The 288,358-nt window shown below is 47.3% G+C and overlaps 4 protein-coding genes and 1 long non-coding RNA gene across 10 annotated transcripts in view; 4 read left to right on the top strand and 1 right to left on the bottom strand.

Moving 5' to 3' along the window:
- Window positions 1-17,383: 17,383 nt before the first annotated feature.
- Window positions 17,384-229,505, top strand: ASIC1 (acid sensing ion channel subunit 1). Of its 4 annotated transcripts, none has more exons than XM_081898732.1 (12): window positions 17,384-18,034; window positions 18,557-18,929; window positions 25,102-25,297; window positions 208,075-208,225; window positions 209,666-209,793; window positions 215,548-215,698; window positions 218,566-218,622; window positions 219,655-219,808; window positions 220,888-220,979; window positions 223,078-223,157; window positions 224,330-224,434; window positions 225,780-229,505. In XM_081898732.1, exons 2-12 carry the CDS (start codon window positions 18,565-18,567, stop codon window positions 225,882-225,884), a joined length of 1,584 nt encoding a protein of 527 aa, XP_081754858.1. In that variant the 5' UTR covers window positions 17,384-18,034; window positions 18,557-18,564; the 3' UTR covers window positions 225,885-229,505. The 4 variants fall into 4 exon arrangements, with proteins under 4 accessions (XP_081754858.1, XP_081754856.1, XP_081754857.1 ...); XM_081898730.1 differs by having other exon boundaries at window positions 17,385-18,034; window positions 18,532-18,929; XM_081898731.1 differs by lacking the exon at window positions 17,384-18,034 and having other exon boundaries at window positions 18,399-18,929.
- Window positions 229,506-239,615: 10,110 nt separating this feature from the next.
- On the top strand, window positions 239,616-254,348 carry SMARCD1 (SWI/SNF related BAF chromatin remodeling complex subunit D1). 3 transcript variants are annotated; one of them, XM_081898744.1, is made up of 13 exons: window positions 239,616-239,798; window positions 240,967-241,154; window positions 242,115-242,157; window positions 242,246-242,368; window positions 243,227-243,349; window positions 244,199-244,315; window positions 245,563-245,664; window positions 247,364-247,525; window positions 247,618-247,715; window positions 248,784-248,919; window positions 251,428-251,550; window positions 251,752-251,853; window positions 252,609-254,348. In XM_081898744.1, exons 1-13 carry the CDS (start codon window positions 239,631-239,633, stop codon window positions 252,660-252,662), a joined length of 1,539 nt encoding a protein of 512 aa, XP_081754870.1. In that variant the 5' UTR covers window positions 239,616-239,630; the 3' UTR covers window positions 252,663-254,348. The 3 variants fall into 3 exon arrangements, with proteins under 3 accessions (XP_081754870.1, XP_081754872.1, XP_081754871.1); XM_081898746.1 differs by lacking the exon at window positions 239,616-239,798 and adding an exon at window positions 239,917-240,071; XM_081898745.1 differs by lacking the exon at window positions 239,616-239,798 and adding an exon at window positions 240,199-240,231.
- Window positions 254,349-259,861: 5,513 nt separating this feature from the next.
- Window positions 259,862-278,545, top strand: GPD1 (glycerol-3-phosphate dehydrogenase 1). The gene is made up of 8 exons (XM_081898885.1): window positions 259,862-260,013; window positions 265,101-265,278; window positions 269,530-269,670; window positions 271,100-271,238; window positions 273,522-273,634; window positions 274,214-274,447; window positions 276,638-276,744; window positions 277,412-278,545. Exons 1-8 carry the CDS (start codon window positions 259,973-259,975, stop codon window positions 277,506-277,508), a joined length of 1,050 nt encoding a protein of 349 aa, XP_081755011.1. The 5' UTR covers window positions 259,862-259,972; the 3' UTR covers window positions 277,509-278,545.
- Window positions 272,483-288,358, bottom strand: part of LOC309363078 — a 142,956-nt gene continuing 127,080 nt past the window's right edge. The window contains exon 2 of the long non-coding RNA XR_014165226.1: window positions 272,483-272,627. This is a non-coding gene — a long non-coding RNA (uncharacterized lncRNA). The remainder of the gene's footprint in view (window positions 272,628-288,358) is intronic.
- Window positions 285,830-288,358, top strand: part of COX14 (cytochrome c oxidase assembly factor COX14) — a 3,692-nt gene continuing 1,163 nt past the window's right edge. Inside the window, exon 1 of the mRNA XM_081899066.1 lies at window positions 285,830-285,956. The gene's annotated coding sequence lies outside the window, so the exon portion shown is untranslated. The remainder of the gene's footprint in view (window positions 285,957-288,358) is intronic.

Genomic DNA, 288,358 nt, shown 5'->3' on the forward strand with positions numbered 1-288,358 from the left:
TAAATTCCAAAGCGAAAGCATAACATTGGAGACCCTCAAGGCTCCTGCTTCCGAGGTAACTTGCAAAACTCAGGCTACATTGGCAGAGATGGGGGTACAAACCTGCTTCTGGGTGGCCCCACTTTGGATGACTGGTGGGAGAATCGAAAGCTTCCCAATAAAAAGAAAATCCCCACACATACAAAGTCAGCATATCAGGGAGAAAGAGGTTTTAGTATATGTTGTGGGGTGTGAGCAGTCAAATACAACATTCCTTGTTTGCCGAGGAATACCTAGGTGTACCTGTGGTTTTTCAGTTTATACCAAGAGAGAAGAATAGAAAAAAACTCCAAGGAGTCTCTGAATGTCAAGAAATGTCTGAATATGGCTCTGCAGAATGCTGGACTGCTGTGTCCGAGCACTGAATTTTAGGGTACAGAAAAATAACAATGGTAGATCTCTGCCCCATCTTCCTTAGTGACCAGCCTCCCCCTTGCATGTGACTCAGACATCAACAAAGAAGCAGTGACGGGTCAGTTCCAGAGGACTGCAGAGTCAGATATTTGCATCCCATCAGTGGCGTAGCGTGGGTTGTCAGCACCCGGGGCAAGGCAAGTAATTTGTGCCCCCTAACACATGGATTTGCACCCCCTAACCCGTGGATTTGCGCCCCCTAACCCTAACCCTCAGATGTTGCGCCCGGTGCGGCCGGCCCCCCCTGCACCCCCCACGCTACGCCACTGCATCCCATCCCAACACGCTGAAACTGGCAAAGAGCAGCCCCTCCAAGTGTCCCTATTTCCCAGGGACAGTCCCAGATTCACAAAAGCCATCCTGGTTTCTGATTTGATCCTGGAATGTCCCACTTTCCCTTAAGAAGTCCCCGTTTTCATCGGAGAAATGTTGGAGGGTATGGCGTTATGCAGCCCCCAAGCCAAGGAGATAAGTTAACTATACAACCTTTAGAAGACCTCTGAAGGCAGCCCTGTACAGGGAGGTTTTTTTAAGCATTTAATTTTTTAAAATGTTTTTATAAACGTATGTTGGAAGCTGCCCAGAGCAGCTGGGGCAACCCAGTCAGATGGGTGGGGTATAAATAGTAAAACGATTCTGATGATGGAATAGGATGTCCCTATTGTCATCGGAGGAATGTTGGAGGGTAGGGAAGAGTAATCCTGCAATTCTCCATTGTATAGGCAGTGTTTCCCAAGCTTGGGTCTCCAGCTGCTGTTGGACTACAATTCCCATCATCCCTGACCATTGGTCTTGCTAGCAAGGGATGATGGGAGTTGTAGTCCAAAAACAGCTGGAGACCCAAGGTTGGGAAACACTGGTATAGAGTTCAAACAGGGGTCAGCAACCTTTTTCAGCCGTGGGCCGGTCCACCGTCCCTCAGACCATGTGGTGGGCCGGACTATATTTTTTTGGGGGGGGAATAATGAATGAATTCCTATGCCCCACAAATAACCCAGAGATGCTTTTTAAATAAAAGAGCACATTCTACTCATGTAAAAACACGCTGATTCCCGGACCGTTCAGGATTGAGAAGGTGATTGGGCCACATCTGGCTCCCGGGCCTTAGGTTGCCTACCCCTGGTTCAAAGGGTGGCACAATTCTCATTTTGCACGCCTCACTTCCTTCAGACTAAGGTGACCCACAAAGGATGTTTCACCCAGGGCTTCCTGAAACTGGCACTGACAACATGGATGTGCATCTTACACCCAGAGTATTGGAACCCCGTCTCCTGAGATGAACAGACCCTGGTGTAAGAGAACCTCAAACAAACACACAATGGCGCTTACAGAATAAATAAATATGCTTAGAATCGGGGTGCCAGAAGTCACCTTGTCCTCCCCACTGCTAGGCTAGGATACTGGTTCCAGCCTAACCCATCTTTGTTCTTTTCCCATTGTCTATAAGAGCAGAACAGGAGAGCTTGGACCTCACTTCGTCAAAGGGCCTTCGCTTCGCCTCGTCTCTTTTGCAGAGCTGTTCTTGGCTCGTTCCCACCTTGTCTTGTTCCCAGAATGAAAGAGGCTGAACAGGATGGGAAGAGCGGAGGCTGCAAGACGCCACTTCCAGGGAGTCCATTTGCCAGTTCCTTAATGCCTCGCCTTTGGTCTATAAATCTACAGCCTGAATGCCAGGCGGTGCTGACCATAAAAGAAAACCCACCCTTTTCTTCTTCAAATGTCTCTAATCAACAAGCTGGCAGTGACAGGTCTTGGCAAATGAGGTTCATTAAGTGCATCATTTGTGGGAAGTGTTTATACTTTTGTTCCTGAAAGCAAAATTAAAACAAAACAAAACACCAAAAACACCAGAGCCAGCACTTTAGCAGTGATAGGAGTTGGATGACGGACACTGGGGAGGCGGAGATGATTGGCAGATTCCAATTGCATACACATACCCTCCAACGCTTCTCTGATGAAAAATAGGGTCTCCCCATTCCATAATGATAATTTTACTATTTATACCCCACACATCTCACTGGGTTGCTCCAGCCACACTGGGCAGCTTCCAACATATATAAAAACATAATAAAACATTTTAAACAAAACTTCACTATACAAGATTGCCTTCAGATGGCTCAGGGGTCGGATAACTCCATACCCTCCAACATTTCTCCAGTGAAAATAGGGACATGCTAAGGAAAAGCGGGACATTCTGGGATCACATAATAAACTGGAACAGCTTCTCAAAATCAGTGATGTTCGCTAGAAATTAGGGACGCTTGGAGGGTCTGCATACACCAAATATTTAAATCGCTTTCAAATCACCACACTGAAAAGGGGATCTTGTAAGTTGTAGTTTGCTAAGGGTGCTATGAGGGCTGAACTACAATTCTCAGGACTCCTTTGTGGGGTGACGTGCTTTAAACGTACAGGGTGGTATTCAACTACGTTCTACTCAGGATGGACCCATTGAAATGTATGGGCCTAACTTAGCCATGTTCATTCATTTTAACCCTCGTGGCGCAGTGGATCAGTGCGTCTGGCTGCAAACCAGAAGGTTGGTGGTTCAAGCCCACCGAGGGACAGCTTTGGGCAACATTCCGGCATTGCAGAGAGTTGGACTAAATCAACTTGATCCCCTCGCCCTCTTTCCTCTTTCCTTTCTCTTTTTGAGATGGAACTCCTATTTGGGGACTTCCCTGGCTTTTTTCTGACCCACGTAGGACCAGTATGGATAGTTGGCCTTGGTGAAGACTTGACATTTTCATCCCTAAAAATGTTATGATTTGAGTTCCTACTGAAATGAGGCTATGTTTTAATGTTGTATTTTAATCTTGTTTTTAAGTTGTATTTCAATCACTTGTTTTTATACCTGGTGTCACCCGCCCTGAGCCCGGTCTTGGCTGGGGAGGGCGGGGCATAAATAAAATTTATTATTTATTATTATTATTATAAATGACCCTCGGGTTCCCTTTCAACGTTACAGTTCTATGATCCATGAATATGTCTACTCAGAGTCAAACAAAACCTGTCAGGGGCTGGCAGGGCTCTGACAAGTGTGTGACAGAAGTAGGCAGCCGAAGGCTGTCCTGGGAGATGGGGCCAGAGATTTATGGGGTTTGGTGACACCTCTGAGGCAGAAGGCAGGGCAGGAGGAAGGGTCCAAGCAGTCACAGACAGGGGAGGGGGCACAGGATGTGTCAGAAGAAGCTGACCCTTCCAGAGAAGAAGACAGTTCAGAATTACAATGGGGGTTTGAGGGAGGTCACAGCTCAGAGTCAGATGAGGGGAACAGCTGGGAAATAATGGGAGAGGAGGAAGAAGCAGCACAATTCTCTTCTGCCCAGGCCCTGACACCCCTGCCCCATTGTCTCCTAGAACCAGGATGTGATGGCCTGGGATTCGGACTCGGAGGCTGAACCTGAGGAATCCCAGCCTGCACAGGATTCCTCGCCTCCAGCTGAGCCTGAAGGGCCCTCACCTGTGCTGGATCCTCAGGTGCAGGCACCAGCTGAGTCTGCTCTGGCTCCTGAGGTGATGGAGGACCCATTGCTCTACTCTCAGCCCCATCAGAGGAAGCTGAGGTTGCCTCTGGGTCCGGTAACCCTCCAGCCTCTCCTGAGCTGCAGAGGCTCAGGGAAGAGAGGCGGAGGGAACTAAGTTCCTGCAGGAGGAGTGCTCACCTCCAGGCCAGGAGAGGCGAGTCACCTGTGGACCGGGGCCGCCCTATGCCTTGGGGCAGATAAAAGCCAGCCAGCCCCAGTCCCAAGTTGCGGGAGCAACGTTGTTGGTAGCCTGTTCCTGCCTGCCACCTGTCCTGCTTCTCTGCTGGAGCTCCTGACCTCACCCGACTCCCTGCCTTGGACCCAGCTTCAGCTTTGACGGACAACCTCCCTACTGCACCCTCGACCTCGGACTGAACTCGGACCTCACCTCACGGTTAACCCTCGGGACCAGCACACAGGAGGAGCTTGAGGAGGGAAGCCCAGAGATGACTTCAGTGCAGGACAAATCTTAGGTTGCATGCATGCACCTCGTCAGACAAGGGTACATAAGTCTGTGGTTGGGTGGGCATGGCCCCACTGTTGCTTCAACTGTCCTGTTGGACATGAACCTGGAAAACTAATGCCAGCTATTTATATGCTAGAAAAGCCAGTGCATGTGTGTCCATTGCAGCTTAGAAACTGCTGTAACGTGCTTTTGTCAATAAAGATGCTCTTGTCAATAAAGAATTGACTATCGGCCATTGTCTTCCTTGGCTGGCTGTGACAGGACACTTCTCATGGTGTGTATACAGCTTGCATAATGACAGCACACATATTGTACAGTGGGTTGACTTAGATCTCAGAGATCTGGGTTGGAATCTGTGCTGGATTTACCGTAATTTTCACTCCATAAGACGCACTATTTTCCTCCCAAAAAGTAAGGGGAAATGTGTGTGCATCTTACGGAGCGAATGCAGGCTGTGCAGCTATCGCTGAAGCCAGCACAGCGAGAGGGAGAGCTGTGCAACACCTCTTGCTGCGCTGGCTTCAGAGATAGCTGGGCAGCTTGCTCTGGCTTTTCAGGGAGGTGGGAGAAGAGACGGAGGGCAGCCCATCGATCCCTTCTCCCACCTCCCAAAAAATCCAGCAAGAGCTGCTCTATTTTTAAAGAGCCACGCCAAACAAGCATGTCTGCAGCTCTTGCTGGCTTTTCTTGTTTTCCTCCTCTAAAAACTAGGTGCGTCTTCTGGTTGGGTGCGTCTTATAGAGCGAAAAATACGGTGTGTATAAGCTAAACAAGCTATAGCTTAGAGCCCCGCTCTCATGGGGGGCCTCAAAAAAATTTAAAGGAAAAAAACAACTGGATGTACATTTCCCAAATATAAGATAAAAAACAAATAAAAGAAAACCTACATATAGCAACAGTGTTTTGTGTTCTGTAGGCTCCTATGATGTAAATAATGGGCCCCGCCTGCTAGCCTGCTCCCTAAAATACCGCTGGTTAGAGACCTATTAGGTCCATAAATTACCATATAGCATATATTCAAAACAAAAAACAGCAACTATTTGTTGTGGACAAAGGATAGCTGCACATATAAAGGGCGCCATTACTTTCAGTAGCTTAGGGCCTCATCAAATCTAAATCCAGCCCTGGTTGGAATCCTTGTTCCAGCATGAACTCGCTAAGCATCCCTGCGGAAATGGTGACATCCTCACCCCAGGCAATGGAATTCCCTCCCCACAGAAGCCCACCGGGAACCTTCACTGTACGGCTTTCCTCATATGCTAAAGGTGCCCCTCTTTTGATCCACACCTGATGTAGACCTACCCGATCCTTCAGAAAGTAAATTGCTTTGGCGAATTGTAACATAGCATACTATTGTAAACCGCCTTGGGGCTTTAAGGGGAACAGCAGGTAAAAAGTCTGATAAATAACTATCAGCGGCAAGGAAACGTGCAGAGCTGGTGGATCAGGCATGTTGCTTGCTAAAGGAGCTTCAAATTCTGAGCCAATTCCATGCCAAGAAAAGCCACCAAGTCAAAGATGATGGACTATATGGAACTTGCCGAACTGACCGGGAGACTCCGAGACCAGAGAGAAGAGATGGTGGAAGAAGACTGGAAGAAGTTTAAGGAATATTTGAAAGAAATATGTTAATATTTAAACCTTAGAATAGCTTTGGAAGTGGATATAGGCTGTAGGGTGAGAAGTAGAAGATAGGGTATTTTAAAATAGTATCATTTGTAAGTATAAAAAGTGAAGTTATTTTAAGTGTGATTAAAAAAAAAGATGGTTAGAAATTATGATATATGTAAACTGCTAAAAATGAAGTAAAATGAAAATCAGATAGGTGGGACTTGGGGAAGCCCACTTAACAATGTTGAGAAAAATAAGGATATGACAAGAAATTGTTTGTATTGTTTGTCTTTTCTATTGGTGATTTTTATTTGTGTTATAAAATTAATTTTAAAAAATTGAAAAAAGAAAGGAAAAAAGAAAAGCCACCAAGTCAGCAGGTTCTGCGAATTAAGCACATCCAAACCAAGTTGCTTGTTTCGTATCACTCATTGGCTTCTGCTGGAAGGTGCAGAGAAAGATTATAGATGCTAAACAGATTGTGCCTTGACTTCTCTGGCTATCCTAGGACCTGCTCAGCCCTCTGTCACCAGCTGTGAAGAGTCTGCCAGGGCATTTCCTACAGGAATTCAAGCTTAAGAGCTACTTGATGGCATCTGTCTCAAGAGACAAATGGAGGGCACCACCAGAGGAGCAAGCCTAGCCAGTGGGTATGGAGGTCCTGGGCTGCCCAGATGATGAGACCCCTCCTCTTGGCCTCACTGATGTGGTCCAAAGGAAAGCAGAGCAATACGTCTGGCACCAGCTTGGCTGCTGGAGTTGCCGGAAGGAGGCGGACAAGGTGCCATCCAACCATCTTAGGGACTCCACTAAGAATCCCTAAGAGCTAGTAACATTAACAATGAATGCTTAAATGCACAGGATACTGGCTCCTGGGCATGATGTCAGATTTGGAGCTATTTCCACAGTGCTGTCAAGGAATCACAAGACATACACAGTGCTATGTAAGCATGACCAAGTTTGGTGCATAGTCAGTTTAGAATGTAGGGTCCCAGTAGCGAGAGATTTGGGGCAAGCAAATCAGGGCGTAGTCAGCTTGTGGAATTCACTGCCACTGTCACGATGCTGTCAGCAGTTCCCGGTTGGTTTCCCAGGAAAGTAGAAAGGCAAGGAAAAGTTGCTTACAGTCCTTTTTCATTTCAGTCTTTACAGAGAAGAAGAAGAGGAGGAGGAGGAGGAGGAGGAGGAGGAGGAGGAGGAGGAGGAGGAGGAGGAGGAGAGGGAGAGGAGTTCACCAGATTACGAGTCCACCAGAATCCGGTTCACCAGATTACGAGTCCACCACTCTTAACCACTAAAGCCAGCCTCTTGGAGAATGGCGTTGTCCCAAGTGAATCTCCACGCCCCATCTCTCCCACTTCCTCATTCGTCACTTCTACGGGTGCTGCTATGTGCCCTTTGTCTCTGAGCTCTTTGCTCTCCTACTTTCAAGGCTCGCCGGGTACTGGGAGATGGAGGGTCTGGAATGGTTTCTAATGATGTGTCAGCCGGGTGTTGTTCTGGCTCTCCCATGAGTTCCCAACTTTCCCCCTCATCTGCCTCTGAGCTGCAACCTCCCTCAAACCCCTGTTGTCAATCTGTACTGTCTTCCTCTTCCTCCTCCCTGGAAGGGTCAGGATGGGGAGGCGGTCTCTGCCATTCCTCCTCTGTCCAGTCCCTGACAGCCACAAGATGTGGTGATGGACACGAGTTTAGGGGTCTTTAAAACCGGATTAGACAAATTCAGGAAGGATAGATCAATCGACGGCTGCTACTCCTGATGGCTGAATGCTACCTTCACTCTGAATACTATTGGCAGAAGGCCATTGGTCCCATAGCCTCCTTTTGGTCTCTCCAGATGTAACTGGATAGTCAGTGGGTGGGGCATGATGCTAGGCTAGAAAAGCCTTTGGTATGATCCAGCACGACTCTTATGCTTTTATAGCTTCCCAGTATAGCAATCTTTTTGTAGCTTGATGACTACTGCAGTCTTAGGGTCCTTTTTAGGACTGGGCAATATATCAAGATATTGTCCCAAACTGGTTTGAAGTATATATTTGACCTGGCAATATATCACAAATCATGGTGTATGTTAGGGCTGGGCGATAGATATATCGTCCAAAACTGGTTTCAAGTCCATCTCATGATATTGGTTTCATAATTTTTGACCTGGCAATATATTGCGAATCATGGTGTATGGGTGTGGGTGTGTGGGTGTGCACGCACTATGCAAAAATCACAATGTGGGGAAAACTGTGAAGCCAACCAATGCCTCTACATAGCTCCATCCTTATTTCGGACATTGTGATATATCAGTATATCACAATGTTTAGCCAGTGATGTATCACAATGTTGAAAACCAGATATCGCCCAGCCCTAGTGCTTTTACACGAAGCTGGCCAGCATGTTTGACACAGGATTTGTTGGGGTCTGAAGTACCCATTTCAGCTAGGATCACTTTACACTTCCTCTGTTATACAGCCATGTTTCAGCCAATCAAAACCTTTGGGAGGTGTGACAACCTGACAGTTCATCAGGCTTTTGACGCGCCCAGGGCTTTCTTCCATTCAGCCGATCATCTGTAGTCTGAAGATGACAGAGGTGACTGCTCCGAGCACCTCTTTAGCACTGAGTGCTCTGGTTTCCCAATGCCTTCTCTGATCAGCTGTTTGGCGCTGACAGTTTCAATCAGCCGTTCAGGACCAAACAGCTCCTATCACTTGCCTTCCATTTAACAGTCCTGTTTTACAGTACCGTAACTGCTGATCAGCCCTGAAACAGTTAGCCCCACGAAATCAGGGTCCACATGCTTTGGGGGGGGGCGGTCAACAGAGGTTCATGATTCTGCCAGTGATGATCTGTTCTGGCCCTCTGCCATCCATTTCTGTGTTGTCACTGTCTGCCACACTCACATAATTTTAGCCAAGTTTACGATGCTGCAGGAGGACCCAGCAACTGCAGTTTCTTGCAGCTTGTCTGCTTCCATCATTTCCAACACTGCACTAAGGCTCCTAGGCACCCCTGCTTAGGCAAACTGGCTCTGGATGATAAACTGGGATATTCCCCCACCCTCAAAAAAATAAAGTATGGGAAGCAAGAAGAGCAAGTGAATTTTAGTGGACAAGTATTTTGGAGATGGAGGGAGGGAGGGAAGGAGGGAGGGAGAGAATCTTTGAAAATTGCACAGAGAAGGAACATCTTCTTGACTTATTCTTTCCATCCCTTGAAAGATTTGTTTTTAAAAAGGAAGTTCAAGTTCCAAAAGTCCAAAGTTCTAGTTCTTATTTGTCTCTTTGCAGAACGAGCCAGTTCAGCTCATGTTCAGTTCACAGTTCAAGTTCATTCAAACGATCCTCATAGTTCTCCCCCCCCCCCCACCGTTCAGAATGTTACAAACTGCTGTGCTGCAGTATAAAACATACCGTACGTTTTGCTCTATAAGACTCACTTTTTCCCTCCTAAAAAGTAAGGGGCAGTGGCACAGCGTGGGGGGTGCAGGGGGGCCGGCCACACCGGGCGCAACATCTGGGGGTTAGGGTTAGGGGGCGCAAATCCACAGGTTAGGGGGCGCAAATCCACGGGTTAGGGGGTGCAAATTACTTGCCTTGCCCCGGGTGCTGACAACCCACGCTACGCTACTGGTAAGGGGAAATGTGTGTGTCTCTTATGGAGCGAATGCAGGCTGTGCAGCTATCCCAGAAGCCAGAACAGCAAGAAGGATTGCTGCTTTCACTGCGCAGCGATCCCTCTTGCTGTTCTGGCTTCTGAGATTCAGAATTTTTTTTCTTCTTGTTTTCCTCCTCCAAAAACTAGGTGCGTCTTGTGGTCTGGTGCGTCTTATAGAGCGAAAAATAAGAAGACTAAGGAAACATAAGAGAGCAAAACACATTGTGGAATGAGAATTGGTTTGTTTGTTTTTCCTAACGATTATAAACTTTAAGCTGAAAGCCCCAAAGAGTCTAATGAAGAAAAAAAAGAAAAACATGTAGGAGAATGAACTTGCCAGATGAACTAGAATTTGTCCCAGCAATGATGGGAACTACTTTCTGGTGTAGTTCAGAGATTTTTGAATAAATTCAGCGCATTTCATTAAACTGAACTAGCTCATTCCAACCACTGATTGTGTTGGGTTTCAAAGTGCCTAAGAACAGCACTGAGAACATTATAATGGAGTTAATAGTGAGAGTTGATAGGCTTTCATTGCCTACACAACCCTCTCTTCTAACATTTCCCACGTCCTCCCTTATTATCCAAGTACCCAGGAATCTGTAATGTCATCGTATTTTGTTTAAAAATCACCAAAGGGTGCAGATTAAGCATGCCCAGTCTGCACAATGTTCTCCAGATGCAATAATCAATTCTTCAGGTTATGAGTTTTCTAAATCTTTCATAAATCTGTTCTAAACACAACCAATACTTTACATTTAATCCTTGTCTACATAAATAATCATTTAGAGATTTCCACTGATTAGAATATTTGTGTGAGATTGTGTGGGGAAAATAGGGAATAACAGATACAATCTTGCTTAAAATGTATATAGGAAGTGCAGTGCAAGTGATGGAAGTCAATCAATGAAATTTTATTATTATTTTCATATTGAGATATTTGTAGAATAAACTTGGAAGAAATTCTTCCAACTTTTCTTCTTCTTTTCTCTTTATTTTTTCTTCTTCTTTTTTCTTTTCTTCTCTTTTGTTCCTTTTTTCATATATATATGCTTATTTGAAATATGTATGTATGTATGCATGTATGTATTTGCAATATTTTGCAACGATTATGTTAAATAAATTAAAAAATTCTTCAGGTTATGAAATATGCCATTTTTACACATAGAACGTATGTTGCTTCCTGGTTCCTGGGTGATTGTCCACCTGGCATGAAGGACCACCACCAGAAGTTAATGGAGATGTCAGTTGTGCAACCATGATATTTTTCTTTAAGGTGCTGTGACCGTGAAAATTATGCAAGCCTCGTGTCCGTCCTCCCTTAGATGTTTGTGAAGGGAGTGATAATTAACCCACAGGAACATAGTTTATACTGCTAGATCAATTAAGCTAATGTAGAGGAGAGCGCAAAATATGGTTTGAAGCTCAACATCAAAAAAACGAAGATCATAGCCACTGGGCCCATCACCTCCTGGCAAATAGAAGGGGAAGAAATGGAGGCAGTGAGAGATTTTACTTTCTTGGGCTCCATGATCACTGAAGATGGTGACAGCAGCCACGAAATTAAAAGACGCCTGCTTCTTGGGAGAAAAGCAATGACAAACCTAGACAGCATCTTCAAAAGCAGAGACATCACCTTGCCGACTAAGGTCCATATAGCTAAAGCTATGGTTTTCCCAGTAGTGATGTACGGAAGTGAGAGCTGGACCATAAAGAAGGCTGATCGCCGAAGAATTGATGCTTTTGAATTGATGGGCCTTAACTTGGATGGTCCTGGATATCTGTAGGACTTGTGCTTTGGTTTGGACTTTGGACGTGTGGATTGACCCTGGACTGGAGACCTGACATACCGACTTGGTAGCAGGTAGGCCAAGAGTTCAGGACACTGTGTGCTTTAAATGAATGATTTGTATACGCAGACTTGCACAGCACCAAGAGGGGTGTGTAAAGGAAGGAGCTGGAATTTTCTATGTGATCTGAAGAAGCGCCGGTGAGAGTCAGGGATTTAAGAGATCTGAGGAAGGGAGGAGAGAGGCTCTGTTATGTACTGAGTTGAATAGAATCCAAAAGGCAGCAGTCTGATTGGTCCTAGAACAATAGGCTTCAGAATGCAGCAGTCTGATTGGTCCTAGAACAATAGGATCCAGAATGCGGCAATCTGATCGGTCCACAGGAGCCACCCAATCCTGCTCCAGGTGGAAGTGAATCCGCAACCTACAGGAGAATTCTGGAATTAGCCAATCACGTGGGGCCCATTGTGTAAATAATATATATAAAGCAGACATTCTGGGGGAACTCCCATTCCTCCTCACCACTATGAGCTGAATAAAGAGCATGAAATCCAGTCTAGACTCCAAGTATATTTCAGGCTCCATGGGGCCAATGGGCATTTTCATAAAGCAGTGATACCCACAGCCTGATCAGACTACAATCCCCACAGCGGCCCACCCTGGGATTCTCAAACACGTTCACAAGGGAGCCATTAGAGCAAATGACTCTCCCTGGCTCCCAGTTCATTTCCTTGGCTCCATTGATTTCTGCAAGGAACAGAACAAAATTCATAAAAGGGAAAGTGTGCACAGTTGCCTCCTGAAATGGATTCATTTTAGCCCGTGCTCCCCAAGCTCACGCAGCAGCCATTTCCTCCAACATGCTCCCACCTCCCGGCAACTGCCTATTCAGTGGTTGCCAGGATATTGATGTGTGTACTGCCGATGTCAGGAAAAAAATAAACTCTGTCCGACATAAAGGAAGAAGACAGAGTCGTGTAGTGGTTAGCGTGTTGGACTAGGACCTGGGAAATGGGAATTCAAATCCCTGCTCAGCCATGAAGCTCGCTGGGTAGCCTTGGACTGGTCACTGCCTCTCACCCTGTCCTACCTCACTGGGTTGTTGTGAGGATTAAATAGAGGTCAATGTGGGATATCAGTGAAATAAATAAATTAATAGCCGAGAGGGCTGGGGAGAATGGAGACTACAGTGGTACCTCGGGTTAAGTACTTAATTAGTTCCAGAGGTCCGTTCTAAACCTGAAACTGTTCTTAACCTGAAGCACCACTTTAGCTAATGGGGCCTCCTGCTGCCGCCGCGAGATTTCTGTTCTCATCCTGAAGCAAAGTTCTTAACCCGAGGTACTATTTCTGGGTTAGCGGAGTCTGTAACCTGAAGCGTATGTAACCCGAGGTACCACTGTACAACGCTTCCTCTCTCTGGGTGGGTTCAGCTCCACCATTCAAATTGGAATGAGCAGGGCTTAATGGTTAAGATGGGATGCGGGTGGCACTGTGGGTTAAACCACAGAGCCTAGGACTTGCCGATCAAAAGGTTGCGGTTCAAATCCCCGCAACAGGGTGAGCTCCCGTTGCTTGGTCCCTGCTCCTACCAACCTAGCAGTTCGAAAGCACATCAAAGTGCAAGTAGATAAATAGGTACCGCTCTGGCAGGAAGGTAAACGGTGTTTCTGTGCGCTGCTCTGGTTTGCCAGAAGTGGCTTAGTCATGCTGGCCATATGACCCAGAAGCTGTACGCTGGCTCCCTCGGCCAATAAAGCGAGATGAGCGTCGCAACCCCAGAGTCGGTCATGACTGGACGTAAGGTTCAGGGGTCCCTTTACCCTTTACCTTTAATGGTAATGTGGGGGAGGAAGGGAAAGGAGAATGTTAGCCGCTTTGAGACTCCTTAAAGGGAGTGAAAGGCGGGATATCAAATCCAAACTCTTCTTCTTAAGATGGTAGGGGATAGCTAGGACTCCTGGGTCCTAGTCCCAGTTTTGAATCCCAGGAATATTTGCAAAATCCCTTCCCTATATCTGAGAATTGCAACCCCTCGTCTTCCTGAAACTGAGATGCAGTCTCCAGCAGCAGCAGCTGGAGCAGGAGGAGGACTAACCTTGGGACGACTCTGGCTGGTTCTGTCAAAACACAAGGAGCCAGTCAGGATGCCTCTGACTGGGTCAGAGTAAGAAGATAGGCACAAATGGTGTGCGGCTTTTAAAGTTACAGCACAGAGACTGTGTGGCACAGCAAGCACAGATGTTCCCTTCACCATCCAGCCTGTACATATTTGTTGTATGTTTAACTGGGGCAGCTGCATTCACTGAGGGGAAGTGGTGTGTGGGGAGAGCAGGGATTCCCGGCGCCTGATTTTCACCGGAGTGCATGCAAAAAGAAAAGCTGTGCTTTTTACATTCTCCACGATAATATGCATCTTGGATCTGCACAGGAGTTAGAAACTGTGGACGCAGCAGTGTGCTGATAAAGTCATGCTTTGTGCTTTTACAGGTATAACCTGCGAAGCATAATATCCCACGTACGGGCTGGAAAATCAGATTCTCCACCCACTCCCTGCAAAAAGAAAAAAAGAAAGATTGACTGGAAATATCTGTATATCCCATCCTGAGTTTCTTTCCTAGACCCGGATCCTGCACTCTTCATTCTGATTCCCTCCTTCCTCCCAATCTGTTGATTCTATTGGACCGGGAAAAGACTTGCTGTGTTGGTTTGTTGCAATGAATGGCAGCTCTGGTTGAGTTCCAGGAAAGAATGTGAAGTTAATCAAGTGCTCTCAAGGGTCTAAGGCAGTGTTTGTCTTCCACTGAACTGCTGACCATGGCTGATTGGGTCCGTAGCACATGACACAGCCACCTGCTGACGCGGGGGAAGCTCTCCTTCCTCCAGCAGCAAATAGAGCCCAAACCAGACAGCAGCAAGATCACAGCAAAGAGTGCTTTTTGCTGCTAGATGAGAACTCACCAGGGACTGGCTGTTTGGTTTCGGCTTTTACTCCTGAGGGAGGTGAGCTTGTCAGTCTCACAGGAAAGTGCTTGTTGAGCAAAGCTGAACCATCCTGCCAGCCTTTGAATTCCACAGCTGGATGAAACAGTGATGGCAAACCTGTGGCCCTTCAGAGCTTCATAGAATCATAGAACTGTAGAGTTGGAACGGACCTCAATGGCCATCTTGTCCAATGCAGGAATCTCAACTAAAGCATCCATGGCAGATGGCCATCAAACCTCTGCATACAAACCTTCAGGAAAGGAGAGTCCACAACCTCTTGTGGCAGCCTGTTCCACTGCTAAACAGCTCTTACTGTCAGAAAGCTCTTCCTGAAGTTTACCCACTATTTCTTTTCTTGTAACTTGAAGCCATTGGTCTAGGTACTACTCTCCAGAGCAGGAGAAAACAAGATTGCTCCATCTTCCAGGTGACAGCCCAAGATAGATTTGGCTATCATAGCTCCTCTCATTCTCCTCTTTTCCAAGCTAAACATACTCAACTCCCTCAACTATTCCTCATACGGCTTGGTTTCCAGGCCCTTTATCATCTTGGTCACCCTCCTCTGCACATGTTCTAGCTTGTCAATATTCTTCAAAAACTGAACTGGCCACAATACTTTGGGTGTCGTCTGACCTAGGCAGAAAAGAGCAGGGACACTATATTTCTGTTGATGCAGTCTAGAATAGCATTAGCTTTTTTTTATGCTTATGGCCTACTAAGACCCCCAGATCCTTTTCACATATATTATTGGCAAGCCAGGTGTTCCCCATTTTATATCTGTGCTGCTGGTTCTTCCTGCTTAAGTGTAGAACCTTACATTTGTTCCTACTGAAATTTATTTTGGTACTTTGGGCCCAATTCTCCAATCTGTTAAAGTAATATGGAATCCTGATTCTATCTTCTGCAGCATTGGCTACCCCTCCTAATCTAGCGTCATCTGCAGTTCCCAGGATTGGGGTGTGTGCGCGCTTTAAGACAAGAAGCTGCCATGTAATGATTCAGACAATTGTCCAGTCTAGTTGAGTAGTGCCGACAAAGGTCCGTATAGTTCAAGCTCTGGTTTTCCCAGTAGTGATGTACGGAAGTGAGAGCTGGACCATAAAGAAGGCTGATCGCCGAAGAATTGATGCTTTTGAATTCTGGTGCTGGAGGAGACTCTTGAGAGTCCCATGGACTGCAAGAAGATCAAACCTATCCATTCTGAAGGAAATCAGCCCTGAGTGCTCACTGGAAGGACAGATCCTGAAGCTGAGGCTCCAATACTTTGGCCACCTCATGAGAAGAGAAGACTCCCTGGAAAAGACCCTGATGTTGGGAAAGATGGAGGGCACAAGGAGACGACAGAGGACGAGATGGTTGGATAGTGTTCTCGAAGCTACCAGCATGAGTTGACCAAATTGCAGGAGGCAGTGGAAGACAGGAGTGCCTGGCGTGCTCTGGTCCATGGGGTCACGAAGAGTCGGACACAACCAAACGACTAAACAACAAAAGTTGAGTAGTGTCTACTCTGGCTGGCAGGAGCTCTCCATGATTCTAGACAAGGGTCACTCCCAGTCTGCTAGGAAATGTTGGGGATCCAACAAGGGACTCTACCCTGACCCAAGCCCTTCCCTTCATTTTAATGGGCATTGAGCACTACAGCAAATACCATCCCGTCTTACTGAGGGTGGGAGGGAGAAGATGAAAAGAGCCACTTGTGCAAGCCCAGGGACCTCTTGGCCTATTACATATTTAGGTATAGACCATAGGAGCCCCTCCTAGGGGCCGAGGCACCTCCCCCCCCCCCAGTTGATGGGCATTGCCATTCAAATGGAGCCTTTGCACCAATTTGTGTGTGATCAATTATGAGGCGTGAGGCTTACCTGGGCCCCACCCCAAAATTTTATTCAACAAAAAACCCTGGGGTTTTTGTTTTTGGGATAAACCTGAAACCTTGGAGTGAGACCGTCAGAATGCAACACCCAGCCTGCTCTGTGCGTGTACATGGAGTAATGTATAGGCACACTATTCAAGATAAAGCAGCATGGTATAATATACTTAGTAGCAAGCCCTGCATCATGGGTGTAAATCAGAACTTTCCTGGGGATGCAGTGAACTGACATTTGGACCTGGCTAACTCAGCTGGATGGGACACGGGTGGTGCTGTGGGTTAAACCACAGAGCCTAGGACTTGCCGATCAGAAGGTCGGCGGTTCGAACCCCCACGATGGGGTGAGCTCCCGTTGCTTGGTCCCTGCTCCTGCCCACCTAGCAGTTCGAAAGCAAGTAGATAAATAGGTACCGCTCCTGCAGGAAGGTAAATAGTGTTTCCGTGCACTGCTCTGGTTCACCAGAAGTGGCTTAGTCCTGCTGGCCACATGACCTGGAAGCTGTACGCCGACTCCCTCGGCCAATAAAGTGAGATGAGCGCCGCAACCCCAGAGTCGGCCACGACTGGACCTAATGGTCAGGGGTCCCTTTACCTTTACCTTAACTCAGCTGGATAGAGCATGGTGCTGATAACGCCAAGGTCGCAGGTTCGATCCCCGTATGGGACAGCTGCATATTCCTGCATTGCAGGGGGTTGGACTAGATGATCCTCGGGGTCACGCATCTACAATTCTATGTGTGTGCCCCAGGGTTGTGGGGCGGGGAAACACCATTTAACAATATGCCCGGCGTTGGGCGAACCGTCAGCTCGTGTGATTCCCGAAGCGCAATGAATGATGGCGTGAATAGGTCTATGAATGCTCTGCGTGCGGGAGGGAGGCCGACGACGCGGGACTTTGGCATCAGTTCAGAGAAAAAAGCAAAACGTGAATGGGAGGCCGCTGCGGGAGCGGGGAAGACTCTGATTTTCTCTCGCTCTCTCTAGCGCACACATGTCCCCGGCCTCAGCTTGCAACAGCTCCTGCTGCCGGCGCGCACACCCTACGCCGCCCCCTGCAATCCCAGATTGGGCATCTCCAAGCGCGGCGAGCCGCTCTCCTCCTCCTCCTCCTCGCGCACAGGCGCGCGCACTCACACACTCGCACGACGCCCAAGCCTCGCCGCTGCTGCCGCCACCCGGCGATCTCTCGCAGGGGCTCCCGGCTCGGCCAGCCAGCCCTGCCAGCCCACTTGGGCCCTGACTCCCGTGGGGGACGCGGCGAATTCCTGCGGATCCTCCTCCTCCTGCCTCGGAGCCCGACGCGATTCCCTCCCTCGGCCGCCCCGCCCCGAGGAGCAGCCGCCGCGCTCGCCACCAGGGGAGAGGATGCCTGGCTTTGGCACCGAGACACGCGCCGCCGCCGCCGCTGCTTAGTCGCGCTCAGCTGCCTGCTTTCCGGCCCCGATCGCCTTTCTTTGATTCCAGCCAGGAAGGGAGAAGGAGGAGGATCCTCTCCGCCGCCACCATCACCTCCTCCTCCTCCCCGCCGCCGCCAGGTGCCGCCTGGGCTCGGGTACCCTTGGTGCTCTCGCCGTGCGCCTTTGCGCTTCGCAGCCTCTCCAAAAGCCCCGCACGGCCAGCCCAGCCGGCGAGCATTCCATCCCTCGGAGCGCGAGCTCCCGGCTGCCGACGCTGGCCCTGCTTCCAGGTTTGCATGCTCGGCGCGTAAAACGGGACCGCGCGGGGTGGGGAGGGGAATTGGTGGGGTAGGAATGGGGGGGGGGATTCCCACACACCAGAGCAGTGGCTACGCTGGGGAGATGGGGGCGGAGTGGGGGGCTAGCCCTAGGTTTGTTTGCCCCTGGTGAAGCCTCCAGAGGGGCGCCACAAATACGCAGGGAGGGAGGTGGTGGCCAAAGTGGATTATGGAGCCGGGGTGAAATAAAGCACACGCGCGCACACATACACCCCGGGTTAAAGGGGCAGCCGGGAGAAGGGGTGCTCTCCGGGAACCGGGAAGAGCCAGAGAGGAAGGGGAGGGCGCCTCGGCGTCGATCTCGTCCTCTCCCCCAGACGACGGCTTGGCTTGGGAGGCGGGGAAGGGGAGGTGGCGGGGTTCGCTCTCTTCCCGAGCAGGTGTGGAGGGATCCGAAGAGGGCAGGCGCTCACCCGGCGTCGCCGCTTTCCTCTCGTCTCTCCCCACAGATCTGCTTCTCCTTCCCTGTCCCAGGCCTGAGCATGATGGACCTGAAGGTGGACGAAGAGGAGGTGGAGAACGGGCAGCCGGTGAGCATCGAGGCGTTCGCCAGCAATTCCACGCTGCACGGCCTGTCGCACATCTTCTCGTACGAGCGCTTCTTCGCCAAGCGCGTCTTCTGGACCCTTTGCTTCCTGGGCTCCTTGGCCATGCTGGTCTTCGAGTGCAACGAGAGGATCCAGTACTACTTCCTCTACCCGCACGTCACCAAGCTGGACGAAGTGGCCACTTCCCACATGACCTTCCCGGCCGTCACCTTCTGCAACCTCAACGAGTTCCGCTTCAGCCGGGTGACCAAGAATGACCTGTACCACGCTGGTGAGCTGCTGGCCCTCCTCAATAGTCGGTAGGTCCCAGTGCGGCGGTTGGGCGATGGTGCAGGGCTCTGTGCCCGCTGAACGGGGTACCCAAGTGCACATCGCTGCGGGTTGGCGTTCAACAGTTAGGGCACCTGCGGCCCTGTGCACCCGATGTGTAGGGGTGTGTGGGTGTGTTGGGGGACTTTGTGCACCAAAGTGTGTTCTATGGACACAGTTCCCAGACTGGTGCATAAATGGGGAGTTGCCTGTAATTGGAATTTGCTAGCTTAACACCTTTCAAGATGTGCATTTTTGTATGCCCGGCCACTTGCATAGGCTACACCGCAGGCCCAGAAATGCCCTGCATCAGGCTAGATCCATTGGCATGCACTGGGCATGCCGCACATGTGGCTCCTTGCAAGTGCTGCACATGCGGGTGAAACACCCCTGGCAACGTGGCACCAGGCACCCCTTTTTTCAGTCATGTTCCTTTAAGACTCTTCAAAACTGATTTATTCCCCTACTGTGGATACAGCTGTGAGCACTGCTTGCACTTCTGATTGCTTCCTTCCTTCAATGCAGCTTTTCACGCTTTTGTGTCTGAAGCCTCATCACACACACACACACACACACACACACACACACTTACCGGTACTTAGCAGAGCTGGTCCCTATGGGAACAGGGTAACGTTTTACGACCAATTGGACAGGCCCTGAAGAAGGCCCCACCCTGGCATTCTTACAGGCACGATCCCTTACAATTCTCTGCAGGTGTATTCAAGGAGATCCAGGGATAAGGCCATTAAAACTCACACCTGTGTGTGGCTCTTGCGAGAGGGCAAGAGACCCTTTGGGTTTTCTGGAAGGTTGGCTTGCACAGGAGTTATGCAGCCGGAGTTTCTTTGCCTTGTCTCTGTAGCAGAGCTGTGCTGCAGCCGCTCTCTGCTTGTTTTAGTGACTGATCTTAAGTGCTCCGGAGCACGAACCCTAAGGAAGAACCCCCATGTGCATTTCACCGCATCTCATCCAGGCACCTCTCTGCCCTCTGCTGGAGAGAATCGCAACTCCTTGGCAGTGCATCGTGGTCCAATTATATTCCCAACTGCCGAGGGAGGGAGGAAAGTCTTGTTGCTAAGTTTGCATGGGTTTCTAAGTCAGGATGGCCCAGAATTCAGCTCACTCAAACGCTCTCACATCCCTCTGACTCAACGGGGATGTTGTAAATCCATTCTGTTTGGCAGAATCTTGTCCTACCTGGTGCCTGATTTTTTGATTTGTTCTTGACCAGAATCTTGGGCTGTATAAAAAGGCAGTGTTGTGCAGAATGGTCCATTTTGAATGGGGCTTCCTTTTTTTTTAAAGCCTGCTCCTTATTTCAAAGGCCACTGTGCCATAACATCTGGGCAGATGGCCTCTTGTTTCAGAGCATAAGAAGCATATGAAGATCCCAGCTGGATTGGACAAGAAGTCCTAGTCCAGAGTTCCTTTTCCATCCATGGCCAACCAGAAACTTCTGGGAAACTTACAAGGCAGCAGCCCATCCCTGGTATCAATGTCCCATATTTTTGGTATTAATGAAGTGACATAACTGCAGCTGAACATGGAGGGTCTGTTTAGCCGCTAGAGCTAATAGCTATGATAGACATCTCCTCTGTGCATTTGTCTAATAACTCTTCTCTTTCCTCACCCCGAGCTGTCTAAGCTATTTGCTGTTTCTACATCTTGTGCCAGCACAACCCATAAGTTAAAATGGGGCATTTTGTAGGCAACAGCTACCCAGGGTCAGGCCGATGGTCTGATCCATTCTACTTCCAGCAGTGGCCAAATCAAAATGGACCAGCAAGCTAAAAGAATGCTGTTCCTCCTTGCTTGTCTCTCTAGATGTTCATGGTCTCTGGAACAGAAGTCCACAGTTTTTGACTGGGCTTGGCAGCTGTTGTCTCAAGTAGTGGGGCTCAGCTTTCTGGCTTCCTGGTCTACGAAAGTAACATAAGCAATGCCCTTCTTTTTGCGATCATTTCTTGGCAAGGGGGTTTTAGCAAGGAAGAAGCAGCAGGCTGTGTGTGCACATGTTTGAAGCGATGGTTCCCTAATGCAGTTCTCTATGTGCAAAATGTGCCATCTGGTGATGAATCTGGATTTCTGAGATTTGTAGTAAGTAATATTGTGGGTGGGGGTGGAGCCACATCTCTCCACCCAGCCTTAATGATCGTGAGGTCTTGTGCAAAGCCGGCAGTGTGAAGTCCCAAGGCCTGTGATAATTGCTGGTCTCGCTCTGCCTACTCCCGTGGGTTCCAGTTATATTCCTTCAGCCATGCAACTTGCCTGCTGCATCTTTCTCCCAATGCACAGCTCCATGCAAAAATATTTCAAATTACGATCCAGTGTGTGATGCAGAACACTGCACACAATTAATCACATTTACGCAAAGTAAGCAAAATGTACACATGCCTTATCAAATTTGCTTGATTTGAGATTTTGTGTTGGAGAACTGGGTTTATTTTATTTTGCGTAACATCTGTGTAGTTTTGTGGCTGGCCCTAGCCATCTCTGAAAGTGGTCTCTTTTATTTCTATCAGGCGCTGCAGGACAGATTCTGATCCCCTGGTCCTTGAACCACTAGGGCCACTGGTAGGAGGAGGAGCTTATTGCAGGGAGCTTGAGACTCTGGCATCATAACCTAGAAACCTCCTGGTCCTTGGAATTGGGTCAGCCAGTCAGCCAGCCCTGTACTGCTGGCTGATAAAAACTTCCCAGATCAGCTGCACTCTATGAATAAATGGACAACTCGTTCTAGGTAATGGTGGGATGGATTTGAAGGTGCAAAAGGCTAGGACCCCACTGAGCAGAAGGAGCAGGAGGGTTCCCCAGTGCAGCAGGACTGACTTGCCAGAGTTTGCAATAAGTTTAGTACCATCCAAAACAGGGGTTGCCAACCTTTTGGAGCCCTCAGGCACCTATGCAAACTGGAGAACTGTTGTGGGCAACACACACAACAACAACAACAATCAAGCACAGCCTGCACTCTGCAATATTGCCTACAATTTTTTTCAAGTCTAATTTCCGTTTCCCCCTTTATTTATTTATTTTAATTTTTATTGATATAGCAAGAAAAAATGAAAAAACACAAATACCAAATTACACAGGAATAACGATAGACACATAATTTTCTCAACAAACAATAAAACATTTATTGGTCTTGACACTAAAGACCCAACCTCCCGTCTATTCCATATTTTGATTTCATATTACTTATTGCCAATACACACTTTGATCACAATTAAACTTTTTCTTAATGTAGCTAATTTCTTATATCTACCGTGCAACTATTACTGAAGTTCCTCGAATACTGCAACAGCATTCTTTCAAGTCTAATTTCAATGGGAGGAGGGTAGGAGGCCTTGTGGGCACCAGGGAAGGCCTCTGTGGACACATGTACAATCACAGGGCGCATGTTGGCAACCTGTGGCCTAAAGAGAGGCCATCCCATAAGATACTTTTTTTGTGCAGGATCTAAAGTTTCCCAGTTGCCCCACTGCCTCCAGGCTATTCCTCTGTGCCTGTCTGCTCCAGGAACTTCCCAGTCTTCTGGTATATCATTTATTTTTATTGACTACTATTTTATTATTTGTTAAATTGATGTACCGCCCTTCTTCAAGAGATCTCGGGGCAGTTCACAGAATCAGACACAAGATGAAACACAGTAAATAATTAAAGCCAAACAACAAAACAATAACCCCCTCCCCTTTCCACAGCTGCATTTCAAAGGCTGTAGAAGATTGATCAGCCAAAGGCTTGGTGGAAGAAGAACGTTTTATTTTTAAAAAGAGGCGTTTAAGTTTTGAAACACAACAACACACAAGGGAAGTGGAGAGCAACAACTGTGTGGAGCACATTATTGCCGTTGGAATAAAATAAACAGAAGGCTACCTGTACTTTTGCAGACATGTTAATAAAACAGATTCTGCAAAGGGACATTTTGGATGTAAGAGCCAGATATCAATAAAGTAGCCTTGACATATCATTTATTTTTTTAAAAAAAACAACCCAAAACATTCACCGCTTTCCACAAAGAAAGAAAGAAATGACTTTTACACACGGGTTAGCAACAAGAAAAATAGCAACCACCACATTCCAGGGACAAGCCATGCTTAGTGGGCTTCAACATCTGAGATGTTGGCACAGTCCTGAGTCTGGGTCTTCCAGGGATTGTGTGAGGATAACAATAGAATCCAAATTATGTGTCGTCATTCCCATAGGCTCCGTAAAGGTAAAGGGACCCCTGACCATTAGGTCCAGTCGTGGCCAACTCTGGGGTTGCGGCGCTCATCTCGCTTTAATGGCCAAGGGAGCCGGCGTACAGCTTCCGGGTCATGTGGCCAGCATGACTAAGCCGCTTCTGGCGAACCAGAGCAGCGCACCGAAACACCGTTTACCTTCCCGCTGGAGCGGTACCTATTTATCTACTTGCACTTGGACGTGCTTTCGAACTGCTAGGTTGAAAGGAGCAGGGAACGAGCAACGGGAGCTCACCCAATCATGGGGATTCGAACCGCCGACCTTCTGATCGGCAAGTCCTAGGCTCTGTGGTTTAACCCACAGCACCACCATATAGGCTCCTTAGGCCAATCCATATGCTACATTTGCAGATGTCACTGGCCCCAACCGCTACTGAATTCCTTCGTTGCATGCCCTACTGACATCATAGTTGTCCATAAGGAAGTGGCTCATCCCATACCACAAAGGGGATGCTTGAATTCTCCCACAGATTTCATGTGCCAGAAATGAACCTGAGCTCTGGGCAGATGTGCCCATGTTAGGGAAAGCGAAAGGTGTGAATCTTAGAGTCCTCAGGCAGAGGTAGAGATGGGTGAATCTGTCAATTTTAGATTCTTATTTTTCCAATCTTAAGTTTGGTTCTCCACATCTCTGCCTTAGTTTGCGCAAAAGTCTTCGCAAAAGTCAGTTAGCAGTCTTGTGCACTTTTCTCCAAATCGGCATCTTTTTGCAAGCCAATTTCCTAAAGATAAGTATTGTTTGCATGTTATCATGAATATATGCATTTTTATGCACACAGTCACCTGATGTATGCATCTTTGTAATAATATATTATATATATATACCCCACTGGGTTTCCCCAGCCACTCTGGGCAGTTTACAGCCTATATAAAACATAGTAAAATATCAAACCTTAAAAACACATTTTGTTGTTGCTGCTCCTGGAGAACGACACTGCAAAAGTTGAAGAAGCATGAAGGTCAGAGGATGGCTGCATTTTGGTTCACAAACTGTTTCAAGAAGTGCAAATTGCCAAGCCAAATTTCTTTCTGATCCATATGCCGGGATTTAGTTGGTTTGCAATTAATAATAATTTTAAAAAACCTAAGCCAAAATAACCCAAATTTTCCATCAGGCACAGAAAATTCCACAGCTGGCATAGATTTAAGCAAACATGCATATATTGTACAGTGGTACCTCGGGTTACATACGCTTCAGGTTACAGACTCCGCTAACCCAGAAATAGTGCTTCAGGTTAAGAACTTTGCTTCAGGATAAGAACAGAAATCGTGCTCCGGTGGTGCGGCGGCAGCAGGAGGCCCCATTAGCTTAAGTAGTGCTTCAGGTTAAGAACAGTTTCAGGTTAAGAACGGACCTCCGGAATGAATTAAGTACTTAACCCGAGGTACCATTGTATTATAAAAAAAGCTCTAACTAAATAAGAAAGAAAGAAAATAAATGTTTGGGGAAAGGAGAAAGAAAACCCCACCACATTTTTTGCCTTCATTCCTGTTACTCATGTAAAAAAACCAGCCCACCCAGATGTTATACCTTTGCAAGTTGTAGTTGCAGTTTTTAAAGAGAAAAGTAACAGCATAGTCTTGAGAATGCCAGACTGCTCTTGGAAGGAATTGAGACCCGTTGCATATTATCTCAGAGGTAACACGGTGCTTTAATTACACCGTGCTTTAATTGCACATATGTCTGTGTGCTGCAAGCTTCTCACAGTCGATTGCCTGTAATGACAATGTCCCAGAATACTTCAGACCCTACCCTTCCACGTTGCAGTGCTCCTAGACTGCCCTCCATCAGCTCCTCTCTTGCACAGGGACACCAGAGGGCATGGTGGCTCCCTGTGGACATAGAAAACAACCCAGCAGACAGGGAGACTCGAATGGACCCATTTCTCCCCTTGGGACTGAGCTGTGCGTTTTCCTTCAGGTACGAAATCCCAGACACCCAAATGGCTGACGAGAAGCAGCTGGAGATCCTCCAGGAGAAGGCCAATTTCCGCAACTTCAAGCCGAAACCCTTCAACATGCGGGAATTCTCCGACCGAGCCGGCCACGACATCCAGGAAATGCTGCTTGCCTGCACGTTCCGTGGGACGCCGTGTGATCCCAGCGACTTCAAAGTGGTGAGTCGCCGTTTCTCGGATCCGGTCTCTGGAAAGCGAAAAGGCTTTGACTGCTGTGAAACGGCTGGTAGACATGGCTTGGTGCTCGTGTTGGGTGGGGAGGGAAAGTCTGTCCATGGCAGGTGAGATGAAACAGAGGCCAAAATCTGTCAAGAGTAAGAGAGTGTGTATATACAACAAGCGTATTATCTCTGATGGGCAGAGGGACACAAACCATGTACAAAGGACCGAAGTCAGTCAGGGCCTATAACAGATTTCCTCATTCTTTTCGGCAGAGCTGAGACCTTGCTGGAGTCTTGGGCTGTGTGCATTAAACCTGAGTTGATTGTGTCTGTGGCAACTGTGTGGACATATTGAGGCCTTGTGGTGGACATTTAAGATTTCTGAAGAGTGTGTTTGTGTGCTGATGCAGGGATTTCTGTCTTTGTGGATACCACAACAAGATTTAGAGATGCCTTGATTCTCCCGTCCCCAGTCCCAATAAGATGTTGGAGAAAAAGTCCTGTGAGGGAAACTGAGCATTACTTGCCTTCTCTTCACTCGGCCTCATAAGGCCTGGGGGCAGAGGCTCGTTGCTACGAGGGCCTCTCCCAGCTGTAGATCTGTATATCTCTTGATATGGAATGGGGTTTGCACCATGCCTGTCTGTTCACCATCTGAATTATTTTGATGCTCGGTGCTATTGGTTTGTTGTGGTGACTCATGTGAGCTTTTAAGCGGATGGGCTTGCGTTGCGTGCGATGCTTTATCAGATCTGGAAGACGGCTACCGGGCGGAGGATCTCGCGATGTGCCTCGGATGCGATTGGGGGGAAACGGAAGGGCAGCCAGCCCGATTTGTGGCTTCTTTTGTGTCAGACTGACAGGGCTTGTTTGCCTCAGCCTAGAGGAAAGCAGCACAAAAACTATAGGGAGGCTTCTGTTGTTGTGAGTGTAGCCACCAAGTCACTTAAAACCTCCACCTCAAGATGGACACTTGCAATAATGGCTCAAGCTCCCTAGCAAGGGAGTTTTGTTTTTAATGAGAGCAGGGGAAGAGGCAGAATTATGTGACTGCTAAAATATATTGCTACCCCCCATAGGAGGACAACAGAGAGAAAAAATAAAGTCTGAAAGTGACAGGGATGTGGGCACCAGCATCCTCAAGCAGCATCCTCAGCCCATTGATCATCCATTTGATCCAATCAGATGCACAAACTGGGTTAAGAGGAAGGGTTAGGATGCAAACCTTATACAGTGGTGCCTCGCTTTTAAGCGGATTAATTCGTTCTGCAATTTTTTCCGTCTAGCGAATTTATCGTCTTGCGAAGCACGAAATCCCATAGGAATGCATTGAAAATCAATTAATGCGTTCCTATGGTCAAAAAAAGTCCAAACAATGCCAAATTTGGTACAACAAGAGTTTATTAAGTGCTCTTTAAAGTCACACATACTGTAAAGAGCATTTCAAAATTCAAACCCAGAATTTTTTTTTAAAAAAAACAGCAGAGTGGCCCAATGGTCACAGAAAATCATAAAAATGCAGAAAAAAAGCACAAGCTTCCAGATTCTTGCAAACCCCTCCCCAACTGTTCCCCCAGCCACCCAGCACACAGAAATTCAAATCCAGATTTTTTTTAAAAAAACAGCAGAGTGGCCCAATGGTCACAGAAAATCATAAAAATGCAGGGGGAAAAACCACAAGCTTCCAGATTCTTGCAAACCCCTCCCCAACTGTTCCCCCAGCCACCCAGCACACAGAAATTCAAATCCAGAATTTTTTTAAAAAAACAGCAGAGTGTCCCAATGGTCACAGAAAATCATAAAAATGCAGGGGGGAAAGCCACAAGCTTCCAGATTCTTGCAAACCCCTCCCCAACACCAAGTCCTTGAATTCCAAACACCCCAACCCAAAATCCAACCCCCCCCCCAAAAAAGTTTTAAAAGCTTAACTTACCAAATGGCTGCAAAAGAAGTTTTGGAAAAGCTTCAAAAATCACCAAAGTCTTTAAAAAACCTCAAAAAAGGCTACTATGTACACTGCGTTCTATGAGTTGTTCCTTGAAGTCAAGTCGCAACTGTATTAACGGTGTTAAGAATAAGGAAACAAACTTGCAAGACGTTTTCGTCTTGCGAAGCAAGCCCATAGGGAAATTCGTCTTGCGAAGCAGCTCATAAAACGGAAAACCCTTTCGTCTAGCGAGTTTTCCGTCTTGCGAGGCATTCGTCTTGCGGGGCACCACTGTAGCTTGTTGTTGTTTAGTCGTGTCTGACTCTTCATGACCCCATGGACCAGATCACGCCAGGTATGGCCTCCCAATTTGGTCAAACTCATGTTCGCAGCTTCGAGAACACTGTCCAACCATCTTGTCCTCTGTCGTCCCCTTCTCCTTGTGCCCTCCATCTTTCCCAACATCAGGGTCTTTTCCAGGGAGTCTTCTCTTCTCATGAGGTGGCCAAAGTATTGGAGCCTCAGCTTCAGGATCTGTCCTTCCAGTGAGCACTCAGGGCTGATTTCCTTCAGAATGGAGAGGTTTGATCTTCTTGCAGTCCATGGGACTCTCAAGAGGCTCCTCCAGCACCATAATTCAAAAGCATCAATTCTTCAGCGATCAGCCTTCTTTATGGTCCATATGGTCCACATGGTCTATATGGTATAGCTAGGGGTGTCTAAACTCTGCACTAAAAGTAACCAATGGTTTATACTGGGTCGTAGCTCCATGGTGTGACATTTTTGTGCGGAAGGTCCCAGGTTCAGTCGCTGGCACCTTCAAGAAGGACGAGGAGAGACTCCAGTCTTGAAACCCTGGAGAGCTACAGTACTTTCAGCAACCGTTGACAATACTGAGCTGGATGGGCTAACTCAGTAAGAGATGGCTGCACAGAATCTTAGAGCTGTAGAGTTGAAAGGGACCATGAGGGACATCTAGTCTACCCCCCAATGTGGGGCTCGAACACACAAACCTGAGATTAAGTGTCTCATGATATTCCATTCATAATTTCTGGCTGGTTGCAGGTGGGTTTTCCAGATAGCTTTTTGCCACCAAGGGCTTGCCTGGGATTCCACTTGCCATAATGGACCTGGAAGTATCAAGTATGTAAATTGAACAAAGTTGTCTGCGTTTCTTTGTTTGTTTGGCAATAATTGTTTTGCAATGAGAGAGAGGGAGACTGGGCTTCAGGGCCAGCTCACCTGTGAGGCAAGCTGACACGACTGCCTCAGGCAGCAAGATCAACAGATCCCGATGTGGACCTTTATTGCTCCCTTGTAGATGTAGATCCTCAGTCACCCCTTCTTCCCTGGCAGGGAGGACGCCATTTTGTGGTTCACCTCAGGTGGCAAAATGTCTTGGGCCGCGCCTGCTGGGCTGTCAGTGTGTGTAGTACCTTTCAGGATTATATAGGCAACACCGTGGCATTGCTTTTTTTTAAGCAGGAACTCGCCGGAACTCAGGTGGGTGCTATTGCCATTCTAAGAGAATGAGAGAGGTGTTCATGGTGAGTTCTAGCACCTCTTTTTCTAGAAAATAGTACTGGGCAACAGAGATGGGTATCTGTTTATAGAGCTTATGGACTAAAACTTACAGATACAGTGGTACCTTGGTTCTAAAACTTAATACGTTCCATAAGTCCGTTCCAAAACCAAAGCATTCCAAAACCAAGGCGGACTTTCCCATAGAAAGTAATGAAAAACGAATTAATCCGTTCCAGACTTTTAAAAACAACCCCTAAAACAGCAATTTAACATGAATTTTACTATCTAACGAGCCCATTGATCCATAAAATGAAAGCAATGATCAATGTACTATACTATAAAATAAACAAGACGGTATCGTAGATGATAAAAATTAAAAATAATTGTTTTTCTTACCTGCACTGATGATAGTCATTGTTTGGATGGGGGACTTTTATCCATTTCTGCAGTCACACAATCAATCAATCAGTAGCTGAACTGACTGGGTTCCACACAGGCACAAAAATTAATTGAAAAAGCCTCAAAAACAAAAACACAAAATAAATAGCAAAAACAAAAGTGCCAAACCTAATCAGTTCCGGAAGTCCATTTGACTTCTGAAATGTTCAGTAACCAAGGCACAGCTTCTGATTGGTGCAGGTGCCCCGGAAACAATAGCTGACAGCCGCATTGAATGTTCAGCTTCCAAAAAACGTTCGAGAGCTGGAACTTACTTCCAGGTTTTCGGAGTTTGAGAACCAAGGCGTTTGAGAACCGAGGTAGTTGGGAACAATACAGGGAGGGAAAGAGAAACGTGAGCTGTTGTTACCTGAACCTTGTTTATAACTGGGAATGGAGATGAAGAGGATAAGTCAAAGGCCCGTGTGGGGAAAGTGGGGCTTGAGGAGGATGGATCTGAAGGAAGGGAGAGCGGTGGTGCCATATACACATCACAGAGAGGCAGCTGCGCATGTAAGGAGCCTGCAAGGGGGAACAGGCAGAGATCATTTGAGAAAGCGGGAAGAGACCTTCAGTAGGCGGAGAAGGTGAGCGAGCTGGAGGAGAGACGTAAAGAGAATATAAAGGAGCAGGAATATAAAGAGGGAAAACAAAAGAGGCAGAAGGGAGCAAGGTGGGGCAAGGCCACGGATCTCTTTAAATGTAAGGACAAGGACCCCAAAGGGGATGGGAAGCCAACAAAAGGCACCAAAAGGAACATCACATGCTCTGAGTGACAAGAGAGGTAAATATTTTTGACAGCAGAGGTTTGGAATAGAAGCGAGATGACGGAGGGAACGAGGAAGTCTGAAGTTGAGGTTGCTGCAACAGTGAAGGTGGGAGATGACTACTTGGGCATGGACCAAAATTTGACCCGGGGCAGAGAAAAATGGGGGGGGGGTTATGTTGTGCAGGCACTGTCCTACCACTGGGGTGATGCTGGCTTGCTGGCTTTCAAGATTTCCCCAGCAATCAAGCCTGCTTTTATTTCCCTAAGGGCTTCTTAAAATATATATATATATTGAAAAGGAAAAGACATGTGTGATCTGTTGTCTCTTTCTGGTTACTGAGTGCTGAGTGCAGTCTTGATCTCTGCACTAATGTGGTGCAATAGCAGAAATGTGCCTTCTTCCTTGTGGCTTGAGGAATTAGATGCCCATATTTAGGGAGAATATACCCTGAAGGAGCAAAAGTCTTCTGTGCTGGGGAGGAGGCACAAGGCAGAATACCACACCGGTTGTAGGCTTGCATGCGGAAAAGTGGACAAGAGATCCCATACTTTCAGCGTCCTGAGTGGTTAGATCACACTTGCTGTACAGCTGCTACCACCGGCTTCTCCTGGCTGTGATTAAATTCAGCAGTAGCATGGTGCTGGCTGTCTACAAAGCAGTGGGGCTGAGACTTTTTCACAATGAACCTCCATGTGCAGCCATGGAAGGACTGTTGGTGGCTAGCTTGGAGCCCCCGGTAAACACATAATAATAATAATAATAATAATAATAATAATAATAATAATAATAATAATAATAAATTTATTATTTATACCCCGCCCCATCTGGCTGGGCTTCCCCAGCCACTCTGGGCGGCTTCCCAAAAAATATTAAAATACTGTAATACATCAAACATTAAAAGCTTCCCTAAACAAGGCTGCCTTCAGATGTCTTCTAAAAGTCTGGTAGTTGTTGTTCTCTTTGACATCTGGTGGGAGGGTGTTCTACAGGGAGGGCGCCACCACCGAGAAGGCCCTCTGCCTGGTTCCCTGTAACTTGGCTTCTCGCAGTGAGCGAACCATCAGAAGGCCCTCGGTGCTGGACCTCAGCGTCCGGGTAGAACGATGGGGGTGGAGACGCTCCTTCAGATATAATGGGCCTTTGAGGGTGTTTAGGGCTTTAAAGGTCAGCACCAACACTTTGAATTGTGCTGGGAGCCAATGTAGGTCTTTCAAGACTGGTGTTATATGGTCTCGGCAGCCGCTCCCAGTCACCAGTCTGACTGCCGCATTCTGGATTAGTTGTAGTTCCCAGGTCACCTTCAAAGGTAGCCTCACGTAGAGCGCATTGCAGTAGTCCAAGCGGGAGATAACCAGAGCATGCACCACTCTGGCAAGGCAGTAGGACCAGAGTCCCCCTGGCATGAGACCAGGAAGTTTGGAGGGCAGATTCTTCTAGGGTTGGGTGATAAATCGATTTGAAGTCTATACAGTGGTTCCCTGGTTCTTGAACTTAATCTGTTCCGGGAGTCCATTTGACTCCCGAAACCATTCAAAAACCAAGGCACGGCTTCCAATTGGCTGCAGGAGCTTCCTGCACTCAAGCGGAAGCCGTATCGGACGTTTGGCTTCCAAAAAAAGTTCGCAAACCAGAACACTTACTTCTGGGTTTGCATCGTTCGGGAGCTAAGCCGTTCAAGTACCAAGGTACCAGTGTTTTGTGATACTGGTTTCATAATTAGGCAATATGCAGTGGTACCTTGGTTTTCAAACGTCTCTGTTGACTAACATTTCGGTTTACGAACGCCATAAACCTGGAAGTAAGTGTTTCGGTTTTCGAACACGCCTTGGAAGTCGAACATGCCACCCGGCTTCTGCTGAGTGCAAGATCCTGTTGGTTCTTGAGTTTTTGGTTTTTGAACATTTCAGAACTTGAACGGTCTTCTGGAACGGATTACGTTCAAAAATCAAGGTACATTGTACAGTCATATCTCGGGTTAAATATCCTTCAGGTTGAGCATTTTCAGGTTGTGTTCCGCAGCGACCCAGAAGTAATGGAACAAGTTACTTCCGGGTTTCGCTGCTCGTGCATGCGCAGACACTCAAAATGACGTCATGTTCATGCGCAGAAGCGGTGAATTGCGTCATGCACCGACGCGGGTTGCGTTCTGCTCAGAATGCGAACGGGGCTCTGGAACGGATCCCATTCTCATCCCGAGGTACCACTGTTTTGCGAATCATGATGTGTTTGTTTCTGTGTGTGTGCTATGCGGAAATCACAATGTGGGAAAAACCGTGAAGCCAGCCAATGCGTCTCTCGATTCCTGCAGCCCCTGTTAACTCTGCCTGCTCAGCAATCCCTTCCCTCCTGCAGGAGGCAGCGAGTCCCAAGAGCAGGCGCCAGCAAAAATCACGATGCGGGAAAAACCATGAAGCCAGCCAGTGCCTCTGCATAGCTCCATCCTTATTTCAGGCATTGTGATATATTGGCATATCATGATGTTCAGGCTGGTGATAGATCGCAGTGTTGAAAACCAGATATTGCCCTGCCCTAGCCTCTTCCCATTCAAATCATGCTCCCTCTCTGCACTGAACATCGGAGACCCTGCAGTGTGTTCCATTCCTCTTCAGAGGCACAAGGCAGGGCCTTTTCAGTTGTGGCACCCAGGTTGTGGAACTCCCCCCTCTAGAAGGGCTCAGTTGGCCCCCACCCTGCTAAGACTCGGAGGAGGACTGTAGCTCAGTGGCAAAGCATTTGCTTTCCATGCAGAAGATCCCCGGTAGGGCTGGGAAGGACTCCTGCCCCAAGGTTTCTGCCATTCATTTCAGGAGCAGTACAGAGCTAGATAAACCGATGTTCTGACTCTGTATCAGGCAGCTCCCTGCATTTTTTAAAAATTGCTTTTTGTTTCGGTTTGAAGTTTAATCTCCCTGTGTTGATTATGCTTTGTTTTGTTCTGCTCCTGGCTTTTATTCTGTTTAATTGATGTCATTGTGTGCCGTTTGCTTTGTCGCAAGCCGCTTTGAGGCCCCGTTTTAAGGAGAAACGGCAGCATCTCGACTTATTTTACAAAAGAACAGAGCGATGGGAATGTCTTAGCCGAGAGGAAGAGCAGAACCAGAAGCTGTTGGTTGCTATGGGGTCAGATCAGTAGGAGCAAGTGCCCCAAACTCCTTCCCCTAAATGCGAGCCAGGAGCTTTTGCAATTCTCTCTTAACCATTTCAGAGCAAGGAGAGAGCCCCGCTGAATAGGGATCGACGTTTTGGCTGCCTCCCCAAATTAAACCATTAGCTAATGCGACTGTAGGACAGAATGGAGAGAAGGAGATAGGATCAAGCAGACGTTTGTCCCTTTGCTGAGCAGCTGCATCTCCTAGCCATAGGAAGGTCCACATCAATAGGAGTATAGCATCTAGATCAAGGGAAGTAATAGTGCCACTGTATTCTGCTCTAGTCAGGCCTCACCTGGAGTACTGTGTCCAGTTCTGGGCACCACAGTTCAAGAAGGACACTGACAAACTGGAACGTGTCCAGAGGAGGGCAACCAAAATGGTCAAAGGCCTGGAAACGATGCCTTATGAGGAACGGCTAAGGGAGCTGGGCATGTTTAGCCTGGAGAAGAGGAGGTTAAGGGGTGATATGATAGCCATGTTCAAATATATAAAAGGATGTCACATAGAGGAGGGAGAAAGGTTGTTTTCTGCTGCTCCAGAGAAGCGGACACGGAGCAATGGATCCAAACTACAAGAAAGAAGATTCCACCTAAACATTAGGAAGAACCTCCTGACAGTAAGAGCTGTTCGACAGTGGAATTTGCTGCCAAGGAGTGTGGTGGAGTCTCCTTCTTTGGAGGTCTTTAAGCAGAGGCTTGACAACCATATGTCAGGAGTGCTCTGATGGTGTTTCCTGCTTGGCAGGGGGTTGGACTCCATGGCCCTTGTGGTCTCTTCCAACTCTATGATTCTATGATCTAGGCACACCCAGTTTATAAACCAGGGTCCCCATTGTGCACATGTAAAACCCTCTCAGGAAAGCAGCAATCATATTGATCATCCATGGGGCTAAATGCCGTCCTTCCAGCCCTCTGAACAGCTGCCAGGCCCCGTGGCTGCTTGTCTAGGGGGAGGAACGCCAAGTGTGCAGCCCTGACAGCAGGATCGGGGGAGAAACTGAATGCACAACCCCATTTGCACATACAGTCACGGGAATCCACAGGACAGGGGAGGACTATGCCTGGTCCATAATCCCAGTTACCAGCTTTCCTGGGAGAAGGAGATGTGTTCCTGTTGAGAGGTTCCTCAACCTGGAAGTCTTTCCAGTTGGCCACCCGAAAACATTCTGCACATTCTCTGAAGCACCCGGCCTTAAGCATATTATGATTTGACATATTCTATGCCAGCGCTTAGACTTTCAGAACAAGTTCCAGGGCTCTCTTTTGAAACTCAGCCCTGATCGAATCAAGCTGTATTAGCTCTTGGCTTGTTCCTCCAGATTCTGATGTTTTGAAAAATCCTGAGCCACACCTGAATGTATCACTCAGTGCATCATGATATTTGTGTTTTATGTTTTTACGTTCTGAATTTTATCCTGTGAACTGCCCTAAGACTTGCAGGGATAGGGCGGTATACAAATTTTAATAATAATATAGAGAAGGAGGAATGGCCACACTTTGCCAGCAGATCCCAGGACTGGATACAACAATTTAAAATTCAGAGCTAGAAACAGTTAAAACAGATTACAGATGGCAGCTGATGGATTGAGGTTGAATTCTGACAAGAAGTTCTGTTTTGGGAGGGACTCCCTGGTCTTGAATGGGGTAACTGTGCCCCTGAAGGACCAGGTGCGCAGCCTGGGAGTCATTTTGGACTCATAGCTTTCCATAGAGGTGCAGAACAATTCTGTGTCCAGGGCAGCTGTCTACCAGCTCCATCTGGTAAGGAGGCTGAGACCCTACCTGCCCATAGACTGTCTTGCCAGAGTGGTGCATGCTTGCCAGCAGCTGCATGTGGAGGAGCGGAGACGCGAACCCAGTTCCCCAGATTATGAGTCTACCGCTCTCAACCACTACACCACACTGGCTCTCTTGAGGCCAGCCCCCGCCAGCTACACTCCCAGGCCCAGAGCATCGCCAAGCATTTTGGAGCCTAACTAGTTAACCAAGGTGCTTGGCACCTGCTGAAGGGGGAGTCGGGCTCATCCTTCTGCAGTGGAGCATAGCAGCACAAACATCTCAAGGCAACGCGGAAAGAGCTTTATCTCCCGTTGCAGAGGCTGGGCACTAAGGCATATCAATTGCTTGGCTGCTACTTCTGGCCAGAGGGCGGGGAGAAAACTTACTGGCGAGTTCCTTCTCTTCCATGCATCAAATCTCTTCCTATCTCTGTCCTTTTATCTGCCCTGTCCAGCACTCCAATCTTGGCTCGCAGTCTCCACCCCCACCATGCTTCTCTCAGTGTCTGGTGTTTGTGACCTTTTCTATATACCATTCCTCCCCACCTCTTTTGCATACCCTCCACCATTTCACCGATGAAAACAGGAGCATCCTATTCCACCATCAGCAGCATCATTTTACTATTTGTATATCACCCATCTGACTGGGTTGCCCCAGCCACTCTGGGCAGCTTCCAACATACAGTGGTACCTCGGGTTAAGTACTTAATTCGTTCCGGAGGTCTGTTCTTAACCTGAAACTGTTCTTAACCTGAAGCACCACTTTAGCTAATGGGGCCTCCTGCTGCTGCCATGCCGCCGGAGCACAATTTCTTTTCTTATCCTGAAGCAAAGTTCTTAACCTGAAGCAATATTTCTGGGTTAGCGGAGTATGTAACCTGAAGTGTATGCAACCCGAGGTACCACTGTATATAAAAACATAATGAAACATCAAACCTTAAAAAAAAACACCTTCCCTATTCAGGGCTGCCTTCAGATGTCTTCTGAAGGTTGTATAGTTACTTATCTCCTTGGCTCAGGGGTTGCGTAACTCCATACCCTCTCTGATGAAAATAGGGACATCCTAAGGAAAAGCAGAAAAGGGACGTGGGTGGGTTAAACCACAGGGCCTAGGACTTGCCAATCAGAAGGTAGGTGGTTTGAATCCATGCGACGGGGTGAGCTCCCGTTGCTCGGTCCCTGCTCCTGCCAACCTAGCAGTTCGAAAGCACGTCAAAGTGCAAGTAGATAAATAGGTATCGCTCTGGCGGAAAGGTAAACGGCGTTTCCGTGCGCTGCTCTGGTTCACCAGAAGTGGCTTAGTCATGCTGGCCACATGACCCGGAAGCTGTACGCTGGCTCCCTCGGCCAATAAAGCGAGATGAGTGCCGCAACCCCAGAGTTGGCCACGACTGGACCTAATGGTCAGGGGTGCCTTTATTCCACCATCAGCAGCATCGTTTTACTATTTGTACCCCATCCATCTGACTGGGTTACCCCAGCCACTCTGGGCAGTTTCCAAAATATATAAAAACATAATTAAACATTTTTTAAAAAACCTCCCTATACAGGGCTGCCTTCAGATGTCTTCTGAAGGTTGTGTAGTTACTTATCTCCATGGCTTAGGGGTTGCATAACTCCATACCCTCTCAGATGAAAATAGGGACGTCCTATGGAAAAGCGGGACATTCTGGGATCAGATCAGAAACCGGGACGTCTTCTGTAAATCCGGAACTGCCCCTGGAAAATAGGGACACTCGGAGGGTCTGCTTTCCCTGGAAATGTGCTCTAATAAAAGGCAGGTCTCCTTGCAAAAGGCCTGCGAAGGCAGCAGAGATATGGGGGGGGGGGAGAAGCACATCACAAGGGGGCTCCCCTCTTTTTCATCTCCGCCGCCTCCTTCTCCCAGAGTGGTGCTATAATGAGATGTCATCGCCCGAAAATCCAGCCAGAGTGAGCGAGACAAACGACAAGACAGAGAAACATAAATAGACATGCAGGCGCTTGGCGTATCAGTGGAAGACAATTTCCAGTCTCTCGCTGGCGCTTTGTCACCCCCCGCCTCTGTTCCCCTCACCCGGTGCCCCCTCGCCCCTCCCCGGGCCAGCATTTGTTTCGTGCCGCCACCGACACACGAGTGCCGGCACACGATAGGCTCGGTGTTGCTCTCTGTCTCCCTAGGTTCAGCTGGAAAATTATATGGTAACGGTGCTGCGCTGCAGGAAAGTTGGCTGATAAACGCCACGGAGGGAGATGGTGTCGCTTACAAGAGATCAGTCCTCTCTGCTGCTCCAGGTAGGAGGCACAACGTCGCCTCTTCTCTTCTACTTTGTGGTCCTCATTGTTTCCCGCAAACACACACACAAGCGAAGGCATGCAGCAGAGTACAACCAGCCACCTCTCTCTGTGATCAGTGCTCAAACAGCAAACAAATCTGGCAGAGACACAACTGCAAAGCATTCGCAGCCAATGTGAGATGCAACACTTCTGGATCAAAGCACCAGCTTCCTGTGTCTTTGGTGGTTGGGCTCAGGTGTACAGTGAGCCAGGCACAGTTTGTTTGTATGTGGGGTTTTTTAAGGAGATAGGAAGATGAATAAAGCCTATCTGGGATCTTCGTATAAATCCTAGTTGGTATTAAAGGGAAAGGGTAAAGGGACCCCTGGCCATTAGGTCCAGTTGTGACCGACTCTGGGGTTGCGACGCTCATCTCGCTTTATTGGCCAAGGGAACAGGCGTACAGCTTCCAGGTCATGTGGCCAGCATGACTCTGGCGAACCAGAGAAGCACATGGAAACGCCGTTTACCTTCCTGCCAGAGCGGTACCTATTTATCTACTTGCACTTTGACGTGCTTTCGAACTGCTAGGTTGGCAGGAGCAGGGACCGAGCAACGGGAGCTCACCCCGTCGCGGGGATTTGAACCACCGACCTTTTGATCGGCAAGTCCTAGGCTCTGTGGTTTAACCCACAGTGCCACCCTCCCAATTGTCTATTGGGTTCAAGTGCAGAGAGTCTTGCTCCCAAGTAAGCGTGCCTAGGATTGCAGCTCCAGTCTGCATACATTTGCATACGAGGGGGACGGGAAACACTTGTTCCAGTTCAGAGGTAAAGCAACACACTTTGTGTACAAAAGGTTCCGGGTTCAACTCCTGCCATCTCCAGGTAGGGCTGGGAAAGGCTCGCTGCCTGAAACCCTGGAGAGGGGCTGCCAGCTGCTGTGGATGCTGCTGAGCTACCAACTGGATCATAGAATGGTAGAGTCAAAAGGGACACAAGGGTCATCTAGTCCAGCCCGCTGCAATGCATATATCAATTGGTCTGACTCAGTAGAAGGCCGTTTCCTATGTTCTGAAGTGGGGAGGGGAGGAACTTATTTTTCCAGATCAAGGGATGGCAACCTTTTTGACCCTATAAGCCATATGTGGTGGTGGTTGCGTAGTCAGGGGTTGCAGCTTGGTAGGTGTGGTTGGAGCTGTCAGTAGATGGGATGTGGTGTCAGGAGCCAGAGTCAGTAGTAGGTCAGAAATAAACCACCCAGTGGCAGTGAAGTTAACTCTTTATTCAAAGAAACCAAAGCAGTGTAAGCCTAGTGATCACTGCAACTCTTCCCTGTGGGTCTTGCCCCAATGAGGACTGAAGGTCCCTGCCTTCCCACCACTTTCTAAGGTTCCTCCCCAGTTCCTAAGGCTCCATCATCTTGTCTCTTCTTGCTCTGCCGTCTTCGTACCTCTGGGTCATCTTCTGGGCAACCAGCAGGGAGGGGAGCTGGACGCAGCGGGAGCGAGAGAACCCCTGGATTTTTCAGCAGCCTGCCTCATCTCTGCCTCTTGACCTCTCCTGTCCTCCAGCCTCCACTTCTGCCCCTGATTTTGGACCACTCTCTGCCACAGCCTCTTCCTGCCTTCACACCTCCTCCTCTCAGACCACTCCTTCTTCCTCTAACCACTCGTTGGTCCACCACCAATCCCCAGGCTCTGAGCCTTTCCCTCCTGGGGGTTCCCCTGAGGTTTCCCCAGCCACCCCCACCTACGTCTCGGCGAGTATTGCCTTCCATGAGATACTCTCCCTTCTTTCTCTCTTTAACAGGAGGGGGCGCCTCTTCTGATATGGTGTTTGCCATCTTTTGTTTTTTTCTCTTTTTTAATATAAAGACTTGTGCAGTGGAACCTTGGCTCTCAAACAGCTTAGTTGACGAACAAATCGGCTCCCGAAAGCCGAAAACCCAGAAGTAAGTGTTCTGGTTTGTGATCGTTTTTTGCAAGTTGAACGTCCAACGCAGCTTTTGCTTGAGTGCAGGAAGCTCCTGCAGCCAATCGAAAGCAACGCCTTGGTTTTTGAACGGTTTCGGGAGTCAAACAGACATCTGGAATGGATTGAGTTTGAGAACCAAGGTATCACTGTACAGTGGTACCTCGGGTTAAGTACTTAATTCATTCCAGAGGTCCGTACATAAAACTGAAACTGTTCTTAACCTGAAGACCACTTTAGCTAATGGGGCCTCCTGCTGCTGCCGCGCTGTGGGAGCACGATTTCTGTTCTCATCCTGAAGCAATGTTCTTAACCTGAAGCACTATTTCTGGGTTAGCGGAGTCTGTAACCTGAAGCGTAGTAACCCTAGGTACTTGAAATCTCTCTGTGTGTGTGTGTAAAATCACCTGCCTTGGTTAATCAGGAGACACTTTTAGCCATCTCTCAAAACATTCACAGTTGATGGATTTTATCATTTCGGTAAGCAGCCGCATCAGATTCTAACTTGTTATCGTCTCATGCTCGGGGATTAAGTCCTAAAAAGAAAAGAAACCCAGAGAGCTGCTGAGGAGGCAGCCCCCTGGAGCCCGTGACTGCCAACTGGACCTGTGACTAAACCCTGAGGAGCACTGGCTCAAATTAAGCCTGGGGGATAAAGCAGTGGTTCCAGCATCAGCAAATGCTGGCTGCTACTGCGAGACCATTTCAATTGCAGACGGAGGCTCCAGTCTTTATCAGCTACAGCGAGGTAGGCAAAGGCTCAAAGGGCTGGCAGCAGCCCCTCCAGCCAAAGGAAAACAATAGCTACAATTCGATCCAGAAATGGCTGCCTTGATGGAGCCTGTTCCTGTTGCTTCACAATTTACGTAACAGCTGGATTCTATGAGCAAGGCTGGACCTGCTATTAGGCAGAGTGAACTGACTGCCTCCGATCGCAGATGCTGGGGGATATGGGGCAGGGAGAGGAGAAATAGGGCCACGTCTTAAAGGGCAGTGCTGCGTGGCCTGCCCTTTGCCTCTGATGCTAGCTACTCTCGGTTGGGGAAAAGGATGCTCTCGCTATCCTATTTCACCGGGGTTGAAAGAAGATGCAGTTGGCAGTCCAGTCCGGTAGGCTTTAAATAATCTTGTCCTTTGCCTCGGGCAGGAGAAAAGTCTAGGGCCAGGCCTGTCTATGAGCATCCCACTCAAAGTTTGCAGCGATAAACCCGTGAAGTTTGAAAGGAAAATGCATCTTGCCAAATATACAGGAACAACTGTGTCATAAATCCCCTTTAGCAGTGTTTGGTGGGGTCACAGGGGCGCAAAATTATTAGGAGCGCAACATTTCAAAATAGCATACCCTTCCCCTCTGCCTGTGCCTCTCTGGAGAGAAAGGGGGGACCTCAAATCCCACCCTCCCTGGTCCCACAATTGCACTCCCGCGATCTCTTTCCCCTCCTAAATCCTTTGCTTCTTCCATCAGGTGAAAGGTACGTATTTTGTTGTGCTGTTTATAGATATATATTAATGTCGTTGTTCTCGTTATTTTGGCCGGTGGCTGCGATCTGAACTGAAGGTGGAAAGGGAGAAATGGGTGGTAGGGACCAATCAAGAAGGTGGGGGGGGGCTGCAGTTGCCATGCCAGTGCTGTCACAGGTTAGAGGGCACAATACTTGTCTTGCCCCAGGCACTGGCAACCCACGCTAGGCCACTGCCCTTGAGCCCAGCATTCTGTTTACTTTCAGTCACCTGTGAGAAGCTTCTGCGAAGTTCCAAAGCAGGATATCAAAGCATTAGTTGCCCCAACCTGCACCTAGAGGTTTTATTTAACAGTTCGTTTTTAAAGGCATTGTCACGGAACTGCCATCAGCTCAGAGGCGAGAGGTGGAAGCAGTGGCGTAGCACGGGGGGTGCAGGGGGGGCCGGCCGCACCGGGCGCAACATCTGGGGGTTAGGGTTAGGGTGCGCAAATTACTTGCCTTGCCCCGGGTGCTGACAACCCACGCTACGCCACTGGGTGGAAGGGCAGTTGGGTTACAGGGAGCCTCCGAAGATCGTGCGAAGCAGCTCTTCCTCCGGCGAGGAGGGAAGCCCCGCCTCCAGTGGGGAAGGGATGCAGGGCTCGGAAGATGCTAGAGAGAGTCGTAACACCGGGCCTGAGCAAAGCGGGGGGAGGCAGGTCCCCCTTTGCCCACGCCCTCTCTGCGCAGAGAGGGGAGGCGTAGGATGGGGGTCAAAAGACTGCTATGCTGGGGAAAGTTTAAGGACCACCCACTCCCCGATTCTGCTAGCGACTGAGCAAGACATGGAATTGAGACGTTCTGCACTGTAAATGTTTTGTACAGATAATAAAGCCCTGAAAAGACCAGTGGGAGTCTTGCCTGTTCGCTCTCAAGCAACCACGCCAGCACACACACATGTTTTATTTTTTAAAAATCTAAAGAAAACATAAATAATTGCAAACAACAAGGAAAAGAAATTTTTGAACTGCTTTTTGTGAAACATTCGCCTCTTTAGAGGCCCACAGATTTATTTCTACCTTTAAAGTTGTTTGCTACAGCAGACTTGCCAGTGGAACCTAGAAATATGGAACCACTGGAAGCATGAAGTGGCACAAGTTGAGAATTCTTATCTCTCTTTATATCAACAGTGGAAAGGTTTTGGGAACATTTAAAGGGGCTTCTCAGTAGAGATGGGAAGTGGTGAGGTGAAGGTTTGCTGTTGGGGTTAGCAGCCCAGACTGGAGTCTGACCGTGATGACGAGGCAGTCTAGGTTTTTCTGTACCTGTTCCTAGATTCCCCACTAACCCTAAAGTGAGGCTTTAATTAACTCTCCCCTGTTTACCATTGAGAAGCCATTCAAGATGCATATAGATTTAATTACACTTGTCAATAGCAACATACTGACCCTGTGTTTAGTAAAAGAAACAACCTCATTGCCTGAGAAACTGAAGCACAACCAGGACATAATATGTTCTGGGTGGTTCATAACAGACCCTCCAAGTGTCCCTATTTTCCAGGGACAGTCCTGAATTTACAGAAGCCGTTCCGGTTTCTGATTTGATCCTAGAATGTCCCGCTTTTCCTTAGGACGTCCCTCTTGTCATCAGAGAGGGTATGGAGTTATGCAACCCCTGAGCCAAGGAGATAAGTAACTATGCAACCTTTAGAAGACATCTGAAGGGAAGCTTTTTTAATGTTTTATTATGTTTGTATGTACAGTGGTACCTCGGGTTAAGTACTTAATTCGTTCCGGAGGTCCGTTCTTAACCTGAAACTGTACTTAGCCTGAAGCACCACTTTAGCTAATGGGGCCTCCCACTGCCGCCGTGCTGCCAGAGCATGATTTTTGTTCTCATCCTGAAGCAAAGTTTTTAACCCGAGGTAATATTACTGGGTTAGCAGAGTCTGTAACCTGAAATGTATGACACCTGAAGCGTATTTAACCTGAGGTACCGCTATACAGTGGTACCTCCGGTTGCGAACGGGATCCGTTCAGGAGACCCGTTATCAACATGAAAAAAGCGCAACCCGCAGCGGCGCATCTGCGCACGCGCGGGTTGCAATTCACTTGTTCTGCACATGCACGAGTGGCAAAACCCGAAAGTAACCCTTTCCGGTACTCCCAGGTCGCCGTGGGATGTAACCTGAAAGAAAGTACAGTGGTACCTCGGGTTACATACGCTTCAGGTTACGTACGCTTCAGGTTACACACTCTGCTAACCCAGAAATAGTGCTTCAGGTTAAGAACTTTGCTTCAGGGTGAGAACAGAAATCTTGTTCCCACGGCGCGGCGGCAGCAGGAGGCCCCATTAGCTAAAGTGGTGCTTCGGGTTAAGAACAGTTTCAGGTTATGTCCGGACCTCCGGAACAAATTAAGTACTTAACCCGAGGGACCAGTGTAACATGAAGTGGACGTAACATGAGGTATGACTGTATGTTGGAAGGTGCCCAGATTGGCTTGGGCAGGGTATCATCATCATCATCATCATTAAACAAGACGTCCCTATTTTCATCGGAGGATTGTTGGAGGGTATGTTATAAGAGCATTTTCCTAAATGCCTAACCAGGAAGCTCAGTCATCAACTCATCTCTGTTCACTGGGTCTAGCAGCCGTTCCTTAGCAGGATAGATTTGGGGAAGGGGAGCAAGGAGGTACATGCATGTTTGCTGCTGGAAGCCCCATCAGTCCTCGGCTCTACACCAAGGCCACAGAAGTAGCTGGTCCTTAACCAAGGGCCCCTGTCGCTCTGAGCCGCAGCAGGTGGCAAGAGCCTGCAGGGGGACAGAGGCAGCAGTGTCTCAGTCTCAAAGCTGGCCTATGCAAAAGAGCGGGATAAACACAGGGTGGCTCAGGGTGTTTAAATACATGGTGAACTTTCAGGCTGTCCTACGGCCCGGGGCTCACAGAGCCATAAAAAGGCCAGATTCTTCAGCCGGAAAAAATCCAATTTATGCAAAATGCAACGGGTGGCTCTGGGTGTTGGAAGGGAGGGGGGAATTCATCAAGGGGTCGCGTGGATTCTGTATAGATAGGGAACTGCCTCTCCAGCATTGGTGCTCCAGAGCCAGTTTCTGTGAGATATTTCATTTATCAAGAGATAAATATCTTCCCAGGGACGCGGGTGGTGCTGTGGGTTAAACCACAGAGCCTAGGACTTGTGGATCAGAAGGTCGGCAGTTCGAATCCCCGCGACAGGGTGAGCTCCCGTTGCTCGGTCCCTGCTCCTGCCAACCTAGCAGTTCGAAAGCATGTCAAAGTGCAAGGAGATAAATAGGTACCAGCGGGAAGGTAAACGGCATTTCTGTGCGCTGCTCTGGTTTGCCAGAAGTGGCTTAGTCATGCTGGCCACATGACCTGGAAGCTGTACACCAGCTCCCTTGGCCAATAAAGCGAGATGAGCGCCACAATCCCAGAGTCAGCCACGACTGGACCTAATGGTCAGGGGTCCCTTTACCTAAATACCTTTTACCTAAATACGGCTCAGACCCGTGCTTCCTAGTTATAGGACAAGCAGAGGTGTGGCTGAGCCTGAGAGAATATCTCAGAACACATGGGGAACCAACCGCTTGCAAAACTGTGTTTCCTTTTGGTAGTTTTGGCCTCTACAGTGGTACCTTGGGTTAAGTACTTAATTCGTTCCGGAGGTCTGTACTTAACCTGAAACTGTTCTTAACCTGAAGCACCACTTTAGCTAATGGGGCCTCCTGCTGCTGCCGTGCTGCCGGAGCACGATTTCTGTTCTCATCCTGAAGCAAAGCTCTTAACCTGAAGCACTATTTCTGGGTTAGCGGAGTCTGTAACCTGAAGCGTATGTAACCCAAGGTACCACTGTATATCTGGTTGTGTGTGTTAACCTCTCAATTACGTGACTGCTTTCTAATCACCTGGTATCAGTGGTGTAGCGTGGGTTGCTAGCGCTCAGGGCAGGGCAAGTATTGCACCCCTTAACCTGTGGTTCCTGTTAGGGCCGGGCGGCAGTTGCAAAGCTGGTAGGGAAGGGTCTTCCCATCAGGGAGAGGAAAGCTGGGGAGGAGACAGTGCCAGCAGTCCTTTCTTATATTATTACAATTCATTTCATATTTTTTTATGCTATTTAATATATTTTAAAAACCACCACCACCCTCCAAATGGGTTGTTGGTGGGTTTTTTTTGAAATTTTGCACTCCCCATTTTTATTTTGCACCCCTCTGCTCGCCACCCATGCTACACCACTGTGTGGGAACCTGGAAGATAAGAGGCAGCATCAATCTGTACTGCATCATACCTGCTCAGACACTGTGCATGAGGACTTACAAAGGATGCTGGGAGAATACAGGGATGGAGGGGTTAGCAATTTCTGGGGGCGGCTAAACACATCGTCATGTAATACTATGTCCTGGAGGACTTTTGATGCTCTCTGTCCATTCACAAAAGCTCTTCCAGGCTACAGTCCTGTGCACTGGGAGCAAACCCTGTAGAACACAGAGGTACTTACTCCCAAGTAACCATGCATGGGGCTATGCTGCAAGGGAATCTTGTGCCTGGCTCCCTCCCTTCTCCCCTACTGCCCCATCTGCCACCCCAAAATTAAAAAATTCAGCCTTGTAGCCAGTTGCAAAACATTTGAATTTCTAGCCCTAATAAACATGCTTGGGATTACAGATTACTTACTCAAAGGTCAATCCCAGTGAGTTCAGTAGGCCTTTCTTACAAATAAGCATGCACGGGGATTGTAATCTTAGAGTGAATAATTTACTTTGGTTGGCATTTTAGATTTTAACAAGCTTTGGAATATTCTCAAGACGTGAATGAGGAAGGGAAGCAATAGACGGAAGAAGCATATGAACAAGGAGCCCTGGGGGAAACAGGCAGAGTTACGTGGTCCACGTGAAGCTCTGATTAACAACTCCTTAGCTTTCAAGCTTGGCTCCAAAACTTCATGTATTAATTTAAAAAACCCCTGTACATCCATGAGGTCTAGAAACCTGGGAGGGTTTGCTCTAAAGTTAGAGATTTCTGTGTCACTTCTTTTTCTGACGTGTAACTACTGACCTGATTGGTTTGTTCCAGTTGCATCTTATACTGAAATCACATTTGCATTTTAAGTGCATTAATCATCATTTAGAGAGTGCAGAAGGAAGGAGAGAAGGAAATACTGTAGCAGCCAGGTAGTTTTTAGAGTCATCAACAGAACACTTCTTTTGTGTTCTGCTGACGTCAGAAGTATGTTTAGCTGGGTCCATGGGTAGGGCCTTCTTGGTAGCAGCCCCTCCTTTAATTGCATTTTACTGCGTGGTAAAAAGCCTTCCTTTTTAAGAGGACTTTTGGGCCACTAGCTGTCTTAATCTTGCTCATATTTTCTCTCTGCTGTGGGCTTTAAAATGCAGCATTTGTCCTGCGTTAGAATGAGGCCATTTTGATGTCATTTCAGTTTGTTCGGCTGCTTTCGTTCCTGTATTGACATTTTTAAATACAGTTGCTTTACTCTTTTATGACTGTTAGCGCCCCTTGAAGATTTTAGGAAAGGCAGGATAGAGATCTTTTAAAGAAGCAAGAGAGAGGGAGATCCGCACTGGTGGAAATGACAACCTTCCTCACGCAGACGCCGCAAAAAAACACTTTCCTACGGGGAGATGAGGTTAACGTGAGGAATAAGCCCGTTCCCAAACGTGCGCAGCTGTATGGAAGGGAACTAGAAGCGCATTTCAAACAGAACATGCCAGACACACGCATAAAATAAACTGCAGGGAGGTTGTAAATTCACCTTCCAGCACAGCCATCAATTGATTAATGCCCCCCACCTGATAGGAGCACATCTAAAATGGTGCTTGTCTTTCGCACACCAGCGACAAGGGAGAGAGGCTCCCCAGTGTTTGAAATCTGTACTGAGTCTTAAAATGCCTAATAGAATATCCAATTAACAGAAGCAAGGGTTTTTGGGGGGTGGGGGTGGGGAGAGAGCGCTGCTCTGGATGGACTGAAACTTGTGTGTTGCAGGAGTCACGACGGGCGAGGAAGCCTCATCATTGACCATGCGCACAAATTACCCGCTTAATTAAAACGCAGCCTGGTCCTTCTTTTTCTCAGTTCAGATTGACGCTGGTTCTTAAATGCATCCCGTGCCAAAATGACAGAATAGATCTGTGTTGTGGCTACCATCATGTGAACATGATTGGGCAGGGGCGGCGGCTATTGGGTTGTTGTTTTTATTTCTGTTATGTATTTTGTGGTTTTATATCTTGATTTTATTCTGTGGACCGCCCTGAGACGCCCGGGTGTAGGGCGGTATATAAATTCTAATAATAATAATAATAACAACAACAACAGCAACAACAACAACAACAACAACAACAACAACATTGCTTCCCAAGCCGGCGTCAGGATGCAGAGTCCACACAGGAGTGTATTTGTGTGTGTGTGTGTGTGAACGCACATCCCTTGCCTCCTTCCTATGGCTCTTTGTTCTTGCTGCTTGGCTTCACCCTCACCAGCAGGTTGGGGATGATTTAATGGATTTGATTAGAAAAAGCTGGCTCTCTCTGAGCTATATTTATGCGTCTCTCTGGGTTTCCCCTTTGCAGCCTCACGCAGGCGCCTGGCTTGTGCGGGCACTCGCAAACACACACACCCCCACGCCCCCACTCACAAACACACAATGTGCTTCAGAAAAGCCTTCGCCCCTGGTTGCATATGAACGCATTTTCTGCCCCCACCCCTTGCTGGATTTGCCCACAGGGCTGGGGTGTGTTCATGTGCCACTGCTGTCCGTTTGAGGCACTCCACATGCCTGCCTCCCCATAGCTGAACCCCTTACATTTCCCTCTCATTCATTCTCACAGATAACTCCCCCTTACTCATGCCCGAACCAATTCCTGGGAAGGGAGATGGCAGAGGGGGGGGGAGTGTTTGCCCACAGCACTGCTGGGGAACACAAGCCAGGCAGCGGGGTAACCCTACGCACCCCTTTCTCCCTTTGGGGGCAGGAGTGCTCCCCCTGCCCCCTGTTCCTTAGAGCCGATCGGCCACATTGTTATTCATACTGCCTATTATTTCAGAATGAGCCCCTGGGCTAACATTTCCAGGAGAATCACATCAAGCTTTGGCCTTGAATATTAAGCCTTCGAAACCTTGCAAGGCAAGGAAGGAAAACCCGCTTTCGACTGCGCGGCCTCAAGATGCGCACACACACATACAAACAATGCGCTCCCTTCCACAACGCGAGAGGCAGGGGAAGACGTGTTTGTGTGTGTTTTTGTTTTAATCTTAAGTGGAAGATGGCAAAACCAGCCAGAGGCTTTTAGACAGTTTTTTGGAGTTTTTTTTAAAAGGGGAAAAAAACCCTTAAAGGTTAATTTTGACTGTCTTCTCGCCGCTTGGATGACTTCCATTAGTGCTGTGCCGCACCAGGTTCGGTGTGCCACAAGCATCATGCTGTTGAGCTTGCTGCAGCCGCTACCACATTGGGAGGGAAAGGGAGGGGAGCATCCGTAGGAACTATTTGATCCCACCCACCCAGTGAGATTTGGCAGCCACCCATTTTGGGGGGCCTGATGCTTGACCTATTATGGGGGCCCCTTTGCGACCAGCAATGAGGTCTGCGTTACCATAGGGTTGTTCCATGACAGATCACCGCAATTAATATTATTTTCTCAGATTTTGAATAAAATTGTTGGGCTGAATTATTTCACACGTCAAATTCACTAGTGTGAACAAAAATTTCCTGTGCCTTATAGTTTTCGAGTTACAGGGGCATGATGCGTCATAGAATGATCTGAGTTGTGTCCCTCAAATGGGGTTCTACTAGACCCCAAAATTTTAAGTTGCTTTTGGAGCTTCTCTGGGATTAGGGCGCCCTGAAGCTTAAACTCAATACAGTGGTAAGGTAAAGGTAAAGGGACCCCTGACCATTAGGTCCAGTCATGGCCGACTCTGGGGTTGCGGCGCTCATCTCACTTTATTGGCCGAGGGAGCCAGCGTACAGCTTCCGGGTCATGTGGCCAGCATGACTAAGCCGCTTCTGGTGAACCAGAGCAGCGCACGGAAACGACGTTTACCTTCCCGCCGGAGCAGTACCTATTTATCTACTTGCACTTTGTGCTTTCGAACTGCTAGGTTGGCAGGAGCTGGGACCGAGCAACGGGAGCTTACCCCGTTGCGGGGATTCGAACCGCCGACCTTCTGATCAGCAAGTCCTAGGCTCTGTGGTTTAACCCACAGCGCCACCCGTGTCCCTGTACAGATATTGTGACACTTGGCTATTTGCGTTTTGTGGCATGGATAAGCTTGCCAGCTTCCCCCCGGCAACCTTCCTCCTGTGTGTCTAATAACAAAATGGCCTGTGAAGATTAAACAGGTGAAGTAGCTCTGTAGAAAAACGGCAGGAAAAATATGCCCACCTGCTGAATTTCCAGCTGTTGCTTTTAAAGACACAGCAGCCTGGCTAGTTAAAAAAGAAAAGTTGGCAACAATACTTTTTCCGAGAGGCGAGCACAGATCCCTGGGGGTGTTTGCGTGCCTTGTCCACCAGCCTTCTGACGGAGATACAGAGACTCTTGATTATCTGTCAAAACAGAAACAATATTTAAAAATTGTGCTGGATGCTGACACTGAATCTGTTACAGAAACCCGATGCAACCACTCTTTATTTTCTGGCTTTGCTCCATGGAAAAAAAATGTCCTTAATTGACTGAATCAAAAGGTGTCCGGCCTAGAAATAGAACAAAGAAAGCAGTCGGTAAGAAGGCACAAAGGTGAATGTAGTGTTAAGTCATTATGCCCAAGATGTTTCTACTTCATGCAGTTCACCTGAAAAGGAAAATCTCAGAAATGGATAATAAAGAATGATACTTCATCACAACTGGGCTACCGAAAGAAAAAGAGTTAACAATAAGGTTGCTGTCGTCTAAATGCTTATCTGGGAGTCTGCCCCTTTGAACTCAGTGGCGTTAACTTCTGAGAAAACACATAGAAGATCATGCTGTAATATATATACCAGATACAAAAATGAATAATAGAAATGACAAATGCAGGGATGGAGAATCTCTGACACTTCAGATTGTTGGACTCCAACTCCCATCAGACCCAGCTAGCATAGCCAATGGTCAGGGATGATGGGAGATGGAGTCCTTCTATATCCAGAAGGTACCCGGTTCCTTAATGCTTAGATAATGCTTTGGTGTCGAAACCTTAGCAGGGCAATCAAACCAATCTCTTAAAATTAACCTATTTTTTGTTATTGGTTTATATGTTCCTAAGGATAAATACCTAGTTTTTTGTTTTTGCTTCTGTTACACAATGGGACCATCATTATCATCAAAATCAATTCTTAAACTCAACAGTTTGAGTGCCTCTCAGTAGCCGAATCTCTGCTATGCTACATTTGGCAAATCAAGTGTTTATTATCAGGACATAAGCATTATAGCCTTTCCAAAGGACTGCTAAGAAAATGTATTCTAACCTTGGTTCTGTTCCACAAGTTGCCTTGTTCTAACTCACTGGTATTCACTCCCTTTTAAGAGCTTATGTTCAAAGGAAGGCTCACCACACCTGCAGTCTTATGTTCGGTGCTTAGGTACTGAGGGAATAATCCAGACCCTCCAAATGTCCCGGTTTTCCAAGGACAGTCCCGGATTTACAGAAGCCGTCCCAGTTTCTGATTTGATCCCGGAATGTCCAGCTTTTCCATAAGCTATCCCTATTTTTATTAGAGAAATGTTGGAGGGGATGTCTCTGTTTTCACTGGAGAAGTGTTGGGCGGTGTGATCATTATGGCTGTAAATGTGAGCAGTGTATGTTTGCCTCAATACTAACCACAGTCAGACATAGCATATCCAGGATTTAAGGGGGGGCTTGAAGAGCAAAAGGGGGCACACAAGGGAGGGGCGCTGAGTCTTCCCTCGTCACCCATGACTTCCCTCAATCTCCTGACCCATAAGAGCCACCTCTTAGGGGCTGAGGTTCCTTTGGCCCCCAGTAACATATTTGAGGGGGCTGCTGCCCCTCAAAATTGATGAGCATTGCCATTCAAATGGTGTGTGCATGCCGTGTCATGTGATCGATAATGTGCGGTGGGGCTTACCTTCTCCCCCCAATATTTTATTCAAGTTTGCACCCCTTTCTTGACTGTTAGAATTCCTGCTCCATGGTTGCAGTCATGGGATTTTTGTCTTTCACATGACAGTATATGTTTTGACTCCACAAAGTGGGAAGTGACTGAGACAGGATGTTTGTGTTACTGTGTTCCGTGAAGTGGGACTATTGTCCTTTGTTCTTTTTCTCTTTGCTGTCTGATGCTAGAGAGAGAGGGAGCCATGTTGCAGTGCTCTGTGTGTGTTTATATGTAAATGAAGTAGATTAGCCAAAATGCTGAGTTGCTGAGGTCTGTTACGCATCATGCACAAACTGTGCGAATCCCTAAGTGTGCCGATGTCTGTTGCTATCGGTCGCTGTGATGTTCGGGCTGAAGAAAGCTTTTGAAGCTCCCAAACAATCGACCAGGAGGGAGAGAACATGCCAGTTGGGCATGTCTCTCTGCCAGGGTCCTACTCGAGTGTAGGCTGAACTCCTGACACTGACTTCCCCCAGCCCAATAGTGCAGATAAGCAGTAGACACAGGGAGAGTTTAGTGCCCCTTACCCTAAAAATTTCAGCCCATCTGCTTTGATCCTACCAACCCACACTGCAGCTGGGGGCAGGAAACTAGGCTGGAAGGGTCTGGAGGGTGTCGTCTGGTTCAACCCCCTGCAATTCAGGAATCATTTTGCCCGATGTGGGTCTTGAACCCATAACCTTGAGATTAAGAGTCTCGCGCTCTACCGACTGAGCTATCCTGCCGTCTGGGGCGGGGCGCTGGGGATTTAATGAGTCAGACCTACCAATCATCGGATCTAGTCTGGCTCTTTCAAGGGTCTTTTCCAGGCGATGGGTTTATAGCACAAACAGATGAGCCGTTGTTTGAGATCCAGATGCTTCCCCTCAAGGAAGCTCTTACTTTCTGAGGTGCGCTGCTCGTGTTTCGGGCATTCAGACTGTGCAGTGCATTGTTGCTGCGAGGAAACACGGCTCTCGCCCTAGCTTGCCTCGCTAGCGGAGCTGCTGCAATTTGTCATGCCATCTGGTCTGTGGCTGCAGACAGCGGCCACAGACATCTTGTGGGTGCTGCCAGTGACACTGCCTATGACACAGCCTCCTCTGTCCCAAAAACGAACGCCTGAGCCCCACTGTGCCTGTCTCGCTAGCGCTCAGCTTGTGCCGGCAAGGCAAAGGAAACCGGAAACTGCCTTTTTGCGAGGTTTATTTGCCCATCCTCTGAGTGGAAGGAGCTGTCCTCTTCAGGATCTCACGCAGAGGTTCCGTACTGTTTGAAAAACAGCCTCCAAAACTGGGGTTCTGTATGCTCAAAAATGAAAGGAAGAAGTTACAAGCAAAGAAGAATGGATAAGCAAGATAATGAACTGTGCAGAAGCGCCCAAATTAACGGCAAAATTAAGAGACTCTAATGATGAGTGCTTTATGGAAGGATGGGTGCCTTTTTCAGTCTATTTAAAGAAATATTATAGTGTGATGGACTCGAGAGCAGGATTTGAGCAATGAGCAACAGAAGGAATTAGATTCTAATATTGTGATTATGATTTTTTTAGGGTTGCCTTATGTCGTCTTTTTCCAAGACAAGTCCTCTTTTTCATGGGTATGTAAAGCGAGAGTCGTCATAGCGATCCGTAGTTAAAAGTAGAAGATGGCAAATGTTTCCTCCTTTTTGCTCTTCAAAATATGGCAACCCTATTAGGGTGCAACAGAAGGGGAGAAACAACAACATGCAGAAAGAAGTGGGAAGTCGACAAAAATAAGAGAAAAGGCGAAAATGTGTTTTGATTGTATTTGTTAAAAGTGTTGAAACTTAATAAAATATAATGGGGGGGAGGCAAGCCACAAACCTGCAGATGGCCAGGGTCGAATACAATACCTTGAGGGGTAATTGGCAAGAGATTCTCTAGATTAGAGATAATATTACTACTACTACTACTACTAATAATAATAATAATAATAATTTATTATTTATACCCCGCCCATTTGGCTGGGTTTCCCCAGCCATTCTTGGCAGCTCCCAGCCAAATATTAAAAACACAGTACAGCATTAAACATTAAAAACGTCCCTAAACAGGGTTGCCTTCAGATGGAGACCAATGTTATCCAGCCCATGAGCCACATTGCCCTGTTTGCAACTCCTCTGCGGGTGTGGCCAACCAAGTCCAGAGCACACATACCATATTTTTCGCTCCATAAGACGCACTTAGATTTTAGAGGGGGGATGCAAGAAAAAAAATTGATATTTTTAAAGGGAGCGCTGAGCAGAGCCTGTATGCATCCCAGGCTCTGCTCAGCGCTCCCTTTCACGAGCCGCGAGGAGTGCGTGTGTAGCACTTGCAGGCTTTTCCCCGAGAAGGGAGATGGGCTGCCCTTCTTCCTCCTCGGGGAAAAGCCCCCAAGAGCTGCACACGCTCCACGCGGCTCCTTAAAGGGAGTGCAGTTCTTGCGGGTTTTTCCAGGAAGTGGGGGAAGGGACAGAGGGGCTAAGCCAGAACAGCAAGAGGGAGCGCTGTGCAGTGATCCCTCTCGTTGTTCAGGCTTCTGGGATAGCCGCGCAGCCTGCATTTGCTCCATAAGACGCACACACATTTCCCCTTACTTTTTAGGAGGGAAAAAGTGCTTCTTATAGAGCGAAAAATACGGTACATCACAACACATGCACATCATCACACACCCTATTTCCTCAGCTGATCTGTGCATGTAACAGATATTTTCCTGCCCGACACTGTGACAGAAGAGGAAAACCATGCTCTCTCTGCTTTTTAGATAATCAGTGTGAGAAGCAGAGATAGTGCAAATTCCCACCCCATCATAGGGCTGGGTAGAGAGCTTCTCCTGCCTTGGCTCAAGGGAAACACTCCAAAATTTGCTTTGGGGCCAGAGTTAGCCTGTGTGCTTGCCACCCTTCCTCTATTTTTATTTTATTTTTGAAATAATTTTTATTTGGCTTTACAAATATAAAATTATAGTAATACCACAACACATATCCACAATTTAAAAATTCCTCTGAATCTCTGGACTTCCCACCTTCCCCTCCATGGATTCTGTTGTTAAACCTTTTCTACTGCATCTTTTTCAGTAATCCATCTTTTTTATAACTCCATTGTCTCCATAGTTCTCGTTATATTACAAGCGTTATTGCAATCCTGCTAATGTTTTCAACTGCTTACAGTGGTCTCCAAGATAAATTATTTTTAAAAAAATCCATGCCTTCTTGAAGTTTTGGTCTTCTTGGTCCCTGAGCTTTCCAGTCAGTTTTGCCATTTCAGCATAGTCTAACAGTTTAATTTGCCATTCCTCTCTGGTAGGGACTCTAGCTTCTTCCCATCTCTGGGCTAACAGCATCTGTGCAACAGTCGTTGCATTCATAAAAAGTCTTTTCTGTTCCCTTGGAATATCAGCACCTACAATTCCTAATAGAAAAGCCTCAGGGGTTTTTAAAAATAAAAGTTATTTTAAACATATTTGTTTCAATTCATTATACAGTGGTACCTCGGGTTACTGACGCTTCAGGTTACAGACGCTTCAGGTTACAGACTCTGCTAACCCAGAAATAGTACCTCAGGTTAAGAACTTTGCTTCAGGATGAGAACAGAAATTCATTCTGGAGGTCCGTTCTTAACCTGAAACTGTTCTTAACCTGTTCTTAACCTGAGGTACCACTTTAGCTAATGGGGCCTCCCACTGCCGCACGATTTCTGTTCTTGTCCTGAAGCAAAGTTCTTAACCCGAGGTACTATTCTGGGTAGCGGAGTCTGTACCTGAAGTGTCTGTAACCCGAGGTAGCACTGTATATTATTCGCCAGAATGCTTTTGTTACCTTGCAAGACCACCACATATGATAAAAGGTGCCTTCTTTTGCTTTACATTTCCTTTTTCTTTACATTTCCAGCAGATATTTTCCACCCTTAAAGGTACCCCTGCCCGTATGGGCCAGTCGTGTCCAACTCTAGGGTTGTGCGCTCATCTCACTTAAGAGGCCGGGGGCCAGTGCTGTCCAGAGATACTTCCGGGTCATGTGGCCAGCGTGACGAAGCTGCTCTGGCGAGTCAGCACCAGCGCAGCACACAGAAACACCGTTTACCTTCCCGCTATAAAGCGGTACCTATTTATCTACTTGCACTTGGGGTGCTTTCGAACTGCTAGTGGGCAGGAGCGGGGACCGAAAGACGGGAGCTCACCCCGCCATGGGGATTCGAACCTCCGACCATGTGATCGGCAAGTCCTAGGCACTGAGGTTTTACCCACAGCGCCACCCACGTCCCTATTTTCCACCCTAGATCAGGTACTTCCAAGAGACTGGGATCTACTCCCACGATAAAAAAAAATCTGGCAGTGATCTACCCATTTGATTGACCAGAGTTGTTGAATTTTTTTGGGGGGGGGGCAGATGAGCCAAAGTTGTTGGGGGGGAGAGCGATCAGGATCCCAGGATCGACCAGGGACACACCACGATCAGCTGGTAGATCTCGATCAACCGGTTGGACATGCCTGCTCTACATCGTGCCCAAAATGGATCCATTGCCATTTCGGGGCAAGTCCCTTGTTTAGAATCTAAACAGCACCCACCCACCCAAATGCAGCAACTCATTGCATGCATTCTGGGTACCAGGTCTCATAGAGCGATGTTGCATTTTGTTACGGAAATTACGGGGGGGGCCACATCTTTAAAGTTAAATATTACAAATATTATGCCTGAATATATCCTTCCAACCTGACAGCTCAGGGAAGTCACCTAGTTTTAAAAAATAATATAAAATCATCTCCTTTCCCAGTTCCCCCCATTCCAAAGCTATTTTCCCCTTGCAAAAGGACTCCAGGAAGTTCTCTGAGGTGACAATTGCTGGGCTCATTGTTAACCAGAGGAAGCCAAATCTCATCACCTGGCTCGCCTCAGGCTCCAGACATGCCAAGGAACTTCTATTGTACTTTTGGGTGGTGGGTACTCAAGACATATTTGTCTATGCTAATCTTATACCTGAGTCTTGCCCTGCCATGTCTGCTTATGCTAATCTTTTACCAAGGACTTGTCTGGACCTGTTTGCCAAGGTTAACCCCTCCCCTTCGAACTGTATTCTGGGATGTGGTGGGAAAGTTTTAAAAGTCTTTGTCACCCCATCCTCGGGGTTCAAATTTGCTCTTTGAACCTATTGCGCAATAACTTTGGTCTACAGCTATTTGCTCCGGTTGGCTGGACTCCTTCCTTTATTCCGCAGGGACCTGCGGGCTCTGCCCGACGAGCTGCCCAACGAGCAGCCTCGCACCTAGATTTTTTCCATAACAATTTGTTAAAATGCAACAGGGGCGATGCTAGGAAGCTGGAGTTTTCATAACAGACGAGGGAATTTAGCTCCCAAACTTGCTTGTCCTCACCCCGTGCTCCTCATTTCCCCCCTCTAATGTTGGAGAGAAGGTCTCAGGAGTCCAAACCTTGCTAAATGTGTTTTCTGACACTGTGCTGTATTCCTTTGCGCAACGGGCGCGCACACACATTCTCTTCATTTACTTTTTCTCCTGCCCAGATGCTTTGATGAGTCTCTCCCCTGAGCTCACTCTGCTGACTCAGCCCATCAGAATTAACAGGCAAGCAACCTCAGCAACTGCAGTGGCCCCAAGGTTGGGAGGGAGGGGGGAGGGACGGAGGGAGGGTTGAAAGGAGCTTGCAAGGGAGTCTCCTTTGCTGGAAGCTTGGCAACAGCAAAGTGTAGGGGTGCTGCAGCTTGGGGTGGTTTCAAATACATTTGCTACCCCCCCCTCCAAAAAAAAATAATTCATTGAAATAATTGAGAACCATTTTGCAATATCCTTAAAGCCGTATTTGGACAACAAAGCAGATGAGAACAGCTCAGGATTGTGTTACAGGAAAAATCCGAGGGCTCCCTTGGACAAAACAAAGACACCAACCAGGATAACTTGGAGCAAAACAGCAGCCTGTAGGCTTGGCCTTTATTGAACTGTTGCAACAGGGTATTCCCCTCACTTGCAGGAGAGAGGAAAGACCCAGAAGAATAGTGTGCAAGGTCTTATAAAAACTTTTGAAATTCCCCTCCTCTAGGTCAAGCCCACCCCCAGAAACATCATGCATACATTACAGAAAGGAGGGGTTGAGGGAGGAGTTGGTGGTAACCTGAGTGTCTTGTCACCTGGCTGGTTCCTCCCTTCCCCCCTCCCCATGAGTACTTTCCGGAGACAGAGGGGAGTTTGCAGTTACCTGCCCGCAGAGGGAAGATCTGATCATTGTCCTTTGTTTCAGTCCAGGCTGAATCCACTCCCATATGCAAGTTCTTTGTGATCTTGATTGTCTTCTGTCTGGGATCATCAGGGTTGGCATGGGCAGGGCTCCTGTGTATGTGCTGAGACAGTGAAGGGATTATGGCTGACCAGGACTAAGTCACCCCCCTTTGTTAGTTCTTGTCATATGGAGTAAAATAAAAATGGAACAGTGCAAATCTGATGTATGGTTGATTTTCTATGAATTTATAACAGAAGTGTGGCGTATGTAGTGTGTGAGTGTGTGTGTGTGTGTGAAGTTTATACAAACAGAATGATTGGGGTGGGGGGGGGGTTCCTGCTACAATTGCAACCAAGTTTTGTAGATGGAAGCTCTTGGAAATCCTGCGTCGTGATAGATTCAGAACAAGAGCTGGGAAGAAGCCCCCTTCCACTCTGAGGTGCGGAGACAGGGAAGACCCAAATAATAATAATAATAATAATAATAATAGTAATAATTTATTTATACCCCGCCCTCCCCGGCCAGAGCTGGGCTCAGGGCGGCTAACACCAGTAAAATTACAATAAAAAATAAAATAAATAAATAATTTAAAATACAGGTTAAAATGCAATTTAAAATGCAGCCTCGTTTTAATAGTAGCCCATAGATCAAAACCATAAGGGGAGGGGAAACATAAGGGTCAGACTGAGTCCAAACCAAAGGCCAGGCGGAACAGCTCTGTCAAGTCCCGCAGGGCCCTAGTCTCTTGTGACAGAGCGTTCCACCAAATCGGGGCCAGGACTGAAAAGGCCCTGCCCTAGTTGAGACCAATCTAACAGCCACTTTGGCTGGTAGATGTTCTTGGGGCTCCCTGAGCTCCTGAGAGACTGAGAGTCTCCGCCTTCAGAGCAAAAGGAGAGCCACATTCAAAGAATCAGGATAAAAACCGGAGTGAGGTATTTTTCCACGCAATGAGACTTCAAGATGCCTCATGGCACTTAGATGCCATACCCTCCAACATTTCTCCAATGAAAATAGGGATGCCCTATTCCTCCTCCTCCTTATTCTTCTTATTACTACTACCATATTTTTCTGTGTATAAAGCAAGATTTCCCCCCAAATTTTTAAAGTTTAAAATTGGGGGTCATCTTATACCTGGAATGCTGCAATTAAATATGTAAGTAAATACATGCCGCCATTCATATTCTTTTTTTAAATATATTTTTATTAATTTTTACATGAAATTTCAAAAAACAACAACAACAAACGACATATTTTCTCATCTTATTCAGTGTTTTGGACTTCCATCAACCACATCGGAAGATTTTTCAATCTTTATCACTTAATCTGCGTTTCATTAATTTCACTACTACTTTTAATAGTCCTTCACTAATAGTTCTGTTAATACTTTTCTCTGCAATATTTCACATAGTCCTCCTTACAAAACTTCTTGCAAGCCGCGATCCATATTCTCCCCCCCCCCCGCCCTCCCCTCACTATTGACCTCACGACAAACCCTGGTCTGGTACTCCCCCCCCCCCAGCCTCCACTCTGGACATTGTCCCTTCCACCCGGTTCCCATGTTGGCCTGAATGTAAGCCTCACTTTTTTTCCAAATTCGACCGTGAAAAGTGCAGCTTAAATTTGCAACCTTATAAAAACTGGTTGTTACTATATTGTTGCTGAAAAAGACAATACGGCAAAACAGAACGGGTGTGAGTGCCAGCGGAATTTTAAGGGAGCGGCTTATATTCGGGTATTGTATTTTTTATTTTTTCCTCTTGAATTTTAAAGGTGTGGCTTATATTTGGGTGTGGCTTATATTCAGGCCAATACGGTATTATTATTATTATTATTATTATTATTATTATTATTATTATACCCCGCCTAGCTGACTGGCTTATCCCAGCCACTCTGGGTGGCTTCCAGCACATATAAAAACATTAAACATTAAAAAAAATCTTCCCCCTAATGTCTTCTAAATGCTGTACAGTGGTACCTCGGGTTAAGAACTTAATTCGTTCTGGAGGTCCGTTCTTAACCTGAAACTGTTCTTAACCTGAGGTACCAATTTAGCTAATGGGGCCTCCTGTTGCCGCCACACCACTGCCGCCACGCAATTTCTGTTCTCATCCTGAAGCAAAGTTCTTAACCCGAGGTAATATTTCTGGGTAAGCAGAGTCTGTAACCTGAAGCATCTGTAACCTGAGGTACCACTGCATAGTTATTTCCTTGGCTCAGGGGTCGCATAACTCCACACCCTCCAACATTTCTCTGATGAAAATAGGGACATCCAAAGGAAAAGCGGGACATTCCGAGATCAAATAAAAAACCAGGACGGCTTCTGTAAATCTGGGAATGTCCCTGGAAAATAGGGATACAGTGGTACCTTGGGTTAAGAACTTAATTCGTTCTGGAGGTCTGTTCTTAACCTGAAACTGTTCTTAACCAGTGGTACCACTTTAGCTCCTGCTACTGCCGCTGCTCAATTTCTGTTCTCATCCTGAAGCAAAGTTCTTCACCCGAGGTACTATTTCTGGGTTGGCGGAGTCTGTAACCTGAAGCGTCTGTAACCTGAAGCGTCTGTAACCCGAGGTACCACTGTACTTGCAGGGTCTGCTCTTGCCCTTAAGAGGAAACAGGCGGTTTGTTCCTTTCTCTGCAAAGGCAGACGGCTGTTGCCCCTTCCAGCTGCTGGCTGCATTGAGCTAACAGGGTTCCTGTTGCTCAGTATTGCGGACTGCTGTAAATCTGCCTGCAGTTTTGTTTATATCCCTTCCCTCGGCTTTTTTTGGTTATTTCAGAGACTTCCAAAGAAATGAAGGAGGGAGGTGTGTGCTGGGGTTTGTCCTCACATCCTAACCAGCACAGTATAAATGCTACATTTGACCCATTCAGCTTGCGCATAGCCTCCCAACCCCACAAGTGGGGTGTGTGTAATTGTTCTGGTGATTAAAATAGCACCGGGAGAGAGAAGAGGCTGCAGCGGAGGAGTTGCGATTTCTAATGATGCTCGCATTGCACAGCACTAATAGCACTATCAGAATCCGAACCACAACCCACCACGTTATGTAAGTTCCCTTCTGGCATTTCGCCAGCTTTTTTGCAGGTACACACACACACACACACACACACACACACTATTTATTATTATAAATAATAATAGTCCGGGAAATCTGATATGTTCACCTGCATAGTGCAACAGGGTGAAAGCCTGTGTAGTGTTAGGACCAGTGAACATTTCCAGGACACATTTCAAAGTGTTTCTTGCTGACCTTTAAAGCCCTAAACAGCCTTGGCCCTATAAACCTGAAGGAATATCTCCACTCACATTGTTCAGCCTTCAGCTTAGACTCACTCTGACCCCTTATGTGGGATTTGGTATATAATTTTTCCCTTGGCTTTTTTGCTGGCCCATGTAGGACCAGCATGGATAGCTGGCTCGGGTGAATATCTGATGTTTCCTCCCTTTATGGTCTTGATTTATGGGCTACTACTAAAATGAAGCTGCATTTTAAGCTGTATTTTAAGCCGTATTTTAATTAACTGTTGTTATTTTTTTCTCTTACGTTTTATTGTCATGACTGGACCTAATGGTCAGGGGTCCCTTTACCTTTACCTTTATTCTGAACACGGAAAGAAGCCGTTGGGCTATTGGCAGCCCCATTTTGGCAAGTAGGGTCTCAGGCAAGCCTTGGTGACCAAAGGCAGCTGGAAAGTCACTCTGCATCTAGCCAGGAATCTGGAACATGGGGGTTCTACTGAGTCAGATCACCGGTCCAATTTGGTTTAGTACTGTCTATAAAAGGTAAAGGGACCCCTGACCCTTAGGTCCAGTCGTGGCTGACTCTGGGGTTGCAGCGCTCATCTTGCTTTATTGGTCGAGGGAGCCGGCATACAGCTTCCAGGTCATGTGGCCAGCATGACTAAGCCGCTTCTGGTGAACCAGAGCAGCGCACAGAAACGCCGTTTACCTTCCCACCAGAGCGGTACCTATTTATCTACTTGCACTTAGACGTGCTTTCGAACTGCTAGGTTGGCAGGAGCAGGGACCGAGCAACGGGAGCTCACCCCGTTGTGGGGATTCGAACAGCCGACCTTCTTATGGGCAAGTCCTAGGCTCAGTGGTTTAACCCACAGCACCACCCGCGTCCCTAGTACTGTCTATATAGGCTGGCCAAAGGGACGCGGTTCGAATCCCCACATCGGGGTGAGCTCCTGTTGCTCGGTCCCTGCTCCTGCCAACCTAGCAGTTCGAAAGCACGTCTAACTGCAAGTAGATAAATAGGTACCACTCTGGAAGGGAAGGTAAACAGCGTTTCCTTGCACTGGCTTAGTCATGTACGCCAGCTCCCTGGGCCAATAAAGCGAGATGAGCGCCGCAACCCCAGAGTCGGTCACGACTGGAACTAATAGTCAGGGGTCTCTTTACCTTTATATAGGCTGGCAGCGGCTCTGCGGGATTTGTGACAGAGAAGCGTTTTTCTCAACCCTGCTTGGAAATGCTGGGGATTGAACCAGCGACCTTCTGCATGCAAAGCAGATGCTCTGCCACGGAGCTACGGCCCTTCCCCTGTTCTGAGAGTGGTTGCTGTGGCAACAGGACTCTGGCTTAAAACAACAACATCTAACAGTCCCCTCTTTTCTGCCGTGCTCCCAGAGGAAAGGCCCTAGCAGGTGCACAAGGGTCTCAAGTGGGAGATGGAGCTGATGCCATATGCTAATGGCTTCCTGGCTAAGGGCTCTGAAGTTCAGCTCTTGCATGTGTGCATCGGCATGCCATCATCTTGCCTTGCCTGTCACTTTCAGCGGAAGAGAGATGGGAAAGGCATCGTCATGGCAGCCAGGGGAGCTGATATGGCAGGTCTGTACGACTTGCAACCTGCCCTACTGAGTGGTGACCCCTAGGGGGTCAATAGCCCCCCCTCCCGGTTGGTTGGTTGGTTCCTGCCTGTCTAAGGACTGCAAAATTGTACGGACCTAGTGAATGGCTTTAGGGACACGGGTGGTGCTGTGGGTTAAACCACAGAGCCTAGGACTTGCCGATCAAAAGGTCAGCAGTTCGAATCCCCGTGACGGGGTGAGCTCCTATTGCTTGGTCCCTGCTCCTGCCAACCTAGCAGTTCGAAAATACATCAAAGTGCAAGTAAATAAAAATGTACCGCTCCGGTGGGAAGGTAAACGGCGTTTCCGTGCGCTGCTCTGGTTCGCCAGAAGCGGCTTAGTCATGCTGGCCACATGACCCGGAAGCTGTACCCCGGCTCCCTCGGCCAATAAAGCGAGATGAGCGCCGCAACCCCAGAGTCGGTCACGACTGGACCTAATGGTCAGGGGTCCCTTTACATTTACTAGTGAATGTCTTTGCGAGTGGCAAACAAGTACTTCAAACCAAGAGAAGAAAGAGACTCTGGACCCTTAAGACTGCATCTGGGAAGTTGCTTGGTTGCATGCCCTGAATGGGTTTGCAGTCTCCCTGAAGGAGAACTAACCTGGTCCCGAGCTCCATAGGGCCTTATATGTTAGCATCAAAGGCGTGAATTTGGCCTTGTAGCAGATTGGAAGCATGCAAACGAGGTAGTTTGCCCCCACCCCCATAAGCAACCAAGCTGTTGTGTTCTGCACTAGCTGCAGCCTCTCGATCAGCGGTTCTCAACCTGTGGGTCCCCAGATGTTGTTGGACTACAACTCCCATCATCCCTGAACTCTGGCCTTGCTAGCTAGGGGTGATGGGAGTTGTAGTTCAACAACATCTGGGGACCCTCAGGTTGAGAAAGGCTGCTCTAGATCAATCTCTCATACCCTCCAACATTTCTCCGATGAAAATAGGGACATCAAAGTATTCAGTCAAACCTCAGTTGTCAGACGTAATCCGCTCCAGAAGCCCATTTGGCTTCCAAAATGTTTAACGACTGAGGCGCGGCTTCCGATTGGTTGCAGGAGCTTCCTGCACTCAAATGGAAGCCACGTTGGAGGTTTGGCTTCCCAAAAACAGTCAAAAACTGGAACACTTACTTCTGGGTTTTCGGCTTTTGGGAGCCGAAACATTCTAAAGCGGAGGCATTTGGGAGCCAAGGTTTGACTGTACAGTGGTACCTCGGGTTAACAACTTAATTCGTTCCAGAGGTCCGTTCTTAACCTGAAACTGTACCACTTTAGCTAATGGGGCCTCCCGCTGCTGCCGCGCCACCAGAGCACGATTTCTGTTCTCATCCTGAAGCAAAGTTCTTAACCCGAGGTACTATTTCTGGGTTAGCGGAGTCTGTAACCTGAAGCGTCTGTAACCCGAGGTACCACTGTAGTTACTTATCTCCTTGGCTCGGGGGGGGGGGGGGTTGCATAACTCCATGCAACATTTTTCTGATGAATATAGGGACATCCTAAGGAAAAGTAGGACATTCTGGGATCAAATCAGAAACCAGAATGGCTTCTGTAAATCCGAGACCGTCCCTGGAAAATAGGGACACTTGGAGGGTCTGTTTTTATGGTATCTGCGGCCACACAATAAAGCGATGACCACTGGCACAGATGGTTGTCCTTTTCTTTCCTAAAGGATTGGGCGAGTTCCTTTTGAATAGGCCAATTGGGGACTCTTAGCTGTAATAGCTAATTGGACCCCCCATGTCCAAAGGAAGCCTACCTCTGAAAATGCAGTACTCTGTATAGGCAACTGAAAGGAGTTGCCTTCATGTTGTTCTTAAGAACTTCCCATGCACACCTAGAGGGCCACTGAAGAGACAGACCTTTAATCCAGTCTAGCAGACCCTATTATTTTCTTACCATATGCACAACATCATCTCTGGCCACCTGGGGAGCAAGAAACTTCACCATAACTTTGTGCAGCCAGCAGTGTGGTTTGCAAGTGATAAAACGACGCAGAGACAGTCGCAGTGCTCCACAACGAGAGCATGCCATTCATGCTTTTATTAGTTGCATCCATGCGCCGCTGCCATTGCCCTAGCCCTGCAGAGACAGCACCATCTGTACTGTGAACCGCAGGCCTTAATACAGCAGCATTCAGTCTGATGTCCTCACCACACTGTCTCATAGTACCAAGTGCCAGGCAGCTGCTCTGTCTGGGGTATTCAGTCCAGTACAGCTATAATAGCTGGCACAAATACTGCAATATCTCGGCTGTGCACCACTTGTGGTTTTTCTGGGGCCCTAAGCCAGAGTCAGATATCGCAGACCCTGAGGTGCGACGTTATCTCCTCCAGATCTTCAGATATGAAGCCTGCTGCTTTCTTATCAGTTTTGAAGAGATACAGGTGAAACTTGGAAAATTAGAATATTGTGGAAAAGTTCATTTATTTCAGTCATTCAACTTAAAAGGTGAAACTAATATCTGAGATAGACTCATGACATGCAAAGCGAGATATGTCAAGCCTTTATTTGTTATAATTGTGATGATCAGCTGATGAAAACCCCAAATTAACAATCTCAGAAAATTAGAATATTAAATGAAATCAGCAAAACAAGAAATGCAAATAGACCAGTATTGGACCTCTGAGAAGTAGAAGCATACATATGTACTCAGTGCTTGGTTTGGGCCCCTTTTGCATCAGTTACTATCTCAGTGCGGCGTGGCATGGATGCTATCAGCCTGTGGCACTGCTGAGGTGTTATGGAAGACCAGGATGCTTCAATAGCAGCCTTTAGCTCTTCTGCATTGCTCGGTCTCATGTCTCTCATCTGTCTCTTGGCAATGGCCCATAGATTCTCTATGGGGTTCAGGTCAGGGGAGTTTGCTGGCCAGTCAAGCACAGTAACCCCATGGGCATTTAACCAGGTTTTGGTATACTTTTGGCAGTTTGGGCAGGTGCCAAAGCCCTGCTGGAAAATGAAGTCAGCATCCCCATAAAGCTCATCTGCGGAAGGAAGCATGAAGTGCTCCAAAATCTCCTGGTAGACGGCCGCGTTGACCCTGGACTTAATGAAGCACAGTGGACCAACACCAGCTGATGACATGGCTCCCCAAATCAACACAGACTGTGGAAACTTCACACTGGACTTCAAGCATCGGGCATTGTGTGCCTCCCCATTCTTCCTCCAGACTCTGGGTCCTTGGTTTCCAAATGAGATGCAAAAGCTGCTCTCATGAGAAAAGAGATTTTGGGAGCCATGTCATCAGCTGGTCTGGTCTTACTGGACTTACTGAAATAAATGAACTTTTCCACGATATTCTGATTTTCTGAGTTTCACCTGTATGTACCATTCTTCGTGGTTTGACTTGCACAAGACTGATCAGACCTGCTGATCCCGCCAAGGATAAGGATACAGCTGGCCTAATAGGTGTCACTTAGGAAGTGTGGCCTTCTGGAAGACCATCTCCTTTCCTACAGACCCTCCTGAGTGTTAAGATCAGCAGAGGGAGCCTTCTTGGTAGTTCTGTCGAGGCTGCTCAAAATGGAAGGAGAGGTTCAGAAGGACTTCAAGGAGAAACGTCTGTAGCACCATGCATAACTCTTCGGCCACCCACAAGCACGATCAGAAGCAGAATATGTTATGCAAAAGTAGCCAGTTTGGTTTTTTTTTATTTTATTTGACCAATATGTATAATTCATACAGGCTGCAGAATTCAGCCTTTTCTTGGCACAATTTTCCGTGGTGCATAATTAATACAAACAGCTCTGGGCAACCCTTTCCTCTATCTGCTCCATCTTTGCTTCTCCATTACCAAGTCCTTATCTCTACGGTCACCTCTGTCCTGTCTCCTGGGCAGGGACCACTTGACTTCTGTGTTCAGTTCAGCACCTAGCACAGCCTTGGTTAGGTACTTCATAAATATTGCATCGGCGTTGTTACAATGAGACTTTCTGGAACAAAGGCCTCTGTTAGATCTCTAGTCCAGACACTGTCTCTTTTCTCCTGGCTGAGACTGCCATTCACATCAGCCATCTCTGGATGCTGTGCTAAGCCCTCTTCTCACAGCCCTGAGGCAGCTGAAGAGGAGCCATTGCTGTGCTGAGCTGGATTCAGGAGAAGCAAAAGGGTGCTCTGCTGTATTATTATTATTATTATTATTATTATTATGCGGGTGGAGCTGTGGTCTAAACCACTGAGCCTCTTGGGGTTGCCGATCAAAAGGTCGGCGGTTCGAATCCCCGCAACACAGTGAGCTCCCGTTGCTCTGTTCCAGCTCCTGCCAACCTAGCAGTTCAAAAGCACACTAGTGCAAGTAGATAAATAGGCACCACCATGGCAGGGAGGTAAACGGCGTTTCCATGCACTCTGGCACTCATCACAGTGTTCTGTTGCACCAGAAGTGGTTTAAGTCATGCTGACCACATGACCCGGAAAGCTGTCTGTGGACGAACGCCGGCTCCCTTTGGCCTGAAAGCGAGATGAGCACCGCACCCCATAGTCGCCTTTGAGTGGACTTAACAATCCAGGGGTCCTTTACCTTTACGTTAAACTGTAGCTCTCAGAATTCTTTGAGGGGAAGCTATTTGTTTAAATGCATCGTGCAGTTATGCTGCTTTGTTTTGGATAGCTCAGTCTATCAGTTCCAGCAGGTAAGAGGGAAGAAGAGTCTGTGGCTTGGCATTGGTTGGACTAATTTAGTGTTGCAACATGGAAACTTCCAAGAAAGATACTATGATCAATGGTATTGAAAGCTGATGAGAGATCGAGTGGAACTAATAGGGATGCACACTTCTCTTAGCACCATCGCCTCATCCAACTCCTAGCACAGATCTTCCGCTAAGATGACAAAAGCTGTTTTCTCTCACAAAAGCAGGCCTGAATACTGAAGAGATTGGGGAGATGGTGTGTTTGTGTGTGTGTGTGTGTGTGTGTGTGTGTACGTGTGTGTTATCCAGATAACCCCCATCACCCAGAAAGACTTGGACTTGCTCCTCGTTCCAAACTGGGAAATTAGATCCTCACAATAAATTATCCAACTTGGTAGGATCTAGTGAGCAGTGGCGTAGCAGGAAGAGGAGCCACGGGGCGGTTGCCCCAGACGCAAAATTGTTAGGGGCGCAAAATGTCAACACATCCACACCATGCAGTCAACCCACCTGGCTTCCCTCTAAAGTGTTTCCCAAAGTGGTGACAACACCCCCTGGGGGGCGCTGGAACAATCCGGGGGGGGCACTAGTAGCCTTGGGTGCAATTGGGGGGCGTTGAATAAAAATAAGGCAGCAGTGGCAGCATAAAAAAGAAGAGAAGAAAAAATTGAAAAACCATTCATATATGTTTCTTTCATTGTGTAATGATGCTTATTGCTAGGTTGGGCACCATTGCAAGATGGCAACAGCACCCTCCAACGGCAGGTGGGCTGCTCCACTGTCCCGACACCTTCACCCTAAAGAAGGTAGATTTCCAGGTGGGCACTGAATTGTTGTTTTTTCTTTTCCTGAAAGCGAGGCCACCTAAGTTCGGAAACCTCTGCTCTAAAGAATCCTAAAGGATGCTGGGAATTATAGCTCAGTGAAGGGCAAACTGTAGCTCCCAGGGGACGCGGGTGGCTCTTTGGTCTAAACCACCAACCTCTTGGGCTCACCGATCAGAAGGTCAGCGGTTCGAATCCACATGACGGGGTGAGCTACTGTCACTCTGTCCCAGCTTCTGCCAATCTGGCAGTTCAAAAGCATACTGGTGCAAGTAGATAAATAGGTACCACTGCGGCGGGGAGGTAGACAGCATTTCTGTGTGCTCTGGTTTCTTTGTGTGTCAGTAGCGATTAAGCAATGCTGGCCATATGACCTGGAAAGCTGTCTGTTGACAAACGCCGGCTCCCTCGGCCTGAAAAGGGAGATGAGCGCCGCAACCCCATAGTTGCCTTTGACTGGACTTGACCGTCCAGAGGTCCTTTTCCTTTTCCTTAAACTGTAACTCTCAGGGTTCTTTGAAGGGAAGCTATTTGCTTTAAATGCATGGTGTGGTTGTGAACTAGTGATTCCCACCGGCCAGCAGCGTAGCTTGCTGCTCGGGTGCATGGTGCGGGGGCGTGTCCTGCACCCATGAGCGGGGCGATCCACCTGAGGGGTGGGGCAATCCGCTCATGGGGGCGGGGTGAGCCTCCCTGACACTTGGAACCTCTCCGTCGTCTTCCCCTCAGCTGTAGGGCAATTGAGGGAGGGGCAGTAGGCAGGCGCAAGTCCCACGCTGCCATTTCAGGTAGCACAGAACCTGCAGGCGCCTGAGCCACCACGTCACTCCTAAAAGTTTCGTGAGCCCAATTTTTTACAGTGGTATGACTGGTTGCGAACGGGATCCATTCTGGAGGCCCGTTCGCAACATGAAGCGCCCGCAACCTGAAGCGCCGTATCTGCATAGGTGCGCGGTGCAATTTGGTGCTGGTGCACATGCGCAAAGCGCGATTTAGCCCTTCTGCACATGCATGAGAGGCGAAACCCAGAAGTAACCCTTTCTGGTACTTCTGGGTTGCCGCCGGACACAACCTGAAAAAACGTATCATGAAGCAAACATAACATGAGGTATGACTGTACAGCCATACCTCGGGATAAATACGCTTTGGGTTGAGCACTTTTGGGTTGCCAGAAGTAACGGAGCGCGTTACTTCTGGGTTTCACTGCTCACGCATGCGCAGACGGTCAAAATGACGTCACGCCCATGTGCGGAAGTGTCGACATGCGCAGACGCATCTTATGTTCTGTTCGGGATGCGAACGGGGCTCCGGAACAGATCCCGTTCGCATCCCAAGGTACCACTGTACTTTCTTTTTAAACTCATTTTGTCAAACCTCCCCTCCCCCATTGATGACACCCGGGGCAGACCACATCCCCCGTAACCCCTTCCTCTGCTACTGCCACTGGCCGGCGGCAGCACACTTCGATTCTGGCCCCATTTTCCAGGCCAGGGTAGGAGGTGAAATCAATGACAGGAAGAAGTGGCAAGGAAGGAGTGCCGTCATTCTCGCACGAGCAGGGAAGCATGTGCTGAGCTTCACTCGCACTGACTGATGTCCAGGGGTCTGCTCTGCCTCCCCCTCCTGCCTTTTCCCTCCCCAACCCCTGGCTGGACAGTAGTTACTCTTCAGAGATCTTTGTGTCTTGGCTGCGAGAGATGAAGTTCTTTCCTGATGCTATCTGACGTCTCAGCCGTTTTCAGTTGCAGATTAATGACTCTCCAAACGCAAGCGGAGGGGGGAAGTGCCCCTGGAGAGCAGGCCGGGAGTAAACGTCAGCCTGGTGCTCTCACAACATTCACCAGTTTGGCCCCCGCCTGTTACTGAACGGGCATGGGCCACTGGTCAAAAGAGGCGTAAGGCACCCTGGGCTGGAAAATGGGACAATGAGGGTATGGCAGCCGGCAGAAGAGCTAGGAAGTTGTGGGAATGTTGCCAACTTTTCCCCCTAGCAGTGCTCCTCTGCCCCTAACCGAATGGCTGAAATTCAACAGCTGGTTTTTTCCTTTATTTTTAGGTATTTTATTTAAGGCATAGTAAGTCTAACTGGGGTTTAAGGCATAGTAAGTCTAACTGGGGGGGGGGATGACTGTGTTGCGTTATAATGGAAATGTATAAATGCAAGGATTAGGCATAAATGCAGTTGCTAGGTTTGGCAGTTTTGTACTGTACTGGTTTTGCTCTGTACATAAATTTTGCAGATGTCCTGGGAGAAATAAGTAAATTTCAGGTGTCTTGGGAAGCACATAAAGTGATAGGAAGATTTTCATCTGCATCATTTCTGCACATGTCAATATGTGGAGCAGAATGGTTTAATCCACAGTTAAACCTGAAGATTCAACCATTTCCATTTTCAGGGCAACAATAGAGCTTTTGGGGAGGGTCTTGAAGTATTTCCAGCATGGCACATCACTTTTCACCTTTTATCCAAGCCTGTTTGCTGCCACAGTTCCCCATCTCAGTTTCTGCTTTGCCGCCATTTTGTTATAGTTCAGGCTTCTTTCCGGTTCTTAAAGTGGTCCCAGCCAATCAGTGAACAGGAGATGAATGTGTTGGCATTAGGAACCAATCAGACTGGAGAATGTCACTGAGGGCAAACAAAGCCAACTGAGAGTGAGGACGATGCTTCCCTCACTAGTTGCATAGACAACTCACAGTCTTTAGTATAACCAGTTGCCCTCACTATGTATGGGTGAACTTTATCAAAATCCTGGGAGGGAGGGGATACCAAAAAGTGGTTTCCCCCCTTTTCATCCAGTCATGTCCACAACATGTCCATAACATGAGGCTACCTTGGAAAACTCTGGGGTAACAACAGGTGATGGAGCTTTATAGTTGCTGTGCATATAGGTAAAGGTAAAGGGACCCCTGACCATTAGGTCCAGTCGTGACCGGCTCTGGGGTTGCAGCGCTCATCTCGCTTTATTGGCCGAGGGAGCCGGCATACAGCTTCTGGGTCATGTGGCCAGCATGACTAAGCTGCTTCTGGCGAACCAGAGCAGCGCACGGAAACACCGTTTACCTTCCCGCCGGAGCGGTACCTATTTATCTACTTGCACTTGACGTGCTTTCAAACTGCTAGGTTGGCAGAACTGCTAGGCTGTGCATATAGACCATGCCAAAACATCTGGCAAGATCTGTTGGTGGACACGATGCTCAGATGCATGAGCCACTGGTGTGGGTGGGTGGGTGTACGTGTACAAAATGGATAATGAATCTATGGATGGGACCAGCTACCATGCAGGGACGAGTGTTAGTTGTGTGAAGATCTTTCCTGCAGGATCCAGACAGCCTGCTAAATCATAGCCCCCAACATTTCTCCAGTGAAAGTAGGGACATCCTATTCCATTACAGTGGTACCTCGGGTTAAGAACTTAATTTGTTCTGGAGGTCCATTCTTAACCTGAAACTGTTCTTAACCTGAAGCACCACTTTAGTTAATGGGGCCTCCTGCTGCTGCCACGCCGCTGCTGCACGATTTCTGTTCTCATCCTGAAGCATCTGTAACCCATGGTACTACTGTTGTATTATTATTATTATTATTATTATTATTATTATTATTATTATTATCACTATTATTACTATTATTATTATACTATTTACAGTGGTACCTTGGGTTAAGTACTTAATTCGATCTGGAGGTCCGTTCCTAACCTGAAACTTTAGCTAATGGGGCTTCCCACTGCTGCTATGCCACCGGAGCACGAGTTCTGTTCTCATCCTGAAGCAAAGTTCTTAACCCAAGTTACTATTTCTGGGTTAGCGGAGTCTGTAACCTGAAGCATCTGTAGCCCAAGGTACCATTGTAGTAGTATTATTATTATTATTATTATTATTATTATTATTATTATTATTATTATACTATTTACAGTGGTACCTTGGGTTAAGTACGTAATTCGTTCTGGAGGTCCATTCTTAACCTGAAACTGTTCTTAACCTGAGGTACCACTTTAGCTAAGTGGTACCACTTTAGCTCCTGCTGCTGCCGCGCCGCCGCTGCACAAGTTCTGTTCTCATCCTGAAGCAAAGTTCTTAACCTGAGGTACTATTTCTGGGTTAGTGGAGTCTGTAACCTGAAGCATATGTAACCTGAAGCGTATGTAACCCAAGGTACCACTGTATATCCCGCCCATCTGACTGGGTTGCCCCAGCCACTCTGGGCAGCTTCCAACGCATATAAGAACATAATTAAACATTTTAAAAAATCTTCCCTATGCAGGGCTGCCTTCGGATGTCTTCCTAATGTTGTGTAGTTATCTCCTTGGCTCGGTAGAGTCGCATGACTCCCTCCAACTTTTCTCTGATGAAAATCAGGACATCCCTAGGCAAAAGCGGGACAGGAGGCCTCTGTAAATCCAGGGCTGTCCCTGGAAAATGGGGACACTTGGAGGGTTTGGGTATGTGAAGCCATCCTACAGATGTCTTGAGGGTGGGGGCTGCAAGCTGCCTCCGCTGCCTCTGGCAATCCTTGGCTCGCAGCTCAGGCCCTGCTGCCCCGTTGCTCCCTTTTCTTTCTCCTTCTCTCCTCTAACCGTCCCCCCTTCCCATTCTCCACCCCCGCCATGCCCGTCTCCCCTTCTCCCTCATGCTGACAGTTCCCTTACCAGGTCCGATCAATGGCTCTCGCTTTCAAGCTCCTTCATTATGCATGAGCCGGACTCCTGACTGTTTTGCTGAAGGTAACCCAAGACGGAGCTCTGCGGTGCTGCAGCCACCCTGGGGATGAGTGGATAAAGCGCTGAGGTGGAGAGCTTAAAAAAGAAAAAGTAAATAATAAAAATAAAGAAAAGGATTTGAGCATAGAGCTGTTAGATAGGGTCGGACGGGAGGAGGGGAAAGTCGCCTGCCAGCTGCCCACCAGGGAAGTGGAAGTCAGAAAGAGAAACTGGTTTCCAACCTCCTGCCCGAACTCTTTTCATTCCACTTCCAAAAGGCATCGATGGCTAGCTCCCCGGGCAAGCGCCTAAATCGCCTCTCTTGCTTTCAGAAACAACAGAAGACTCCTCCTTGCACCCCTCTTTGCTTCTGCAACTCATTTGATATCCTTTTCTCCCTCTCCCCCCCCCCCAACTTCTGGTTCTGAGGTTGCCAGGGAGAAGCAAAAATGCCTCGTTGGGTTGCATGTGAAGATCTGGTTTGTATTACCTCAGTCGGTTAGAGTGCAGTACTGACAACGCCAAGGTTGCAGGTTCGATCCCCGTGTGGGACAGCTGCATATTCCTTTTTCCCCACCAAGTAGATTTATATTATTTTCTTTAAATATTCTTTCTCCAACAATCCTTATTATAACCATATTTTCCCTTTGACTCTGCCGAGTCTTGACTCTTCCCCCCCCCTGCAATTGGTATATTTATCAAATTCTTATCGCGTACATTATTCTTATATCACTACTGTTTTACATTGAAGGTATTATTCCAGTCCTGCTAGTGTCTTTACGTTTTTACAGTTCTTACAGTATTCAATTCTTTTACAGTTTTTACAGTATTCAATAAATTTACTCCAATTATTCTTGTATCTCTGGTCTTCTTGGTCCTGGATCCTTCCTGTCCCATTTGGCAAGTTCTGCAAAGTCTGTCATCTTCACCTGTCACTTCTGGATGGTTGGCATATCTTGTGTTTTCCATTTTTGGGCCAGTAGGGTTCTTGCGGCAGTCGTGGCATACATAAACAAGTTCTGATCTTTTGCTTTAATCTCCCTTCCCATTATGGGAAGGGACAGCTGCTTATTCCTGCATTCCAGGGGTTGGACTAGATCAGGCATGGCTAAACTTGGCCCTCCAGCTGTTTTGGGACTACAACTCCCACGATCCCTAGCTAGGAGGACCAGTTGTCAGGGATGATGGTATTATGTACTAAAGTTCTCACCCTGGGCCAGCAGGGGGATACTGTAGATAGTTATGCAAATGAAGGATCGAAAGTGACGTTCAGTGATTGGATAGTTTGTATGCAAATGAAGGATCGAAAGTGACCTTCAGTGATTGGATAGTTTTAGAAAGTTGCTACAGTAACGTTGTACTGGAGCTCTATATAATCAGGCTGACTGAGCTCCTCAGTTCAGTTCTGTTCTGGCCTCTGAATAAACAAGAGCTGTTTGAAGAATCGCTGTGTCGTCTGATATGTTCACCCACAACTTAACAGATGGGAATCGTAGTCCCAAAACAGCTGGAGGGCCAAGTTTGGCCATGCCTGGACTAGATGATCCAACTCTACGATTCTACGTGTCTATGCATTCCGATAGGCAGCACAATTGCCATGGGTAAGTGGCATGAATGTGCTGTGTGGAGATGATTGTCACACCAAGACTTTCTCATATTACTAGGCTGATTTATTTCCATGAGGCTGCTGCTGATCTAAGGCTTCTTATTGTGAAGCAACCATACTTTGATGGGTATCTGATTCTGGCTTGTGATGAATAGCATCAATTGATTCTGTGTTTTAATTTCTTATATGGCTTGTTTGGTAATGAATTTATAATGCTAGCATTATTGAAACGTTTATTGGGATTGATGTAATGCGTTTTGAAACAAATTGGTACTAGGCTGCTCATAGCAACGATGCAGTGATATGGAGTCTTGCATTACTGTTTGTGTGCTGTGAACAGCTGTGGGTCCATTTTTTTGTGGGAAAGCAGCATACAAATTTAATAATAATAATAATAAAACTTGAGTGGGGATTGAGGGCATATGGAAGCCCAGAGTTCTGACAGAAGGAAGGCTTCAGAATCTGCCCCTTGTAGCAGGAGCGCAGCCTTCAGATGTTTATTTCTCCCAAGGAGCTCAGTGTAGCATATATTACTTGCCCTCTTCTAAGTTCATGCTCACAACAACCCAGTGAGGTAGGTTAAGCTGAGAGAGAGTGGCTGGCCCAAGATCACCCAGTGCACTTCATAACTGAGTGGGGATTCGAACCCTGGTCTCCCGGGACCTAGTCCCATAATGCTCTTACCGCCACAGCCTCTCCCACTGTCTAAAAGCAACCACATGCAAGACGAGTGGCTCTCATTGTGTTCTTTGGCCCTGAGATTCTGCAGAGATATGCCGCGGCAGAGAAGCAGTCGAGGAGCTACGTTTGAAAATCGTAGAAGTGTTTTTCCAAATCTGCCGTGTGCACGCCGACGAAATGCAAAAGCTAATTTTGCTCTTTTTCTGCCAAGGGCAAAGGATATTTAAATATCTGTAAGGAAAACCCTGGGACGCAGGTGGCGCTGTGGGTTACACCACAGAGCCTTGGGCTTGCCGATCAGAAGGTCGGCGGTTTGAATCCCCACAACGGGGTGAGCTCCCGTTCCTCGGTCCCAGCTCCTGCCAACCTAGCAGTTCAAAGCACCTCAAAGTGCAAGTAGATAAATAGGTACCGCTCTGGCGGGAAGGTAAACGGCGTTTCCATGCACTGCTCTGGTTTGCCAGAAGCAGCTTAGTCATGCTGGCCACATGACCCAGAAGCTGTATGCCGGCTCCCTTGGCCAATAAAGTGAGATGAGTGCCACAACCCCAGAGCCGTCCACGACTGGACGTAATGGTCAGGGGTCCCTTTACCTTTAAGGAGAACCCTGTAGGATCAGGCCAAAGCTCCATCATCTGTTTTCGCTCAGTAATCAACCAGTTGCCAACAGGATGCCTAGAAGCAGGATATGAATTCAGCAGCCTGCTCTCCTGCTATTTCCCACCTAAGACTCCTAGTCAGAGACACGCTGCTTCAACAAATGCCTTGGAACTGGTAAGTCATAGTTGTCTCCTATCCTTCATTCTTCAGCATCCAAGCCAGTGCAATGCTTAGCGTTTCACCTTAGAAAGCTATGCAGTCCAAGCTTTTGGGGGTTGGGGTGGTATCAGGATAACATAGGTCACAATCCGCCACTCAGTTCTGCATGGCAATACCAATTAGTGCCATTGCCTTCCATTAAGTGTTTGGGTGTAATCCTTGATGCCTCCCTCTCCATGGAGGTGCAGGTTACAGCAACAGCCAAGACGACATTTTTCCACCTTCACCGCATCAAGCAGTTGGTCCCTTACCTTGTCTGCCCCGACCTGGCCACAGTGATCCATGTGATGATCACCTCCAGGCTTGACTACTGCAATTCGCTCTACATGGGGCTGCCCTTGAAGCTGTCCCAGAAACTCCAGTGGGTGCAGAATGCTGCAGCGAGGCTCCTCACGGGGTCCCTGCCATGGGAGCATATTCACCCAGTGCTTTTCCAGCTGCACTGGCTCCCAGTGGAGTACAGGGTCAGATTTAAGGTGCTTGTTTTGACCTTTAAGGCCCTTCACGGCCTAGGACCCTCGTACCTACGGGACCGCCTCTCCTAGTATGCCCCACGGAGGACCTTAAGGTCCATAAATAGCAACACCCTAGAGCTCCTGGGCCCTAAGGAAGTTAGATTAGCCTCAACCAGAGCCAGGGCCTTGTCAACACTGGCTCCAGCCTGGTGGAACGCTCTGTCTCATGAGACTAGGGCTCTGCGGGATCTGATTTCTTTCCGCAGGGCCTGTAAGACAGAGTTGTTTCACCTGGCCTTTGGCTTAGAATCAGTTTGATTCCCTCCCCTCTTTCTTTTTCCTTTCTCCTCCTGTGAAGAGGCTGCATCCTAATGTTTTAATGTTGTATCTTAATCTTTTAAATTGTATTTTAATCAACTTGTTTTTATTATTGGTTGTTAGCCGCCCTGAGCCCGGTCTTGGCTGGGGAGGGCGAGGTATAAATAAAATATTATTATTATTATTATTATTATTATTATTATTATTATTATTAGCGTCCAGGGAAATGATTGCCACAACTTTCCTCTTGACTGGCTCACGTTCAAGTTGAATGAGGCAGGATGGGTCGAATCGTCTGGAAGCACAGGTGCACATCTCATCCTTTTCACGGTGGTGGGAACTTTAGAAAGGAGTTTGACTGCAAGCGGAGGGCATCGGGAGAAGGGAGCAACAGCCTCGACAGTTTATGAGTTGTGCCTGGCATTAGTAGGAGCACTAATGAGCCTAGCCCTATTGTGCTAATTGGGCCAATTTGTCTGAGATTGCTAGGGTTAGTGATCCATGCAAGGGATGATGAAAGGATGGGTTAATGAAATCGATCCAGGGCAATTGAATCTGAGAATAAACGGTTCTGTTTGCCTGGTGTCCTTTCCCCAGAGGATTCCCTTGGCCTGACTGGGCCCAGCAGCTTCGTGCAGCTATCTAAACGGGAACCTCTAGGCTGAAGTGTTGGAACTGACTCGAAACCAAATAGCTGTATTAGTGATGGTGATGGGGCAGGGGAAGGGGAAGGTGTTCCCATTACACAACAGCTACAGGGGAAGACTGCTCGAACCATCAAGGGACAGGTTTTGGCACCTGCTGTGCCCCACTCTTCTTCCTGGAACCCTTATAAGGAGGGATTGCTGTCTGTAAGTATTTACAGAACTGTAGAGTTGGAAGGAGGGACGTGGGTGGCGCTGTGGTCTAAACCACAGAGCCTAGGACTTGCCTAGGGTTAGGCAAGGGTTAGCGGTTCAAATTCCCACAACGGGGTGAGCTCCCGTTGCTCAGTCCCAGCTCCTGCCAACCTAGCAGTTTGAAAGCACCTCAAAGTGCAAGTAGATACGATAAATAGGTACCGCTCCGGTAGGAAGGTAAATGGCATTTCCGTGCGCTGCTCTGGTTCTCCAGAAGTGGCTTAGTCATGCTGGCCACATGACCCAGAAGCTGTACACCGGCTCCCTTAACCAGTAAAGTGAGATGGGTGGGGTAAAAATAAATTATTATTATTATTATTATTAACAGTTGGAGGCCACAGGTTTCCCATCCCAGATGAATTAATTATTAATTATTGTCATCATCGTCATCATCATCATCATCAAGCCAATTGGCCACCTAGTCCTCTGATCTCGCAGTGGCCAACCAGATAAATATGGGAAGCCCATAAGCAGGTAAGCGCAATCTCCCTTCCTGCAGTTTCCAGGAACTGGTATTCAGAAGTACTGCAGCCCCCGACGATGGATGGAGAGCATGGCCATTGTAGCTAGCAGCCATTGACAGTAGAAAGCAGCTCCCAACACCAGTTTCCAACTTTTCAACCAGCCACTATAATTATGTGCATTATTGGGTTGCTTTTGTTTGCATTTTGATTATGTATTTTTGTATTATGATTTTTTTTTCTTGTGAACCACCCTGAAACCTGCAGATATAGGGTGGTATACTAATAATAATAATAATAATAATAATAATAATAATAATAATAATAATAATAAATTCCTGTAACAGCAGCAGGATATGTGCCAGGATACTCAGATGATGGTGTTTGCCTTCATACTGTGAAAAGTTTCAGCAGCTATGTCTCATAAATCAAGTTGATGTTAAAAGCCCAGGCTGTTTTCTGTCCAGTCAGTTCTCATACCTACTCAACATTGTGGGTTACTCTGATTTAGCCCTAACATTTATTACAAAGCAAGAGTCCTGGCATCCATTGCAAAGCCTACGCATTCCATTTTTTATTTAGTACGGCAGACTTTCTCAGTTTCCCTCCTTGGGAATTTCATATCCAACTTGCGTGGTTCAAAGTAATGTAAGAGCTCACTTTGCTGGCTTGTGCTTTAGAGAACCCCAGGGCGAAAAAGGTAATTTTAAACAAAGAAAAAGGTTCATTCAGGAAAAGCAGATCTCTCTCTCTCTGTGTGTGTGTGTGTGTGTGTGTGTGTGTGTGTGTGTGTGTGAGAGAGAGAGAGAGAGAGAGAGAGAGAGAGAGAGAGAGAGAGAGAGTGTCTCCAAAATAGCATGCTAACTTAACTGGAATATGGTAATTGCTTTTGTCAGGGCAAGATACCCCAGACAGAGCGTTTTTAAGTGTCAGAATGCTGAATCTAGAATTGCCAAATTTTTATGGCAGGGTTATTATGCCTTTAATGGCTGTGTGATGATGGGAAATACAGCAAGCAGAGATATACCTAGCAGGCTGCGATGGGGAAAGTTTTACCTGCGATTATGCAACTGTTAGAGGAAGAGGAGCACTGCCACGAAAAGCGATTAGCCATCTTAGTTGACTCCGCCTACCTGACACCCCATAACGAACTGGGAACGCTTCCTGATAGTGCTTGCTGCTAATACAAGGCTGTATATAGACACTGTAATTTTTCAAAGATTCAGTGTTATAGTAGAGCTATTGGTATTATAGCAGAGTTGCTTGCGGCACACACGTTCATTCTGACGTCCCTGCGTTGAACTAGGTAAGTCAGCCAGTCCTGGTAAAACTAACTTTTCAAGGGGGTGAGGGTTGGAGTACCAAAAAGCTGAAAATAGACCCAGTGATTCAGCCAGCACTGCTGCCCTGCTGTCAGTGGAACCTATTGGATAGTGCTGATAGTGCCAATAAGAACAAAAGGAGCACTTTGCTGGCTCAGACCAAAGGCATATACCATATGAACCTAGCCAGACTCTGAGATCATCTTCTTCGTGTGACTCCTCCACTAGAGGTCCAGAGGGAGACAGCACAAGAACGGCCTTGTCTGCAGTGGCTCCCCATGTGTGGAATGTTCTCCCCAGGGAGGTTCGTCTGTCACCTTCATTATACACCTTTAGACTAGGGTTGTCTTATCCTGAAGAGTTATTTTGGACTCAAAACTGTCCATTGAGGCGCAGGTCAATTCTGTGTCCAGGGCAGCTGTCTACCAGCTCCACCTGGTACGCTGGCTGAGACCCTACCAGCCCGCAGACTGTCTTGCCAGACTGGTGCATGCTCTAGTTATCTTCCGCTTGGACTACTGCAATGTACTCTATGTGGGGCTACCTTTGAAGGTGACCCGGAAACTACAACTAATCCAGAATGCGGCAGCTACACTGGTGACTGGGAGTGGCTGCTGAGACCACATAACACCAGTCCTGAAAGACCTACATTGGCTCCCAGTATGTTTCCGAGCGCAATTCAAAGTGTTGGTGCTGACCTTTAAAGCCTTAAACGGCCTCGGCCCAGTATATCTGAAGGAGCGTCTCCACCCCCTTCGTTCCGCCCAGACACGGAGGTCCAGCGCTGAGGGCCTTCTGGCCGTGCCCTCCCTGCGAGAAGTGAGGTTACAGGGAACCAGACAGAGGGCCTTCTCGGTAGTGGCACCCGCCCTGTGGAACACCCTCCCATCAGATGTTAAGGAAATAAACAACTATCTGACTTTTAGAAGACACCTGAAGGCAGCCCTGTTTAGGGAAGTTTTTAATGTCTGATGTTTTATCGCGTTTTCAATATTCTGTTGGGAGCTGACCAGAGTGGCTGGGCAAACTGTGTTGAGGTGGGTTGTTCTTGTCTCTTTTGTTCGTTTTCACATTGTGTTTTTATGTAGCAGACTGCCCTGGGACCTGCAGGTATAGGGCGGCATGCATGCAAATTTTAACAACAACAACATCTAGTCAGCTATCCTGTTTTCGCACAGTGACCATCCAAGATTCCTTTAGGAAGCCCACACGAAGAGCACATGCAATGGCGTGCTCTCCCACGGTTGCCTCCCAGCTGCTGGTTTTCAGAAGCATGTTGCTTCTGATCTTGGAGGGAGCATGTGGGCTTTGATAGTCTCCATGGTAGCTTTGTCTCCCAGGTAGCCTTTGATAGCCATTAGTTGCTGTTGATTGGCTTATACTCCACAAATTCATCTAATTCCCTTTCAAAGCCACCTAAGCCAGTGAGAAATACAGACCCTCCAAGTGTCCCTATTTTCCAGGGACATCTCTGACTTAGAGAAGCCATCCCAGTTTCTGATCTGATCCCAGAATGTCCCACTTTTTCTTAGGATGTCCCTGTTTTCCTTGGAGAAATGAGGGAGGGGGTATACAGTATTCAACACTACATCTTGGGGCAACAAATCCTGTAAATTAATGTTGTTGTTATTTTATTTCATTTATGAATCGCTTCCCACGAGGCGCCGCAAAGTGATTTTAAAAATATAACATATACAAAACAAATGGGTATAGAAACACTGTCGAAGCAGCTGCATATATAAAATCTTTTTCAAAGGAAAGAAAACACAATTTGAAATACAAAGCCAGCTTTAAACAGCACCTGCATAAAAATCAATTCAAATCCAAGACAGATACCAGCTAGGGTAATGATTTCAGAAGGCATGTTGAAAGGACTCTAGATGTGTGCGTATTGACACAAGGTTGTGCTTTTCCTTCCCCGCAAATAGTTGTGTGCATCTGCGTTTGAGTGAAATTCTTATGCCTCTGCCCGTGTCCTGATGTTCCTTTAGCTTCTCAGCCATTTAATTACTGCCCCTCTCATCTGAAGCCAGCAAATTCATTACAGTTTATGGCCACAGAGGGACCTGCATTTTTGCAGCAATCAAATGATTGCAATTAAAGGCCTAGAGTTAAAGTGGAAAGCAGCGGGGTGGGGAGAGAGAGAGAACCATCGAACCTGTTATAGCTCTCTTTGCACTACACGCGCAGGACTGAAATGTGTTCTGGACAACGTATACTCTCCATCTGCCCGTTCGCTGTGGAACAACCCGCCAGAACTCCCTTCAAGGCAGCATCAAACGTTCTGCTTTGGCGACATTGCAGAACTATCTTTACCAATCTATCCTCTCTTTGCAAGTCTCAGGCCCGTTCCTAAGCGCCTGGTTTTTTGTTTTTCTGTGCTTTTTCTCTTTGCTATCGGCTTTGCTTCGAGGGCTGACTCAATTTAACTCTGGCAAATATAGATTTGGCACTGGGAGGATGCTATTAGAGCTGCCACGGCTTTTCTTGCTGTCCGTACACCTGTACTTTTCACAGCAGCCTTACACACAAACATTTAGCAGGCATGACATGAAGACAAGTGATGGAAAAATCTTCACCCACAAGATGTCTGTGTGGCAGGCTGGAGTTTGTGGCACAGGGCCAGTGGAGGGGGGGGGAGTGGATGGCATTGCAAGCCTAAATGATACATGTTCGATGTGGCATCTGTGGTGCATCTTGCAGCAGCAAGCTGCCATTCTTGTAACATGTTACGTCTGTTGTTTTTTAACAGGTGATTTTACATCTCTTGGGTCTAGTAACAGGTGAGCACGAATATTTAGAAAGCCACTCCCAAGCTAATGAGGGGGTGGGGTTGTGGGTCACGCCCACAACCACAGTCTCGCGGGGCTGGCGTCAGCCCCGCCTGATCCGGGATTCCCCTAGATTATTAATATGCATCACCCCCAGCGCCGGCCAATCGGAGGGCGCTGGGGGCAGGTCTATCAGGTGCACTTAAGGTCAGGGCAGCCCTGACTCAGCCCCTCTTCTCTCTCTCAGCCGCTGCGGTTTCCCACCCACCCACCCTCTAGGCGCATTCTGACTTTGCTATGGGCTTCGGCTGGTCACCGCAAGGGGCCTGGTAGGAGTTTTTCCATTTGGCTAAATGGCTGGATTTTGAAGCCACTTGGTTTTTTCGCCTACCTCGTAGCAAAACGTCACAACTCCTGGTTTTGGCGGTCAGGCATTGGCAAGGGTATTGTTATGCAAATGAAGTTGGGGGGAGGAGCGCCATCACCTCCCCCAAAGCTGGTTGGGTAGTTGGTTAAAGGACTCCGGGGGGCGTCGCCTCATCCGAAACCTATGGAGGCTAGGACCTAAAGCGCGCCCCCGAGCGGTAACCCCTCGGGGAGCGCCTCAGGGATGTGCATCTCGGGGGCTCCCCCTGTTGGTGCTTGACCCTTCCCGGTTAGATCGGATAGTCTGTTAGGGCCAATGCCTGAAAGCCAATACCGCTCTTACCTGTAATCAATAAAGTTGTGGCCATTTTCGCCCATTAACCTAAATTCTGTGTCTGGTGTCGTCATTTACTTACCTCATCTGTGGGTGGGGGCGGGTATAGCCACGCAATGAGAGCATAACAGTGCAACCCTATATTGCTCTACTCAGAAGTAATACACCACAAACAAAATAACTCCGAATGTGGTTTACAAAAATTCATTAACAGTAATGCACAAAAATTCAACACCTTCTAATACTGAAGAGTCTCAAATGATATTTACAATGCCAAAATAATAATGACATATATAACTCGATATCTCAAAGCCAAACGGTCCAAATATTCCAAGAAAATAACTCTCTAGGTGTATACTTGTTTCTGGTGCGATTCCAACGGAACTCCAACAATGAGGTAATGGATTTCAAACTCTGTTTCGGGAATCTTCTTCTCGTCGGCCCAAAAAAGAACTATGCAATGGCAATTCAATGCTCAAACAGAGAGGTCATTTCCAGCCATAGAAAGGCACTTTGTTCTTTTTGAAAAGGCTCAGAAGTAAGCCCTATTGGATTCAATGGGACCAAGGTAAGTAAGAATGGGATTGTAGTCTTAGGAGCGTATATATTTTTTAAATGGCCCATTCTAGCATCTCTGTGGAGCAGTTGCGAGTATGGAGAGAAGAGAGGGAGTCCCATTGTACAGGTAGAAAGTCTTGCACTAATGGCTTGATTTCATTTGATGGAACCCTAACGGTATTATAGGTAAAGGTAAAGGGGCCCCTGACCATTAGGTCCAGTCGTGGCCGACTCTGGGGTTGCGGCGCTCATCTCACTTTATTGGCCCAGGGAGCCGGCGTACAGCTTCCGGGTCATGTGGCCAGCATGACTAAGCCGCTTCTGGCGAACCAGAGCAGCACACGGAAACGCCGTTTACCTTCCCGCCAAAGCGGTACCTATTTATCTACTTGACTTTGACGTGCTTTTGAACTGCTAGGTTGGCAGGAGTAGGGACCGAGCAACAGGAGCTCACCCTGGCACGGGGATTCCGACCTTCTGATCGGAAACTCCTAGGCTCTGTAGTTTAACCCACAGCACCACCCGCGTCCCTAATGGTATTCTAGAAGGGAACAAAAGAGGCAATCAGGTCCAACACCCTCCCACTTCAAAGTAGATTAGTTGGACATTAACCATACCCATAAACCAACCCACATAATCTGGATTGTGTTATGGCACAAGGAGAGAGCAGGTGCATAACAGTAAGGTCCCTGCAGAGAAATGGAGTCGAGGTGACTCAAGAAAGCGAACCAAGCCGCATGTCACCAAGAAAAGACAAAAGGACACAAGCACACCTCAAAGCTTACTAGCAAAAGTGAGCTTTTCAGTTTGAAATATGGCAATGACTAAGATGCCGAGCTTTAGTATTTCGCATTGTCTAAGCGAGCCATTGATGCAGAGTGAGGCTTGACGGCAAAAGAAAGGCATACATGTTTGCTTGATTTTAAATCACGTGTTCTGTAATGAAAATGTCACAAATGAAGTAAGGAAAACAACACCGTTTCCAAATGTTGGCCTTGCTCCCCTGCTTCCACACACGCAACAAGGTAGTGTGCGGCCCATGGGTTCTGTGTTGACGTACTCTTACGGCCTACTTGGTGTGAAAAGTTGGACTGTCCTGATATGCTCCCTGCCTCTGTGATTTCGTTTTCAAATAATATGATAAAGTGATCAGAAGGAAAGCATCATCGCGGAGATGTTTCCCTGTAGATGTTTCCCCGCTAGAAGTTTGTTTTAAAAGCCGAGAGTCTCAGAAGGTTGAATTTCATGCAAGATAGAAAGAAAAAAGAACTTACGCTTAATGGGGAAGGGAATTTACATGTGGAATACACACAGCCCTGACTATTTCTTGTTGTGCTTTCAAGAAGGAAGAGATCTCATTTCCTTGCACATGTTCACTCCTTTTTTCTAGAGCAGCAAGATTCCCATTGCACTCAAAAGTTGAGGGTCACCTCATTGACAGAATCTATCACCCCTTCTTAATATTGTGGTGAGGCATTTGTAGAAGCAATTCTGATAAATAAGCAGTGGTATTTCCACTAGAAGCATTTGCAACTTGAAATTGACCTCCCGTGCTAGATATATATCACTGGAGTGGATTTGAATTTGATTATGAAGTGGGTGTGACTTTAAGGCATCAGGGAGTTTATTCTGATATTAAGTTAGGGGATTCACTTTATGATTCATTTCTGAACAATTCCAGTTCTATCTTTTTTCCACTGTATAAACTCAGATCTCCTGTAAAGTCTGTTTTTCCTTATTTGTTCAAAACAAGACAAGTCTATAGTTTTTGTTTTTAAGAATAGTGGTTCTGGCATATTGCAGCATGGAGAAAACTGACCCCGGATAACACTGAATCTAAATCTATTCCAGGCACATGCACACCTAACAGAATAGTCTGTGGCGGATGCTTCGTACATTTGGGGTCCATTCAAGGACACAGGTTTTGGGGGCCATTGGATGCCAAACTGTGTTTGGTCACACCATGACAGGCAGAGGCAGCCTCATAAACTTCTCCATAAATTCAGTGGGATTTGGAATGAGCTTGAGAAGTGTGGTTTTGTGTTCAGGTTTTTTTTAGAAAACTTCGAAACAAGATTGTACTTAGAACATCACAATTGTGGAAAATCAGCATCATATAACCAGCATGCATAAGTCTTATCAATGCAGGAAGGGGTTAAGACCATAGAGTAAGCTGTCCTGCCAGGCTTAGCTTGCTTTGGGAGGGGCTAGGTAACCAAGCCTTGGTTGCCCTTCAGTCTACCTTAGAAGCTCCACTTGGGAGGACGTCTGAGCTGGTTGCTGCAGCTCAGACCACATGGCTCTTAAAAGTCACTCTTGAGTTCCTATACCAATAATTTAGGAACAACCACCACTTTGTAATGAAGCCATGTATTACTACTGCCTGCACAACTTTCTGAAGCACATGAATCTGACCATTGACGAGTTTGTAATTTTTAATTTACCAGACAAGACGGAAGTTTTGGAACTCACAAGGGCATAGTCTATATTTCCATGCTTTACTTTGATGCATATTTTGTGATTTTTAAAATCTCTGCTGGGGTTTTGTCACCAAAGAGTACTTGCTTCAATCTCAGATCTTTGCATTCAGGAATTTTCCCTTTATACCTTTTCCCCTCTTGAACCAACAACCACCTCTCTTGATGATAATATTAGGGTTTGAATATTACTACAGTGCCAAAGATGCCATAGATTAATTTGAAAATCCAGTGGTGATTTTTACCTAGCAGTTTGGAGATCCTGAGCTATAAATCTGAAAATTTTACAGTGTTCCTTTCGAGGAGAAAGGAGTGGAGAGGTATCTGCGGTTTCCTGGCCATTCCTGTCATCCCAGCAGGTGCCAGCCATACTGTATTTGTAGTAATAACTACTTTTGGACTTCCTGGCTAGTAGTGCCATTACCAGAGCTAATTATTTTTCTTTTTAAAGTGATAAATACCTCAGCTGGTGACTTTACTACCTCACTTTCACCTGAGGAGCCATTTGTCTGAAAATCACCCTCATGTGAAGATCAGTAAAGGGCTCACACTGTGGGAAATAAACGGCCCCTCGTAAGAAACTGAGACAGTTTGACTGAAGTCGCCGCATGAGGACTTAAATGCCTCACAAATGACTGTGTATGAATCTGCACTTATGGAGTCCTGTATTATGAAGTGAGTTTGGCCACGGCAGCGAGTGGATCTAGAACGCTGAGGCAAGAGTTGGCTTTCGGGTGGAACTTAGCTCCAAACGGCAGCCAAGACAGTGATGGAATAGCAGGATGGGGTCATAAGATTCTTTACTGGACTGCCCATCCAATTTGTAATTTAATCCACTTTTACCACTTTCTTCTTTGGCGATCACTCATAGCCAAGTTAGATTGTCTTTCAGGAACACAGTTTTAACAGTGAGTCCGTAAGTGACTGTAAAAGCCAGTTCTGGATCCACATGTCCTTCCACAATGGAGACATAGGTTTCCAGATGGGAGTTGATCGTGGTGAGGGTTTGCCAAGCGTGCCTTCCTCTTAGCACGTTTCTTCCTTTTGTCCTGAGTTCGAGTGTCTTCAAAGCACGTGACACCTTTGGTAAAGGCTGTTCTCCAATTGGAGCCCTCTCAGGCCAGTGTTTCCCAGGTGTCGGTGTTTATACTACATTTTCAAGCCTTGAGAGTCTTTAAACCTCTTTTGCTGACCACCAGCATTACACTTTCCATTTTTAAGTTCGGAATAGAGTAGTTGCTTTGGAAGACAATTATCAGGCATCCGCTCAACATAACCAGTCCAACGAAGTTGTTGTTGAAGAATTATTGCTTCGACACTGGTGATCTTTGCTTCTTCCAGCACACCGGCATTAGTTCACCTGTCTTCCCAAGTGATGTGTAAAAATGTTCAGAGACACCATTGGTGGGATCTTTCAAGGAGTTGGAGATGGCGTTGATAAGTGGTCCACGTTTCACAAGCATACAGTAAGGTTGGTAGTACGATAGCTTTGTAAACAAGCCTTTTGGTTTCCCTGCGAAACCGGGCTCCCACACGTCTGTGAAAGTGTGTTGCAAACACTATACAGTACAGTACAGAGGTCGGCCCCTGGAGAAGCAATCACAAAGCTGTGTTTTCATTCAAGAAAGGCTGGGGTGGATTCCCACTATGCTGTGGCTCTCTGGGGCAGGAATGGAGCCCATGCCAGGGGGAGATGATGATGAAAAGTGAGAGAGGGGAGCTAGTAGACTAAACAGTACTCATATTACAGGGGCAGAGGGAGCCCAGCTCCCTTACCTTTTCTGATGGCACCCTTGCTCTTTCAGAAGGTTCCAGGGGAGTCCTGATTTGCCTACAGCTTGTGGGTCCCCTTACTTTTCCAGCCAGGATTTGAGCCCCAGCAGTGACAACCCAACCATTGGACAGAGTGAGGTGGCTGCTTCAGGCAGTGAATGCTGGGGGCCTAGGAGCCAATTCCTAGAGGCCGAGGTTCCTTTCTTCCTACTCAATAAAATATTTGAGCCCCCCGCTCCAGGTTGATGGACATTGTCATTAAAATGGTGTGTGTGTGTGTGTGTGTTGGCCGAGTCTTGTGATCAATTCTGTGGGGTGGGACTTACCTGCCCCTCCCCCATATTTTATTGAAGTTGGCACCCCTGGCTGGGGGTTTGGGGGTAGGAAGGCAGCCCACCCACCCTCTGCTCCTATTATAGAGGATGGAGCAATATGGGCCACACAGCCTGTGCTGGGCCACCTCAATTAATCTGTTGCCCTGAAGTGTAGCTGTATATTGGAAGCTGTTTTATACCAAGTTAGACCATTGGTTCATCTAGTTCAGTATTGTCTACACTGACTGGCAGCTGCTCTCCAGGTTTCCACTCAGGTAGTCTACTTGGAGATGGAACCTGGGACTTTTTGCATGCAATCCCATTTCCCAATCATCTCAGTTGCCAGAACAGTTGACCTCTGTATTTTATCCTTTGCCCAGTCAACAAAATGTATTTACTTGAGTCACCTGAGCCATGGGGCCAAGTCAAAGGATAAGCTATGGAGGGAGCAGCAGCTCAGACGTGGAGGTGGCAAGTAGCAGTGTCTTAACAGAAGTGGGCCCTGCAAGAGGGAAGCATAAGGCCTTTGGCAGCTCAGAATCAAACATTCCCCCGGCCAGAAAAAAAGCAATTACAGTTGGCACAGCAGTAAAGGCCAACTTGAGAGTGAAACTTGGAGAGCTAACAACAACAACAACAGGAAGGAGAGGGAGAGGCCAAACAGCACGGATCTCATGAGCTTTGTTCAAAGTAAGCCTGGAGGCAAGAAGGCCAGATTGCAAGTGTCTGGAGACCCCACCCTTCCCTCCTTCTGAGGTCTTGGACAACCATTTAGGATAGGCTGGAAGGAAAGAACCCCACAGCCTGACCCGCAGACATGTGTTTCTGCCCAGGTCCATTCCAACCAAGGCTTTTTTTCCAGCTGGAACTCGCCGGAACTCAGTTCCAACACCTTTCAGGTAGGCACCATTGTCATTTTTGTTGTTGTTGTTTAGTCATTTAGTCGTGTCCGACTCTACGTAACCCCATGGACCAGAGCAGCCAGGCACTCCTGTCTTCCACTGCCTCCCGCAGTTTGGTCAAACTCATGCTGGTAGCTTCGAGAACACTGTCCAACCATCTTGTCCTCTGTCGTCCCCTTCTCCTTGTGCCCTCCATCTTTCCCAACATCAGGCTCTTTTCCAGGGAGTCTTCTCTTCTCATGAGGTGGCCAAAGTACTGGAGCCTCAGCTTCAGGATCTGTCCTTCCAGTGAGCTCTCGGGGCTGATTTCCTTAAGAAATCAGCCATTGTCATTATAAGAAAATAAAGGAGGCGTTCACGGTGAGTTCCTGCACCTCTTTTTCTAGAAAAATAGCACTGATTCCAACCTGTTCATGTGACTAGGAGTTGAAATGGCTCTCAGTATACTGGGTGAGATGAAATGAGCGAAGCAGTCAAGTCCTGCAAGTAAACACAGCGTTAAAGAGAGAGAAAGATTATTCCGCACTGTCACTGTGCAACTTTTTAAAACTTCTGTTGCTGAACTTGCCGCCAGTTCAGCGCCTGCTGTCATGCGCTGGCTGGATCCTTCTACCACTTGCGGTGCACATGGGTCAGAGCACACAGTGAGCACGCTCTACACAGCTGCAGCAACTTAGATCTAATGTCTTATCCGGCATCAGAATCACGTCCGGACACCAGGGGCCTCTCCTGCCTTTAAGCTTCCGACAAGGATGTTGAGACGAGGGCTCATAGATCAGCAACTCAACAAGGCTGTCTTGGGGGGAAAGACTACATAGCAAGACGATTTGGCTTCTCGCTGAGTATTTTGCAAAATCACGTCTATTTCTTCTCACCAAATTAAGCGGATGCTTAATTTGTTTATTCCTTTAGTGGCCGTGTAGGGAGACATTAATACATTCTTCTAGCCTGTAGTCTGGACACCAAATCACTGTTTCTGTTTCACAATGGAAGGGAGGTAATTAGGACTAGATTCTGCCCAATGGCTTCGTTCTCCTTGTGGACAAGTTGAGGGGGAGGGGAGGGACCTGTAAATAATTATTTGGTAGTGTGCCAGGTTAAGGAAGTATGCTTCTCATATCCCCTGGAATGGGTTTATCATTCCTGGCAGCTGTGGCAAGGAGCCCAAGACAGGAGCAATGGCTGTGACTACGGCTGCAGGGAAGTTTTAGAATATCCGTAATTTAGGATGAAGCATTGCTCATTTTAGCAAGGCCAGCCCTAAAAGCAAATGGTGCCCCAGGCCAGGAGTGTTTTCAATGCCTACCTCCACTGGTTTCTCTTTTGAATAACTTTTTTAAAATGTGCTTCTGAGGCCCATGGTTTTGATGTGTTTGTGGTTTAGCCCCGTCCTTTGAGACGCTCGAGTGAATGGGTGCTGCCGCTATACTTTATTTCTGCAAATAAAGTGGGGAGTGCTGGGCCCCACTGGTGGTGTGAGAAAGCAAGTATATCTAGGTACAGTGGTACCTTGGGTTAAGAACTTACAGTGGTACCTCTGGTTACATACTTAATTCCTTCCGGAGGTCTGTTCTTAACCTGAAACTGTTCTTAACCTGAAGCACCACTTTAGCTAATGGGGCCTCCCGCTGCTGCCATGCCGCTGCCACGCAATTTCTGTTCTCATCCTGAAGTAAAGTTCTTAACCCGAGGTACTATTTCTGGGATAGCGGAGTCTGTAACCTGAAGCGTATGTAACCTGAGGTACCACTGTAATTCGTTCTGGAGGTCCGTTCTTAACCTGAAACTGTTCTTAACCTGAAGCACCACTTTAGCTAATGGGGCCTCCCGCAGCCGCCGCGCTGCCGCCATGCAATTTCTGTTCTCATCCTGAAGCAAAGTTCTTAACCCAAGGTACTATTTCTGGGTTAGCAGAGTCTGTAACCTGAAGTGTATGTAACCTGAAGCATCTGTGACCCGAGGTACCACTGTATATACATATGATAGGTCTGTTTGTTAGAGTGTGGTACTGTGAATGCCAAGGTTGCAAGTTCAATCCCCGTATGACCAGTTTTCAACCTTTTTGTGTTCATGGCTCCCTTGACCAACTACCTTCTTTCTGAGGCACCCCTGTGGGGCTCAGGAGCCCAGTTATGTCACCCCTTGCTTGTAGAGCTGGCAGCCTCTCGCCGTTTTTCAAACACCCTCCCTTGTGGAGTATTCCCTCAGCCTCCTCTCCTCTCCCCTCTCCATGGGAGTTCTCCAAGCAGCATCCCTGGTCTCTCAGCTGCCCCCTCCCACCCCAAAGAGTTGCTTCCTCACCCTGCCCCACAGGAACCTGGGAAGAGGATGCCCCGTGCCTTAGTGGCCCCACAGAGACTGGTCAAAAGTAAGCATGAGGCCAGCAGCTTACCTTGGGAGGCAGAGACATGAGAGGGCATTAGAGGAGGGAAGGAAGGAAAGAGGGACAGAGGTCAGTGTTGCCTGCGGCACCCCTGACCATCCTTCAAGGTACCCCAGGGTGCCAAGGCACACTGGTTGAAAACCACTGCCATATGAGACTGCTGCATATTCTCGCATTGCAGGGAGTTGGACTAGATCATGGGTAGGCAAACTAAGGCCCAGGGGCCGGATCCGGCCCAATCACCTTCTAAATCCGGCCCACAGACAGTCTGGGAATCGGCATGGTTTTTACATGAATGGAATGTGTCCTTTGATTTAAAATGCATCTCTGGGTTATTTGTGGGGCATAGGAATTCGTTCATTTCCCCCCAAAAAATATAGTCCGGCCCCCAACAAGGTCTGAGGGACAGTGGACCGGCCCCCTGCTGAAATATTTTGCTGACCCCTGGACTAGATGATGTTCAGGGTCCCTTCCAAGTCTACAATTTTATGATTCAATGTGCAAATTGGCGTGTATGGACTGCAGAATGAGGAACCTGTGGCTTTCCAGATATTAGCCTCCAACTCTCATCAGCTCCAGCCGATATGGCCAGTTATGAGGGACGATGGTAGATGTAACCCAGCAGCATCATGGTTCTCTGTCCAGGCTATGCATACTCTGCAAGACCGACTTCTACTTATATCTGCATTGTGCTGTTTAGCAGCTTGTCCATGAATGTCTGAGCTACATCCAGTTTAAAGGATTTGTTTGTTGTCGGGTGGTACGAAAGCTCTGTCTGTGGTGTTTTAAGTAGGGGTGGCTATTTTTTATATGCACAAGTCATCACTGTTGCAATTAGAAAGTGAGTCAGGTAGGTGTGTGCATTTTGTGGCAGGCAAAACATCTACAGCGGTACCTCGGTTTTCGAATGTCTCGGAAGTCGAATGTTTCAGTTATTGAATGCTGAAAACCCAGAAGTAAATGCTTCGGTTTTCAAACACACCTCAAAGATGCCGTGTGGCTTCTGCTGAACGCAAGATCTGGAAGTGTAACTGTTGTCTATTGAGTTTTCAGTTTTTGAATGTTTCGGAACTCGAATAGTCTTCCAGAACGGATTATGTTAAAAAACTGAGGTACCACTGTACAGGAAGGCAGGGCCTGGAATGCTCATTAGTCCCTTTTGTCTCTATGATTCTGCAAACATAGAGGGACCCAGTTCTTCATTGCACCACGAGTGGTGAATCTACAGGGAAGGATTGAGGAATGGTTTGAGGGACGTGGGTGGCGCTGTGGGTTAAACCACAGAGCCTAGGACTTGCCGATCAGAAGGTCGGCGGTTCAAATCCCTGCGACGGGGTGAGCTCCCGTTGCTCGGTCCCGTCTCTGGCAACCTAGCAGTTCGAAAACATGTCAAAGTGCAAGTAGTTAAATAGGTACCACTCTGGCAGGAAGGTAAACGGTGTTTCCGTGCGCTGCTCTGGTTTGCCAGAAGCAGCTTAGTCATGCTGGCCACATGACCCGGAAGCTATAGGCCGGCTCCCTCGGCCAATAAAGCGAGATGAGCGCTGCAACCCCAGAGTGGGTCACAACTGGACCTAATGGTCAGGGGTCCCTTTACCTTTACCTTTAAGGAATGGTTTGGATAGCATAGATGGACACATGGCGCCCTACTTTTTTACATTCATAATGTGTTATTGCCTTGTCTTTTTTATCACTTCATTTTTAAGCATTTTATGCTGCTATGTCAGTGAAACACTGCTCATATGTCCCTGTGTAGCTTTTGCTCTTTTTTTTACTGCATTCAAACTGACCCCCCTCGAATAGTATTCAAGGGGCAGATAACAAAGGACAGGGTGGGAGGGAAGGAGGGAGGGAGGAAATAAGGAAAAATTAAAATGACACCAGAGGGTGGAGCACACCAACAACAGGGAAAGAAACAGTGTTTTGGAAAATGGGTGTGGCTGGGTTTAACTTTCATTCGTCGAGGGGGGAAAACCAAGGTAAAAAACGTTTTAATTTACAAGTATGCCCTGTGATGTTTTAGAACAACATACCTAACACCATTCTAATAGGGGGAAATAACGTGAAACAGGTCAGTGTAGACCCAGCCCCAGTCTACCCCATGACACATCTGGGAAACATATTTTTGCATACACACACAGGACTGAATCACACATTGCAATGATCTGCACTGAGCACACACAGCCCTATACAAATCTCATGCGCATAAGCGCTGGGTTTCTTCCTTATTTCCCTGCCTGAAAACCCAGAGAGCAACACACCGTTTCCAGCACCTGTCCAGGCAACCTTTATCGCTCACATAGGCTCCCTTCCATTCTCTCGTCTTCCCTCTTATCTCTCCTTTCAGGCAGTCCCCCTCCTCCCCACTCCGATGCTCCCTCCCAAACTTGTGAAATCCTTTTAGCTGAAACGCTCTCTCCATGTGAAAGGGGAGACCCCATATCTTCAGGAAAGTGACACCGCACAGACCCAGAATGTCTACCCTGTTTAGAAGGTAAAGCGCCTCTGGATGTTGCCAGCTCCTGCCAAGCTGCCAGGAGTGGATCCTTGGCAGACAGACGCCCTGGGAACCCAAGCCCCTGTGGTGAAGGCTTGGTGGATAATGACAGAGCAGGAGCGAGGAAATAGCGCTTGGGTGGAGGGGAGAGGGCAGCCTTGGAATTGACTGCACTTGGAAAATTTACTGTATAGTATAGATCAATAATCCATCTCTAGAATAGGTTCATCAGCCTAGGGACAGAACCACTATGTGGTGTTTGCCCTCCTAGGTGACATCATGCTGGGTCATAAGGAAAGGGTTAAATGAGTGTGAGGTGATTGGCCAGCCGGAACCCAAGGGGAGGAGTTAGAGTTGTTGAGAGTCAGTCGGTGTTAGAGAAGGGAGAGTGAGGATAGTCTGTGGGTTGGGATAGTTTGATGTGAGAGAATCTGTTACGAGGAGTCAGATAGACAGTTGGGATAATTAGCTAGAAGTTATTAGGAAGGTATAGGCCGATAAGAACCTAAGATTAAGAAACTGACAAGAAAAATTATCTGAAACCATAAACTTGTTAAGGCTTATGAAATAAACTTGTTTATTTGGTTTAATGTTAACAACTGTCTGGACTTCATGTGTACCCGAGAGGAACGGGTTGGTGGCAGCGGGGAAGCAATCACAGTGGTGGCACAGGGATCAATAGACCGTCCGGGGACCCTGTGAGATCGCCACAAAACTGATATGGGATGTGAGCACTCAGGCAAGCAAAGTTGGGCTGAGCTGGCTGGGGGGAGGGGTGCCAGGATGCAATTTTGCACATAGTGTGACACGTTAGACACGACCCTAGAGTTTGAGCCGAGAGCATTGTGCGCCTATCTTAAGGGCATGGTCATGTATATGCTGCATGGGGCTTCAGATCTATCTATTGAGCAGCAACACTGGGTTGCCAACCTTTGAAAGAACATGGACCTCAGGCAGTGGCAGAGCAATGGATCAAGCCAAAGCCAGCAGCAAAAACTCTGCCTCTTGCCTAACAGGACCCGGGAGAGCTCTCAAATAGAGCCATGACTTGAATGGGGGCCTGAGCTCAGCTGAGCACTAAAATAGCAAATCAGCCCTATGGACTGCCCTGAATAAAGAGGACTCGAGTTCCTTTTTGGTCTTTGATTATGGACTCTCAAGCACAGAGCCTCAACACATTCCATTGATGCCGCAGCTGCCACTCACACCCTCTCATTCACTCACTGCAAGCCCCAGCCTCGGATTGCAGATAGCATGTCTGAAAGCCACTCAGAGAGACTTTACCCCTTTAATATTCTTTCAGCGCACAATGGAGGGGAAAAACTTCAGTAGTCATCAGGCCCGCTTTGATACTTAAGGCTCGATTAAGTGCTTACTTTCCTGAGAGTCATTACAGTGCTTCCGAATTTGCCTCTGGTCTACCTAGATCCTGCAAAACAAGTCATCTCCCATCTTGTTGCTTAGGGGGGGGCTGCCCCAGCAAATCCACTGGCCTCAGCCAAAGGTGGAATTTATCTCCGATGTCCTGTAAATGGTGTGGAGTCTGTGGATGCAGGATGCGAATGGCGCAGTGGTGTAAACCCTTGAGCCTTGGGCTTGCCGATCAGAAGATCAGCAGTTCGAAACCCTTCGATGGGGTGAGGTCCTGTTGCTCGGTCCCAGCTCCTGCCAGTTCGAAAGCACATCAAAGTGCAAGTAGATATTAAGGTACCGCTCCAGCAGGAAGGTAAACGGCGTTTCTGTGTGCTGCTCTGGCTTTGCCAGAAGCGGTTTAGTCATGCCGGTCACATGACCTGGAAAAACTGTCTGTGGACAAACGCCGGCTCCCTCGGCCAGTAAAGCGAGATGAGCGTCGTAACCCCAGAGTCATTTGCAACTGGACTTAACTATCAGGGGTCCTTTACCTTTACCTTTTTACCTGTGGATGCACTGTGCCAACTTATAGTAAAGGTAAAGGGTCCCCTGACTATTAGGTCCAGTCGTGACCGACTCTGGGGTTGCGGCGCTCATCTCGCTTTATTGGCCGAGGGAGCCGGCGTTTGTCTGCAGACAGCTTCCGGGTCATGTGGCCAGCATGACTAAGCTGCTTCTGATGAACCAGAGCAGCGCACGGAAATGCCGTTTACCTTCCCGCTGGAGCGGTACCTATTTATCTACTTGCACTTTGTGCTTTAGAACTCCTAGGTTGGCAGGATCTGGGACCGAACAACGGGAGATCACCCCGTCGCGGGGATTCGATCCGCCGACCTTCTTTGCATGCTCCTAAATTCTGTGCCGGGATGAGCTGAATTCTGCAACCTGTGTAAATCAAGAAACATAAGCAAATCTGAAACATTTGTGTAATTTTACACAGTTTTATTATGCTCCTGCAAGTTAATGGGGAGGGGAGAGAACTCTGCAGAGTCTTCAAATCTTAACCAGCTGAATACAGTGGTGCCCCGCAAGACGAACGCCTCGCAAGACGGAAAACCCGCTAGACGAAAGGGTTTTCCATTTTGGAGGCGCTTCGCAAAACGAATTTCCCTATGGGCTTGCTTCACAAGACGAAAATGACTTGCGAGTTCCTGCGGGGTTTTTTCCCTTTCCCCCCCTTTTTCTAAGCAGCTAAGCTGCTTATCAGCTGATCCGCTAAGCTGATAAGCCGCTAAACCGCTAATAGCGCTAATCCGCTAAGCTGTCAATGGGCTTGCTTCGCAAGACGGAAAAAACGCTATACGAAGAGCCTCACGGAACGGATTAATTTCGTCTTGCGAGGCACCACTGTACCTGCTCAGTTTCCTCTCTGGCATCCGGTTCTCTCCGCCCAAGCCTCTTTCCTTCATTTTTAGCTGTTGCTGAAATATGTTCTCTCCCTCCCCCAAAGATTCAGAATTCTGCTCTCAAAACCAGGGTGGTGTCTCTGCAGCACTTTACTTAGTACAGTGACACCTTGGTTCTCGAACGGCTTTGCTTCTGAACAAATCGGCTCCCAAGCGCCGCAAACTCAGAAGTGAATGTTCCGGTTTGCAAACGTTTTTCGGAAGCCGAACGGCTTCTGTGGCTTCCGATTGAGTTCAGGAAGCTCCTGCAGCCAATTGGAAGCCAAACCTTGGTTTTCGAACGGTTCTGGGAGTCTAACGGACTCCCGGAACGGATTAAGTTTCACAACCAATGTACCATTGTAATGGCAAAATTGCAGACCTTGCACAGTCCTGGCTATAGGTAGCCCACTTTCTGGTTCCATGTTAAATTTAGTTGCTTACAGACAGCCTTGCCCTTAACCCCAACTTCCTCAACTCACTGCCAGAATGCCACCATCGCTATTAGCAGAAGTAGGGTGAAGATGCTCTTTGGACATTGAGCCAGTTCTCACAAATACTGTAGCCTTAGAGGTACTCTGTGGTGGTTTTCATGTTTCGTCATCCCAGGGAAAAACGCATTGAAGAAGAAGACGAGGAGTTTGGATTTGATATCCCGCTTTATCACTACCCTAAGGAGTCTCAAAGCGGCTAACATTCTCCTTTCGCTTCCTCCCCCACAACAAACACTCTGTGAGGTGAGTGGGGCTGAGAGACTTCAGAGAAGTGTGACTGGCCCAAGGTCACCTAGCAGCTGCATGTGGAGGAGCGGGGAATCGAACCTGGTTCACCAGATTACGAGACTACCGCTCTTAACCACTACACCACACTGGCTCTCTGAAGCAAAAGGCCCACCAGTTCAGAAGGGGATGTACCACTCTACCAGAAACCCCTGGAGTTTGTGCTCTGTGGTGCAACCTGGAACTTATGGTGGAATATTCAGATGTATTCTTCCAGAGTGTTTGTTGCAAGGAACAAGAAGGGGGGGACTTATTAAAGTCTAATAGATGTATATTATGGCATAGACTTATGTCAACAAGAGTCCATTTCATCAGATGTATGAAGTACCCGACTCAGTTGGCAAGTGCTTCTGTGTGTTTCTAATAGATATTGGGGAAATTTCAAAACAGCTGGGGTCAGATGACAATGAAATGCAGAAAAGGAGTCTGTGACAAAGTGTAAATGTATTCAAATGCATCACAACAGCAGTAATGGGTAACAACACAATCGTTCAAGATTTGCTATGTTAATTAAAACCTGTAGCAGGATAGGAAGCCATTGTCTCTTTTATCTTTCAATATTTATGAGAGTCGTCCCCCCTTCAAAACAGTACAAGAACTGTGTAGAATAGGGATGGAGGAGAAATTCGATTCAGTTAGCATATAAAGCCAGATCAATCAAATCTGCTTTTCCCGAAATAATATGAGAACTGAAACACAGCCATTATTCAAAATCTGAATTTTGCAATGCATTTCTCTAAACAAACAGTGTTTTCAAATATGTGTATATTAGAGGAAAGTGTGCAGAAAAGTGAAGATATTAGAGAAAACAACATACAAGCATGCATTATATATGGGGAGGTTGCTTGCAAAAGCGTGCACATTAGTCAAAATGGCATATTAAAATATATTTATTAGGTAAATGAAATGGCGGTTTTTTCTTGCCCGTGAAGTATATTATTCATTCCAAATCAATAGCAGCTGCACTGTCCAGAATGTCTCCCCAATCACAGGCCATGTTTTTTAAAAAAATAATAATAATGGGCGTGTGTGGAAACCACATAAAAGCGCACTAGAATAAGGGAACTTTGATCTGAAGATCATGGGTTATGAAAATGCAGCCTGAGTGAGCTCCTTACGGTCAGCCAGGGGAACAATAAGAGCAGGAAACCGAAACCAATGACTCATCTACACAGCTGCTATTAGAACGTTTTAAATGTATTGTAAAGTGCAATATAAAAATGTGTCACTAGATGGCGAAAGCGAGCTATGCAAAATTCAATGTGTTTTCCAAAACATTTTTTAAAAAAGCATTTTCACAGCGTTTTTTATGTGTGTGTAGATTCCACCCAAGTCTCCTCTGGTCCCCATTTAGAGCCATCAGTGTGTTTCAAATTTACCTGTCGCATAGATTGGGCCCGGTCTTTTCCCAGGAAAAGAGTGTGGAATGGTGGTTTTACAACTGATCCTCCTTCGTCCTCTGCCTTGAGGTCTCCACCCACAGAGATTTTTAACCGAGTTTGAAAGCAATGTAAAAGGTCCTTCCTGGCGGATGGTGATCAGGGGAGTTTGTCTGCATGGGGATTTTTAATGTGTTTGTTCATTGCGCTTCATACCTCTACAAGCCACAAGGCATGCGTGAGTAGGGTTGGTTCCCCAGCGCCTGCCTGTGCCACATCGTTCCCATTCCCCCCACTCCCCGCCCACCACTGCCTAAGTTAATTTGCAGCACAAGGACTATGAGAGCCCCATGCCTTACTAGGCTTAGTGCAGGGGTTGACAACCTAAGTCCCATGGACCACAAGTGGCCGATGGGGGTCGTTTAACCAGCCCATGGACCCCTGCCGCCCACTCTGTGGGCTCCCATGTGCCATGCGAAACCGACGTGGAGCAGAGCGGGGACTGCCTTCCACGACACTGACCGGCTTCTCATTGGCTGCAGGAAGCTCCTGCAGCCAATGGAAAGCTGCGCACGCCTCCTCCGCGCCAGAAGGAGCACCAGAAATAGAGTTTGCGCATGCGCGTGCACTCTAGCCCACCGCGGCGTCTGTGGGACTGTGAACTGACCCGAGCCACAAAAACTTTGCTGACCGCTGGCTTAGCGCTGCCTGGATTTACTATACCGCTGGGCAGAACAGAATACAGTGGTACCTCGGGTTAAGTACTTAATTTGTTCCGAAGGTCCGTTCTTAACCTGAAACTGTTCTTAACCTGAAGCACCACTTTAGCTAATGGGGCCTCCTGCTGCTGCGCCGCCGCCGGAGCACGATTTCTGTTCTTATCCTGAAGCAAAGTTCTTAACCCGAGGTACTATTTCTGGGTTAGCGGAGTCTGTAACCTGAAGCATATGTAACCTGAAGCATATGTAACCCAAGGTATCCCTGTAATTCCCTCCAAAACAGAACCTGCCCTTGTGTTCTTAGAAACAGGTTCATCCTGACCATGTCTGACTCAGCCCATATTGTTTTCTTCTACGGCTCATCCTGTGTGTACATGTGCGAGTGGCCAGGAGGGGGGAAGAGAGAAGGCGGAAGACACCTAAAGGATGATGTGCTAATTAATAACACTCCGGCTCTCAAGGTTTTGATTAATCAGACTCGCTTCCCAGGATGCATCAGGAGTTGTTTTGGGAGCACTCACCTCTCCTTGTCCTCATACAATCATGCTAATCGGCAAAGTGTCTGCGGCGTCTCGTCAGTGTCTGGCAACTGCTGGACAGCATGTGCATTGTGCACATGTATACATATTCAGCCCTATCAGTCTCTCTCTCTCTTGAACAAACACATTCACCTCCAGCCTAGTCTTTCCTCTGCTTCACAGTGTTTATATGATTAGACTTCCTCCACCTCTGCCATCAGAGGTCCTTGCTAGGTGGTGATCTCTGGACACTTTCCCTTCCCACTTGTTCAAAGGATTCATTTATCCTGACCAACAGTGGGGACAAATTCAAAATAAATAAATTTAATAATAACAAACATACAGTGGTACCTCAGGTTACAGACTCTTCAGGTTAAAGACTCTGCTAACCCAGAAATAGTACCTCGGGTTAAGAATTTTGCTTCAGGGTGAGAACAGAAATTCAGGATGAGAACAGGATGAGGGCGGCGGCGCAGCAGCAGCGGGAGGACCCATTATCTAAAGTGGTGCTTCAGGTTAAGAACAGTTTCAGGTTAAGGACAGACCTCCGGAACGAATTAAGTTCTTAACCCGAGGTACCACTGTAGTCTTTTCCACCGATATTAACAAAAGGGCACCCAGCGGTGTTTGATTAAAACCCAGTGGCCTGTTCAATGGTGGAACAATCTCCCTCGGGAGGTTATGGACTCTCCTTCCATGGAGGTTTTTAAGCAGATGTTGGATGGCCATCTGTCATGGATGCTTTAGCTGAGCTTCCTGCATTGCAGGGGGTTGGACTAGATCAACCTTTCTCAACCTTGGGTTTGTTGGACTACAACTCCCATCATCCATATCTAGCAGGACCAGTGATTAGGGATGATGGGAGTTGTAGTCCAAAAACTTCTGGGGACCCAGAAAGGCTATACTAGATGACTCTTGGGGTCCCAACTCTACGATTCTCTGATTCTGTGACTAAGAGGCCATTGATTCTCATTTCCTGACTCCTTCCAGTTTCCCAGTGGTGCAGCATGTATACTTACCAACACCTCTCTGTTTCGAAGTTCACCCTTCAGCAAGGGTCGAACCACTACATTGGAAGCTGCCTAAAAGCAAGGTCAGGCTAAGTGTCCATTTTGGTCTTCTCTGACCAGCAGAAGCTCTCTAGAGTCTCAGGCCGAGAGAGGCTTTTCCAGTCACCTGCTACTTGATCCTTTTAACTGGAGATTCAGCCAGGGGTTAAGAAGCAACCCTTTACAGGCAAAACATACAATCTACTACCCAGCAATGCTCCATCCCTTCTGGTTCTCCTTTCTATTGCTTTACTCCCGTGCCCCAAGGAATATCCCATATTAACTCTTGCATCGAGAAAGCGGTACAGTCATACCTCTGGTTAAATGTGCTTCAGGTTGAACGCTTTCAGATTGCGCTCTGCGGCGACCCAGAAATAACGGAGCACATTGCTTCCAGGTTTCGCCGCTCGCGCATGCGCAGACGGTCTTCTGGATGCAGATAGGGCTCCAGAACGGATCCCATTCGTATCCAGAGGTACCACTGTATCTCTGAAAAGGGTACTCTGGTCTTTCGTTCAATATCTCCCCAGGAGCCATGCATGCAGTCTCCTGCAAGCGTCTTGTGGGAGTCATTTAGCAAACTACGGCTGGCCAACCGGGGAGGAGGGGAGCGTTAAAAATTAGTACAGCAGGAAGCCGCAAATAGGAACGCATCCTATGCCGACACACCCACCTATCCATCCGTGCACCGTCGCCATGGCAACAGACAGACCTTCCCAGCAGGCTGAGAAACTCGCAGTGAGCATCCCATCTGCGCTGTGACTGCCACCATCAGGAACTGCTTGCCACGCCCCTAAGTCACCTTGCGCACCAGCCTTGAACTCCTGGAAGGGTGTCTCTCCTCTGCAGCCATCCTGCCACACTTTGGAGATGAGACGGGGGGTTCCTGTCTTGCGCTATTTCCTTCTGCTTCAAAGTGTGCTGCATTGATTCCCATTTTCTTTTCCTGATCGTGCGGATACCGCTCAGCTGAACACCTCCAGGTGGAAACGGGGGGAGTGGCAGGGCTGGTGGGCTGGCTGGCTGGCGGCAGAAAAACCAAGCAATAACTGAGAGAGCAAATGAGCCAATATATGAGCCACTCGCTTCTAAGAAGGGACATGCAAGTTGTGAATTCTAGCAGTAACCTCGTAAGCAAGGCAAACTCTCCAGACAGGGGGCAGTTGCGCAGTTAAAAATCCATTATTTCCCAGGTTGGTTTATTCTTCCAATAATATATAATTATACATTAGACATTAAAAGTGGGGGAAAGCAACCATCCAAAATGTCACCAGGATGAAGCTAGTGGTATTTGGGGGAGGTTGTTGACGGCAGCTACAGTTGGATAACTTCAGGAGAGAGAGAGACTGAAGTTTATCATGCATTAAGCAGTTGGTCCCTTACCTTTCCCCACCCCGATCTGGCCACAGTGATCCATGCGACAGTCACCTCCAGGCTTGACTACTGTAATTTGCTCTATGCAGGGCTGCCCTTGAAACTGTCCCAGAAACTCCAGTGGGTGCAGAATGCTGCAGCGAGGCTCCTCACGGGGTTCTGCCATGGGAGTATATTCACCCAGTGCTTTACCAGTTGCACTGGCTCCAGCTGGAGTATTGGGTCAGGTTTAAGGTACTGGTTTTGACCTTTAAAGCCCTTTGTGGCTTAGGGCCCTCGTATTTACGGGACCGCCTCTCCTGGTATGCCCCGCAGAGGACCTTAAGGTCCATGAATAATCATAGTTTAGAGGTCCCGGGCCCTAATGAAGTTAGATTATCCTCCACCAGGGCCAGGGCCTTCTCTGTGATGGCTCCGACCTGGTGGAATGCTCTGTCCCATGAGATCAGGGCTCTGCAGGATTTAACTTCCTTCTGTAAGACAGAGCTATTCTGCCTGGCTTTCAACTTGAACTTAGCCTGATCTTTTATTCCCCTTCCTTCTCTCCCTCTCCCCTTTTTATGAAGATTGCCCGTTCTAGGATCCCACAGCTAATTCTCCCTTGGTCTCCATGCTGGCCTAAATAGGACTAATTTAACCAACTAGCCCTGGTGATCATCTAATGTTTATTGGATAGATTTCCCCCCAAAAAAATAATAATCTGAATTTATTGTTATTCACGTTTTATACTGCATTTTATGCTGTTTTTTGTCACATCAATTAAGTGTTTTAAATTTGTTGTTAGCCACCCTGAGCCCAGTTTTTGATCCGGGAAGGGCGGGGTATAAATAAAATTATTATTATTATTATTATTATTATTATTATTATTATTATTATTATTATAAAAGGGGTTAGAGGGAATAGGGGCATTCTGCCTTTCCTGCTGTAGCTCTCCCCATCTGTAAGAAAGGTCACAGTTCAATGAGGGAGCAGGTGCTTTGAAGGAAAAGTCCCACAATCAGTCCCTCACAGCTCCTGTTAAAAGGGTTCTCAAGTAACAAATCTGGGAAAGATTTGCTGCTTGAGATCCTAGAGCGACTTTGCTGCCAAGCAAAGTAGATACTCTTAGGCTTAATGGACTAATGCAGTATAATACCGCTTCACACTTTCACCTCTGCTTCTGACTGTGCACCACAAGCTGCATTTGGGACTTTTTAGCCTAGAGAAAAAAGCAACTAAGAGGTAACTTGATAGAAGCTGATAAAATTATGCATTGCATGGAGAAGTTGGACAGGGAAAAGTTTTCTCTCCCTCCTTCTCTCATAAGAACTCTTGCATACCCAAGGAAGCTGGCTGCCGGACAAATAGAGGAAAGTGCTTATTCTTACAGTGAATATTAAAACTATGGAACTTGGATGGCTGTAAAGGAGGACTGGACATATTCAGGCCTTCAATGGCTACAAGCAGTAATAGTTATTATGCTCTGCCTCTGACCATGGAGGCAGGAATGCAAACCCTCCAACATTTCTCTGATGAAAATAAGGATGTCCTATTCCATTATTGACAAACCTAGACAGCATCTTAAAAAGCAGAGACATCACCTTGCCAACAAAGGTCCATATAGTTAAAGCTACGGTTTTCCCAGTAGTGATGTATGGAAGTGAGAGCTGGACCATAAAGAAGGCTGATCGCCGAAGAATTGATGCTTTTGAGTTATGGCGCTGGAGGAGACTCTCATTGAGAGTCCCATGGACTGCAAGAAGATCAAACCTATCCATTCTGAAGGAAATCAGCCCTGAGTGCTCACTGGAAGTACAGATCCTGAAGCTGAGGCTCCAATGCTTTGGCCACCTCATGAGAAGCGAAGACTCCCTGGAAAAAACCCTGATGTTGGGAAAGGTGGAGGGCACAAGGAGAAGGGGACGACAGAGGATGAGATGGTTGGATAGTGTTCGCGAAGCTGCTAGCATGATTTTGACCAAACTGCGGGAGGCAGTGGAAGACAGAAGTGCCTGGCATGCTCTGGTCCATGGGGTCATGAAGAGTCGGACACGACTAAACGACTAAACAGCAACAACAAAAACAACAATCACTAAGCATGGACTGGAATGGTCCTTATGGTTCCTGGATGGGAGATGGCACATGAACCACAGGGATGGGATGCTCCTACAACAGGGAGCAGAACACCGGAGGTTGCGGGAGGCAGTGGAAGACAGAAGTGCCTGGCGTGCTCTGGTCCAGGGGGTCACGAAGAGTCAGACACGACTAAACAACAACAACTACCACTGTATTCTGATGACATGTTTTCGTCTTTTGTCTGCTTGTCACTGACCATCCATATTGTGCTCTGGATTGATCAGGTTCAGATGCACAACTCTGCTTCTGACCTGGGCTTTTCAAACTCTTGAAACTATAAACATGTAACTCTTCTGAAGTGCTAACCAAGATGGTTGGACAGTGTTCTCGAAGCTACCAGCATGAGTTTGACCAAACTGCGGGAGGCAGTGGAAGACAGGAGTGCCTGGCGTGCTCTGGTCCAGGGGGTCACGAAGAGTCGGACACGACTAAACGACTAAACAACAACAACAATTCCATTATTATTGTTATTGTTATTACTATTACTATAACTATTACTGTTACTGTTATTATTATATTTATACCCTCGCCCATCTAACTGGATTGCCCCAGCCACTCTGAACGGCTTCCAACATGTATAAAAACATTAAAGAAATTAAACATTAAAGAAAAACTTCCCTATACAAGGCTTATGGGTTGGATAACTCTAGACCCATGGTTCCCAACGTGGGGCACACACCCCACAGGGGGGCAATTTGATTTTTAAGGGGGGGGCAAGTCGAGAATGAGTTATTAACAGTTAATGGCCTTATAGGCTTCCTCCACATGAATAGGAGTTCACTTTTTGAATAATAAGAATTATGTGTCACAGGAGGAGGGGGGATCAGGATTTTAGAGATGCTTAGGTGGGGTGTGGCCAAAAAAAGGTTGGGAACCACTGCTCTAGACCTTCCAAATTTCTCCGTTGAAAACAGAGACATCCTAAGGAAAAGCTTAGGACATTCCGTTATCAAATCAGAAACCAGGATGGCTTCTGTAAATCTGGGCAGTGGCGTAGCAAAGTCAGGTGGTACCCAGTGCAGAAAATTTCTTGTCACCCCCCCCCCCACCACACACACACACATACATTGAAATCTAGTTGGGCTCCCAAGGACTGTGATTTACTCACAGTAAGGTAAAGGTAAAGGTACCGCCGACCGTTAGGTCCAGTCGCGGACGATTCTGGGGTTGCGGCGCTCATCTCGCTCTACAGGCCAAGGGAGCTGGCCAAATCTTCTGGATCATGTGGCCAGCATGACTAGACCGCTTCTGGCGAAACCAGAGCACTGCACGGAAACGCCATTTACCTTCCTGCTGGAGAGGTACCTATTTATCTACTTGCACTTTGACTTGCTATCGAACTGCTAGGTGGGCAGGAGCTGGGACTGAAAAACAGGAGCTAACCCTGTCGCGGGGATTCAAACCGCCAACCTTCTGATCGGCAAGCCCTAGGCTCAGTGGTTTAGATCACAGTATAAAAAGACTGGCTGTTCTTTAGGGAAGTATTGACAAAAGTTGTTGAGCTTTTTGGGGAGTTGCAGGGTTAGGGTCCTGAGTTGAGAGAGCTCCTTCTTCTCTCCTTCCCTCCACCCTCTGCTTGTTTGCTCACCAGCCTCCTTCCTGTCCTCTGCCTGCCTGCCTGCCTGCATGCCTCCTCCAGCAGCCCGGAAGTGTGGGGCTGCCAAAACAAAGCAGCAAAAAGCAGCACAACTAACCCCTTTCTCCTGACACTTCAGGGTAGGTGGGAGTCTCAGGCGGCATGCCAAATGTCACCCTCCTTGGTAATGACGCCCAGCGTGGCCTGCACCCACCTTGCTCTGCCCCTAAATCCAGGACTTTCCTTGGAAAATAGGGGCACTTAGAGGGTCTGGAAATGCTTATGAATACCAGTTGCTGGAAGCCACAGAAGAGGAGGGTGCTGTTGTAAAGGTAAAGGGACCCCTGACCATTAGGTCCAGTCGTGACCGACTCTGGGGTTGCGGCGCTCATCTCGCTTTATTGGCCGAGGGAGCCGGTGTCCAGCTTCCGGGTCATGTGGCCAGTATGACTAAGCTGCTTCTGGCAAACCAGAGCAGCACACGGAAACACTGTTTACCTTCCCGCCAGAGTGGTACCTATTTATCTACAGTAGTACCTCGCAAGCCGAATGCCTCGCAAGACGAAAAACGCGCAAGACGAAAGAGTTTTCCGTTTTTTGAGTCGTTCCGCAAGACGAATTTCCCTATGGGCTTGCTTCACAAGACGAAACGTGTTGCGAGTTTGTTTCCTTTTTCTTAAAGCTGCTAAGCCGCTAATAGCCGTGCTTCGCAAGAGGAAAAAACCGCAAGACAAAGAGACTCGCGGAACGGATTAATTTCGTCTTGCGAGACACCACTGTACTTGCACTTTGACGTGCTTTCGAACTGCTAGGTTGGCAGGAGCAGGGACCGAGCAACAGGAGCTCACCCTGTTGCGGGGATTCGAACCGCCGACCTTCTGATCGCAAGTCCTAGGCGCCACCCACATCCCTGGTGCTCATGCTCTATTTACCCATTACCCCCGGGCAACTGGTTGGCCACTGTGAGAATGGGATGCTGGACTTGATGGGCCATTGGTCTGATCCAGCAAAGCCCTTCTTGTGTTGGTAAGAACATGAACATGGACACAGACTGAACACGAGCTGCAAGGCTTGGCAGTATTCCACACACACTGTAACATTAAATTACTGCAAATGAAGGGATTTGGAGTCTGCCCTATACATCCTACTGTGTGGGCAGCAGCATCTAGCCTGGCTTTTTTCCTCACCCACAACGAAAGCATCTGGAGCAGCATGAATTGACACACCATGGCCTCCTGGGATTCCAGATCGAGTGATCTCCCTGCCAAATGCGGAAGCTGCCAGCTGCAGCGGTCTCCTCTGGGATCACCCAGTCCCACAGCACGGGAGCAGCATTACAGAGAATTTCCTGGCCCAGCTGGGTATTCTCGGCTCCTCGCTGAGCTTCGTTACCCGTAATGAGTCATTAATCAGGGAAGGTTTAATAACAACACTTGGCTCATCAATAGTGTCTTCTGTCTGACAGTTCTTTGCTCCCAACTGGAGACTGGCTACGCCCCCAAAACAGGCTGCCTTTGGGTGCTGCTGCATCAGGGTCACTCTCCCCTTGTAAGGACACAGTCAGGAATAGAGCCATGATTCACAGCGCAAAGCTCTATCAACAAGACATCACTTTTGCTTCCTGGAACAGTAATTCCCAAACTGTGTGCATGTCTGTGTGTCAATGGTTTATGTCAGTGTGCACCACTAGAAGTAATGAAATAAGTGTGCGCAGGCACACACACACACACACACACACACACACACCGTATATCTCAGAAGGCTCCTTACTTCTCTGTATTGTGGATTATTATTATTATTAATTATTCACCACATGTAAAACATCAAACATTACAGTGGTACCTTGGTTTTCGAGCATCTCGGAAGCCAAACATTGCAGTTTTCGAACACCGAGAACCCGGAAGCAATTGCTTCCATTTTCGAACACGCCTCAGAAGTCGGACAGCTCCCGCTGCGTGTTTTTCCCATTTTTCCAATTGAACTTGCAGCCAGCCCTTTGTGCCTCGGTTTCCGAACGTTGCGGAAGTCAAACAGTTTTCCGGAACGGATTATGTTTGAGAACCGAGGTACCACTGTACAACCTTCCAATTTCAGGGCTGCCTTCGGATGTCTTCTAATAGTTTTGTATCTCCTGGACATCTGATGGGAGGGCGTTCCACAGGGCAGGCGCCACTGCCAAGAAGGCCCTCTGCCTGGTTCCCTGTAACTTCACTTCTCACAGTGAAGGAACCACCAGAAGGCCTTCGGAGCTGGACCTCAGTGTCCCAGCTGAATGTTGGTGGTGGAAACGCTCCTTCAGGTACACAGGACTGCGGCCGTTTAGGGCTTTAAATGTCAGCACCAACACTTTGACTTGTGCTCAGAAACATACTGGGAGCCAGTGAAGATCCTTTAGGACTGGTGTAGTATGGTCCAGGGCCTGATGGCCACTCCCAGTCACCAGTCTAGCTTGCATCTTCCAATAGATCTCCAGAGGCAGATTTATGTTCAGTAGAACTGGGTCCACCATACTGGGCACCAAGCCTAGGGGGTGCTGTAGGGCATCACAGCTATTACGTAGTGAATTGAGAAGTGGAAGAGTGCCAACTTTTGGCATAGCACAGGGCACCCCTGAAATTTGAAAAACCAAAGTCCGTCCCTGTTGATCTCTGCTGGAAGAGGGCAAATAAATTCTGTCCAGTCTTGTGTTGGGCCTGATTCATTCAGCCTCTGCTGAGAGATGCAGCTGGAAAATCTGAGCTCCAAGGAGGACAGTGATTGGTACAGAAACACTCAGGGTCAGTTAGGGATGGGCGAGCCTGTCAATTTCAGTTTCTCTCCTTTTTTGTCCCCCCCCCAATTCAAGTTGAGCTCCCCACATTTCCACATCAGTCTGCTTTTTATTTTTTTTAAGTACAGTGGTACCTCTAGATACGAACGGGATCTGTTCCAGAGCCCCGTTCGCATCCAGAGGTAAACGTAACTAGTGATGGCACATCTGCACGCGTTGCTTTTCACCGCTTCTGCGCATGCGCATGATGTCATTTTGAGCTGCGCATGCGCAAGCGGAGAAACCCGGAAGTAACGCACTCCATTACTTCCAGGTTGCCGAGGAGCGCAACTCGAACGCGCTCAACTCGAAGCATATTTAACCGGAGGTATGACTGTACTAGGGACGCGGGTGGCGCTGTGGGTAAAACCTCAGCGCCTAGGACTTGCCGATCAGAAGGTCGGGGGTTTGAATCTCCGCGGTGGGGTGCGCTCCCGTCGTTCGGTCCCAGCGCCTGCCAACCTAGCAGTTCGAAAGCACCGTCAGGTGCAAGTAGATAAATAGGGACCGCTTTCCAGCGGGAAGGTAAACGGCGTTCCATGTGCTGCGCTGGCTTGCCAGATGCAGCTTGTCACGCTGGCCACGTGACCCGGAAGTGTCTGCGGACAGCGCTGGCTCCCGGCCTATAGAGTGAGATGAGCGCACAACCCTAGAGTCTGCCAAGACTGGACCGACGAGCAGGGGTACCTTTACCTTTACCTTTTATGACTGTACTATTGAAAATTCTCCAGTGTTTTAGTGTGGATTTTTCCTAATGTATACTTATTGTATCTGTATGCAGTTTTGCCTTATTCACTTTTTTTTTTGCGAGCCATAACTAAATACAATTTTAGATGTTGTTTTAAGTCCTTTACGCTTGCATTTCTGTGCACACTTTGCCCTATATTTGCAGTTTGTACACATTTCTGTATACATTATGTGGCTTGCCTATCGTTTCAAACACAGACCAAACCAAACTCCTCTGCTCCCAAGGGAGGACAGAGACTCTTACTCCTATAAACTCTAAATACAAACCTTTTGTGGGGTGTAAGAGTGAAGCTTGCCTCAAACCTTCATCCAGAAAAGAGTGGGTTCCAGTAGTTTGGGGAGCAACTGATCTTAGAGCTGGAAGCCACCTTGACTTCCCCTGCAAGAATGTTTCCTGAACATGGTCAGTCCTCCAAGCTGTCACGAGCAACAGCTTTTTCTCTGTCTGAGCCTCTGAAATTCTGCCCCAGATCCTTCAAACAGTGAGTGGCTGCTCTTGAAATGAAGCCAGATTTCTCACCCAAATGCTGCACCACCCACTCAAGAAATGCAACTCCTCACTCCCACCACCACATAATAAACACATACATATTTGTTCTGGTACAACCGCACATGAAAGCACTTCTTACATAATGGTGCAGAAGCAGATTATTTATTGGTAGTGGCTATAAAGGCAGCAGAGAGGTCCAGTGGTGTAGCGTGGTGGGGGACCATTGGGGCCATTGCCCCAGGCACAAAATTGTTAGTAAAGGTAAAGGGACCCCTGACCATTAGGTCCAGTCGTGACTGACTCTGGGCCGAGGGAGCCGGCGTACAGCTTCTGGGTCATGTGGCCAGCATGACGAAGCTGCTTCTGGCAAACCAGAGCAGCACATGGAAATGCCATTTACCTTCCCGACGGAGTGGTACCTATTTATCTACTTGCACTTTGATGTGCTTTCGAACTGCTAGGTTGGCAGGAGCAGGGACCAAGCAACGGGAGCTCACCCCGTCATGGGGATTCGAACCACCGACCTTCTGATTGGCAAGTCCTAGGCTCTGTGGTTTAACCCACAGAGCCACCTGCGTCCCTAACAAAATTGTTAGGGGGTGCAAAATTTAAACGGTGCTGCCTCAATTCAGCTGCGTGCTTCTATCTCTGGGCTCTGTTGAAAACAGCTTCTCCATGCGAATCAGGAAGTGACTTGTCCAGACAATGGAATGATTATTCTTTTCTTATCTCTGTGGCTGTGATCTCCTGGATGACACAGAGCCATTAGGCAGTTGAATGCACATGCGAACTCCCGTCTTATTTCCCTCCCTCCCACCCCTCCCTTCCATAAGTCCCCTGGCATTGGCAACCCACGCTATGCCACTGGAGAGGTCATTGCTATGTACTAGGATAGCTGTGAAGTCCATACACCATGGCTCCAGGTCTCTGGTCAGGTCCATGGCTGCTGAGGGCCCTCATCGAGGTCATGTTGGGATTAACTTTTTACTAGCCAGTGGATGTTCCAAATTATTTCTGGATTGGATAATGGGGACTTCTCTCTTCCCTGAATTCCTTTGATATGGTCCATAAAGAACACACTAACATGGACAAACTGCCTTATACCGAGGTCCATGTAGCTCAGTCTTGTCTATCTAGACTGGCAGCAGTGTTCCAGCAATTCAGGCGGGGGAATATTCCCAGCCCTACCCAGAGATGCCTAGAGATTGAAGCAGGGGCTACAATTCTTTCCCTAAGTTCCCCTCCTTTACCAATAGAGGTTTAGGTTCTCGTCCTTATTGGTTACTAGGGCAGAAAGAAAAATGCCCTCCCAGTTTTGTCAGGTGGCAAATTTGTGTGTCATTCCAGAAATTATCGGTGAGGGGCAAAATTTGCACAAAGGTCAAGAGGGAGATTTTAGTGGGAGGGTGACCAGAAAAAGTGTGATTCTTTGTTTTTGCATCATTTGTTACTACTACCACTGCAATGGAGGCAAAAGTTAAAGGTAAAGGACCCCTGACAGTTAAGTCCAGTTGCGAATGACTCTGGGGTTGTGGCGCTCATCTCACTTTACTGGCCAAGGGAGCCGGTGTTTGTCCACAGACAGTTTTTCTGGGTCTTGCAGCCAGCATGCCTAAGCCGCTTCTGGCGAAACCAGAGCAGCGCACGGAAACGTCGTTTACCTTCCCACCAGAGCGGTACCTATTTATCTACTTGCACTTCGATGTGCTTTTGAACTGCTAGGTTGGCAGGAGCAGGGACCGAGCAACAGGAGCTCACTCCGTCGCGGGGATTCGAACCGCCGACTTTCTGATCGGCAAGTCCTAGGCTCTGTGGCTTAACCCACAGCGCCACCCACGTCCCTGAGGCAGAAGTTAAACTAATTTAAAAGTTTAAATAATGAAAGCTAACCAGCATCACCCCCCTTGTCACAAAGAAGTGTCGTTGTAGCAGGGCTGGGGGCAGGATAATGGCCAATGGGAGGTAACTGCTGAGAGGCAAAATGAAGCTGGGGGGGGGGACATCAGAACTTGGGGGAGCTGTTTAAAGCAGCAGATTGCAAGTATTCATTTATTCATTTTATTTATTATAAAATTTGCAGATCTCCCTAAACCCGTAGGTCTCAGGGCGGTTGCAACCTAAAATCACAATATAAAAACACGAAATACTTAATAAAAATAAAAGCAGAAACAACCCAATAAACTTTCTCTTCCCCAAATGAGATATGGCATGTTTTGTTTCATGTAAACAACAGGCACACGCACCAAACAGAGAAGATGTATCCAAGGCTGTCCCATCATATCTAGTTTGGCGCCTGACTCTAGCAGGGTAGAAATGGACATTTCAACGGGCAGACATTTTCCGCTGCGAGAAGCTGTGTCTGCTGAAATTCCCTCTCCTGCGCGACTGATTAAGATAGCCTGAGTGTTACCTGACCTCTTTCTTCTGCACCTGCCCACTGTGCCCTTCAGAGTGACATGCCCATTTCCCCGCTATCACCGCTGCCACCACAGTGAGAGGTGCCCTCTGGCCTTAAAACTGGTCCTCGGGCATCAAGGAGGGCTCAGAACTGAGCCTGACAAACTTTACCTTTCACGCCTTTGCGCAGAACTGTCCACAAGACCAGGATATCCACAAGACGGACCTTTGGGGAGTGAAAATGTCACTGCCAAAATTCACCTTGCAAAGGAAAACCTGTCTGAATCCTCTGCTGTACTGTCAGTTTCTCTCTCTTCCTTCATACACACATGTTCTTTTATTCCCCCTCTCTCCCCCCTCTTTTTTCACCCTTCAGCCTCTCCATCCCTCCAGCAGATAAGGCCGAATATAAAGCTACTCAATTGGTTCCTTCTTAATCTTCTTCCCATGTGTGTTATCTCCCATCCGAGGCTGTGGCTGTGGACCAAACAGGGAGACACAGAAGAAGGTGCTTTTCCTCTTGCTCAGAACCCGTACACAGGAAATGGAGTTTCTTATATCACACACACACACACACACACACACTGTTTCTTCCCCTCTCCACCCCCATTCTCCCGAGATTGCATTTGGGAACAAACAGGATTGCTCAGATGGGAAGCCGGGAAATTAATAGTCGGGAGGCCTTTTGCTTGAAGTTTAATTTACCCAGCTTTTAATAGACTCACGTCTCCGCTTTATTGCTCTCGGAGTGTGAGCGGCCAGCACCGAGAGCCTTTGAAATGCCAATGTCATCACAATTTCTGGAACAATCGTGTACCCAGATGCTGCTCCGGGGTGGGGCTGGGTGAAATCCCTATTTACATTTCGCCTCCAATGTTCAGCTGCTCCAGCCATCTTTTCCTCAATGCTGCTGCCATGCTGCAGGGCTGGCTCAGCCTGGCCTTTGCTTACGCAGTTGGCTTGGCACTAATGGGAAGCGATTGGCCATAGCATTTCCCTGCTCTCTGAATGAAGGCCATGCAGTTCTCTCACTCCAGTGGCGGCGTGTTCCAAATCAGTCATCCTCGACCTTTTCTGACCCTGGGCCCATCTTTAAGCCAAACGTGCCTGTGAGGACCCACCGTTTCATTCTGTTTTATTTTGTACAATGCATTTTCCAGGGACAGTCCCAGATTTACAGAAGCCATCCCGGTTTCTGATTTGATCCTGGAATGTCCCACTTTTCCTTCAGACGTCCCTGTTTTCATCGGAGAAATGTTGGAGGGTAGGAAGGTATGGGGTCCCTGACACAAGGAGATAAGTAGCCATACAACCTTTAGAAAACATCAGAAGGCAGCCCTATATCGGGAAGTTTTTAAATGGTTTTAGATACAGTCATACCTTGGAAGCTGAACAGAAGCCGTTCCGGAATCCGTTCGACTTCCAAAACGTTCAGAAGCCAAGACATGGCTTCTGATTGGCTGCAGGAAGCTCCTGCAGCCAATCAGAAGCCGTAGAAGCTACGCCAGACATTCGGGTTCCAAAGAACATTTGCAAACCGGAACACTCACTTCTGGGCTTGGGCCTTCGGGAGCCAAAACGTCTGAGTACCAAGGCGTTCAGGATACAAGGTATGACTGTATGTTGGAAGCCACCCAGCATGGCTGGGGCAACCCAGTCAGATAACCAGGTATTATTATTATTATTATTATTATTGACTAGGACATCCCTATTTTCATTGCAGAAATGTTGGAGGGTATGTATCTGTAAGGTGATAGTGCTGCTCTTGCAACCCACCTTACCTCAGGCCGCAACCTGGCAATGGGTCCCAACCCATAAGTTGAAGACCAGTGTTCAAAACAGGTCAAAGAAAATGTTGCTGGGCCAGTACACAGACTCTAGGACCTCCTGCTTCGTAGATTTGGTGCGGGTCAACAATTTTAGTACACTTTCAAGGGTGTTTTGCTACTGCTTTCAACAAGGATGTTGACAAATTGGGAACGGCTCCAGGGAGAGCCGTGAGAATGATGAAAGGTCTAGCCGGCAGCTTAAAGAATGTAATGTGTTTTAATATAAGAGAAAAGCAGATTTAAGGGAGAGCATGTCGACTGTTTTAGAATATTTAAAAGGCTGCAAAAAAAGGAAAAAAAGAGGGAGGGAGGGAGAGAGAAGGAAATTGTCCTATCCCCAATGAAGACAGCACAAGTAGCAGGGTTTCAGTTATAAGCAGATAGATTTAGGCTAATGTTAAGCAACATTCCTTAACTTCCTGTCACTTCATCAATGGAAGAAGCTTGATGAAGAAACTCAAGAATCTCCAATACAGTGAAACCTCGGGTTGCGAACATGATCTGTGCAGGAGGCACGTTCGCAATCCTCAACATTTGCAACCCGCAGTGCTGCTCATGCGCAGGTTGCAATTCGGCGCTCTGTGCATGTGCAAAGCGCAATTTAGCGGTTCTGCACATGCTCAAGCACTGAAACCCGGAAGTAACCTGTTCCGGTACTTCCAGGTTTGGTGTGGTGCGCAACCCGAAATTGTGTAACCTGAAGCGTCTGTAACCCAAGGTACCACTGTATTAGTTCCCTTTGAAAGGCTGATTAGCTATCTGTCACAAATGCTTTAAGGAGCTATTTGCAGGGGTTTTCCCCCGAGTTCAGGACATATGCTGGACCAGCTCTACCATTAGGAAGGGGGAGGTGGCATTTCACGGGGGTCATTCCGTCCTCCAGGCCCCGGACATTACTATGTTTCTAGTTTTTCTAGCCTCCTGCTTCCCTGTTCATTGCAACACACATTCAGGGCAACATGCAGGAAGACTGGGAATAATGGGAAACTATTTCTTATGGTTCCTAGTGACCTTAGAATAGATCATGGGTAGGCAAACTAAGGCCCGGGGACCACATCTGTCCCAATCGCCTTCTAAATCCGGCCCTCGGACGGTCCAGGAATCAGCATGTTTTTACATGAGTAGAATGCGTCCTTTTATTTAAAATGCATCTCTGGGTTCTTTGTGGGGTATAGGAATTTGTGTATACACACACACACACAGAGAGAGAGAGAGAGAGAGAGAGAGAGAGAGAGAGAGAGAGAGGTACCTCGGGTTACATACATTTCAGGTTACATACGCTTCAGGTTACAGACTCCACTAACCCAGAAATATTACCTTGGGTTAAGAACTTTGCTTCAGGATGGGAACAGAAATCGCACAGCAACGGCACGGCGACAGCGGGGGGCCCCATTAGCTAAAGTGGTGCTTCAGGTTAAGAACAGTTTCAGGTTAAGAACAGGCCTCCGGAACGAATTAAGTACTTACCGTAACCCGAGGTACCACTGTATATTATATATTCTCAAATATAGTCCAGCCCCCCACAAGGTCTGAGGGACAGTGGACCAGCTCCCTGCTTAAAAAGTTTGCTCACCCCTGCCTTAGATGGTGCTGCACATTGTCCTTGCAGTAGTCATGGCCTCAGGAAGACACTATTGTAGTATCTTTGCTAGGAGCCCAGCACCAGCACCACCAACCCTCCTTGCCAGTCCATTCCCCCATTTCTTGATGGGTTATGGGGAAATGGGCAGTGGTAGTAATGGTAAGGGCTCCTGGCAGGGTGCTTCAGAAGGCCTAAAGCCCCAAGGCCCTAAAGTGCAAGTTGGGGCCACAAAACCTCAACAACTGCCTCTCCCCATGTGAACCAAACTGGACCCTGCGATCATCACCTGAGACCCTCCAAGCATGGTCAGAAAGGTAGCAACAAGAGGACGCGCCTTTTTTGTGGTGGCTCCCCATTTGTGGAATGCTCTTCCTAGGGAGACTTGCCTGGCACCATCATTGTATATCTTCAGGTTTTAATTTATCTTTCCCCCTTGGTTCTAATGTATCTGTAAGGGGTTTTTCTTTTTCGTTGCTGGCTGGTTGGTTGTAAGTGTTTCAAATTCAATCCAGAGATCTGGCTGCTTTTGCTGAATGTCCTCCAAAATAATCCATTTTCTCCGGAATATTTATGGGATGTATTCAGGTGGATTTGCCAATCAATAATAGTTTACTACAACAGTTTTTTTAAAAAAAAATACAACCCAAAAAACCAAACAAACATGGTATTTTAAGGCTTAAAAGCTGCCTAGGGTGAAGTTTTAGAATCACCAAGGCAAAACAATAGATTCTTGATCACTTTGTATTTATTAAGAAACTAAATAGCAGGAACAAACCAGGGACCGGAAATAAAAGAACACAAATGTGTGTTAGCTGAATGCCAAACTTAGATTTAGCCATCGGCGGAAGAAGCTCAGCCAAGGCAAAAGAACTCGGTTAGCACTTCAGAAGAGTTACATGTTTATAGTTTCAAGAGTTTGAAAAGCCCAGGTCAGAAGCAGAGTTGTGCATCTGAACCTAATCAATCCAGAGCACAATATGGATGGTCAGTGACAAGCAGACAAAAGACGAAAACATGTCATCAGAATACAGTGGTTGTTGTTGTTGTTTAGTCGTGTCTGACTCTTCGTGACCCCCTGGACCAGAGCACGCCAGGCACTTCTGTCTTCCACTGCCTCCCGCAACCTCCGGTGTTCTGCTCCCTGTTGTAGGAGCATCCCATCCCTGTGGTTCATGTGCCATCTCCCATCCAGGAACCATAAGGACCATTCCAGTCCTTGCTTAGTGATTGTTGTTTTTTTTGTTGTTGTTTAGTCGTTTAGTCGTGTCCGACTCTTCATGACCCCATGGACCAGAGCATGCCAGGCACTCCTGTCTTCCACTGCGTCCCGCAGTTTGGTCAAAATCATGCTAGCAGCTTCGCGAACACTATCCAACCATCTCATCCTCTGTCGTCCCCTTCTCCTTGTGCCCTCCACCTTTCCCAACATCAGGGTTTTTTCCAGGGAGTCTTTGCTTCTCATGAGGTGGCCAAAGTATTGGAGCCTCAGCTTCAGGATCTGTCCTTCCAGTGAGCACTCAGGTCTGATTTCCTTCAGAATTAATGGGTTTGATCTTCTTGCTGTCCATGGGACTCTCAAGAGTCTCCTCCAGCACCATAATTCAAAAGCATCAATTCTTCGGCGATCAGCCTCCTTTATGGTCCAGCTGATACAGTGGTACCTTGGGTTAAGTACTTAATTCGTTCCGGAGGTCCGTTCTTAACCTGAAACTGTTCTTAACCTGAAGCACCTCTTTAGCTAATGGGGCCTCCTGCTGCCGCCGCACCGCCAGAGCACGATTTCTGTTCTCCCCCTGAAGCAAAGTTCTTAACCCGAGGTACTATTTCTGGGTTAGCAGAGTTTGTAACCTGAAGCGTATGTAACCTGAAGCGTATGTAACCCGAGGTACCACTGTATCACTTTTTCGCCAGTCTGTGTAGCCGCCCCAAATGATGTCTCCCAGAAATAAATAGATAAGTATTTGTGATATCATTGCCTCAAGATGGCTTCAGCCAATCCCAATCATTCTCTGTCGGGTTTCCTGAGGTCAATTAAGAATGTACAGTTCAGATATGTAGGACAGAGGCTACCCTCCTTAGTATAAGATACTTGCATCCCGGCCGCTGTGAACAAAACGAGACGTTTGCTCTGCCTGAAATGTCAAAAGCAGGTTTCTGGATTCTGTGAGTCTTTCATTAGGCAAATGGACATTCAGATGTATGCAATGGAAGGGACCACTTTAGCTTAGCCAGGCGCAAAGATTAAAAGGGAGAAGCTCTCGCAAATGAGGAGTTACCTTCAAAGGCTTCTGCCAATCAGTGGCTATTGGATTTGAATCCGTATATACTCAGGTGCCGGAAGCAATATGTGGTTGTCACCTTTTAAGTTGAACCTTGGCAGTTCAAAGGTGGGCTGGTGGTAGGCTTCTGCTCCCAGTCCAGAACAAATTGATTCCCCCCCCCCCATATCAGTTGCAGCATTCAATTGATACCTAGCAAGCAGCAGCAAGATTTCCCCTTGCCCTGCAACAATGCCTCATTATTTGGGAGTCTTTTACCCGGGGTGGATAAAAATCAATGATTAAAAATAATAAATAAAAAAAAATCAGATTTTTTAATTTATTTAAATCAGATTTTTTAAATTTAAATTGGATTTTTAAAATAAAATGCTTTTGGAGGAAAAACATTTCTTAAAGATAGTTTTCTGTTTAAGTTACATTATAGTCCAAAGGCTATTCATCAGGAAATAAGAATTTGTTTTAAGTTTTTCATGTGTGCTAAAACTCAGTCTAAGTTGTTGTTTTTAAGAAAAAAACAATTTAGCAACCACATCAGTTAACAAACATGGATACATATGCTATAATGTTATTGTTTTAGTTAAATAAATTGTTTAAATTGTTATTAAGGAAATGATTATTTTCTCCTTCCAGTAAAGTTGTCCAAATATAAGCAGTTAACTTATTAAACCTCACAATAATTTCATAATTATCTGTCTATGTATTTCTAATAGTATAACCAAATCAGTAATTTTTGATATAACTGTAAAAACTACTCTGAAAAATTTTTTATTCCAGAAATGAAACCTTCATCTGGGTGTAAATATTAATATTATACCAGCAAGAATGAGTCTTTCCATTAAAAAATGATTTAAATCAGGTCTTACTGACTAGTGATTTAAATCAATTTGATGTAAATCAAATCCACCCTGCTTTTACCTGTTCTCTTATCCCTTAATTGGTTTCTATGATGTGCATTCCCGCCCTCCCAATGGTGCTTGAGCACATATCCACTTTTTCTAAAAGGGGACAGGTAGGGAATGAGATCAGGCCTTTCCTTCACAACAGGCTATTTTGCTTTTCCGATAAGAGAGCACCTACCATTATCTATTATGATTATGCTGATCAGACTTGTCAGACTTCACCATATTGTCTTTGATGAAAGTTCTTCTCAGTCTGGGGGCTGTAAAGTCCGATCGGCAATGTAATGTAGAAACTTATTTAGTAGGTCTGTAAGGGACGCGGGTGGCGCTGTGGGTTAAACCACAGAGCCTAGGACTTGCGATCAGAAGGTCGGCGGTTTGAATCCCCGCAACGGGGTGAGCTCCCGTTGCTCGGTCCCTGCTCCTGCCAATCTAGCAGTTCGAAAGCACATCAAAGTGCAAGTAGATAAATAGGTACCGCTTCAGCGGGAAGGTAAACGGCGCTTCCGTGTGCTGCTCTGGTTCACCAGAAGCGGCTTAGTCATGCTGGCCACATGACCCAGAAGCTGTACGCTGGCTCCCTTGGCCAATAAAGCGAGATGAGCGCCGCAACCCCAGAGTCGTCCGCAACTGGACCTACTGGTCAGGGGTCCCTTTACCTTTTTATTTCAAGGTATATATGTACAGTATATATGTATCAATTGGTTATCTGTGTATTTTAATGGTGTGTCAATGCATATTTTGTACAGCAGGCATAGAATACTTTTATTTCCCTTTTGGTTGAAATTGCCAGGATAGTTGCAACAACAAATAAACTTTGATATTGTGACTATGCATCAAACGGCTCACTGCCTATGTTGCATGGGACTACGTACTGCTCTAGCGCTGAGAGGTTCTTACGACTTTTCCTCTCATCAGATAGCTTTCTGGGTGGCTTTTCTCAAAAGCCTTTCTTGAAAATTCAAGTATACTCTGGCAACATACATCAAAAACCAGTGTGATATCTCTTCAAACAGTCATGGCTTCCTCCAAAGTATTATGGAAGCTGCAGTCCATTAAGAGTGCTGAAATTTGTTAGGATATTCCAGTTCCCTTCCAGTTCTCTAAGCTGCCAGGGATCTGATTGTTAAACCACTCTGGGAATTGTAGCTCCTTTGGTGAGGTGGTTGATTTTAAGAATAAATTACCGTATTTTTCGCCCCATAGGGCGCACCGGCCCATAGGGCGCACCTAGTTTTTTGGGGGCGCCCTATGGGTGCAGGCAGCTTCTGGGTGCAGGCAGCTCTCCGCAAGCCGTGGAAGAGCTTGCGCAGCTTCCTGAAGCCTGGAGAGCGAGAGGGGTTGGTGCGCACCGACCCCTCTTGCTCTCCAGGCTTCAGCGAAAGCCTGCATTCGCCCCACAGGATGCACACACATTTCCCCTTCATTTTTGGAGGGGGAAAAGTGCGTCCTATAGGGCAAAAAATATGGTATAGATTTTACTTAATATTCCAACTCCAGAGCCATTATCCAGTATTTGACATCTTAAGAGAATTCTAAATGATGTTCTTTGTGACCATTACACAACACTATCAAACCCATAGTTAAGTAAATTCAACTAACAAATATACCCACAACGTTACTGGCTGTGTTTAACTATATAACTTCTTTATACATCATACTCTTCACATTATCTAGTTGAGTACTCTACCACTCCTACAGATTATGAAAATTCTAGGCCATCTAGTATTAGTGGATCAGATGATGATAGAGATCTTAGGCTTAGATCCGATCACGCTTATCATTCTTTTTCCAAACAGCGCACCAAGCGCCCATACCAGAGGAAGTAGTATCCGATACTCACAGTTCTACTTTAGTGGTCAATTTATCTAACAAAATACTTAAATCAGATGAACTTCGAGTATTGAATTTAGGTTTGGGCTTTGTCCCTACAGCAAAATAGTCTGCATTCCAAACAAGGATTGATTGATTTAAGCTAATTCGGCAGATTAAATTAAGAAATTGGGGGGGGGGGACAATAGACCTTGGTTACCAGAACGTTTTAAACGCAAATCTACTTTTGTTCCGGTTTCTCACAATCACCTCATTAGAACATTTCAATATTTGGTACATCATGACCTAAGCATTAGAGAAAAGAAGAAGAGACGTATACAACACAATTTAAGTAAGATGTAGTAATCCTGAACGGATTTATTGCTGACAAATTCTCTTGTGTTTGGTCAACTTGGCTAGACGTGTCTCCATCTTATGACCTTGTGTCCATATAAAGACTTCTCCTCTTCTTTCAGACTAAGCTTTGGTGAACCTTGGTTCCCCTGTAGGAACGGGGAGTCTGTGGTGGCACTGTTGCCATGGCAGCAGGAGTCCAAGATGCCCAGAAGGCTTTGTAGCGTAACACGAGGCATGGCTTAAGTGCCAACACATGTTCAGGTGGGTGAAAGGAAGCGGCGTTCGCAGCTCTGACAGTGACGAAGCAAGGTCCCTCGCAAGGTGGTCAGGGCAGGAGGAAATCGGGTCGAAATGGAAGTTACGAGAAGGTGACACAGCTATGTCTGCAACAGAGAAATGTCCCTGACAGGGGGAAAAATAAGTATTGCTGCTGTGGAGTGCTGAGGTGGAACAGCAGTTGTTGTGGCTGAGGCAGTTGTCAGGCTCAGGTGGCCGAGCAGAAGAAGGGAAAGGACACCTTTTACCATACCTTCCGACATTTCTCCAATGAAAAGGGGGACATTACAGTGGTACCTCGGGTTAAGAACTTAATACATTCTGGAGGTCCATTCTTAACCTGAAACTGTTATTAACCTGAGATAGCACTTCAGCTAATGGGCCCTCCTGCTGCTGCCGTGCCGCCACTGCGCGATATCTGTTCTCATTCTGAGGTAAAGTTCTTAACCTGAGGTACTATTTCTGGGTTAGCAGAGTCTGTAACCTGAAGCGTTTGTAACCTGAAGTGTCTGTAACCCGAGGTACCTATGTACATCCTATTCCATAAGAAGAAGTAGATTTTTATTATTTATATACCCCGGCGATCTGACTGGTTTGCCCCAAACACTCTGGGCGGCTTCACATATAAAGAAAAAATCATAATAAAACATTATCATAGAATCATAGCATTGTAGAGTTGGAAGGGACCCCAAGGGTCATCTAGTCCAACCCCCTGCAATGCAGGAATCTCACCTAAAGTATCCATGACAGATGGCCATCCAACCTCTGCTTAAAAACCTCCAAGGAAGGAGAGTCTACAACCTCCCAAGGGAGATCGTTCCACTGTTGAACAGCTTTATTTATTTAATTTTTTAACAAAATTAAAACTTCACTGTAGAGATGTCTTCTACAGATTGTATAGTTCCTTATCTCCTTGGCTCAGTGGTCGCATTAACTCCATACCCGCCAATGTTTCTCTGATGAAAATAGGGATTTCCTACCTTTGCCTCCAATATTTATTCAATGGAAATAGGGACATCTTAAGGAAAAGGGACGTGGGTGGTGCTGTGGGTTAAACCACAGAGCCTAGGGCTTGCCGATCAGAAGGTCGATGGTTTGAATCCCCATGACAGGGTGAGCTCCCGTTGCTCGGTCCCTGCTCCTGCCAACCTAGCAGTTCGAAAGCATGTCAAAGTGCAAGTAGATAAATAGGTACCTCTCTGGCGGGAAGCTAAACAGCATTTCCGTGCGCTGCTCTGGTTCGCCAGAAGCGGCTTAGTCATGATGGCCACATGACCCGGAAGCTGTACGCCGGCTCCCTCGGCCAATAAAGCGAGATGAGCGCCACAACCCCAGAGTCGGCCACGACTGGACCTAATGGTCAGGGGTCCCTTTACCTTTACCCTTTAAGGAAAAGGGGGTCATTCCGCGATCAAATCAGAAATCAAATCTGTAAAGTGTCCCTGGAAAAGAGGGACACTTGGATGGTCTGAGTTTACTGAGGCCTTCAGAGAAACCCCTTGCTTATTATTGTGGCTCAGACTGACAAGATGGGGCAGCTGGACTGTGGATGTATCTGCCGCAGTGACACAAGCCAGCCACTCACTTGCACGGAACTCCCTGTTGATGGGAGAAATGCCTTGTAAACAAAGAGCTGCAGCTGAGCCATGCAACCTGCCAGCACCATCATGGTGATGGATGGCTCTTAATCTCAGTCGTGATGATGGTGGCAGCTGCTGCTGCTTCTGCTGCTGAAGCATTCTGTGTAGCAGCCCTCATGCAGGAGCCAGGAAATGGCAAGCATGGTCTTCATCATCAGTAAATGCATTAGACCTTGGGATTGGTTTCTGTGGCCAGAGAAGCCGCTGGAAGTTGAGGGGCAGGAGACTGTGTTAGGGACAAAATTGACCATGAAGTGTGAATTAGGATTTGGGCAAGGCAAGGTAAAGGTAATGGTAAAGGACCCTGGATGGTTAAGTCCAGTCAAAGGTGACTATGAGGTGCAGCGCTCATTTCACTTGATGCCCAGAGAGCTGGCGTTTGTCCACAGACAGCTTTTCCAGGTCGTGGCCAGCATGACTAAACTGCTTCTGGTGCAACGGGATACCGTGGCAAGTGCCAGAGTGCACGAAAACGCCGTTTCCCTTCCCGCTGCAGTGGTACCTATTTATCTACTTGCGCTGGTGTGCAGGTTGGCAGGTGCTGGGACAGAGCAACAGGAGCTCACCTCCGTCGTGCGGAATTGAACTGCCGACCTTCCAGTCGGCAAGCCCCAGTGGCTCGGTGGTTTAGACCACAGCGCCACCCATGTCCCTATTTGGGCAGGGCACTAATTAGTCTAATGTAGTATGATAATAATCCAGACTAGGAAAGGCAAAAGGAGATGGGGTTTTGCACTTCTTGGCATCGCCTAGGAAGTGTTTGAGGCATTGGGGGGGGGAGCGAGAGTCGTTTGCAGAGCTTCAGGCAGAGCTGCTCAGCATGGGAGATAAAACCTGCCACCTGGCTCTGTTTGATAATAGCATCAGTGTTGTGAGAGATAGTCAGGTAGGGGGTTGTGGAGGAGTAGAAAAAGCCTGCACAGAGCTTGCTTTGAGCAGGGAATGATAATAGGAGGAGGATGAACAGCATTTGGGTGCAGAAGGGGGGATTAAATCCTGGCCTGGTGTGGGGAAGATTCCCAGGGCATCATCCACCCAAGGATAACGTGAAGACTTAGAGGCTGAAGGTTTGCCTCTCATCTCTGTTCTCCCTTTCCTCTAACATTGGGACAAGGAACGGTGGGAGAGCAACATCTTTAGTAGTCACAGCCTGGTCCCGTGAAACAAAGGAATGAGAGGCCGTCTTTTTGGTGCTACAGTTTGGAGTTTGTGCATGCACTGGGACACTTGCACATGTGCACGTTTTTGATTGTCTGGAGCAACAAAGTAGTGAAGGCAAGACCCATACAATCTAATGTTACTGGAGGGAGTGACAACTCACACAGGGGCATAGACAGGATGGAGCTGCCAGCTGAGAACCTTAGGCTGCATGCAGACGGCACTTTATTCCATTTCCCCAAGCTGTTAATTTCCATATTATACTTGACATAAAAGCCACTTCCCCAAAATACAGGAGGACCTAGCGCAAATTTAGCTCTCATTTCTGTGTTATTTGTAAGCGTCTTTTTTTCTGGAAGCAAGTAACACAGAAATGAGCACTGCTTGCATTATACTTTGCTATAAGGGGACACGCGTGGTGCTGTGGTCTAAACCACTGAGCCTCTTAGGCTTGCCGATCGGAAGGTCAGCGGTTCGAATCCCCACAAGGGAGGTGAGCTCCAGTTGCTATGTCCCAGCTCCTGCCAACCTAGTAGTTTGAAAGCACACCAGCGCAAGTAGATAAATAGGTACTACTGCAGCAGGAAGGTAAACGGCGTTTCCATGTGTTCTGGCTTCCGTCACGGTGCCCCTTTGCACCAGAAGCAGTTCAGTCATGCTGGCCACATGACCCAGAAATCTGTCTGTGGACAAACACCAGCTCTCACAGCCTGAAAGCGAGATGAGCACCACAACCCCTTGGTTGCCTTTGACTGGACTTAACCGTCCAGTGGTCCTTTACCACCCTTACCTTTATCTTACTCTGCTATATTTCTGGGAGTGGCTTTTACATCATGTGAAAACTCAACTACAGTGTGGAAATGAGCAGTTGGGGAAACAGAACAAACACCCTCCACTCCTAACAGCAAGGGCAGGTGGGTACTGCTTTGCAAACCAAGCTCAGTAACAGCCAGTGGATAATCTTGCAGCCTCTAAAGAGACAGGCTGAGAAGACAGTGCTGTGGAAAAGTGTTAGCCCTGGCACCTCTAAATAGTCAAGCAGGGCACACTGCGCGCGAGAGTTCATGCAGGCGTTGGCAGGGCACTGCTCCAAACGTGCCCTTGTTGCTAGTGTTGTGAACACAGCCTGAGTTTGCAAAACCTGTTGCAGAGTTTCTCCTATTCCTAGCGGTCAATTCCTGCCTTAGGGCATTCATAAAAACCAGACTTTGGGAAAGGTTGTCTGGACCATGCATGGTGGGTGGGGTGGGAATTCAAAGCTCATGGAGACTCATAGAGCTGATTTTGAAAGGACTGGCTGCTGAGAGGAGCAAGTAGGTGAGGCAACTTGGGGAAATGGTTTATCCTTTCCGAGGTACAAAACTCCCAAGCCAATGTGCGCATGTGGTTCCATTCACATTTAGAAGTGTTACCAAATCCATTGGTCTAGAGAGACATTAGGGACGCGGGTGGCGCTGTGGGTTAAACCACAGAGCCTAGGACTTGCCGATCAGAAGGTCGGTGGTTCGAATCCCCACGACAGGGTGAGCTCCCGTTGCTCGGTCCCTGCTCCTGCCAACCTAGCAGTTCAAAAGCACATCAAAGTGCAAGTAAATGAATAGGTACCACTCCAGCAGGAAGGTAAACGGCGTTTCCGTGCACTGCTCTGGTTCACCAGAAGCGGCTTAGTCATGCTGGCCACATGACCCGGAAGCTGTACACTGGCTCCCTCGGCCAATAAAGCGAGATGAGCGCCGCAACCCCAGAGTCGGTCACGACTGGACCTAATGGTCAGGGGTCCCTTTACTTAGAGAGACATTATTGCGGGACTCTGCAGCTCCTCCCCTGAGAACAGCAAATGTATCTTCACATGCTGAAGTGGGTGGCAAGATTGCCTTCTGCCAGCTTCTAGTAGAGGAGCTTAAATTCATTCTGGGGTCACCTTTCCCCCTATTTCAGGAAAGACTGCGTTTTCCTTAGGAAGACCAGCCAATGTGGGACTGGATCCTTGGTTTGGGTGCTTAGCAAAGTGCCACCATCCAGAGATACAACCTTTTGGCAGATTACACCTTTCCAGTTCAAATAAAGACGGCCCAACTATTAGGCCTTTTATTCCATCTTTTGTACATTTGGTGTGACACCCAATGAACAGGAGACGAGGGGGGATAACATCACACAGAGCCCTCTCTACCAATTGTATTTCTATGGTTGGGATATCTGCCTATCAGCAATACAGCTCTGTGGTATTAGCCCCTTCTCATGCTAACTAGCAAGAATATGCATTTGTTCGATTTGGCTGCTAATTTCCCACATTCTTCACTCTGCAGTAAGTACTTCTGTTGTCATATTCTGGGATGGGAGCCTGACATGGAGGAGATAGTGCCAACCAGAACCAGTGGTTGGTTGGTTGGTTGGTTGGTTTGTTTGTTAAATTTCTATACCTCCCTTCGTTCGAAGCTCACAGGGCGGTTTACAATATAAAAACACAAAAATACATTCCATAATAACAAAGAAAAACAATAACCCCTTCCCCGATACACAATTTAAAAGGCCGTAGATTGTTTACTTAAGTGAAGGGTAAAGGGACCCCTGACCATTAGGTCCAGTCGTGTCCGACTCTGGGGTTGCGGCGCTCATCTCGCTTTCTTGGCTGAGGGAGCCGGTGTACAGCTTCCAGGTCATGTGGCCAGCATGACTAAGCCGCTTCTGGTGAACCAGAGCAGCGCACAGAAACGGCATTTACCTTCCTGCTGGAGCGGTACCTATTTATCTACTTGCACTTTAACATGCTTTTGAACTGCTAAGTTGGCAGGAGCTGGGACCGAGCAACGGGAGCTCACCCCATCGTGGGGATTCGAACCGCCGACCTTCTGATCGGCAAGTCCTAGGCTCTGTGGTTTAACCCACAGCGCCACCCGCGTCCCTAGATTGCCTTCTTAGCCAAAGGCTAATCAAACCCCACCCCCACCCCGTGCTTTAGTGTGTATCAATATCCTTATAAGAGGGCAAACCTTTTGAAAGGTAAGGATTGCCACTTTCACACATCACACAGTTAACGCAGGCAAGGACCCATTTAACAAGGAACTGTGGCTGCTTCTGGCTCCCTGAAGCCTGTATCTCTCTGCAGGGTGCACATGTTTGCATATGTGCTGCATGACATCTAAAACAACTTAGGACCGCACCTGCAAAAATATAAAAGTGTGAAATGTCCCACTTCTATTCGGTAGGGATGCTGCTATTCGGGAGAAAGCTTGCAGAAAATGTCACATGCAACAGCTGGTTGAATCCTCCACTAGCAGCTCATAATGCCACACACACATGGGTAGTCCATGCCCCATTTTTACCAATGGTGCTATGCTCTGGCGCAAGGATCAAAGTGTGGCAAAGGAGGCTTGATGCTGTGCCGTGCTAGAGGTTGGAAGATGGCCACCGCTGCTGTGTATATTCTAAATGTCTAGGTGAGATGAGATTAGATTATATTAGATAGGAGAAGCAGGAAGGGTGCAGAACAAGCTCTGGCGAGCCCAGCCAGAAAGCAAGTTGCAAATGTTCTGCTCGTCAGACCACTGGCTTGCATCCTGTCCGCACACAAACCCAGGGAACAATTGCAAATAGTGCTGGTGAAAGAGGAAAAAATCCACAGCAATCACATCTCTTCTGTGGGTATTTCAGTTTTTTTAAAAATAATAATAATAATAATAATAATAATAATAATAATAATAATAATAATAGAGTCAGGTGTTTGGATAAATGTACTGGTGTGGAATAATCACACCAGGTCAGGAATTATCAGTTCCAAACTGTTGAAAAATCCACAGCAATCACATCTCTTCTGTGGGTATTTCAGTTATAATAATAATAATAATAATAATAATAATAATAATAATAATAATAATAATAATAATAATAATAGAAGAAGAAGAAGAAGAAAGTCAGGTGTTTGGATAAATGTACTGGTGTGGAATAATCACACCAGGTCAGGAATCAGTTACAAACTGTTGGTTATCTTACCTCTGCTACCCAGGCTTGGCTCTTAGGTTAGGTGGGGGGTTTGCGCCTGACACAGCCCTAGCTGAGTGCCCCCACCCCCCTCTCCATCCTTCCCCATCTGCTTTGTGCATGAATCCCTCCAGAAACCTCTCTGCATTACAAACGGTTTCAATTACAGCAGCGTAAATAGGTTCATGGCAAGAAGGATAATGTAGTTATAGAAACTGTCACATCAAACACGCCGTGCAAGAAGCAGAATCTGGCTGCAGTGCCCCAGCACCACCCGAACCCAATTTGCCTCCTTCCCAATGAGATGCTCTTAGGTAAGACAAGAGCCAATCGCGGCAGGAATTATGCTGGTGGGGGGGGAAGGAGGGGGAAGAAGCAGGGGCATCACCACCTCACCAAATTGTGGTTTCTCACGAGAAAGGGAGCTGAGTGGCAATGTCTAGGATGGGGGGGGGGGCGAATGGAGGTGGCTCGATAATGCAAGACTCTCTTACGATAGTAGTTGCTGATCAAAGCGAAGCCTGGTACCCACCCTTCTGTCACTACATAGCGAATCAATTGTCACCTTGTATTTCGAGTTTTGTGCTCTGAAGATTGCAAGAGGCCATGAAGGCTGCTGTGTTGTTTTTGTTCTCCCCTTGTCCCCCACCCCTTCCCCGGTAGGATCATTTTATTCCAGATCCTAATCTAATTTTCTTTCGGGCACTCAGAGCCATTTGCATGTATTTATTTGGCTTAGGAGAGAATAACACCCCACAGAAAGAACGGGGGGGGGGGGAGAGAGAGAGAGAGAGAGACTCCTTGCTAAACAAAGAGAAGTCATGGTTCATAGTAGATGTAGAAGTTCTCCAGATCTATCTTTGGCTAAGCTGATCTCAGGAAGCGAGCCCGGAAGGAGAGATCTGTACCTGAGACCTTGCTGAATTTCTGCTAGCCAGAATAGGCAGCACTGAGGCAGGTGTGAGATAGAGCCACATGTGAAAAAGGAAGCAGTGTGGACTCAAGAGGCATTTGAGATATGTTACCAGATTTTTTTCAATGAATCCGGGGACACTTTGGTTGTTCTTTTGAAGCTGAGTAGCAACAGGGAGGGACGCGGGTGGCACTGTGGGTTAAACCACAGAGCCTAGGACTTGCCGATCAGAAGGTTGGCAGCTCGAATCCCCGCGACGGGGTGAGCTCCCATTGCTCGGTCCCTGCTCCTGCCAACCTAGCAGTTCTAAAGCACCTCAAAGTGCAAGTAGATAAACAGGTACCACTCTGGCGGGAAAGTAAACGGCGTTTCCGTGTGCTGCTCTGGTTCGCCAGAAGCGGCTTAGTCATGCTGGCCACATGACCTGGAAGCTGTACACTGGCTCCCTCGGCCAAGAAAGCAAGATGAGCGCCGCAACCCCAGAGTCAGCCACGACTGGACCTAATAGTCAGGGGCCCCTTTACCTTTAGCAACAGGGAGTCAGTAGTGGGGATGGTGAGGCAAAAGACCGTGGGCCCAAGCATACATGCATATTGTATAAAGGTTTCAAAGCTCTTCTTTTACACCCTGTGGAACATAAATGCATAGAGTTTTTTAAAAAAACTGGGCAACAGCCACCCGCCTGCAACTCCAGAGCTTCCCCTGATCAGTCAAAACAAAGGTGGAAGAGGGCAGGAGATCACACAAGACACATCATGTGGGGACTTCCGGCAAGGAAAAATGGTGGGCGCCACGGCAGCGAGCAGCTCCTAAAGCCAGCCAGAGCCAACTGCACTACCAGGCTGGCTCCGGGCTGCTGAGGCTGCTGCTGCCATGTTTCCCAGGGACATATTTGCAAATCTGGGGACATTCCGGGGATGGAATTTGTCCGGGGACAGATTTGCAAATCCAGGGACTGTCCCCAGGAACCGAGAACATCTGGTAACCTTAATTTGGGGTGTTTCCCCCAAGTCTGGAGAAAAGAATGAGATGGTTTAAACCGCTTCTGCGAGTGATCTTTCCCCCTTCCTCCTTCTTTTGCAGAAATGGGGTAAATATGTCTACACCATCATGCATTACTTATCACAGAAGCATCTATTTTAGAATCTCTCTTAGCTAGCTAGATCTTTAGAAACCTTATTAGCTTTGTCTCCTTGCCCTGTCCAGCACCCTTTCTGCAAGTCCACTTCTGGCCCTTTCCGTGAATTCAGATCTATTCTTTTGCTTGCCTTCAGGAGACGTGTGGCTTTCTTTCGGCTTCGTTGGTGGGACTACACAGGAGAAATGGGAAACTGAGAGAGAAACTTCCCAACCCCAATTCCCCCTTGTCCTTTTGCACATTCCCATAGCACAAATACCGCTGAATTCTCATGGAGTGTATACACAGAGTGACCAAACGCTGCCAATTGGAGGAGCGGCTGGGGAGGGAGATTCCTGCTAACAGGATCCAGATTCCCTTCCTGTTTCATAGGCAGAGTCACTTCACAGAAGCCTCTTATCCTGCCTCTGCCTACATGTGCTCTTTGCTGTCAGCGACAAGGGCCCTCATCCTCTACCCGCCTCTCTCTAGCCTGCTGGGATGCTGTGCCAGGTGAAACCCCAGGGGCTCCCTCTTCCTTCCTGAATCACATCCATCACCTCCGGTGTTCTGCTCCCTTTTGTAGCAGCATCCCATCCCTGTGGTTCATGTGCCATCTCCCATCCAGGAACCATAAGGACCATTCCAGTCCTTGCTTAGTGATTGTTGTTGGGTTTTTTTTGTTTAGTCGTTTAGTCGTGTCCGACTCTACGTGACCCCATGGACCAGAGCACGCCAGGCACTTCTGTCTTCCACTGCCTCCCGCAGTTTGGTCAAAATCATGCTAGCAGCTTCGCGAACACTATCCAACCATCTCGTCCTCTGTCGTCCCCTTCTCCTTGTGCCCTCCATCTTTCCCAACATCAGGGTCTTTTCCAGGGAGTCTTCTCTTCTCATGAGGTGGCCAAAGTATTGGAGCCTCAGCTTCAGGATCTGTCCTTCCACTCAGGCCTGATTTCCTTAAGAATGGATAGGTTTGATCTTCTTGCAGTCCACGGGACTCTCAAGAGTCTCCTCCAACACCATAATTCAAAAGCATCAATTCTTTGGCGATCTGCCTTCTTTATGGTCCAGCTTTCACTTCCATACATCACTACTGGGAAAACCATAGCTTTTACTATACGGACCTTTGTTGGTAAGGTGATGTCTCTGCTTTTTAAGATGCTGTCTAGGTTTGTCATTGCTTTTCTCCCAGTAAGCAGGCATCTTTTAATTTCGTGACTGCTGTCACCATCTACAGTAATCATGGAGCCCAAGAAAGTAAAATCTCTCACTGCCTCCATTTCTTCCCCTTCTATTTGATAGCTTCTGTTTTCTTACAGAGATTTAAGTGGGTGCTGCTGCTGCAAGGAGGGGAGAGTTCCCTGATATATTTCATAGGAATTCAGCAATTCCCACCCACCAAGTACCCTTACATTCTCAAAGCACACTTGCAGCATGCTGCTTAATCCCACCCTTAAGCCCTGCTTTTACTAGGAGCTGGGGAACTTCCCGGAAATTCATTCCCCTCCTAGCATGTAGGCTGACTGCTTTTGTCTTCCTGGAGTCTCTCCAGCATATGCACGTGCAGGATGAAGCCTTGGAGGCACTCCTTGCTAATGTCTCTGTTCAGGTGAGCACCCACCCAGTCATAGCTGAGAGGCACAGTGGGTGATGTTTATCATGCCTGACAGGTGGGCAGGGAAGAAAGTGCAAATTTAATTGTCTTCCTCTGCCTTGGCTAAACTTGCCAGCCTTTTTATGCTGTGTCCATTTGGGCAGCAGTCACAACGGAGACTCTTAATTTAATGGCACAGGACCAGATTCCTTCTGGCACCAAAGGAAGACCATGTTGGTTCAGGAGTACGGTCCAGTTAAGAAAGGCTTATCTACATATCCATTCTAAAATGGCCTACAAACCATTTTTAATTTTTGCAAAGCAATAGTATCAAGTATTTGGTGGGTCTTGATGGACCGCAGCTTAACATGAGTCCACGGTGTGATGCAGCAGCTACAAAAAGCTAATGCTATTCTAGAATTGCAGTCGTACCTTGGAAGTCAAACGAAATCCGTTCCGGAAGTCCATTCAACTTCCAAAACGTTCAGAAGCCAAAGTGCAGCTTCTGATTGGCTGCAGGAAGCTCTTGCAGCCAGTCAGAAGCCATGGAAGCCCCCTTGGACATTCGGGTTCCAAAGAACGTTCACAGACCCGAACACCCACTTTCGGGTCGGGTTTGCGGCATTCAGGAGCCAAAACGTCTCAGTACCAAGGCGTTCAGGATCCAAGGTATGACTGTATAGTGTCCAGATAAAGGGAAGTAATAGTACCACTCTATTCTGCCTTGGTCAAATCAGACTTGGAATACTGTATCTGGTTCTGGGCATCACAATTTAGGAAAGATATTGACAAGCTGGAAAGTGCTCAGAGGAGGGCAACTTTTGCAGTTTGAATAATGAGACTACACATGAATCACATGCTAGCTGAGCTGTGAGACTTCCCGGCAATACTTTTAACACCCCTCCATTGTGAGGACTGTTCATATATTCTTGCTCTGTTACTCCTCTCTCCCAATAGCCACCCCTGGCTCTTATCCTGCCATTAATCAATAAACACACAAGACGTAACCTACTGTACTTTTGAATAAATAAGGTATACTATTCATTGTATCAATTTGTAGATTTCAAAAGAAGTCTCATAAAGTTCAACGAAGAAAGCAGAAGACCCAGTGGATCGGTTCATTCTCTAGTCAGTTCATGCATAAGGTCCATAAATGTATAAGTACTGTATTTTCTGGTATATAAAACTACTTTTTAACCCAGGAAAATCTTCTCAAAAGTCAGGGGTCATCTTATACTCCGGCTACAGCAGCAGCTCCTGCAGCAACTCCCCACCAAAGGACAAAACAACAGCAAATTAAATCAGAGGACACCAAGCTCTCTAGATGAAGCAGAAATACGCTTGAAAATTGGCCCCCGAAGCTCCCCCCCCCCCAAATCACCAGCAACAGAACGACCCTAACTGCTCCCGGTAGTAGACCACTAGCAAATTCCATGAGAGCGGCTCAACAAAAGCAGTAAAAAATCCCCCCAAAATGCTTCAGCAGGTCCGACAAAAGCGATAACCGAGCGAAGTTCAGCAATGTCCTAGCGATTGAGGAAGCGAGCCTAAGAGGAAGCCCTCCAGCTCGCTCCTCTGTTTAAACAGACCCGGCCATGCCCACGCCCACCCCCCGGCCACTGGGAAGTGGAACGGATTTCCGAGCCGGACTGGAGACTGGTTTTTTAATTTTTTATTTGGTGTGCGTTGGAAGAGGGGCAGTCTTATACGGCGAGTATATCCCAAACACTATATTTTAACTGGAAAAGTTGGGAGTCGTCTTATACACCCAGTCGTCTTATACGTTGGAAAATACGGTATCTATTCCACTTGTCTGTTCAAAGAGTCCAATAATCCACATGAAGGGTTGTTACAGTTCCACAGAATCCTTTCACAGAGTCTAAGACAGACAAGGATTTCCAGAACATTAGCCATGTTTCGCCATCCTAGGCTTCATCAGTAGAACAGGCTCATATGTAATATTACAGGATAGTAGATCTTATAGCATAGTAGTGGTAGCAGTTGTTTTGCAAATCTTATCCTGCCATAGCTCAGCTTACTCAGGAGTCTCTAGTGAGGGACCTTTGATCAAAAGCTCTTGAAAGTCCGAGGGCACAATGTTGTCGGGATCAAACCTGGCCCTCTTGTTTATTGACACTAGACAAAGATTTACCAGAAGCCATATTGATCCTTCTTCCACACGTTTTAGCTGGCAACAAGTGGCAGGGGGCTAGCAACAGACTTACTGCACAAAAGCAGCGTACGCATTGGGGGAGTTCCCGGCACTTGTAACAGCTTTATGTGGTGACAGCAACCTTGTGCAAGGGTTATGTAAGAGGGGAGGATTTGAGTTTTAATTACTGCATTTGCATCCTACCTTTCCTCCAAGGAGCTCATTTACTTTTATTTGTTTCAGATGTCTCTTCCCTTTCAGGGACCTATCAGCACACCCAGAATGAGGTGGGATAGGCTGAGCAATCGTGAGCATGCTCTCCAACATTACTGTGATGAAAATAGGGATGTCCTATTCTATTATTAAGGGATGCGGGTGGCGCTGTGGATTAAACCACAGAGCCTAGGGCTTGCCGATCAGAAGGTCGGTGGTTCGGATCCCCGCGATGGGGTGAGCTCCCGTTGCTCGGTCTCTTCTCCTGCCAACCTAGCAGTTCCAAAGCACGTCAAAGTGCAAGTAGATAAATAGGTACTGCTCTGGTGGAAAGGTAAACAGCATTTCCGTGCGCTGCTCTGGTTCGCCAGAAGCGGCTTGGTCATGCTGGCCACATGACCCGGAAGCTGTACAGTGGCTCCCTCGGCCAATAAAACGAGATGAGCACCACAACCCCAGAGTCGGCCACGACTGGACCTAATGATCAGGGGTCCCTTTACCTTTACCTATTCTATTATTATTATTATTATTATTATTATTACTACTACTACTACTACTACTACTCCACCCAAATGGCTGGGTTGCCCCAGCCACTCTGGGCAGCTTCCAATATATATAAAAGCATAATAAGGCATTAAACATTTTTTAAAATGTACAGAGCAGCCTTCTGATGTCTTCTAAAGGTTCTATAGTTATGCATCTCCTTGGCTTGGGGGTCACATGACTCCATATCCTCCAACATTTCTCTGATGAAAATAGGGATGTCCTAAGGAAAATTGCCACATTCAGGGATCAAATCAGAAACTGGGGCTGCTTCTGTAAATCTGGGACTGTCCCTGGAGAATAGGGACACTTGGAGGGTCTGGTAGTGTCTTCCAGGGAGCCCTAGTAGCTGAATAGCAATTTGCATAGCAGAGCCCCTTTTGAAACCCTAGCCACCCTGTTATACCACACAGACTCTGTGCTCTCTGTGTCTCTGATCAAGCCAGTGAATCTGCACATTGAGACTGCGCACTATAAAGCACAGAACCATCCCATTTCCAGGAGCCTAGATTCCCTTTTGCAATTGCTTCCTGCCCATGTTGTTTGCCCGATCTGAGGCAGGGGCTGTTCACCAGAACCTTCGCTGCCTCAAGTTTCTCCCGCACATCTACTTATTATTCCCCGACACCAGCAGGATTCCCACTGAACATTGCAGGGAATTTGCTCCTAGGGAGTTTAACAAAGGCCTGGAGCAGTGAGTGATTTTTAGCTCAGGAAGCTGCAGACGACAGATAACATGGTATTAGTGCTGCAGTGCTGGGGCGACGCAGGTTTGCCACAGTATTGCTCTTCTCCTCGTGGTCCCTAGCATTCCTCATTAAGATCCTTGACTTTGGTTCTGGCTTTTTTGCACCACTTATAAGAAATCCTCTCTTGGCTCGTGGTCCTCAATTCATTTCAGTGATTGATAGGCATGGAGTGTAGATCTTTATTGCAGAGACTGTGCGCTGTGCATCTCAAGCGTAGAGTCTTGTTTTCCTGTGTCCAAATCTTGAATTTCAACTTGGCTTTAAAAAAACAAACAAACCCTAGTCCTCATGATTTTGGATCAAAACGGAAAGGGTCAAATCACAGTGAGGAGGGAAAGAATTTCTTGTGGTCAGAGGCCAGAATTTGGTTTCCTCTATGTGCAGCCCTCTGTGTGCTTTTACATTGCACAACAACTTCTCCCGGATTAATAAACGCATCCCTTTCTTTCCACCTTTCCAGCCAAACCTCCTCCTTTGCAAGTAGCAAATCCAGTTTCTGAAAAAGGCAGTCTGAAGGTTTTACGCAAATGGGCTTGTTTGATCCATGCACCCTTTTCTGGTAGCAGAATTAGGTTGGTGTTTTTCACAGCATAGTGGAGATGGGCAGACATTATTTATATACCGTGTTTATGTAACAACGTTTTGACAGTCTTAATTTTCACAGTTTTATGGATGGGGAAGCGAGACTAAGAGGTGGAGGCATACGGCTGAGTGAATGGGAGCTTGAGTCCAGGATACAAAACTCCAGGCACTTGACGATGGTGGCAGCTTGAGATTTTTCACTTCCTTGGCCTGGTCGGCTGCAGCTGCTATGGCTTCTCTGTGGGGTGAATTTGGCAAGGCCCAGCTGGTTCTAATGGATCCTCTGCCAGTAGTCTTTGTTGACTCTCCTTCCCACCTTCCCCCCCCCCAACACCTTACAGAAAGCAGGCATTAGATAGTGGCACCAGCAGCACACTGGTCTGCCAGCATTTCCCCTCCTGCTTTCTCCACCAAAGACCAGCTGCCCTTCTGCATCAGGTTTTGCAAGTGGGGAACGCAGTTGCAAGGTGCCCCATTGCAAGATGCAGCAGGTAGCAGGCCTGTTGGCGATCTCTTGCAATGGTGTCCAAACTTTTTTCAAAGAGGGCCAGATTTGTTGAAGTGAAGGGCCATGGGGGCCAACCAAAGGACTGACCAAAATTGCTTTTTTTAGGGTTGGAGTTGTTGATTTTTTTAGGATTTTACCCAGGAAAATAAACTGCCACAGGGGCTGGATTAAACCGACCAGTGGGCCAGATTAGGCCCCTGAAACGGACTTTGGACATGCCTGTAAGGTGTAGGAGGCTAAGAGCTGGGCCTCTCTTTTTTTTCTTTCAAGAATATTTATTAAGGTTTTCAATAATAATACAGCAAAAATAAAAAAGTAAAAAGACAAAAGTAGTAACAAAAATAGAAAAATAAAAATAATAAAAACACATAAAATTTCCATTACTTATTTTTTCATTACCTTATTTCCCAGACCTCCTCATACCTCCCTTTTTTGTATTCCAATTCAAATTATTAGTTCAGCAAATCCTAATTAATAAATTTTAACCTATTTCTGAATTTTTTTTTCCTATTCTCTTAAAGCATTACAGCTGGAAACCACTTAGTTTCTATCCGACATCATTCTAACATTCATTAATTTTGCAATATTTCTGTAAATAGTCTTTAAATTTCTTCCAATCTTCTTCCGCCGACTCTTCTCCCTGGTCTCGGATTCTGCCAGTCATTTCTGCCAATCCCATATAGTCCATCACCTTCATGAGCTGGGCCTCTCTTGGCCCATGGTGGAGCCAAGTCTTCCTTTGCTGGCAGCTGCCAGTTGCCAGGCAACAGTTCCCACTGAGGACTTTGGCTCTGGAGCAAGGGATTATATGGGGATAATACTCTTGTCCTCCTTTGCAGGGTTGTTGTGAACATGACTGAGGCAAATGCAGTTGAAGTGATCTGAACTCTAGTGATGCACTCTATAAATTCTGCCCCATCTGTTAAGTTGTGGGTGAACATATCAGACGACACAGCAATTCTTCAAACAGCTCTTGTTTATTCACAGGCCAGAACAGAACTGAAATGAGAGGTTCAGCCAGCCTGCTTATATAGAGCTCCACTACAAAGCAACAGTAACAACTTTCTGTAACTATCCAATCACTGAACATCACTTTCAATTCCTTTTTTGCATATGTGGACCTGAGTGAAAACTATCTACAGTATCCCCCTGCTGGCCCAGGGTGAGAACTTCAGTACATAAGACCATCAGAATGCATGTGGAAGCAGAATATGTCTGAAAGATGAATGAGTATCATGAATATGAATATCTGCCGTATGTAGTTGGCCGTCTTCCTTAAACAACCTGGAGCCACGTGAGAAAGTGAATCATGTTTCATTACTTCATTGCCATTGCATAAGAAGCTTCTGTGGTTGGTATTTAAGGGGCAGTGCTAGTAATTAAGGGGCATAGCTGGGCAGCCCAGCCTTGTGCCAGAGGGCTGGAGCCTGGACTTCCTATGTTGGTTTCTTCCAGGCATCAGAGTGGTCTTCCACTTCTGCGTCCCATCAGCACACAGATTTCCACTTGAGCAACAGGACATTTCCCCCTCTCTGACCCTTGCAAGTGTCCCACACCCTCCCCAGATCTACTCCAGAGGGGTGAGGGAACCCACACATGGATTTAAGTGAGTGGCATAGGGGAAGAACATTGTATGGAACAAGGATTTATCCTTGTGCTGAAGGAACACTCGCCTTAGGGCTGCATCAAATTCCACTCAATGTTTCCATTCTTAAGGCCTATGTGGGTGCTCTGTTCAAACTAAACAGGTAAAGGACTCCTGGACGGTTAAGTCCAGTCAAAGGCGACTATGGGGTTGCGATGCTCATCTCGTTTTCAGGCTGAGGGAGCCGCTGTTTGTCTACAGACAGCTTTCTGGGTCATGTGGCCAGCATGACTAAACCGCTTCTGGCATGACAGAAGACCAGAGCACACGGAGATGCCATTTACCTTCCTCCCACAGTGGTACCTATTTATCTACTTGCACTGGCGTGCTTTCAAACTGCTAGGTTGGCAGGAGCAGGGACAGAGCAATGGACACTCACCACCGTCACAGGGATTCAAACCGCCAACCTTCCGATCAGCAAGCCCAAGAGGCTTAGTGGTTTAGACCACAGTGCCACCCACCTCTACATTACACACATGTGGTGCTCAGTGCATCTAGTGATCTAGTTCCAAAATCTACCTAATTCAGGAAACAATGGAATGGAGTTTGAGGGGAGGGATGTGTTTTTAAGATTTCACCAAGGTGCCAAATTCCTCCCATCGTCCCCAACTCCACAGAAAGCTCAATAAATAAATAAATGGGTCATTGCTATGTTGTTGTTGTTGGTGGTGGTGTTTTGCTCTAGTCACACAATTCAGGATTCCTGGTTGATGTGCTTGCTGCTGTGACAAAGAGTCTCAGGCATTCCCCCCCCCCCCGTCCTTTTTTACGTGCGCCACAACACAATAGGAGAGTACAAAGGGAGGCAGGGCGGAAGAGGGCGAGGAGCCTGGGCAGAGCCAAAGGGAGCAACAGAAGAAGAATCTGAAAGATGAATGGGGCTTAAATGGAAGCATTCTGAGTGGAGATAAGGCCGCTCTGATATGAAATAATCTAGAACAATGGGGAAGCGCGCATCTCGTAATGAAGTCCACTTAGTGCATTACTCACTTTAATGGGCCTTTTATTAAAGTCTCTAGCAATGGATGGCAGGCGCTGGGCCGATAAACCGACCAAGGCTAAGCTGTGTAGCGAGTGGAGCTGCTTTGTCTCTCAGTTGCAGACCATGCTAGCATCCTGCAAGGAAAAGCACCCTTTTCGCATAATTCAGGTCCCAGATCAAAGGAGCCACATGCTGTTGCTTTTGAATTGGAAAAAAAAATGTTGAGCATGATGCTAAGTATTCTATAGTCAAGGACCATTGCAGACCCTTCAAGTGTCCCTGTTTTCCAGGGACACGGCTGGATTTACAGAAGATGTCCCAGTTTCTGATTTGATCCCAGAATGTCCTGCTTTTCCTTAGGATGTCCCTATTTTCACTGGAGAAATATTGGAGGTTATGGAGTTATGCAGCCCCCGAGCCAAGGAGATAAGTAACTTTAGAACGTTTAGAAGACATCTGAAAACAGTCCTGTATAGGGAAGTGGTTGGGTTTTTTTTTAATGTTTCGTTTTGGTTTTATTTTTGTTGGAAGCTGCAACCCAGTCAGAAGGGCGGGGGAATGATGATGATGATGATGATGACGCTAATAAATAAATAAATAAATAAATAAATAAATAGTAAAGGTAAAGGGACCCCTGACCATTAGGTCCAGTCGTGACCGACTCTGGGGTTGCAGCGCTCATCTCGCTTTATTGGCCAAGGAAGCCGGCCTTTGTCCGCAGACAGCTTCCAGGTCATATGGCCAGTATGACTAAGCCGCTTCTGGCGAACCAGAGCATCGCACAGAAATGACGTTTACCTTCCCGCCAGAGCGGTACCTATTTATCTACTTGCACTTTGACCCGCGTACCAATAATAGAATAGGACATCCCTATTTCCATCAGAGAAATGTTGGGGGGCATTCCATCTGAATGAATAAGATGGGTGTGCTTGGCTAATAAATATAGCTGTCGAGGTGAGCTCACTGTGAAAGTGTACTGACAGCATTTTGTTCAGATGAATGGACACTTAAGGGTTGGGACCAGTGGGAAGTGAACTTTTATGGATTGCAGTCAAAGCTTCCCGTGACCAATGCTAGCTGGCTGGCTTCTTTTGACATCAAGAGTTCACTCTACCCATTGTAGCGATTCAACTTTGCAGGGTGGGGAAGATTGAACTTGTTTCTGTGTGTTTAAATAAGGTGGAGAAGGAGCATCTTTTGAATGAAGATACACTACATGCTACACTTAAATTTTTGTTCAAAGGAAGACAGCAACCCCAAAGCAAGGAGGGAAAGGCAACACGACTGATTGAGTTAGTGTTAAATTTGCTAGTAGGAGTCGATGAATCTGTCGATTTCTGTTTCTCTCGGTTTCTCGTTTCCAGTCTTCAGTTCACCACATTTCTAGATCAGTTTGTGGTGGTTTTGTGTGTGTCTTTTTAAAAGACCTCAGGTTTTCCCCGCAACTGTCTGACAACAAATTGGTAGGCTTCTGCCATCTCTCTCTGGGTGTAGCATACTAAAATCAGAAAGGAATTGCTTTCAGTTTCTTTCCATAACATTAGCTGTGTCGAACCATTGTACCATGAGTCAGTCAGTCTCTCTCAGTCTAGCTTTGCCTAACAGGGGTTATCGTGATGTAATGGTTCTAAGGGGTTGCTCGTGCGTAAGTTGCCGCCACTCCTGGCTAGGTTACCTGGTTGAACCCTTTCTGTCTGGACAGCCCTTCACTTCGTGGCTGTCTCAGTCGCTGGCAGAATCCGTCAGTGGGCGTTTCTTGAACTTCTTCCAGCAAAGAAGTTCTTTGACGCCAAGTCTCCTCCTAATTTCCCTGCGCGGAAGTCTTCTGTGCAGGGAAGGTGTGGGCAGCGGAGGACCCGTGCTCTCCCCGCTGGTCTCCGGCGAGGAGTCCTGGAGCCTCCTCTCCGATTCCCCCATCTGCCCCCCTTCTCCACTGGTGTTACGCTGATTTCCTTCCCCAGCAGATGAGCTGCCTCTCTCCCTATTGGGACCCTCTCCGGCATCCCTCTGGAGCCTTCCCTCCGCCTCTAGCTCCGATGGCAGTCCCCTGATAGGTGAGAATCAGATCAATTGACTCCAAGTATGAGGGACGCAGGTGGCGCTGTGGGTTAAACAACAGAGTCTAGGACTTGCTGATCAGAAGGTCGGCGGTTCGAATCCCTGCGATGGGGTGAGCTCCCATTGCTCTGTCCCTGCTCCTGCCAACCTAGCAGTTTGAAAGCACGTCAAAGTGCAACTAGATAAATAGGTACCGCTCTGGCGGGAAGGTAAACGGCGTTTCCATGGTTCACCAGAAGTGGCTTAGTCATGCTGGCCACATGACTCGGAAGCTGTACGCCGGCTCCCTTGGCCAATAAAGCGAGATGAGCGCTGCAACCCCAGAGTCGGTCACGACTGGACCTAATGGTCAGGGTTCCCTTTACCTCTACCTATGGTGCTCTGAGCTCTTTGCAAAGAGATGCAAACATGGTTCAAAACAATAACAGCCTGAATTTCAGCTCCTTTTTAAAGCTGCCAAGTTTGCACATCTTAAACGAATAAGAATGTGCAAACTGGAGCAGAGGAAGACATGTGCTGCTGTTGTTTGTGGTGCTCTTGAAAAATGGGGTGGTCCCGATGGAAAGGCTGGATGTGGGGAAATTGTGTTGTAACAGAAAGGTGCACAAGAGCTCCAGCATAGCGAGGAGAGCAGGAACCAGAGACCAGGATTGAATCAACCTTACTGAATCATTGGCAGGTGCAGCCATGCTTTTGGTGCTGACCTTATTAAAATGTTCCGGTCTCAGGGCAGAGCTTTTAGGATTAGCCAAGCGTGAAAGGCAGATAGCATCATGGGGTGGGTTTTTTGGGGGGGGTGATTTTTGTGTGTGTGTGTGTGTGCAGGGTGGGGTGGGGGAGAGGACAGAGAGGATGAAAGAAGGAGGAGAAACAAACTGATCCATACAGTTATGGGTCAGAGAGCTCTGCCTCCGCTGCTGCCCAGCATTCCCAGGGCAACCTCAAATCTCACAAGCAGGTCCTTTATTCAGCATGGTCTTCTGTCTTGGCAAAATGCCATACATGCACCAGGGATGGGAAACCTTAAACCCTGAGGCTCATGCCTGGTCCTCTGAACTCTCCCTGGTCCACACCCTTAAATGGGCCTGATTCTACACCCTGAGTGTCCTTCCCAGGCTGGGATAGAATCATGTGGGATGTGATCCATGAGAGGCAGTCAAGTACAACATTCCTTTGTAATGCTAGAAAAGACATGTGAGGAAATGTTTGGTCCAGCCAGTCTAAATTTCCTGTTCCTCCTGGCTGGAGCATCCTTCCTTTTGCATGTGATAGAAGGTGGGCGTGACCTAACCTGTCCAGGTAACAAAAGGACGAGTCATGCAGCACACCCTCTCTTTTTGACTTCTTTCTTTGTTTGAACAGCTTTTAGCTAGGACTGCTCTGCTAGCTCTCAGCTAGCAGAAGCACTGGGATTATTCCCCCATATGGGGTAGATCCGCATGTACATATTTGTAACTGAGTCTGCCTTCAGGAATCCAACTGTGAACTGATGTGAGTAAACTTCTTTTATTGACTTTGAATAAGATTGTCTTGTCTTCCTTCTTTTAAGAGGGATTAAAGGGAACTTACCAGGAACGTACCATTCAATCTGAGACAGATTGAATTGTATAATAGCGAGAGGCTCACACGAGCCTGCAACCAGCTATCTGCTATGCAGGTAAAAGGGGGAATGTAGCTCTGCAAAGTAAAGGAACTTGCTAGCTCAAGTTAGGAAGGATATTAATAAATAATATATCCTCTCCTGCCACCCTGAACATTCCCACAAATCGTAGAGTTGGAAGGGACCCCAAGGGTCATCTAGTCCAACCCCTTGCAATGCAGGAAAATCAGCATCCATAACAGGTGGCCATCCAAACTCAGCTTAAAAACCTCCAAGGAAGGAGAGTCTACAACCATTCGAGGGAGACCGTTCCACCATCAATCAGCTATTAGTTGTCAGAAAGTTCTTCCTTTTTTAAAAAAAAAATATTTTTAAATTATTTATTTTAAATTATTATTATTATTGTTACAAATCAAACCAAATTTCTTTAATTTAATACAATTTCTTTTTTAAAAAATCAGGTTTCCCGCTCCTGTTGCAAACATACGTCCATCATTTCCTCCTGTAGCCACTTCATCTCTTCTTTAATATCCATTTCATCCTTTACTTGTTGTCAAACAACAAGAAAGTTCTTCCTGATGTTTAGTCGGAATCTCCTTCCTTGTGACTTGAAGTCGTTGGTTCGGATTCTCTTAGAAACCCTCTCTTTGCAACTGGGAACCCTGAAAAATTGAGGATTCCCATTCAAGAATGGGTTTCAAAGCATCTTCAGTTGGATGTGCTAAAAAAAAAAAAAATCCCTTTCAGGGCTTCATGCTAATTGCACAAAAGCGTGAAGAGTAACCCATCTGCCCCGGGGACATCAGGAACAAGACTTGAGTGCATTGCCTGTGCCACTGGTTTTATGCCTCCCGTGTTCAGGGGAATGCAGTGTTCATAGAATTGCAGAGTTGGGAGGGACCATGAGGGTCATCTAGTCCAACTAGTGTGGAGCTCAAACCCACGACCCTGAGCTTAAGAGTCTCAGTCTTTACCAACTGAGCTATCCCAGCTTACAAAGACTTTTTGTCTGTCCAAAATTTCTCACCAATCAGCTTCATTGGGCGATTCTGAGCTCTACTAGTATTTTGAGATCGAGCGAGATCGTTTATTCCACTTTGACTGAAAAGGAGATCCCCACTATCAGTGCAATGTATACTGTGTATATTTCTTCCTAGTTCCATTCGGCCTATAGCAAATAATATGACTATATGAGGTTTCATTGGGTCCAGTGGTTAGATTTTACAGCTTGCATCCTTCATGATATCTAGACACACAGACACATCTATAACACCCATGCTGTTATAGTCACAGCCCTGTGCACTTTCCCACCAGAATACAACAGATCCCCCCCAAGTATCCCTGTATTCCAGAGATGTCCCTGATTTAGAGAAGCCATCCCAGTTTCTGAGTGGATCGTGGAATGATGTCCCACTTTTCCTTAGGACATCCCTATTTTCACTGGAGAAATCTTGGAGGGTATGGAATTATCCGACTCCCGAGCTATTCTGAAGGCAATCCTGTATGGGGAAGTTTTTCCTTGAATGAATAATGTTTTAATGTATGTTGGAAGCCTCCCAGAGTGGCTGGGACAACCCAGTAAGATGTGAGTGGGGTATAAATAGTAAAATTGTCATTCTGGAACGGGACGTCCCTATATTCATCGGAGGAATGTTGAAGGGTAATGAATGCAAGAGAGTACAGTCTATTATTATCCAGGTTGTCAGAATGTTTTTCATGTTCCCTCTGAAAGCCTGATGCTTTGGCACATCTTCTCAGCTGCTGCCCCTATCCCCAAGTCCCCTTGCCTTTTTCTCCAACACCTACACTTTCTGTTTGCCCATCCCAGATGTGCTGCTCGGATTATTAACTCCATTCTCCAAGAGAGAGAGAGAGAGAGAGAGAGAGATTTGCTCAAGGGATCCCTCTCAGCCTGCCTGGAAAGAGGGTAGCAAAGGCAGTGGATTCGCTGCTCTTTTAATCATCCGTCCCTTTGCATTAGAATGAAAAGGCGCTAATCCGCCAGCAAGCACCTAATCTGCAGGATAAAGGGCTGGATAACACTGGGCACTCTCTGCAGCAGTGGCTGGCTCAGGGAGGAGTCACAAGGTGGCAACATCTGATAAAGGGGCACTGGCAGATTAGTGCCTAAACCTGCGGGGAGAGGCGGCGGCAGCAGCAAGGGGGAACAGCATCTGCCCCGAAAGAGGAATGGCAAGGGTTGTGGGGGCGTTGCGAAGGCAGCAGATAAACTCTGTCAACACTGCTGTGCTTCACAGCCATATCTGCTGTGTTTCGTAGCCGTATCCAGAACCTGCTCTGCATTGGCTTTGTTCCTTTCATGTAACGTTATTACCCAGTTCTGGGGATGTGGGTGGCGCTGCGGTCTAAACCACTGAGCCTCTTGGGCTTGCCCATCAGAAGGTCAGCGGTTCGAATCCCTGTGACGGTGTGAGCTCCCGATGCTCTGTCCCAGCTCCTGCCAACCTAGCAGTTTGAAAGCACACCAGCGTAAGCAGAAAAATAGGTACCGCTGCGGTGGGAAGGTAAACGGCGTTTCCATTCGCTCTGGTTTCCATCAGGGTGTCCCGTTGTGCCAGAAGCATTTTATTCCTGCTGGCCACATGACCCAGAAAGCTGTCTCTGGACAAACGCCGGCTCCCTCTGCCTGAAAGTGAGATGAGCGCCGCAACCCCATAGTCGCCTTGACTGGACCTAACCGTCCAGGGGTCCTTTACCTTTAACTTTTACCTTTATTATCCAGTTCTACATTTTATTTTATTCTTTGTATTTTTATTAAAGATTTTCTTGATTTACAGAAGTAGGTGTAATGTCTCTCTCTTGTATTTTTCCCATGTAATATTTTTACAAATCAGTTTCATTTGTTGAGACATTAGGAAGAAAAAGGGGAGGGGTGGAAGATGGGTGGGGGTGGAAATGGGTGGCGATGTTTCTATTTTACTTAATCTATGTAGGGTTTGGTATCAGCATTGCTTGTGCAGGTTCTCTGCTGTTCACTTGTGTTCCTTTGGTGGTGAGAGAGGTTGGGGTTGGCCTAGGGTGTGGCTGTTCATTTGTGGTTGGCTGTGGTGGTCTTTGTTTTCATGTGTGATGTGAGTGGGGTGGGTGGGTGGGTGGGTGGGTGTTTTGGATCAGGTTAGCCATATTGATTTGTATGCTGTTGGTGGATTATTGTCATTGTCTTGTTATTTATGATCCAGTTCTGTATAGGATCCTTCCCCCCCCCATCACCCCCATCCCAACACACACCATTTTTAGAACAATGAAAAGTGAATGGGAATAATAATAATAATAATAATAATAATAATAATATACACAGTGAATGGGAATAATAGGGACATGTGATGGACATCGATTTTAGGGGGACATTGCAGGTAATTTGGCCACCTTTGTTCTGGCAAAATACAGATAGGGTGGAATGGGGTGGTTGGGGGGCATATCCCCCCCCCCAAAAAAAATCTCATCGGATGGCCCCTCTGGAATTTGTCATGCACACTCGCGCGCACACACACAAACATGAATTTGTAAATCTGTCAGTGTTTGGCTACCCACAGCTTAAATACATGACCTTTGACACACCCTTTTAAACGCATTTGGAGAGGATCTCTTGGCAGAGAGAGAGAGAGAGAGAGAGAGAGAGAGAGAGAGAGAGAGAGAGAGAGAAGACCTGAAATACAGGACGAAACCGTAGGAAAACAAGATGTGATCTTTTACATTGAAATATGAGACAATCCTGTATTATACAGGACAGGCAGCAACAGGGACTGAGAGAGATGCAACCCGGGGGGGGGGGGGGAGACAGAGCACCCTCAAAATTTCTCTTGCTCAGGAGGACCTATGAAACTAGGAAGAGATCTGCTGCATCAGTCAAATGCCTTATCAACAACCAGTTCTCGCAGTGGCCAAGCAGAAGGCCATGGAAACCAGGACCCATGGAAACAAATGAGAGCTGAGGAAGGGGGCAGCGCTCTGGAAGAGCTCTTGTTCTTTATACAGCCGAACTTCTCAATGTTTGTCCCATGTCACGGGTTAATCAACCAGTGGGAATACTGTTTTCCCCCCCTAAGGCATGAAAATGCTTTGAGGCAGCTCTCCCTTCCCACAGAAAAATGCTTCTTTCCCCCCCTGTCAGCGTTAGTCAAAGTATCAGAACACGGCTAAATAACAGCAGTCAAATCAAACACTTAGCTCGTACAGATGGGCCTTTATTGTGACTGAAAATGTACTTGCGTGTGAAAAATGCAGCGGAATGTAATGGAGAGGAAAAACAGAAGCACACCCTAGGAAGAGATCAGAGCAACGGGTTCTGAGAAGGAGAATTTCCATCTAGGCACAATTTCACTATAAGATGTTGTGGGGCGTGGGGATTATGAAAGGAAACCAGCTATTTAACACCATTCTTTCCCACTCTATGGGAAGCAAAAGTTGACTAATTAAGGGGCAATTTAGTACTAATTCCCTAGCCAGCAGAACAGGAAGCAATAGTAGCAGTAGCAAATGCTACAAGGAGGAAGCTTCTAATTAACCCTGCAGGTGATCTTTGTTGAAGGGGACTGACTTGTGAGTAAACATTATAAAAGCTTCTTGGCCATTGGATAACTATTGATGGAATGTAGCAGTATAGTAGGTGTTGTGTAGAGGCTCTTGTTTTAATTCTATTTCTGGGAGATTGCAGGGAACTGCTTTAGTGCTGTAGGACCATAGTGTGGAAAGAACTTGGGCTTGTTATGCTGCTGTTGAGCAAACTGAATAGCTCAGTTGGTTAGAGGGTGATGCTGATAATGCCAAGGTTGCAGGTTCGATCCCTGTATGAGGCAGCGGCATATTCCTACATTGAATATGATCAGATGATTCTAAGATCCCTTCCAGCTCTACAATTCTAGGATTCTAAGAACCTTGGCAGTCATACAGACCAAAAATTCAGAATTGGTGAAAGATTATTATTATTATTATTATTATTATTATTATTATTATTATTATTTCCACTTCTAGGCCGCTTTATATTTTTAAGGGGGGGAGTGGTTTTCAACACATTACAGGGGTCAGCAAACTTTTTCAGGAGGGGGCCAGTCCACTGTCCCTCAGACCTTGTGGGGGGCCGGACTATATTTTGGAGGGGGGAAATGAACGAATTCCTATGCCCCACAAATAATCCAGAGATGCATTTTAAATAAAAAGTCACATTCTACTCATGTAAAAACACGCTAATTCCAGGACTATCCGCAGGCTGGATTTAGAAGGTGATTGGGCTGGATCCTGCCCCCGGGCCTTAGTTTGCCTACCCATGCATTAAAACATCAAATGAAACAATCTACAACGAAACATTCCTAAAGAAAGTCAAATATAAAATATACGTTCAAAGCAATGTAATTAACTCAACTGTTATCTTAAAGATTTCAAAATAAAACATCGCAAAAGAGATCAACCACAGAATGCACATTTAATGCAAGCAAAGTTAACTGGGTGGGGGGGGACTTAAACATTTCAAAAGAAAACATGACTAAAGGAAGTCAAATATAAAATGCACATTTAAAACAGCATAATTAGCAAGAGAATAAAATATTATCTTAAGCATAGAACGTATCTGCTGCTGCCAATGCTAATCCATGGTGGGCAGTGGCTGTGGATGCTCAGACTCAATGACCTGGGTCTGCGCTAAGAAACAGCCAAGATGGTCTCTGGCCTCTTCGGCAACCTCAGCTTTTTGTAGCTGGAGTCAGTCGGGGTCCCGCCCTCCCAGGCTAGATGGGAAATTTTGGTCTTCCGGGATTTGCAGCCAAGAATACCAGTTGTGATCATCAATGTTCCAAAGAAATGACACAAAATTCTTCCTTGAACTGGATGTTCAAATATTTGGGGGAGGGGGTTTCTGAGGCCAAGCGTAATGTCCAAACCATGGCTGTCAACCTTCCCTTTTTTTGTGGGAAATTCCCTTATTCCAGCGCTGTTCCCCACTGCTTCCCGCTGCTATCCTGGATTGTTAGACATCCCGTAGACTGTCCCCAGGACAGGTGAGGCTGCTGATCCCTTATTTTCAAGGCTGCTGATCCCTTATTTTCAAATCTGAACGTTGACAGCTATGTTCCAAACACACACCCCTCCCTCCACCAGTCTTGAAATGGAAAGGAGGAAGTATTTGATAACTTGGGACATAACTATCCAGGACCTTCTCCTACAGAAGTCACATTGAAATGAATGCGAAACTGCAAAAGATAACAGAAGTATTCTTGTGCAGCTCACAGCTTCTCTTAGGAAGCTTCCTTAGACCAAATCAGGCTATTTGCCCATCTAGCCCAATACAGTGCTACCTCGGGTTACATACGCTTCAGGTTACAGACGCTTCAGGTTACAGACTCCACTAACCCAGAAATAGTGCCTCAGGTTAAGAACTTTGCTTCAGGATGAAAACAGAAATCACGCAGCGATGGCACAGTGGCAGCGGTAGGCCCCATTAGCTAAAGTGGTACCTCAGGTTAAGAACAGTTTCAGGTTAAGAACAGACCTCCAGAACGAATTAAGTTCTCAACCTGAGGTACCACTGTATCGTCTGCTCTGACTGGCAGTGACCCTCCAGGGTCTCAGAAAGAAAGAGAGATTTTTCCATCACCTGCCATGCAATCCTTTTCCTTTTTTTAAACTAGAGATGTGAAGGATTGATTCTGAGACCTTTTTTTATGGCAAGCGTGTGAGCTATGATCCTTCCTTCGTTCTTTTCATCTGAGCTCGCACAGGAGACTGAACTCCTAATAATTAGGTTAAAGCGAGACTCTGTGCTTAAGGTACACAAAGTCCTCCTGGAATAAAGTAATAGATAATCTGGTTACACTTGAAAATGTAAATACCAGTAGTAAGTCATGTCTTGGAAGAGCGGCTTGCAAGGCACTTCTCCCTTTCCATCTTTCAGATGAACAGAAATGCCTCTGAGGTCCCGTAGGTCTCTGCCAAAGTGTCGGAGGATGTATTGTGCATTATTTCTCAAGGTTAAATTCTCGGTTGTAGGGCCACAGACAACCAAATCCAACATGTGGCGCTGCTGGTGTGGAGTTGTTGTTTAGTCGTTTAGTCGTGTCTGACTCTTCGTGACCCCCTGGACCAGAGCACGGCAGGCACTCCTGTCTTCCACTGCCTCCGCAGTTTGGTCAAACTCATGCTGGTAGCTTCGAGAACACTGTCCAACCATCTCGTCCTCTGTCGTCTCCTTCTCCTTGGGCCCTCCATCTTTCCTGACATCAGGGTCTTTTCCAGAGAGTCAAGTCTTCTCATGAGGTGGCCAAAGTATTGGAGCCTCAGCTTCAGGATCTGTCCTTCCAGTGAGCACTCAGGGCTGATTTCCTTCAGAATGTAGAGGTTTGATCTTCTTTCAGTCCATGGGACTCTCAAGAGTCTCCTCCAGCACCGTAATTCAAAAGCATCAATTCTTCAGCGATCAGCCTTCTTCATGGTCCAGCTCTCACTTCCATACATCACTACTGGGAAAACCATAGCTTTAACTATACGGACCTTTGTTGGCAAGGTGATGTCTCTGCTTTTTAGGATGCTGTCTAGGTTTGCCATTGCTTTTCTCCCAAGAAGCAGGCGTCTTTTAATTTCGTGGCTGCTGTCACCATCTGCAGTGAGCTGGTGTGGTAGAAACAGGAAAAGGTGTTGGTAACACAGCCATCCCCTCTGCCTCTGTTTATTGACCAACCTAGGTGCATATAAACAATACAGATTATGACATTGTAAGATCCCTATCTCAGTGACAGAACATCTGCCTTGCATGAGGAAGGTCCCATATTCAATCGGCAGCATCTCCAGGAAGCAATGGGAAGGGTGTGGTGTGGTGGTTAAGAGCAGTAGTCTCGTAATCTGGGGAACCGGGTTTGGGTCTCTGCTCCTCCACATGCAGCTGCTGGGTGACCTTGGGCTAGTCACACTTCTCTGAAGTCTCTCAGCCCCACTCACCTCACAGAGTGTTTGTTGTGAGGGAGGAAGGGAAAGGAGATTGTTAGCCGCTTTGAGACTCCTTCAGGTAATGATAAAGCAGGATATCAAACCCAAACTCTGAGACCCTGGGCATTCGCTGGCCGTCAGAGAAGATGGTTCTGAGCTATATGGATCAGTTGTCTGAATCAGTACGAGGGGTTTCCTCTGTATTATTATTATTACTACTACTACTACTACTACTACAGTGGTATCTCGGGTTACATACGCTTCAGGTTACAGACTCCGCTAACCCAGAAATAGTGCTTCAGGTTAAGAGCTTTGCTTCAGGATGAGAACAGAAATTGTGCTCCAGCGGCACGGCAGCAGCAGGAGGCCCCATTAGCTAAAGTGGTGCTTCAGGTTAAGAACAGTTTCAGGTTAAGTACGGACCTCCGGAACAAATTAAGTACTTAACCCGAGGTACCACTGTATTATTATTATTATTATTATTATTATTATTACCCCACCCATCTGATTGGGTTCCCCGCAGCACTTACTATGCTGCTATATTCTGTCAATAGTTGTCCAATGGCTAAGACGCTTAAACTGTCAACGTTTGCTTCCCATGGAGTCAATTTAGCACTAATTCCCTAGCCAGCAGAACAGGAAGCAATAGCAGTAGCAAATGCTGCAAGGAGGAAGCTTCTAATTAACCCTGCAGGTGATCTTTGTGGAAGGGGACTGACTTGTCAGTAAGCATGGTAAAAGAGGAAGGTGGTGTAAATGCCAGAACGGAGAGAAACAACAGTTAAGATTTAAGGTTGTATATTTTTATTGCGTACAAGCAGGATTCAATCTTGCATTCCCTGGGGTCTGTAAGAAGTTCCAAAGATGTTGGAAGCCGGAGCGCAATATGACAAGTTTCCACTATCTGCACTTTCCAGAAACAGTTGAAGATGTGTGTGTGTTGATTGATTGATTGATTGATTGATGCCTGGGAGACAAGGGTTCAAATCATTTCTCGGCCATGAGGCTTACTGCATGACCTTGGGCCAGTCATTGTCTGTTAGCCTAACCTACTTCACAGGGTTGTTGTGAGGATAAAATGGGGGGAGGAGAACAAGGTGCAGTTTGAAAAGCCACAGGCTGCATGTCTAGCTGATCCTAATGAAAGCTTGGTGTTACTTCATCTGCTCTTTGAGCGCAGGTCATATATCTGTTTCGGTTGCCAAACGTTATTCATTAGGGCAGACAGAGACACGACCCAGCTAGTTCACACCCGTGTGTGCGGCATCGCACTTGATCACGTGCCGTGGTTTCTAGGATCTGTTGTAGCTTTCCAGCACACTCAGTTCTTGCAAACAAGACCTTCCACTTCAGATTACTCTTCCTCAATCAGCCCGTGGTGATCAGTTGCAGGAACAGAGCATAATCTGCATGCATTGCTTCCCTTCCACATTCGGGGTGGTTGTGTGGATAATGTCCGGGAACAAGGCTGGGTGAGGAAGAAGAGCATGTTGTGTGTTTCCTCTTCCACTAGTTGTGGCTGCAATCCCAAATCAGACATTTCAGAAGCTGCCATCTGGTCAGATCCAATTTACTCCATCCAGCTGCTAGGGATCTGTGGTGGGGCAGAGAGCTGCGAGTGCGAGCGTGCGCCCCCCAGATGTTGCGCCCGGTGCGGCAGGCCCACCCTCCACGCTACACCACTGCCATTAGGTCCAGTCGTGACCGACTCTGGGGTTGCGGCGCTCATCTCACTTTATTGGCCGAGGGAGCTGGCATACAGCTTCCGGGTCATGTGGCCAGCATGACTAAGCTGCTTCTGGCGAACCAGAGCAGCACACAGAAACACCATTTACCTTCCCGCCAGAGCAGTACCTATTTATCTACCTGCACTTCATGCTTTCGAACTGCTAGGTTGGCAGGAGCAGGGACCAAGCAACGGGAGCTCACCCTGTTGCGGGGATTCAAACCGCCAGCCTTCTGATCAGCAAGTCCTAGGCTCTGTGGTTTAACCCACAGCGCCACTCGCGTCCCCATTCTCTGCATTACAAATAGCCTACAGTATTCCTGTGACCCATGCTGATGCAACATAGAAAGCTATCTTGCAGCGAATCAGACAAACCACTGGTCCAGTATGGTCTACACTGAGTAGCAGTGGCTCTTTGGGGTTTCAGGTAAGGTTCTCTCCCAGCCCTATCCAGAGATGACTGAACTTCCCGCATGTAACACAAATGCTACACCAATGAGTACAGCAGGTCCGACTCTGAACAGATTGTCGTTTCCATCCAGCTGGTTATTTTTGTGAATCAAAGAGACCTTGCCAGCATCACAGAGACAATGTGTGTTTCATCACCAGACCCCCTATACACTCTGGCAAAAATATTAATACTTTTGTGGCTACTGATGCCATACACCACCTCTCTTCATTTCATTACTTTTCAGCACTGTTTGTCCAAATACTGCACAAACCTTATTCATTCACTCTTTGAGCATTTGGCATGGGGAAAAGAGCCACAGAAGATAATCATGCATGTCATCTGCACTTGAGCATACAAAATGAGATAGCAGCATGTATACATAAGTGTGTTTGCATGTGTGGATATATGTATGTTTATTTGAGAGAGAGAGAGTGTGTGTATTAGATGCATATAATGTGTGAACTGAATAAGGATATCTTATAGGGGAAAACCATTGCCTAGCTGATCACAGGGAGACATTGCCATCTTGTGGAGGCTGAAAGGAGCTCAGAACAAAGACATTCCTTAAAACGAAAATTGTGCCTGTCTCTTGAACCCTCTGGCTCTTGGTCCCCATTCCCTTGCCTGGTTTCGATCATCGCGGGTGCCTGATTCATTGCTCTTCCTACCTCATCAGTCAGATCAGAGTTTGATATTATTCTGGTTTTGATTCTGCCAGCGTTATTCTGTCTATTGGATTCTTCTTCTTCTTTGGCTGTTGTAGTTCCCATCTATTGATTTGTAGACCGGTTTTTGTAGTTTGATGTTTATGCTTTCATCTCTTTTGGCATCTGTCACTTAAAGAGATAAAGTGGGGTATAAAATGTTGAAATGAAAATCAAACGCTGTCTTAGCATGCCTCCCCCACCCCCATGAAGTGAAATTGCCTACTGCATCACAGAGCACACCCGAAGCCACTCTTAAGACCGGCCTTGGAAATGACCCTTATAAGATTTGCCTTTTTTGAAGGGAGCCATTTGGAGATAGGCAATTGGACTTACCTGCCCGGACACAGTTGACTTCTCCACCAGATTTTAAAGAGGAATATCAGGATGACAGGCCCATCTGCACACCACAAAATCGGCATGTTCCGCAGGGCTTAATTTTTTTTAACCTCTCCAGAACCAGCCTCAAATCTTATTGTCCATGCTGCCACTGAGACCTGGAGCACAGGAAGGAAATAAACATAGTGCACAACATTCCTCTGAGCATGTGCAGAACGATTTCCCACCAGGGCCAACGAACAAGCACAGTCCCTGGAGCACTGGTCAGACTTGTGTCTTCCACCAGGCAAGTTTGAACCCCAGTGTTAGGGATTTTTAAAATGTCCCTTCTACTCCTATTTTCCTGGTATTGAGACTTCCCAGGAGATTCGCAGCATAGGCTGCCTGACCCTGTCTGGCGGGGAGAGGGGAAGAGAGGGACATCTCTGAGCTGCTTCTACGACACTGCCTGCCCTGTCAGATATCCATCACCAGATTGGATTTCTAATGACTCCGGATAGCTGCTTGCTCACACCCAAATCGATAGAGGCTCCTGAGGGGAAGCAGGAGAGATACCAGCTGCTCCTTAGCACAGATTAGAGCCTAGCCAGCTCACAGCATGCTGGTGGCAAGCCAGAAAATTAATACCTTTCCTGAGTTCAGGCTTCGCAAGGAAAACGGCCCTGTGTTTTTCCTGCACCCCCTACCCGCTTGTAGTTGGCTGGGCGTGGGGAAGGGACTGGGAGAGCCGTTCCAGGTGCTAAGGATGTTCTCAGGTGTGACCCTCTCCTCAGGTTGGTTTTAAACGGGCTCCCCACACAAATGTGAAAAGCCCGTTTGCAGAGAGATGCGTGTTCTGTCTCTTCCGAGTTCTCTCTGCGCCAGCCATGACCGAAAACTGCCAAGACCACCGAGAATAAGGCTGTCCTGGCTATCTATTTCTCACGCTTGCTATAGGCTTCCCATGTAGCAGTGAGGAGACAGAGAGTTCCCCCGGGGAAGGCAGCTCATACAACAAAACTGTCCTGCAGTGGGGGTCTGGTGATAAGAGCAGTGGTCTGAGAATGACAAGACCTGCGTTTTCTACAGATGAACGTGCCACTTTCATTGCTCTCAGCTGGGTGCTAATTCTTTTTCAGCCCATATCAGGGCGGACACATTGTTTCCCCCCCCCCCACCTGAGCAGGCCTCTATGTCTTTAGATCTGTGCAGCCAAAAGTCCAACAGATGAAGTGTTTTCTTTACCTGTTGAATTACTTCCTGTATCTGTTTGAATGGTCAGGCTCTCTGGTAGAAAGGCAGGTGGCAACCAAAGGATTCCCCTCCTTTCCCACCCCTCCCTCCGAAAGCAGGCATAGTGATTGGCACCCTGCAGCTCTGAGCAGGTCTGTTATGTGCTGACTCGAGCATTTCATTGCAAATTTTGGCTGCTTCTGCAGCTGAGTTGAACACACTGGCTCAATCTGTGTCTCTATATTTAGCATTTCCCTCCTTCCTCTGAGCCCAAAAATAATAATGCTGTCGTACCTGAATGAGGGCAAAAATAGCCCATAATAAGGGGGAAGCTGGAGCGAGCTTGGGAACCAGATTGAATTCTTGAGTCCTTTTCTGAGCACCAAAACACTTTGCGTTACTCACTGTGATTCACTGTGTTGTACGTCTGAATGAGCTTTGCCAGCCTAGCGGAACAGCACATGTAAATGGCGCTCCTGCTCACAACGACTAAATCCTCCACATACACAGCTAAGAAATGGGCACAAGAGATCCGCTTGTGGATGGAAGTGGTGAGCTAAAGTCCCTCAGGCCCAGGGGAAGTCCGTATTGGCACTGCTTGGTATACAAGTTGAGCTGCTTGGCACACACTAGTGGCCAATGCCAACTATACAGGGATTCGCCAGAGGTATTGCAGTGTCCAAACTACGTTTGCAGAGAGTCATGGTGGCCAACAATGGCTTTGAGTTTAGCACCACAAGTTTGAGGCTGTGTGTCACTTTAGCCTTTCTTGTAGGGCGTGCAGCCCTATGGGCCGTGGGTCTGACTTTGATCCTGACTTCAGCAAGATGCAGACGAGTGGCGGGAGGCACCCCTAAGGCAAGAAGGCTCAGAGCCAGGGGATGGGTGGTGGGACGACGATGAGTTGTCCGAGGGAGAAGACAGGGAGGAGGAGGTGTCAGAAACTGAAGAAGCAACAGGGTTTAGTGAGCAGGAAGAGGCTGTGGCAGAGAGCAGTCCAGAATCAGGGGCAGAAGTAGAAGCTGGAGGAGAGCGGGGTAAGAGATGAGGCAGGCTGCTGAAGAAGCCAGGGGGTCTCCCCCTCCTGCTGCAACCAGCTCCCCTCCCCAGTGGTCACCCAGAATCCACAAAGGTATAAAGATGGTGAAGCAGAGACAGGCAAGTTGAAGGAGCCTCAGATTGCTTGGGAGAGGAGGAGACTTAGGGAGCTGTGAGAAGACAGGGACCTTCAGTCCTCACAGCTGCCTCACTGGGGCAAGACCTACTGGGAAGAGTCTCTGTGCTCCCCAGGTCTGAGCCGTTTTGTTTCTTTGAATAAAGAGTTAACTTCGTTGACACCTAGTGAGTTATTGCTGAGGTGTTCCTGACTGTGGGCCATGAATGTGAAACCTGTGGCCCTCAGATGTTGTTAGACTCCAGCCCCCATTAACCACAGCCAGCATGGCCAACAGGCAGGGATGATGGAAGTTGGGGGTCCAACAACATCTGGAGGGCCAAAAGTTCCTCATCCCTGATGGAGGTCATTTTAGGGACACCACTTAGTGCAGGTGGGTGGGCACTCCATGTGTTGTCAGGTGTGTTGCAGAATGTGTCGTGTTCACTCCCTGGTATCTCCAGTGCTGTGCTAGGATCGTCCCTTGCCTCAGTCCCTGGACAGCCACTGCCTGTCAGTATAGACAAGGTGTGGAGAACGTTTGGCTCTCCATCTGTAGCTGAACTACAACTCCCATCAGCCCCTGCAAACACAGCAAATGGCCAGGAAGGATGGGAGTTGTGGTTCAGCACCATCTGAAGGGCCAGAAGTTCCCATACCTGAAAGAGCGTCTCCACCCTGATTGTTCAGCCCGAACACTTAGGTCCAGCTCCGAGGGCCTTCTGGCGGTTAACTCACTGTGAGAAGTGACAGGGAACCAGGCAGAGGGCCTTCTCGGTAATGGTGCCCTTCCTGTGGAACGCCCTCCCATCAGATGTCAAGGAAATAAACAACTGTCTTACTTTTAGAAGCCATCTGAAGGCATCCCTGTTTAGGGAAGTTTTAAATGTTTGGTGTTTTACCACTTTTTTGTTTTTATTTGGGAGCCATCCAGAGTGGCTGGGGAAACCCAGCCAGATGGGTAGCGTATTATTATTATTATTATTATTATTATTATTATTGCCTTGGAGGCTGCATTTGAGCTCTTCCAAAGGGCATTATGTGCTGTGCTTTATTTGCAAGTTTAGCACCAGGGCAACATTAGTGCGTGAAATGCAGTGTTGACCAATGGTCCTTCTTTATTAAATTACCTTTAGAGGATCCTGGAGCAGAATACAACTGCATGCATATTTCTGAGCAGATGTAGTTAGGCAGAGTGCTCTTTTCAGAGTGCCTCTTTGCTCAGTGAAAAGCAAAGCCAAACATGCACGGATATTATTCACAGTCTAGCGGGAGAGCAGCACTCTCTTAAACAGTGTCTCTTCAGTGATTGTACAAACGGCACCGGAATGCTTTGCAACTGAAGTTAACAGATCTGTAAATTACTGCTGTTTGGAAGGAGCCAGTGTAAATGCACCCAGTTAGTCAAGGAAGGAACAATAATCCACTAACCTCCTTCCATCACATGAAAGGCCAGCATTGCCTAAGAGATAGGCAGGGTCTAGACTGAGCACTGTCTGGGGGTCTATCAGTCAGAGCTTGTGCCTTGAACTAGACCAAGAACCTAAGAGGAAGCCAGTCAGCCTGCAAAGGACTGGCTGTTATTGTCTTCCAGCCATACTCAGGAAGCAGACAGCTTCAAAGCTGGTGCTTCCCCACCATTTTTAGATGGTGATGATGACGATGACGATGATTTGCATGCCACCCTTCATCCTTTTTAACATCTACATGAAGCTGCTGGGAGAGATCATCAGGGGGTTTGGGCTGGGTGTCCCATCAATATGCAGATGATACCCAGCTCTACCTCTCTTTCAAATCGGTGAAGGCAGTGAATGTTATGTGTGAGTGTCTGGAGGCGGTTGGAGGATGGATGGCAGATAATGGATTGAGGTTGAATCCTGACAAGACAGAAGTACTGTTCTTGGGGGACAGGGGGCAGACTGGTGTGGAGGACTCCCTGGTCCTGAATGGGGTAACTGTGCCACTGAAGGACCAGGTGCGCAGCCTGGGAGTCATTTTGGACTTGCAGCTGACCATGGAGACGCAGGTTAATTCTGTATTCAGGGCAGCTGTCTACCAGCTCCACCTGGTATGCAAACTGAGACCCTACCTGCCCACAGACTGTCTCGCCAGAGTGATGCATGCTCTAGTTATCTCCTGCTTGGACTACTGCAATGCGCTCTACGTGGGGCTACCTTTGAAGGTGACTCGGAAACTACAACTAATCCAGAATGCGGCAGCTAGACTGGTGACTGGGAGCAGCCACCGAGACCACATAACACCAGTCTTGAAAGACCTACATTGGCTCCCAGTACGTTTCCGAGCACAGTTCAAAGTGTTTGGTGTTGACCTTGAAAGCCCTAAATGACCTCGGGCCAGTATACCTGAAGGAGCGTCTCTACCCCCATCGTTCTGCCCAGACGCTGAGGTCCATTGCCGAGGGCCTTCTGGCGGTTCCCTTCCTGTGAGAAGTGAGGTTACAAAGAACCAGGCAGAGGGCCTTCTCGGTAGTGGCACCCGCCTTGTGGAACGCCCTCCCATCAGATGTCAAAGAGATAAACAACTACCTGACATTTAGAAGATATCTGAAGGCAGCCCTGTTTAGGGAAGTTTTTATTGTGTGACATTTTAATATATTTTTAATCTTTGTTGGAAGCCGCCCAAAGTGCCTGGGGAAACCCAGCCAGATGGGCGGGGTACAACAAATAAATTATTATTATTATTATTATTATTATTATTATTATTATTATTATTATTTAGATCTCAGTGCAGTTCACAGCGTAAAAACACATAATGCGTAATAAATAATAAAAACAAAAACAACAGGGAAGGAAGGGCAGCTGGAGTCTGACTTGGGAGAGGGAGGCAGTGATTTGTAAGGACCTGTACCGGCCAGGAGGCAAGAGTCAGAGGCAGGTGGAGAACAGGATGGGTTGGAAGAAGAGGAGAAAGAGGCAGATCAGTCAAATGAGGAGCTGGGGGCTTTGCCACCTTCTCCTGCACCTCTTGTCTCACAGAACCAGGAGGGGATTGAAGAGGGATGAGCTGAGACAACTTTCACGCAGGCTCAGTCTCTGGCTGTGTGCACACAGCCCGTTGCGGGAAGGGACCTAAATTGGTGGAGGGGGAGAGACTGAAGGAGCGTCTCCACCTCCATCGTTCTGCCCAGACACTGGGGTCTAGCGCCGAGGGCCTTCTGGCAATTCCCTCGCTACGAGAAGCCATGTCACAGGGAACCAGGCAAAGGGCCTTCTCAGTAGTGGCACCTCCCACCAGATGAGAAAAATAACTACCAAACTTTTAGAAGACATCTAAAGGCAGCCCTGTTTAGGGAAGCTTTTAATGTTTAATAGGTTATTGTATTTTAGTGTTCTGTTGAAAGCCGCCCAGAGTAGCTGGGGAAACCCAGCCAGATGGGCGGGGTATAAATAATAAATTATTATTATTATTATTATTATTACTCCTGCTGCTGCTGCAACTGCTCCATAGAGCACATACCTGGGAATAGCATCCTAGACACTAGACTGGTGTGCGTGGGTACCTTAAAGAGCGAGGAATAAAGCGTGTTCATGCTGTGCAATGTGAGCACCTTCAGGGATCACTATCCTCATTTCAAATAAGGTGAGCAGGAGGAGCTCCAAATACTTTGCTAGTTTGGACTAAAATGAAAGCCCAAGGAGGATGGATGCTTATCCACATCTCTGACCTCTCCCCTAACCTGCTTCTGTTTCAGCCCAGCTTCCTGGCTGATCTAATGAGGATGGCACCAGCACCGCCCTGGTCCTTGTTACTGCATTTGCCAGGGAACACCAAGGCCTTTTGTCTGGGTGTGCTGTAGTGCACCTTTAACTGGAATGAGGGGAGGCAGGAGAGAGGGAGGAAACCTCCCCTCCTCCCCTCTCCCTGCAGCCACAGCACCCCCTCTTCTGCTGATGCCAGCCTGGCTGATGAGTGACATTTGAAAAGAAGGGGAGGTGAAGATGGGAGTTCTTGACAAAGGCATTTGAGGCTTTATAGGCCATAGAATCATGGAACTGTAGAGCTGCAAGGGACTCCAGCGGTCATCTAGTCCAACCCCATGCATTGCAATGGGTGGGAAGGTTCAGGAAACGAGCCAAGCTATTATTATTATTATTATTATTATTATTATTATTATTATTATTATTAAGCTCTGCTTTGCTTATCTCCAAGCCAAATTGCTGCAAATGGTGAGCACCTAGAGCATAGATAGGCAAACTAAGGCCCCGGGGGCCGGATCTGGCCCAATCGCCTTCTAAATCCGGCCCTCGGACGGTCTGGGAATCACCGTGTTTTTACATGAGTAGAATGTGTCCTTTTATTTAAAATGCATCTCTGGGTTATTTATGGGGCATAGGAATTCGTTCATTCCCCCCCCAAAAATATAGTCCGGCCCCCCACAAGGTCTGAGGGACAGTGGACTGCTGAAAAAGTTTGCTGACCCCTGACCTAGAGCATTTTACATTCATTGTTGGATTCGACAATAATGCTGCCTGGTTGTTATCATACCATCGTTACTGCTTACGCGCGCACACACACACACACACACACAACCACACAAAAGATTTGCCAGTGGTGGCGGTGGAATATTGTTGTTTGTATAAGGTCCAACAGAAGACCTGAACCTTTATCGAATAGTATAAGCAAATGACAGGCCTCGTCCCGAGGAGTTTCCAGTCCAAATTTTGATGGGGGGGGCAGTAAATACAGCAGTGGGGTGAGGAGAGAGAGACAGAAAGGCCAGACCCAGTATTTAGAAGATGGCTTTGGCTTGCTTTCCAGTGCCCTTTGCCCTGCTGAGCCCAGCACCAATTAGCTGCGAAAGGTGTCACAAAGAGCTGCCAGCCTCTCGCTGCCCCTGACCTGACTCATTAACACAAATAGATGCTAATTGCCAAATACCTCTGGCGGCAAGGCCAGGCCAGGCTTCGCGGGGTCACCTTAGCCCAGTTCCCACAGGAAGGACAGCTCCAGTGTCAACACCACTGGTAGCTGGAGTAATCGGAGCTACAGTCTCAGAGGCAGTGCTGTGCGGGGATGTCAGAGAGAGAGAGAGAGAGAGAGAGAGAGAGAGAGAGAGAGAGAGGGGTTGTGGTATGTGTGTGCTGTTAGGTCACTTTTAGATGCCAGACTTAATGGCCTTACAGGGCAGGGAGGCTGCTTAGATCATGATGTGCATTAGGAAGAACCTAGATAACGGCTGCATAGGCAGTATTGCCTACCGAGCGGAGTCTGAGAGGGGCTGTGCACAAGGGGATTAGGCCACATACCTGTGAAATTAAATGGTCACTCAGGTATCTCCCTGGGCTTTCCCCTGGAGTCATGAGAAGGGGCTGGCTGGCTGGCTGCCTTGCAACCTGGTAGGGCGGAAGGAGGAGAATGGCTGGACTGTAGGGAATGGGTGGCAAGGAAGAATACCGCGTTGGCTGGCTTGCTCTGCTTCCTTGTGCTTGCCTGCTCTTGCAAGCCCGACCTAAGAGTCATTCTCATACCTGCTCCCCATCTGTTCACTATTATCACACTTAAAAAGGTAAAGTGACCCCTGACTATTACGTCCAGTCATGACTCTGGGGTTGCAGCGCTCATCTCACTTTATCGGCCGAGGGAGCCAGCGTACAGCTTCAGGGTCATGTGGCCAGCATGACTAAGCCGCTTCTGGCGAACCAGAGCAGCACACGGAAACGCCGTTTACCTTCCCGCCAGAGCGGTACCTATTTCTCTACTTGCACTTTGACGTGCTTTCGAACTGCTAGGTTGGCAGGAGCAAGGACCGGGCAATGGGAGCTCACCCCATTGTGGGGATTCGAACCACCAACCTTCTGATTGGCAAGTCCTAGGCTCTGTGGTTTAACCCACAGTGCCACCCGCATCCCTTTTATCACGCTTACTCAGAAGTAATTGTAATTTGTTATTATGTGACCCACTTGTTTGATTTGGGCTTTCTTGCACCCACAACCACATGTACAAAAGCATTCAGAGGGCACATGACGGGCAGGTGCCACCAAGGGCTCAACTTTCTGTGGTTAACTGGTCACATAGACATCCTTCACTGTGACCCAGATTCCCCATTCCTAGGTAGATGCTCCTCCAGGCAGCTGAGAACAGGCAGGTAGGTTCTCTGCCTGCCTGCCTGCCTGCCTGCCTGCCTGCTGCCTATCTCCCCTCGCCCCATGTAGGCTGTGTGGTGAACCCCTCTCCTGGGTCACTCTCCTGGCCCCCTACCTCTGCCACACACCCTTCGGGAGCCCTGCCAGTTCCCAAGTTACGCACCTTTACCCATTGATTTGTGCTTGCATGACATAGCTGTCGGCAATGTTGTTCAAGATTTGCACAGGGTTCCTTGTGAGGATAGCTTCGCGTGGTTGCAGGAGACTTGCATGCTCAGACAGCAGCCATTTGCTTTCGATGGAGGTAGCCAACTGGGTGCTCTCCAGATATCATTGGCCTCCCAACTCCCATCAGCGCCAGCCAGCATGGCCAACGATCAGAGATGATGAGATGGGTAAACCAACAACATCAGGAGAGGACCACTGCGAGGAACAGAGCCTTGCACCACCAAACTCTGGTCGCAGGCCTCTGTTGATCCTGGGGGTGTGGGGGGCGGGCAGCCTCCAGGCCGTGCCCAGGTGGCAACATTTTGTCTGCCACAACAGCTGGCAGCCCTCTCTATCAAAAGGGACAGCTGCTCGTCCCACGCACCCGATGAGGAGAGGCTGAGGACTGGACAGGTTTGAGCAACAGGAAGAGAGGTTTGGCTTGCGCACTCGGGGACAGATGCATGTACAGTGGTACCTTGGGTTAAGAACTTAATTCGTTCTGGAGGTCCGTTCTTAACCTGAAACTGTTCTTAACCTGAAGTACCACTTTACCTAATGGGGCATCCTGCTGCACCACCGGAGCACGATTTCTGTTCTCATCCTGAAGCAAAGTTCTTAACCCAAGGGACTATGGAAGTGAGAGCTGGACCATAAAGAAGACTGATTGCCAAAGAATTGATGCTTTTGAAGTATGGTGCTGGAGGAGACTCTTGAGAGTCCCATGGACTACAAGAAGATCAAACCTATCCATTCTGAAGGAAATCAGCCCTGAGTGCTCACTGGAAGGACAGATTCTGAAGCTGAGGCTCCAATACTTTGTCCACCTCATGAGAAGAGAAGACTCCCTGGAAAAGACCCTGATGTTGGGAAAGATGGAGGGCACAAGGAGAAGGGGACGACAGAGGACAAGATGGTTGGACAGTGTTCTCGAAGCTACCAGCATGAGTTTGACCAAACTGCAGGAGGCAGTGGAAGACATGAGTGCCTGCCGTGCTCTGGTCCAGGGGGTCATGAAGAGTCGGACACGACTAAATGACTAAACAACAACAACAACAACTATTTCTGGGTTACTGGAGTCTGTAACCTGAAGCCTCTTTAACCTGAAGCATCTGTAACCCGAGGTACCACTGTATACGTTAACTGGGAGAGAGCAGCTTCAGAGCTACAACGGTTAGCTGAGAAAGAGGGTACGAAATCCATCTCCGCTCTCTCGTAAGCCTGCCTCCTCAGCCCAGACGCGGAGTGCTGGAAGCAAGCAGTAACTCTCCGCGGCGTCTGCGTGAGCCAAGCCATGTGTCAGGCTGCTTTGCCTGCCTGTGATGGAGTGTTCTCATTACAGCATGGCCCTCCCCGGCCTCTAAAGACTCTCCCCCCCCCAACTTCAATTACTTAAAGGTACTCCCGTTCCAGACATTGGTTCCCTCCGCCTCCTGGAGCACATTTGGCTTAATGCAATGCTCACTAGCAAATGCACCATTAAGGTGGCCCCGAGGTGCTCACCTTAATGCGTCAGTGGGGCCTGCGGTACTGGAAGCAGCAGGCGCCGGGGATGGAACTGGAACAAAAGCATTCTCAGGAGCTGCTGAACGCAGGCTTCCTTATTTCTCTCTTGCTCTAAGAACGCGAGGCCGGCAAAGGCAGAGAGATTCCAACACTGAGGAGAGAGAGAATTTAGCCCGTCTCCCCAGCTGTTAGTTGGCGGCAGGTAGCAGGGGAGGGGAGGCAGGAGCTCTGTTCTCTTCCATGGCACATCGTCTCCATACCAAGTGAAATTCACATTGATAAAAGGAGACAGATTCCCCCCAAGATAATCTCTTAGGCAGAGTCAGCTTTTCTACTCCATAAGTCTAGGCAGCTCTCCAAGAAGGAGAATTGCCTACACCGGAGGGGGCTGGGGGACATATTTCAGACCAGCATTCTGCATTCCTCATCAGAGGATCAGTGGCGTAGCGTGGGGGGTGCAGGGGGGCCGGCCGCACTGGGCGCAACATCTGGGGGGGCGTGCTCGCACTCGCAGCTCTCTGCCCCTACTAAAATCCACGGGTTAGGGGGCGCAAATGACTTGCCTTGCCCCGGGTGCTGACAACCCACGCTACGCCACTGCAGAGGATGCATGCTGGCGGTGGGCAGGGCCAGGGGCAGAAAATGGGCGGGGACAGAAGCAAAAGTGGGAGGGGGAATGGATGCCACGCTTACCATTGTACAGTCGGTTACATTTCAGCCACACAAAAGCCAGAAGTTTCTTCCCACACAACAAGTAAAGGTAAAGGTAAAGGGACCCCTCACCGGGCCGACCCTGGGGTTGCGGCACTCATCTCACTTTATTGGCCAAGGGAGCTGGCGTACAGCTTCCAGGTCATGTGGCCAGCAGGACTAAGCCGCTTCTGGCGAAGCAGAGCAGCGCACGGAAATGCCGTTTACCTTCCCGCCAGAGCGGTACCTATTTATCTACTTGCACTTTGACGTGCTTTTGAACTGCTAGGTGGGCAGGAGCAGGGACCTAGCAACAGGAGCTCACCCTGTCGCGGGGATTCAAACCGCCTTCCTTCTGATCGGCAAGTCCTAGGCTCTGTGGTTTAACCCACAGCGCCACCCACGTCCCCACACAACAAGTACAGCTGGTTTTAAAAAAAGAATCATACTCCAATGACTGTTAAGAGAACGGTCTTGTTGCTGGATTTTCAGATGGTTTGTACAGATAATCCACTTGTTATCAATTTTTTGAGTCCATGGCTCCCTCGACCAACCCTGTTCTTTCTGTGGCTTCCCTGCAAGAGCCACTGGGGTTCCGTTAGAGGACATGCGTAAGTGAGGGTTTTCCAGTTCCAGTCCCGCCATGCCCCATTCTGCCCCACTTGCTCCCCAGAATGTTTCTGGGAGAGGGGAGAGAGATGATGCAGGAAGATAAGGGCTGCAGGGTAATGAAAGGATGCTCCCCCCAGGGATCCCCTGAATGTTCCTCAAGTCTCCCTAGCATGACCTAGTGCACTGATGATGATGTTGACAACAACAACAACAATTTATTATTTATACCCCACCCATCTAGCTGTGTTTCCCCAGGCACTCTGGGCGGCTCCCAACAGAATATTAAAAACATGATAAAAGATCAAACATTAAAAACTTCCCTAAACAGGGCTGCCTTCAGATGTCTTCTAAAAGTCAGATAGTTGTTTATTTCCTTGACATCTGATGGGAGGGCGTTCCACAGGGCGGGCGCCACTACCGAGAAGGCCCTCTGCCTGGTTCCCTGTAACCTCACTTCTCACAGTAAGGGAATTGGCTAGAAGGCCCTCGGAGCTGGACCTCAGCGTCCAGGCTGAATGATGGGGGTAGAGACCCTCCTTCAGGTATACAGGACTGAGGCCATTTAGGGTTTTCAAGGTCAGCACCAACACTTTGAATTGTGCTGAGAAACTTACTGGGAGCCAATGTAGGTTTTTCAGGACCGGTGTTATATAGTCTCGGCAGCCATATACAGTAGCACCTCGGCTTACATTACCTTTGGGTAACGTAAACTTCGGGTTGCGAAAGCGGCTAACCCAGAAGTGTTTCGCCCCGTGTGCATGAGTAGAAGCAGTCTACCACTCCAGTTGTGAAAACCTCGGGATCCCGCCAGACCTCCTTAACGGATCCCGTTCGCAACTGGAGGTACCACTGTAATAGACAACCAATGAGATAACCCGTTCATTAGATTAAGAAGGAGGTTTTCGGTAATATTTCAAATTTGTGTTGGTGCTATTGTTATTGTTGTTGGGGTTTTTCCATGAGCTTTTTATTTGTTGTAGCTCACCTTGCGCCCTGTGGTAAAGCAATGTAGATAGAAATGTGTTGATAAGATAAGCATGTAAGCATCAGGCCTTCTCAAGCAGCAGCATCCCTTCTGCCTTGTCTGGATGTACCACCCAGAGGATGCAGCAACTGAGCCGGACTTGAGCCTTTGCGTAAAAAAATTACAAACCACCACTACCAGCGTCAACCTTCCCCGACCTCCTGATGTTTGGGACTATGACTGCCATCAGCCCCAGTCAGTCTGGAGGGCACTGAGTTGGGGAAGATGGACTCTCAGGATCTTTGGGGCTTATCAGTTGGTCCCTTACCTTTGCCGCCCCGACCTGGCCACAGTGATCCATGCGACGGTCACCTCCAGGCTTGACTACTGTAATTCGCTCTACGCGGGGCTGCCCTTGAAGCTGTCCCAGAAACTCCAGCGGGTGCAGAATGCTGCAGCGAGGCTCCTCATGGGGTCTCTGCCAAGGGAGCATATTCACCGAGTGCTTTTCCAGCTGCACTGGCTCCCAGTGGAGTACAGGGTCAGATTTAAGGTGCTGCTTTTGACCTTTAAAGCCCTTCATGGCCTAGGACCCTCGTACCTACGGGACTGCCTCTCCTGGTGTGCCCCACGGAGAGCCTCAAGGTCCATAAATAACAACACCCTAGTGGTCCCGGGCCCTAAGGAAGTTACATTGGCTTCACCCAGGGCCTTCTCAACACTGGCTCCGGCCTGGTGGAACGCTCTGCCTCATGAGACCAGGGCCCTGCGGGATGTGATTTCTTTCCGCAAGGCCTGTAAGACAGGGTTGTTCCACCTGGCCTTTGGCTTGGAGCCAATTTGATTCCCTCCCCTTCTTTCTTTCTTTTTTCTTTTCCTTTCTCCTCCTGCGATGAGGCTACTTTTTAATATTTTAATGTTTCAATATTTTAATGTTGTATTTTAATTTTGTTTTTAAGTTGTAGTAATTCAACTTGTTTTTATTATTGCTTGATAGCCGCCCTGAGCCCGGCCTTGGCTGGGGAGGGCAGGGTATAAATAAAAAATTATTATTATTGTTTTTATTGTTTGTTATTGTTGTTGTTGTTGTTGTTGTTGTTGTTGTTGTTGTTATCAAAGCTACAGAAGGCAGATTTATCCTTGTGCCACACCCTCAGCTGAAAAATTTGGAGGGAGAGTTTCCCCATTCAGGTGGCAAAGACCCTGAGCATCATCCAACCCCCTGCAATGCAGGAATATGCAGCTGTCCTATACGGGGATCGAACTTGCAACCTTGGCATTACCACCACTGTGCTCTAACTAACGGAGCTATTGAGGTCACATGGCTCTCTGCCTCCTTTGCTAAGCCCTAGCATCACCAACTTTTGCTCCTGCTGCCTGAGATTCTGTGGGACTGGGATCTCAGCTGTTGGCTTTCTCCTCAGCCCTTTCACTTATATCAGCACCTTGATCTGCAGACGGTAATGCTGCTTTTATGTCAGAAAAGGACCACCCATTGTTCTGTGTACATCATCCTGCTGCTAAAGGCAGAAGAACAGTCCAGGCCATTTTTCTCCTGGTCAGTTGGCAACCCTAACTAAAGTGCTGATAACTAGCATTCTTCCTATCTCCTTTCCTTCAAACCCTACTTGGTTTCCAGTGCCCTTTGTAACCTTCCTGAGCCGTAACAATGGATTCTCAGATTCACTCCTATATTCAAAGAAGAGTGGTTTTTGCTGGAGGAGAACTGAACTTTCTATCCCATACCTTTCAAACAGGTATAGAATAATCAGGCACTACGTCTCAAGGTCTGAGCAACCCATCTGACTGCAAGACATGGAAGATGATTGATCTATTGTATTTATTCAAGAAATCCCTGCCCTTAGGCCAAAGGAGGTTGATGATCATCAGTGGCTCTTGAAAGCCAGCAGGCAATAAAAGAAGGAGCAGAAGCCTTTGGATGGCATTTCCTTAGTGCAAGGCTCACAATCAGGCACCAATTCAAACTGTGAGGGGAGTAAAACACTGGAACAGAGGCTCATCTTCTCAGTGCTGTTTCTATGGATGTGTTTGCGCCGGGCTTTCGGGTGCTTTGATTTAGAGAGCTTCAATATGTCCTACTGAAACTGGTGAGGGCAGGGACCCAAACTCTTCCGCTTCTGGAAGTGGCTTATATCACAGAGACAATTTCTCATTCCCATAGAATTATTATTATTATTATTATTATTATTATTATTATTATTATTATTAATACCCTGCCCATCTGGCTGGGTTTCCCCAGCCACTCTGGGCGGCTCCCAACAAGGATTAAAATTACATCAAAATGTCACACATTAAAAACTTCCCTGAACAGGGCTGCCTTCAGATGTCTTCTAAATGTCAGGTAGTTGTTTATCTCTTTGACATCTGGTGGGAAGGCGTTCCACAGGGCGAGCGCCACTACCGAGAAGGCCCTCTGCCTGGTTCCCTGTAGCTTTGCTTCTCGCAGTGAGGGAACTGCCAGAAGACCCTTGGCGCTGGACCTCAGCATCCGGGCAGAACGATGGGGGTGGAGACACTTTTTCAGGTATACTGGGCCGAGGCTGTTTAGGGCTTTAAAGGTCAACACCAACACCATCATAGAGTTGGAACGGACCCAAGAGTCATCTAGTCATCTAGTCCAGCGCCCTGCAATGCAGGAATATGCAGCTGTCCCATACACAAGGATCGAACCTGCAACCTTGACATTATCAGCTCCACACTCTAACCAACTGAGCCATCCAGGCACAAGATATTTCTGTGTGTTTATATTGCAAACTGCCTTGTGGTCTTTGGATAAAGGGTGATATAGAAATTTAAATTATAATTACAGTCATACCTTGGAAGTTGAACAGAATTCGTTCCGGAAGTCTGTTCGACTTCCAAAACGTTCAGAAACCAAAGCGTGGCATCTGGTTTGCTGCAGGAAACTCCTGCAGCCAATCAGAAGCCGCGGAAGCCCCATCGGATGTTCAGCTTCCCAAAATAGTTTGCAAACCAGAACAGTCACTTCCAGGTTTACGGCGTTCGGGAACCAAAACGTTTGACTTGCAAGGCGTTTGGGATCCAAGGTACGACTGTATATTAATCTTACTCTAACACACTTTAATCTAGACGTCGCATATCCATAACATTTGCTTCTTTTAGGTCAAAGAAAATGAGCGGGGCAGCCCATCATAGCTCCTGGCATAGTCCAAAGATGGGTCATCATGGATTAAACTTACCAACTGAAGACCAGTGCTCAAAACCACCACATGTCCTGACAAAATGAGAATGCAGAATTGCAGGGACAGGGAAACCAGTGCCCCATCCCGGATGTTGCTGGATTTCGGCACACATCAGCCCTCGCCAGAATCTCCAATGTTCAGGGGTGATGCAGTCAAGTAAATGGCCTCAGCCCAGTATACCTGAAGGAACGTCTCCACCCCCATTGTTCAGCCTGGACCCTGAGGTTTCTTGCAGTTCCCACACTGCAAGAACTGAGGTTACAGGGAACCAGGCAAAGGACCTTCTCGGTAGTGGTGCCCTCCCTGTGGAACACCCTCTCATCAGATGTCAAGGAAATAAACAACTATCTGACTTTTAGAAGACATCTGAAGGCAGCCCTGTATTGGGAAGTTTTGAATGCTTGATGTTTTATTGTGTTTTTAATATTCTGTTGGGAGCCACCCAGAGTGGTTGGGGAAACCCAGCTAGATGGGTGGGGTATGAATTATTATTATTATTATTATTATTATTATTATTATTATTATTATTATCATCATCATCATCATCATCATCATCATCATCATCAGTGCACTGGGTCACCCTAGAGAGACTTGAGGAACATTCAGGGGAGCCCTGGGGAGCATTTATTTATTATTATTATTATTATTATTATTATTATTATTATTATTATTAAACAGTTGGAGGCCACAGGTTTCCCATCCCAGATGAATTAATTCACTGGTTTTACTTCCTTTTTCCTTTCCTGCCGTGGTGAAGGGGCTTGATATCAGCCGTGGGGCTTAATCCAAACTAAGATTCTATTTTTTAGCAGGTGGCACACTGTTAATAGCTGTTTTGGAATTTGCTGGTCCCTTCCACCTCTCACCCCGGTCCCCTGTTGCATCTTTCTTTATAGAAAACAACCCTCTACTTGAAGGCAGTGGATTCCTGTTTGCAGAAGCTTAAAAACACCAGGGAGGTGCCCATCAACTGTGGCAGGACACAGATCACCTCGTTAGAGTCTTCCCCACTATGGGGAGAAGTATTTCTATTCAAATTTCTAAGTTTCTGAATTTGCATTTGTACATATCAATTCTCACACAGACATTTTATGCAATCATCTTCCCTCTTTTAGCCGTGTGTGTGTTGCATTTCTTCATTTTTTGGCAATTCACAAACAGCCGCCCCGTTGAAAGCCAATGTTTGCAGAGTGTATGCAGGAAACATCTGCGGGTGTCGCACTCTTAAATGAAGCACTGATAAGGAGGAAACAGCCAGTTTGTGCTAAACAGAGCTGAAGTATTGATGTTTTTTGTCTTTCCAGTGTGAGACATGGAAAAGACTGGCTTTCCTAAGGGACTGAGTTTCTATCTCTCTATCTCTTTCTATATGCCTCTGAGTGGATGAACCTTCCACATGAAGGTTTTTGAGAGGTCAGTTGAAATGGTCCCTGCATGATTTTTCAACCAAAATTTAGCTAGCCTGAACCAATGGTCCCATTGGCTTAGTACAGTAAACCTCAACCAACAGCAGAAGTTAAGCCCAGAGTTTGAGAAGCATGTCTTTCCTACCCAGCCTTGAACTTGTGTCAGACTCCCTGACTATGAGAATGGTGCTGTACAGTCAATATATTATTATTTATTGAATTTACATCTCACCTTTTTCTCCAAGGAGAAAACCATGTCCATGGTTCTGTTGCTGTTTAGTCATTTAGTCGTGTCTGACTCTTCATGACCCCATGGACCAGAGCACGCCAGGCACTCCTGTCTTCCACCGCCTCCCGCAGTTTGGTCAAACTCATGCTGGTAGCTTCAAGAACACTGTCCAACCATCTCGTCCTCTGCCGTCCCCTTCTCCTTGTGCCCTCCATCTTTCCCAACAACAGAGTCTTTTCCAGGGAATCTTCTTTTCTTATGAGGTGGCCAAAGTATTGGAGCCTCAGCTTCACGATCTGTCCTTCCAGTGAGCATTCAGGGCTAATTTCCTGATTTCCATGGTTCCACGCCTCCTCAATTAATCCCCACAACAACCCCGTGAGGTAGGTTAGGCTGAGAGGCAGTAACAGGCCCAAGGCCACCCAGTGAGCTACATGGCAAAGCGGGAGATTTGAGCCCAGGTCTCCCAGCTCCTAGTCTGACACACTAGCCACTACACCACAGGGCTCTCCCTTGGAATTACAGTCCCTTGTCTTTGCTCTACTTAAGCAACAGCTGGGGTAAAGCATATATCTATATCTACATATCTGTATTCATACAATTATAGAGTTGGAAGGGACCATGAGGGTCATCTAGTCCAACCCCCTGCAGTGCAGAAATGTGCATATGGCCTGTATGGGTATCAAACCCACAACCTTAGTGTTACCAACACCGTGCTGAGCTAACTGAGTCCATGTCACATTGAGACAAATCATTGACCCATTGAGGTTAATATTGTATTTTTATTTATTTATTTATTGAATTTATCTATCCCCCTATACCCGGAGATCTCAGGACAGTTCACAGAAAAGATCACAATATATAAAATAAAAATAAAAACAATAACCTAAGAACACCCCCCCCAAAAAAAGAGCCACATTTTAAGAGTATAGAATGTCAATCAAATCAGAATGGTTTTGCCTGGTGCCTAAAGGGGTATAATGAAGGCGCCAGGCAAAATTCCCTGGGGAGAGCATCCCACAGATGGGGAGCCGCTGCAGAGAAGGCCCTGTTCTCATGTTGCCACCCTGCAGACCTCTTGAGGAGGAGGCACACGAAGGAGGGCCTCAGAAGATGTTCTCAGGGTCTGGGTAGGTTCATATGGAAAGAGGCGGTCCTTGAGGTATTGCAGTCCTGATCTGTCATAAAATTATAGAATTCTAGAGTAGGAAGGGACCCTGAAAAGCAACCCCCTGCGATACAGAAATATGCAGGTGGCCTGTATGGGGATCAAACCAGCAACCTTGGTGTTATCAACACCATGCTGATCTAACTGAGTCCATGTCACATTGAGTCAAATCATTGGCCCATTGAACTCAATATTGTCTACACTGATAGGCTCCCTAGCATCTCAGACTGAGAACCCAGTACATTTCCGAGCACAATTCAAAGTGTTGGTGTTGACCTTTAAAGCCCTAAACAGCCTCAGCCCAGTATACCTGAAGGAGCGTCTCCACCTCCATCGTTCTGCCCGGACACTGAGGTCCAGCTCCGAGGGCCTTCTGGCAGTTCCCTCACTGCAACAAGTGAGGTTACAGGGAAGCAGGCAGAGGGCCTTCTCAGTAGTGGCACCCGCCCTGTGGAACACCCTCCCATCAGATGTCAAGGAAATAAACTATCTAACTTTTAGAAGACATCTGAAGGCAGCTCTGTTTAGGGACGTTTTTGATGTTTGAGGGTTTATCGTGCTTTTACTATTCTGCTGGGAGCGACCCAGAGTGGTTGGGGAAACCCAGCCAAATGGGTGGGGTATAAATCATCATCAACATCATTATTAGTAGTAGTACAACTCTCTGGAGCTTGAAGTTGTTTGTTTGTTTGTTTGTTTAATTGAGGGTGCCAGAGATTGAACTGAGGTTGTGCAAGCTATCCCTGAAAATTGTATGCTGTGCCACTGAGCTCTGCCTCCAAATGGTCCTAGAGGTCAACAGAGAGGCAGTGGATTGGTGGCAAAGCATCTTTGTTGCATGAAAAAGGCACCAGGTCAAATCCAGGTAAAACTGAGACCGTTTCCTGCCTGAAACCAGGGAGAGTCGCTCCCAATTGATGCAGACAATCCAGTGGTACCTCGGGTTAAATACTTAATTCGTTCCGGAGGTCCGTTCTTAACCTGAAACTTCTTAACCTGAAGCATCACTTTCGCTAATGGGGCCTCCCACTGCTGCCATGCCGCCAGAGCACAATTTCTGTTCTCATCCTGAAGCAAAATTCTTAACCCGAGGTATTATGGAAGTGAGAGCTGGACCATAAAGAAGGCTGATCGCTGAAGAATTGATGCTTTTGAATTCTGGTGCTGGAGGAGACTCTTGAGAGTCCCATGGACTGCAAGAAGATCAAACCTCTCCATTCTGAAGGAAATCAGCCCTGAGTGCTCACTGGAAGGACAGATCCTGAAGCTGAGGCTCCAATACTTTGGCCACCTCATGAGAAGAGAAGACTCCCTGGAAAAGACCCTGATGTTGGGAAAGATGGAGGGGACAAGGAGAAGGGGACGACAGAGGACGAGATGGTTGGACAGTGTTCTCTAAGCTACCAACATGAGTTTGACCAAACTGCGGGAGGCACTGGAAGACAGGAGTGCCTGGCGTGCTCTGGTCCAGGGGGTCACAAAGAGTCGGACATGACTAAACGACTAAACAACAACAACTATTTCTGGGTTAGCGCAGTCTGTAACCTGAAGCATATGTAACCTGAAGCGTATGTAACCCGAAGTACCACTGTATTGAGCTTGATCATGGACCAATGTGATGGTATAAGGGGCAGCTTCCTAGGTTGCACCCTCAAATTCCCATGCCTTCGTATCCAGCAGATGGCAGTCAAGAGCCAACCATGGACTAGGCAGGGAGATAGCTCACAAACAGTTAAGCCAACAGGGAGCAGTGAGGTCATCTTATGCTGAGCTGGCAGTGGCCAAAAAAGTCAATTTCCTGAGCACTTTCCCCCTGGCCCAAAAGTGCTGCCCCATTTGCCCTCTTCTCGTTCCCCTCCCACTTCCCACACTTGGGTTGGGCAGCAGCAGTGACCAAGCTGCTGGAAATTGCTTTGTGGCCACTGCTAATGGGATCCCAAATGCAGGGAAAGGAAACCACAGGGCAGGGAGGAAGGGAAGGCTGCAGCGTCAGGGGAGCGATGGGGCCGCTTCCTTTGCAAAGCTGCGTGCAACTTGCAGCTTCTTTCTACTTACTTGCCGTCACTCGCGAATCTGCAAAATCCAACTGTTTGCTTGAATTGGGTCCCTGAATATCCGTTTGTTTGAAGGCAGTGGGGGGGCTGGATCTGTCCCCCAAGATGGATGACCAGGGGCCACCCCCTGTCAATCACCTGATGTTACAGTGAGGACCACCTGATAGTCTGGGCTGGCAAAGTGTTGTGCCCAAACCGCCTTTGGCCCAGCCTTATCTTTCAGCGCCCCGCATCAGGTGTAGGGCAAGTGGGCACAGCTTGGGCAAAATAGCTTCATGGGGTGGACATTCACCACCAGTGGGGGTATTGAGTGATAATTCTCATTGTCAGGAATGGTTCCTTTCCTCACTGTTGCTCCTGTATACCTGAAGGAGCGTCTCCACCCCATCATTCAGCCCGGACGCTGAGGTCCAGCGCCGAGGGCCTTCTGGCGGTTCCCTCACTGCGAGAAGCAAAGCTACAGGGAACTAGACAGAGGGCCTTTTCGGTAGTGGCGCCCACCCTGTGGAACGCCCTCCCATCAGATGTGAAGGAAATAAGTAGCTATCCTATTTTTAAAAGACATCTGAAGGCAGCCCTGTTTAGGGAAGTTTTTAATATTTAACGCTGTATTGTTTTTAATACTTGATTGGGAGCCGCCGCCCAGAGTGGCTGGGGAAACTCAGCCAGATTGGCGGGGTATAAATAAATTATTATTATTATTATTATTATTATTATTATTATTATTATTATTATTGCACTTAATGGGCACCCCATATTTCAGAACCTCACTGATCCATACAACTTCCATTAAACCAGGGGTTCCCAAACTTGGGGTCTCTAGCTGTTTTTGGACTACAACTCCCATCATCCCTAACTAGCAGGACCAGTAGTCAGGGATCATGGGAATTGTAGTCCAAAAGCAGCTGAAGACCCAAGTTTGGGAAACTCTGTGTTAAGCAAATAAGCATAATCTGAACCACCACTTCCCGCTCTAAATTTTGAGCTAGCAATTTGGCAGTTTGCTTTCAGTCCCACAGATTTCATGGACACTTGCTTTTCCTTGTCCTTTCTCTGCTGATCCTTCTTAGCTAGGGGTTGCCAACTACTTCACAGCCCCTGCTCCCCTGCCTCTAATCTGCAGGTGTTAACATGAGCAGGCCAGACCATTTTTTCTTCTTGTCACTTGATAACCCTAACTCAAGGCTTCGATATTTGAATGAGCGGCTTTCCGTACTTGTCACTAAGAAGATCCATGTAGCCAACTCTTTTCTTGGCAGAGGCTCCTGTGTCTTTATCGGCTGGGTGTTAGCCTCGAGTTCAGCAGAAGCAGGGTTTTCCTGCAACCGTAACGCCATGAAAGTCGCACCGGTTGAATACCATGCCACTGTTAAAAGTTTAAAATGCAGAGCCTTGCTTAGAAAAGGGGCAGGCAGTGCTAAAACTAGCACGTTGACAAAGAGGCTTGACCAGCTGAGATTCCAAGGATAATTCATTTATCTTATTAGTCAAAGTTGAGCAGAGATAGGGCAACAACCAGCACCTGCAGTGCTGTAGAGAGGGGTCTGATGGGCAATAGCAAACGCCCCATATGTTGTCCTGCTCTTGCCAGATTCCTGAGTGATCCGGAAACTTGCTAGCAGCAGCAAAAATGTAAGCAAAAGTGGCATCCAGGATCTGTGTAATCGGAGCACAAAACAGGGATCAGGCAATAGACAAGCACAGAGCAGTCTGGAATTATGTTCAGGTCCACTTTTGGGCAAACAAAGTTGCGTAGAGACTGGTCAGCAGGTTAGCTTGAAGTCAGAGCACAATGCAGGTAACAGCAATGTTGTTCCAGCAGGTTCTCCAGCCAAGCATTGAGGTTGTTGTGCTTCAGCTGCTGGAAGCAAACCCTTAATCCCAGTGATTCCTATCAGCTGGCCGCATCCAGAGGTCTCCTCCAGAGAAGGGTCTTACTCCTGATAGAGACGCGGGTGGTGCTATGGACTAAACCACTGAGCCTCTTGAGCTTGCTGATCAGAAGGTCGGTGGGTCGAATCCCCATGACGGGGTGAGCTCCCGTTGCTCTCTCCCAGCTCCTGCCAACCTAGCAGTTCGAAAGCACACCAGTGCAAGTAGATAAATAGGTACTGCTGTGGCGGGAAGGTAAACGGCATTTCTGTCTCGGTGCTCCGTTGCACCAGAAGTGGTTTAGTCATGCTGGCCACATGACCCGGAAAGCTGTCTGTGGACAAATGCCGGCTCCCTTGGCCTGAAAACAAGATGAGCGCCATAACCCCATAGTTGCCTTTGCCTGGACTTAACTGCCCAGGGGTCCTTTACCTTTACCTTTAACCTTACTCCAGATGAGATCTGTTGAGTTCTGGACAAGATGGGCCCTTGGCCTGATCCAGCAGGCCTCTTATGCTGGGTTCTTATGTATTACCCATGTTGGCAACAGTGGTAGAGAAATGGGCAGCACAACAGGAACTGTTCCATTAAAATGCAATTTTGTACCACCAGGATACTTAGGAAGGTATGTTCACCATGAAGCGGAGCAGCAGCTCGGTGGCCTTTGCTGGTCCTGGCTGTCTCTGGGCTTTGTGAGGGTCTGGTTCTCTTAATCACCTGCTGATGAACTGGTGTGGAAGCAAATGTGCTTGATGGACGGAGGGGTGCCTTCTTTCCTTTCGCAGACACAAAGCCCAAGCGCTTGGGGTTAAGGAGGGTTTGGGATGCTGCATGTCCTCATCCCAGTACAAACCCACAAACTCACAGCCCAGTTTAAGAAACCACAGAACTCTGCCTTCCCTCTGAGTCAATGGACAGGCAGGGGAGCAGATAACCCCACCTTGGCTGGAGAAAAACCCAAGACCCAAAGCCGAGTGCAATTGTGGGAACGTGCTTATGATCTCTCCTGAAAGCCATCAGCACTGGTAAGATGGCCTGGGATTCGGACTCAGAGGCTGAACCTGAGGAATCCCAGCCTGCACAGGAGCCTCCACCTCCAGAACCAGCTGAGCCGGGGCTGGGGCTTGAGCCTGAAGGGCCCTCACCTGTGCTGGATCCTCAGGTGCAGGCACCAGCTGAGTCTGCTCTGGCTCCTGAGGGGATGGAGGACCCACTGCCTGCAGGTGCTCCACTCTCAGCTCCGTCAGGGGAAGCTGAGGTTGCCTCTGGGTCTGGTAACCCTCCAGCCTCTCCTGAGCTGCAGAGGCTCAGGGCAGAGAGGCAGAGGGAACTAAGTTCCCGCGGGAGGTGTGCTCGCATCCAGGCCAGGAGAGGCGAGTCACCTGTGGGCCAGGGCTGCCCTATGCCGCGGGGCAGATAAAAGCGGGCCAGCCCAGGTTGCGGGAGCAACATTGTTGGTAGCCTGTTCCTGCCTGCACCCTGTCCTGCTCTTCTGCCAGAGTTCCTGACCTTACCCGACTCCCTGCCTTGGATCCTGCTTCAGTTTTGACAGACTGCCTCCATACTGCACCCTCAACCTTGTACTGGACTTGGACCTCGCCGCACAGTTAACCCTCGGGACCAGCACAACTGGGCTTTCAAGAGCCCCGTGTACTACGATTTTAAACCCAAAGGCCAGTTTTGTTTCGAGGCTACGGCTTCCGGAGGCACATGGGAGCAGCTGCGAGAGGCTGGAGGAGCCGGTGACACGCTGGGTGCAGGAAATAATCTGGCACTTGCGTGGCTTCTGGGTGTGTGTGTGTGTTTGGGGGCGGGCGGGGAGGAGAGTGGCTTGTCCTTCCCTTGGCACCTCCCAACCTCAACACAGATACCAAGGAAGCTGTTGAATTATTAAGCAGGCCCTGTCCTAGGCATCTGAGTCTGACTTCTGCGCTGCTGTAGCCTGTATAAGAGGAACACATCCCCAGCCAGCACCAGCCAGGGAAACAGCTCGCTCTGTCCGGCGCAGCCATAAACTCCCAACTTTGAAGCTGAGTGTCGGAGGACGGAAGCATTTGGAGCCAGGGATCAGCGTTTGATTCTGGGTGCTGGATTTGAAGGAAGGAGGAAGCTCATCCCCTCATTTCTTTCTGCCACACTCCTCCTTTTCTCTCTCCTCCCCCGTCCCCAATTTCCCTCACTTCTGATTCCATCTTATTTTCTTGCCGTTTCTGTCCCATTTCTCCTTTGGGGTCTTCTTTCCCTCTGTGTCTCCTTCTGTTCCCAACCTTTCTCTTCCCCCTCTCCTTCTGACACCACCTACCTCCGTTCTGCCCATCCTCTCCTTTTCTCTTTGACAACCCCTCCTCGTTCTCCAGCCCCAGAAGAAGTCCTTCCGAAGCCCCCCTCAAAATACAACAGGCGAGAGGAGGACTGCTCAGAGGGGGCCCCTGTAGGATGCCCATCCAGATATTTTGCACCATCTCCTTCTCTTCGAACAAAGAGAAGCACGCCGCGGTCAAGTGTGCGACGGAGAGCAATGGTGACAAACCCCCCTATGAACAGCAAGAGCCAGAAGCCATGGAGGAAGCCTATGAGGATGGAGAGGAACCAGAGGAGGAGGAGGAGAAGGAGAAGAAGGAGAAGGACGAAGATGAAGAAGGAAGTGCTCCAAACCTGGTGGACTTTGCCAACAGCTGCACTTTGCACGGCGTCAACCATATCTTCGTAGAAGGCAGCTTTGGCGTGCGCCAGGCCCTCTGGATGGGTGCGTTCCTGATCTCCCTCTCCATCTTCTTGTCCCAGGTAGCTGGGCGGATTTTCTACTACCTGGAATATCATCACGTGACGCAGCTGGACGAAATGGAGAGCGCCGAGATGGTCTTCCCCGCCATCACGCTCTGCAACATCAACAGCATCCGGGGCTCCCAGCTCACCTTCGACGACCTGTCCTATATCTCTCCGCTCGTGGGCTACGACCCCGGCGCCTACCTGGAAGCGGGCTTCCCGTTGGCCTTGCCTGACCTCGAGGGTCCCGAGGAGCCTCTCAACCTGTACAGCTTTTACGACCGCCATGGCCACGAACTTGAGGACATGATGCTGGCCTGTAAATACCGTGGTAAGGAGTGCGGTCCCAGTGACTTCACCGTGGTGAGTGGCTCGTGCATCGGCCCCTAGTGCCTGTGGGGCTGGTTTGGGGGTGGGCAGGCTTGATTTAAGGTGCTGAGTTGGAGTAAGGGGGGGGACATACTTATGGCTGAGGTCCGTGAGCTTGCTTACTGTCAAATTTGTAATGCCTTTATTAGAACCAAAGTAGTTTTTGAGCTCCCTGGATCTATTCTACAGACTGGATATTAACTAAAGCAATAGCAAGGGGGAGTGTCGTGCTGGGGGAGCCCCCGTAGTCTGCAGGTTGTAGCAGTGTTTTAAGATTGAGCACAGCCTGAGCAGTGCAATCCTAAATATGTTTAACCTGGAGGAAGCTCCACACAAGTTAAAGGGGCTTACTCCTAATTCAGAGTTGCTAAAGGCTGCAGACTTCATTGGATTAGGCTTGTGCTAAATTGTAAACAGAAGGGCTACCCTGGGACAAAGAAACAACAGCAGCTCTTCCTCCATTATTATTATTATTATTAAAATGATTTGGAGTTCTGGAGCCATCTCTGGGACTGGTCGGAACACACAGGTTCCATTTGAGTTAGGGAGCTGGAATGAAGAGGAATGGGGTAGCCCTAATATTAGCAAAGGTGGAGATTAGGGAGGCATGGACTGGTTGGACGCAGAGGAATGGTGGGAGGAACCAGCTGGGGAACCTCTGAGGGAATGAGGTTCAGAGTCTGCAGATTGGTGGTGGGATGGCAATGAGTGGCCAGAGGGAGAAAGGGGAGAAGACTGAGAGAAGGAGGTGTCGGAAGTGGAAGAGGTAACAGGGCTTAGTGAGCTGGGAGGGTCTGTAGCAGTGAGAAGTCCAGAATCAGAGGCAGAAGCTGAAGCAGATGGAGAGGGAGGCCAAGAGTCAAAGATGAGCCATGCGGGTGAAGCGTCACAGGCATCTTCCCCTCCTGCCACAGCAAGCTCCCCTTCCCTCCTGACTCCCAGTACCAGAAGAGGCATGAAAAGGGCGGAGGGGAGGTTGGCTGCATGCAGGTGTAGACTCTGATCGCTTAGGGGAAGCCCTGGAGAGGAAGGGACTTAGACAGGTGTGAGACAGCAGGGACTTTCAGTCTTGGCAACTGATGTCCATGGAGGAAGACCACCAGGAATGAGCTGCTCTGCTCATTAGGCCTGATACTCAACCAAGTCTGTGGAGGAAGAGTTAACTCCATCTTTGAACCGTGTGGTTACTGACTGGCACAACCCTGTGCCAGTCAGTGGAGACTCGTCCATTAGGATGAATGGAGCACAACTTCATTCTGCCCTCAACTAGTCCCCAGCTGCCTGCTTCCTTGTTTGCAACCAGGCAGGGGGTGGTTCCATCTGTCATTGGCTCTGGCCTCACCTACAGTTGGTCTCCCTGCCTTCTGTCCCAATGGGCAGCAGCTACCATTGGGCAGGGCCAGCAGAAGCCAGATTGGGCAGTCTTGCAAGTGGTTAAGGGCATTTAAGTACCTGGCCAGAGGTACTCTTCAGCTGAGAGTTTCCTAAACTGCAAGTTGTTCTTGTTGTCTCGCAAAGAGAGAAGGTTGGGGTGACAGACTATAGCAGTGTTTCCCAAACTTGGGTCTCCAGCTGTTTTGAACTACAATTCCCATGATCCCTGGCAACTGGTCCTGCTAGCTAGGGATGATGGGAATTGTAGTCCAAAAACAGCTGGTTTGGGAAACACTGGGCTATAGCCTCAGTGTCTCTGTTAGGAGCAGAAATAGCTAGTACTGTATTCAGATAACTGGCCGTCATGCCATGCCTGTCTGCTCAGAAGTAAGACCTATTGAGTTCAGTGGGACTTACTCCTAAGTCAGGGTGTGTGCAGGATTGCATCCTAACGCTCCAAGTTTTGCAGCTGGATTCAGCTAAGTGTTCATCAAGGCTTCCACTTGTCTCACCTCTTTCCCCAGGAAAACCTTCTCTTTAGTGCTGATTCAGAGCAAACGTCAGGTAGGTTTTCCACAAATTGATGTTTGCTCCGATTCAGCTCTAAAGAGCAGATTTCCCTAGAAAGCACGCAAGAAGCAGAAAGCCTCCCAGGTCCATACTTTCTAGGCATGGGATAAGCGCAGACAAGCCCTAACTGGCCTCTCCATCAGAAGCCTGTACAAGAACTTTCACTAGCTTTTCCCTCTTCTCCTCCCCTCGCTTGCCCCCCACCCAATTGGTTCGGGTAGGGGAGAGAATCTCCAGAACAGCACATGGGGGGGGGAGAAGAGAACGGACCGTTCCATCAGGCGAGCAAAAACACTTGTGCTGACAGAGCAATCTGCTTAGCGCTGCTTCAAATTCCCCTCTATATTTTATACCAGCAGCTAAAGCCAGCTTTCAGCAATTAGGGGATGGATATAGATATATAAGCACACAAACACGCATGGTCATAATATTTAGTGGCCAGGCGCGGCCCAAGACAGTATTTGTGCTGGAGGGGGGCGGAATCCAAATGATCCCCTGCTCATAAAAAATATTATAATAGTAAGTAAATAATTGATGCGCCGCTTTTAATGCTACCTTATAATCTGCTGAATAAAAGGGACTGATTTCTCCTGCTGAACTGTAAGCAGTGGCATAGCGTGGGGGACAGGGGGCCATGGCCCTGGGTGCAAATTTCTGGGGGGCACAACCAGACACCCCCACAACAGTTTCCCTCATCAAGGCTGGAGCTACAGGGAGCCAAGCCACGCCGGGTCTGGGCCTTTGGGGTTGGGGGTGCACCTCCTTCTCCTTATGGCTGGTACACCCCTGAGAAGGGAGGGAGGAAGAGGAAGGCAGGAAAGCACTGCTGGAGCTGCATGCATTGCTCAGAGCATCTCTCTGCAAGGAGAGGAGAATGAGGCGACTCAGCAGCGTTCCTCGCTTTGCGTTTCTGTCTTATCTCTGCTCCCAGGTTGGGGCTAGTTTGCAAGGAAAGACTCCCTTGATTAGACGCTGGCTGGTGAAGTTACTGCTCAGTCCACCAGGGGGTGCAACACTTGCCCTGGCCTGGGTGCTCGCAACCCATGCTATGCTCCTGGTTGTTAGAGTGTCTTAACATCAGAAGTCTGCAGCCAACACTCTCCTTCCTAACCCTCATTGGGTTATGTAAGACCCTCTCTAGTGAAACTCACAAGGGATTGCCGCCTTCTCCCTAGGCAGTTTGTCATTCCTTCACAAACGGTCTTGATCCGACACAGAAAGCATAAGCCAATGAATCTGTGCGATTGATCCGTTCATTTATTCTCCACAAAAGAGTTCAAAAAGCAAGCTACCTGGTGCCATCACTTGTAAAACATGACTCAGCCCCTTCAAATACAATTGGCATGAAACATCTGTGTACATCTTCTGATTCCAGTTTAGGCATAACGTGTTGGGGGAGGATTTTACTTATAATGAAGTATTTGTGTTGCCTTGTAAAGGGAAACCCACAATCTTTATTGAACAGGAGGAGTCTCATACCATCAACCAGTGCTGGAAAAAATGTAATATGGTACAGTGGACGCTCGGGTTGCGAACGTGATCCGTGCGGGAGGCACGTTCGCAACCCGCAGCACCGCGTCTATGCACACACGGGTTGTGATTCGGCGCTTCTGCGCATGCGCAAAGCACTATTTAGCACTTCTGCGCATGCACAACCGCTGAAACCCAGAAGTAACCCATTCCAGTACTTCCAGGTTTCGGAGCATCCGTAAACGAAAAAAACGCAACCTGAAGCATGTGGAACCCAAGGTATGACTGTAATCAGTTAAGAGCAAGAGAGTTAATGGGTTAAAAAAAAAATACCTTAAACAGTTGACAGGCCAAGTTATTTCTACTGAGTTTTACAGCTGGGAGTTTGCTGTTGAAAGTGCACAAGCTAAGGAGGTAGGGGGAAATGGAGCAAATTCAAGAACATTTTGCATTTATCACAACTGTTAACACACCAGAGCGATCTGAAAACAAAAAAGCTAGAAACTGTCCCTCCAGGTTCATTGGAACCGGATAGAGACATTAATTGCATATATGCATGGGGTTTTTTGTTACGTAAATAGCACTCCTGATGGGCAGTATCTAGGCCATGGTAGAGGGGGAGTTTAACCCGCCTGGGGCCACCGCCAGCTCCGGGTCCAGGAGCCACTCTCAGGAGCGTTAGCTTGTGATGTGTGCAATCGAAACTTAAAACCAGTTTGGGGCGATGTTTCGATTACATCACCCAGTCCTACTGCCAAATATGAGGGACACGGGTGGCACTGTGGTCTAAACCACTGAGCCTCTTGGACTTGCTGATCGAAAGGTCCAAATCCCCAGGGTGGAGTGAGCTCCCATTTCTCTGTCCCAGCTCCTGCCAACCTAGCAGTTTGAAAGCACACCAGCGCGAGTAGATAAATAGGTACCACTGCGGCGGGAAGGTAAACGGCATTTCAATGCACTCTGGTTTCCATTACGGTGTCCCGTTGCTCCAGAAGCGGTTTAGTCCTGCTGGCCACAAGACCTGGAAAAACTGTCTGCGGACAAACGCCAGCTCCCTCGGCCTGAAATCAAGACGAGCGCTGCAACCCCATAGTCGCCTTTGACTGGACTTAACCGCCCACCCTTCTGATATGACCTGTTGTAGCAAAGCGAGGAAATGGAGGCAGCTTAATCCCTGCTCTTCAGGGAGCGATGAGATCTTACTCTTGCCTCCTTTCCCACAGCTCTGTCCTTCTGTGTTGACCGTTCCCAGCTGCTTACTGTCATTAAAGCTCCCTGTGCGCAGCGGGAACAGGAATTGCAATAGCAGCCACCTCAAACATCAAACAGCCACAGAGAGGAGAGGGAGAGGAAGGAGCCCAGGTCTTTTTAAACAGCAAAGGAGGCAGCACCTTTCGAAAGGAAGCAGCCACATTTGCTTGGTTGGCCTTGTCTGGAGGTGGGGGAGAGGAAAAGGAAGCCTTGATGGGAGATATTCACGCTAGCAAATGATGAGATCTCCTACCAAGGGTGCTAGAAGATTGTTCCACCAGCCAATCCCCCCTGAAGGCCCAGTGCACTAGCAGAAGTCACTATACAGGCCTCTGCTAGTGGGACCAGTTGGTTGAATCCAGCCTGTTATGTCTGATCCCAGGAAGCAAGGATACCAGTAAAAGTCGCCATTGTTTTGTTTTTAAATACTAGGTAAAGGTAAAGGGACCCCTGACCATTAGGTCCAGTTGTGGATGACTCTGGGGTTGCGGCGCTCATCTCGCTGTATTGGCCGAGGGAACCGGCGTACAGCTTCCGGGTCATGTGGCCAGCATGACTAAGCCGCTTCTGGCGAACCAGAGCAGCGCACAGAAACACCGTTTGCCTTCCCGCCGGAGTGGTACCTATTTATCTACTTGCACTTTGACGTGCTTTTGAACTGCTAGGTTGGCAGGAGCTGGGACCGAACAATGGGAGCTCACCCCGTCGTAGGGATTCGAATCACCTAAAAAGTAAGAGATGGATAATTGCTGTGGGTTGCAATCCTATGCATGCTTACATAGAACTAATGGTGGAAATTTAGGATTGCAGCCTTAGGCTACGGTCGGGGAGAGGGGTTTCAATGGCTGCAATTGAACTTTGCTTGCCCTCCTACCACCTGCAGAAGTGGGGCAGGTTGTAGTTTGTAAGTAAAGATGCCCTACACCAGGTACCAATAATGAGGAAGGAAGAAGCCCATTGAGAGTTTGATACTTCCATCTCACTGGCACTCTAGGCATTTGCAGAGCTTTCACTCTGGATTTGTTTGCAAGGAGGCTAGGCAATGGTTGTGTAGACACTATACATTTGAAGCTCATTCTTTCCCTCAAAGAATTCTGGGCACTGTAGTTTGTTGCTAGGAATTGTAACTCTGCAACGGGTGGACTACAGGGCCCAGAATTCCTGGAAGGAAAGCAAGTGCTTTGAACATACCGTATTTTTTGCTCTATAAGACTCATTTTTCCCCTCTTAAAAAGTAAGGGGAAATGTGTGTGCGTCTTATGGAGCAAATGCAGGCTGCACAGCTATCCCAGAAGCCAGAACAGCAAGAGGGATTGCTGCTTTCACTGCGCAGCAATCCCTCTTGCTGTTCTAGCTTCTGAGATTCAGAATATTTTTTCCCTCGTTTTCCTCCTCCAAAAATTAGGTGCGTCTTGTGGTCTGGTGCGTCTTATAGAGTGAAAAATACGGTATATTGTGTACACAGCCAATGTTTCATCAAAGCCATTGTTACCCCACACTTCCCAGTGTGTTTTCCTGTCACTTTCCTCACTGCAAAAAGTCCAGTCTTTGCAGGAAACTGTGTCTGTTGCACAAGACCTCACAATCAACTGCAGTTGCGTAACCTGAATTTGCTGGTTTGTGATTGAATCCCTACCCGGATATAGTGACAGGTTGAGATCACCCTCTGTGGATGTGCTGAAGACCTACAGAATAGATACGTCTTTCAGGACAGTGGGGGGGGGGGACGGGAAAAGTAAAGGAGATCCTATTACAGGGAATGAGCTAATCCTACATGATGAGTGCTTGAGCCTGTCTGGGTGTGTTTTTTGTATGTCTAGGACAGACATGAGTCCTTAATTACAGAGGACAGTCCTCTATATGCACAGCTGTCCGGCCCAAGCCCACTTCAAAAATAAATTAAATTAAAAGGAGAGCAAGGGTGACTCTGAAGCTGCCTTTCAGTGCCATCACCCAGACAGCAGACTGATCAGCTGGACGCACTATGGGGAGCTGAGATTGTATTTCTATTCCTATTGTTGTTGTTAATTCTAAATTTGCATCTATGCACATGAATTAACCTACGCAGATTATATGCACATCTGCCTACTTTGGTCCTCTTCTTTTTTAAGTTTAGTTGGCTGGATAGCTCAGTTGTTGGTGCTGATAATGTCAAGGTTGCAGGTTCAATCCCCATATGGCACAGTGGCATATTCCTGCAGTGTTGGACTAGAAAGATATTCAGGGGCCCTTCCAGCTCTATAATAATAATAATAATAATAATAATAATAATAATAATAATAATAATAATAATAATAATAATAATGTTATTACTTATACCCCACCCACCTGGCTGGGTTTCCCCAACCACTCTGGGCGGCTTCCAACCAGATATTAAAAACATGATACAGCATTAAACATTAAAAGCTTCCCTAAACAGGGCTGCCTTCAGATGTCTTCTGAAAGTCAGAGAGTTGTTTATTTCCTTGACATCTGATGGGAGGGCGTTCCACAGGGCGGGTGTCACTTCCGAGAAGGCCCTCTGCCTGGTTCCCTGTAACCTATCGGTAACTTCTCGCAGTGAAGGAACCACCAGAAGACCCTCGGAGCTGGACCTTAGTATCCAGGCTGGATGATGGGGGTGAAGATGCTACTTCAGGTATACAGGACCGAGGCCTATTTCATCACAGATACGAATGGGCCGAGAAAGTGATAGGCAGCCGTCAGTCTAGGAGATTAGGCTAAGGGTTGTATCCAACTACGTCAGGGGTTGCCGACCTTTGTGGACCAGGTGTCACATTTTGAATTTTGAAAGTGTGCTGGTGGCATCAGTCACAATATGGATGTCAGGGGAGTTATGGCATAATATAAAATTAGAGGGCTCCCCCACAGGCCTAAGTGAAATTGTGTAAAGTGGGAAGCACCCCACTTTAATAGGGAGGGCACAAAGGGAGGAGAGAGGGGGGGGACTCGTGTGCTGCAGTCACCTAACATGCTTTCCCTCGCTCACTTCTGGGTAATCAATTTATTTAATTCGCAACGACCCTTGTAAATGCAATCGCACACAAATGTATATAAGGGGGCTGCCTGTACAATCGTTGTGAAGCTTTCCCCCACGGTTGTGTTTCCTTTTGAGAAAATGCTTAACCTGTTGAATTTCTGTCTGGAAAATAAGTAAGAAGCAGGAAAAGTGTTTTGACGAGGCAGGGATGGTGGAAAACAACAGGCAGAAGCAACAGGCAATCATTTCACAGATATTGTGCAGATAATTTGCACAGGGGTGCTGGGTTGGTGACCCCTCAACTAAGTCCTACTCAGAGTAGACCCACTGGAATTAATGGACCTAACTCAGTCGTGCCCTTTAACTTCGGTGGATCTGCTCTTGAGTTGGACTAACGTCGGATACAACCCTATATTGCTACTGTCTGAAGATCGGAAATAGCTAATTTAATCTCCTACCTCTGGCCCCAGAGACACTGGCCCCCTACCTTGCCTACGGAGTGCTTATCCTGTGTCTGATAGGTCAGGTCATTTTGGGGCCTCGTGGCCCCTTTAAGAAAGAGTTGCATGCTCACAGATGCAAAAAGAGACACTTGAGCTGGCTGATCAATATTGCAAGAGTCCCCTTTCTGTGGGCAAGGACAGCAGAGGTGACTCGATGAGATCCTCGCTGGTAACCTAGACAGAGTTCAAGGCTAAACTTTCCTCTAAATTTAAAACAATCTTTCTGCTGCTGCAGATCTCCTGTAGTATATTGTGCCCCGTATAGCATATAAAGTGTGTTTCAATTGCCTGGGGACCTTGGGCAAGGGAAGGGGGTTAATTAAGAACATAGGGATATAGACTCATATAGGGAAGCTTTTAATGTTTAATAGACTATTGTATTTTAATATTTTGTTGGAAGCCGCCCAGAGTTTTATTGTTGTTAGCCACCCTGAGCCCGGCTTTGGCTGGGGAGGGCGGAATATAAATAAAATTTATTATTATTATAATTTATTAAAATTGTCGAGTTGGAAGCTGTTGGATCATCCATTCCAACCCCTGCAATACAGGAATATGCAGCTGTCCCTTACGGGGACTGAACCTGCAGGATCTAATCGATGGTTTTGGTTTAATAACAAAACATTAAACATAAAAAACCCTCCCTATACAGGCCGGCCTTAAGATGTCTTCTTAAGGCTGCACAGTTACTTACCTGCTTGGCTCAAGGGTCACATAACTCCATACCCTCCAACATTTCTCCGATGAAAATAGGGACGTCCTAAGGAAAAGTGGGGCATTCTGGGATCAAATCAGAAACCAGGACGGCTTTTCTAAATCTGGGATTGTCCCTGGAAAATAGGGACACTTGGAGGGTCTGACAAAGGGAACTTAATATTCTCATCCTCAGGAGTGTGCAGTGGCGTAGCGTGGGGGTTGCGGGGGGGGGGGCGGCTGCACCGGGCGCAACATCTGGGGGTTAGGGTTAGGGGGCGCAAATCCACGGGTTAGGGGGCACAAATTACTTGCCTTGCCCCGGATGCTGACAACCCACGCTACGCCACTGGGAGTGTGACACGCACACATATCCCGTGTGTGCGTATAGATTTGCCACCCTCTCTGATGGATCATGCATTCTGTATTTTGCGCCTTCTGAGTTCTTAAAGCCCCCTGTTCCATCGTGTGGACTTTCTTCTCGTTTCCTGCTGGTATGATCCCCTCTGGTGGCCATAATTGGCAAGTGCATGCCGTACCCCTCCTGGACCCATCGGATTTACTGCATTTGCTGCCGAGATGAAGACTACTGAACCTTGAATATTGCTCAAGTGTTTAAGAGCCACTATCATCAGCAAAACAACCTAGTTAAATAACTTGCTGGCAATAAGCCATAATTGCTGTGCCTTTGCTATTAGGTGTTGTTAATGTTTGAGTAAGTAAAGGCTGTAAAATATGACCTTACAAGGGAGGACATGCAGTAATTGCAGATAACAGGGAAGCAGCGGCAGGGTGGATATGCCAATATCATAGGTGCCATCTTCCTGGGGCCCTGGGTGCCTGAGCACCCACAAATTTCAGTGCCAGGGCCATGCACGCTGCATGCGACCCATGGCCCCGGGCATCCACGGTTGTGTACCAGGCCTCCACCCACCACAAATTATGTGCACAAATTTATGTTTGCTGATGTGTACATATAAATGTGCTGTACATGCACAAATATGCATGCCTTGTTAGCGGCGCCCGATTTATGTATAAGATAAACAAGCTATAGCTTAGGGTCCCACTCTCTTGTGGGCCCACCAAAAATGTAAAGGGGAAAAAAAATAAACAAATAAAACAAATAAAACAAATAAAAATAAAACAAATAAAAATAAAAATAAAAAACAAATAAAATTAAAACCTACATACAGCAACAGTGTTTTGTGTTGTGTAGGCTCCTATGATGTAAGTAATGGGCCCCGCCTGCTAGCCTGCTCCCTAAATCATCACTGGTTTGCTCATTTCTATACATAGGGGGCCTACATTCTGCATGGACTGGTTGCATGGCAACATGTACAAATGGCTTTAGATACCTATTAGGTCCATAAATAACCATACAGCATATATTCAACACAAAAAACAGCAACAATTTGTTGTTGACAAAGGACAGCGCTTAGGGCCTCATCAAACCTAAATCTGGCTCGGCTTGTTGGCAAAGGGGAGTCAGTCCCTTTACCCCAGGGGTAGGCAACCTAAGGCCTGTGGGCCGGATGCGGCCCAATCACCTCCTCAATCCAGCCCACGGACGGTCCAGGAATCAGCATGTTTTTACATGAGTAGAATGTGTCCTTTTATTTAAAATACATCTCTGGGTTATTTGTGGGGCATAGGAATTTGTACTTTTCTTTTTTTCAAAATACAGTGGTACCTTGGGTTACAGACGCTTCAGGTTACAGGCGCTTCAGGTTAAAGATGCTTCAGGTTACAGACTCTGCTAACCCAGAAATAGTACCTCAGGTTAAGAACTTTGCTTCAGAATGAGAACAGAAATCGTGCAGTGGCAGCGGGAGGCCCCATTAGCTAAAGTGGTGCTTCAGGTTAAGAACGGACCTCCGGAACGAAATAAGTTCCTAACCCAAGGTACCACTGTATAGTCCGGCCCACCATGTGCTCTGAGGGACGTTGGACCAGCCCACGGCTGAAAAAGCTTGCTGACCCCTGCTTTACCCTCTCTCAGACCCTCCAAATGTCCCTATTTTCCAGAGACCATCCCAGATTTGCAGGAGCTGTCCCAGGTTCTGATTTGATCCCAGAATGCTCCTATGAGGAACAGCTACAGCGCTCAGGGATTTCCAGTTTAGAAAGAAGGTGATTATGAGAGGGGATCATGATTGCTTGATAGCATGGAGGAAGTGGACAGAGACTTTTTTTTTCTTCTCCTCTCTCACAAGCACTGAACTGCAGGGTTATCCAGTAACGCCAACACCAGACAACAGGAGCACCTTCACACAGAATATAATGAATGTACGGAAATTGCTGACACAAGAGGTAATGGTGGACAGGGCCAGCCCAAGACTTCTAGCTGCCTGAGGCAAAGGACAAGTTTGTGCCCACCTCAGTTCCACATATAAATGTTGGCTGGACTGGCAGAATAATCTTACTTCAATGTTGTTGTTTAGTGGTTTAGTCGTGTCCGACTCTTCGTGACCCCATGGACCAGAGCACGCCAGGCAGACCTGTCTTCCACTGCCTCCCACAGTTTGGTCAAACTCATGCTGGTAGCTTCGAGAACACTGTCCAACCATCTCGTCCTCTGTCGTCCCCTTCTCCTTGTGCCCTCCATCTTTCCCAACAACAGAGTCTTTTCCAGGGAGTCTTCTCTTCTCATGAGGTGGCCAAAGTATTGGAGCCTCAGCTTCACGATCTGTCCTTCCAGTGAGCACTCAGGGCTGATTTCCTTCAGAATAGAGAGGTTTGATCTTGCAGTTCATGGGACTCTCAAGAGTCTCCTCCAGCACCATAATTCAAAAGCATCAATTCTTCAGCGGTCAGCCTTTATGGTCCAGCTCTCACTTCCATACATCATTACTGGGAAGACCATAGCTTTAACTATACGGACCTTTGTTGGCAAGGTGATGTCTCTGCTTTTTAAGATGCTGTCTAGGTTTGCCATCGCCTTTCTCCCAAGGAGCAGGCGTCTTTTAATTTCGTGACTGCTGTCACCATCTGCAGTGATCATGGAGCCCAAGAAAGTAAAATCTCTCACTGCCTCCATTTCTTTCCCTTCTATTTGCCAGGAGGTGATGGGCCCAGTGGCCATGATATTCGTTTTTTTGATGTTGAGCTTCAGACCATATTTTGCACTCTCCTCTTTCACCCTCATTAAAAGGTTCTTTAATTCCTCCTCACTTTCTGCCATCAAGGTTGTGTCATCTGCAGATCTGAGGTTGTTGATATTTCTTCCGGCAATCTTAATTCCGGCTTGGGATTCATCCAGCCCAGCCTTTTGCATTATGAGTTCTGCATATAAGTTAAATAAACAGGGAGACAATATACAGCCTTGTCGTACACCTTTCCCAATTTTGATCCAATCAGTTGTTCCATATCCAGTTCTAACTGTAGCTTCTTGTCCCACATAGAGATTTCTTAGGAGACAGATGAGGTGATCAGGCACTCCCATTTCTTTAAGAACTTGTCACAGTTTGCTTTGGTCAACACAGTCAAAGGCTTTTGCATAGTCAATGAAGCAGAAGTAGATGTTTTTCTGGAACTCTCTAGCTTTCTCCATAATCCAGCACATGTTTGCAATTTGGTCTCTGGTTCCTCTGCTTCAATGTAGGCCACTTCAACTCTGCCACAGTGGGCAAGTGGGGACTCAGGGGAAACAGCTGAGGAGAAGCCCCCGGTGCCCTGCCCAACCCAGCATTTATCACCCGAGGTGGTCACCTCACTCTGCCTAATGATAGGGCTGGCCCTGATGATGAACACCAGCTTAGATGCCTTTGAAAGGGTTAAATGTGTTCCTGGAAAATACGTCTATCAATGGCTGTTAGCCACAATGCCTGTAATTAGGAATGGGGGGGGGAGCTATGGTCCTCTAGATTTTTCTGGACAACAACTTGCGCCATCTTCAAGACATCAGACGCTCCATCATGATGAGTGATTGGGAAACTCTTTGGAAAGCTAACATAAACTTTACACCATGTTACACCATCAAAGAAAACATGGTGAAAATGTTGTTTAGATGGTACCCCACACCATCAAAACTCTCCAAGATGTATAAAAATATTTCAGACAAATGTTGGCGGTGTGGAGAAACAAAAGGAAATATGTACCATATGTGGTGGACATGCCAAAAAATTAAAGAGTTCTGGATCCTCATTTATGATGAGATGAAAAATATCTTTAAATTACCATTCTCAAAGAAGCCAGAAGCATTTCTGCTTGGAATTCTAGGCAGTGATATTCCAAAAAATAGAAATCTTTGTATATGCGACAGCTGCTTTCCCGGTTATTAATTGCATCAAATTGGAAAGGGGGGAAAGTACCAACAGTAAGGGAATGGCAGAATAAGTTACTAGACTATGCAGAAATGGCTCAATGGACAAATAGATTAAGGGGAAATGCAAAGCAATCATTCACTCAAAAATGGGATATGTTCGAGAAATACCTACAAAAATATAATAACGACATAACATCTATGGCAGCGCTTGAATGGCCCTTGTGTAAATCAGACATTAATAAAGAAGGAAAAACGGTACGATATGTTATAAGAAAGTATTAGAAAATATATTAAGAGTAAGGTATTAAGTATAAGTACATTCAATGTTGTAAATGTAAAGTACATCGGGAAATGGAAGTCTCTTTTGACATAGTTTAGTTTATTCTACTTTAGTTTATTTTTGTTTAGTTAGAAAGTACAAGAAAAGAGTCCATATAACTACAAGTTTAAATCAATATTTAACGGTATAATTATTTAAGGTTCTTTTTATTTATTTATTTATTCATTCATTCATTCATTCATTCATTCATTCCTACCCTGCCCATCAGGCTGGGCTTCCCCGGCCACTCTGGGCAGCTTCCAACAAAATATTAAAATACAGTAATGCATCAAACATTAAAAGCTTCCCTAAGCAGGGCTGCCTTCAGATGTCTTCTATGATGATTATGAGGATGATTATGATAATTATTACCTTTTCCTTGTACGTGTATTTAAGATAGTGTTTGATATCCATGGATTTCAATTAATAAATAGTTCAATTAATAATAATAATAATAATAATAATAATAATAATAATAATAATAATAAAATGAAGAAGAAAAATACTTGCGCCACCTTTGAACATTGGCCATGCTGGTCTGATGGGAGTTAGACTTCAACAAGAGCAGGAGCGGCACAGGTTCCCCAATCTGTATGAGCTCTCCAGGTTCAGAGGTGGTACATCACCAAATGCCCGTTGCTGAGCAGCAAAAGTTGCAGAGGGCTGCTGTCCTCAAGTCTCACTTGTTGGTTTCCTAGAGCTCACTGGTTGGCCACTGTGGTTCTCAGGGTGCTGGACTAGGCAGGTTTTTCGGCTGTTCCAACAGGGCTCTTGTCTTACTTGGTAAAGGGCAGATTGCAATTCATAACCTTGTCCCAAAATGGAAAGAAGCAGAAGTCCCAGTAAAGGAAGAACGGATACAAAAACTTATGGAATATGCAGAAATGGCAAAACTTACCAAAAGAATAAGAAATCAAGATAACAGAATTTTTCTAAAAGAATAGAAATGGTTCATTGGATATTTACAGATAAAAACATTAGCAGGATTATTGTAATAACCTGCAGTTTTATAAGACTATGTATTTACAGTAGATAATTAAATGAGCAAGTTAAATGAATTTGGATATGCAGAAGATGTTAAAAAAAATTTAAGGAATTGCAGAAAGAGAGGGGAGGAAGTCAAATTTTGAAATGTTAAATGGATTGTAAACTCAGTGAAATGTATAAATTTGAAAGGTATAAATACAAAATTTGGAAAAAAGAAGATTGCAACTCATACCCCACCCCGATAGACTCTCGACTTTGTTGTCTACAACGGAAATAAAATTATTGCACCAAGTGAATCTTTGGCAAAATTTCACAACAGGAATAGGACTTTCTGGACATTTTCAAATTTCACTTTTGACATTTAACTTACACCAGCTCAGGTTTCCATTGTTGGTTCTCCTTCCTGGGTCAGTAGTTGGTTCTACAAGAACCCTTGGTCTTTCTAAGGGGAAAAAATGAAGACTTCCCCATGCCCACCTTCCCCATTCCTAACCTCCCCAGACCCCTAGATATTGCCCACTCCATCCCTTTTGTATGTGGGAAGATCTCTGACTCCACTTATTCTTTGGTGGCATAAACTACTGTACATATACATTCACTAGTCACTAGGTGGCATCATCACCCTGCAAAAAGCTAGCACTACTAAGGAAAGGCGCACTATGCTTTTTGTTGAAGAAGGGAAAGTTAAGTCCCGGCTGGACAGCAGTGCCTTATGGGACCCCGTCAATTAAGTGTTCGTTAGATTTGTAGCCCACCTTTCAGAAGGGTTGTTGAAATTAATGGACTTAGCTGAGATGGCGAGATTGACCTGCTTAATAAGAGAAAAGTCCTTGTTGACATTTACTAAAGACTGGGAAACTCTCCTGGACTCTTTCCATGAAAAAGAAATAGTGACATTTGAATTTGAGGATTGAAGACAACCTTTGTTTATAGAAAGTGGCGTTGTTGAGTGTTTAAGTGGATGGAGTGAATATTGTAGACAGACAAAGAATCGGAAGTTCTTTAGTTTCTGAACTTTATTTTTCTTTCTCTCTCTTTTAATCCCTTTTCTATTTCTTTTTCTCAATCTTTCTCTCCCCGCCCCCTTCTCTCTATGTTTTTATCTTAGGTTAATGTTTTAGTTTGGACAAGATATATGATATTAAGCTTCATGTTCCTCTTTATAAACTCTAATAAAATCACATATATATGATTTGTATCCCACTTTTCCACCACATTGTGACCAAGGCGGGTCAGCGCTGTCACAATAATCTACCAGAGTTCTTTGAGACTGACAACAATCATATTAATACAGATGATCTGGTTGATAAAGTGTACTTGGACTATCAAAAGCCTGTTGACAACACACCTCGCCAAAGACTCCTGATTAAGCTTAGCAGTCATGGAATCAGAAGAGAGGTCCTCTTGTGGATTGGTTAAGTCGCAGGAAGTAGGGATCATTGGACAGTTCTCCCAATGGAGGGGCCTAGAGTCCCACAAGGATCACTATTAGGACCTGTGCTTTTTAACTTGTTCATAAATGATCTTGACTCAGGGGTGAGCATCAAGGTGGTCGAGAGGGTTGATGGTTCAGTGTTGTTGAAACAAGAAGAGATTGTGAAGAGCTCCAAAAGAGTTGTCCTCAACTGGTAGATAAACATGCACAGGATTGTGCCAGGAGACCCTTGATTTCCGTTTGCAGTAAATAGAAAACAAACCCTGCGTCGTCTAAATTAAGTGTATGGTCCTCTTGATACTTCCTGATCATGTAAGGGGCCCCTGACCATTAGGTCCAGTCGCGGACGACTCTGGGGTTGCAGCACTCATCTCGATTTACCAGCCAAGAGATCCGGCGTACAGCTTCCGGGTCATGTGGCCAGCATGATTAAGTCGCTTCTGGCAAACCAAACCAGTGCATGGAAACCGCCGTTTACCTTCCCGCCAGAGCGGTACCTATTTATCTACTTGCACTTTGACGTGCTTTTGAACTGCTAGGTTGGCAGGAGCAGGGACCGAGCAACGGGAGCTCACCCCGTCGTGGGGATTCGAACCGCCGACCTTCTGATCGGCAAGCCGTAGGCTCTGTGGTTTAACCCACAGCGCCACCCGCGTCCCCCCTGATCATGTAACTGTGTGTAAATAGCACTCCTGCCAATATCTGGGATCCCTGCCACAAATACAAGGGAGCTCACCTTCCAGGCTGCCCCTGCTGCACTGTTCCTGCCCCAGCTTGTGGGAGCCAGTGCAGTAGTTGTAGAGACTGACCAGTGCATGGCATGCTATCGAGAGGGGGGCCATGAGTGGATGTTGTCGCAGGGGTGGGGAGGTGGTTGCTGCAGACAGCTAGCTGAGAAGAAGCTCTTCAGTCAATTGAGCTGATGGCAGGGGGGCAGGGCTGCACTTGGACTTATCTTGCTGACTCTCAGACGCCATTTCCTCCCAAACCACATACATGCTCTCTCTCTGTCTGTCTCCGTCTCTCTCTGCCTCTCTCTCCCTCTACATTGTTCCCTCCTCCAGCACCCTAATATCTGTGTCTTTTCCCTCCTTGTCAACACTTCCCATCCCAAGCTCCCGCCTCTCTCTCTTGTCTCTCTGTCTCTCTCTCTCCTTTGCTATTGCATCTCCCTGGATCTCCCCTCCTTGCCGCTCTCTCCCTGCCTCTGGCATGCTCTAGGTGGCTCTTCCGATGCCTGAGCCAAACAGCTCCCCCCTAGGCACAGCCGCCTCTTTCGGAACCCGTAAATGCTGCGAGCTGCTCCTGCCCAAGGAAGCTGCAGGCAGACGCGCTCCGCATCTCCCAGCTTGGCCTCCCTCTGACAGTCGAAGTTGAGCGAGAGATCATTAGGAAAGAAGCAGGGAGATGAGGTGATGTGGCGAGGAGTGCGGACGGGAGACAAGCTCGAGGGAGCTCCTCTTCAACCCTCTTCTTGGTGATATGGAAGGCAGCTGGTCTGGTTGTGCCACCCACCCGCCTCTCTTCTATCTCCTGGAGCAAACCAAGTTCCACGGGCTCCGCCATGCCCTCTCGGGACACCGATCGTGCCCTCGCCGGGCCTTCTGGCTCCTGGCGTTCCTGGGCTCTGTGGCCTTGCTGGCCACCTGGTCCTCCAACCGCATCCGCTACCTGCTCTCTTGGCCTGTCCACACCAAGGTCCACCTCCTCTACGCCCGCCAGCTCACCTTTCCGGCTGTGACTCTCTGCAACAACAACTTGCTCCTCCTGCGCCGCATGAGCCGGGCAGACCTCCACCTGAGCGGCTACTGGCTGGGGCTCCTCAACAAGGACCTGCAGCCCGTGCCGGCCGTGGGGGCCATGATGCGGGACCCCCGGTGGCTCTGGCTGGGGAGCCTGCTCAACTTTTCCCACTACCTGCCACCTTTGCCGCCGCAGGAGCAGTCCACGCGGCGCTTGCTCGACAGGCTGGGCCACCAGCTGGAGGAGATGCTCCTCTCCTGCCGCTTCCAGGGTGAGCGCTGCGGCCCCCACAACTTCACAACTGTGAGTCAGGGCAGGGGAAGGGGGGTCTTGGGGAGGACAGCTGCCCCACCGGAGCAGGGGGTGAGGAAGGGCAGAGTGTTATAGTTGGGATGGGCCTTAGAGATGCGTTGTGTACCGTGCAATTGCAGAACGGCTGTTTCAACATGGTAAAGGGCCCTCAAATTTTGCCATGTCCCCAGAAGGTGCGAGTATCTCCTTGGCAGCCCGGAATGAAAGGTCGGTGCCAAATGCATTAGGAATTGTTGAGGAATAAAAGGTTTGCTTCTTTGCAGAGCTGTGGCAGTCTTTTCATGCTAACGTGTGTGTGTGTGTGTGTGTGTGTGTGTGTGTGTGTGTGTAACAATAAGTTAAGACAGTATTGTGCCCGTACATGGTCTGCAAACATATAACTTGGCAATGTGTGGTGCACCATTTACTGTTTTGGGAATTTCAGCAAGTTTCTGGCTCTTTTGAATGTTAATAGCATGCAACCAGAAGTGGGGGCTCAGTGGGCCTTTGTGGTTAGAACAGGAGGATATATTTCACATCTCCCAACCCTACCTTTCCCCCCAAGAATTCCACATTATTTCAAAGCTCGAAACCTGAAAGCAGAACATATTATGCAAAAATAACCATAAGTATGAATATTTGTTGAATTCCATAATTTAATCTTGTTTGCAAACTGGAGCAGAGTTGGTCCAACTCTAGACTAAGGAGGTGGCTGTCTAACTACTTAATGGGACGAGAGAAAGCGAAGGAAAGGGAGCAGAGTATAGGTAAAGTAACCAGGATGCAACCCAGGGATTTGCCCCTTGTACCTCTGAGTCTGCTGCCGAAATCAGACGAGGTAGCCATGACTCCTCCCAACTGTTTTCTTTCTCTCCTTTTATTGGCTCCTCACACCTGCCAGGTGAGCTGCATACCTAGGGTGCGGATCCTGCTCACTACAGGGGAGGGGATGGACAGAAAGGAAGGGGGCAGGTGTCAGAAGCTGCATTTTCTAATTCAGGCAGATTTCAAGGCACAAGAAGAATTTCTGGATTATAACCTGCCACCACTAAGTACGGGATGATATGATGAATAGTTGGAAGGTTAGTATTGTAGCAAGTGTGTTGATAGAGGACTATCAGAAATGCTACACCCACAGACCTTAAATGATGAGTTGCAGGTTGCAGCCTGCGGGTACTGAAAACAAGGAGTTGTTAAAGTATGGCTGCTCAGCCAGAATTCAGAAATAAGAGTTCACAGTGTCCCTGGCATCTGTTCTGCTGTTAAGGGGCCAAGGGTGTTCTGAAACAAGAGGCACCTTTTATAATGTTCTTGGACAATTTAGGAATGTGGGTCACTCCCTTAAGGGGCACCAGGCAAATCTAAAACGATGGTAACCAAGAAGCAGCATTTGAAAATCAACAGCGTCCCATCGATAGGTCCAGTTTAATACACATGTTAAGAACAGCTGAATTAGTTCTGCCTTGCTGTCCAGGGTTTCAGCACAGAACGTTTCATGGCCTTCATCAAGGAGATTTAGAGATTGGCACTGGCAAGTGTGGCGGGGGGCCTGACTCTTGAGGTCTGCTGCAGATGTAATGTTAAATCATGGTTTCACATTGCAGAATCATAGAAACATAGAGTTGGAAGTGACCACAAGGGCCATCGAGTCCAACCCCCTGCCAAGCAGGAAACACCATCAGAGCACTCCTGACATATGGTTGTCAAGCCTCTGCTTAAAGACCTCCAAAGAAGGAGACTCCACCACACTCCTTGGCAGCAAATTCCACTGTCGAACAGCTCTTGCTGTCAGGAAGTTCTTCCTAATGTTTAGGTGGAATCTTCTTTCTTGTAGTTTGGATCCATTGCTCCGTGTCCGCTTCTCTGGGGCAGCAGAAAACAACCTTTCTCCCTCCTCTATGTGACATCCTTTTATATATTTGAACATGGCTATCATATCACCTCTTAACCTCCTCTTCTCCAGGCTAAACATGCCCAGCTCCCTTAGCCGTTCCTCATAAGGCATCGTTTCCAGGCCTTTGACCATTTTGGTTGCCCTCCTCTGGACACGTTCCAGTTTGTCAGTGTCCTTCCTGAACTGTGGTGCCCAGAACTGGACACAGTACTCCAGGTCAGGTCTGACCAGAGCAGAATACAGTGGCACTATTACTTCCCTTGATCTAGATGCTATACTCCTATTGATGCAGCCCAGAATTGCATTGGCTTTTTTAGCTGCCGCGTCACACTGTTGGCTCATGTCAAGTTTGTGGTCAACCAAGACTCCTAGATCCTTTTCACATGTACTGCTCTCAAGCCAGGTGTCACCCATCTTATATTTTTTTGCCCAAGTTCAATACTTTACATTTCTCCCTGTTAAAATTCATCTTGTTTGTTTTGGCCCAGTTCTCTAATCTGTCAAGGTCGTTTTGAAGTGTGATCCTGTCCTCTGGGGTGTTAGCCACCCCTCCCAGTTTGGTGTCATCTGCAAATTTGATCAGGATGCCCTTGAGTCCATCATCCAAGTCGTTGATAAAGATGTTGAATAAGACCGGGCCCAAGACAGAACCCTGTGGCACCCCACTAGTCACTCTTCTCCAGGATGAAGAGGAACCATTGATGAGCACCCTTTGGGTTCGGTCAGTCAGCCAGTTACAAATCCACTGAGTGGTAGCATAGTCAAGACCGCATTTTACCAGCTTCTTTACAAGAATATCATGGGGCACCTTGTCAAATGCCTTGCTGAAATCAAGGTAAGCTAACCTATGTGAGCTTTGGCCTCTTATAATCCTCTTCCCACCCATGTGCTTCTTCTTCATAATCACTCGCCTGATTGTGCCAGATGAATGATAGGTAGGCGTGTTAGGATATAGTTCCGTTCCACCTTAAAAGGAACAGGCATGACTGTTGTGTGTCACGTGCTTGTTTACTTCCAGCACAAGTCTGCTGGGAACTTCCGTTTGTATATTGCTTTTGCCATCTTGCTGTGTGCTTGGACAAGAAGGGAAGCAGACATGTTTTTTCCTTTGTTCCTGAACTATGCTGAATAAACGCCTGTAAATAATGTTTACACATGTCTCTGTCTGCCACTTCCGTTGTGAGAAGTTATTCACTCTGCTGACTAGAGCGTGCCAAGTCTTTAAAGGTATCTGAGGCTTGTGTCACTGTTTGATGCTGTTCCAAGAACTGGCTGCTGGCCGGTGGCTGGAGTCAGCTGGGCCTGTCAAATGCCCCCATTTCCCCGGATGCATCCCAACAGGGTGTTCCCGCCCACCTGTCAAAGTTGACCCTTGGGTGGGGAGGGAGTCTGTTTCTGCAGTATGTTTCCCCACAGGAAATGTACCCAAAGCAAAGCCGCACCCAGCAGGAAAGAACTCCCTGCTCCGCAGCGGATTAGCAGAGGGTTAAATCCTGCTCTTGGCTGGTGTCTGCTTTGCCAGTGTCTTCTTCCCTACAGGATTCTAAACTTTAGATTCTAAACTAACTAACCAACTTTAAGACTAACAACGGTTCCCTGTGATTTCAGAATACAGGGAACCATGGCTTGCTGCGACCAGGCTAGCCAACAAGTCAGGACATCTGGCTAATTTGATCCTTGCTTACTACAGTTCAAATGACACAGGGAACTGTGGTTATTTCTAAAGTGAAAGCAGAATATTTCAATCTTCTTCTTGCATATGCAAAGGAGGAGAAAAGAGAAGGAGTGCATGTCAGAGCCTTGCCTCAGCTTGTTCTTGAAACAGGAAACTATGGTTTAGCAGTATGTCTGAACTAGGCCTGAATCTTGTGGTAGACGGAAGCCATGAAACAAGAGGAGAGATGTGGAATTTCCACCAAAGGGGATCTGTGTGACATGGTCCCATTCCACCCTCCCCTGTATGATTTGCCGGTCTATGAGTGTATTTGCAATCATGACTCATCATAGATTGTTCATCTGAGTGTTTGTATTGTTTGGGTTTTAAAAATAAATGTATGAGTGTATTTATTTTCGCTCCGAACGATGGTCTAAATATATCGTACTGTTTTAGCCACCCCCTTTCTCTTCTCAAACCCCTTCTTCATGGAACGAAGCGCTATGCTCTCTAATAAAAAGCAAACCTGGAATCTGCCCCAGGCTGCTGTCTTTTACACTTGCTTCCTTGGCCGCACACCCCAGTTCACTCAGTGTGACCTTGTTATGAATGAACATGAATGTAATCTGGCTGCACATCTTGCCGTGGGAGCTTTGTGTTCACTCCCGTTTAGCTGTGACCTGCAAGAGGCACGACACGTTCACCAGTAACTTGGAGGCAGGCTGCCTCTCTCCCACAGAGCTGTTTCTGGTACTTGTGTGGGAAGATCTTTAAGCCTCTTCGTGATCTGCTAACATACTTCTGTTTCCAACCACGAGGTGGGCTTGTTCGCAGTAACAGATGGCAGGAACCCCAATTCCAATCCCTGATGGTTAAGACAGAGGCAGAGCTAGGTGCTCCGGCCCTCGGGGTGGCATGCTCCCGGCGGGCAGGGCGAGTGGCCCCCCAGGGTCCCGTGCACGGTGAGCAGCGGCCGGGGGGGTGTTGCGCATGGTGAGAGCCGGCCCGGGGAGGCGGCATGGCAATGTCACTTCCCCTTCAGGGACGGCCCGGGGGTGCCATGTGCGATGAGCGGTGTCCCATGGGGTGTGCCATGAGCGGCATCCCACAGAGGGTGCCGTGCACAGTGAGCGGCAGCCATGGGATTTGCCGTGAGCAGCAGCCCGGGGGGGGCACAGCAATGTCACACACACACCCTTAGGGCTGGCCCGGGGGTGCATGTGCGATGAGCGGCGTCCCACGGAGTTTGCCGCGCATGGTGAGCGGCAGCCTTGGGGGGGTGCCGCAAACAGCGAGCGGCAGCCCAGGGAGGGCACGGTAATGTCACCCCCCCTCAGGGATGGCATCCGGGGCAGACCGCACCCACCTTCCTCCGCCACTGGGTTAAGAGTCACTGCATGATTGAACTTTGTGAGGTTTGTTCATATGTATGTGTCCGACACATTTTCTTGCTCCTATGCTGACCCTGGCATGTGTATGTGTGTATCCAGAATACTGCAGGGCTGGAGGACAAAGAATCATAGAATTGGAAGGGATCCTGAGGATCATCTAGCCCAACAACCTGCAGTGCAGGAATATGCAGCTGTCCCTTTCAGGGATCGAACCTGCAACCTGGTCATTATCATCACTGCACTCTAACCAACTGAGCCATCCAGCATCATTAGTCTGATTCTGATTCTAGGTTTGCCAGTATCTCCTGGAGACCATTTCAGTGCCCGCTAGAGAAGTACCTTCAGATGTCTGCAATCCAGGAGTACCAGCTTGGGTGCCCAGGGCTCTGGGTGCCATGCAGCCTGCATGGCCCTGGCACCAAAATTTGTGGGTGCCCAGCCCCTTCCTGGGGGATTTTTTGGGTTCTTGGGCACCTAGGGCACCAGAGAGTTGGCATCTATGCTGCCATCCCATCCTTTCTGGGCTGTGCAGGAATGGTTGGGAAGTGTATTATTTCAGACCCTTCCCTTGCATTAAATAGAGACCCTGGCTCCGTAAATAAATAGACGCTTCTAACTCCTACTTCTGCAAGATCTTTGTTTATATATTGATCGTATTTACCCCCCGACACACAATTTTCCTTCAGGCAAAACATGCCCAACTCCCTCTTGAAATGAACTGCATTCTCTTTGCAACTTAGGCAGCAGTCCTGAACGTCATGACTTGGACATATACTTTGTGCATTGTGTTGCACTGCAACAACTCAACCCTAAGCAAGTTCCAATAGAAGTATGTCTCACTGAGTTCAGTGATGGCAGCTTTCAGATTATCTGGGGCTTAATTTATTGATGTGCTCGGGACTGCACTGTTAAGTTTGAATATATTATTGGCTACACCCTGCACTTTTTTCTCTTATTAATAAATTTGAATTTAAGTAAACCCAAAAGCCCATCCTGTGCATCTTTCTCCCGGTACCAGAATTTATTTGCCCCTCCCAACGCATTCTGAAAGCCTTGCTGCTGAGCTCCTGCTGGCTTTGTAGATTTTGCCAGACATCGCCACGCGCTTTCAAGCCTATCTTCACAGCGATAAGAGTTCTTAAAGTATGCTGGAAGCTGAGACTGTTGAAATGCTCGACTAATTGGGCAGCTTTTCCATCCTTTTAGTCAAGAGGCCTGAAGCATCTAGGCAGGGAAGCTGCACAAATGTACAAATGGCCATGGAAGCATCCTTGAAAACTGAAGGGTCTCTTCTCTTTCCCTTCCAGTGGTATTTCATGACATAGATGCCATGACTCTAATGATGCCCCCTTTTAAGTCTGGGTGATATATTGATATAGCATCCAAAACCAGTTCAATTATTGTTTGTTTGTTTGTTTGTTTGTTTGTTTGTTTGTTTGTTTGTACCCCGCCCATCTGGCTGGGCTTCCCCAGCCACTCTGGGCGGCTTCCAAAAAAACATTAAAATACTGTAAACAGGGCTGCCTTCAGATGTCTTCTAAAAGTCTGGTAGTTGTTGTTATCTTGGACATCTGGTGGGAGGGTGTTCCACAGGGAGGGCGCCACTGCCAAGAAGGCCCTCTGCCTGGTTCCCTACAACTTGGCTTCTTGCAGTGAGGGAACTGCCAGAAGGCCCTCGGTGCTGGACCTCAGTGTCCGGGTAAAACGATGGGGGTGTAGGTCGCTCCTTCAGATATACTGGACCGAGGCCGTTTAGGGCTTTAAAGGTCAGCACCAACACTTTGAATTGTGCTCGGAAACATACTGGGAGCCAATGTAGGTCTTTCAAGACCGGTGTTGTATGGTCTCGGCGGCCACTCCCAGTCACCAGTCTGGCTGCCGCGTTCTGGATTAGTTGTATTTTCCGGGTCACCTTCAAAGGTAGCCCCACGTAGAGTGCATTGCAGTAGTCCAAGCGGGAGATAACCAGAGCATGCACCACTCTGGCAAGACCATCTCCGGGCAGATAATCTCAGCCTGCGTACCAGGTGGAGCTGGTAAACAGCTGCCCTGGACACAGAATTGACTTGTGCCTCCATGGACAGCTGCGAGTCCAAAATGACTCCCAGGCTGCGCACCTGGTCCTTCAGGGGCACAGTTAACCCATTCAGGACCAGGGAGTCCTCCACACCTGCCTGCCCCTGTCCCCCAAAAACAGTACTTCTGTCTTGTCAGGATTCAATCTCAATCTGTTAGCCGCCATCCATCCTCCAAATGCCTCCAGACACTCACACAGGACTTTCACCGCATTCACTGGTTCTGGTTTGAAAGAGAGGTAGAGCTGGGTATCAGTTTCAGGTAGAGCCCGTACGAGTTTCATTATTTTTGTGGTGGCAATATATCGTGAATCATGATGTGCGTGTTTGTGTGCTATGAAAAAATCACAATGTGGGGGAAACCATGAAGCCAGCCAATGGTTCTCTGGATTCTTGCAGCAAATCGCAAGAGCAGGCAACAGCAAAAATCACAGTGCATGGTAAACCATGGAGCCAGCCAGTGCTTCTCTATAGTTCCATCTTTATTTCAGACATTGTGATACAGTCACACCTCGCAAGTCGAACGGAATCCCTTCCGGAAGTCCATTTGACTTCTGAAACGTTCAGAAACCAAAGCGCGGCTTCTGATTGGCCGCAGGAAGTTCCTGCAGCCAATCAGAAGCCACAGAAGCCCTGTTGGACATTCGGCTTCCAAAAGAACGTTCAAAAACCGGAACACTCCCTTCCAGTTTTCAATCGTTCGGGAGCTGGAACGTTCGACTCCCAAGGCGTTCGGGAGCCGAGCTACGACTGTATAGCGGTATATCGCAATGTTTAGCTGAAGATACATCACGACGTTGAAAACCAGTTATCATCCGGCCCTAGCCCCTTGCTCCCATGCATTTTCTTTGCAAAGTAGGGATTTGTATCATTTAAACTACATGGGCATATGAGAACGAATAGAGCTTTCTGTATATCCGAGAGCTAAATTCAGGGATTCATTTTTCATAACAATGACTTGAATCCTTGCTCATGAGGCCCGAGTACTTTGATGAAGACGGAGCGACTTTTAATAATTCACCAGCCAGGCACACAAATTCATAATTCATCAGATGATTAACACCCCTTTGAACGGCTTACTCTCATTGACTTCCAACATCCCCAGGGTTGCAGGTTAGATGCCACAAAGACTTCACACCATGGGTAGGACTCCCACTGATGTGAGCGGACTTAAAGAGATCAGACAACTTGGCAATGTAACACATGGAAGTATTCAAAGTCAATCCAGAAGTCTGCTTGAATTCAGTGCCTTCATTCTGCGATGTTTCATTTTTCATACAGTTCACAATGTTCATATAACTTTAACTCTGAACGGACCTTTAAAAAGCAAACGCTTTTTTTACCAATGAATTTTTTTATTAGTTTTCCAAATTTTAAACAAATTAACAACAAATTAATTCAAATTTAACACCAATTTAAAAATTGACTTTCCATCCCCCTTCCAAGAGACTTCTTTTCCCTCCCTCCTTTGCTGCTCACAGTAAAATACTTAATTTCTAATACTTTCCCATCCGTTCCTATTTCCATGTTCAGTTCCTGTTTAGACATTTACCCGACCATTTTTCCAATTAGTGAAATAGACTTAATCTCCCTTTATTGATGTATGTGAATCATGAATCATAATTTTAAATCGTATTTCCTCCAATACAGCTTTATCATCCTGTCTTTATGCGTTTGCAAAAAAGCAAATGCTTTTATGTTTACTGGCTAGTCCACAAATAGAACCAATAAATAAAACGAGTTACTTGAAAAGAACTTGCATGCATCCAGATTTAAATGCTTGACAAAGCATCAGTTCACATACTGAGAAGCTAGTACACACTTCCCCTCCTTGTATTACTAAAAGTAACGTTGTGACATGACTTCTCCTCGCAAGCAAGTTTTCCTCCCTGCTTTTTTTTTTAACGGGAAAAGAATTTTATTTCAGATTTGAGGAACACAGTCATCTTTATTTCAGTTATCAGACACAGCGATTAGACTGCGCCTGTAAACTGGATCAGTAGACAGTCTCGTATAAAAATTGATAATGCAATTAAATGCTCAGAGGCAATTTCCAATTCTATCTAGTCACTGTCAGTGCACATAAGAGGGATGGAACATTATTTATAATACCTGAAATCCAAGCACACCACTGTACTGAGTAGAGGTATCAATATCCATTAGGCACTTTCCAAGGTAAAAAACAACAAGAAGATTAGGCAAACATTTCTAGTAATGGAATAGAGAGTCGTTTGGCCAGTGGTTATAATAATCATAATATTTATTTATTTTTTAAAAAAAACAGCAAAATAGAAGAAAACTCAAAATGGTAAAAGCCAATATTTGTTGGGGAATCCCAGTGTGTTTAAAGCACAAATCGATTCCTCAGGAAAGTAACTTGAACAGCTTTTATAATTTAAAGAAATATGTTTCTCAGACAGACATAATGATGAATGCATATACAATCAATTAAAAAATAATCAAAATCTACCCCAAATTCTATTGTTGCATGATAACAACTAATGCCCATATTACTTCCTCTTTAATATAACTAATAGAACAGATATATTCAAGACAGGAGTGCCTGGCGTGCTCTGGTCCATGGAGTCACAAAGAGTTGGACATGACTAAACAACTAAACAACAACAACATATTCAAACATCTATGCAACCTTAAGGAAAAGGCTGCTTCTGCCCTTTGTTTTACAAAAAGCTTTTTCTTCCCCATCCCTTCAAATTGCATTTTGTCTCCCAAAATTGACCGCGTTCATTGTAACATGAGCCTACTGTATAAAACAACGGCCACTTTATGTTTGGCTTCATATTGATTTTCAGATCAAGGCTAGGCACCGGGATTTGTGTGCTATATACCATATTTTTTGCTCTATAAGACTCACTTTTTCCCTCCTAAAAAGTAATGGGAAATGTATGTGCGTCTTATGGAGCGATTGCAGGCTGCACAGCTATCCCAGAAGCCAGAACAGCAAGAGGGATTGCTGCTTTCGCTGCGCAGCGATCCCTCTTGCTGTTCTGGCTTCTGAGATTCAGAATATTGTTTTTTCTTGTATTCCTCCTCCAAAAACTAGGTGCGTCTTATGGTCTGGTGCGTCTTATAGAGCGAAAAATACGGTACCCAACATGGAGCAAAGACAGGGGCAGGATGGAGCCTAGAAAGGACATGGAACCCTATAGCATCAACCGTGGGAAGGGAGAAGAGTACACTGGGGAATTCACAAAATACTTTTATTGTGAGCCTCCTTAAATCAAGAAGAAAAAACCTCTGTGTCTTCTCAGGTGTAATGGACAAAACAAGGATGTTGGATCATATATTAGCACAAGGAGAAGGGATAATTCAGCCCACAAAGTCTTTGATGAGCTATAAAGGCTTGGCTCTGCAAGCTACAAATGGTTAGTTCTGTCATTATGAAAAGCGACATGACTTCAAATGAGCAAACACATCCACCGTGGGGGAATAGGAGCATGCAGCTACTGATATTGCGCTAATCGGAAACTAATTCCAGCTACTGGAGCATGCAAGGCGCTCGAAAACTACACTGGAAGACAGAGAGAAACCTGCCTCATGCTTTTAAGGGATCCTGGAATTGGGGCAAGAAAACAAACCCAGAAGCTGTGATATGAGTATATCCCTGGTGTGATCACTTACTGTCACTGGGTGAACTCGTTCCCAGCCTGCGCCCCGTTTTTATCACCTAAGACTTTAGCTTAAACATCTCCATTACATAAGCGCTGGATGGGATGGACTTAACTCAGCTGGTATCTACAAAACACTTCAGTATTCCTTGGGTACCAGCTGCCAAATCTAACTTCTCGGCCTATTTGTTACACGAATTGCCTGGCAGGGACCATTATCTGAGCATCTTCAAATGATTAATTACCCAGTAGAGTCTAAATACTAGCATAGCTGAAGTTATCCTTCTTCAGCAAGGTTTGGGGCGGGTGGGCAACTGATGAATATTTGCCTCTGGAACTTGAGTTCTCTAGACTTCACTGTGTTGCCTTTTGCTCTCATTCTCTCCAGGGCCATTGATGAATGCATAACCCAAAACCTGAGTCGCAAAGGAAATTGCAGTAGAATGACAATGCTCCAGTTCTGCTTCTGTCACACATTGCAGCCCCACCACTCAAATCCAGTACATTCCACATTCCTTCCAGGCAATTTACTTGTACACTCCCAGTATCCCTATGGCATCAAGGTCATTGAGATTATGTTATTAGGAAAGCTGCAAAACTCCAGACGGCCAGGAGCTGTCCCTGGTGCTGAAACCCAGTGCTGAAAGGACATCCTGGGAATCTTGCTTATTATGCCTACCTGCAGAGCGTGATGGAGCGATACGCCAGGCTTTCTCTTGACCATCAAGAGCTGGCAGGGACGCATGGACTCCAAAGGAATATTCTGTCTCCTTGTCTAATTTTTGTTCTTCTGTTCTCCTCCACAGGTGTACACACGCTACGGAAAGTGCTACACATTCAACTCAGGTCAGCCTGACAAGCCACCACGCATCACCAATAAGGGAGGAACGGGGAACGGCTTGGAGATCATGTTGGACATTCAGCAAGATGAGTATCTCCCTGTCTGGGGAGAGACAGGTAAGAGTTACTCCTGGCTTCCCTGACTCTACACTGACTCCTCCCTTATACATATTTTCCTTTGTGCCACATGACGATTTCTCCTCTTCTGCTGATGCCTCATCTTCTCAGACCTCTGCCTCCCGCAAACCCATCCCTCTTGATGCCTCCTCCCAGAAATACCCCGCCCTTTGCTCCAGCTTCCCATTGATCACTCCACATTCTGCCTCCTTGCCCCATTCCTCAACCCAGTGGGTCTCTCTCTGCTTCGTTGCTTTTCTAGACCTGCGCCGACTCCTTAAACCCACACCGCACTTTCTCTCTTCCCTTCCTTTCAGTCACTCCCCCCCCCCATTTGTGTCCTATGTGTCTCACCATGGCAACCAGCTGATCATAGCTAGGGAAGGCGATGCCTCTTATCTACAAATAGCACATTGTTCTTTGTAGGGGGGATATGTTGTCAAGGCTACGGTGAGGCGGGGTGGGAAGTGAAGCCTGAATCCCAGGTCAAAGGTCACTGTGGATCCCAAGGGAGGAGCTTTCTAGGTCCCTGGCTGGGCCTTGATTTCAATAAAGCGGGGTGTTTGAACACAACCCTATCTGGGAATCTTTCCCTTTGACTTGGAAGACCTTTTCCCTAGCTAATGAATGGGTCGGTTCTAGGTGCAGCTAAGAAATGTTCTGGGAAGATTTACTTTTATCTGTATTACTTTATGCATTCCTGGACTCAGCCTTGCTTTTTTTAAAAAAATGAAGTGGGGAGGACTGATTTCTGGTTTAAGTCTCCAGATTATTCTGGCTCCGATCACATAAAGCTAAAAATGTACCGTATTTTTCGCTCTATAAAGGACACGCCGGACCATAGGACGCACCGGACCATAGGAGGGGGAGAACAGGGGGAAAAAATTCTCCCCCTCTCTGCTCAGCGCCCCTTCAGCGAAGCAGCAGGAGAAACGGAGCCCCTTCCATTTCTCCTCCCACTTCACTGAAGGGGTGCTGCGCACAGAGGGAAAACTGTGCAGCGCCTCAACAGCGAAGCGAAGCCTGGAGAGCAAGAGGGATCGGTGTGCACCGACCCCTCTCGCTCTCCAGGCTTCAGGCAGCTATCCGCAAGACTCCGGAGCGCGGGGGGAGCTCTCCCTCTGCGCTTCGGAGGCTTCGCGTTGCTATCGCTGAAGCCAAGGAGCCTGCATTCGCTCCATAAGACGCACACAAATTTCCCCTTAATTTTTGAAGGGGGGAAAGTGTGTCTTATAGAGTCGAAAAATACGGTAGTTGGTATTGATTGATGCAGGGGGTGGGCTGTGAATCAGACAGGGGGGTATTTTCCCTCTTTGGTCCCCATGTATCTCCCTATTGATGCAAGGTAAGGAGAAGGGCCTTCGCTTTCTGGCTCTGAGCTTGAGCCCTGCTGTGATCACCTGAGCCCCTTTTTCTACTCTCCATCTCTCTGTTCTGCAGATGAGACCTCATTTGAAGCTGGGATTAAGGTGCAGATCCACAGCCAGGATGAGCCACCCTGCATTGACCAGCTGGGATTTGGGGTGGCACCTGGATTTCAGACGTTTGTCTCCTGCCAGGAACAACGGGTAAGATGTGAACATTCCCTTCCCTTTCAACCAGCCTCAGATATCTGTACTAGCACATCCTCAAGGTCTAGGCAGCAAGAGAGTAGAATCCCCTCTTCTTTTTCTTGCTGATGACAAAGACAACAGCAGTGTTGAATGGATAGTTTAGAGCCAGAAAAACTCCGGAAAGTGAAATCTAGTACAGTCGTACCTTGGAAGTCAAACGGAATCCGTTCCTGAATGTTCGACTTCCAAAATGTTCAGAAACCAAAGCGCGGCCCCGTTCGGCTTCCAAAAATAGCTCGCAAACCGGAACAATCACTTCTGGGTTTGCGGTGTTCGGGAGCCAAAACATTGGAGAACTACAGTAAGCTGTTCGAAAACCAAGGTACAACTGTACTCATTTCATTTATGAATTGCTCCTCACGCATCAGCCAACAGCGATTTGCAATATAATAAAAACATATAGAGAAGTAGTTACAATTGCAAATATAAAAATGCACTCACAGAGAGAGAGAGCACTTAGAATAACAATAGAATTCACTACTTGACCGTGGAATAACAATAACAATAGCATGTGCACAAAGTCAGTTCACATCTTTGACTATGACTATGATTCACAATAGAATTATAGTGTTGAATAGAATTTGAAGTGTTGGTTCTGACCTTTAAAGCCTTAAACGGCCTCGGCCCAGTATACCTGAAGGAGCATCTCCACCCCCATTGCTCAGCCCAGACACTGAGGTTCAGCTCTGAGGGTCTTCTGCTGGTTCCCTCAATGCGAGAAGTGAGGTTACAGGGAACCAGGCAGAGGGCCTTCTCGGTAGTGGTGCCCGCCCTGTGGAACGCCCTCCCATCAGATGTCAAGGAAATAAACAGCTATCTGACTTTTAGAAGACATCCGAAGGCAGGCATGTTTAGGGAAGTTTTGAATGTTTGATGTTTTGTCGTGATTTTACTAGTCTGCTGAGAACCTCCTGGAGTGGCTGGGGAAAATAATATAATAAAACATTATTATTATTATTATTATTATTATTATTATTATTATTATTATTATTAGAATTGTAGAGCTGGAAGGGACCCTAAGGATCATCTAGTCCAACCCCCTGCAATGCAGGAATATGCAGCTTGCCCCATATGGGGATTGAACCTGCAATCCTGGTGTTATCAGCACCACGCTCTAACCAACTGAGCTATCAAGCTTGGTCATGCCAAGTACTGGAAGTCCAAAAGGACTTTGGTGTGAAGGGAGTGCCAGCAAATGGTTAGTGCCAGTAAGCTGGTAGCAAGGACTTCTGACTTCTACCTTTCTCTGCATGGGAACATCCTCAGTATAAGCCTACATATTCATTGCTGTGTTTTATTATTGCCCCCGTGTTGTAAGGAAGCTGCTTTCAGAAGCATTTTTGTTGAGAAATGGGTATATAATTATTCTTTAAAATGCATAACATAAATAAATAAACCATCCTTTTAACATCAAAGTTTGAGGAGGGGAAAGGCTCTAAAAGGATAGATTCTAAGTACTCTTCCACGGTCAAGTAGTGAATCACAATCATCAGCATGAATAGAGCAGAGTTATTAATTTCAGCTGGAATATTTAATAACGAAAACTCAGCGGGAGATAATAGAAACTAGGAGGAAATATGTGCTTGAAGACATGGTGGATGTCTTGGGGGGAAATTGTGTGTGTGTGTTTAAAGCAAAACAAAGAATGCAAACAGACTTTTTTGAGAATGCAAACAGACTTTTTATTTACTTTTAAAAACGTTTTTCTGTACCACTTTTCCAGCTCTCTCCAAAGTATTTGCAGCAATAAGTATTACAATATTACATGACCAAATCCCTTCCAATCTCCAAAAACCCAATGCGCAGGGGAATATGTCACATTAGGGAAGAGGCTAGAGTAGAACCTTTCTCCCTGACACTTGCTTACTTGCAAGTACCGTATTTTTCGCTCTATAAGACACACCAGACCACAAGGCGCACCTAGTTTTTGGAGGAGGAAAAGAAGAAGAAAAAAATATTCTGAATCTCAGAAGCCAGAACAGCAAGAGGGATCGCTGTGCAGTGAAAGCAGCAATACCTCTTGCTGTTCTGGCTTCTGGGATAGCTGTGCAGCCTGCATTCGCTCCATAAGACGCACACAAATTTCCCCTTACTTTTTAGGAGGGAAAAAGTGAGTCTTATAGAGCAAAAAATACAGCCAATTGGCATAGCCACTAGAGCAGGGGTCAGCAAGATTTACTTTGCCTGGGGCGGTTCACTCTAGCGGATCCCTCCGTGGGCCAGAGCGTGCATACCTGCAATTTCTGGCGTCTGCGCAGACGCAATTTCCAGCACCATGGAAGCAAGTCCCCATGCCATGTTGCACCAGTTTAGCGCAGCGCGCGGGGACTTGCTGAGCAGGCAGCTTGGTTTGGGGGCAACTCGTGGGCCAGTTAAATGATCCCCATGGGCCGCTAGTGGCCCATGGGTCTTAGCTTGCTGTCCCCTGGGCTAGAGGGTTCGGCTTGGACTCAGCCACAAAGCCCACCGGGTGACTTTGAGCAGATTACTACCTCTCAGCCCAACTTAACTTCACAAGATAAAGAAATGGGGAGAGATCCATTTATGCTAACCTGAGTTCTTTGGGTGAAGAGCAGGATAAAGATGCCACCTGAATAAATATGAAAATGAAATATCTGTCCACTGCTTTTCAACCTGTCTGAACTAGCATTTCCACTTTCAAAGAGTTTGTGATCACGGGAGAGGATTCAAACATGAGATCTCCCTCCTGCAATCCTGTGTTACAATAATAGGAGGGTTGTAACATGTGCCTTTTTGTTCTAGCTTGAATCAGCTCTGGCACAGTGTGGTATCTTCTTGTGAGAGCAAGATAATTGTGCCTATATTTAAAAAGGGTAACCCCTCTGACCCATCTAATTATAGACCAATTAGTCTTCTGAATGTGATCTGCAAACTTTATACAAAACATCTATGCCTAAAATTATGTGAATGGTTAGATCATAATGATTTACTAGAAATTGAACAAGCAGGGTTTACATCTGGACGTTCCACTATTGATCACTGCTTAGTGTTAGATTATTTTGTCTATAAGTATGTGAAACATTGGAAAAAGTCACTGTATGCAGCCTTTGTGGACCTAAAGGCAGCATTTGATTCTGTATCCAGGGGTAGGCTCTGGGCCAAATTGGCCAATATGGGTATTAACAGAAGGTTATTACTTCTGATGATTAAGCTTCATGAGAACAACACCCTCCAGATAAGACTTGCACAGGACGGCAGACTCTCTAGAGAAATCCCAGTCCAAAGAGGAGTTAGACAAGGATGCCTATTAGCCCCATTTTTATTTAACATCTATGTTAACTCCCTGGTCACATGCTGCCGTGAAATCGAAACCCACCCCCCCGTGTTCTCTAACGGCAGAAAAGTACCAGTTTTAATGTATGCGGATGACGCTGTTCTTCTCTCTCAAACCAAAGTGGGTCTGAAACGTGCCTTAGGAAAGTTTAGTGACCAATGTAACACTGAACTGTTAACAATTAACTTTGCCAAAACCAAAATTGTACATTTTAACCGCTCCTTCAGGAAAGATAATTGGAGCGTAAAGGGAAACGCCATTGAACAGACTAAGACCTTCCAATACTTAGGCATTACTTTCTCTTACAATGCCAAATTGTCAACACACCTGACCACATCAGCTATATCAGCAGGAAGAAGTGCAAATGCCATCCTTAGATTATTCAGAAGGAAAGGAGCTGGCTTTCTACCGATGGCCCTAAAAGTTTTTCAGGCAAAATCTTTAGCCCAACTCCTATATGGCACTCAAATTAGCCCCTCTGTCAACCTTAAGACCCTTGAAACAGTACAATCAAAATTCTTAAGATCACTATTTGCCACCCCAAAGTGTACACCTAATGCAGTCTTAAGGCAAGAGGCAGGACTACCCAGAGTGGAATTAAAAGTCTGGGAGCAAGCAATATCCCTCTGGCTGAAAATCCATTACAATCCTAAGGGACTGTTACCTTGCTTCCTGGCCGCAGTTCCCTATCCTCCTTGGCTTATGCAAATAACTAACAAGATCAAACAAATTGGCCTAAACCCTGAAAATCTCTTTCTTGGAACTCAGAACAAGGCAAAGGCAATTATCACTCAGAGACTTTACGATGTCGAATTACAACAAGAAGACGCCCTACTCCCGGAGACATACAGATGTTTAAAAGCTTGGCCTAACTTTGCAGCTGCCCCTTATTTAACTAACATCACTAACGAAGCTTATAGATGGGCTTTCTCCAGAGCCCGCTTTGAGACAATGCCCTCAGCAGTGCTGTACGGCAAATTCACGCGGGTACCGATGCATGCACGTCTCTGCCCCTGTATGTCTGATAGTGTAGAATCTGTTACACACATCCTTCTGTCCTGCAGATTTTATAGTGAAGAGCGAGCTCGACTTATCTTGCCGCTTTTGTCAAAATTCGTACCCCTACGGCATTATTTGGAATCCTCCCCCAAAATTCTAAGAAAATACCTCCTGGAAGATTCCTCGGGCTCAATATCATATGAGGTGGCCAAATTTTGCGCTTTAGCAATCAGGAAGCGTAGATTTCTGCTGTTGAATGGCACATAGCGAAGTTCCCTTGTGTAATCTTTTTTCTTCTTCTCTTGATGTTCTTGTGGATCTCCTTTTTGTTTGACCTTGTGATGCTTGGTGTCGCTGGCTTTTGCCGCAACAAAACTTGGTAAACTTGGTAAACCTGGACTTCTGAAGCCCACCCCATATTGCTGTGTTAACCGATCTTTTAATTTTTCTTATAAATTTTTACTCACCCATTATCTATGCCTAATTAAGTATTCTATGTATATGTTTGGTTCTTGCTCTTATTTATTTAATAATTATTCACTTAGATTCATACTGTTATGCTATTTATTTAGATGTTTTGCTTATGCTGGTCTATGACCGTAATAAAGAACTTGAGTTGAGTTGTGAGAGCAAGAGTTGTGATAGGCTGTGTTTTCTGGCATCTGGCCTTCTGCTTGTTCACATGGCCTTTGCATTCAGCCCACACTGGTTTCCTGCCTGTCGACATTGCAGGCGCAATTGTGGAGCCAAGGCAGCAGATGCAGTCCTGTAAGGCAGTCTTATTAGGCAGATATCGTTGGAATACAAGTTCCATCGACCCCAGCCACAAGGGTAGGCAAGGCCAAATTTGGCCGTCCAGATGTTTTGGGACTACAAATCCCATCATCCCTGGATAACAGGACCAGTGGTCAGGGATGGTGGGAATTGTAGTCTCAAAACATCTGGAGGGCCAAGTTTGGCCATGCCTGCACTAGGGCAAATAGACCTGGGTGATGGGAACTGTAGTCCATGTTGACCACTCTTCCTCTGTTTGTGAAAGTGGCAGAGGAAGAATGAGGTCTGATGAGGCCCTGCTGAAGCACTGTGGCCCAAACACAGCCCTTCTCCTTCTCTAGGAAAGGGTGATGAGATACAGTGGTAGCTCGGGTTAAGTCCTTAATTCGTTCCGGAGGTCCGTTCTTAACCTGAAACTGTTCTTAACCTGAAGCACCACTTTAGCTCATGGGGCCTCCTGCTGCCGCCACACCGCTGGAACCCGATTTCTGTTCTTATCCTGAAGCAAAGTTCTTAACCTGAGGTAATATTTCTGGGTTAGTGGAGTCTGTAACCTGAAGCGTGTGTAACCTGAAGCGTATGTAACCCGAGGTACCACTGTAGTGCCATTCTCAGCCCCTCTTCGCCCATTCTCCGCGCAGCTCATCTACCTTCCTCCACCTTGGGGTGACTGCAAGTCGGTGACCATGGAATCCGAATTCTACGATACCTACAGCATTGCAGCCTGCCGCATCGACTGTGAGACCCGCTACTTGGTGGAGAACTGCAACTGCCGCATGGTGCACATGCCTGGTAAGATGGAGCGATGAAGCCAGTGGCAGAGCAAAGGGTGGAGACCACAACAATTGCACAGAAAGATTTAAAAGAAGCCTTCTGGATAATACTTTGAAAGATCAGGATTCCCCTGCTTACCAACGAGAGCATAGTTCCTCATGAATAGGCACACTGGTCTGGTGATGCTCTGGCATGCCATGTGTACTTGTGAGTTAGCACAGTGGCGTAGCAGGGAGGGCACAGGGGTGGTGGCCCGGGGCACAAAATTCTTAAGGGTGCAACCCATGCTACACCACTGGGCTGCAGCAGTCCTGAAGGTGCCGCAAAACTGGCCCTGTAATGCACGGAGCAAGCATTTCCAAGCACAATTCAAAGTGTTGGTGCTGACCTTGAAAGCCCTAAACACCCTCGGTCCAGTATACCTGAAGGAGCGTCTCCACCCCATCGTTCAACCCGGACACTGAAGTCCAGCTGCAAGGGCCTTCTGGCGGTTCCTTCACTGCCAGAAGTGAGAGTATTGCTTCCTGAATTGTAGAATTTTTTCAAGCCTTTGCAAAATCAAAGTTTTCGGGGCTGCTGAAAATGTTTATGAAAAGCCCCCCCCCCTTTTTTTGGTTCAAGCTTAATTATAACTATTATAGCTGTTCCTTAATTGCAGCCACTCCCATTCTGTATACTGAGTGCATCCTTTAACACAACCCAGCGCTCCCTCAACCAGCCCACCTTGGTCTGTATTCAATCTTTCCTGTTAAGCAGAAATCCTTGTCAAGGGGTGCAATTAGCATAATAAATATGAATTAATTATTCCAGTCAGTTGCATCTCCTGGGGAGAAGAGGGCAGGCAGAATAATAGTGCAGATGTATGAGGAGAAAGAGAGGGAAGAGTTGTTGTTTTTTCCAAAGGCAGGCTGATCCTGTCAAATGGTATTCAGACTTCTGGAGAAGGAGATGGAATCAGGATTTGAGAGGCAGCAGCAGAGACTTATATCCAGCTTTGCTTATGTAATGACTGCTTTGGTTTTTGTTTTGGTTTTTAGTTTGTTTGTTTGTTTTCCTTTATCAGGTCTCTATCTTACAAGGTCTCTGAGAACCCTGAATGCAACTAGAGATACAAAGGAAATGTATACCTCGGGTTACAGCCGCTTCAGGTTGCGTTTTTTCGGGTTGCGGACTACCGAAACCCAGAAGTACCGGAACAGGTTACTTCTGGGTTTTGGCAGTCACGCATGTGCAGAAGCGCTAAATCTCAACCCGCATGTGTGCAGACGCGCAGACGCAGGTTGCGAACATCGCGGGTTGCGAACATGCATCCCGCATGGATCACGTTCCAACCCGAGTGTCCACTGTCTCTTTTAGGACTATGTTTTCACCAACTGTACTGTGTTTTGCTTGCTACACGGCCCGATTCACACACAGCATGAAGCCAAACCTAGCCAGACAGAACAAGCATGAGGATGCCCAGAGCGAAAATCATGGCTGCTTTGCTCCTCGGTCCTACTGCTGCCACTGCACAATCCAAGACCAAGCCATGGTTTGGCTTAATATTACGTGCAAACCCAGACTCATGGTTTGTATCACTCCCAGGTCCCAACAAACCATGAGCTGTAACCAAGGTTTATTCTTGATTTCCCACTTGTGGTTTGTTCACATATAGTGCTAAGCCAAACCATGACAAGCTCTGGGTTGTTTGGCCGCAACAGGACCATGGGAGGAGTGAAGTGGACTTCATTTTTGCTAAGGTGCCCACACTCTTGGCTTGGCTTAGTGTTGATGTGAGAACAAGGCCACTCTGTGGGCAGGGCTTAATAAAACCCGACCTGTTAACTCTCTGGGCAAGGCTTCGGCAGTTTTTACAGATATGATTCTAGGGAATTCAGCTTTTGAATCTTTCCCCCTAATGGAGAAAATCCCCTCTCCCCACACATAGAAAGCTAGCATGTCAAGGGAAAAGACTCAGCCCCACCCTTCCTTTTGACTTGCTGTATTTCTATCAGCAGCGGATGATCTCCACACAGGAATTAGGAATGATACCAGCTTCTAACCACAAAAGATTACATTCATACCTCATGTTACGTCCGCTTCATGTTACGTTCTTTCAGGTTACGGCTCGCAGTGACCCGGAAGTACCGGAAAGGGTTACTTCCGGGTTTTGCCACTCGCGCATGCACAGAAGCACAAAGTGACGTCACGTGCATGCGCAGAAGCGGTGAATCTCAACCCGCGCATGCACAGACGCGCCGCTGCAGGTTGCGTTCTTTTCATGTTGCGAACAGGCCTCCGGAACGGATCCCATTCACAACCAGAGGTCCCACTGTAATGAGGAATACAAGATGTTCCAGCTGACGCAGAGCTCAGCTTCTTAAGAGGGGGCAGGGAGCTGAAATGTCCTTCCCTCGCTGTGTAGGAGACACTTCTGCATCGAAAAGCCACTAGAGAAAACCATGGAGCTTATCTACCTTGCATGCAAAGGCATAGCAAGGTTAATCATCTGGGCAGCTCAACCAGGGAAATGCCAGCTCTAAAAAGATGCAGTCGGCTTCCTTAGCAGTGAAAGTGGACAGAACAAAGGAGAGAGGTGGGGGACGCAGCATCTCTTGGAGTTTAAGGATCGCATGGTGCAGAGAAGCCACAACCCCTTTATCACAAAACTGCAGCAATTTAAACATGCAGGTTGTCCCCTCCTCTTTCAATTCACCTTTATGGGTAGAATGAGGAGTCCCATTTGCACTCATGCAAAGCAGAGAGATGTGTGGGCTTTGCAGAACACTGCAAATTCCCCTCCCTGGTTAAATTTCACTGCTTGTGAATGCAGGAGGTCAGAATAGAGTCTCACCGTGATATGTAACTTTGGGGTGTGATTTGCTTGCTCTTCTGTTTCCCTGCAGGTGATGCTCCCTACTGCACCCCTGAGCAATACAAGGAGTGTGCAGACCCCGCTCTTGGTAAGCAGATGGGCGGCATATCAGTAATAAAAATATGATGATGGTGTCTATGTGGACATAGACATGGGGTAACAGTGCCCCTGAAGGACCAGTGCACAGCCTGGGAATCATTTTGGACTCACAGTTGTCCATGGAGGCGCAAGTCAATTCTGTGTCCAGGGCAGCTGTCTACCAGCTCCATCTGGTACGCAGGCTAAGACCCTATCTGCCTGCAGACTGTGTCGCCAGAGTGGTGCATGCTCTGGTTATCTCCCGCTTGGACTACTGCAATGCGTTCTACGTGGGGCTACCTTTGAAAGTGACTTGGAAACTACAACTAATCCAGAATGCAGCAGCTAGAGTGGTAACTGGGAGCGGCTGCCGATACCACATAACACCTCTCCTAAAAGACCTACGTTGGCTCCCAGTACGTTTTCCAGCACAATTCAAAGTGTTGGTGCTAACCTATAAAGCCCTAAACGGCCTCGGTCCAGTATACCCGAAGGAGCGTCTCCACCCCCAACGTTCAGCCCGGAAACTATGGTCCAGCACTGAGGGCTTTCTGGTGGTTCCCTCCCTGTGAGAAGTGAGGTTACAGGGAACCAGGCAGAGGGCCTTCTGGATAGTGGTGCCTGCCCTGTAGAACACCCTCCCACCAGATGTCAAGGAAATAAACAACTACCGGTATCTGACTTTTAGAAGACATCTGAAGGCAGCCCTGTTTAGGGAAGTTTTGAATGTTTGATGTTTTATCATGTTTTTAATATTCTGTTGGGAGCCACCCAGAGTGGTTGGGGAAATGAATGAATGAATGAATGAATGATACCTGTCCCTGGCTGGAAGACCCTTAGAGTCACATAGATGGACCCTTTCAGATTCTAAAGGCAGTTACAGATAGGTAGCCGTGTTGGTCTGCCATAGTCAAAACAAAAAAAATTCCTTCCAGTAGCACCTTAAAGACCAACTAAGTTAGTTCTTGGTATGAGCTTTCGTGTGCATGCAAATCACTCTTGTTTCAAACTGACATCTGCTTCTCCTTTCCTGCGCCCACAGACTTCTTGGTAGAGAAGGACAACGACTACTGTGTGTGTGAGATGCCTTGCAATGTCACCCGCTATGGCAAGGAGCTCTCCATGGTCAAGATTCCCAGTAAGGCATCAGCCAAGTACCTGGCCAAGAAATACAACAAGAGTGAGCAGTACATTGGGTGAGTGCTGCCGCCTGACGCAGCCTTGGACACCACCGCCTGTCGAATCCGCTTGCCATCATTATTTCTGCACCCTGCGCTCGAGCAAGGGAGGTCAAGCCCGAACAGCAAGCTTGGGGCATTGCTGAGTACTTAGGAGATATGGGGCACAGACCCATGATGCAAATTTCCTGGTGCAAACTTAGGTCTACGGGTGCAAATTTGGGTCTCTTCTCCAAAGTTACAAAGGTGGGAATCCCCAAAGCGCTGTGTTTTGCAGCATGCCCAACAGCCCTGAAAGCAAAGTTTTGTTTGCCATGGATGAATTTTTTAAAAGGCCATTTCAGTCAAACCACACCTAGTTCCCCAACATGTGTGGCATCAGATGAGGGGCAGGTACAGCTCCCTGCCAAAATAAGGGTTTCCAGACAATAACCCTCCAAAGCATGGGTAGGCAAACTAAGGCCCGGGGGCCGGATCTGGCCCAGTCGCCTTCTAAATCCAGCCCGCGGACGGTCCAGGAATCAGCATGTTTTTACATGAGCAGAATGTGCCCTTTTATTTAAAATGCATCTCTAGGTTGTTTGTGGGGCCTGCCTGGTGTTTTTGCATGAGTAGAATGTGTCATTTTATTTAAAATGCATCTCTGGGTTATTTGTGGGGCATAGGAATTCGTTCATTTTTCCCCCCTTCAAAATATAGTCTGGGCCTCCACAAGGTCTGAGGGACAGTGGACCGGCCCCCAGCTGAAAAAGTTTGCTGACCCTTGTTCCAAAGCTTCTCTGCCTTAGTCCTTACAGTCTAATTTCAATCTGTGTGCTGTTAAAATGGCCCAGGGCAGTGTTAGGGGGGAATCTAAAGATATGGTCCACCAGCTGGAAAGGTAATCCTATCCTGTCCTACAGAGGGTCTCTGTTTCTTGAAGGCTGAGCGCCTTAGGTTGGTACCAGCTACATCCCTAAATCTTGGGTCCAGGCAGGTAAGTGCCCATGCTGGTGCTAGGCATTATTTACAAGGCTGGTTGAGGGTAGATACTTTGGTCACTGCCAGGCAGATGCTTGTTTTAGAAGCTTGTAATCACTTCGCTTCCTCCCATACAGGGAGAACATCCTGGTACTGGACATTTTCTTTGAAGCTCTGAACTATGAGACCATTGAACAGAAAAAAGCATACGAAGTGGCTGGACTTCTGGGTGAGATTATCTTCTTCTTTTGAGGGTGGGGACAGCAACGGATACACACCTCCTGATTTCTCTTACTCCTTTGGGGTGACTTTGGTGCCTGTCTATAGTCCTCAAAATGCACATGTAATCGGAGCTTGCCATTCTACAGTTGTGCGGAAAACAACAACCCAAGTCCAGAATGCCAGAATGGGGGAATCCCAACGTTCCTTTCCCACCTCCAAGTAAATTTACAATGCTTAAGTCTGCTCCATTAATGGAGGCTGGTCCATTAGGGCAACTGGGCACTGCCCCACCAACCTCAGTCTCCCCCCAGACGCCGCCACCCCACATACCTGTCTTTCGTACTTACAGACAGCCCAGAGAGTGGCATTGCCAGGGAGCTTCCTCCTAAATCTTGGTGTCGCCCCATTGTGGAACTCAACAGGGAGCAGGAGGGGACCAAACTAGAATTATTTCGTTCAGTCTGTCATGGCCTCAGACTCTGCCTACTGTCTGGGCTTCCCACTTTCCTCCCTACCAGGCTAGTGGGCACCAGCCACCCACATTTAAGGCTGCAAATATAGGTGTTAGCAATCGCCTGGTGACATCAGAAATGAGTGGAGAAAGAGGGTGGCAAACTAGGATTGCCAAAGTGTGGTTTGAACAAGACTCGGCCGGTGGATGGAGCCAAGCATGGCTGTTGACTTTTTTAGCGAGTGGGGCCTTGCCATTTGGGGAAAAGCAGGAGAGGTTTGGACAAAAAGGAGGTTGGGGCACATGTTGGCATGTCAGAGAACAATCCAATGGACCAGGCTGGCGAGTTCAGCAGAAATATTTAAAACAGGCTCATTTGAGAGGAATGGCAGGAGATATACAGTCATACCTCAGATTACAGATGCTTCAGGTTGCGTTTTTTCAGGTTACAGACCACCGAAACCCGGAAGTACCGGAACGGATTACTTCCAGGTTTCGGCAGTTGCACATGCGCAAAAGCACTAAATCGCGCTTTGTGCATGCACAGAAGTGCCAAATCACAACCCGTGCGTGCGCAGACGCACAGCTGCGGGTTGCGAACATGCATTTGCAACCCGAGCATCCATCCAAACACCTGATTTATTCTGCAAAGTACCTGATAAATACCAATCCTAAGGCAGGCAAGTCAAGTAAAATGTCAAACAAATGGCATCCCTGTCTCCAGACCACAGTACTGTGGCCCATGTTTCATTAGCCCCAAAATGGAAAACGAGCCTAGTCCCATCTAAAGAAGAATGGCAATTTAAACTGATGGAATATGTGCTGCTTGCAGACCTAACATATAGAATAAGAGAACAAGAAGAACATACGTTTAAAGAAGAAGATTGGAAAATGTTTATTGAATATATGGGGGGAAATGTGTATATTTGAAAACATGGGCAGCATTAAGTTAAAATCAACAGTTTTGATGGATGTAATAATGGAATACTGAATAGTTTAGTTTATTTAAAATATGCGGGGATTTATGTTATGCAAAAGGGACACGGGTGGTGCTGTGGGTTGAACCACAGAGCCTAGGACTTGTCGATCAGAAGGTCGGCGGTTCGAGCTCCCTGCTCCTGCCAACCTAGCAGTTCGAAAGCACGTCAAAGTTCAAGTAGATAAATAGGTACCACTCTGGCGGGAAGGTAAACGGTGTTTCCGTACACTGCTCTGGTTCGCCAGAAGCAGTTTAATCATGCTGGCCACATGACCCGGAAGCTGTACGCCGGCTCCCTCAGCCAACAAAGCGAGATGAGCACTGCAACCACAGAGTTGGTCACGACTGGACCTAATGGTCAGGGGTCCCTTTACCTTTATGTTGTTCCAAATGAAGCATGGAAAGAGAAGAAGGGATGTCATTGATACTTTAAGGTTGTTTAAATGAATATTCTAAAATGTAAAACAGAAAAATTAATAAAAATTATGGGGGGAGGGGAAATCCTCTCTCCAGACCACATTGGGCTTCTTAAACCACCATGTCCCTGCCGACCTCCCCTGCCAGCATAGATTGGACCAACCAAGTCTGGAGAGCTGAGTGTTGAGATTAGGGAACCAGAGAAATGTGCCCCAATCTCAGTACCTGATTATTGCTCCCCTCTCCTCTTGCCTGCAGGTGACATCGGGGGACAGATGGGGCTGTTCATTGGAGCCAGCCTGTTAACTGTGCTGGAGTTATTTGACTACGCCTACGAAGTGAGTTTGCCTCCCTGGAGCATGATGGGGAATGGGGTACAGATCTGCTTACCATCTAGAGCATCTTTTCAAAGGCACACAAAGCCTTTCCACTGCTAAAACAAGGCCTGTATGGGACACTCTCCTGGGGACTATATGGGAGGTGCTCTGAGCTCTTAGGGAGGTGGAAAGTGGTCTGAATCTAATGATGCATTGTGGCAGTAGGAAAATGCCCCTTCCTCACAGTTGCAAATGCATATTTATTTGGGGTTCTCAGCCGTCTAAGCTAAGGCAGTCTTGCAGGGCTACCTTCCCGTTGCAGCCTGAAAACCACATTCCCCCTTGGTCAATCCTTTGGGGGCCATATGCCACCAGTGGGCATGGTCAGAAATAGGTGTGGCCAGCCATGCACTCACAAGCATGCTCTCTCTCTCTCTCACACACACACACACACACACACACACAAACAATTGAGCTAATGCATGCAGATCAGCTAAGCAGAGAGGATGGTCAGCTCCCCTCCATACATCAAACAAGGAATCTGATGATCAGGGAGGAAGAAGAGTTTGAAGATTTTGGATTTGATATCCTGCTTTATCACTACCCGAAGGAGTCTCAAAGCTTCTAACATTCTCCTTTCCCTTTGTTCCCCACAACAAACACTCTGTGAGGTGAGTGGGGCTGAGAGACTTCAGAGAAGTGTGACTAGCCCAAGGTCACCCAGCAGCTGCATGTGGAGGAGCGGGGAAGCGAACCCAGTTCACCAGATTACGAATCTACCGCTCTTAACCACTACACCACACTGCTGATTTGCATCTCCACCAGGGCCATAGGCTCTGCTCAATCCCATGCTGTATTTTAATTTTCCCCTGCTGAAATTGGTGGGGTCTTTGGGGGACAAAAAAAATGTGCAGGGCTAAATTGGACCGCTGAATTGAGGGTTAGCTACCGCTGCATTATAGTATCTCCGACAAGGTTTTCACAGCACCAAGATGCTGATGGTCCCAATCTTTGCCTCCTTTACCATTGTGCAGACATGCTCATAGCAGCTAACGGAGCACCCTTACCTTCCCTCCATTTTCCTCTCTGCTGCTCTGAGGCACCAGCCACAGTCCTAAGCGACAAAACGGCATGGCTGTTTTGTGAATGGTTTACTTGAAACCAACAGCCTTCTTCTTCACTTCCATCTCTAGATTATCAAGTTCCGCTTCTTTCGCCGTGGCAAATGCCAGAAGAAACACAAAAGCAACAACAGCGACAAAGGGGTAGCCCTGAGTCTGGATGATGTGAAACGCCACGTGAGTGTCTAAGCTATTTGCCACTTTGCGCCGTGCATTCCCATGTTGCGTGACATCACTCCCCCCACTCCGCCCCACCCGCTCCGTTTACACTAGCAACGTAACTGATTATATCATTCTCATACCACTTTAACTGTCTCAATTAACCGCAACGAATTTTGGGACTTGCAGTTTGGAGAAGCGCCTGCTACTTCTTTACAAAGGATCCTTTACCAGCACCACACAGACACATAGGGACGCGGGTGGCTCTGTGGGCTAAACCACTGAGCCTCTTGGGCTTCCCCATCAGAAGGTCGGCAGTTCAAATCCCCGCGATGTGGTGAGCTCTCATTGCTCTTTCCTAGCTCCTGCCAACCTAGCAGTCCAAAAGCACGCCAGTGCAAGTAAATAAATAGGTACCACTGTGGCGGGAAGGTAAACAGCATTTCCGTGTGCTCTGGTTTCTGTCACGGTGCCCCGTTGCACCAGTTTAGTAATGCTGGCCACATGACCCAGAAAGCTGTCTGTGGACAAACGCCGGCTCCCTCGGCCTGAAAGCGAGATGAGCGCTGCAACCCCATAGTCGCCTTTGACTGGACTTAACCATCCAGGGGTCCTTTACCTTTACACACATACACACAACTACAGCTCCCAAGATGCCCTGGAAAGAGGGAGTCGCTGTTATTTACAACTGTAGGATTAAATAAGCCTTCTCCAGTCTGGTGCCCCCACCCTGCCGACTGGGACAAACATCCGGAGGACACCAGGATGGGTTAAGAATATAGCAAACTATCGTTATTCTATAGTATAATGCCAATTCACTGTTAAATTAGTTTTCAGCCTAGAGATCCCCCAAGAGTGGATTCAGAACATGACCAGCAGTCACTTAAAAGCTTATCGCACAATGAAGTAGTCATTCTGTAGCCTCCAGTCTCATGGCACAATGCAACATAACCATCCCTTTGCACTGCCTTTGAAAATCTTGGAATCGAGAAAGTTTTGATACTAAGCATAGCTGCTGAGTCAAAGGTTACATATGATCGTCGTCATCTCCCTATGCAGGAGGGAGGTAAAAAAAGGTCACCTTTTTTAGTGACCTTTCCCTGGATCCTGATCTTATGAAGTAGGTTAGGCTAAGAGACAGTGACTGGCCCAATGTCACCCAGTGAGCTTCATGGTTCAGCGGGGATTCGAACCCTGGTCTCCCGGGTCACCGTCCAGGACTCAAACCTGGACGCCACACTGCTAGAAGGTCCCCAAATCCTGGAACTGCACACGCCACCCCATTCATTATCATTTCATGTTTACAGTGCTAATTGCAATGCCCACTGTGTTCCTCTCTCCTCTCCCCTCGCTGCAAACCCAGAATCCGTGCGAGAGCATCCGAGGCCACCCAGCGGGCATGACGTACGCGGCCAACATCCTACCTCACCATCCGGCCCGGGGAACGTTTGAGGACTTTACTTGCTAACTGACTACTGGATGTACAACTAACACTACCAAAGGGAAGGACCTTCGCTGAGCAGCCCTGGCCCAGCCCACGAACCTGCCAACTGACTTGTCAGGGCCTCTATCTCAAGACTCCCAGGGGGAGGCAAGATGGATCCGGCCTCTCCTCAACCCATCCGCCCCAGGCCAAGGCAGCGATACGCACACGGAGCAAACTGGACAGAGGGGGGCGGCGTGGGGGTTATCTGTTCTACCAGGTTCACACCAGTTTCTGCTCTTGTCCCTGTCAATGCCCTCGGACTCTTAACTTGACAGAAGAGCTGCCAAGTGGAGGAGAGGATATCGCCTTCTCCAGTCCACATGCGGAGAAGTCTTGACTGCTATGTGCCCCCCCCTTTGGCCTCCACGCTGCCCCATGCCTTGTTGGTGTCAGCCACCTTGCGTGAAGGCCCTTTTTTTTCTTTCAACGTCGATGCCAAGAAGAACCTACAGGAGTGCCAGCCAAACTGTTCCCCCACAGCATTCGGTTTCGTAAGGGCCCCTTGCCGTATCCAAAGGAGGTGCTACATCAATTCCATTCCCTTCCTCCCACCATCATCTGTATCACCACCTTGCTGTGGGTTGTGGGAGGCCACAGCTGAGGCTTTCCCTGTAGCAAGACCGTAACTGAACTGTGAGGGCCCACCTGAATATCACCTGCTGTCTCACCCAACTACCTGATTCCCTTTTGCTCCAGCCTGGTCTGGGTCTCAGCCTTGTTCACCCCCCCAAGAGAGGCAGAGGAATGATTGGCAGATGAGCTGTTCCAAAGTTCAAAACATTGGTGTTACTACGAGCTGCCCTGGGCCCCTTCTGTGCATGTTCTTAGGGGTTACGTGAAAAGTAAGGTTCAGAGAGAGGTCTGCCGTTTCTCAGTAGGGTACAAAACCAGATTGCTTTCAAACGAGCCTCACTTGAGGGTTTTGCAGCATCTGAAAGGAGAAGATGCAAGCGGCCTACCCTGCTGAATTTGACCCTGGGTTTCCTCTCCCCTATCTTCTACAGAGGCATGGCAACTTATAGCCCAGTCCTACAGGCAGAAGGGACACAGCATCATTTCTTTGGCTGTGCAGATGTGTAAGGGTAACCAATGCCAGTTCCTGCCTCAGCACCACACTACTAAAGGACAGAAAGGACCTGCCTGTAGGCTAGTGAAAATGATGGCTCCGCTTGGGTGCAACGCAGAAAACCTGTTGCCCCTTAATTTCTACAGGCATTTTGGCAGACATAACCCATCCTAACGTTCAGCCAAGGGTTTGCCAGCAGTGATGGGCAGAGGGACATACCACCATCAAAAACACATAGAGGGTCTCCAGGCAATTGCATGCTAATGGTGTAAAACATTTTTATTTTGGGGTTTTTTTATGTTTGCTCTAATGCATTGTCAGCATAGACAGGAATAAAAATCAGCTCAGGGGAGTGAAGATGACAGTCTTGGAAGTCTTAGCAAGCAAGGCCTCCTGGATTTACCCAGTGCAGGAGATTTGCAGAATCCCACCACCGTGTCCTGTTTTGGAACAACTGTGTTACAACCACCTGATTGTACAACAGGGAGGTCACCAAGATCCATTGGGAGGGAGCTTTCCCAAGTTGGGAGGGTCAAGTACCATGCGGGGGGGGGGAGGATTAGGCAGAGTGGTTTGGGCTTCCTTATATACTGATTCAGCTTCTCACGCAACCTGTTCACAGTGCCCATCCTGAGAAGACAAGAGCGGTGGTGGAAAACTATCAGGATGAAGAGGGGCTAACCTCTTCACAAAAGGGGCTCCCACCTGCTCCTGATTCCTACTATGTGGCAGATCATCTGCTTGGCATGCAGAAGGCTCCAGGTTTAATCCCTGGCACCCCCCAAGTGCTCCTGGGAGAGCCCCTTGCATGAAACCCCGGAAGAGTCCCTGTCAGTCGGTTTTGACAATCCCATTGAAAACCACCTTCAGAAAAGCCCAGGTTTGTTATCCAGAGATTGCCCAATCAACTGCTCAGCCAAACAGAGGGATTGACATTGGTGGAGAGGCTTGGCCAGAATTTGGTTTTGCAGAAGGAATCTGGCAAGCTTGTCTGCCGAGCTTTGTCCTGAGAGAAGGTGCATGTGCGAATCACTCCTGGTCACTTTGGGAGGAGAGAAAGGTCAATAAGAATTTTGCATTGAGCTGTACAGCTCTTCAGGGCTGGAAACTAGAGGCCTTAGCAGGCAGGGGTGAGGAGGGAGGGGTGACTTGGTCTTCCTCACCCTCCCTTTTGAGGGTTGCATTTGTTGATGCCTTCTCCCACTCCAGGGTTGGTGGTTCAACGGGGGTTTGCCCACAAGTCAACGGAGCTGTCCAAGTTATTATGTACACCAGCTGGGATCTGAACAGGCTGGAAGATCCAGCAGCCAGAATGCAAATCTGGATTATTCAAGTCCATCTCTGGTGTGTCTGTGTGAGGCAGAGTGGCACCGGATTAGGCCTCTACTCTTCCTATGCCTTATGACCCGATGGGTGTGAAGGGAAAAGCAGAGGTGGTGGTGGGAAGACAGAAGTTCTGATTATATTATGGGGATTGTTAGAAGGGCTGATGAAGAAACGTGACCTGAAGGTGCCCCAGATATCCATCCGCAGCCCTACAAGAGCCATGGACCCTGATGGCTACTAAAACTGCCTCTAGGACTCTTTTTGCCTGCTCGTTTTGATGCCCTTCAGAGCCAGCTCTCATAATTTTTTGGGGGGGTGGAGAGGAGATATGCCGACATGGGTGGTTTTTAGAAGCAACTGGCTGACCTCTCCCAGTCTGGGTCTCCACAGCATCTCGTGCCTGCCATGGTCCAGCCTCTTCCCTCAACATTAACCAAGATTCGCTGCATGGGCAGCCTTCCCAGGTCCAAAGTTCTCCTTATCTTTAAGAGCTTTTGCAATAAAATCTCATTGTTGCTTTGGTTTTATTTCCTTTTCCCTTGCGAAAAGGCTTTGTTTGATTTCGATCCTGATTATTCCAGGGCTCGGCGGTCCGGACTTGCTTGTGAAAGGGGTGTTTGTTGTTTGTATTCAGCCTCCCGAATATATCGAGGCCCTTATTTCCCAAAGACGCTGCAACTCTGCCATGGCTGGACCTTTCTGGAAAGAAGCAGGGGGTCTCTACATTGAGGAGGGGGGGTGGAGATATGTTTACCTTTCTTTAGTTTAAATTTGGTTCTTTCTACTTCTCTGCTTGAAAGCTTTTGAAGATAGGGCTCGAGTTTGACCTCTTTTCCCCCCTTTTTAATTTGACCGTTTTTACTACTTCATGCTCATTTTATATTTCTTATGTATAAAATATACGATATATATTATTATAATATATATATATGTACATATATATATAGATAAATACGTACAAACTTCTCTATATGCGCCATCTCAGTGTAGATATATCCATCCAGTAGCATCAAAAGCCTTGATATTGTGCCATTATAATTTCTTTTCCCCCCAACTACCGATCTCTGAATGCCTTCAAGTGTATAAAGTGTTGAATTCTCTCTGGTATCTGTACTATGTACACATTTTCATAGGAAGCACAAGAAGATGACAAATGCATTGTATATCAAAAACGGCTCCTCTTTAACAATGATATAAAGGATGATATCAACCATGGAGACTCTGGCTTTTTCCCCACCGCAGAAATCCATCACAATTAACAGCGTTCTTTTATCTTGCTTAACTGCCGCGGCACCATAGTAACGCAGGGCTGGCAGCCATCACTCACACGGTGCAGAGGTGGACGCCGGCGCCAGCTCCTTGGGGAAGAACAGCACATCAGGAAGAGTCAGGGAAGGGCTGTAGCTCGGTGGCAGAACATCTGCTTTTCCTGCAGGTACTGGGTTCGAATCCTAGCATCTCCAGATAGGTCTGGGAATAGGGTTGGCCCCTGTCCTGTATAATACTGGATTGTCCCATAGTTCAATATAAAATACTACATATAAAAAAATACAATTTTGCCAGTGCCATAGCTACAGTGGGGCTAGCGAGGTTTTTTGCTCCGGGTGAAGCCTCCAGAGGGGTGCCATTGAGGCTCCCAGCCTGTGTGTGTGTGTGTGTGTGTGTGTGTGTGTGTGTACACAAATGGCCAAGGGTGGGTGTGTAAAACTGGATCTTTGACCTGGGTGAAATAAAGCCCCTGGTTTTGTCCTGTATTTCAGGTCTTCTCTCTCTCTCTCTCTCTCTCTCTCTCTCTCTCTCTCTCTCTCTCTCTCTCTCTCTCTCTCTCTTTCTCTCTTTTTCTCTTTCTCTCTTTCTCTCTCTCAAAACAAAATTTAAAAAAATCCTTCCAGTAGCATTCCTTGCAGTACAGTGGTACCTCTGGATGCAAACAGGATCCGTTCCAGAGCCCCGTTCGCATCCTGAGTAGAACGTAACACGCGACTGCGCGTCTGCGTGTGTGCAGGTCGCATTTTGCCGCTTCTGCACATGCGTGTGACGTCATTTTTGAGCATCTGCACATGCGCGAGCGGCGAAACCCAGAAGAGCGCAACCCTGAAGCTACTTCAACCCGAGGTATGACTGTACTCTCTCTCTCTCTCTCTCTCTCTCTCTCTCTCTCTCTCTCTCTCTCTCTGTCTCTCTTCCAAGTCATGTGTTTGAAAGGATATGTGAAAGATCATGTATTTAAGCTCTGGGTAGCCAAGCACAGAAGTACAGGCAGATTTACAAATTTGTGTGTTTGTGTGTATGACAAATTCTAGAAGGGCCATCCTGTCTGGCTGCTATGGATTGCTTTGAAGTCACTTCAGCAACAGATGGGGGGGGACATCCCCCAACCGCAACACACTGCCCTGTATTTCACCAGAACACAGGTGGCAACCCGAGGTGGAAATTTCCCCTGTCTGAAAACCTGGAGTGCTGTTGTCAGTCAACATACACCAATATGGTTAACCTCCAGATGTTTTAGACTACAAAGTGGCTGGAGCTGATGAGAGTTGTAGTCCACAACCTCTGGAGGACTACTGCTGATGTAGACAATCAAAGTGAGGTGAACCAGTAGCCTGACTCAAATACAGTGGTACCTCGGGTTACATACGCTTCAGGTTACAGACTCCGCTAACCCAGAAATAGTACCTTGGGTTTAGAACATTGCTTCAGGATGAGAACAGAAATCGCGCAGCAGCGGCGCAGCAGCAGTGGGAGGCCCCATTAGCTAAAGTGGTGCTTCAGGTTAAGAACAGTTTCAGGTTAAGAACGGACCTCCGGAACGAATTAAATTCTTAACCTGAGGTACCACTGTATAAGGCAGCTCAAGCTTGCTGAGGCATCATTAATGGGAGAAGCCAGGCATATAGACACAAGATTAATTCACAGCGCCTTCTTGGGATGCCCTGTGTGCAAAGTGAGAATGCCAGTGCTGTTGGGGTGTGGGTTCTTTGCCGGTATTGGGGACCCCAGCAAACCTTTGATCATACAGCCCTCTTGAGCCTACTCTGGCAGGTGAGTGCCATACTTGAATTTCTCCACATGTGACTGAGGTAACCCGGTCAGATGGGTGGCATAATAATAAGAGAGCCAGTGTGGTGTAGTGGTTAAGAGCAGTAGTCACATAATCTGGGGAACCGGGTTCGTGTCTCCGCTCCTCCACATGCAGCTGCTGGGTGACCTTGGGCCAGTCACACTTCTTTGAAGTCTCTCAGCCCCACTCACCTCACAGAGTGTTTGTTGTGGGGGAGGAAGGGAAAGGAGAATGTTAGCCGCTTTGAGACTCCTGAAGGGGAGTGAAAGGCGGGATATCAAATCCAAACTCTTCTTCTTCTTAATAATAATAATAATAATAATAATAATACTGACTGCCTAGACGCAATCTGGTGTGGTCTCACACACCTCTTCATCACAACAAGCTGCATCTGTGCATATTTCTGCAATTAAAGGTATGTTTATTTTATAAGGTGGATTTTGATGATGAGAATAGGTCACAATTATACCTAAAATGACAGGGAGGCGGAGAGCTGATTCAAAGCAGACTGCAAGCAGGAGTTTGGGGGTATGCACACATGCTCTCTGGGATGCGGGTGGTGCTGTGGGTTAAACCACAGAGCCTAGAACTTGCCAATTAGAAGGTTGGCGGTTCGATTCCCCGCAACGGGGTGATTCCCGTTGCTCAGTCCCTGCTCCTGCCAACCTAGCAGTTCGAAAGCACCTCAAAGTGCAAGTAGATAAATAGGTACTGCTCTGGCGGGAAGGCAAACGGCGTTTTCATGCGCTGCTCTGGTTCGCCAGAAGCGGCTTAGTCCTGCTGGCCACATGACCCAGAAGCTGGACACCGGCTCCCTCGGCCAATAAAGCGAGATGAGCGCTGCAACCCCAGAGTCAGCCACGACTGGACCTAATGGTCAGGGGTCCCTTTACCCTTTACCTTTACACATGCTCTCTGTATACTATTGTCAACTGTATTAGGAACCAAAGATGCAAATTGTGGCCAGAAGCTTCCCAAACTAGTTTTTCAAAATCCATATTAAATGGAGGCATATTTTGATATTCATATACAATTACAGGTCCAGGCTTGGGCCCCGAGAGACTGTGCTTTTAATTAATGCACAGCTATGGGCGTTTTAATAAGATTCTATCCATTTTCCCATCTGTAAAATGGGAACAGCAGCCTAACCCCGAAGGGTGGAGTGAGGATGAACCATATAAGAATAACAACTAAAGGATTTGGTATATTAGCTTTCTACAAGGAGGGCACTGAGTTTGGTATGTTCCACCCTTCATGGGCAAGGCTCTGGAAGTCTGGTGATATGGAAAACATGGAGCCAGTGCTTTGTTTTGAAAATGAGACACGTTATTCGTCCTCACACCTAACCCCAGATTAGTGGAGGCTTGTTTTGCAAAAGACACTTTGGATGTGCTGAGGCACAGAGCTGATCCTTGGCAATTTAACTGCAAGGGATGCTTAAATAGCCTTCTGCATTTCGCTCATCTCTAATCTGAATGTAAAGCCGATAGAAGTTTGGATGCCTTCCCTCAGGTGTGCATTGATTCCAAAAAGAACTCTCTTCTGTCTTCCAGCACACATTAAAAAGTGACAAATTCCAGATGAAGGCATTGTTGGTACGATTGATGAAAACAGCTTTATTCTGTCCCTACTTACTGAGCCTGGCTTCTCCAGATGACCCATTTATTGAGCATTCATCCTGATTTGCTTGAACAAAGCTTACATAATGGTTAGACTATGTCTGGTCTTCACTGAGCATTCATTCTGATTTATGGGGCACTTATATGACAATGAAGGGGATGCTGGTGGCGCTGTGGGTTAAACCACAGAGCCTAGGACTCACCGATCAGAAGGTTGGCAGTTCGAATCCCCGCGACGGGGTGAGCTCCCGTTGCTCAGTCCCTGCTCCTGCCAACCTAGCAGTTCGAAAGCACATCAAAGTGCAAGTAGATAAATAGGTACCACTCCGGCGGGAAGGTAAACGGCATTTCCGTGCGCTGCTCTGGTTTGCCAGAAGCGGCTTAGTCATGCTGGCCACATGACCCGACCAGTAAGGCTGCAACCCCAGAGTTGGCCACGGCTGGACCTCATGGTCAGGGGTCACCTTTACCTTTTTATATGACAATGAGCATTCATCCTGCTTTAGTTGCATGTGCCACCAGCGCAACCCAATGTGTCACAAGAGGCTTGGAACGGAATGGAACCATTGTGTTGGCTGCTTCCTCCATTCAATGTCCATTGGGGATGTGAGGCCCTGTGGGCACTGACTCCTTGCAAATCTCACTCCTCTCAATATGTGAACCATGCTATCATCTCAGGAAAGATACGAAGAATGCCTCCAATCTTAGTCTAGAAAAACAAAGGCTGGCAAGCTCTCCCACTTTGCAATCTCTTTCTTTTCATTGTTCTCAGAGGGGCAGTGACCAACAAAAACAGAACTACACATTTATAGTGGGAAACCAGATAGATTCCCTCAAGGTTGCGGGACGGTCACATTCTTCCCCACACTCAAATTTCAACATTTCTTGCTGACAAAAAGGGAAATCCTTCACAGCTGGAATATTCATTGCAGTTTTGAGTACAGTGGTACCTCGGGTTACATACGCTTCAGGTTACAGACTCCACTAACCCAAAAATAGTACCTCAGGTTAAGAACTTTGCTTCAGGATGAGAACAGAAATCGTGTTCCAGCGGTGCAGTGGCAGTGGGAGGCCCCATTAGCTAAAGTGGTCTTCAGGTTAAGCACAGTTTCAGGTTAAGAAGGGACCTCCAGAACGAATTAAGTAGTTAACCCGAGGTACCACTGTATCTGTGTTCTCTATGCTTGCCTGGGACTCGCAGGCACCTATTGAACAGCGCCTGTTACATCACTCATGGTGAATGACATCACTTCTCCCCCTGTGTCTGCACCTTTTGTGATCCTTTTACAGGAAATGTATGTATTTTAACAAGTTCGTTAGACATTAACGGTTTCCTTGGTGTATCTGTCAGCTGCAAAACTGTTCTTGAAAAAAACACTTTCTAATTACATTTAGGCTGCAACCATAAAACCCTAAAACATGGGAGTAAACCCCAATGAATTTAATCAGCTTATTTCTGTGTACTGAGCTGCCTTTGGCTTCCCCTATAAAGTGAAGCATGGTCAAAAGGATTTCAAGTAATGCTATAGCTCATTAACCAGACTGAAGAAATTGGGGGTTGGGGAGAGAGAGAATAAAATTCAGACCTGCACAAGTAGGCAGTAACAAATTAATTGCTCTGAATCACTGACTTTATAGATAAAAGGCAAAATTATTAGTTGAAGATACTGTTAATTGATTAAGTGTACACTGGGGGGGGGGGTGATTAAGGATTACATTTCTCTGTGAATTACTATTTGTTAGCCACCTTGTCTCTTCGGAGGTAGAGGTGGGATTTATCCAATAAATAAATGCAAGCACCAACATCAAATAAGCCCTTTTCTTTTGCAGCAATAAGCAGCCATTTTGTGAAGGGGGGGAGTAAACCTTTTTTTTTTTTTTAAGGCTGTGCAGCTCTTTGATATTTGTTTTAAAGTTACAAACAGGAGTACAGTTAATGCATTTGGCGGACAGCGGTGTTGGTTGTCTAGAAAGCCCCCAAACAGAAGCCTCTATCATTGCCACATAGCTCTTGAAAGGAAGGAGACCCTTGTATTCTGCCCAGACTGTGTTAAGTGATGAGCCAAATGTGCCTTCCTTACATATTTTATATGTTGATTGTGTAACACACCGTTTCCTAGAACAGCTAGAGACTGCCTGGCAGTGGCTCTCGCCTTCTGCATTATCTGGTGTCATTAATGACTTTACTTTGTCCTCTGAATCTCCATTTAACGGAGACATGTGGTGCTGGGAATTAATTGTCCTTCTTATGTTAATGCATCATGGAGATGACTAATTCTGGCTGCAGCAGTACACAGGGATAATTAAAGCAGGAGCTGAATAAGGCTGAAGTTGACCTGTGGATATAATGATTGATGATAGTCCATCATCAGGGACTTGAAAATCCTCCTGTTTCTGCTGTTTGTCTCGATTGCAAAAACAGGGAAATTATCAAACACCTGGCAATCCGACATGAACTGCTCTCAGCTCAGTGCTTTGCAAAATACAGAGGGGGGGTCAATTCCAGATGACCTGTTTATTGAGCTTTCGCCCCAATTCGTTGGCACTAAGTTTGCAGGGTTAGACCATGCCAGCTGTTGTTTTTTACTGAGCATGTGTTCAGATGTGTTTGCAAGGAGGTTGCGTGATGCTACATCAAGTCACTGCCATCCCACACCTTCCTGTAAGTTTTCTTCATCGCTTTCCTTGCTGCAAAACGTCCAATTTGGAGAAGTGAGTTTCTTGCCCAAAAGCACCAAATCGCCTTTAATTGTGGAACCTGAATTTGGTGGTACAGTGGTACAAAAAGTTACTGTTGGCAAAATCCTCTCCTGTGCTCAAGGAATAAAGGTAAAGGAGCCTGTGTTCTATTGCACCTTAGGTCCTGCATTTCTGTTTTATTATGAATATTTTTTTTTTTAAAAAAAGTGGTACCTCAGGTTACATACGCTTCAGGTTACAGACTCCGCTAACCCAGAAATAGTACCTCGGGTTAAGAACTTTGCTTCAGGATGAGAACAGAAATCGTGCTCCGGCGGCGTAGCAGCAGCAGGAGGCCATATTAGCTAAAGTGGTGCTTCAGGTTAAGAACAATTTCAGGTTAAGAACGGACCTCCGGAATGAATTAAGTACCGTATTTTTCGCTCTGTAAGACGCACCAGACCATAAGACACACCTAGTTTTTGGAGTAGGAAAACAACAACAAAAAATATTCTGAAACCCAGAAGCCAGAACAGCAAGAGGGATCGCTGTGCAGCGAAAGCAGCAATCCCTCTTGCTGTTCTGTCTTCTGGGATAGCTGCGCAGCCTGCATTCGCTCCATAAGACGCACACACATTTCCCCTTACTTTTTAGGAGGGAAAAAGTGAGTCTTAAAGAGCAAAAAATACGGTACTTAACTCAAGGTACCACTGTATCTGACTTAATCTCACCTCAAAATAGCAGCAGTCTGGAAGTGCTCAGTGACCGGAATTGTATGAGTTTCATCTGTGAGCTGACGAGTGTGAAAACTCATTATTTGCCTCTGGATATCCTTTCCAACTCCTATGATTCAGGAAGGCTTTTGCCACCTAAATTACTGTGCCACAAACTATTGTCTCATCATGGGTGAGTATGCCTGACCAGCAACCAATGCACATTATTTCACAACAAATGGGCTTTCTATATATAAGGAAGTTGTTGCTGGCTTGCCGTTTTGTTTTTTAAAGCTCTTTGACAAGGCATACTCTTGGTCTCCAGGAATACTGGAGGTTTGTTCTCTACCATCACACATCTGCAGAGTTAACAGTGTGTATTTTTCAGAGCTGGGAGCAAATGGCACTGCTGTAGGCAGTTACCAGCATAATACGCCCCTCGCGTTTGTTCTCTATTTTCCTACATTACCAGTGTGGCATGAGAAGCAACCATGCAGAAGTAGCAGCCAAACTGCTAAAGCAGGGCTGGAGAACCTGTGGCCTTCCCAGATCTTGCTGAACTGCAACCCCCACCATCCCTAACCATTGACTATACTGCCTCGGACTTATAGGAGGTCAGCTACATCTGGAAGGCCACCATGGTCTATGTAGTACAGTGGTACCTCGGGTTACATACGCTTCAGGTTACAGACTCCACTAACCCAGAAATATTACCTCGAGTTAAGAACTTTGATCCAGGATGAGAACAGAAATCGTGCTCCGGCAACGCAGCAGCAGCAGGAGCCCCCATTAGCTAAAGTGGTGCTTCAGGTTAAGAACAGTTTCAGGTTAAGTACGGACCTCCGGAACGAATTAAGTACTTAACCTGAGGTACCACTGTACTGTACTTTACAATGTATGAAAAGCCAGGCTCCTGCCTTAACGGACTAACCAACTGGAAATCAGCACAAAAACTACATTTCTAGAATAGTATTAGCTTCCAACCCACCCAGTGATAGGATTCAGATGCACAGTGGTCGACAAAGGAAGATGGAAATAATTGGGGAACAGCAGAAAAGGAGAGAAGAATGTGTGATTATTTCAATTCTGCATCCCTCAACCTCATTGCACTCTGAGGTTATGCCAAAGGCTTCACAGGAAACTGCTAGCCACCAAATGCACACACAAGCAACAACAAATTAAGTAAAGGTAAAGGTACCCCTGCCCGTACGGGCCAGTCTTGACAGACTCTGGGGTTGTTCGCCCATCTCACTTAAGAGGCCAGGGGCCAGCTCTGTCCGGAGACACTTCCGGGTCACGTGGCCAGCGTGACATCGCTGCTCTGGCGAGCCAGAGCTGCACACGGAAACGCCGTTTACCTTCCCGCTAGAAAGTGGTCCCTATTTATCTACTTGCACCCAGGGGTGCTTTCGAACTGCTAGGTTGGCAGGCGCTGGGACCGAGCAACGGGAGTGCACCCCACCGCGGGGATTCGAGCCGCCAACCTTTCGATCGGCAAGCCCTAGGTACTGAGGCTTTTACCCACAGCGCCACCCGCGTCCCAACAACAAATTAACCAGCCCTAAATTCTTCTGCTCCAGGGCTACAGAGGATTTCTCACAACCAGTGAGCCCTTCTATTCTATAGCTGCTTCTTACTACAAAGATGCAAGCGTATGGTCCAGAACAGTAACTTTGTCCCAACTCACAACCAGCAATACTAACCAAAGTTAGTACAAACCAATTCAGGAAAAGGCAGGGGGTTAAGAAACACTGAAGCGAAATGCAACCCAAGAGGCAGGGTACTAGGGCAAGGCAGGGAGCAAAATTTGAGCAACAGGGCGAGTGGAGCTTAAACAAGGGACAATTTCCAGGTGTCGACAGATGGATGGATGGGTGTATGAATTATATTTCTACGACGCTTTTCATTCAAATTGAATCCTTAAGCACCTTACAGACAATAAATAATAATAATGTGACAGAGCATAATGGAAGATCAGAAATGCAGCATAAATCATATAGAATAATTAGCAATCAGTGAAACAATGACAATCTATAAAGCACTGAGTATCAAAATTAAAGCAAAAGCCATACACTCTCCACAGCCCCATGACTCATAACAGAAACTACCGTATAGTTATTGCGAGAGGTGCTTTGTCTCTCGGCTGCTTGGGACATGGCAAATCTGTCAGAAAGAAAGAAGTCGTGCCACAGACAATGAGAGACAAAGTGGCTGGTGGTCCACACACTATCATTCCAGCAGTGGCGTAGCGTGGGTTGTCAGCACCCGGGGCAAGGCAAGTAATTTATGCCCCCAACCCGTGGATTTGTGCCCCCCTAACCCTAACCCCCAGATGTTGCGCCTGGTGCGGCCAGCCCCCCCTGCACCCCCCACGCTACACCACTGCATTCCAGCATTAGTCTGCCCACGTCTAAACCACAATCCTAGGAAGTGGTCTTCTGCCAAGGTCAGACCTGTGGGGTCCATTTCTCCCTGTATTATCTACACCAGTAGTTCTCAGACATTTATCTCTGGGCCACACTTTCAGACAAAAAAATTGGTCAGGCCACACCATTTTTAATTGATTAGTTATTTATTTAATATTGTATACTGCCCGGTACCCGTAGATCTCGGCAGTTCGCAAACATAAACATTAACCACACAGGCTGTGTATGTGATAAAGGGGAACCACACCAAGGTGAAGGTGTCTTCTTCTATTTGTACCTGTGTCAGTTTCAGTTTATTGGTTAGTTTTTCTAATAAGGCTGTTTCCCATGCTATTTGATACCATTGGTCCCTGGTCTCTCCAGAGTCTGACTATGATGCTTCTGGGCTGCTGAAAGTAGGTGGGTTATGAGCTCTTTGGGATGTGAATGGGCATTGGAGAAATATTGGAGGCTACACATTCAGCTACAAACAGTCGGGGACCCCAACCTTGCCGCTCCAGGATCTAGAACCCGGCAGCTTCTGCTTGCGAGGCAGGCGCTCTGCCACTGCGCCACGGTCCTTCCGTGGGCGCGTCTCACCGCAGAGCGGTTAAAAGTTCCAGCCTCTGGCGGCTGACAGAGCCGCCCTCCGTACGGCAGGGGGAGCCCGACAGGTTCCGACAGGCTCCGCCCCTCTGGCCGGCTGCTGGCTCTATGGCCAATCCGGCGACGCTCTGCCTCCGGCGGGCGGCGCCTCTGTGGTAGCGAGCCCGAGTAAAACCACCCTAACCCCACATCCGCCTCCCTCCCTCCCTCCCCTCCCTGCGCCCCGCCGCTTTGTACTGCTGAGGGAGGGAAGATGGCGGCGCGGGCGGGCTTCCAGGCGGTGGCTCCGAGCGGCGGCGGCGGCGGGGCCGGCCCCGGGGCGGGTGCGCTGGGCCCCGGGGCTGCTGGGCCTCCTGTGCGGATGGGCCCGGCCCCGGGGCAAGGAATGTACCGCTCTCCTCTGCCCGGCGCTGCATACCCGGTACCCGGCCCGGCCCGGCTGAGGGGAAGGCGAAGGGGGCGGGGCCTGGGGGCGGGGCGTCGAGGCGTCCGCGAGAGGCGAGGGAGGGAGGAGGCGGCGACGCTGCAGTGGGCGGGGCTTGGTGGTGGGCGGGGCTGGGAGAGGCTTTCTCTGGGAAGATGGAGGAGAGGAGCGAACGGGGAAAGAGCTGCTGGAAGAGGGGAGGATCCGGGGCATAAGATTTATTGGACCCAAAGGAGAAAGGAAAAATAAAAGCGGGGGGAGAATATGGGGGTGAGGCTTCAAGGGCCGGGAGGAAAGGAGGAGGGAAACCGGGGGTGCTGCGGGTTTAAGGATCAAGGGTTTAGGGCCGAGGGGGAGGGGAAAGGGGTGGTATTTAGGGGAGGGGAGGAAGATCCGGGTTCTCTGGCCTTAAATGGGGGATTTGCAGCCGGTACGTGGAAATGCATTTAAGGGAATCTTCTTGGGGAGATTGGATTATGGTATTTTCATTTGCTTTATTTATAAGGTTTTGCATTTTGGGGGTTTTTTATTGCATAAAAGTGATGCATAAGGAAACGGAGAATTAGAAGTGCACCTGTTTTGAAAGCATAGAGAGATTTAAAGCCGACAGAAATCCGGCTAGCCGATGTAAAGGAGTTTGGTTTTGGTTTTTTTCAAATGAATAAATGAAAAATTCCAAAGGGGGAGGTGGGGTGTTCTATAAGAGGCTAAAGGCCGGTTTGTGCAAGGAGCAGCATGTACAAGCATAAAGCATTGCTTGGATTGTACCATTTCAGGCGGCAGGGAAGGGTTGCTTGTTTGAATGCTGCTCTGACCAGGAGAGAAACCTACCCCCGCCCCATGTCTACACACACATTTAAGCTTAATGCAATAATAGGGAAATGTCTGGATTCTTCTATGTGAAGTGCTAGATGCACTGCAAACAAAATAATTTGTATGTTGGAGGCATAGTGAAACTTGCAAGTCTCCAGCTGCAGGCTGAAATGGCACAATCCAAGAAAAGCTGTACCACTTGCTTCTGTTGGCACCAACCGTGACAGATGAGATTAAGAAATACCTTTGATGGAACTGAAGAGAAATGCCTTGGGGTGTTTCGCTGAAGGGAAGCGGTGATGTCCTGAGGCTCTTCTGAAGTTATGTTCCTCTGTGTTCTTTATTTTCCCAGCGCCCTGGCATGCTGCCTGGCAGCCGCATGAACCCTCAGGGACCTGCCATGGGACCTCCAGGGTATGGCGGGAGCCCTTCAGTCCGACCAGGGATGGCTCAGTCGGGAATGGACCAGTCTCGCAAAAGGCCAGCCCCTCAGCAGATCCAGCAAGTTCAGCAACAGTCCGTTCAGAACCGTAACCACAAGTAAGAGAACCCTCTTCTTTCAAAAGCCTCGTGGCAATGAAGAGCATAAATGCCATGCTCTTTAAGCTAAAAAACTTCAGCATCTTTGGGCTGATGTTGGCTGTTATTTTAAGTTCCGAAAATGGTTTACTTGAAAAATAGAGAGAGGGAGAGGAGAAGCCTCAGGAAGACAATTTAAACTCTGAAATCACTATTGATATAAGTAGGAGGAAAGGAGATGTAACTGCAGACTCGCTGACAGCCATGTATTTATGAGAGCTTCCTGCACTCGGCATTCTTTTCCTGTACCCTCAATCTGTGATTCCCACATAAGTCATGTGGTCAGATATTAGCATGGGGTACTGTGTGGGTGCATTGTGGTTTGTGCAGATCAGGTGCAGTGTCTGAGATTTGGAAGAGCCCAGAGCGAACAACCCAAGTGGTGTTCTCTGATACTTGCGTATACTGGTGCTCCCAATATGATAAGCTTCTTTAGGCTGCAGATGTGAAATAATTTTACCTATATTAAGATCCCCACCACAGATTGCAGCCGTGTGCATACTTACTAAGGAGCATGTCCCTCTGAACTCAGTGGAACTTACTTCTGAGTAAATATGCCTAGGATCATGCTGTGATTCCTAGACACTGGCGTTCAGCTTCATTTAGAAAGTTTCTTTTTAAAAAACACCTGATTTTTCACCGAAAAATCTTTACAAATTTTAACATAAACGGTAAGTTACTTTATCCATTGACCTTTTAGAATTTTTCATTATTAAAAAAAACCCAGATGGCTTTGATTTCCTTGGTGCCTAACAAAGCTCTATCATAGTAAGAAGTATCCTTTATGTATTTTGTTTGCATTTTTATTTTTATTTAGAATGGATCAAATAGTAGATATGATTCAGTAACACATCCAATCTACAAGGTACTGCTTAGCCAGGGGTTCGGATTTACCACCCTATCAATTTTGTTTTTACATAGTGCCAAGAAAAAGAAGATGGCGGATAAGATTCTACCTCAGCGGGTGAGTGAGGCTTCAAGCGCTTTGAGGTCTGTCACGGTTTCAGGGAGCCAGGCCAGTCCTGACTGATAATGCTTGTGCTCTGTTCTAGATCCGGGAGCTAGTGCCAGAGTCTCAGGCGTACATGGATTTGTTGGCATTTGAGAGGAAGCTGGACCAGACCATCATGAGGAAGCGGTTGGATATCCAGGAGGCCTTGAAGCGGCCCATTAAGGTAACGAGAGGAAAGTCCCCATAAGAAACACTGATCTTTTCTGCAGCAATAGAAAATAAAGTCAACATGCCCAGTACAGACATAGCAATTATATTGCTGTCTGAGGCACAGTTACAGGCTCCGGGCTTCTCTGAATAGGAATGCTCAAGTGTGCATTTGCGATTAGAAATGTACAGTGGTACCTCAGGTTTCAAACATCTCAGAAGTCAAACATTTCTGTTTTCGAACGCCGAAAACCCAGACATAAATGCTTCCGTTTTCAAACGTGCCTTGGAAATTGAACGGCTTCCACTGAGGTTTTTTTTATTTTCTCCGTAAAATTTGCAGACCACCCTTTCTGCCTCGATTTTTGAACGTTTCAGAACTCGGAACGGTCTTCTGGAATGGATTACGTTCAAAAACCGAGGTACCACTGTATTCACTTCCTGTCTATCGCAAACCATATATGCTAAGATGGTTAGAGTTGCTTTCAAACCAAAGTCCCATCTACACTTCAAGTGCTGAAATTCATTAAGCCAGGAGACCCTGCAAAGCAAATGGAAGAAGGCCGTGTTTAGTCGCTTCTCCGTCCTGTAGTAGCTTAATCAAAGGTTAAGAATTGAGACCTGACTACTTCTGCAGGTGCTGACTGATACAGAAGAAATCGTACTGCGCCCTGATGGCACAGTTTAAGTTAGCTGCTGCTTCCTCGCTCATTCTGCAGCTATCACAGATACAGAGATGAGCATTAGCAGCTGTGCAGACCCCTTTTCTTTTTTAGGTGTCCAGTTGGTTCCTTGGGTTGAGGAAGTGTTAAATATTATGGCTATCGGTTCTCACTTTCACAACTAATGCGCACTGGGTGCTGCTCCTTTTTAGCAAAAGCGGAAGCTGCGCATCTTTATCTCTAACACCTTCAACCCAGCCAAGTCTGACGCAGAGGACGGAGAAGGCACTGTGGCCTCCTGGGAGCTCCGAGTGGAAGGACGTCTGCTAGAAGATGTGAGTGAAGGTTACAATTGTCATCTCCACTTTGGGCTGCAGAGAGTTTGCAAATGTATCATTGCTGAGTTCCTAATGCCTGGTGTTCTTTAAACTAGACAAGGTGGAGAGCAGCTAAACCGAGCCTGTAGCCAGTCCTGAAAGTTGGCTTCTACCGATGCTTGAAATAAGTGTTATGTCACAACCAAAATGCGGGGTTTGCAAGAAGTGGCGTGTGACTCATCTGCAGCCTGGAATCACACAATTTCTCATACTTTACATAGCTGCACTGTGAGATAGTTCTTTGGTTTGTATTCAGGAACATCGAGTGCATCTGCTGATTGCAAGCAGCAAAACAGATTGGTTGAGCAGATTCAGATTGTATACTCTCTGGTTCAACAGTGGAGATCTCGTAATTGGCACCTGAGATTTCATTCAGGCCATATTACTAATCTGCCTTAATCTTATAGTTCTTAAGGTCTATCTTTTCAATAGTCAAGGGTATCAATTTCACAGCTTTAAAAACTTAAGAGAACTTCCAGGTTTTTTTAAGGGGGGAAAATGGCCATGAAGCTGACATAAGCCTAACGCTTGCAAGTGACATACACTTTAATAAGCCCCAAAGAAGACCTTTGATAAAGGATACTCCACTGAGGAGGGATGGATGCAATATAGTACTAGAGAGGACATTGCTCTTGGCTCTGTGGAAGGCATTTGACAGGTCACAGAGAGCAACCTTTCATATCTTTACTTGAGAGATGATTCACGGTTCCTGTTAGTTTCTCAGGCTTGACTGCTCTGTGTAATTGGTTGCTGTGATCCGGGATCTGCTGGTCTCATTCTCCCTTTTCCCTCCTCCCCTTTCATCAGTCTGCTCTCTCAAAGTATGATGCTACCAAACAGAAGAGGAAGTTCTCATCCTTCTTTAAGTCTCTGGTGATTGAGCTGGACAAGGACCTCTATGGCCCTGATAATCACCTGGTGGAGGTAAGATGCTTCTCATGGGGGGGGGGTGTTTCAGGACACGGGTGGCGCTGTGGTCTAAACCACAGAGCCTCTTGGGCTTGCTGATCGGAAGGCCGGCAGTTTGAATCCCCGCAACAGGATGAGCTCCCGTTGCGCTGTCCCAGCTCCTGGCAACCTAGCAGTTCGAAAGCACGCCAGTGCAAGTAGATAAATAGGCACTGCTGTGGCGGGAAGGTAAACGGTGTTTCCATGAGCTCTAGTTTCCATCACAGTGTCTCATTGCGCCGGAAGCGGTTTAGTCATGCTGGCCAGATGACCTGGAAAGCTGTCTTAGACAAACACCAGCTCCCTCATCCTGAAAGGGAGATGAGCGCCGCACCCCATAGTTGCCTTTGACTGGACTTAACCGTCCAGGCGTCCTTTACCTTTAACCTATGTTTGTTACCATATTTTTCGCATCATAGGACACACTTTTTCCCTCCTAAAAAGCAAGGGAAAATGTGTGCGTCCTATGGAGTGAATGCAGGCTTTCGCTGAAGCCTGGAGAGGGAGAGGGGTCGGTGCGCACCGCCCCCTCTCGCTCTCCAGGCTTCAGGAAGCTAGCCGCTAGCCGTGGGAGACCCAGCAGGAGTTCCCCGCAGGGCTCCCCACGCTGCGGATAGCAGCCTGCTGCCTGGCGGGTGGGGCGCCCTGAAGCAGAGCGCCCCTCGCGCCAGGCAGACATCCGCAGAGTGGAGAGCCCTGCAGGAGTTCCCCACAGGGCTCCCCGCGCTGCGGATAGCAGCCTGCTGCCTGGCAGGTGGGGCCCGCTGAAGCAGAGCGCCCCGCGCGCCAGGCAGACATCAGCCAGCCCCACAAGCTCGGGGGACAGCAGGGAGGCGCAGCGCCACTATCCCGCTGTTCCTCAATCTGGTTCGGTTTCCCTGACCTGCTTTTGGGGGGGAAATAAAGGGAATTTTTCCCCCTTTATTTCCCCCCCAAAAAACTAGGTGCGTCCTATGGTCCGGTGCGTCCAATCGTGCGAAAAATATGGTATATCGCATATCCCCAATAGCTTCCTAAACCAATATATGTTCTCAACCCGATTATGGCATGTAAGGAATATGGAAGCCACAGTAACAGAGAATCAAGTGCAAAGGTCTGGAGCGGCTTCCAGTACAGCTTGGTGTTCTTTACGCAGTGGCATTTCACTTTGTTGCCGAATGCCTGTCTCTTTCTTTCCCTGCCACCTCACCTGTCCTGTTTTTCCCCTCTCTCCTCACCTTTAGTGGCATAGGACTGCTACCACCCAGGAAACTGACGGTTTCCAGGTGAAAAGACCTGGCGATGTAAATGTGCGTTGTACTGTCCTCTTGATGCTGGATTACCAGGTAGGCTAAAGCTCCTTCATGACAGGGCCAGCTGAGATGGGGCCTGAGGGGAGAGGAAATGCCACGTAGTAGGGGGAGGGGAGCTGAGAAAAAGTTCACCAGTGGCAACCAAGACATCCCTTTGGTTTTATATATAGCATATGAGTAGACGAATCTAAAAAGCCCGGGACCCAAATTCTCACAGCTCAATAATAATAACAATAATAATAATAATAATAATAATTATTATTATTATTATTATTATTATACCCTGGCCAGAGCTGGGTTCAGGGCAGCTAACAATAGTAAAATTACAGTAAAAACATAATGGGAGGGGCAATTTAAAATACAGGTTAAAATGCAATTTAAAATGCAGCCTCGTTTTAAAAGTAGCCCATAGATCAAAACCATAAGGGGAGGGAAACATAAGGGTCAGACTGAGTCCAAACCAAAGGCCTGGTGGAACAGCTCTGTCTTGCAGAGTTTGGATTTGATATCCCGCCTTTCACTGCCCTTCAGGAGTCTCAAAGCGGCTAACATTCTCCTTTCCCTTCCTCCCCCACAACAAACACTCTGTGGGGCTGAGAGACTTCAAAGAAGTGTGACTGGCCCAAGGTCACCCAGCAGTTGCATACGGAGGAGCAGAGACGCGAACCCAGTTCCCCAGATTACAAGACTACTGCTCTTAACCACTACACCACACTGGCTACAAGCCAGTACACTACACCACACTGGCTACAAGCCAGTTCTGCAGGCCCTGCGGAAAGATGTCAAGTCCCGCAGGGCCCTCGTCTCTTGTGACAGAGCGTTCCACCAAGTCGGGGATAGTACTGAAAAGGCCCTGGCCCTAGTTGAGCAGCTATGGTGGCTCATTTACCAGAAATAATGTATTTAGCGTTAACTCCAGATGCGTATACTTGGTTCTGACCAAACCAAGCTTCCTAGACCCATGTACAATCTGAAACCAAAGAGGTGCATTGGTTGCTAGATGTGAAATACATTGGCATTATTTTCAGCTCTTCAGCCCCACTAAGAACTTTTGTGTTTATCAGCCAACAACTGCTCTGTCAACAGTCACTGTAATGATTTCTACATTTGATCTTTAATGCAATTATCAGAATCCGGTATTTCTTGTGTTTCATTTTCCTCTGACTTCACCTCTAGCTACCCATGTGTATAGATGTACCTGATAACTTCTAAACTGCTCAGAGGCTTTACTACAGCCAAGGCGTATATAAATGTTGTTGAATAAATAAGATAGCATCCCATCCTTCTGATGAATTGGCTTCTGGGCTATTAAAGCTTCTGTTATAATCTTGTGAGTCTATAAGGTTGCCACAGTTTTCTTAGGCTTTGTTGTTGTTGTTGTTGTTGTTGTTTGCTACGACTGACTAGCACAGCTGCCCCTCTGGAAATATGAGGGATATCAGCAACTGTGGTAAAATTGTAACTAGACCGTCTTTTGGACCTGTCCGTGTTCCCACGGACACTTTTTTATCACAAAATTGCTTCAATTCTCTTTCCTGACGCGAGTTTGTGTAGTAAAAGTGATGATTAAAATAATGAGTGTTTTCACTCGCATCACCCCGCCAAAATAGTCACATGGAATTTTTTTTCTCCCCCTCAGAAGTTGAGGGGTTGTTGTTGTTTTTACGGTTTTTAGGCAAGGCAAATAAGAGTTGTATTCCTGCCCTTTTGAGACTTTGCTTTTCCTTTGCAGCCTCCTCAGTTCAAACTGGACCCACGTTTGGCTCGCCTCTTGGGCATCCACACCCAGACCCGCCCAGTGATTATCCAGGCCCTGTGGCAATACATCAAGACTCACAAGCTGCAGGACCCTCACGAACGGGAGTACGTCATTTGTGACAAGTACCTCCAGCAGGTAAAAGCTATGAGACTAGGCAGCGGCTCTTTCTGGGGTATCGTAAGAGCTGGACCCTTCTGAGCTGCTTGGCCTTCCCTTTCGACCTGCAGATATTTGAATCTCAGCGAATGAAGTTCTCGGAGATCCCTCAGCGGTTGCATGCTTTGCTTATGCCTCCAGAACCGATCATCATCAACCATGTCATCAGGTAAGGCGCAAGCGGGGCTTGGCGTGGGAATCTTAGCAGGACTGTCGTGCGGGGGGGGGGGTGACATAAGCTAAAACATTTACAATGACAAAAAAACAACCTGTCAGTAGTGATTCTTGCTTCAAGTTGTACTAAGGGGGTCTGTTTTAAGGTGCATATCATTTTCACATTTCCGAAACATTCATGCTTTAAAGTAGAAGCAGAAATCAATCTACGGAAAATTGGAAGCTCTGGGCAGACTGGATTTTTGGAAGCAGAGAAATGCTACCTAAAAATGTTCTTTGCTCTAAGCTGGTTAATGTAGGGGTAACGTAAGCTGTGGACCTTCAGATGGTGGTGGTGGTTATTATTATTATTAAATTATTATTTCCTGATATTTAATTTTACTGTTTGCTATTGTATTCTAATGGATTGTGAAATGTTGCTTTATTTGATATAAGTTGTTTATTTTAAAGTTACTGTGACTTTTTTGTGTTGGGTCAGATTGTTATTATTAATGTTTGATGTTTCATTATGTTTTAAAGGTGTTGGAAGCTGCCCAGAGTGGCTGGGCCAACTAAGCCAGATGGGCGGGTATAAATTATAAAATTGTTGTCATTGTGTGTCCCGCCCCCACCCATCTGACTGGGTTGCCCCAACCACTCTGAGCGGCTTACAACAAATATAAAAGCGCAATAAAACATCTAACACTGAAAAACTTCCCAATACAGGGCTGCCTTCAGATGTCTTCTAAACGCTGTGTAGTTCTTTAACCCCTTGACAACTGATGGGAGGGCATTCCCCAGGGCTGGGGCCACTAGCATGAAGGCCCTCTGCCTGGTTTCCTGTAACTTCTTGCAGTGAGGTTACTGAATTACAACTTCCATCATCCTGGACATGCAGGCTGAGGTTGATGGGAGTTGTAGTTCGACAGTTCCTGAACAAGGCTACTGATTGTCCGTCCCAGCTTGATGATTCATTTCCCCGGTTATCTTTGTTGGTGATTTGGGAGAGTTCTGCTGAACCCACACCTCTCTCTCTCTCTCTCTCTCTCTCTCTCTCTCTCTCTCTCTCGTCTTGCTTCTCCAGCGTCGATCCAAATGATCAGAAGAAAACTGCTTGCTATGACATTGATGTGGAAGTGGATGATACTTTGAAAACCCAAATGAATTCTTTCCTGCTCTCCACAGCCAGTCAGCAGGAGATAGCTGCACTGGATAACAAGGTGGGGGCGAGTCTCTGAAAAGTGGCCTTTGCACTTTGCAAAGACTCTTGCTTTGATCTCTGTGATGTCTGAGAAGGGACAGCTCCTCCTGCGTCGTGTCCAGTTGTGAGCTTTTAAAGTTGTTGTTCTGCAGCCATGTAGATTAAAACTTTGGGGTCATAAAAATCCATTGAAACAGCAAGCATTATGCAACTCTGTTGGGGTGGGGAAATGGGGCAAAAAGAAGAAAAATACTTTATAACGCTTGGTGATTTAGAGAAGGCACCAGCAGTTGGCAGTCCGGGTTTCTTCCATGACTGTATGTTGATGTCATGCATTAGATTGCAGCATTGAGGTTCGAACAGACAGCTTCTCCCCATTGCCTTTAGAGTAAGCCCAGATTTAAGTTGTGCACATTCAGCTTACGCCTTACGCGCTTGGCAAACAAAAACAAAAAATTTAGAAAGGGGGCGGATGTCCACTGACCATTGCACCCAATGCTGTTTTGGCTTTAGGCGTGATCTCTGCAATGTAAGCCCTGTATAAGTTTAGGGCTTTGTGTATTTCTGAATACTTTGGTTATGTAGCGTAGGGGTGGTAGACCCAGCAGCCACCCTCCTGCAGATTTTAGGCATGAGAACAGCCTCCTAAGGGAGCTAGTAGGCTTTTTCCAATTTCAGTGTAGGGTTGATTTGAGGGGGGGGGTCATACTTTGGGCAGGGGGGGAGCTCTAACCCTGCAGGTGCACACACATGTCCCTCTGCACCACAACAAGGCTTGAAAGCAGTCTTCTATTGAAAGGCTGTTTTTAAGCTTAATTGCTGTGTGTAATTTTTGTGGCGAGAAGGCTTCTCCAGCTGCAAGCGCCTCAAATAACACAGGCACCATTCTGGCAGCTTGGCCTGAAAACTGCCAAAATGATTGCTGGCGGGGGATGAACGAGTGTCTGTGTGCATGAGAGAGTATGATTTGACCAGGCCAATTTTGCCTGCACCCACTGTTTGTTTTTTGGTCCCCGCCACCATTGGCTAATGCAGCCTCCAGAGAGAATTCTGGCCTATGGACCCATAAAAGTTCCCCAGCGTGAGAGCCAGTGTGGTGTAGTGGTTAAGAGCATTGGACTCGTAATCTGGTGAACCGGGTTTGCTTCCCCGCTCCTCCACATGCAGCTGCTGGGTGACCTTGGGCTAGTCACACTTCTCTGAAGTCTCTCAGCCCCACTCACCTCACAGAGTGTTTGTTGTGGGGGAGGAAGGGAAAAGGAGATTGTTAGCCTCTTTGAGACTCCTTAAGGGGAGTGAAAGGTGGGATATCAAGTGCAAACTCTTCTTCCTCCCTATCCCTGCTCTAAGGCCTATAGATTTGAGCTGCACATTGCACTGGCTCACGTGATTCCCCAAATGGTCTTTTCTGACCAAAAGGGAGCACAGAATACTCTGACCAAGGCCCCCTTCCCGTGTGTATTTTCACTGTATCTCTACAAAAATACATGCCACCTGCTCTTATGCAGGTGTGTGGCATCTCAGTGGTGAAACTACCTATTTTGTCTTGCAAACGGACAGTTTCTTGATGAGCATATGGCCATTCAGCAGCTCAGCATCTTGCAAAAAGGGTTCAAGGGCAACTGCTGTCTGGGAGATGTTGTTTTCCACAGTCTCTCAGGTCATCTGTAGCAGCCTTTAAGTCTAACCTGGGTTTTCCCAGCTTCCTGGCCTGCAGTCACCCTTTCAGAGCCTCTGGGACAGCTGCCCAGTCACTGTCATTAAAGGATGAAACAAAACAGATTCCTGACTGGTAGTATTCAGGCTCTGGGGCAACTGCTGAAGGATCTACCACTTTTAACCAGGACAGGGGGTGGGACTTGTAGGGATGGTGCATGTGGTGAGAGCCTTGACACAATTGGGTCAGCTATAAAATATCCCAGCCTACTGCATACTTGCAAGCATATTTACTCAGAATAAGCCCCATTAAGTTTTTAACGGGACTTCCTCCCTCCTTGGGATCCCAGTCCTGATGCCATTTCAGTTCTGCCCTTTGATGTTCTGGAGTTTTTCATACACATTTAAGCTTTCTCTGCTTGGAATTGATGGCTGGGATTTATTTTTTATTCGCTTAATTAATACAGCTGCTACTAGATCTGTATGAACCCCTTCATAAATTTGATCCCGTTTGCTGAATTGAGAAAGAAGGGGGACCCTGTTGGGATTACAGTTGCCTTGTTCTGAAACCATGCAACAAACCAAATGAGTGCGTGGATAAAATGGCACAAATTTACAGGAAGGAAGAGGAAAAACTTGCCACAGCAGAGTAGAGGACGCAGACGGTGGCCAAGAAGAGAGCTATAATGTGTGTTCTTGCTTCTGAATATGTTCTGCGTTGAAAAAACAACAAGGAGTGAAAATGTGCCCCAGGATACATTGGAAGCTGCAGACCTTCTTCATGTGCATTCTGGTAGCAGGTGGCATTTCAGCACAGTGCTGTTGCATCCCTTTTCCCAACGTTTCCATGTGTCGTTTTCTCCCATCTCAGATCCACGAGACCATAGAAACAATCAACCAGCTGAAGACCCAGCGGGAATTCATGCTGAGCTTTGCCAGAGACCCCCAGGGCTTCATCAACGACTGGCTGCAGTCCCAGTGCCGGGACCTGAAGGTAAGAAGCCTCAACGGGCACAGATCACCACCTGACTTTGTTTGGGCCGGCCACACTCCATTTCCAGTTGAAAGGCTGGCCTAGGGGGTTAAAATTTAGAATCCTTGTTGGGCCATTCAAGGGAGGGCTTCCGGCTTAGCTCATGCATGAATGGATGCATTAAATGGAATCTCCCTCTCCCTTTCCCTATGCTCCTTCCAGGCTATGACTGATGTTGTCGGGAACCCAGAAGAGGAGCGCCGAGCTGAGTTTTACTTCCAGCCATGGGCTCAGGAGGCCGTGTGCAGATACTTTTACTCTAAGGTAAACTGGCTCGTCCCCTGCGATCCCTTCCAAACAGTGAGCTGGACAGTCTCCCATATCATGGAGAGTCACCTACTCAGTTTGGGCATGATATTTTAGTCCTGGATGCCCAGGCAACCCAGAGGCTCTTGGCCTTTCAAGGCCCTGCCAGCCATGAGCATATTTAACTTGGAGCCAATCATATTTAAGAGCAACACACAGCAAATGAATAAAGGATAATTTTCCATACTCCTTCAGGTTTATATTTTGTCCTGTGCAGTTCAGAGCCTAACCCTGTCTGTGTATGGAATAATATCACCAAAACGCCCAAAAAAAGATGTTTCACATTTCAAATCGTGAGATTTAAAAATTGGAGGTGCGGGCATGGCACACAAAAGAACTTAAGAGTTCACATTTTTGTGAAGGGAAGAGCACTGTAAACAACCCTGTGGTCCTTGGGTGAAGGGTGTTATGTAAATTTGATAAGTTAAAGAAAGAAGGAGTACCTCTTGAGCTAGGACTATAGCAGGGGTAGCCAACATGGTGACCTCCAGATGGTTTGGACTACAATTCCCATCAGCCCCACCTGGTGGGCTGCAAGGGCAGGTCTGCTGAGAGTCGTCGTCAAATGACATTTGGTCCTTCATCCCATGCAATAAAATGTCACTGGTGTGGCATCTGCTGCTAGCTCTGCCTGTTTGGAAACATCAGAAACTGGACAACACCCGCTCTTGTTGCATGTGTGCTGAAACTCTGGTTTTGGCTTCTCTCAACAGGTTCAGCAGAGACGGCAAGAGCTGGAGCAGGCCCTGGGAATCCGCAACACATAGGCAGGCCTGCCTCTCCCAAGCCAGCAGGTCTTTAACGGCTAACCAAACACTGCAGGGATTCACTGCTCAGGCCTATACAATTCCCACAGAACCTACCGTTCCTCTCCCGACATCTCTTTCTGCTGCTCCGGTCCCCTCCCTCGGGGGGAGGAGGGGATGGTGTCAGGCCAAAGGTCTTGTATTTCAGCTTGGCCTCCTTCCTCGATTGTTGCCTTTGGAGCCCCAGGGCTCTCCTGTCCTGGCTCTAGCTGAAGCTCTTCCACGCTTGGAACAGCTTCAGTTCAGAGCCTTGCAAGCTCAGGACCTTCTTGCCAGTCCCTAGGAACTCCCCCCCCCCAAAAAAAAATCCACCCCCAAAGCTGTGTCTGCACATCAGCTTTGTACCTGAGCAGATGGGCACAGGCCTGGGCCTGTTCAGCTTCTTGTAGGGTTAGAGGAGAGGAGCAGGAGGGTGTCGCTGCAGCAAATTCCATATGCCTTTCAGGGGCTGAGGGATGTTGTGCAAATTCATCTATTCTGAGACAGCTGGAGCTCCCTCTGGCTTTTTCCCTGGGAGCTGCGACACAGCAAAGTTGGCAAGGAGTCTGCACAGTCACAACACATGTATCTGTCTTAACTTCATGTTGGTGTTTTGCTTTTTGTTTTCGAATGGGATAGCTGGCGGAGATGCCCAGATGCAGTATTGGGCCTATGCCTGTTCCACAGTGGTCTTCCCAAATCATTGCCCACCCCCCGCGGGGGAGGAGGGGCATCTCCATCTCGCCCCTACCTCCATCTGAATTCCTAAACGCTGCTTCTTCCCTCCACCCCACCCCACCCCGCAACTCTCTAGATCCACAGAACTTGGCGGAAGGGCATCTTCCCAGTTACGGTTGCTTTCCTAATGCCTTCCTCACCTAATTTGGCACAGAGCAGGTTTCTGGAGCGAATTAACAGGGTGCGGAATTAACGGAGCGGGGAGAGATGGCAGGCAGGTGTTCTTGACCTGGGAGGAATTTCTGCCAAATTTGGCAAAAGCAGCCACTCACTTCTGACATGTGGTTGTTTGGGGCTGGAAGGTTGGTCCCTGGCACCTGCTGTAGGGGTTTTTTTTGGGGGGGTGGGGAGCTGCATCTCTCTGCAGAGTGGTTTTTGGGACTGTAATGCAGCTGGACAGGTCCCGGCTGCTTGTACTCTTATGACACTAGCTGCAAAAAAAAAAAAAAAAAATCAAGTTACTGACAAGCCCCTCTTCCTCATCCACCTCCTGGAATGAGGCCAGGGGCTGCTTTGAATTCAGGAGTCCGGGTGGCCCTATTCCCTTGTGTATGCGTCCACGTTCAGAGAGTGAGAAGCTCTATCCTTCTTGTCTCGTCTTTGCCATATGAAAGACCACCTTGCCCTTTTTACCTACCTCCCCGTCCACCACCAAACCCCGCTTTGTGGTACCAGGGATTAGAACCCTGGTGCCTTAACGTAGCTGCCGCAGGCTCTCAGGGCAAGTATAGATGAAGGAAGCTCAGAGACGTGACTGGCTCGGCAAAGTGTAGCTGCTTTTTACTGCTCCCTATTATGCTTTTGTGTTTTGTGGCTCTCTTACTTCTCTCCCTTCTCCCTCCCCGTGGACCAAATCTTTTTTCTTTTTCTTTTTTTGTACTGTATCCTTTTAGATGTCACCTTCTTCTAATAAAAACTGCCTCTAAACGATGGTGCTCTGCATCCTTTTTGTGCTTCACTGCCGACTTTTTTTGTATGCCAGGCGGAGAGGTTGAGTTTCCGTTTCCCTCCCCGTTTCAGAAAAAATCCTAAAGTGTTTGCTGTGGTTGTTTGGAACACTTAACGGCTCGAACGAGGTAACCCCTCCTTTTTATTGGTTGCCTTGGAGAAAAAAAATTGCCTGGCAACGTAGAAAAAACCTTCAGGCTGCTGAGTACATGCTTCAGCTTTCATAAAAACACGGGATTTGTGTGTGTGTGTGTGTGTGTGTGTGTGTGTGTGTGTGTGTGTGTTACGTACACACACATGGAGAAAGCAGCCTTGGGAGAGGAATGGGGAACCTTCAGTCATTTTGGGACCACAATTCCCATTCTCCCTGGCCATTCACTGCTGTGGCTGGTGAGAATTGGAGCCAGGCAAGGCGTTTGCACTTAGTTGTGCAGCGCTTATATCTTTTCTCTAAGCACTTAGCCATTTCGAGTTAAATCTCATGAGAACATTTCCATTATGTACAGGCTGGGTTGGATGATCTCATGCAATTTCAGAATAACAGTATTATGTATTGCACCATTAATGTCCGTTGCTTTTTAACTGAGTAAGCTAAAGCTTGACAAAAGAAAGCAACAGACAGAAGGCAAGATTCAGATGAGGGTAAGTGGGAAGATAAAAGTCAGTTCACCAACCAGACCAGTCATTTTGTAGTAATTCCTCAAGATGGCAACGAAAATATTTCTTTCTGATTGAGAAAGGTCTCTAGATCAACCAAAATTAAAGGCCTGCCATTTTGGGATACAGTGGTTGATTTCAAGCGCCATGAACTTAGAAAAATGCATATGATTGGACTGCCACACATCTGAAAACATCACATTTTTGTTGCCATTTCATTTTGAGTTATTTACAACATAGCATTCGACCCTGCCTTTTACTGGGTGTTAGACAACATTTCTTCAAAAATACAATGCAGCAAGTAAAACATTAAAACCACAATAGAGATGTTTGAAGGTAGGGGAAAGTAGTTTGTGCTGTATCGAGGAGCAGACGTAGTCTGTTAAAATCATTACATATTTATAATGAAGTTAGATACTGTACTTCTATGTTCTTAAAAGTAAGCCTATGTCTTGTAACAGCTGTGCATAGGTAACGGAAGCAGGTGTAGAGTGGCCTTTACTAGTTTGGGCTTTCCTAAGTGAGGAAATTTCATTTTGGGATGTTCCCTGTGTTTAAAAAAAAAGATCCTGCAGAAAGAAAATGAGTACCTCAAGCACAAAGCGGATGTTTTGTGGCATGCTAAGTTTTTCTGGATATAGGAAAGACTCTGAAGCATCAGAGCATTAAAAAAACGTTAGCCCCTACTTATATAGCCTGAAGCGGTATAGTTCATTCTTCCATCTCCTGTTGCATGTGAAGGCCCAGCCTAGATTCTTCACAGGGAGGAGGAGGAATCGAGGGGTGGAATGAGCAAGTCGTGCCATGCCAAAGCCTGAAGGAAGAGAAATACAAACCTGGCAGTGGTTGAAACAGAAGACATCAGTGTGTTGCCTAGGAAGTTGCTGATTTAAGGACAATCTAGGAAAGGTATTGGGTTTACAACAGAAGCTCCTAATTTATTTATTTTTTAGGGGTCCCTCTGCCAGAGCAGGATCCGCCTCCTCTCAGCTGTGATAGGTCGCTTGCTAAGTTTGTAAAATGCGCCTTATCCCATTTTTAGAAACTAAGCAGGCTTATCAGGTTTATATTTTATTTAACAAATTTTGTCTATTGCTCTACGCAGCTTATACGCAGCTTACAAATAGATATTAAAATTACCAATAAAAGCAGTTAATCAAAACATTTAAGGATAAATAAAGTTAAGGAAAGATTAAAACACACCAGCATCTACGTGTCTGGATAGGCTTGCCTCAACACAAATGTTTTAAGCGGGTTCCAAAAATAATACCGTATTTTTCGCTCTATAAGACGCACCAGACCACAAGACGCACCTAGTTTTTGGAGGAGGAAAACAAGAAAAAAAAAATTCTGAATCTCAGAAGCCAGAACAGCTGCGCAGTGAAAGCAGCAATCCCTCTTGCTGTTCTGGCTTCTGGGATAGCTGCGCAGCCTGCATTCGCTCCATAAGACGCACACATATTTCCCCTTTTTAGGAGGGAAAAAGTGAGTCTTGTAGAGCAAAAAATACTGTACATTGAAGGTGCCCGTCTGATGTTGATGGGAAGGAAGTTCCAAAGCATAATTGCCACATTAAATTATCAGTTTCTTGACAACAGCAGAATGCGTGCTAGGTGGCACCTGTAATAGTGACAGTTCCACAGAGCAAAGTGGGCCTATACGGAGGCAACCCTGCAGGTAAACTGGTCCCATAGTCATTAAGGGCTCTGTATATCCGTAGTAACACCTTGAATTTGGCCTGGTAACAGATCAGCAGCCAGGGCAGATCTCTGAACAGGGATGTTATATGCTGACAGGCTCTCACTCTGGCCAGCAGCTCTGCTCTAGCGTTCTGTACTAGCCAGTTTCTGGGCCAATGCAAGGGAAACCCCACATAGGTGCATTGCAGTAATCCAATCTTTTAAGTCACCAGTGCCTGAGCTCCTCTGATCAAGTTCTCCCAGTCCAAGTTAGGTTAGGCCGAAGGTTAAGAGACTGGCTCAAGGTTGCCTAAGGAGCTCCTTGCCTGTGCTACCTAGACAGGTTATTGCCAAAGGAAACTCACACGGACGTCAGGAAGTTATGAATGGAGCAGCAATCACCCTAGGGCACCAAACACCAATGATGTTTACCGTACACTTCTTCCAAAAGTGAATATATTTCAAATGTGTTCTAATGTTTTGGCTTGCAGTCGCTGGTTTACTTGGAACTCCAAAATGAGTTTTTATGACTAGTGATATTTCCTTGCGAGATGTCCTCCTGTGATTTATTTTCAACCTGCATTTTCATTAAGCAGATTGAGATCTCTAACATCCCCCATAAAGCACCAGAGAGTTCCTGCTGCTTCCACCCACGTGTGTTCTCTGTTCTTCTAAAGCCTGGGCACCACTCACTTTCCTCTTGGCGGAGTAGATTGCTTGTTTATGACTCGCATCAGTACCGCATACAGATTCGGTGGCTTTTAAAATGTGGCTTGCTTTCTTTCTTCATCAGAAAGAACTCCATAGGCAATGTCTGGTATGATATATTGCAGTTGGCAAGCAGCTACAACCATAGGGTTGAAGGACCTTGGGGTCAAAGCACATTTTGAGTGTGCATCGTGTAGTCTTGGGCACGACACAATATCAAGTTCGGTTCCCCATCTGTAAGAGGGAAATCATATTACTGACCTACCTTAAATGATGGTTGGGAAGCTGAATTGCTTGATACGCAAAGCCTCAATTCATTGACAAACATCCATTTTTTCTATGCAATGCACCTAAACCAAATAACATTCTTTTTAATCCTCCCTCTCTGACCTTCGATTGTAGGGAACTGAGGGCATAGCATTTCAATGACATCCCAATCTCGAGATGTTTGCATCCTTGCCTTGTACCCAAATTGCCTGAAGCCCTTATTTAAAGAGGGGAATCACTAACTGAAGTTTGCTATGGTATATCAGTCTTTATATCAGTCTTCTCCAGCCTGAATTTGAACTACAGTTTCCATCATCCCTGTCCATTGGCCATGCTGGGTCAAAGCTAATGCAAGTTAGAAATCGGGAACGCATACAAGTCAATAGCTGGAGAAGGCAACTTTAGATCATGTTGCTGCTTTAGGAGCAATTTATCATGCATGGAAAGCAATTTAAAAGTACCAGCCCCTTCCCTGGTGAAGCCAGTAAAATGAGAAGCAAAGGTTATAATCTGCTTTAACAGTTATGGCTGATGATATTGTAGCCCTTGCCCAGTTACGCAGAATATTACTCCTCAAAAATAAATCTTTGTGCAATCCTGCGTATTGAGAACAGAAGATCTGGACCCGAGCCTTGGCTCAGATTAAGACCTGATCTTCAGTACATGCTGGCTAAAATGTGGACAGCAGTGCCCTTTCTCAATTACCCTACTGCTTGGAGCTGGAATGATCTGGCCGAGGTCATATGGATTTCATTGGATGGTTTCTGGAACTGTAAAATAAGCCCGTGTCTTGAATCTGCAAGTTCAAATTATCAGCAATGGGAGCTAATGTGGTTTGGATCCTGCACACCATAACTTCCAATATACAAAAGAGAGTGCCTTATGTTTTCCTGCTTTGTCAGATGGGTTGTTTCCCCTTCACACAACTGTTTATCTCTGTGCTCCAAATGACAACTTCTTAGCATAAGCTCTTGCTTGCTAATCACACCACAGGCTCCCATGAGTAAGAGGGACGTGCCCTGTGCCCCACTAACTTTTCTATCGAGGGAGATCAAGCAAAGCCCTTTGCTCTTGTCTTGCCACCCTGAACTTTGCTATTTGAGTCCGTGATAGGCTTTGTCAGCAACTGATTGCAGCAATAACGCTGAGGATTTGCACAAGAGCATCTAGCAGTCGGGACAGTTGCTCTGTGTTCAGACTCTGCCAGTTACATGGAATAAGTGGGGGGGCAGTTATTATGGGGAAACGCTTAAATCCTGCAAGCTGCAAACTGAATATTTAAGCAAGCACTAGCTGTAGCTCAGTTTGTTGAATTAGATTCAATGGGACTTCCAGGTCACTGTGCAAAGGATCACAGCCTGGTGGCAAAATCCTATATATGTTCACTTAAGAGAACAAGTAACTCCCACTGTTTTCAGTGGAATATATATATTAGATGCACAGCTTAGAGACAGCTGTGATCAAGCGGCAGACAAGTTATAGAAATAAATACCGTATTTTTCCATGTATAAGACGAGGGTTTTTTCCTTAAAAAATAACGTCAAAAATTAGGGGGCGTCTTATACTCTGGGCCATCTCCCACCATTTTCTTAAATCCGAGTCCCCAAAAATAGGAGGTGTCTTATACATGGGGGTGTGTTATAGATTGAAAAATACGGTTATTCCTCAGCAAGGCTAGAATCCTAACAACCGCTTATCTCTGAGTAAGTCCCACTGGATTCGGTGGGCTTACTTCTGAGTAGACACGGTCAGGGCAGCACTGCGTGTTTGGAATGGCATTTTTTTACCATGCAATCCTACCCTTGTACTCGGAAGCAAGCTCAGGACCGCAGAGATCCTAAACCTGTGTGACTTTCTTCAAGCCTTGGCTTTGTTCCTTTCCTACGCTTGTCAAACTAATGAAAGCGTCCGCTTATTAATTCAACCTCCCAATTTCCAAGGTCGTTCATTCACACGAGCAGCACGGGGAGAAAGCTACGCGTCCAAAACTGCCTGGCTGATTTCATCGCAGAAAAGCGCACCTGCGGAGCCAGCTCAGGTGCGCAGAGAGAGTCCGGGTCAGGCAGGACCTCTCGTCTCTCGCCCCCCACGGAGCCGCCATAGGGCCTGGCCTCCTCCGTCTCTTCCCCGCCAGCCCGTCGAGGGCCCTCCCTGCTCGGATCCGCTCCGGAGAGGAAAGGGTGCGCCCGGGACGCGAGGCGGGGCCGCGCCGCGGAGTTTATAATGCCTCTCCGACGGGGCGGCAGCGAGTGGGAGCGAGTCAGCGAGCGCGCAGCCTGCTGACAGTCCGCCGCGATGGGAGGCAAGAAAGTTTGCATCGTGGGCTCCGGCAACTGGTGCGTGGGCGGAGGGGGGCGCGTGGGGGGGGGGGGAGCAGCGCTGCTACAGCTGCGGGGGAGGCGCTGTAAGTTAGGACAATCGCGGCTCAGGTTAGGACACTCAAGGTAGGACACTCAAGTTAGGACACTCGCGGCTCAGGTTAGGACACTCGCGTTAGGACTAGTGGCGTAGCGTGGGGGGTGCAGGGGGGGCCGGCTACACCGGGCGCAACATCTGGGGTTAGGGTTAGGGGGCGCAAATCCACGGGTTAGGGGGCGCAAGTCCACGGGTTAGGGGGTGCAAATTACTTGCCTTGCCCCGGGTGCTGACAACCCACGTACGCCACTGGTTAGGACACTCAAGTTAGGTCACTCGCGGCTCGCAAGCGCCGAGCCTCCTTTGCACGACTGCAGCGCGTCTTCGTTCGACCCTCTTGCATGCCAGCCCAGCCGAGCGGGGTCGTTTCTTTGCTTTTTTTCGGGGGACGGGGCTGAAAGCTGACTTCTGTTGCTCATTGTGATGTGGGGGGCTCTCGACTTCTGCCCCCCCCCCCGCCGCCCCGTCCAGTGCCGGCCAGGACTGAAGGTGGTAGTGAGAGGGGTGGGGGCTATTGCTTTTAATATTTAAGGTTGTATTGTTTTTAACACTTGATTGGAAGCCGCCCGGAGTGGCTGGGGAAACTCAGCCAGATGGGTGGGGTATATACAATAAATTATTATTATTATTATTAGTTTTTTAAAAAAACAAGTCGCTTAAAGCGAGCGCTGCCCTCGATCCCTCAGCAACTTGAACCATAGGAACCAACACCTGGGGGCCGAAGTCCCTTCAGGCCCCGCAATAAAATATTCGAGGGGACGCGCAAACCCCCCCCCCCCCAGTTGATGAGCATTGCCATTCAAATAATGTGCCGTCTTATGCGATCAATTATGTGGGTTGGGGCTTACCTGATCTCCCCCACCCCAATATTTTATTCAAGTTGGCACCCCCAACGTGGGGCTCACTGAGATGAAGAGTCTTCTGCTGTGCCGTCTGAGCTTTCCTAAGTTCGTTGCGCCCTTAACCTTCGGGTTAATAAATGGCAGTGGTAGAAACAGGTGCCAGCCAGATTCGCTTTCCCTCTGGTGAGACTTTCTGCCATGTCGTGGTTTGCTTGCCAGGGGGGCAGAGGGAGAGGGAAGGAGCCCCCTAGTGCTCGAGGAGAGAGCGCCCCTCACTTGAGTCTATTTCTGGAGCCTCTTTTTAGTATCACTCTCTCGAAAAGCAGCTCTGTGCGCTGCGAGGCAATGCCTTCGTGGCTCTGCTCGGTTGTTTCGGTGCTTTAATGTCCTGCAGCTGCTCCTCTTCTTCTTCTTATTATTACCATCCAGGATATGTCAGAGACTAGTCCCGGAACTGGCTTTCAGTGCTAAAGCTTGACTGTGCAACATAGGAATACTTGCATGTATCTTTTGGAGCATATGCAGAGCGCATATTTGGACATGCGCTGGAGGGTTACTACCGAGTGACCTCAGCGCATTTTCTCGACACATCAGGAGCAAGGTGGGAAAGCTTCCAGCTTCAAGAGTTGGAACTCTATAAGCCAAGAGCAAGTCTCTCCATGAGCACCTCTGTTTGCATATGTAGGGGTTTTAGTTATAATAAGCAATCTTGTTTAAATTCTTCTCTCTCCTAAGCACAAGTGAAAGCCTATAATGCTAATGTGAGAGATTTGTACCTGCCTGTGCGTTTGGAGGTGCATGTTTGTAGGCCAGACTTTGCCAACACAGTGTTATTCCTAGGTTTTGGACTACAAATCCCATCATCCACAGCTTGATGGCTATGGCTGATGGGATTTGTAGTCCAAAACATCTGAATGGTCCTAGGTTGGCGAAGGTTGGTCTAGACTCTTGGTTTCTTACTATTATAATTTAGCTGACTGGCGTCTTTAGATATATAAACGGCTACATTACATGAACGGTGTGATAGTACACTGAAGAATTGCACACCTCCTTGGAAAGAGGGGGAGGAACCAAGCTTCTCTAAAGAGGCCCTTAAGCGTGTAATGCACATAGATTCAGGAAAGTACTAGTTCACATAACACACACCTAAGTTGCTGCAAGAGGGTGTGGTGATAGCCAGAAGCTCAAAGGGGGATTAGAGAAATCCATGGGGGAGCTATCCATGCCTATTAGTCATTAGGCAATATACCAGAAACTGGTGTGTTTGAGCAGTAAAGAGTTATTGCATTTACGACAAATTTAAAACACTTAATTGATGCTACAAAAAAACCCCAGCATAAAATACGGTATAAAGCGTAAATAACAATAAAATAAAAAATCAATTTAGGGGATTCAACTTTATGGGGTTCTTCTGTCTCAATACTTTGGAAAGCAAATGCCTAAGAAGAGTGATGCTGGATCATACCAAAGGCCTGTCCAGTCCAGCTTTGTGCTTCGTACTGTAGCCAAACACATACAGGGGAGCCAAGAGACCTCACCCCACTTTCGTTCCCCAGCAACCGCCATTCAGCGTCACATCACAGCTGTTATGGTTTTTGATCCTTTTTTAAAAGCTTCCAATTTGGTGGGCGTCACTAAATCTTGTGCTAGCGAATTCCATAGTCCCAATTATGCACTGCTTCCATTTCTATTTCTTTACAATTCCCCCCCCCCCCATAATCCATATACAGTGGTACCTCGAGTTAAGTACTTAATTTGTTCCAGAGGTAATGGGGCCTCCTGCTGCTGCCGTGCCGCCAGAGCACGATTTCTGTTCTTATCCTGAAACAAAGTTCTTAACCTCAAGCACTATTTCAGGGTTAGCGGAGTCTGTAACCTGAAGCGTATGTAACCCGAGGTACCACCGTATTCTGATCCCATCCCATCCCATCATGGTGCCTAGCTAGAATTTAAACAGAAGAATAAGGGGGATTCTTGGGACGCGGGTGGTGCTGTGGGTTAAACCACAGAGCCTAGAACTTGCCGATCAGAAGGTCGCAGTTCGAATCCCCGCGACGGGGTGAGCTCCGGTTGCTCAGTCCCAGCACCAAAGCACCTCAAAGTGCAAGTAGATAAATAGGTACCACTCCGGCGGGAAGGTAAACGGCATTTCCGTGCGCTGCTCTGGTTCGCCAGAAGCGGCTTAGTCATGCTGGCCACATGACCCAGAAGCTGTACGTCGGCTCCCTCGGCCAATAAAGCGAGATGAGCGCCACAACCCCAGAGTCGGTCACGACTGGACCTCATGGTCAGGGGTCCCTTTACCTTTAAAGCCACAGCACCACAGCACACTCTGTGATGCGAACTATCAAGCCGGCTGGGAACTTGAGGCCAACCCTCCCCAAGAACTTTGCCACTTTGGTAGCTGGTTTCCAAGGGGATTCTATTAACTTGGAGGCTGCCATTGGCTTGTGAGAGGAGGCAGCTAACAGTAGTAGGACTTCTGCAAGTTGGAAGGTGGATACTAACCTTGGCATCCCCAAGTATTTTTTTCTTTCTGCAACTGGGTGAACAGCAGCCTGCCGCATACTTGCGTTACAAGCATCTGTTGCAAACGTAATGACTTGAACATTGCAAAGTTGTCTTTTGTGTGTTGTCCTTTGGGGGCCAGGGTTGGAAATGTTATAGAAGATTTGGAGGGGCACAAAGTTTCGTGAACAACAGTGACTGAGGTGTGTGAGACAGTTGGTGGCTGTAGCAGGGCCTTTCCTATAGCCTGGCAGTGCCATGTTAGAGAAGCCATAAGGAACTGGATTTCATGCTCCTTATTCAGCTCATAGTGGTGAGGAGGAATGGCAGTTCCCCCAGAATGTCTGCTTTAAATACATTATTTACACAATGGGCCCCACGTGATTGGCTAATTCCGGGATTCACTTGTAGGCCAATCAGGTTGCGGATTCACTTCCACCTGGAGCTGGATTGGGTGGCTCCTGTGGACCAATCAGACTGCTGCATTCTGGATCCTATTGTTCTAGGACCAATCAGACTGCTGCATTCTGAATCCTATTGTTCTAGGACCAATCAGACTGCTACATTCTTAATCCCATTGTACTAGGACCAATCAGACTGCTGCATTCTGAACCCTATTGTTCTAGGACCAATCAAACTGCTGCCTTTTGGATCCTATTCAACTCAGTACATAACACTGATGGTCGCACTTGGCGGTGGGTTGCTACTGATGGGTCAGCCGCAGTGGGGTTGACCCAGGACATTATCCATTTGGGCCACACCATTTGGGTTCCCGCCCTGTGGAACGCCCTCCCATCAGATGTCAAGAAATAAAGAACTACAGTCGTATCTTGTTTCTTGAACGCCCTGGTACTCGTACGTTTTGGCTCCTGAACACCGCAAACCCGGAAGTAAGTATTCCAGCTTGCACACGTTTTTTGGAAGCCGAATATCCAACGCAGCTTCCGCTTGACTGCAAGAAGCTCCTGCAGCCAAGCAGAATCCGCATCTTGGTTTTTGAATGGTTTTGAGAGCCGAACCGACTCCCGGAACGGATTAAGTTTGAGAACCAAGGTATGACTGTCTCTGACTTTTAGAAGACATCTGAAGGCAACCCTGTTTAGGGAAGGTTGTAATGTTTGATGTTTTATCGTGTTTTTAATATTCTGTTGAGAGCTGTCCAGAGTGGCTGAGGAAACCCAGACAGATGGGTGGGGTATAAATAATAAATTATTATTATTATTATTATTATTATTATTATTATTATTATTATTATTACTTTATTTTATTATTTATTAGGGTTGTGATGAGGGTGAAGACACTCACTAGGTGATCAGTTGTAGGCTTGCTCCTGGGTGAGATGCTGGAAGGGGGAATGTGAGCTAACACAGAATCCAAGTGCGCAGTGGAAAATTGGGGAGCTGTGGCGAGAGCATGAATGCAGTTCATGAATTCATACTAAGTGTGTTTGGTGGGCGATTTTCTTGATTCATGCTGTTGGATGTACCGTATTTGTCAGATCATTCTTTGGTATTTATATGCTCTTTTTTGCTTTGGGAGCCTTTGGGCAGTGTACAAATGAAATAACCTGCTAGAGAGATAGGACTTTGAACGTTGAAGGGTTGCATTCTTTCTCAGTCTTGCATACACTCTCTTTTGTTTCTTCTCTCCCCCTGCAGGGGTTCGGCTATTGCCAAGATTGTGGGCAGCAATGCAGCCAAGCTGGACAAGTTTGACACCACAGTCAACATGTGGGTGTTTGAGGAGGAAATTGGTGGCAAGAAACTCACGGAGATCATCAACACGCAGCATGAGAACGTCAAGTACTTGCCAGGCCACAAGCTGCCCCCCAATGTGGTGAGTTCAGAAGCCGGTGTAATAATAATAATAATAATAATAATAATTAATTAATGATTTATTTATACCCCGCTCATCTGGCTGGGTTTCCCCAGCCACTCTGGGCGGCTTCCAACCGAATATTAAAAACAATACAGCACATTAAAAACTTCCCTAAACAGGGCCACCTTCAGTTGTCTTTTAAAAGTAAAATAGTTGTTTATTGCCTTGACATCTGCTGGGAGGGCGTTCCACAGGGCAGGCGCCACTGCCGAGAAGGCCCTCTGCCTGGTTCCCTGTAACTTCACTTCTCGCAGTGAGGGAACCGCCAGAAGGCCCTCGGTGCTGGACCTCAGTGTCTGGGCTGAACGATGGGGGTGGAGACGCTCCTTCAGGTATACTGGACTGAGGCCGTTTAGGGCTTTAAATTTTAAACACTTTGAATTGTGCTCGGAAACGTATTTGGGTGCCTGTTGCAGAAAATCCAAGAAGCATCAACCGTGGGGATCCAGAAATGTAAGAAACCGAACAAAGCACATTTTCCCATCCTTTAATGGCACCTCCATATTTGCTTCGAGTTGTGTTCAAACCCAAAATTTCAAGCACGTGCGCCCCTAAGATTTCTGGGAACTGTAGTTTTCCCCCTCACATAGCTACACTTCTCAGAAACCTTAACAAATGACAGGATTCTTTGAGTACCGTAATTAAAGCAATGCACTTTAAATGTAATGTGTGCATGCATCTGTAAGCCCCGCAGCAGAAAAGCTCCCCCCTTGATATTTGTCCTGAATTTGCATTTACGCATACAAATTAGCATATGCACATATATGCCATAGACTTGTGCCAAGAAACGTGTACCTAACAATGTATGTCCCTGATTGTGAGAATGGGAAGTATTTGTCAATCTGTTGCAGTACATGTATCTAGGCTAGGCCAAGATAAATTATGGGATTCCCAATAGCTGAAGTTGGTCTCTTGTTGGGGGAGTGGAGTGGACTTAAGCTAAACTAACTCCAGTCGGTTTCAAGAAGAGAGGAAAACAAGTGTTCAAATATATCCTCTTTTAGAATTTGTGAGGACTTGAGACGCGCTTAAGATTTGGCTGGAACACGCTGAATGTTGAGAATCTCGCTTATTCCCTCCCACATAACTCTGAACAAAGGACTCTTTTGTCAGAGCATTTCATGCTTTCTGACTTCTTGAAAACTTGCACCAACTTCATCACCTGAAAATTAACAGTGCGGGATACACATTGAAAGGTTATAGGGGGACGGGGCAAGGAAGAATCACATGTCAAATGTGGCCCAGAAATAACAATGGCCAGTTGGTTTTAAAAGGGGCAACTTTCTGAAGTACAGTACTGTACCGGATGGAGAAGCAGTTTGTCTGCTAATAGGCTGGCCAGTTTTTAACCTCTCTCTTGAGGATGAACAAGATGCAGATTAGGCTTCTTCCTATTGGAGGGGAGCTTTGAGCAGGAGTAAGCATTCAAACTATAGGAACGCGGGTGGCACTGTGGGTTAAACCACAGAGCCTAGGACTTGCCGATCAGAAGGTCGGCGGTTCGAATCCCCGCAACGGGGTGAGCTCCCGTTGTTCGGTCCCAGCTCCTGCCCACCTAGCAGTTCAAAAGCACGTCAAGTGCAAGTAGATAAATAGGTACCGCTTCAGCGGGAAGGTAAATGGCGTTTCCGTGCGCTGCTCTGGTTCTCCAGAAGCGGCTTAGTCATGCTGGCCACATGACCCAGAAGCTGTATGCCGGCTCCCTCGGCCTATAGAGCGAGATGAGCGCTGCAACCCCAGAGTCGTCCACTACTGGACCTAATAGTCAGGGGTACCTTTACCTTTACCTAAGCATTCAAACATGAAATCTACAGACAGCAGTGTGACTGGTCACTGTTTGGGAAGGACCTATGTCTTTTGAGCTATTTCCAATTTTCCGTTTTGGTCTCCCAGTGCTAGCCAAAGCCAAATTCCCAATTGAATGAGACTCCATTCCTGTTTCATCAGCTTTCTACTGGGATACTTTAGCATATGTGTCGTGTGCTTAACATTGTTACATGCTCCAAACCCTAGCCAGTGGTAGGAGGGAAATGGCATTGCTTTTAGGAAGTCAAACCCACTGCCATACTCTGCATGTAATTCAAAGAACAAATAGTTCCCGATTCTGACTGTGGGACTGATGTGTGGATTCGCTGATTCCAAATGTGCTGTTTCAGGAACACTTGAAATGCATCTATAGGTATGGAACAGCTTCTGGAGAAGTTCTTAGCGAACAAACAAGGTGGCTAATAAAGGCACATCTCAGAGAGTTGCTTCTCCCATATATATCACCCCCCCCCCAGACAAGTTAGATCTTCTGATGGAATCCTGCTGCTCCAAAACCATCTCATGTGCAGGGCCTTTTCAGTCGTGGCTCCAAAGTAGATCTGAGAGATCTACACAGACTCCTCTCTGCTGCCGTTTTTCTGCATGAGTTTTTATTTCTGATTGCCTTTGCTAACCATTGATTAAGTTCTGTTGACCAGCTACCACTGCTTTAGTTCATACCACTTTATTTTAGCCAGTTTTGTTTATATGGTTTTATTTTGTGTGTGTATCCTCCTGCTATTTTTGTGATCTTTGATTTTAATTTTGCTGTAAAAGCAAATCGTATAACCTTTTTGGGTGAGCTTTGGTATACAGATTACTATCAACTGACAATGGATTATTTGTGTCAAGCCTGGAAGGGTCTTCAAGGCCCATGTAGTAATTTCCCTGGGCCTCCTTCCTCCTGTCAGACCCAGAGGAGCACAGCAGGGTTGGCTTGCGCCTCTTCCAGGAGAATGAAGATCAAGGAACAAGTTGCCTTAGCAACAAAAGTAATAAATAACCTTCTCTCTGCCTGCTAACATTTCCCAGTGCTAACAGAGTGTCAAAAAGCCCACTCAATAAAAACACATGCTGGGAGATGGCAGAGAGATTAGATGTTACACTAGGCAAGTCTTGTTCATTGAGCACAGGGTTCAAATGCCTTTTATGTTGTTTTTTAATAATATCTTCCCCATGCCCCCCTCCCTCTCCAATACTTAGCTGGTGGCGCTGTGGTCTAAACCACTGAGCCTCTTGGGCTTGCCAATCAGAAGGGCGGCAATTCGAATCCCTGCAATGGATGAGCTCCTGTTGCTCTGTCCCATCTCCTGCCAACCTAGCAGTTCGAAAGCACACCAGTGCAAGTAGATAAATAGGTACCGCTGCAGAGGGAAGGTAAAATGTGTTTTTGTGCGCTCTGGCTTTTGTCACAGAGTCCCATTGTGCCAGAAATGGTTTAGTCATGCTGGCCACATGACCCAGAAAGCTGTCTCTGGACAAACGCCAGCTCCCTCAGCTTGAACAGCTAGATGAGCGCCACAACCAGTCACCTTTGACTGGACTTAACCGTTCAGGGGTCCTTTAGTGTACACACACACGTATCTCTGCTTAAATCAGGTGTGAGGAGCTTTAGGTGCTCCAGATGTTGCTGAACGTCATCTCCCACCAGCCCCAGCAGTTGTCAATCTTCTTTGGTTAGGACCTTGCTCGTTTTTCATTTTGGGGCTAACGAAACACGGGCCACAGTTGTTGCATACATAAATAACATTTCCTGACACCTGAGGATTTCAGTCTGAATTATCCTCAACAGAAAGGACTCTGGTTTCTCAGCCAAAGAAGGTCCCAACCAAAGAAGATTGGTAATTTAAGTTGACAGAATATGCACAACTTGCATACTTAACATATACAATAAGAGAACAAGAAGAACATTTAGAGAAGATTGGAAAACGTTTGTTGAATGTATGGGAAATAACTGTGTCCACTGAAAACGCTGGCAGCATTAAGATAAAATCAACAGTGTGAATAAGTTGATGCAATAATGGAATACTTAATGGTATAGTTTTTGTAAACTATGCAGGGATTTATGATATGGAACCAGGAAAGAGAAGGGAAGTCACTGATATCTTAAGGATGTAAAATGAATATTTTAAATTGTAAAACAGAAAATTTTAATATATAGAGAGAGGACTCTGGGTTTTTTGGGAAAGTAATTTATGCAAACATTCATCTTTCTTCAAAGGCATTTGGTTACCCTAGTGTAGAATTTCCTAAGATTTGTTGAGCATGTGTGTCTTATAAGAGCTGCAAACCTTTCTTCCACCACCATCACCCTTCCTTGCTCTCACTGATCCTGCTCCCTTGAGCTGCCTGGACTTGTTGTTGATGCCATTCTTTTCTCCAACCCACCCCCAACTGCTGCAGGTGGCAGTGCCAGATGTGGTGAAGGCTTCAGCTGACGCAGACATCCTTATCTTTGTAGTGCCGCATCAATTTATTGGGAAGCTCTGTGACCAACTGAAAGGCCATATCAAGAAGGACGCGATTGGGGTCTCGCTCATCAAGGTGTGAGTTGGAACTAAGGGTTGGGCTGCTCGGAGCAGCTGGCTGGAGATGCAACCATTCTAGGAACTAACTGGGGCGGGTTGCATGAGTTTGCTTAGATGAGCTGAGAGGCAATTGGGTGCGTGTGTTGTGTGAGAAGGATAAACACACACAGAACGGGCTCACGAAAAGCCTGTGGGAGAGTGGGGAACACCCGCATGGGACCCAATTCCCTATGGTTAATCAATGACTGTGATTTATTGAGAGAGCATATAACAGATTATAGCATTGCAGCAAGCTTAGTCTTCCCTGTTGAGGCTCCTGGAAGTATTCTTTGACACTTGTGGTATCTTCAAAGCTTCAGGCAAATACTAAGTTCTTGGACTGAGCACTTATTTAATACTCACATGCCAAAAGGAGGGATCAGCAGCCCTTGAGCCAATTTTGCTGCTCCCAACACCCAAAATTACTGTAGAAGTTGTAGGCATATTGTATGCTACCTTTTCCCCAGACTGGGACGCAAGGCAGCTTATATAGATAAAATTTGTTGTTTGGTTGTCTTAGTTGTGTTTGTCTCTCCATGACCCTATGAACCAGAGCATGCCTTGGAAACTCTCACTTTCTTCTCAAAGCTGCTCCTTTTTTATGTCCAGGGAGTTTTCTTGACAAAATACTGGAGTGGTTTGCCAGTTTGTTCTCCAGGTGGATCACATTTAGTCTAAACTCTTGGCTATGAACTGCCCATCTTGGGTGGCCCTGCACGGCATAGCTCATAGCTTCTCTGAGTTATTCAAGCCCCTTCGCCACGACAAGGCAGTGATCCATGAAGGGGATAGATAAAATAGAAACAGCCAAAAACATAGGAAAAAACCTATCATTAGAAAGCAATTAAACACACATATACACAAAAGATACATGATTTTAATTACAATAAAAACATCACAGCACCAAGAGTTTGGATTTGATATTCCACTTTATCACTACCCTAAGGAGTCTCAAAGTCGCTAACAATCTCCTTTCCCTTCCTCCCCCACAAAAAAACACTCTGTGAGGTGAGTGGGGCTGAGAGACTTCAGAGAAGTGTGACTAGCCCAAGGTCACCCAGCAGCTGTATGTGGAGGAGCGGGGAATCAAACCTGGTTCACCAGATTACGAGTCCACTGCTCTTAACCACTACACCACACTGGCTCTACCAGCCTTTTCCTTAAAACTAGTCAGTTCCTCAAAGCCTGTTGGAACAAGAAAGTCCAACAGCAAGGAGGGAGCCAGTTCATTTTCTCTAGGAAGGGTGTTGCAAAGTCTGGGAGCAGCCACCGCTAGCCACAATGTCTATTGTATGCTGTTGCACCTCTGTGGGGGATAAGGATGCTCTCAGAAGGACTACGGGCTACTTGAGGGATCTCAGCAAAGAGCTACCCCACTGACCACGTCATGTTCTGTTGAATCCTAGGGTGTGGATGAAGGACCCGATGGTCTGAAGCTGATATCGGACATCATCCGCGAGCAGCTTGGCATCGAAATGAGTGTGCTTATGGGGGCCAACATCGCCAACGAGGTGGCCGACGAGAAGTTCTGCGAGACCACCATTGGTAAATGAGTTTGAGCGTATTCCTATGGCTAGCTGGGCGGTGAGAATCTCTCCAAGTGGGCTGCTCATGTCAAGGTCTTCTGTCCCTCCTTACCTTACCAGTGCCACCAGTAGATGTCTTGGGCCTACTGAAGCTTGTGTCCAAGAGCAGCTCCACAATAGTACATTAGAGGCTTTGGTTCACCAAGTATAGACAAGGAATAGGGAATGTGTGGCACTTCAGACGCTGCAGACTACAACTCCCATCACCCCCTGGCCATCAGCCATGACAACTGAGCCTGGTGGGAGCTGGGAGCTCAGCAACATTTGGAGGGCCACATGTCTGGCATAGATGGTATGATTTTGCCACATCTCACCTCGGACACAAGGGACATTGTTTTAAACCCACTACAGCATGTGAGGAAACCGGTGTGTCTCCTCTGCCCGAATTGCTCTCTACTCTTGCTGCCATTCAGCTTTCTCCCTTGCCTACAGTGGCCCATGGGGATCTAGGTATGACCCACAGCAAGTGGAAAGGACTTGGAAGGGAACCCGGAGAGCCCTGGCGTCTCTCCCTTGCTGTATGTCAGATCTGTGCCATGTTAATAACACTGCAGGGGTTTCAGAAGGGTCTGAAAACGTTGTCTTTTTATATGAGCCTCCCAGCTGTGAGATTGTTTTATTCACTAGATTGTTCTGTTTTTTGCTGACTTACATTGTTCACCCATTGTAGAGTGGTGGTGGTGAGTTTTTTAAAAGTTGTAAGGAGCTTTGATTCAGTTTGCTTAAATATATCACATTGATTAGGTTAAAATACATCACACCACTTAAGGAATTAAGCAAGTTAACTACATATCCAGAGCAAAGGGTGTCCTTGAAACACCTGCATGCATATTCCTGAGGGGGGTTAGGCTTGCTTGAGCTGTGGATCCAACACATGAATGTGGATGTTGAAGGAAGCACATTGGTTGTATTCGCTTCACACAACTGTGGCAGGGAAACACGGAAGAACCTCAGCAAGTGCAGCCATGTAAAAGTGCGGAGCTGCTCTTGGCCATTGCTAGAGGTGACTGTAATGGCCCACTGTCCTGCTACTCTTGGTTGGATCCAGTAGGGGGAGCAGCACAAAGAGGATGCTTCTTCTTCCTCTTTGGCGATCACTCATAGCCGAGTAAGACTGTCTTCCATGGGCAGCCAATTTTCAGAAGGACATTCCACAGGGCATTAAAGGGCAGAGAGGATGTGGAGATACATCAACAGGAAAAATTGGTCTTGGGCGCTTTATTGTACTACATAAAGGAACATATGAAGCTCCAGGATAGAGTATTTGCCCCTCTAGCCCAGTATTGTCTACTCCCCGTTAGCAGGGGCTGTCCAGGGGTCTTGAGCAAAGATGGATCTTTCCTGTCACCTGTTGTTGTTGTTGTTTAGTCGTTTAGTTCGTGACCCCCTGGACCACTGCCTCCCGCAGTTTGGTCAAACTCATGCTGGTAGCTTTGAGAACACTGTCCAACCATCTCGTCCTCTGTTGTCCCCTTCTCCTTGTGCCCTCCATCTTTCCCAACATCAGGGTCTTTTCCAGGGAGTCTTCTCTTCTCATGAGGTGGGCAAAGTACTGCAGCCTCAGCTTCACGATCTGTCCTTCCAGTGAGCACTCAGGGCTGATTTCCTTAAGAATGGAGAGGTTTGATCTTCTTGCAATCCATGGGACTCTCAAGAGTCTCCTCCAGCACCATAATTCAAAAGCATCAATTCTTCGGCAATCACCTGTTAACCTGATCAATTTTAACTGGAGGTGGCAAGGACTGAATGCTATGCAAAACATGTGGTCTTCTGCTGAGCTACAGTCTCTCCCTGCAGAGAAGAGGAAAGAAGAGCGTCTGATTTGTTAATAAGTTCCAGGTTCCTTAAACAGAGCAACTGGATCAAGCTCTATTCACCTCCAAACACCTTCAGTGCAGCCGCCTCCCTGGCCAGAGTTTCCCAGATTTGTCATATTATTTGTTAATTACAGTTACAAATGCCCCTTCTGTTGAACCACTGCAGCATTATAAAGCATGGAACCCTTCTTTTGGAGCCCCCCCCACCCTTATACTTGAGCCTGATAATTATACTTCTAATTTTGATAACCCTGGGGGAGGGAAAAATGAGGGATCCATTGGTTGCCATGCAGGTGGGGAGAGTGGAGGCATCATTCCACTGATGGAAGCATCAGAAGAGTGAGAAGTCCAATTCCTCCCTTGGGCTTTAGAGAGGCAAGGAGCAAGGCCGTTTCTACTTATGCCCATGTCTTACCTCTTTGCAGGCTGCAAGAACCTAGAGCACGGACAGATCCTGAAGGAGCTGATGCAGACGCCGTGTTTCCGAATCAGTGTGGTGCAAGAATCAGACACTGTAGAAATCTGCGGTGCCCTCAAGGTGTGGGAATAACCAGGCTACCAGCAGTTTGGCAGCTTCCGCATGGGGTGTGGCTTGCTCCAAGGGAGGTCTCTGTTGGCACGATGGCATTGCACAGAAGAATGGGAGACCTGTGGCCTTCCAGATGTTGTTGGGTTCCCAACTCCCACGAGCCCCAGCCATCATGATCAACTATCAGGTATCATGGGATCTGTAGTCCAGCAACATCTTGAGGGCCTCAGATTCCCCTAAAGCTTCTGTTGACCTCCCAAGTACATACGTACGTGCACACAGGGTCTATACAACTCTAGATGGAAAGTTATGACTGTTTAGGAAGCCATGCTGCCTCACCAGGGAGCTGGAACAGGTGGGGGACTTGATGGGAGCTTCTCCAGTGGAATGAGCTTTACATTATATGCTTGCTGGAGGGAGGTGGTTTCTCCAGAACCCATCTCTGCTGCCATCCTTCCATGGGAGCCATCATTTGTAGCCCTGCTTAGAAGACCAAAGGTTGGTCTATCTACTCCCTGCCTTAAATAGTTGCAAGGCTAGCGCCGTCCAGAACCTTTTTGGTTATCAACCTATGTTCTTCTTCCTTAGAACATTGTGGCTGTCGGGGCTGGTTTCTGCGACGGGTTGGGCTTTGGAGACAACACCAAGGCAGCGGTAATCCGCCTGGGCCTGATGGAGATGATCGACTTCGCCAAAATCTTCTGCAAGGGCTCCGTCAGTTCTGCCACATTCCTGGAGAGCTGTGGGGTCGCCGACCTCATCACCACCTGCTATGGGGGCCGTAACCGAAAAGTGGCAGAGGCTTTTGCCAAGACCGGCAAGGTAAGTAAGCATTTGCATAGGGTTCTTTAGGGTTGTCAAATATCTCTCAAGGAAAACTCTTACTGTAGTGCAGTAAGACAGTATTTCGCAGAACTTTTAAAATCCCGCTTTATGCAGTGCTTAGAGTGCTTCAAGCATCAGTAATTCAAAATTCTGTAAGGGAGGACAGTATTATTTTTCTATATTCAATGCTTTTTTTCCAACACAAAAAGGTGTCAGAATATACCTCCCTTAGAAGACCCTCTCCAGAGCCCAAAGAGCATCTCTTCTCCTTGTGATCCAGAAGCTAGTTGAGGGGATGCTCAGGTTGAGATGAGGGGAGCCTTCTGTGCTTCAGCTAAGCACCTTAAAGCGTTCCCCACAAGCACCTCTCTAAGCTTGTGTGAGTTGCAGCAGCTTGGGGGCTTGCTCAGGTGAGGTGCAACTTTCCCACACGTCAGCTGTTAGGTGGGAGGCTGAAGAGCTTCAGCAAAGCCAAAGTAATGTGACCTGTTCTAGCCTGGCAAAGAGAGGACCAATCACCTCTCTTATGCTGATGATGGTGGTTTATTTATTGCTTTAATGCCAAAATAGTCTTCTAATCAGTTTGCAATGATGAGAAACCAATCACACATGCATTAAAATACAAACATCCATCATTAAAATGTACAATGAAACAATCCTATTGAAAGGTACATGGGGAAATGGTTTTGGAAACCGAAAAGCTATTTGATTCCAGGCAGATGCTATGAGAGCAACAGCCGCACAGTTCCCAGCCAATGACTTCCAGGGGGTAATTCTAGCCAGAGTGCAGTGAAGGCTCCTATCCTTGTCTTCAAATCCTAGTTGGGCAGTAAAGGGGGGGGGGAGAAACAGTTGGGTTTGCACAAAATATCCACATCCCTTGCCAAGGACATTTGACTTCAATCTTCGTTGCAATGCTTGTTTTGATGTCAACACCGGGTATTTCACAAAATTTGGGAAGCAGCAGCAATCGAGATCTGCAGGATGACTGCAGGGAAGGAAAGGTGGACTAGCAAAGCTTGACACCAGGGCAGGCCAGATGACGCAAATGCTTTCCTGGGGCAACAGTATTTTGGGAACATAGTAAAGCAACATCTAAGAGGCAAGCTGCAGGATTTGTTGCAGTGGATGCCGGGAAGCTACTTGCATATTGTGTGTAGAGGAGAGGTTTGGTTTAAGCTGGCCTTGTTTGATACAGCTAAGCATACTGGCCTGGCCAGTAGCTGAGTTGTTGTTGTTTTTTTTGAAAACAACAACAATCAAGGAATATATAGATTTCAGGAAATAAATAAATATGATGTTTTCATCTCCAGCAAGGATATCTTACACATTCTAAGAACATTTAAACTGGTTTTGTACTTCAGCCGCTGCCATGGCTTCTCCCAGGGGCGGGTAGCGCCGTGGTCTAAACCACTGAGCCTCTTGGGCTTGCCGATCAGAAGGTTGGCGGTTCAAATCCATGCAATGGGGTGAGCTCCTGTTGCTCTGTCCCAGCTCCTGCCAACCTAGCATTTCGAAAGCACGCCAGTACAAGTAGATAAATAAGTACCACTGTGGCAGGAAGGTAAATGGAGTTTCTGTGCGCTCTGGCTTCAGTCACGGTGTTCCATTGCACCAGAAGCGATTTAGTCATGCTGGCCACATGACCCGGAAAGCTGTCTATGGTCAAACACCGGCTCCCTCGGTCTGAAAGTGAGATGAGCACAGCAACCCCAGTCACCTCTGACTAGGCTTAACTGTCCAGGGGTCCTTTACCTTTTACCTGTGACTACTCCCAAGGAGTCATGGGATGTGTAGCTGGTAAAGATGCTGAAAAGTCTGTTAGATCCCTACTACAGATATGCACACACCTCGCTGAGCTGGTTTGCAGGGATGAGAAACCTGTGGCCCTCCAGCTGTTGGTTGGACTACAACTTCCATCATCCCTGACCACTGGCCATGATACCTGGAGCTGATGGGAGTCAAGTAACATCTTGAGGACCATAGTTTTCCCATCCCTGGTTTGCAGGTTCCCCAGGGCAGGGAGTCCAGCATCTGAATCTCTTTGTGTGGGATAAGATATGTCCAAAGAGAAGCACAGAGAAGGATGTCCTTCTCTGGATCAACCTTCTAGGATTCGCCCAACTTGGGGAGGAAGGCCATGCCATGCAGCCACTCATACTTGGAGATCTGTCTTGCATCTTGCAGTCTATCGAGCAACTAGAGAAGGAGATGCTCAATGGGCAGAAGCTGCAGGGCCCTCAGACATCAGCAGAGCTGAACCACATCCTCAAGAGCAAGAATCTGGTTGACAAGTGAGTCCCGTGTGACCTTTTTTTCTGTTTTGCTTGCCATCAATATGAATGCTGCACTGGCACCCATTGGATTGGTGTAACAATCAGCGATGGGCTTGTTTCTAGGGCTGTCTGCAAATTCTTGGATTGGCTAATGAACTGATTAGTCAATCCACCAATTCAATCAATTTGCATGTTACCAAAATCTAAGTATGGGAGGTCTATTTTGAGATAATAAAGAAAATGTGAATTAACTGACTATTTAATAAACAAAAGCAACCACTGGTGGCTAGAAGCGCCAGCTTTAATTTTTGTCTTTTTTCTTTGTTGCAGTGGCCCTTAACCCTCATCAATTAAAACTGGCTGTATACATATACAACTCTACTCAGAAGTAAGTCCCACTGAGTTCAGAGGGGCTTGCTTTAAGTTTAGTATGTGAAGGACTGCAGCCTGAAGCTCACCACCCTATTTATTTGCACTTCCAGAAGTACAGGGCAACACCACACCTCTAAGGCCTCTTGAAATTCCATATTTTATTTACAGGAAAATCACTGGTCCCTCCAATGCTCTTCCTAGTGTCACAGCAGGTTTCTCAAACTCGCCCTTTTGCAAGTTTTCATTTTCCTAGCAAGCTTTGCTACCTGTGTGGGAGTTAAATCTCATTTACTGTCTTTTCTCCCCACTGCAGATTCCCTCTATTCACTGCTGTCTACGAGATTTGCTACACTGGCAAACCTGTCTCTGACTTCATCAAGTGCCTGCAAAACCATCCTCAGCACTTTTGATGGGCTTCCAGTCTCGCTCCTACAAAGGAAGGGATTTGGGAGGACTTCCTGTTTCCCCACTGCCATCCCAACATGAGAAGAGGGACCCAACACAGAGCACGGGGCAAACAAGGAAGGACTCATCAAAGAATCATAGAATAGTGGAGTTGGAAGGGACACTAAGGGTCATCTAGTCCAAACCCCAGCAATGCAGGAAACACAGCTAAATAATCCCAGACAGATGGCCGTCCAACCTCTGTTTAAAAGCCTCCAGGAGAGTCCACCACCTTGGTGGTCCGTCCCACTGTCAAAACAGCTCTAACCACCATGGAGGTACTGGATCAACTCTTTTGCCAGGGAGTTTCTGCCATTTACCAATCTCACCTTAAATGGACAAAAGTTGCCTATGTTGAGTCAGTCTCTTGTTTTGCTCTTCTTAGATTCCAGAGCATCCCACTTCTCGGCACACACAGCAGGCAATCTTTGGCTTTTATCTTTTCTCTTGAGCAGAGAGAGAGAGAATTTCTTCTGCCTCTTCTCTGTCACATTTCTCCGACTTGATTTTGACTTCTCTAGGTTCAGGCTTGAACCCTGCCAGTTTTGCCTGCCTTAAGGGCTTGTTTAAAGTCATTAATTGGGAGAGGGGACAGGAAGCAAATTCCAATTGCAGGTAAACCACCATTTATGCACGTTCAATATGTGTGTGGCTGTGCATACATGCATCGTTTCAAACCCAGAAGTTACCTGAAAACAATCACGAAAAGGGGACGAACAGGGTGTCTGCAGCCTTCTTCAAATATACGCAATTTCACTTAAATGCACGGTGCCTCAGAACATAACCCCTGCATAAATGGGAGGTTGCCTGTATTATTATTTTTTACTCCATGCCTGGAATGCAAGGAACCCCAGGCATGATTTAAAAGTAGCTGCTAGGGTTCTCTCCCCAGACAAGGCTTGACCTCAGCATCCCTGGTATCCATGGGAATGGGAACTGTAGCCCTGAATGTGAATATTTGTCTTTTTGAAAAACAAATATTAAAGTGAGAAACAAGAAATAATACAGGTTAGTTGTTTATCATTCTTCAAAGATCTGGCTGAACTTCACAGCACGCAATGAAAGGGGGAAGGGGGGATTTCATAGAAACACAGAACTCTAAAGTTAGAAGGGACCACGCCGATCGTCCAACCCCCTGCAATGCAGGAATCTTTTTTGCCCAACGTCTACTGACAGAGCTGTCCTGCCAGCACAAAGGTACGGATGATTATGAGAACAGAAGCAGCATGTTAGGAATATTCTGGGTATGTGGTTTTGGGGTGGCTTTGGCATCTTGGCCAGAATAATCCTTCAGTTTTAGGGGGCTGAAGTTGGATGGGGTGAAGAAAACTCTGCTCATTTCACAAGGCACTTGCTTTCCCAGTGCTGCAGCTGAGTTGCCTTCCTCATTTTGGAGTGACCTTTCCAGCCCTTCCCAACCCCCAACCCCTCCAGCAACTTAATCTGCTGATGTGGCAAGAGTCACTGTGCCTTTTATTAGATGCTCAGAATCACTGGACACCCTGTGACCTTTCTACTCAGACAGCCCCCGAAAAATTAAATTAAAGATAAATAAATTGGAAGGATGGGAGAGGACCCTATTTCCCACTCCCCAGACCTTGTGGGAGACCAGGCTATATTTTTTTTGGGGGGGGGGAATGAATGAATTCCTATGCCCCACAAATAACCCAGAGATATATTTTAAATAGAAGGGCACATTTTACTCATGTAAAAACATGCTGATTCCCGGACCATCCGCGAGCCAGATTTAGAAGGCGACTGGGCCAGATCCCGCCCCTGAGCCTTAGTTTGCCTACCCATGGTTTATTTTCTACTGGGGGAGATGGGTGCGATCTGCAAATATCAATACCTGCACCCTTCTCCAGGAAGCATTATCCATCTTCTTATATATCAGCTTCCCTTCCTCTTCAAAAAGAAGTTCTAGCCATTTGGTGGCTCATCACCTCTGCTCTCTCGATTCCACAATCAATGCATTTTAACTCGGGATGCAGGTCTTTCTGCCAGCTGCCTAATGCACTATCAAGGAGACACACATCTCACATCTTTAAATTCCAGCCCCGGGAGGAGACCAGGGAGCATTTGTGTGACACACCTACACACTGCTGCCAACGCACTAACATGTCACGACACACTGTTTGGAAACTCTGCTCTAAGGCCAACTCATAAGCAGACCCCACGTGCTCCATGGAAGTACACCTAGCTGTTCCTAGACTGAAAGGGGCCATTTAGGAGAATCAGCAACTCTGTCTGGATGCTGAACATTTTGCAGACCGACATAAGGCCCTGGATGGGTTTAGCTCAGCTATCAGTACCTAAAAACCAATACCACTAATGTGCTACTTGCTTTGCAGCATTCAAACTTCCAGCACCATCTCCTGTGTAACTTGGCAATGTTAGCAGAATATTACTTAAATTCAGAATGTAAGAAACAGGCAAACTTCACACCACCCCAACCTCCAAGTAGTGCAAGATTCCAGGGTTCAGTTTCCTTGGAATGAGGGGCCGCAGACACCGTAGTGTCTTTATGATATATGGCTTATTTACGCATATATGCAACCTGAGCTTACAATGGAGGAGCTCACAGAATTAACATCATGGGAGTGTATTGTTCCTCCCATAAAGGTACAGGTGTCCTGTCTCTCCTTTGCATCTGGTCACCCCTAACCTTTTAGTGGTTCCCAGTTGTACTATCAAGTAGAAAAAAGTAATCCCGATATGGCAGAGAACTCGCATTCACTTGGTAGAAACTGTGTATAGCTTGAAACTGGGTGAGCTGCTCTTTGAAAGTCTCCTAGGTCTACATGGCACTCTCCCTGCCCTTTGCAGTTGCTATAAAAAGGTCTCCCCTTTGCCATTTGGAGTTATGTTCTGCCAGCACAGCAGCCTGTTAAGGGCTGTTCTCAGTTTTAAGAAGGGACAGGCCCAGTGTAAGTGAAGGTATAATATTTACTGGGGTTTACTGGTACAGAGGCTTGGCACAGGGGTGGACTTTGGTAATATGGTGCTCTGAGTGAGGATAAAATCTGGTGCCTGCCCTACCAATATTATTTTCACAAAAAATCATTTTGGTACAGTTGCATTATTATGGATCTTCTCAACAGAATCCTAGAATTGTAGAGTTGGAAGGGACTCTGTGAATCATTGAGTCCCACCCCTGGCAATGTAGAAATATTCAACTGTCCCTTACGGGGATCAAACCTACGGCCTTGGTATGATCAGCACCATGCTCTAACCAACTGAGCTATCCAGTTATGATTCTTTTGTGCCCCTTCGGCTTGGCTTAATGTGTGGGGGAACTGCCTGCATCATCCTAAGTCTGGTGCTTCTTGGAACTACTGAGAATACCCTATTCTCCTCTGAGGAGCAGACACCTTTCACCATGTGTTGTCTCACATAATAACGACACAACTCGCCATGCCAGCAATGAACTCAGCTACAACATGACATTTGGCTCCTGCTAGACTCCTTCACTATTTCCATGGTGGAAAAGAAATTTTAAAAACTGAAAGCCATGCTGGGAGAGACACAAAGGTACAATCAAAAACTAAGATTAGACAGACACCTCCAGGCTATTATTATTATTTAATTGTGGGCATACTCTGCCACACACCATTGATTGCAACATGCTGCGCATTACCCAGCCAGATGGGTGGGGTATAGATAATAAAATTATTATTATTATTATTATTATTGATCATCCACACATCATTCTGCTTTATCAGTGGTTCTGCAACGCCTCCCCACTCTTAGCTCACTACAGCACAACAAAAGCATCCCCCCTCCCAAAAATAAAGAGGAAAAATTGTGGTATGCAAAGTTACAGGATTTCAACAGGAAGCTACAGGAAATGCCCTGAAACATTTGCACTGTTATATATAATCCCATAGAACCAATCCAATACTGTCATGGCAAATCAAAATGCATGCACCATTAAAAAGGTAATGTCTGGGAGCCCCTCACCCCAAGTGGTAAAGAGAGAACTACTCTGAGCACAGTTATTAATTCCAGACTGGCAACGTGAAATCCCCTTTAAAATCCCAGTGTAGTTTCTCCTTGATAACAGTGGTTGTTGTGTGACGGGGGAGTTGGTACACAAGAACACAAAGCACTAGCTCCTAATTACTAGTGCAATTGGCAGGTTTGCAAGCTTTAGTTAAGTACTCCCAATGATACAGTCCTACGCTTGTTTACCTGAGAGTAAAGTCTACTGAAGACTATGGGATTTGCTTCCAAGAAAACATACATGAAGGGACGCGGGTGGCATTGTGGTCTAAACCACAGAGCCTAGGGCTTGCCGATCAGAAGGTCGGCGGTTCGAATCCCTGCGATGGGATGAGCTCCCATTGATAGGTCCCAGCTTCTGCCAACCTAGGAGTTCAAAAGCACGTCAAAGTGCAAGTACAGTGGTACCTCGGGTTAAGTACTTAATTCGTTCTGGAGGTCCGTTCTTAACCTGAAACTGTTCTTAACCTGAAGCACCACTTTAGCTAATGGGGCCTCCCACTGCTGCCGTGCCACTGGAGCACAATTTCTGTTCTCATCCTGAAGCAAAGTTCTTAACCCAAGGTACTATTTCTGGGTTAGTGGAGTCTGTAACCTGAAGCGTATGTAACCCGAGGTTCCGCTGTAGATAAATAGGTAGCGCTCCGGCGGGGAGGTAAACGGCATTTCCGTGCGGTGCTCTGGTTTCGCCAGAAGCGGCTCAGTCATGCTGACCACATGACCTGGAAAAACTGTTTGCAGACAAACGTCAGCTCCTCTGCCAGTAAAGCAAGATGAGTGCCGCAACCCCAGAGTCGTTCACGACTGGACTTAACTGTCAGGGGTCCTTTACCTTTTTAAACATACATGGGCTCATGCTAAACAGGGGCACCAGATTTGGGGGGCTGAGACAAGGTATGCAGAAGTCTTCTCTCCACCCCTAAGTCTTTTCTTAACCCACCCAAGGGCTACGCTTGGTCAGCTGCCAGAGCAGCCTTTCCTCTGGGCCACCAACAGATCTTGAGACATATCAAGTAGCCCTGTGCTGGCAAGGTCAGCAACATTTTAGGGTAACTATAAATAGCAGCTCTAGAGCTGGCAGCCCAGGCCAGCAGAGTTTTAACTATTGCACCTCTCCATCATAACAAGGTTCTTCATTCCTGCAAGAGCAAATCAGCTTAAATCCTTATTTGGCGGTGGGGGAGGGAGGTGTCACCTAAACTGAAAAAAAGTTGTGGGCACCCCTGGGGGAGAGCTTATACATCTGCTTTCCTAGAATAGTTTAGCAGGAAAGTGTATGATTTTTGTTGTGGTCTGATAATGTTGCTTTCTAAGTTAGATGCTGGGTGTTTTGGGAGTTTATCCTTTTAATGTGTGATGTTTTAGTATGTTTTTATATATGTTGGAAGCTGCCCAGAGTGGCTGGTGCAACCTAGTCAGATAGGTGGGGTTTTATTATTATTGCATCCTCCATGCACTGGTACTGTCTGCACAGAGGGACCTGGATTCAGAGGCCAAGACTCCAAAGAGCAAGGCTTTTTCTTAGCCAGAACTCACAGGAACTCAGTTCTGGCACCTTTCAGGTGGGAACTGTTGCCATTATAAGAGAAAAATAGCACTGTCAAAGAGAATATCTTTATAATATTTCGTCCTACCTTTCTACAGTGGTACCTCGGGTTATGTACTTAATTCGTTCTGGAGGTCCATTCTTAACCTGAAACTGTTCTTAACCTGAAGCACCACTTTAGCTAATGGGGCCTCCCACTGCTGCCGTGCCGCTGGAGCACAATTTCTGTTCTCATCCTGACGCAAAGTTCTTAACCCGAGGTACTATTTCTGGGTTAGCGGAGTCTGTAACCTGAAGCGTATGTAACCCAAGGTACCACTGTATTTAAAATGATCCAGATGCTAATTCATAATAAAACAGAAATGCAAGACCTAAGGTGCAATAGAACATAGGGCTCCTTTACCTTTATTCCTTGAGCAGAGGAGAGGATTCTACCAACAGTAACTTGTTTCAAATCTAGGACAGAGGTTGGCAACCTGTGGTCCACGATTTGCCCACTCGGCGAGTCCCCGTGCGCTGCGCTAAACAAGTGCAACATGGAGCGGGGACTTGCTTCTTTGGTGCCCGAAATCGCATCTGCGCAGATGCGATCCAGCCCACGGAGCGATCTCTGCGGGAGTGAACTGGCCCAGGCGAGGTAAACCTTGCTGACCCCTGCTCTAGGACAAGACAATTAGAGCACCTTCAGATACCTTCAGAAGCTGAGTGCGGAAGCTTCTTGACTTGGCCACTCAGATCTCCTTGCTTTTATAACAAGGGTAACAATGAGTTTGCCTGAGTATATTGTATGCTATCTCCTACTTCAGTCATTTATAATTGGAAACCAAATCAATTTTCTTCCTTCGCACAGTGTTCCGCAATATGCTGGTTTTGCAATTACAGTCGTACCTTATTTTGTGACTGGGATCCGTTCCGGAGCCCCGGCCGCTAGACAAAAAGGACACAGGGCAAAGCGCCGTATCTGTGCACGCACGTACGCAGAGCAGTTTGCGCTTCTGCGCATGCACGAAGTGCAATTTAGTGCGTCTGCGCATCTGCGAGCTGCAAATCTGGAAGTAACCCGTTCCGGTACTTCTGGGTTTGCCGTGGACATTTGCCGGAATGGATGCTAGACGAGGTGGATGTTCGCGGAGGTATTACTGTACTAAGATGAAGTAAGCATTTTTAGCCTCTATTTGCTTAAACGGTTCTTATAACTTTATGCTATTTAGCTTTGACTATTATTACTAAAGTGCTTTGAAATAATTTTCCTTCACATAGGCCTTATAAGATGTTTGGGCTACACTTTGTCCATATACAACTGCTGCTTCCATTAGAGATATGTTAAATCTACATTAATAATATTTTTTCCCAAGATCTTGAAAGTTTTTCTTGCAGCAACCCTTTCCCGGGTATGGTCTAAGGGCACATGATGCAGTCATGTGCAAGCATAGCAAGTCTCTAGACACGGTTCAGGCAGCTCCCCAAAGGAGGAAGAGCCACACAGAAACTACACGTCCCAGCATGCACCGCGAAGTCAAGACGTCCTTTTAACTGCCCAAGATGGGCGGGGGAGAGAATCTAGAAAACTGAAAACACGTGAAGAGGAGCACTAGACTACTAACATGTAGACTTGCGTACAGAACTCAGTTTCTGAGTTCATTTGGACACTGTTTTTAGGTGGAACCTAAACAACAGTGGAGAAATGCAAGGTTTTAGCCTATTATTGAGCAGCAGCTAATTGCCCACACTGCTAGTAGGAAAAGATGGGAATTTACGATTAGATATATTTGTTTTGTGTGGGGAAAGTGCGACTGACTGTTTGATTACAGTATCAGTGTCATGGAATTCTACTCAATATTGATCTGGAGCAGAACTCCAACGTATAAAATTAAACTTAATTACAAACGTTAATTAAAAACTTAAACATGTTGCAGGATTGCCCAAAAAGACCAGAGGCAATTAAAATTTCATCCAGCAGAGCAGTACTGCTACTGAAGGCAAATGGCCACAAATCCAATACATTAAGGAATGGCACTGTCCTTAAGAAATCCAGTTGCAGCAGACTTAATTTAAACTTACAATAACTTATAATAAGTCTAAACATTAACACTATATATATAGCACACGCAGGGCCAGATTTAGGTTTGATGAGGCCCTAAGCTACTGAAGGTAATGGGGCCCTTTATAAGTCCAGCTATCCTTTGTCAACAACAAATTGTCGCTGTTTTTTGTGTTAAATATATGCTATATGGTAATTTATGGACCTAATAGGTATCTAAAGCCATTTGCCACGGCCTTCACCCACGCAGTCGCATTGGCACACGCGGTTCAAACCCCTAAAGCAGAAACGGCTTCCACACGAAAGAAGAGTTTCAAAGAGGTTTTTTTTTTTTTTAATTTTTCTGTTTTCTGCTAACTTCGGGGCTCTTTTTATGGCAGGTGCATCAACTCCAAAGGCCACCCCACCCCAAAAAATAACATTGGGAACAGCCGTTTGTCAAGGGTGCTGGGAATTGTAGCCAAACCTACCGTTCCCTGCAAACTTCTGAGGGGAACCCTACCTTTTCTCAATGTATTGGGTGGGTGCCGCCCGGCCGCCGCCATCTCCACTCGTCTGCCTCCCTCAGTGCGCCAAACGGACACGGGCGTTTCCCGCCACGGAACACCGGACTCGCGACTCTTGCCTTTTTCCCAGCTCTATGTCGACGCGCCGCGGCTGGTCTTGCGCGCGGGAGGGGCGAGAGGCGGGGAGCAGTTGATCCGGAAACCGCACCCTTCGCGCGTGCGCCAAAACCCCGGAAGTGAACCCTCGCCAGCTGCGCGCGCAAGCAAGGCAGCTGAAGGAGAGGTTTTTTCGCGACTGCGCCAGGCGGCGGTGAATCGAGTGAGTGCTTGGGGCAAGCGTTATATTTTTTTTTATTAACTTGTCAGGGCTTAGGGAGGGATCGCATTTTTAGTTTTTATTTTTACAGATAGTGGTAAGAGACTGGGTTGCGGGGGGGGGGTTGGACTAGATGACCTTTGGGGGCCCCTTCCAACTCTAGGGACGAAAACCAACTTAGTAGAGCTGATGAGACGCTGTTAGCTGGGGCTAAACAGGCGGAGGTGCAGCCGGGGCTACTCTTTCCTTGAGGGACAGCGTTGCTTCCCGGCCTGTATAATGCAGGATTCTCCCCATATTCCGGGTCAGATCCTACGTCCTGTATTGAAACCGCTTTGTCCTGTTTTTCAGGTCGTCTCCCTCTCTGCCAAGTTAGGGGGTCGTCTCCAAATGCGTGTGTTTGGAAAGCTGTGTGAAAGGTCGCCGATTTAAGCTCTGGGTGGCAGATTGACAAATTCCAATGTGTGCACGTGTGCGCGCGACACACACATTCCAGAGAGGTCATCCCGTTATTAGGCTGTAACGGGTTGCTTTATTGCATGGGTAGGCAAACTAAAGCCTGCTGGGTAGATTTTTAATCTAATCCAGGATGGTTCCCCCCCCCCCCCGCCCAAGCAGGTTGTGAACCCTTTGGCCAGGGAATCTACCAGTTCACTTAATATTCAGCAGATGCTAAATGCATTTTGTTAGAGTAGTCAGGGTGGTAGCTACACTTGCTCCCCACACATTATACTTTGCATATCTTTCAGAGGTTACAGCATGGGTAGGCAAACTAAGGCCCGGGGGCTGGATCCAGCCCAATCGCCTTCTCAATCCACCCAGCAGAGTGTCCGGGAATCAGCATGTTTTCACATGAGTAGAATGTGTCCATTTATTTAAAATGCATCTTTGGGTTATTTGTGGGGCTGCCTGGTGTTTTCACCTGAGTAGAACGTGTGCTTTTATTTAAAATGCATCTCTGGGTTATTTGTGGGGAATAGGAATTTATTCATTCTTTTTTTCAAAATATAGTCCGGTCCCCCACAAGGTCTGAGGAATGGTGGACCGGCCCCCTGCTGAAAAAGTTTGCAGACCCCTGAGTTTATTGTTATTTATTACTTATTTATTGGATTTATGTATGTGCCCCGGGGGTCTCAGGGCGGTTCACAGAAAAGATCAGCATTCAAGTCACTTCAGCACCAGAGGTGGGGGAGAAAAGTCATCCACCCACACCTACATTTTGCCAGAACCAAGGCGGCAACCATAGTGAGGGAGGGCTAAAGGCTGCGCATGGCCATGGCTCCTGCATTCCTTACTGTCCCCAGAGGCACAGGTGGTTTCCGTGGCAACAGAGTCCCCCTATGATGGGCTGGATTGTGGACTGGGCCAGGCAAGTCTGAACGCAGACCAATTCTGTCTCATTGCAGAGATTGTCAGTTTGCTTCCAAGCCCAATTCAGACTTCTGGGTTTAAACTAATGGATACCTTTCTCAAGGTCTTTTTGATGGGATGGCAACTAGAAAATGGCTGTTTTCAGTCAGGCCCCTCCTCAGTTTGCTTCTCATCAGGGAAGCTTAGCTGCCATCAACCTTTCTTCATATTTTTGGTGCTGGACTGAGACATTTTTATTCTCCCAGGTGTTTTTGTGGGCATTGATATTGTGGATCCTGTTCTTGTTTTGTTTGTATGTATGAGGGCATCCAGGCTGGGGGGCTGGAAGGGTACTCCCTCCTCCTGCATCTGCATTACTAATTCAGAAACATTTTTTATCTTAGTTTTAAAATATGTATTTCTTATTAATTGTATTAGTATGTATTTCTGTTCTAAGTTGCTTGGGTTTTTTGTTTTTTTGCATTGTAGAAAAGAATTGGGTAAATCATAACAAATGTTATGCTATGCAATAACCACCCCAAAAAATCCAGGGTTTAGTGGGTTAGAGCAGGCATAGGCAAACTCAGTCCTCCAGATGTTTCGGCCTACAACTCCCATGATCCCTAGCTAACAGGACCGGTGGTCAGGGATGATGGGAATTGTAGTCCCAAAACATCTGGAGGACCGAGTTTGCCTATGCCTGGGTTAGAGTATTTGGCCTAGATTGGGGAGACCCAGATTAAAATTCCTGTTTAGCCATAAAGCTCACTTGACCTTGAGCCAATCTCTCTCCCTCTCTGGGTCTGCTTAAGACTTACGTCTTTAACAAGCCTAAACAATATTATACTTGGAAATGTTTGCTCATCTAGAAATTCAGTAACCCCTTTTTAAAAAAACACCAGCAGCATTTATCAGACTCCCTCCAAACCTCTTTGCTCAAACTCCCACAGGCCTCCCACAAAGGCTCCTGGGATTGCACTTGCAAAAGCTTGTAGGATCGCTAGATGCCATTTTCACCTTTTCGGGGGGGCCATTCGTGCCACTTTTGGGTTCAC

Source organism: Podarcis melisellensis (assembly GCF_964234715.1).
Source record: "Podarcis melisellensis genome assembly, chromosome: 2".
Lineage (NCBI taxonomy): Eukaryota > Metazoa > Chordata > Lepidosauria > Squamata > Lacertidae > Podarcis > Podarcis melisellensis.

Excerpts from the sequence above, each read along its gene's own strand:
- ASIC1 (XM_081898729.1), top strand. The coding sequence starts at position 196,074 with ATGGAAGGCAGCTGGTCTGGTTGTGCCACCCACCCGCCTCTCTTCTAT. Across the intron at positions 218,623-219,654 it reads GTGTGCAGACCCCGCTCTTG|ACTTCTTGGTAGAGAAGGAC; the intron begins GTAAGCAGATGG and ends CTGCGCCCACAG. Across the intron at positions 219,809-220,887 it reads AAGAGTGAGCAGTACATTGG|GGAGAACATCCTGGTACTGG; the intron begins GTGAGTGCTGCC and ends CCTCCCATACAG.
- SMARCD1 (XM_081898744.1), top strand. The coding sequence starts at position 239,631 with ATGGCGGCGCGGGCGGGCTTCCAGGCGGTGGCTCCGAGCGGCGGCGGC. Across the intron at positions 241,155-242,114 it reads GTTCAGAACCGTAACCACAA|TGCCAAGAAAAAGAAGATGG; the intron begins GTAAGAGAACCC and ends GTTTTTACATAG. Across the intron at positions 247,526-247,617 it reads GTGACAAGTACCTCCAGCAG|ATATTTGAATCTCAGCGAAT; the intron begins GTAAAAGCTATG and ends TTCGACCTGCAG.
- GPD1 (XM_081898885.1), top strand. The coding sequence starts at position 259,973 with ATGGGAGGCAAGAAAGTTTGCATCGTGGGCTCCGGCAACTG. Across the intron at positions 271,239-273,521 it reads GTTCTGCGAGACCACCATTG|GCTGCAAGAACCTAGAGCAC; the intron begins GTAAATGAGTTT and ends ACCTCTTTGCAG. Across the intron at positions 273,635-274,213 it reads AAATCTGCGGTGCCCTCAAG|AACATTGTGGCTGTCGGGGC; the intron begins GTGTGGGAATAA and ends CTTCTTCCTTAG.